The sequence below is a fragment of the Sinohyriopsis cumingii genome, chromosome 18, assembly GCF_028554795.1.
Source record: "Sinohyriopsis cumingii isolate HCF-2022 chromosome 18, ASM2855479v2, whole genome shotgun sequence".
NCBI lineage: Eukaryota > Metazoa > Mollusca > Bivalvia > Unionida > Unionidae > Sinohyriopsis > Sinohyriopsis cumingii.
This window is the reverse complement of record NC_142978.1, coordinates 66,914,873-67,203,230: the sequence shown is the minus strand read 5'-3', so window position 1 is coordinate 67,203,230 and position 288,358 is coordinate 66,914,873. Positions and strand designations below refer to the sequence as shown.

The 288,358-nt window shown below is 35.3% G+C and overlaps 1 protein-coding gene and 1 non-coding gene across 2 annotated transcripts; both read right to left on the bottom strand.

Annotated features, from left to right (window-relative positions):
* Nucleotides 1–85,434: 85,434 nt before the first annotated feature.
* LOC149776844 (ubiquitin carboxyl-terminal hydrolase 32-like) lies at nucleotides 85,435–258,838 on the bottom strand. The gene is made up of 34 exons (XM_089941578.1): nucleotides 258,680–258,838; nucleotides 245,383–245,510; nucleotides 233,449–233,554; nucleotides 210,007–210,125; nucleotides 200,182–200,341; nucleotides 197,523–197,654; nucleotides 192,662–192,769; nucleotides 190,746–190,861; nucleotides 188,929–189,003; nucleotides 188,290–188,373; nucleotides 187,593–187,654; nucleotides 158,722–158,827; nucleotides 155,222–155,635; nucleotides 153,670–153,810; nucleotides 152,072–152,222; nucleotides 149,805–149,971; nucleotides 147,873–147,954; nucleotides 141,048–141,128; nucleotides 139,846–139,984; nucleotides 136,509–136,614; nucleotides 128,840–128,943; nucleotides 128,083–128,152; nucleotides 126,015–126,189; nucleotides 119,603–119,754; nucleotides 118,461–118,623; nucleotides 112,472–112,719; nucleotides 109,989–110,176; nucleotides 105,907–105,993; nucleotides 105,559–105,679; nucleotides 101,835–102,026; nucleotides 99,055–99,313; nucleotides 92,719–92,852; nucleotides 90,428–90,520; nucleotides 85,435–85,848 (listed from the first exon to the last, which is right to left on the bottom strand). The coding sequence occupies exons 1-34, from the start codon at nucleotides 258,735–258,737 to the stop codon at nucleotides 85,678–85,680; spliced, it is 4,692 nt and encodes a 1,563-aa protein (XP_089797704.1). The 5' UTR covers nucleotides 258,738–258,838; the 3' UTR covers nucleotides 85,435–85,677.
* Nucleotides 250,370–250,443, bottom strand: Trnap-ugg (transfer RNA proline (anticodon UGG)). Its single transcript has one exon. It is a non-coding gene; the product is annotated as a tRNA-Pro (tRNA).
* Nucleotides 258,839–288,358: the final 29,520 nt, after the last annotated feature.

Sequence of the window (288,358 nt, the reverse complement as noted above, 5' to 3'; positions counted from 1 at the left end):
CTATATATATATGAGTAACGGAGCAAAACATCAAGGACGAAAACCAAGTCATAGTTGTTACATATTGCAAGTATTGCATCATGTACAACTCGATCCACGTGCTTCAATTTTTGTAGACGCGGATTCAAACGACAATGTTAATGAGGGCAGTGGGAGCCCACTCGACTTTAAGTATACAAGAGAAAAAATAAACATAAATTATTTGATGTTATTGCAATATTACCACATTTAATCGATGGCTATCATATGAAAATAAACATAAGTAATTAATATTTTTATACTGATAATTTTTAAACTCCATCAGTTGTAATTTGGAAAAGGTTCTACGGCAGCAAACAGTATGATAAAATAGACAGCTTTAAGGAAGTGCGTAAGGCTGTGAGGAGATATCTAATTCATAATAATCCTGGACATAATTTGTGGACTGATGAATGAACCACCCTAATTAGTGAGTGCATGAATGTTCATTTGTTTACAATGTTTTATATATCTGGGCCTAGCTGGGTGTGTTTGACAAAGTTTGAAGAACGCATCTCTGACATAATACATTTCTGGTTGTTGCCGGCTTTGCCGATGTATTTAAAACTTATTAGATACTTTTAGTTACATTTCATAACGCTAACCTGAAAATTTACTAAGTTACAGATAGGATAAATTTGCATTGATGTGTATAGTTTCTAGCATAATACCAAATAGCTCTCAACTTCGTGTGTGTGTGTGTGTGTGTGTGTGTCAAAATGTTTTGCAGGGTGTGTTATCAAAGTTCGAGAGACCTTAAGTTGCTTTATGAGTAAATTTATTTTTCTTATATATAGGTTGTTGTTTATTTCGTTGCTCTGATTTGATTATATTACAACTCCGTCAAGCACAGCATAAGACAACAAGGACTTCTTCCATTTTGAAAGAAGTTCATTTGCGCTTGGAAACCATGACTGAGACGACCGGGCTGGTAAGAAAAGTAAGAGAAGCAAAACAGCCTGATTTCTCTGTCGCATATGTGAGAATAATCAATCTCTATGTATATGGAAATTAATGTCTGTCAGGAAGATGCTAAATATAATATCAACATTAAATATTGTAACTTATATTTTCTAATAAGTCTGTCTCGGTGTTTTGATGAAATGACACACACAGTATTACCCGACCCGACACAACGTCTTAACACGACCGGTGCAGCTTGCGAGAAGACATTGCTATTTGGACCTTGTGATCGTCCTGAAACTGTCAGCATTGAAAAGTAAAGACCAGGTTCCAATCAGAAACTTATCCCAGCTATAACAGCGGTAAATATTAACTCTGTAATTTTATCAACTATATGACACAAAAGGTGAACGGGAATTATTATGTAAAGTTTGTGTGCAGAATGATATATTCAGTTCAATTCAATAGCTTATATCTCATAAACATGATTATACGGCACACATTAATATTGCGTGGTTATCAAATGCTATATGTAGAACTTATATAGCAACTTTATTCAGGTAATCAGCGAAACCTGGAAAATATATTAATAATCTTGCCAACAAATTACTGTAATAATAATAATAATAATCTGTCTTTAATCTTGAACAATTATATTAAACTTTAGCAGATGCAGATATTGACTACCTTCTTAATTAGAGGTTAACAATTGAATGCATGCATACGTTGATGTTTTATTCCAGAATTACTTTTCAATAAATTTGCAGGTAGAATAATTTCTACTGGACATAATGACAGAACATGACATTCATCTTCAATATCATAGTTGTCATATAGCATACTATACCTTTTGCTTGCATCGACTCAATTGTTTCCATATCTCCCATATATAATTAAAATATTTTTGAAGACACTCAAAGTTTAGTTGAAGCTGATATATGGTTTTGGTTAGATGAAAATGCGAGACAAATTTCAAGACCGACGTCAGCTTTTTTATTCATATATAGAGAAAGCTCATTTGGAATTTTGTGATTTATTGCTCAAATTGTATAGTAGAAAAAGAGAACTTTAATCGTATTTTTGATAATCGGAATGAACTCGAAACAGTTTAAAGAATATGTAAATCTCTAAACGTTGAAACTTCACCAAAATCGAATATATTTAAAGTTTAAGGAATGTAACCCAAATAATACTATTATTGTAGTCATTTTCGTTAAATGAATATTTCTACTTTACTTCCGTAGAATTGATTATCAAATCAGATTTGTTGTAAAGGTCGCACGCTCTCTGTAACAATACAACGTATTAGTCTTTTCGGAGGAAGTTTAGCTCTGTGAAACAACGAATTGTGCCCGTACGGTTTATGTTTAGATTGCAATATGAAAATAATAAAGCAGTTACTCTCTTTTGTTTGTTTCGATACATTGTTTTATTGAGTAATGAATTAAGTGTTGGCTCCACTACTCATCGGATAGCGTCGTCATTCATCGATCAGTATATCGATGCATTGAACTCAAAGCCCTTGATTGCGTAAATGCAGTGCTCAGTATCATATTTTCAGAATTCTGAATTCCAAATTAATTTGTTATCTGACTTAACTAACCATAGGTATTTAAGCGGAATTCCTCCAAGTTCACCGTTTACTGTGACTTCAGAAGTACATGATTCACATTAAACAAATATTTTTAAATCATGTGTTGTACTTGTTCAATGGAGTCAACAGTTTGCAATACCCATACATCTCGTGCACAATACAATCTGAAATAACACACACACACACACACACACGTGTGTGTGTGTGTGTGTGTGTGTGTGTGTGTGTGTGTTTCAACCACTTAAGTATTTCGTCCAGTTGTATAACATATTTAATCTTAATGTTTCATCTTTCCAACAGATAATAACTTTCGTTGTGTCAAACGTAATATTCGTATTCCATTTAACACAATAATCTCACATATTATTCCTTAGTTTTTGTAAACCCTCAATATTTCCATACAAAACGACATCGTCATCATACAGTAACAAAATTAACAATAACTCTTCAAACTACATACTATTATCACCTGTAAGATGTAATGATATTTCTAGATCTTCAATAAATAACGAAATTATATGGATGACATAAAGGCATCTTATGACAAGCAACTGTTCCTGCCTCTTTTCTGAGAAAACAAATCAGCAGAGTTGTAAAAATATCATGTGACAAGGAAAAACTGACAATGAGCGTCCTTGACAACGACATGTTAAATATGCAGTGAAAATGTTTGAATCGTTTCATTTTGTTTTTAAAGACATAAGCAGTTTGTGAAGAGGCGATTTTCAGTTTTGGTTGTATTCAATACATTTTAGTCAACTGCAGGCAGGAAAAGGAGGAAAATGGTATTAATCGGATGCATCCCGCTTCATTAGAACAGAGAGAATATTCCTCTCATATGGCGTCTACAAATATGATTTGTTTTATTTGATTTATGACATTTTGCAGACTAGAGCAAAGAGTTCCTCTCCAAGACGACCAAGATTAATGTCTGAAAGCTCCACAAAAGCGGTCTTTTGATGAGAACTGACCCACAACAAGACGGCCAGGATCTGCATGCCGAGCTCAGAATTACAGCATTATTGTTAGCCAGACAACATTACCCCAAGTTCAGGGATACGATCGAGTGGGTCTCAGAACAAAGTATCTTGTTTCATAATTAGGCATCAACATAATCTATGGGAGAATTTACGACGTACAACCAAGTGAAAAACTTACGCCAAGACCTTCAGGGACTCTTTGACCTTGACTCCAAGGTCAAAAAGATGAGAGAGTGTGCAGCAGCAGACTGAATTTTATTTCCTTTATATAAAGGCATAGCAAGAATGAACAGAATCAGTTGACAAGTGTATATATTACAGCAGAATCAGTTGACAAGTTAGATATTATACCAGAATAATTTGACGAGTTTAGATATCAGAATAGAATCCACTGCCGAGTTTAGATATAATAGAATCAGTTCACGAGTTTACACATTATTAACAACAATATACCAGTTTCACTAAAACTTTTACTAAACTATCGACGACGAGAAACATAGGAGCAATGTGACTGTTATTAATTGATTTTGCAGAGGTGGGCTGGACAATGAACTACACTGAGTGAGCAAGAAATTTTTTAACGTTTCAGTTCTCGTTAATAAAAAGATAAAAGAAATTAACAAGCTGTAACCCGTAAAAATGTAGGATCTCCTGTCTTATTTGTTGATTAAAATATTTTCTAAGTCGAGGGTTTTCGCATTCAGTAAATACACATCTATACGAAACATATAGTATATACACATGTATAGGAAATATAAAGTATACACACATGAATGAGAAAGAGTATACACACATCCGGTAATATAATAGACAGTCAAGGTCAAACTATTTTCTGGAAAAGTATCGAATTCCTAGCAAACGAAACTACATTATATTGACATATAATGAAATTAAAAAATAATTTTCTTTATAAACCTACAAACAATTAAATCAGATATAAATTAAATCAAATATACATAACAATACACACATTTATATGAAAAATACAGTATACACACACCTATAAGAAAGATACTGCATACACACACATGTACAAAAGGTACAGTATACACAGATCTATAAGAAAGATACGTTATACACACATCTAAAAAGACAAAACATTGATTATAGCTGGGATGTGCAAGTACATTTATTTTATGAAATGTCATGTTATTCATGAATATGATGAATGTCATACTTTGTAGAGCAATAAATAAAACTTATCATTGGCAAGCTCGATACGAGTTATTTTTTACTATCCTATAATTTAATTTAAGACAGCATCATAAAGTTCCTTTAAGGATTAAGATGCTGTCGGAACTGACTCTTCTACGAGAGGCGAATTTTCTCGTCCCTTATATAGAGTCAACGGAATGAAATCAGGATGTTCCAAGTGATTATAGAGGGCACAACGACGACGACGACGATAATAATAATAATAATAATAATAATAATAATAATTGGTCCAGTAGTATTAACCATATAATTTGTTTCGAATAATGATGATGCTTTTTAAGAGTTGCTGTTTAACTGATCGTTGAAACTTTATCCCATACCACCTGATAAAAAAGGTGAGTCCAATTGATAATATCAAGTTAAATGCTTTGCCGGTAGACTGTCAACTTACTTTTCAGACACAGACCCTGAGCCACGGTTTAGATGTATAATTAAAAATGTAGTTGGCTGGTCGTTTTATTTCCCTTCTTTTTGTATGTTTGATGCAAATTCTGCGTCATAAAGGGGTGAAAACGTATTTTTCACAACTATACGTGACCCTTTGGAAATATCCCACTACGTAAAAGAACCCACCTGACTTAACACATCCAGTGGAAAATAACTTAATTCTTCTAAGAAACTACTTGACCCCACCAACCGATGAGAAATTACCCCCAAAGTATCCTGGTGTCAGGATAATGCGACTGAGTGGGACATGATGCTACATGTGTGCAACATGATGCCTGAGTCTAGACATCACTATAAACTGCAACACCTCTGACATTATAGCAATATGACTAAAACTGTTCAAGCTATGTTAAAAATATCACACACACACACACACACACACACACACGCGCGCGCGCGCGCGCGCGTTCCCCGTGGCTCAGTAATGTCATCATTCATACACGCACTCGTCTGGTCGAGAGTCCAGCACATTAATCATTGAGTCACACTCTTCACAAATGTTTGAATTCGTTCTTTTTACTCCTCTGCAATAGGTTCCGTAATATTATAATTGTAATTCAGAGGAAGCACTTTCTGAAACTGCTGTACAATGTACTATTTTCTCTGGATTTATCCAAAATCTATCACAGAAATGCCACTCTCAATCAAATTTTGGTACGTTTAGATTATAAAGCATTTTATAATCCGCATTTTTGTTTGGTCCATTGATTGATTTTGATTTCCGGTTATCAGCTTTTATTAAATGCCGAGGTTTTGTTTTCAAAGAGAACATAAGCAGACAAATAATGCTTTGAGGCAGCTGCATAAAGCTCAGATGAAGATACTTTAGAGATATTTGGTTATTAAAACAATCTTTTGAAAAAATGTCGGCAAAACTTTTCAGTGAGTGTATGAATTGTTTTGTCGAACAATCGAATCTTGTCAAAGGCATGGTTTTCCTACTTTTCCAGTTAAAAAGATATTAGAAAACAAATGTATGAGGCACGCAAGAACAACATGTTTTGTTCTTTGCTAAATATTGCATGTTATTCAGCTTCCTGCAGACATCCATATATACGTACCCGCAGAAGCACACATGTGTTTGGTTGGGCAATATTGTCTGAATAAGCTTGCTCAGCATTGATCGAATTGGAAGTAACAGTTATTGATTTCCTGTAACGAAATATATTATATCCATTTTCAAGATCCTTTCCTCCTCCTAAATGATTGCTAATATAATCGTTTGTATTTTCTCTTGTTCTCGCTTAAACGATAAAGGAAAACGTTGTTTTAGCCTTTTGGAAAAGCAAAGAGCTCCTGACGATATTGCTTATGTTTTTCCTTTCTAAACAGGACTAAGTGGACTACTAGAATTATATCCAAATAATTTATCCTTACTAGGAAATGAAGTGGTCCTGATTATCTTCCTTATGCTTATCTACACAGGACTTAGTGGGTCACTAGGATTATACCTGTATGCTTAATCCTTATGGGGAAATGAAGAGACCCTGATTATATTGTTTGGTTTTTTTAAATTGTGCATGGGACTTAATGAACCCCTAGGGTTACATTTCTGTACTATATATCAATGACACTAATACAAACGTATGCTAATAAATCGTTCAGACGTTGTAAGTATATTAAGTTTATCTTGCTTGTGAAGCGCGTGAAAAGGTTTAATGTTTTGAATTTCTGGATAATTGATAAAATATGTCGCATACATGTAAATAATATCTGGCCAAAATTATTTCTTTCTTTTGTAGTTGATAAATATATGAAAATCATAACACGCTTCGATATTTTCAAACGTTTATTAGTGCGCCTACGAAAGAGTTTAAACGTTTTGGTCATGCCCTGAAGCTAAAACGTTCCCCCTCGGCCTCCCGTACACGTGAGCATAAACCACACTATGTGAACGCTATCATTCTTCACAAGTAGTAGCAATGATGTTGGTCATGTCTAATTAGATAGGGAGGCGATAAATCAATAATTTATTATCATAAGCATTTTTCTGTTTATAGAGTACATATTGCATGGTTATCAAATACTGTGTCCAACTTTAAACAAAAAGCTCGAAAAGGTAATCTTCAAGCTGGGAAGAAGTGGATGGACAAATATACATAACCTTTAAATAAATTATTGTATAAATAATAATCTGTCTCTTATTGTAAACGCTTCATAAACGAATTTAGCACGTTAACATATTGTTTTCGTATTGCTAGAAGTTAACAATTCAATATACCTGTCTATGGATGGTTTGTTCGATAGGTACATTTGAATTAAATTTACACAAACGTTAGTTTACACATGACATGCTAAAAGAAAATGATATTCATGACGAATATCACGGTCTCACATAACATATTTATACTTCATTACTGTCAATTATACTGCTTCCATTTCTCCCGTTTCAGTTCTCAGATTATGGGAAGATACTCGAGTTTTGTTAAAGCTGATCGATATTTATGGTTACACAAGGATTTGAAATAGTCTTCAAGACTGACGTCAGTTTTGCTATGCTTATACAGAGACAGATGTCAGGTTTTTCAAATTTATTTTTCCAGTCTGATAGAAACGTAAACATAGTAATACAACTTGGAGCAATTTACAGAATCAGGAAACGTCCACACTTCACCAAAACTAAATATGTTTAAAACATATTTTATTAATGTAACCCCACTGAGACTATCATTTGACTCATTTTCAATATATAACTGCCTTTATGCAGAGCTCAGTATACCATTTGCAGGATTTTAAATTATATGCCAATAATTCCCGAACATGACTAACCTTAAGTATTTAAGTGGAATATTCCAAGTGCACCGTATACACCGACGACAGAGGTAGATATAGCTCTGATGCGTAATTCAAAACTGGAAGAATATAATAGAACATAATTGTATTGATTGCTTATAATAAGGATACATATAAGATACTCTAAGAGAAAGTTATATATGGCAAATGAGGACAAAATTATAGTCATCTTTTGCCTCATTATTTATATCCTTTCATATCATTCCTTTTCTATATGTCTAAACGTCTCGATATTTCTTGTGATGAAACCCTTAATTTACTTGATTAATGCAACGGGAATTAGTAATTATTTGAAGATAAGAATCGGTTTAGAACAAATCGTTTATATCTATAAAGATACATGAATCAACTGCTGAAGGTCATACAAAACGAAATATGTCTTTAGTCGTTGGTTACAAAGCGATAAAATGAGTATACATGGACTGAATTAAGGTAATACCAGACTTATCCAAACCCTGAGCTCAACAGAATTGTTCTAATACTAAAACCCTGTTTTATAATCCTTTCTTTTGCGTAAATTAATATATATATATATATATATATATATATATATATATATATATATATATATATATATATATATATATATATATATATATAATGTAAGTATTTGTGTTTAGCAATTTCAAATATTACCTAATAATATGTATATATCTATTTCAACAAAGTGAATATAGGCCCAACTCTCTATATACAAACATCTTGTTGGTAGAAACTTGAACATCTATTAACAACCTACAATATTTGTTATGTACCCGTTCTACATTGTCTGCTTTCAAACATACCGAAATTTCACAGCCACAAGACAAAATAGGAGATAAAAAAATAAATAAATAAATCACACATTATATTCACAGGAAGATGTAGACTGTTAGTATTATTTAGAGGCATGGTCATCGCTTTGACACCATATCCAGCATTAGTCTCAGTAACACGTCGAAGCGCGTCTGTGCTGATAAAACTGGTCCTAAATAATTAAAATTATCTACAACGTCCAGAAATAAATCTCCGTATCTAATGGAAACGTAAATCCTTCTAAAAATTTTGCTGAAAGTCATAACCTTTATTTTGTCAATGTTTACAGATATATTCCATATTCTACAGGAAGCATGTAAATTATCTAAGGATGCTTGTATACCATCTACCGGTTCTAAAATAAACACCTTATGATCATGAAACAACACAAGATATAAGACATTTCTCCTAAAATGATACTCATCTATGTGTTTGATTTCAGTTCAATTTCCAGATCATTTATATAAAGCGGAAACAGAAGTGGAGAAAGATTTGTTTTTTATCTAAGCCCAAGGGAACAATCAAAATGATCTGAGTACGTGATTTACACATGACTGTGCTGAACTGTAAATAGATCTTATCATTTTTTACTCCGCATTTTACTACTTTCTGCCATAAACTTTTAATTTCCACATCATAAAATGTCTTTTTTAAAATCAATAACGGCACAGATTAACGTTTTCTTTTCTTAGAGTAGCTTCTGAGACAAAAATGTAACACTAAAATAGTGTCTACTGCACCAGTATTCTTCTTAAAACCAAATTGTGTATCAGTAATAGTATCCGATTTAATTGCCCAAAAGAAAAGTCTTTGATTTTATATGCAAGTGGAAATTTGTCATATGCAGCTCAGCACTGTTATCCCTCTATACGTGTTTGCATCGGATGGATCAACGTTCTTTTAAGAAAATGTTATAATAACATTCATTCTCGAACTTGAAGGATATATACCGCTGCTAAATGTCGTATAAATGTTTCAATATGTAATTTGATATAAAAAAATGGACGTTATTCAATAATATATTCATTGAAAACTGTGTCAAGACATTGTGGTTTTCTGTTGATTAATTTTTTCACAGATGAGCTACGATCTTCAATTGTAATTGGAGCATCCAACTCTGCAGATATCGGTTCGCTTAAGTTCTCAGTTGTACCGTCGTTTTGAATGTTTATACTTTGCTGTAATTGACCAGTTATGTCTTCTGAAAAGACTGTTGCGAGTTTCTTAAAATATTCATAAAATTCACAACATTCATTCGAATGATTATTAAAACGTCTAGAAATTTCAAAACGATTCCAAAGCTTAAGAAGATTTTCTTTTCATAAATCATGTAATTTTTGCCCCCTTGCTCTGTTGCAGAGTAACCTACGCGTTTGGTAGAACTTTCTGTATTCCGTATTCTTCATTATGTAATTCTTTCTATTTGCATCGTATTTGAAGAAATAGCAATTACGCCATGTATTTTCAAATAGCTTCCTTTTATCTCTATATTCACCATTAAACCAATGAACATTAAACATTAAATTTTCCATCCTAAAAATGCAAAATATCGATTTGCGTTTTGGGTAATAAAGAGCGTCAATTCTTCGGTTTCATAATCTATTGATTTTTGGTCTCTGAATCCAATAGTACTACCATTAACGTATTCTTCAAATTCCCAAATGTCACGTTGCATATCAGCAAGGAACCCGGTTTTAGGATCTGGATTCCATTTATGTTGTAGCAATGTAACCTTCCTATTATTCCGATGACTAATTGAAGACTTTAATGAGACCATGATTCGAAAATTTTTTAAAACTATGTTCTTTAAAGATCTTAATGAAAGAGAAATAATTATCACGCCTGTTGTTTTGTTCATTATTAGCTTATCCGTCACCAACATCGCCTTCGTCCCCCCCCCCCCCACGCCTTCGTCTTTTTAAATATCGGAAATAAATGTTTCCGTGCACTATACAGTTCTTTGGGAATTGTCCACTTAATCCACCATTTTTTCTCACCTTTTCTCTATCCGGACAGTATTCAAACTTTGTAAAGATCGGACGGATTTTCTGGGAGTGAATTTTTGAAGTCGATGAGCCCGGTGTAATTGTATTTCTCCTTTTTCAGTTTCGACCTTCAGATTTGTTTTAAATAATTCCAAACCTTTTCCACGCAGTTCTTCTATTTTTCTTCATAGATATTAAGAAACGGCAAATTATTCTGCATTGACCGACACCGAAGATCAGTGATCTGACGTTTTAACTGACTAATGAATGTTTTGATCTGCTTCATGTCCTCAAAAATGGAGTTTTTAAAACTTTTCCGATATATCGGGATCGAAATGACGACTTTACTGAATGGCGCGAACTCTATTGTAAAGTATAGAGACTTTAGCTTTGATTCTATCCACCTTTAGCGTAATGTTATCTAGTTTCTTTAATTTATCTTCCATTTTAGACAATTTTGGTAACATCTGCTCAAGTAGATTACTGCTCACCCATTACGCTGGTCTTAGTGGTTGTACTTGTGTACAATCCCCTTATGCGTTAGATCCATGAACACGGGTGGGTGGGTGTGAGGGAGTGCGTAGATGTTAGTAATACGGTGAGATACCAGAGGCGGAATCAATACTGGCTGGGGAAATTTGTGAATACTGTGAATATTATTATTCACTGCCAGGAGACTGATTGTCAGACGTCTTTGCCTGTTGTTGATTGGGAACACCGTTTTTGGGGAGAGACAATCTAATCCTTCTCTTGTTTCTTATTGGTTTTCTGCATACCACCTTGTTTTGTTTTGTACTCATACAAAATATGAACTTTGCCATGTTGTTTCCATGCATCGTATACAATCACTTTTGGTACTAATTTGAAAATGCTTCGTTTCGATTGTAAAAAGTACTAACATATTTGATAAAATCATCCAAGCGAAACACTTCATACAGAAGTCACATTTTTTGTTTTTCTTCAATCCCAGAACTTACAGGGGTTGAAATTTTCATATTAGGTAACTTGCCGTTGGTACACAAATCGAAGCAATGGGCAAAGTAAACTATGACAAGGGAACACATGTAACAGACCATGCGTTATACAACACATCAGACTAGTACTAATGTCTGGCCGTTATGGCTAGGAGAAAAAATCCATTTTCCATCAAAATATTCATGAAGTACGCTTTTGCTCATTCACGAGATGATCTTGCTCTACAGTTCTTGAATGTGCTTAGCTCACTGATGCTGAAATACACAACAATACTGTCTTTCCAATATAAAACGTCCTTATAATAACAATCTAGTCATACAGATCTGCAATATATAAGAGACTTGATTTAAATTTCTTTTGCCCATGCAAGGAAATATAGTGATTTTCGTTCCTTTGAACGTGCTTTTTCTACGTTTGCTGCCCAAATCGTGTTAGACCTCATAGGAATAGTTACGTATTCGGATTGGTCGGGAAGCAGGAATTGTGTTTAAACCAATTTTCCAATTGAAAGTACAAACTTTTTTTGATCCTTTTCTTTTGTATTCAATGATACAACTCTTATACTTCTTGATACAATCCTTCTTGTGATTGATACAATTCTTATCCTCACTGATTTTCTACTTTCATGTCGCCAATAACAAGTAAACGATATAAAGCATTGCTTATAAATGAGCAGAGGTTCTTTCCCTAAGAGTGATATCATCTGCAAATGCAGGGCTTCCAGCTATAATTGATCGTAAAATTATTCCAGATCTGGAATCTTCTAGGAACATTATAATATTATTGGTAGACTGCTGAGAAAATACACCACCTTGAGGAACTCCTGCCTAGTTAATATAGATTCATATTTAGTCCCATTTTTAGGAACTGTGCTATAGGTATTGGAGTATGATTCCTTTATTGCAACGAATACTTTACCAGTGACTCCCAATATAGAAAGCTTTATCAAATACCCCTCATGTCATACGGTGCCAATCGATTCCCTGTTTCGAAAAATGTGGCACAGACTTTGATTCCAATTTCAGGTAGTGAAGCTAGATGGCTTCACACAAATTCAATAATGGCCATATTGCAACTTGATCCTTTCCGAAGCCCTGCTGCTTAGCATTTTGAATGTTTTTGCATTTTTGTTTAATACCATGCATTAAATCTATTAGATATACACGTTTCTAAGAATTTGCACAAAACAATAACGACACAGGTGTGTAGCTGTCTGGATCATTTTTATTCTTTTCTCCCTGTTGTACAATGGTATAATTAAGTTTTGATTCTGATCACAGGTTATATTTATTATATCATTTACTGACAACATATCGTACACGTTCATCCTGAACGCCATAAACCTACGGTGCTTTTACGCATTCTGCTATTTCAGTAAAGGTACAAGTTTCATTAAACCAGTGTATTAAAGACCGTTTTCCTTATTCACTATACAACTCAAGAATGGGGTGTAGAAATGTCTTTATTCACTATATAACTGCAGAATGTGCTGTAGAAATGTCTTTATTCACTATATAACTCGAGAATGGTGTGTATAAATGTCTGTATTCACTGTATAACTAGAATATGGGGTGTAGAAATGTCTTTCTTCACCGTATAACTCGAGAATGGGGTGAGGAAATTTCTTCATTCACTGTATAAATCGAGAATGTGGTGTAGAAATGTTCAGAGTGATTTATAAAGAAAGTAACAATCTAGTAATTGGCAAAAAATAACTTTCTCTTGTAGATTGCATGCTATTTATCCATCAAATTTCCGTTCCTTTGCACCTTTTATTCATCTCACTTTGTTTATTAATAACTTCCAGAGAATCTTAATATCTAACTCTATTGATTTGTCTACATTAATAAAGGTACTTACTTAGTATGGATTATTCGCTAGCGTTTGCATTTTCTTTTATTCCTTCTTGACATGTTTGTATTGTTTACAGCCGACAGGCATTTAATCAAGTTAATAGACAAGGTAAAACTATACCAATTAAATACAAGCCACACGGAATTCTCATTAAAAAAAAACAGTCCGCTCTTGTAGAACATATGAAGATAATAATCTAATGCAATTATTATTCGAAATTCCGACAACGAAATTCGTCTCTTCATTGCCAGCTGAGAAGTGGAATTGTTATTTACATATCATCTGTTCCTTTCGTTTAATAGAATGGTGAAGCAGCTGAAGGTAATGTTACTTTGCTCTCCTGCGGTAAACATCTGGTGCTGTCCCCTTAATTTCAATATAATTAATACTTATTTGTATGATCGAACTGAAGGTCAAATGTGTAATAATTTCCAAGCTATTTATTCATTTATTTGCGTACACATTTGTTGGATTTGTGAAGAGAAGTTTATAAGGACTTGTGAGTTTTTTATTGAAACATGACAACATAAACGTTTTATACTTTGCTCATTAATTTTAAAATACACCCGTTATCTCCTCAAACTAACAGATAGTTCTCGAACATTAATCATTTTTAATATTTGGTGCACATATGTAACTCATTATGTTTCGTATGTTTCAAAGAAGTCCACACACATCAGAGACAAATGCAGGTGAAAACCATTGAAATGATTTGGATATCAAATAAAGGGGCACATAAATATGGGACCATTAAAGTCAGCGATACAAAACTATTGTGCTATCAGAGCCAGTGCCAGGTCTATAAATGTTATGGGCGCAGCAATTTTGGGCTATCAAAGTCAGAGACACAGGAAGATCAAGGGAACATAAATAATGGGCTATCAAAATCAGAGACATAGGAAGATCAAGGAAACATAAATAATGGGCTATCAAAGTCAGGGACACATGAAGATCAATGGAACATAAATAATGGGCTATCAAAGTCAGAGACATAGGAAGATCAAGGGAACATAAATAATGTGCTATCAAAGTCAGGGACATAGGAAGATCAAGGGAACATAAATAATGGGCTATCAAAGTCAGGGACACAGGAAGATCAAGGGAACATAAATAATGGGCTATCAAAGTCAGGGACACAGGAAGATCAAGGGAACATAAATAATAGGCTATCAAAGTCAGGGACACAGGAAGATCAAGGGTACATAAATAATGGGCTATCAAAGTCAGGGACACCGGAAGATCAAGGGAACATAAATAATGGGCTATCAAAGTCAGAGACATAGGAAGAACAAGGGTACATAAATAATGGGCTATCAAAGTCAGGGACACATGAAGATCAAGGGAACATAAATAATGGGCTATCAAAGTCAGAGACATAGGAAGATCAAGGGAATTTAAACAATGGGCTATCAAAGTCAGAGACATAGGAAGATTAAGGGAACATAAATAATGGGCTATCAAAGTCAGGGACACAGGAAGATCAAGGGAACATAAATAATGTGCTATCAAAGTTAGGGACACCGGAAGATCAAGGGAACATAAATAATGGGCTATCAAAGTCAGGGACACAGGAAGATCAAGGTACATAAATAATGGGCTGTCAAAGTCAGAGACATAGGAAGATCAAGGGAACATAAATAATGGGCTATCAAAGTCAGAAACACAGGAAGATCAAGGGAACATAAATAATGGGCTATCAAAGTCAGGGACACGGGAAGATCAAGGGTACATAAATAATGGGCTATCAAAGTCAGGGACACAGGAAGATCAAGGGAACATAAATAATGGGGTATCAAAGTCAAGGTCACAGAATTATTATGCCACCAAAGTCAGAGGAATTGTCTCGACTAATACAGGGCTATCAAAGTCAGGGTCACACCCATACTGGTATATCAAAGTCAGGCCACAGATAGCATCGACATAATCGAGAAATGTGCAAAACCCGAAACTCGCATATAAGACACAAACACTTAATTCGTATTGAAAGTCATTTTGTGACATTTTGCTATGATATTGAGCAAACAATATAAGACAAAATCATAAATCTGGCACGTTTACCTATATCAATAGTAATTACATCGATAATTAACATTATTACATTTCAGTCTGAGTTTCAATTCGTGTGTTTTACATCTCTTATATCAGATATATCTACTACCATTTTGTAACGTTACGCTGCCATGAGCTACACGGATTGAACTTTTAGTAACCCCGTCCGTTGGAAACAAAACCAACCAGCTTAATGATCATGAATTTGAAATAAAACTCGCAATATTTATTCTCAACAATACAAGGCAAATATGTTTGTTCACCGAATAAATATTTTGTAAACCAAAATGCAACTTATATTTTCATTTATTAAATCTGCAGATAACTGAATGGTTTCTGATATACTGCGTACGAGAATAATGGATGCGATATACAATCCGGGTGCGTAATATAAATCCATTTTCCAGATGATTAAAAATATGAAGCAAAAGGCTAGTAAATTGTTTTTGGTTGTTGGGGAAGTGTATTTAATAGTGATTATCAAGTGTGTTTAATTTGATTGTGAAACGTGTTAACTTTGTCGTGAAATATGTTTATGAAGTGATGTGTTTAATGTGTTTATGAAGTGTGATTACAATATTTATAAAGTGTGTTGCAGTTTTCATGAAGTGTGTTTGTGTGTTTTTGAAGCGCGTTTAATGTGTTTATGAAGTGTCCTTACACTGTTTATGAATTGTGGTTGATGTGTTTATGAAGTGTGCTTACACTGTTTATGAATTGTGGTTAATATGTTTATGAAGAATGTTCTAGGGTTGTTTGATAGAAAACGGCAAGGATGACGAAATTCTTTGATACGAATGAAATTTACGGAAGTGGTTTTCGTGTTCACTTGCAAATATAATATGGTAGTGCAGTGGTGTTATCACATTTCAAAAGTGTTTTCAAATATTGGAATTGTTTTCCTGACTATTATATTTGTAATGGGCTTCAATTTCATCACTGACACAACCAGCTGGCGTCAGATTTCTATAGAATATTTATATTAGTTCAAAGCAGGTGAGTCCGCAGGATTAATTTCAGGGGAAGGTTGGGAAACGTGTTGTGGTAAGCTATGAAGCTTTACGGACGTAGGCCAAAATATGTTTAAAGGTGAAATCGGAGGAAGAGGGAGCAAGTGCCCCCTCATTCTTGCCCCTATGTCCTGGCGTCATTTTCATATATTCTAAAACTATACGCATTCACGTATGAACAAGTATGGCTTCATCCAGATTATTTTCCTGATCAATATTCAGTCAGTCATATAAGTAATATTTCCTCCATGTGCGACATTTCCTATTATACATTCCTATATTTTCTTAACGCTGTAGGCTCAGATTCGACTCAGATACAGATTAAAAATTTAAAATATTGCCTTTACATCTTTTCACCTTAAATTTGCATTCTATTCTCATTAATAGGTGTGTAAATTTACCTTTACATTGAATGCCCATTCATAGGTCCACTGTGTATAACCTTACCTTTACATCGTATGCCCATTCATAGGTCCACTTTGTGTAACCATACCGTTACATCGTATGCCCATTCATAGGTCCACTGTGTATAACCTTACCTTTACATCGTATGCCCATTCATAGGTCCACTATGTGTAACCATACCTTTACATCGTATGCCCATTCATAGGTCAACTGTGTGTAACTTCACCTTTATATTATATGCCCATTCATAGATTCACTGTGTGTAACCTTACATTTACATTGTATTCTCATTCATAGATTTTTGGTAGAAAATCTTACATTTGCAATGTGCACCAAGTTATAGTCCTCGGTAACTAATTTTACCGTAACATTGTATTCACATTATAAGTTCTCAGTATATAACATTACCTTTACATGGTATGCCCAGTTATTGATTCTCTGTAAATAACCTTACCTTAATATTGGATGCTCATTCATAGGAACTCTGCATATAAATTTTAAGTTGTCAGTCTATGACCATGTATTAAAATGTACAGTCTTTACATTATGTACAATAAAATACAGCCACATCGCTACGATGTCTGCAGTGTGACAGTTTATAGTGATGTCTAGCACTGGGGCATCATGCCGCAGACATGTAGCATGATGTCCCACCCAGTCAAATTATTCTGACACCAGGCCGACCAGTCCTAACACTAACCTCTTAATGCTCAGCGCCAAGCCAGGCACCTGTTAGTAACATTTTTATAAGTCTTTGGTATGACTCGGCCGGGGATCGAACCCACGACCTCTCGCATCCAAGGCGGACGTTCTAGCCACTAGGACACCGGAGCGGTATTTAATTTATTTACTATAAAATAAATGTACAGTATTTACATCATATACAGTAAATAAATGAACTACATCAGATACCTATTACTGCAGACAGGAGGCAATAAAATACGGCAATTTGGTACATAATTTAAATATTATTAGGTAAACCTATTTACAATATTTTAGCTTTGTGCTTGGGGTATTAAGTTTATCTTTGGTAGAAGAGACCATGATTCGACTTTAAACTTTCTAGACTGGGGTAAACTTATTCAGGTAATCTGGTGACAGATTATTTCGAACTTGACACATGTCGACTGATTCATTATGATTTACTCTATTTTCGAAAGGAAAGCCATGAATTCTCATTAGAGACTACACACAAATTCACGTGAAGCTAATTTATACCAACACACAGACACACACACACACACACACACACACACACACACATATATATATATATATATATATATATATATATATATATATATATATATATATATATATATATATATATATATATATATATAAGGTCTGAATGATAATCAATGGTATCACTTACATACACAGTTTCGCTCGAAAACGGGGCCCGGAGTGGCTCTCCGTTACGGATCATTGCCATCTCACTTCTATCTGCGTAGGTTCGAGTCTCGGATTTGGCTAATGTGGGTATGTGAGATAGCTTGCCAGTAACTTCTCGTGGGTCGGTGGTTCTTTCTGGGGTTTTCCCGGGTTCTTTCTCTACCATTAATACTGGCCGCCATGTATAGTCTATCGTGTGCTGAAAAATGGCATTAAACCCTACAACAACAACAACAACATCACTCGAAAATGGAACGACGTGAAAGAATGAAGCATATATATCAATAACGTCTTTTCAGATTTGACAGCTGTCACAAAGCACTGCTCGCACAACCTTATCGATTTGATGCAAACAGCATTTCTAGAGCGAAGTAATTTACTTTAGAATATGGGCGAACAGAAAAATTGGACAGATTTAAGAGATCTCACGTTAGTGTTTTCAACTGAATTAATGCAGATTACGTGAATTCCCTGTAACTTGATTAAAGCTCTGTACAATATTTGTAAAACTTGATATACTAATAATTCGTAACTTACCAATCAACCCAATACATATATAGTATAACAATCTGCGTTCCATTTCATGAAATGTACCAGCTTGAAATATTTTGGTTTCGATCAGTTTTACAATAGAAAATGTTTACAGACTAACGTTTCTCGGTTGCTAACAAAAATGACCACTAATGAACGTTCCACTGACACCAACTCAATCAGCAAGAATGTATTTTCATACAACTAGCCACGGACAACAAATTTATCAATATGAGAGTGGTTGGGAGAATATATTAAGTTTGATTCCTGAAAATTCTGGACTTCAGACGACGATCTCGCTACGAGCAGTATTCATCATCAGTGCACTATGAAACAACTACAAAATGACACTGATGACAAAACTATACGATGATTTGTATTTGCCTCTGTTGTATATCTATCTATTCATTGTCCCCTGTTGTATACATATGCCTTGCCCCTGTTGTCTACATATGCTTTGCCCCTGTTGTATATCTATGCCTTTCCCCTGGTGTATACATATGCCTTGCACCTGTCGTATACATTTGCCTTGCCCTTTTTGTATATATATGCATTGCCCCTGTTGTACACCTATGCCTTGCCCCTGTTGTATATCGATGCATAATCCCTGTTGTATACATGTGCCTTGCCCCTGCTGTGTACCTATTCATTGTCTCCTAATGTATACCTATTCATTGTCCCCTGTTGCATTACCTCTGCATTGTCCCCTGTTGTGTTACCTATACATTACCTCTGTTGTATTACCTATACATTGCCTCTGTTGTATTACCTATATATTGACATTGTTGTATTACCTATACATCGCCTCTGTTGTATTACCTATATATTGTACCTGTTGTATTACGTATACATTGCCTCTGTTGTATTACCTATACATTGCACCTGTTGTATTGCCTATATATTGCCTCTGTTGTATTACCTATACATTGACCCTGTTGTATTACCTATACATTCCCTCTGTTGTATTACCTATACATTGCCTTTGTTGTATTATCTATACATTGACCCTGCTGTATTACCTATACATTCCCTCTGTTGTATTACCTATACATTCCCTCTGTTGTATTACCTATACATTGCACCTGTTGTATTACGTATACATTGCCTCTGTTGTATTACTATATATTGCCCCTGTTTTACACCTATACATTGATCATGTTGCTCATATTGCCGTATCAATTCTAGATTAAAAATCAATATTTCAAAACAGGATGGATATGCTATGTTCGAATTGTTATGATAACATTATATCACAGTGTATATTCAGAGTCACAAATTTGAAATCACAAAGCAAATCGGTGATTGATTTAAGTAGATTTTACATTATGGGTTATGCCATGCTTAAATACAGAAAAGATGCATATACTTTTAATGTGCAAAGTCGCCGAGTTATCATAATTACTAACGAAACAAGATATGTATACACCATAGCCAAGAAATTACAGGTGTAGGTGATATATAATTCCTGCATTCGATAATATGTACAATACTAAGTTCGCTTGGATGATTCCACCTCTGAATTTCAAAATCAAAACAGTTTGTTTTTAAAAAATGAAATATTACTTTTTTTTAATCATGTGCGTCATGCCATATGAGTGATGTGTGAATGATTGTTCTTTTAGAGTGAACGGATATATCACGATCAGTATTTTGACAATGAGATTGTTACAGTCACATTAATCTCGGTGAATGTTAGTGGGTAATTTCAACCTTCTATAATGTAAGAAAATCAACTGACTTTCTGTTTTCTTATTTTGTAGAACGCTAGACACTCTGGTGTCTATCAGAACACCGACCGCAGTTATTGATTATAGAGGCGCTATGATCAGTTTCGTCGTGTATTCCTTTCCTCGTGCGTCCACAACGGTCTTGAGAACTTAAAGAGTTTATTTTGCTCATTACTTGTTGACACAGAGAATGCACTGCCTAGATGTATTGTTTCATTTAAATGTGTGTACAACAATGTCAAAAGTGACGATAACAATTACGCAATAAATTCAAGAAAATAGTGTATATACCCTTACAATTACATTGTACGCCGATTCATACGTCCTAATATATAACCGTACCTTTAGATGGCATGGCCAGTTATACGTTCTCAGTATATAAGTTCACCTATACTTATATGCCTATTCATAGGTTCTAGGAACATAACCAGTAAGGGACTGTGATAATTTTGTACTGCCAATTTAGGTGATAACAGTGTGTTTGTGTGTGTGTCTGTCTGTGTTTGTGTGTGTGTGTGTGATTTGGATTTTTAACCTAGCTTTAACATATTTTCAGTCACATCGCTATGATGTATGTAGTGTGGCAGTTTATAGTGTTGTCTAGCACTGGGGCATCATGCCGCAGACATGTATCATGATGTCCCACCCAGTCACATTATCCTGACAACAGGCCGACCAGTCCTAACACTAACCTCTTAAAATGCTGAGCGCAAAGCGAGGCAGCTGTTGGTACCATTTTTGTTAAGTCTTTGGTATGACTCTGTTCGAACCCACTACCACCCGCTTCTGAGGCGGATGCTCTAACCACTAGGCCACCGGAGAGGTATGGTGATAACTGACTTAAACTATAAATATAATGTTTAAAATAATATTTATAAAAACAGCCAAATTACTTTATTTATTCTCAGTGGAATGTTTAGCCGTAGACTCGTATCACAGTGGATCGTGATGCCTTACAATATGCAGGACAATAGACACATGGACTGCATAAGTATCATTAAAGACCTAATACGGGGCCCTGTATTGCCTAGTGGTCATAGACCCCGGGTTGCTGGGTGGTCATAGGCCCCAAGTTGCAAAGTGGTCATAATCCCTGGGTAGCCACAGGACTCGCCTTAACTAATCACTACCATCTCACATCTTTCTATGCGGATTCGAGTCTCGGATGGCGGGTATGTGGGAAAGCTTACCAGTAGCTTCCCGTGGTTTTCCAGGTTCGTCCTCCACCAGTTATACTCTCCGGCACGTATAGCTTAACTTGTCTTTAAAAGCAACAGCCATCGACAGTGATATAGTTAATCAAATGCTCATACAAATCCGCTTTCTACAATGTGAATAGACTTTTAAAAAATGATATTTCGTCATTCAACGAATACTTGTATTTTATGACGGTCTACATTCCATTTTAGTATTATCTACTATTTTAAAATGTTTTAATGTGATCAGCTTTGACTATAGAAAAGATTGACATATCAAACATTTTCTCTTTTTCTCTTCCTAACAAACATGACGATACTGTAATATGTGCCGGGGCATCCAATTCATATCCAATAATATAATTCCACACAACTGCATCCCAAATTCGTCAGACACTAAACCGTTCTAAATGTAATCCTTTGTCATATAATCAGAGGAACATTGGCTAATATCCTTCAAAACAAGCATTAATAGTAACTGGTCGGAAAGGCACTCTGTGACAATAAATTACCACTTTTGCAAGAAAATCAGCACACACTTAGAAGCGTCAGATATCACAAACTAACATAGATAAGAGACAGTGTTCAAAAACGACATGGAAAAAAGACAGTGTTTAAAAGACAAGTAGAATCCAAAGATAACGAGGATAAGAGACAGTTTTTAAAAGACAAGTAGGATGCAAACTGACATAGATAAGAAACGGCATTAAAAAGACAAGCAAGATGCGAACATGACAAAGATAAAAGAGAGTGTTTGAAAGACAAGTAGGATACAAAGATGACATGGATAAAAGACAGTGTTCAAAAGACAAGTAGGATGCACAGAAAACATGGATAAAAGACAGTGTTCAAAAGACAAGTAGGATGCAAGGATAACATGGATAAAAGACAGTGTTTTAAAAGACAAGATGGATGCAAAGATGACATGGATAAAAGACTGTTCAAAAGACAAGTTAGATGCAAATATAACATGGATAAAAGACAATGTTTAAAGACATGTAGGATGCAATGATCACATGGATAAAAGACAGTGTTCAAAAGACAAGTAGAATCCAAAGATGACAAACATAAAAGATTGTGTTTAAAAGACAAATAAGACTGTGTTTAAAAGACAAGTAGGAAGCAAAAATGACAAGGATAAAATACATTTGTAAAAGACATGTAAGATGCAAAGATGACGTGGATAAAAGACAGTGTTTAATAGACAAGGAGGATGCAAAGATGACATGGATAAAAGACTGTTCAAAAGACAAGTAGGATGCAAATATAACATGGATAAAAGACAATGTTTAAAAGACATGTAGGATGCAAAGATCACATGGATAAAAGACAGTGTTCAAAAGACAAGTAGAATCCAAAGATGACAAACATAAAAGATTGTGTTTAAAAGACAAGTAAGACTGTATTTAAAAGACAAGTAGGAAGCAAAAATGACAAGGACAAAATACATTTGTAAAAGACATGTAAGATGCAAAGATGACGTTGATAATAGACAGTGTTTAATAGACAAGGAGGATGCAAAGATGACGTGGATAAAACACAGTGTTTAAAACACAAGGAGGCTGCAAATATGACGTGGATAAAATCCAGCGATCAAAAGACAAGTAGGATGCAAAAACGACATGGATAAAAGACAGTGTTCAAACACGAGTAGAATCCAAAGAAGACAAACATAAAAGACAGAGTTAAAAAGATAAGTAGGATGCAAAAATGGCATGGATAAAGGACAGTGTTCAAAAGACAAGTAGAATCAAAAGATGACAAACATAAAAGACAGTGTTAAAAAGACAAGTAGGATGCAGAACTGACATAGATAAGAAACGGCATTAAAAAGACAATTAAGATGCGAAAATGACAAGGATAAAAGACACTGTTTAAAGGACAAGGATGGTGCAAAGATTACTTAGATAAAAGACAGTGTTTAAAATACGAGGATGCAAAGATGACGTGGATAAAAGATAGTGTTTAAAAGACAAGGAGGATGCAAAGATGACGAGAATAAAAGACAGTGTTTACAAGACAAGGCGGATGCAAAGATGTCGTGGATAAAAGACAGTGCTTAAACGACAAGTAGGATACAAATATGACGTGGATAAAAGACGGTGTTCAAAAGACATGCAGGATGCATAAACGACATGGATAAAAGACAGTGTTCAAAAGACAAGGAGGATGCAAAGATGACATGTATAAAAGTCAGTGTTTTAAAGACAAGTAGGATGCAAAAATGACATAGATAAAAGACAGTGTTTAAAAGACAAGGAGGATGTTAATATGACGTGGATAAAAGACAGTGTTCAAAAGACAAGGAGGATGCAATGATGACGTGGATAAAAGACACTGTTCCAAAGACAAGCAGGATGCAAAAACGACATGGATAAAAGACAGTGTTCAAAAGACAAGTAAGATGCAAGAACGACATGGATAAAAGACAGTGTTCAAAAGACAAGTAGGATGAAAAAACGACATGGATAAAAGACAGTGTTTAAAAGACAGGTAGGATGCAAAAACGACAAGGATAAAAGACAATGTTCAAAAGACAAGTAGGATGCAAAGATGACGTGGATAAAAGACAGTGTTCAAAAGACAAGTAGAATCCAAAGACGACAAACATAAAAGACAGTGTTTAAAAGCCAAGTAGGATGCAAAATGACATAGATAAGTAACGTTATTAAAAAAACAAGTAAGATGCAAAAATGACAAGGATAAAAGACAGTGTTTAAAAGCCAAGTAGGATGCAAAAATGACATACATAAGAGACGGTGTTACAAAAGACAAGTAAGATGCAAATATGACAAGGATAAAAGACAGTGTTTGAAAGACACTGTCTTTTATCCTTGTCATATTTGCATCTTTGGATAAAAGACAGAGTTTAAAAGACAAGTAAGATGCAAAAATGGCAAGGATTAATGTCAGTGTTTAAAAGACAAGTACGATACGAAAATGACATGGATAAATGACAGTGTCTGAAAGACAAGTAGGATGCAAAAATGATATGAATAAAAGACTGTGTTTAAAAAACATGAAGGATGCACAAACAACATAGATACAAGACAGTGTTAGAAGATAAGTAGGATGCAAAGATAACATGGATAAAAGACAGTGTTTGAAAGACAAGTAGGATGCAAAAACGACATGGATAAAAGACAGTGTTCAGAAGACAAGTAGGATGCAAAGATGAGGTATGTTGTTATATGTGCCTCGTTGTTTCATTTATTGGCCCTAAGGAAAAAGTTACTTCGAAAAATAATCTTTTATTTATTTTGTCCATGCAAAATACCACTCTCTTATCTTGCTTCTATCAGACAAGTTACGATAACTAATGTAATCTCTAGAACTCTCTTCAAAATCATCATTATTGTTATAGGGTCTCTTATCTACTTGATGAAGTAGGACTAGAATGGTGTGTACATTATGTAGAAATGGTCCTTTTCAATGTTTATTACTAATACGATTCATCAGGCATCTACGGCATTCAATTGCATTTAGATGAAAACGTTTGATTTCTAACTTTACTCAAACATTAGGCCAGGGAGAAAACTTAAGCTTGCCAAAATATGGTCGCCATCAATGTACATGGGGTATTGCAGTCGCATATACATTTGCACACTAAAGTTTGATTGTAGATAATAGGGAAACCATTATGTCTGTCTCTATGTCTGTCTGTCTGTGTATCTATCAACCGTTTAGGAAATTATTTTTAAAAAATAGCAAGATGTGGAATATTGCAATTTCTAATTGTTTTATTCTTTTTCTCTATTACAAAGACTCTGATGTAATACATAGCTACATAATTTGCCCTAGGAGCAGTGCAACGTGTCAGAAATCATTGATTTTAATACCATTGTTATCATAAAAGATAGCATGCTTGAAATATAGACTAACATTCATTTAGACAATTTAGAAAGCTTTTAAAGCTTTGAAGTATAAATTTAAATTAAGGGCTTATCCTCATCAAACTTTCTAGCAATAGTCTTCTGTACCATTAATCATAAAAATCAATGTTCTTTTTCCTGTCTAAAAGACTTGCTGAGAATATACCAGATTAATACTATCTTTAATAAATAGTGAGATTATTCGCTGGATTTTTGGCGTGGATATTAACGTAGGCTGCTTTTCGATATACAAATCTTCAGTAAGGCATATATGTGTCTTATGGCTGCAAAGAGATGCTTATAACTGACCAGTGGTTGAGAGAATATATCAAGTTTGACCTTTTAGCGTTTGAACTTTAGACGATGATCTCCCTAAGAGCATTATTCACCATGAGTGTTCCACGAAACAACTACAAAATGACACTGATGATAAAACTATATGATGGCTTGTATTTTCCCCTGTTTGTATAACTAACTATTCATTGTCCCCTGATGTATACATATTCATTGTCCCATGTTGCATTACCTCCGCATTGCCACTTTTGTATTACCTATACATTTCCCCTTTTGAATTACCAATACATTGTCCCTGTTGTATTACCCATATATTGAACGTTTCGATGGCCTAACATGTAGAGCATCCGCCTCGAATGGGGGGAGGTCGCGGGTTCAAAGCCCGGCCGAGTCATATAAAACATTTATACAATTGGAACTAACAGGTGCCTAGCTAGGCGCTCAGCATTAAGAGGTTAGTGTTAGGACTGGTGCTGCGTGTCTATGGTACGATGCCCCAGTGCTTGACATCATTATAAACTGCCACACTGCAAACATCATAGCTGATGACTGAAAAAAATTGTTAAAGCTGCGTTAAAAATGAAAATCACCTATACTCATTGCCCGTTATATATCTATACCTTGCCCTTGTTGGATTACCTATACAATACCCCTGTTGTATATCTATACATTGACCCTTTTGTTCACATATACATTGCCCCTGTTTTACACCTATACATTGGTCATCTTGCCCATATTGCCGTATCAATTCAAGATTAAAAATCAATATTTCAAAACAGGATGCATATCATATGTTCGAATTGTTATGGTATCAGAGTGTATATGCAGAGTCACAAATTTAAAATGACCGAAAGAAACTAGGTGATTTAAGTACATTTTTCATTATGGGGTATGACATACCTTAATACAGAAAAGATACACGTAGTTTTAAAATGCAAAGTCACCGAGTTATCATAATTACTAACAAAACAATATATGTGTATCCTACAAACTAGAGGAGTAGTTGTTCTCTTGGATCGTTCCAGCTTTGAATTTCAAAATCAAAACAGTTTGTTTTTTTAAAAGGATTTTTTTTTAAATCAGTTGCGTCATGCCACATGAGTGATGTCAGAATGATTGTTCTATTAGAGTACACGAATATCTCACGATCAGTACTTTGACATGAGATTATTACAGTGGCCGTAATTTCGTTGAAAGTTAGTGGGTAATTTCAACCTTCTATAATGTCAGAAATTCAACGGACTTTCTGTTTTCTTATTTTGCATGTAAAACTCTAGACACGAGTCATTATCAGGAACACCGACCGCAGTTATTGATTATAGAGGAAATATGGTCAGATTCGTCTTGTATTCCTTCTCCTCGTGTGTACACAACGGTCTTGAGAACTTAAATAGTTTATTTTGCTCATTACTTGTCGACACAGAGAACGCACTGCCTAGATGGCACGTTCCGGCCTTTTCCTTACTTCAGATGGATAGGCTGTCCTTGAACTTTCAGTATAATGTACACGTGTCCATTGATATAATTTCAGGACAAAACTCTTATTACACATCTTACTGCTGTTCTACTGAATTTTCATAAAACAATTTTATCGTGGATATCAATTCATAATTGAATACATATAAGGTGGTTTAAAAAAATTCATACTTAAATAGCAGAGTTTTTCTGTTCGTAGGGGACTTAATCAAACAACAATGACAATTATAGACGTGTGACTGCAAGGTTATAATTTCCTTCAATTGTCGGACTATCTAATGTCACTTTGTAACTCGAATTAGTATCGAGCAAGAATGATGTGGTCTTTTTACGCGCTTCTCTCATCATCTGACGGGGGGGGGGGGGAGGCATAAAACTGGCTTCATAAACTGATTTGAAAAAAGGGACATGACATTTGTGAAGCATCCCTACTTTCAACCCTATAACCGTAGGGCATTTGATAAATAAATGAAACTTATATTTAATTTAATTTAGGACATTAGCAAAGGACATGTCATTTCGTCGTCTAATGAACTGAGAAAAGAATTATCACAAAATTGCATTACTGCATAGGGTACTTGAAAATTCACTAACGTACTCATACCATGTTTTGTTTTATTACTTTTAACGGAATTTTTAATATGTTTTGTGTGATTGGTTTTAACAGTTTTTACTTAACATATCACCATACCTTTAGATAACATGACCAGTTAAACGTTCTCAGTATATAAGTTCACCTACACTTATATGCCCAGTCATAGTTTCTAGGAACATAACCAGTAAGGGACTGTGATAATTTTGTAAAGTTGATTTGGGTGATAACAGGCTTAAGCTATAAATACAATGTTTGCAATAATAATTTTAAATACAACCAAATTACCTTATTTATTATTGATGGAATGTTGAGCCGTAGACTCGTATCACAGTGGATCGAGATACCGTAAAATATGCAGTACAATAAACACATGGACTGCATAAGACAAGTAGTATTAAAGACCTGATACGGGGCCCTGTGTTGCCGAGTGATCATAAACCCCGGGTTGCCGAGTGGTCATAGGCCCCAGGATGCAAAGTGGTCATAATCCCCGTGTTGCCACAACCCTCACCTTTATCACTACTATCTCACTTCTTTCTATGCGGATTCGAGTCTCGGACTCCGTCAATGCGGGTATGTGCGAAAGCTTACCAGTAGCTTCCCGTAGTTCGGGGATTTTTAACGGGGTTTCTCATGTTCTTCTTCCACCATTTATACTCTCCACCACGTATTGCCTAACTTGTCTATAAAAGCAACAGTAATCGAATGTGATATAATTAATCAAATGATCATACGACTCCGCTTTGTAGAATGTGAATAGACTTTAAAATACTGATATTTCGTCATTCAAAGAATAATTTTATTTTGTGACGGTCTACATTCCATTTAAGTATTATCTACTATTTTAAAATGGTTTAATGTGATCAGTTTTGACTATAGAAAAGATTGACATACCATACCAAAAATTTTCTCTTTTTCTCTTCCTAACAAACATGACGATACTGTAATATATGCCGGGGCATCCAATTCATATCCAATAATATAATTCCACACAACTGAGTCCCAAAGTCGTCAGACACTAAATCGTTCTAAATGTAATCCTTTGTCATTTAATCAGAGAAATATTAGCTAATATCATTAAAAACAAGCATTATTAGTAGCTGGTCGGAAAGGCAGTCTGTGACAATAAAATACCACTTTTACAAGAAAATCAACACACACTTAGAAACGTCAGATATCACAAGATGTCATAGATAAAAGACAGTGTTCACAAGACAAGTAGGATGCAAAGATGACATATATAAAAGACAGTGTTTAAAAGACAAGGAGGATACAAAGATGACATGTATAAAGGACAGTGTTCACATGACAAGTAGGGATGCAAAGATGACATGGATCAAAGACAGCGTTCACAAGACAAGTAGGATGCAAAGATGACATGGATAAAAGACAGTGTTTAAAAGACAAGGAGGATCCAGAGATGACATGTATAAAAGACAGTGTTCACATGACAAGTAGGAATGCAAAGATGACATGGATAAAAGACATCGTTCACAAGACAAGTAGGATACAAAGATGACATGGATCAAAGACAGCGTTCACAAGACAAGTAGGATGCAAAGATGACATGGATAAAAGACAGTGTTTAAAAGACAAGTACGATGCAAAAACGACATGGATAAAAGACAGTGTTCAAAAGACACGTAGAATCCAAAGATGACAAATATAAAAGATAGTGTTTAAAACACAAGTAGGATGCAAAAATGACATAGATAACAGACAGTATTTAAAAGACAAGTAAGATGCAAAAAAGACAAGGATAAAAGACAGTGTTTAAAAGACAAGTGCAAAAATGACACGGATACTAGACAGTGTTTAAAAGACAAGCTTGCCAAATATGGTCGACATCAATGTACGTGTGGTATTGCAGTCACGTTACATTTGCACACTAAAGTTTGATTGTTCACAAAAGTGAACCCATTATGTCTGTCTGTCTGTGTATCTGTCAACCGTTTATGAAATTATTAAAAATAGAAAGATGTGGAATATTGCAATTTCTAATTGTTTTATTCTTTTGCTCTACTACAAAGACTCTGATGTAATACATAGCTACATAATTTGCCATCGACCGGTACAGCGTGTCAGAAATTATTGATATTAAAACCATGATTATCATAAAAGCAACTGGGCACAATATATATAGAATAACCTTAATTTATACACCTTGAAAGCTTTTAAAGCTGTGAAGTATAAATATAATTTACGATCTTATTCTCATAAAACTTTCTAGCCATATTATCCTGTTCCATTAAGCACAGAAATCAATTTTCTTTTTCTTGTATGCAAGACTTGTCGATAACAGACCAAATTCATAACACCTTTCGTAAAGGATGAGATTATTCGCTGGATTTTCGGCTTGGATATCAACGTATGCTGCTTCTCGATATACAAACATTCAGTAAGGCATAGGTGTGTCTTATGGCTGCAAAGAGATGCTTATAACTGGGCAATGGTTGAGAGAATATATTAAGTTTGATTCCTGAAAATTCTTAACTTTAGACGACGATCTCGCTAAGAGCATTATTCATCATGAGCGCACTATGAAACAACGTCAAAAATGACACTGATGACAAAACTATACGATGACTTGTATTTGTCCCTGGTTGTATACCTATTCATTGTCCCCTGTTGTATATCTATGCATTGCCCCTGTTGAATATCTATTCATTATCCATGTTGCATACCTATACGTTGCCAATGTTGTATACCTTTATACTACACATATTGTATGTCTTTAGACTGCCCGTTATGTACTTATAAATTGCCCCTGCTGTATACCTATACATTGCCCCAGTTGTATATCTATCTATACATTGTCCTGTTGTATATCTATACATTGCCCCTGTTGTATACCTATTCATTGTCCCCTGTTGTATATCTATGCCTTGCCCCTGTCGAATACCTATTCATTACCCTTGTTGTGTACCTATACATTCCCCTGTTGAATAGTTGTTCATTACCCCTGTTTTGTATCTATATATTGCCCATGTTGTTTGCCTATATATTGCCACCATTGTATTACCTATACATTACCCTTTTGTATACCTATACATTGCCCCTGTTATATACTTATACATTGCCATGTTGCATGCATATACATTGCCCTCGTTGTACACCTATACTTTACCCTTGTTGTGTTCCTATACATTACGACAATGTACGTTTATACTCCGGCCTACAAGCTTAAAAAGAGTACGTGATATAAAATTCCTGCATTATTAAATACATCAAATCATATATTCTCTTACATCTTTCCATCTCTGAATTTTATCATCAAACCCATTTTTTTATATAAAAAAGAAATATTTTTTAACACAGGTGAGTCATCCTGAATGAGTGATGTCAGACTGATTGTTATATCCGCCTGCACGGAAATCTCGAAGTCAGTATTTTGACAGATGAGATTATTACAGTGACTGTAATCTCCGTGAAATTTAATGGGCAATTTAGATCTTAGGATTTGATGGGTTTCTTGTTGAATGTATAAAAAAAACCTCTAGACAGTCTAATGATCCTTCCGTAATTATTGATTATAAAGTAACCATCAGATTCTTTATGTATTCAATCCCCTAGCTGACAAAGATGGTACGTTCTGGCCTTTTCATTAGCATTCAATCCCCTAGCTGACAAAGATGGCAAGTTCTGGCCTTTTCATTAGCATTCAATCGCCTAGCTGACAAAGATGGTACGTACTGGCCTTTTCAGTAGTATTCAATCCCCTAGCTGACAAAGATGACACGTTCTGGTCTTTTCAATAGTATTCAATCCCCGAGCTGACAAAAATGGCACGTTCTGGCCTTTTCAGTAGTTCAGATAGATAGGCTGTTCTTAAACTTTTAGTTTCATTTAACACGTGTCCATACGAGACAATTTCAGAACAAAATCATGATATTGCTCAGTTCTAATGATTTCTCATCAAATAAATTTGATCGGGGATATCAATTCACAATTTGATACATATAAGGGGGTTAAAATTACATGCCTAACTGGCAGAAGTATGAAATTTAATTATGCAACTGTTGAAAATTAGAGACATGGGTCTGCCATGTTTAAATTTCCTTTCAAAATCAAATTTCTTTCTACCACTTTTTAACCCCACTTAGTATTGAGCCAGACGGGTGTGTCTTTCCACCAGCTTCTCTCATTACCTGACTGGGGGCTGCATAACTTGGCTTAATAAACTAGTTTTGAAAGTAAAAACTTGCGTATGGAATATCTCTCGCACTAATCCTTCGATCTTAGGATATTTGATAAATGACATTTATATTTAAGTTAATTTAGGAAATTCACAAATGACTCATATGTCATTTCTTTGCCGGATAACCTGAGAGAATAAATAACGCAAACTTGCATTTCTGCGTAAGGTACATGGAAATTCTCCAACATTTTTGTCTAGTTGATTTTAACGGCATTTTTATCACATTATTGAATATAGCATGTCAAGGAAATTATTATTACGTGTGAACAAAATATAATTTATTGTTTTATTTAAAGGTGTGTAAGACAATGTCAAAATTGACGACAACAATAACGTAATAAATTTTACACAATAGTGTAGTGATTATATTAAATAAAACCATGACATTTTTCTTTAGGGCGACTTGGAAAGAAAATTTCCTTCGAATCTGATTTTTTTTTCCTTTAAGGATAAACAGAAGGATACTACCAAAACAAGCTCGTTGCATGTTAGTGTAAATTGTATAGAAAAATTGGTATTTAACAAGTTTACTCGCTGATTGTCCGCACACTGTTATGGTCTAAATATTTAAGTCATAACAGAGAAACCCATGTAAAGATATATTGTTTAAAATAAAAGAACCCACGTATTAATTTGACAAAATGCCAAATCTGAAACATTGTATATCGGAGATAAATTTGTCAACAGTTACTGTCCTAAATGGAACCTACATTATTGATGTAGTAATGCACATGTTCTCTGTATTGTCACAGAATGAAAATATAAGAATCAGTGCAATGGTGTTAGTCTTCAAAAATAGATAATGGAAATATACACTAAGTTTATTTTAGTAGAGATAAGGAAAATTTCACTTGTGAATTGAAAACATTTGTATTGTTATTCGATGATTTTCTGCTTGAGAAGAAACAATGTTTCCACTTCACTCTTATTTCCTTATATCTCCTCAGGTTTGTAGCTGTGAAAAAACAACAGATGACATCGCCAAGATATATCGCCACAGTAACGATATAACCTCATGAATTACTCACATTCATTAGAAAAATATATTTGCGCTCGGTACGAATTAATATATACCGCTACACCTGGAGCCTTCTGTTATAGGATAATATCTGCTAGGTTTCCATTTATATGATTTTATTTAAAAACTTAGGAGCAACATCAAACATTTTCATACAATACTTCCATTAAACATATTCGTCTGAACTTTATTAATTTCAAACCTGTACTTTCTGTTCAGACCGCACCGTTGGCCTAGTGGTTAGAGCGTCTGCCTCTGATGCGCTAGGTCGTGGGTTCGATCCCCGGCCGAGTCATACCAAAGACTTACAAAAATGGTACTAACAGCTGCCTCACTTGACGCTCAGCATTAAGAGGATAGTGTTAGGACTGGTCAGCCTGGTGTCAGGATAATGTGACTGGGTAGGACATCATGCTACATGGCTTCGGCATGATGCCCCAGTGCTAGATTATACTGTAAACTGTCACACTGCAGACATCGTAGCGATATGACTGAAAAATTGTTAAAGCTATGTTAAATATCCAGATCACACACACACACACACACACACACACACACACACTTTTTTGTGTTTTTTGTTTGTCTTTAACGCATATATATATATATATATATATATATATATATATATATATATATATATATATATATATATGCCAGTCAGGGCGGAAAGTACTACCCATGGATCATAAATGGAGGGTGCATGATAACTCGGAGTGCAATTATTATACATTGACAATGAATATTATGATACTGGTTTAAAAAAATAGTTGCTATTCGTTACATACCGAGACCCATACTCAGGGCCACGGCTTACTGCAACAATCGCCTTGCCTTCACGCACTATAACATATACCTCTTCTACAACACTCACATCCGCAGAAATGGATAATTACATAGTCGCTGGAAAAAGCATTCGTGTATAACTGACACACCCACATTTCAACCAGCAATTAACTCATCTAATACACCGCTACTTCAGATTCCAATGACAGAAAGCAAAGCATATAGAAATTAATACAGATAGATACATTTATACACCAGAGAGAGTGGAAATTGCTATCAGCGGATCCTCTAGCAGGATGAGTGACGTTATTATTTCTCAATAAATAATAATTTTGCTCGATATTGACTGTGTATCAGATCAGAGTATAATTGTTGGGTCGCTATGCTGCTGTGTCTGATATATTCCATCGTTACCTGTGGAGATGTGCATGTTCAAGGGGGTCTTAGGGTTGGTACGTGCAGGCAAGACGATTGTTGCCGTAACCTGTTAACCTGGGTACGAGTCTCGGTAGGGAACAAGACGAATGAAACATATGTTCTCTCTCTCTCTCTCTCTCTCTCTCTCTATATATATATATATATATATATATATATATATATATATATATATATATATATATATATATATATATATATATATATATATATATATATATATATATATATCGGAGGCATACATATATAATACTGACAATATTGGCCTTATCACCTACTGTCATGGCATGTATTATTAAATCCGCTATATTTATGACTAATAGCACGGTGTGTTTTCAGTAAAGTGTTATATTTTACTTAATACAGACGTATCAGTCAAATAATACTGTGTTATATATTAATATATACCACGGTATATATCATATTAATTATTGCGCGGTACATAATACTAGATACTGAAAACGGATGACTGGCCGTTATTGACGACGTGTAATATTTTTGATGAATTGCTTCCGCATCATGTTACATTTATTTCAGAATAAGTGTCGAGATTAAATTATACGTATTTCATAACGCGTCATTCAAGAAATACATTTACCTCTGTGACAATATGCGGTCGATTTCAAGACCCAAGATATTATTAAATACATTTAAATCGATTTTATTTTAATGGTAAACGGAACTTTAACGATGAACATTGTTTATTTGGATGCTTTGAGACACACATTTAGACTGATGCAAATAGATGGAAACAACTAATGGTATTGCGTGCTGAATTTGAAACCTTTCTAATCTTAATTTCACGTAGCAATTAGCATTAACCACTTGATGTATGTTACCAAAACAAAACGCTTGATTGTTGTATTCAGTTGTGATTAATCGTGTTTCTTGAAGAAGAAAAACTATTACCTTGAGCACCAAGAATGTTGAACAATTGCGGTTAAGAGTCCATCTCTAAAAACATCAATCTAAGAACCGTACGAGACGTTGTGATGACACTGATCACAACATACTTAAAACAAAACACAATAACAAGCTGAAACGTGTGTTATTTGGTTGTCTTTCATACCATGAGTATGGGATTCGTAATGAATTAGCTTTCTCATGGCTTGTGTCACACAATTATTGACATGTCCATCGCCGTGCACCCAATCACTTATCATCACCCTCCGGAAGAAAAACAACTTGCAGCAGTGTCATGACCATCGTACAATCAGTCTTTTAAAAACATCCAAGCAAAGTCGGGTTATGGACATTGCTGAACAGACTAAAACCACGGGCTGAAAAGATCATTGCTGAGGAGCAGGCAGGGTTCAGAGCAGGGCGCAGAACGATATTGTGTGAGAAGTACCTCCAAACACCAGCAAGGTCTGTAACACGTCTTCGTGGATTTGAAGAAGTCATTTGACAGGGTAGTGCATGCAGTCTTGTGGGCGACCATGAGACTGTACAACATCAATGCCAACCTCATCACAGTAATACAGCATCTCTATGATAAGGCCACCACTGCAGTATGCTTCAACGTCAGCATATGGGACTGATTCAGAATGACAGTTAGACAAGGCTGTCTGCTCTCTCCTAAACTATTCAACATCTTTCTGGAGGTAATCATGGCAGACGCGCTTGGAAAGCATGAAGAGACGGTCAATATCGGATGCAGAACAATCAACAACTTACGATTTGCCGACGACATTGATGGACTAGCAGAAAACGAGCAAGAATTAGCTAGCTTAGTTGAGAGCCACGACAAAATGTCTGCAGCCTACGGCATAGAAATCAGTGTAGAGAAGACCGAAATGATGACCAACAACACCAAAGGCATCAGCACTGACATCAGAGTCCAAGGTACGAACTAGAAACAGTCCACAGCTTCAAGTATCGGGGGAAATTGTCATAGATGAAGGATCGAAGCCTCAAGTACTCTCCAGGACTGCACAGACAACAGCAGTGCTGGCAAAACAGAAGCCCATGTGGAACAACAAGAACATCGCACTCAGTTCAAAGGTCAGACTGATGCACTCACTGGTGATCTCCATATTTCTCTATGCCTGCGAATCTTGGACCATAACAGCTGACTTAGAGAAAAGGATGCAGGCCACAGAAATGAGATTTTCGGCGTCACATATAAAGACCATGTCACCGATGAAGACAAACTGCAAAGGATAAGACAAGCCATCGGGCTCACGGTGACCTCCTGATCACAGTGAACAAATGTAAACTGCAGTGATATGGGCATATCTCACGATCATCATGACTTGCCAATACTATCCTGCAAGGCACTGTACAAGGACGAAGAACGAGAGGCAGGGAAAGAAAGAGGTGGGAAGATAACATTCGAGAGTGGACAGACTTGACGTTGAGCGACTCACTGAGAAAGACGGAAAATCAAGAGAAATGGAGGAAGCTGGTTGTTCAGTCTTATGCGGTGCCCCAACGGTCTACCAGACTACGGAACTGATGGTATCTTGTAGAATAATGCTGATGGAATGATTTGAAAGTACCATCCATGAACACAGTGTCTATACTACACATTCCCGATAGCATCTCATCTTTGGCAAACTGGAAATGTTATCTGAAAACAAGACAATAAAACATAATCTGTATTCGTTAAGTGTAAGTATCTACTCTCAATCAAAAATTCTAGTTCACCTTTACTTTTAGGATGTTTGAAATGTCTCTTTTGATTTCTGTAAAGATATGATTTTAGATCAAAAACTTTATTCTGGTCTCTGTAAAGACATGATTTTAGATCAGAAAATGTACGAAATATGATGCTGTATAGCCTCTGTTTTGACCTGAAGATACATCCTCAAATTAGTTTTAAAAATTACAGAAGATTAAAATTAAGATTTGCACCATTGGCTTGGTGGTATTACATTTATTTTGTCTTTCATAGATAATGGATACGGTGGATAAGTTCACAAACAGTTATCAGTATTTCCAATTGGACACGATATTTACGATGATTTCATCTTGTGGAGTAAACATGAATCTACTGGCATAAACAAAAAAGCATAAGATTAAAAATAAAACTATACTGTTAGGATAGAACCATGAATTGTATGTACCATTTTAAGATGATAGAATGGTATGTACCATTTTCAGATTAAATATTGTATGTACCATCATAAGATGACATAATTATATGTACCGTTTTGAGATGATATAATGGTATGTAATATTCAAGATGATATGACCGCTCCGGTGGTCTAGTGGTTAGAGCGGATGCGGGAGGTCGCGGGTTCGAACCCCGGCTGAGTCATACCAAAGATTTTTAAAAATGGTACTAACAGCATCCTCGCTTGGCGCTCAGCATTAAGAGGTTAGTGTTAGGACTGGTCGGCTTTGTGTCAGGATAATGTGACCGGGTGGGACATCACGCCCCAGTGCTAGACATCGTTATAGATTGTCACGCTGCAGACGTCGTAGCGATATGGCTGAAAAATTGTTAAAAATTGTTAAAGCTACATTAAAAACCCACGTCACACACACACACAAGATGATATAATTGTATGTACCATTTGGAGATGATGTACCATTTTAAGATGATATAATGGTGTGTACCATTTTAAGACAATACATAAGACCACAAAGTTTAATCCAAATATGGCTGTTTATTTGTTGAGTGGATTTTGAATGCTATATTCCCCTTCTGTCATCTCCATGCATCTATAATCAAGTCTTTATCTTTAATTTCCTTTGTTCTGACATTATATAACTATTGAATGAATGTTTCCTTTAGCATACGTCGATATTGATTTAGGTCAAATTATAATCTTTTCTGATCGAAATTCTCGAAATGGCTCTGAATTGCATAATAAAATTCCTTTCTGCTTTTTTCAGTTTAATTGCTCAAACGACAGGGGATAAAAATTATAGTAATGTATTACACAACTTCCTTATCTAAAAACTATTATTTGTAAATTTTATAAATGTGAAGCTTTATATGCATCCAGAAACCGTATACAGATAATGCCTCATTGTCAAAATTTGGGATGGGAGTTGATTGTGGGAGTACATTATCTTTGAGTGGAGATGCTTGCTTTCTTCTGCGCTGAGTTGTGCCCTGTGAGGCTTGTGGTTATGGGCTGTAGATAAAAGCACACTATTTCCATGGGAACTATACTTTGTACTGTCTTATTGTAAGTAACGCTCAAAATATTTTTAAAATACATTTCCGAGCATAAGGAGACGAATTTGGGAATTTCAGGACATTTATAAATTGACTTACTGTACTCGCAAAAACATGACCTAATGAATTTACTTCTTTTCATTTATATCTTTCTTGCACATATGACTCAATGCCATTTAAAAACTTTTACAAATCTTGATTGTTGCTACCGAAGATTGTTTATTCTTAAAATTTCTTTTAAATGAATCTTTAATGATATTTATTAGGATTCTCCTTACGTATTTGTTTATTTGAAACGTATTCATTTTTATTCTTTGGGAACGTCGTAATGTTGCTTTTGAATCTGTCGAGTAAATGATGAAGTCTTCGTCTTTGGTTGATTTAACTAGCAATATTTAGCTGCTTACTTCAGAGATAATTACTTATTTTGCGTAAAACATTTAAAATTATTGTGTGTTGTGATGAATTTATGATTTAGCTCTGTCACAGTATCGTGTCGTTCATTTTGATACTTGCAATCTAGCACTAAAACATTACTTTGAGCCAGGGTATCGAGCTTGAAGTTTTGTTTTCAAGCAAGTATAACGAATGTGGTCTTGTGATTAGAGAGTATTTTTGCTTTTAATTACATCTGATTGACACGGGGAATCGAATGTATATTTCCTTTTAATAAATAGTTTTGAAAAATGTGCTGATTTGCGATGGTCTTATTTTTGCCTTAGTAGACAAGAAGAAAGTTTGTTTTTTAACATCAATAACTGTCTGGTTTTATCCGGTTTACTCTGCTTTAAGCTCGTTCAGTGGCCCAGGCACTTTGTTGTAGTTTTGTTTTCTCGCACTAAAATGAAACTGGCATAGAGATTTGAATATATATTTTGTCTTCATCAAAATACCAGTGACCCAGTGCCGCGATGGTATTTGTGTTAAAAAAAATAAAAAAAATAATCGATTCCCAATTATCGAAGAAACCTCTCGTCTAAACGTTATGCTATCGAATTTTATTTGTAACATTTTCAAGTGGGTTATAACCCTCATGTTACATAGTCTGACAAGCTGACCAATTGCTGAAGACGTAAATATATTGTTTTAGATCAGCTACCCTTACTTCTACCATCCACACTGATATTTGTATTGCAAATTATGCCTGTTTAGAACCTTTAATGGCGTTATACACTTGTGGTGTTCTCTCTCTCTCTCTCTCTCTCTCACACACACACACACACACACACACACACACACACACACACACATCTGCAATACGATATGAAACTAGAAGGCAAGTGAATTTGCACACTGCTCTCGATATCTAGTCAAAACTGTAGTTCGCATAATTTTTATATAGTGTGTTTCCTCAGTCGGAAAGATGTAATGCTTGGGAATGATTTTACGTCGGTTTGAGTGAATATGTTGAATTGAGGCGATGTCGAGCTCATTTTAATGTAACGTGTTTGCATTGAAGAAGTGAAAGAAATGAATTCAAAAACCGGATTGCAGGAAATCGTTGCAATTGAGATATTTTCTTCGGCAAAACTAGTCATGGTTTCAACATCCGAATTAAGGAATTAATACTGACAACATCTTCTCTATGAATTAACTTTTCCTCTTATTTCCCCCGTCAAACCTAAAAGGATTTAAAATCTTTCTTTTATGATAACTATTCATTTTCATTAAGATCTTTCCATAATCTAAGTTATTTATTTGTGACATATAGAACATCTTTATAATGGAACTCATGCTTGAATTTCTTTTCAATTTGCATTATACGATTGATTTGTAAACTAAAGAGCCCAAAAACTCTTAGTACCAGAAATGCGTATGCATGATTTCTATCATTATTAAATATTTATCCCATAAAATCTATTAGGTGGAACATTTTATGAGACGTTTGAGACTGTTCATATGTAAATAAAGGTCTTGAAAGTGTCCTCTGGAGATGTTGGCATCCGGAAAACAGCAATCGATTGGACGAGTCTCTTTCCTTTCATAGAGTTTAGATGCAAATTTTTCCACAGAACACCGTGATACTTCTTTACTGAGATGAAATTATAGCATTTTAAAGCAATATGGTGCTGCTTTGAAGTCAGTCATATGCATCAAATTGTAATTTTAATGGCGAGTACAATACGACATTGGTGTAATTTGGTGAATCAAATTACATTTAACTTCCGGTAAATTCCAGACCGTTTTCGATAATACTGCGCATATTACTTTAAACTTTTGTTTCAAATGGAAATTAGATATTAATAATTCAATTAACTTACACGTATTTTTCAAGCCAATGTTGCTCACAAGAGAAAATTGCCATTGAATTTGTCAGTATATCACAAGCTAATCAAAAGCATGTTTCGTTTCATAAAATAAAATGCAGTACAATCCGATTATAACAACCACCCAAGATCTTGAAATATTCGTTAGCCAGGAATGTGGTTCGTCAAATAAAGGAATAATGCATTTAGTACGTTTTCGGACTTGAATCTGTTCTTCTTTTATACCCAGGTCTGATTTCGTTATTAGCAGGTCCATTGTGTTCCCGAATTCTGGAGGAGTAACATTCCTGAAAAAATACTGCCCTTTTTCCTTTAAAGTGTCATGCAAGATGTTTTTTCTTCTATTTATGAATAAGCCTATATGATGGGTAGTTATAAAGTAGATACAACCGGAATGAATACGAAAATTGTCAGGTTCAGACGAACAGAGAGCAAGCATTTATAGTATATTTCGTAGTGTGATATCGAAATACGTCAATGAGAGAAAAATGATGTCGCGACTGTGGAGATACCACTTTTATCGCCACAATGACGTTATCACTTTTGAAACTACTTTGTCCCCCGTTTAGGAAACATATATCCTCTTATGTATGCTATTCAAACCTGTATTTAAATATTTAGATATATTTTATTGTTTTTCATGTTCTGCACCTACTCTATCCCTCCATTCCTCTCTCACCCTCCACATCAAGATGAACAGATCTTAAAACGTGTCAAATGTAGACCATCTAATGTACATTTATGCAATCAGTGAGGTGCCAACAAGAGAGGTCTTTTTGCTTAATAATGCGGTACAAAGAACGCACTTGTCATATAATGTAAAAATTGGTCTTGGGAGGAATCCAGCTTATTTGTTTCGAGTGTTAAATTAATACAATTTGAAAAGTTTAAAACTTCCATCAATTTATATAATTTGTATCCAATGTACATTCTAACATGCCGAAGCATGTACGCAAAGGACATGGTCTATTTGGTGACATACAAACAACATGCAAATATACATTTAAGAGCGAGACTCTTCCACGAATCAAAGCTCAGGTACGTAAAAGGACAAAAGAGAAATATATATAAACTAAGTATTTGTGCGAGTATTTTAACTTCTTCCCTCTTGATATCTTACGAATAGACATTTAAATACTCGCACTAAGTGCAAATATCATAACGCCGAAGAAACGTTCTATCACAAGTCCAAATGTGTGAAGTTCCAATTGAATTCCAGTGGTGTTCCAAATAAATTCCAGTTTTGAATGTATTGATTTGCCTGTAGTCTCTCGAATGCTCTAATGTGAAATGGCATGGAATTATGTGATGTGTTAACACCATAATATAATCCAAAATGTCCATGACTGTATACAATATAAATCCAAATTACTATTTTGGTACAAATATATTATTGAGCATTAATATTTCCAGTGAATAATAATTTGAATAGATAAATCAACCCAAATTAAAAACTGAGAACAACAATAAGACTGAGTTCCCTTCAGATGTTAACGCAAGAATGAATAATCTTTAAGTAAACAAGTAAATATACCTATCAGTTTAATCTAGGTCGCAATTACCATTCTCTGGAAATACTCTGTCAATTGAAAGTCGGACAATTCCTCGATCAGAATCAAGACTGTATTTTCAACTAGAACTAAAGTTAAAAAAAATTGCAATTAAAAATGATCTGAATATTTAATTTATAATAATAGATACATATTTGCTATGAATTGTTGTTTACAAAATAAATGTCATTGGTCAGGTAGAGCATTAACTTGAATTTGGACTTAGCTCAATAAACAAATACAGATATATATAACATACAATTTTTTGAAAAAGCTAACAAACAATACAGATTAAATATACATAACGATAGTTTGCGTGGAGGTGGCGGCGAGGTACTGACCATATTATTGTTTTTAGCCTCTATTTCTCTGTTGGTAATGTTGATAAATTTGTATATCAGTTTAGTTTAATATCAGAGAGAGAGAGAGAGATGGATTAGTTGAGGTAAAACTTTGTATCCTTGATATCGTGTAACACTGTAAAGAAAATCCGATGAAAAGTGTACATGTACCATTATAACTATTCGCTTCCTCATTTTGACTTGCTGTTCCCATTCAATATCTTTTTTATCAAGTTCGCATTATTTCTTCTCTCTCAGTCCAGATATATGAACGTATGTTTCTCCCTTTTGGCATGCGAGAGAAGGGTTATTTGGCATGAGAGAGAGGGGTTATTTGGCATGAGAGAGAAGGGTTATTTGGCATGAGAGAGAAGGGTTATTTAGCATGAGAGAGGAGAGAAGTTTTATTCAGTGAAAATGTGCAACATGTTTAATTCAGTTAGGAAACGGTTATTAGTAATATTATCCTCGCCGGGTCGAGTCACGCCAATAAAGATTATGCTAGTAGCTGCCTCACTAGGCACTCAGCATTAAGAGGTCAGTGTTAGGAAATGGTCGCTATGGTGTCAAGATATTGTGACTCGATAGGACATGATGCTACATGTCTGAAGCATGATGTACCAGTGCTAGACATCACTATAAACTGCCACACTGCAGACATCGTAGCGATATGACTGAAAAATTGTTAAACGTTAGAAATCCAAATCACACGAACACATGCTCACAACCTCATCTCGATCCAAAATGTTCATTTTCATATTTTAAAAAAGCACCAATGAACTCCTTGTGCTTTATGCTGTACAATTGTCTTCGGCTTATCAGAAAGTTTTTCGACTTTTCAGCCTACCGGGGCTTGAAAACGTGACATACCAAGTTGTCAAGCAAACTGGTAGGGCTATACAGGTATATACCATTGGGGAGTGGGGGGGGGGGTTTATAAAAAAAATAAGTTGACTTCCATGATCGGTTTGAAAACCCAGTCTTTAATATCTGGTCGTTGAATGATGCCTGAATGAAGTGCAGCTAATAAAACAAATAAAGGTACTGATTGCTCGTCAGTGTCCTGTATATAATTTATCTAAAAGTACAAAGATTAAGTCCACTTAAGTTTAAATCAGTATAAAGAAGGGATCACACCACTAAATTAAAATCAGTATCAAGAGGGCCGAACTGTTTGCGTAGAAATTATCATATGAGTTTGACTTTATGAGGTGTACATTATACTGTATTTATACACATCTGTCTACATGGATCATAAGCAATGCCATATAACGTGTACCAAAGAATCAATAACATGAACATAAACTAATTCAGAATTAGACATTGAATAACACTGACATTGAATAACACAGACATTGAATAACACAGCCTATTGATTACTAAATAGCACAAGAAGGAATATAGATCAAGCCATATTGAGCATCAAAAACCACAGGCAAGACTACGGATTAAGCGCTATTGGGCAACGCAAGTTAAACGATCCTGAAAGTTATATTTACGAGAGAAAGATTATGGTCCATTGATCCTGAGAAATACCAAGGGGTAGAATTCGTCAGATACACCAAACCTAGGACTAAGAGAGTACTGGCATTGAAAAGGTTAAAAAAAAAGAAGTATTATTCCTAATATTGATGTCGACGCTATCTACAACAGCAGTGGAGTGTGAAATTTTTGATGGACCTATTCCGCTTCGTGCGCAGAAAGAAATCACACAGGGCAATTGCTCGACAAAATATCATCTGGGTTATGATTCCGGACTTTACAATATATGCCTCAATATTGATAACAATGTATGAGGAGGCTACTGGGCCGATTTATAAGTTGGCATTAAACAGAGATGACGACTTGAAATACATTTTGAACAATATTCTAAATATGTATTTTGCCTAACTCTGAACTGGTACATTATAATTATGGATGACAACAAGTATGGTTGAAAACAAGTATGGTTGACAGCCACCAGTGAGCTTCGTGTTCCCTCCCATATTGCAAAGCAGAGAGAGAGAGAGAGAGAGGTGGCCAATAAAGTTTACCCGAGACATCCCAATGGATACAACCTGTTATACGTTTCCCTCCGAAATTATAAAACACAGCATCACATTTGCACAGCCTGTCATACGCTTCTTTTCAGTATACAGTCCCCATTCCGTTCTTTTATTATGCAGATAATTAAAACCATAATTATATTTTTACCATTAAGGTTTGGAATGTATAGACAAATCCGACTATACGTTTTGTGGAGGTAGAAATATAGGAAGTCACTTACAAAAGAGCATATTTGACCCTGACATTTTACTCCAGCGGAATGTGTACCAGACTGAAGCGAAGGAGAACTGAGTTTGAATCCCACCGGAAGCTATAATTTGCGTTATTCTCTGTTACATTACTTTTCAAATACGTCGAGTTATGCTGAGCGAGAAATAAATATCAGCCAGTTTCATTGGCATGTACCAAACCTTGTTCAGTCAACAAAAAATATTACAAACGTGATCACCCTTCTCATTATACAACTAAAATTTTGAACATATATTTATTAAGCATTTAAAATAAAATAAAGAATCTAACAATATTTTATTCTACCTCCTGGTGTCAAATTAGCCCAAAATTAAAGCTATCGCTTGACTTTCATAACGTGAGAAATTTCACATCCCAATTTTGGATCTTCTTTTAACACGTCAGACTCTGTATGCATCAATACCGCACATATAGCAAGTAAAACATTTGCACAGATTTTGGTCGTTTTGATTTTTATTTTGTGAAGGCCTTGTCTTGCTTATATTAAATCAGAATTCTTCAATTCTTATAACTGAAAGACTATGCACGTAATGACTCCATTAAATGGACTTAAAAATCAATTACATATAGAAAAACTTGAGATAAGATGATACATTGTGTGGTGTAGATAATGTTGTGGGATGCATGCATACATACATGCATACGCACGTACATACATACATACATACATACATACATACATACATACATACATACATATGTCATGCCATGTACCGTTGGGAGAAAATGTTAGGCCTACATGGCAGTGTAAGTCATTTCATAAATCAATGAAGTATTTAGAAACAGGTCAGGATGAAATGGATTGTTCTGTTTTCTTAAAGATTTGATTTCAGATTTATTGAGATTAAACTGATAAGTTACTTTTGAGATCGTCTGTGAATTTTACTAAGATTGATCCAAAATTGTCAGTAAACATGACAGGTCCTTTACCATTTATATAGAATCTAGGATCATCAGTAAACGCATTTACTCTTGACTGACCTTCATCTATAATAGCGTGTATGTAGTCAATAAATAAAACAGATCATAATATTGATCCTTGAGGCCCACCTGTATGTACATGTCTCCCTTGAGGCCCACCTGTATGTATAGGTCTCCCTTGGGGCCCACCTGTATGTATAAGTCTCCCTTGAGGCCCACCAAATGTATAGGTCTCCCTTGAGGCACACCTGTATGTATAGGTCTCCCTTGAGACACATCTGTATGTATATGTCTTCCTTGAGGTACACCTGTATGGATATGTCTCCATTGAGGCACGCCTGTATGTGTAGGTCTCCCATGAGGCAAAACTGCATGTATAGGTCTCTAGTTAGAGTGTTCAACATAAATAACTAATCCTTGTTTTATCTTTGGAACATAACTTCTAAACTAGCCACAAGATATTGGGAAACTCAAACCCTACCTAGTTATCAAGACAGCCAAGGGTGTCACAAGCTTTTAAATGTCTTACCAATGACGCAACATATAATATTTACCTTTTTATACAATGCTTTACACAAACTATATAAAATTTACCAATTGATAGACAGTCGATTAACCCGGTAGTAAAGAATATTTAAAGGTGGGGGTACGTGCCTAGATAAAAATAAATTTAGACTGCGTGTCGACGCGATTCTTTCAAGCATCTTCGAACTAATGCTAAGCAAAGATACTGATAACTGGTTCTTTACGTCACTTTTATCGTTTTTCTTGTAAGCGAGTGTTACATTATCCAATCTCCCATGTAAGGACAATTTTGACTTTATTAGCGAATAGATGAATAAGAGAGTGAGGGCTTCACACATCTAACCATCTAATTCTTCAAGAGTTTTGGATTTAAGAGCTCTGGACATGAGCTCTTTTTGTAATAAGCTTTGCAAATGCTGTTTTCTTTTTGCTATGGAGTTCGCCACTGAGTCAAGATCATTTTCCTTTACAAAAGAATTAACAAATATGTCATCCGCTATCATTGAGCAAGATATGTGATAAAAACCATCGTGGAAAACCTGAACATTGGAGTCTCATCCCGACAATACTACTCCTGGTTATAGGAACCGTGGAAACTTGTCAACAACTGTGAAACCGGATCACTTATATGAACATAGTAAGAATTATTTATACATTTCACGTCGTAAATATTCAAATAGTACATGTAATGGAGAGTGTGTTTCAGTTTAGCTGATAAGAAAAATTGTTTCATAATGTTGTACTTTCAAAGGCTTAGCCATAGGTGGACTAGGCAATAATAAAATACTATTTTTTAGCAAGTTGTTCGAAAACGTATGAATTACCATCACATAAAGCATACATATTCCAATCAATATCCGAAAAGAACTCGGCAAACTGATATTTTGCATGAGGATTCATTACGTTTCTATAAGGTTAGTCGTGGATTTTTTCAAACCATGTTAGCTAAATACTGAATTATGACAGGAAAATTCAACATAAGTGCAATGTTAATGTCTCTGTAAAGGCAGCATTGTTCTTTCATGTAGAAAACGTTAACAATCTTGGATGTGTTTGAAGTTTGGCTGATGGTTATCGTTTCTCTTCTGCATAATATTAGTATTTTGCGAAATATCCCTGGAGGTTTCTCTACATCTCTATCCTTTGTGTAGACGAGTATGAGATATTGACATATAAATTGAATTCATGAAGCTAAATAAGTTTGCAACGATTGCTCGTTTGAAGCAATAATGGAACTGAGACCAAAGCGACCTTATGAATTGTACAGTATCGCAGCATTTGAGCTTAGAATCAAGTATCGTAATGATTCGCCTGATTGATATCGGTTGAGGTTAAGATTCACAAATCAGCTTAATCCGGCTTTTGCTGACTTTAAGAATGGTGACAAAACTGTTTTTCATTTTAAAATAATCAGATTACTGACATAATTTCTAGCCCTTTTATACCACTGACGGATAAGTCAAGCAAATGCTGTGTTCATTCTGTCATGCACGAACGCACGCACGCACACACACACACACACACACATACATACATACATACATATATCTATACATCTATACATACATTCATGAAATCACACGTGCGCGCACACACATACATACATACGTATGTATGTACATACATACATACATGCATATATACATACATAAATTCACACGTACGCACACACACATACATACATACATTCATGAAATCACACGTGCGCGCACACACATATATACATACATACATACATACATACGTGCGCGCACACACGCATAAATACATTCATGAAATCACACGTGCGCACACACACACACATACATACATACATACATACATACATACATACATACATACATACATACATACAATAAGTGGAATATCAGCAATTTTATTACCTCATCTGCAAATATACATCGACCAAATGTTGAATGTTTTCATTTTCATCGATTTATGAAGGAACCACTAAAGGTCTGTATTGGATGTTTCCATCAGAACAGTGCTTCCTTCATTATTGTACAAATCTTCGTTTACGTGGATGATTGAGTCTGCGGGTGAGTGAAACTGATTTTACGCGGTCCACCTTCCTGTCCCTAATTTTTCATTAAACTGATTCTACGCGGTCCATCTTCCTGTCCCTAATTTATCATTAAACTGATTCTACGTGGTCCACCTTCCTGTCCCTAATTTGTCATTAAACTGATTCTACGCAGTCCACCTTCCTGTCCCTAATTTGTCATTAAACTGATTCTACGCAGTCCACCTTCCTGTCCCTAATTTGTCATGAAACTGATTCTACGTGGTCCACCTTCCTGTCCCTAATTTGTCATTAAACTGATTCTACGCAGTCCACCTTCCTGTCCCTAATTTGTCATGAAACTGATTCTACGTGGTCCACCTTCCTGTCCCTAATTTGTCATTAAACTGATTCTACGCGGTCCACCTTCCTATCCCTAATTTGTCATGAAACTGATTCTATGCGGTCCACCTTCCTATCCCTAATTTATCATTAAAATGATTCTACGCAGTCCACCTTCCTGTCCCTAATTTATCATTAAACTGATTCTACGCGGTCCACCTTCTTGTCCCTAATTTGTCATTAAACAGTTTACTTCAGTGCCTCCTAAATCCGAGTTAAGTATTATTTCAATAATGTACACAACACTCGGCAAAATAAAAGTTAACTAATCAATACAGCAGCAAAACAGACGTTTGGCTTCGAATAAAATTGATATATTGTTGGAGAAAGTATCGCCAAAATGTAAATATGCCCATTCGTTGTTTTCCTTGAAATTGTAGCGTAGTCTCCTGGGTTGTCAACACTGTAATTGCCACTCCTTTTCCGTATCTGAAGACTTGATTACTACCATTACTTCTTCCTTACGACGAAACGCTAATGCCTTTGTATAGCACTATCATGATGCATCACGTAAAATCACTCATTTTGCGGGATCAAAACCCCATTACGAAATTACATGTGCATTTCAAAGAGATGCTGTTAATAGCAACTCTTAACTGAAGCTTTCAGTTCATGAAGTAGGCTGCCATTCTGTTATAATTTAATAACCGTGGTAATCGCTGTTACCAGTTCAATCCCAAATATGGAAATTAATGCTAACAATTAATTTGTTAATCGATAAAATCCCACAGCTACGGAAACACTTCAACAATAATGTTTTAATTGATAGAAAACCGATAAAAAATATATTCCATGATGTCCAACATGTATTTCTTGGAAAATTTAGAAAGTTCAAAGTGGGTAAAACAAATGATGTTTAAGTACATTATGTGTGTATTAAAATCGTCCCCACTCTGTACGTCTAAATAACCTATTCTCAGAGCATAGCTAAAATCGTCCACTCTGTACGTCTAAATAAACTATTCTCAGAGCATAGCTAAAATATTCCACTACTTGGAACAGAAAGTGATTTTAATTCAGTTTCTCAATTACCACTTTATGAATTATTGAACTAATTCTGAGTATATCCTGAAAGCGTCACATAAAGTTAAAAAAATGATGAAGTAAGAATGAATCGAATTTGTATACACCAGAAGGTGAATGCACTAGGGTGACAGAATCAGACCTTGAATGTCCGACAAGCGTTCAGTGTGCCGATGACTACGTAATTCCAAAACTTCTTTACGTGTAAGATTATTGTGACAGGTCAGTGGATATTGGTGGAAATTAGAATTTGACTGCTATACGCAATTCTGAGACGTCTTTAAAACTGTAGGAAGCTTTTGTGTGCTTCCCCGTCGTGTCCACGTGCGAATAAAAATCCACCAAGGGGTCATATCGATGCAAAGACTTGACGGTGCTGAGCTGATCCTATCCCAACAGTACAAACAGCAGACGTGAAAGAAGATAGAAAGTAATAAAGAAAGAGAGAAATAAAGAAAGAGAGAAATAAGGAGAATAAAGAATGAGAAAACAGTCAGAAAGGTTCAGTACATATAGTGCTTCATATAAAAGTCATTCCGAAAAGTTATTTATCAAACCTATTAATATTTTGGTTCGATTTTGAGCGACGGTCCCAAACAGAATGCACGAGAAGACTTTATTTCTTTTCTAAAGGGGTTTATTAAGAGATGATTTGTTTTCTTTTACTTTATCCCTTTTTTATTATTTGTGCTTTTTTTGTGCAATAACGAAAGTATACATATTAGTTACACATGTTTTAGATGCTTCTGAAATCGAAGTATTGTGCAAACTGAAGACAGTGAAAGTGGAAATGCATAAAAGGTAAGCAACTTTTTAAAATAAATTCAAGCGATTAGAATTCATCAATTTCTTTCAAATTAAGCAAAGGAAGAAACCGATAAATTTAATAATTTTTCATTCACACTAGGTATGAAATACATTTTTGGTCAACATATTCAGATTGAATAGTCATACAAATTCGAGCCATGAATTTTATTTATTACTTCAAGCCTGGAGGTTTTTCTATTCGATACCACTTATCGAATGAATAGTATTTTCGACTGACGAAATTGTAAGTCAGCATTTCTGGGAAATTAAAAGACGTACTTCTCGTGACTATCAAATGTTGGCTTTGTTCTAGTACTTTATTTATTTCACGTTGGGGAAGGGGCTACCTTTACAGACATTGAAATTCACGAATGACGACATACACGGTTCATGATCCCTAGACATAAATAAAATTACGGCTATATTCCATTTAGCTGATCCATGCCACGATAGTAAGTCATTTAAACATTGTGGATTTATTTTCAAGCGAAGTAAGCTGAAAACTGAATTATGCCTTCAGAGGGAATAAACTTAAGTGAGAAATAAATTTAACATAATGAACATAGTTCATGTGGGTGTACTGAAAATTCTCAATTATTGGACACTATCGGAGGTGTATAGCCGATAATACGATAATTATTTTGTCACTTGCAGCGTATGACTGGCAATTTATCATCCCGTGAGGCTGCTCTGAAGAAAATTAGATATAGACGTACAACTTCAATCTTTGGAACCAACACTTACAGGTACAAATTCTTGGATTAAGCAAATATGGAATTGATACAAGGGTGGTACGATATTTTATGCGGTCTGTATTGCATAAAGTACTAGAAGTATATTAAATGAATTGAATAGCAAATTAATTCGTTTCTTTCTAATTAAATGATAACTCTTGGTGATCATAGTTACATGTTTGCAGTTGAAAACAACAGAAAGAAAGGATGCAAAAGCATTAGAGGAAGTAGAAAAATGATAGAGGAGTGTCTATTGAGGAGAACTATCTAATAATAAATCAGTTTGCCCCTTTTCAAACTTTCGATAATAAAGTAGCATCGTTTCATCCAAAAATGTAGATTACTATGACAAACCGCACTGTTTATGATTCTCCTTATATATTTTCAACATAACACAGCTCCGAAAACTGTATGATCGAATTGAGTAAATTGTCAAATGTAATATAAAATGTTGATCGACAAAGTTGACGGCATTATTTTGGTTAGTTGCTCTGCATCAAATTAGGTAGGTAATGTGCTTGCAGTTGGAGTAAATTGACTTTTCCAAGGACAATTGTAGTCGATCAGGGTTGATTCGATGGAAAATTCGAACCAGAAACATTTTTATTGCGAGACCGGTACGCTAGCCATTGCATCAAAGCGGATCCTGCTTCATTATTTGCTTATAAGACAATGCAGTACAATGCATTGTATCGTATCAAGGTGTATCGACTCTCTTTCTTGGATGTGATCCACATCTAACATTCTAGGACTTGTGTCTACAATCCTTTACCATAAACAGAACTAGTTGTATACGCCAAATGAAAGGTAAATCGACTGAAATTATCGAATACTGACTGTAAAATCGATGCATTAGAACAAATTATAAACAACAGACTCAAGCGATCTACTTGTCCTACACTTATCCTTAAAATAATGTTTCTGAGGGTCGGCTTAATTCAAGATGAATATGCTTTGCAATCTTAAAGACATTTCCATCCCTTACATCCTATTAACACATAAAGAAACGATAACAATCATTACAGAAGAAAAACAAAAAGTTTGTTTTCGAATAATACTGATAGATTGTTTGACAAAGCAGTCGTTTAGATCTTAATATTCCTCTTCATCCTCTTCTGTGAGAATTTTAGCGACTTCTCTTCTGCACTGTAATTATCCGTCCGTTTTCTTATCTTGAAGCCATAAGCAATAGGTGATAAACAGCTGTCACGGAAGAGGAAACATTAAAGCCTCGAGATGCTAATAGGATAAAAGATAACGTAATGTTTTTGTTGCGTGTAATAAATGCCTTTGTGAAAATTACATGTACACTCAAAGCGAGGCTGTTAAATAGTAGTGTACTTTATGACAGGTGTTTTATTGACTAAAAATGAAAAGACCATCTCTCATTTTGAAGTTTTCGCTAATAATACACAACGAACATAACAACATACTTTATCATAAGACTGTATTTGACATTCATTTATTGGAATACGTCTTGCATATTTTGTCATACATAAACATACTTTATCATAAGACTGTATTTGACATTCATTTATTGGAATACGTCTTGCATACTTTGTCATACATAAGCATACTTTATCATTAGACTGTATTTGACATTCATTTATTGGAATACGTCTTGCATATTTTGTCATACCTAAACATACTTTATCATAAGACTGTATTTGACATTCATTTATTGGAATACGTCTTGCATATTTTGTCATACATAAACATACTTTATCATAAGACTGTATTTGACATTCATTTATTGGAATACGTCTTGCATACTTTGTCATACATAAGCATACTTTATCATAAGACTGTATTTGACATTCATTTGCTGGAATATGTCTTGCATATTTTGTCATACATAAGCATACTTTATCATAAGACTGTATTTGACATTCATTTGCTGGAATATGTCTTGCATATTTTGTCATACATAAACGTACTTTATCATAAGACTGTTTTTGACATTCATTTATTGGAATATGTCTTGCATATTTTGTCATACATAAGCGTACTTTATCATAAGACTGTATTTGACATTCATTTGCTGGAATATGTCTTGCATATTTTGTCATACATAAACGTACTTTATCATAAGACTGTATTTGACATTCATTTATTGGAATACGTCTTGCATATTTTGTCATACATAAGCATACTTTATCATAAGACTGTATTTGACATTCATTTGCTGGAATATGTCTTGCATATTTTGTCATACATAAACGTACTTTATCATAAGACTGTATTTGACATTCATTTGCTGGAATATGTCTTGCATATTTTGTCATACATAAACGTACTTTATCATAAGACTGTATTTGACATTCATTTATTGGAATACGTCTTGCATATTTTGTCATACATAAGCATACTTTATCATAAGACTGTATTTGACATTCATTTGCTGGAATATGTCTTGCATATTTTGTCATACATAAGCATACTTTATCATAAGACTGTATTTGACATTCATTTGCTGGAATATGTCTTGCATACTTTGTCATACATAAACGTACTTTATCATAAGACTGTATTTGACATTCATTTATTGGAATACGTCTTGCATACTTTGTCATACATAAACGTACTTTATCATAAGACTGTATTTGACATTCATTTATTGGAATACGTCTTGCATACTTTGTCATACATAAGCATACTTTATCATAAGACTGTATTTGACATTCATTTGCTGGAATATGTCTTGCATATTTTGTCATACATAAACGTACTTTATCATAAGACTGTTTTTGACATTCATTTATTGGAATATGACTTGCATACTTTTTCATACATAAACATACCTTATCATAAGATTGTATTTGACATTGATTTATTGAGATATGTTTTGGATACTTTGAAATAGATAAATAATTTGGGAGTCGAATCACTCGGGTACATATGATCTGTGACAATTCACCTGGATGGCTCTATAGAGATGAAAATTGTACAATAGGTTTCTGGGGATCTTCTATATGGCATTTCGGTAGTGTGTGTCGTGTTTCATAATTGTATTATGTTCAGTGGGTCTGCATGTATTGTTGCAGCCTTTTCTATGCAGTTCAAATGTTTTCTTCTGAAATCTTACTGATATGAGCAGGATCATGTGTTCTCATTCATCTGGAACTATTATTTTAGGGCAAGTTGGGAAGACATTGAACTTGCGATGATTCTTTCGTAATTTATCAATTCCGGTAAGCACACTGACCTTGATGGCGGTTGTCTAAAATTAAGCTGCAATATAAGACTTCTGCTAACCAAACAAGACGAGTTTTATAGGCGTTTTCCTGAATAAGTAGAAAGTGCATAGAACGAACTGTAGGCAGTTTAGCGTCCCAATTTGTTCTTTGCTGCTGGTTTATATCTTCTGCAAACTCATCAAGCTTGTGATAGTGTGCTTTAGTCGCTGCTCGTATGCTGATAATAGCTATTAGGTGTATGGGGTATTTCAGATCAAGGCAACCTAGATTTGACTGCCAACTGTCATCTGGTTATTTTGTCATCAACAGAGTCTGATCGACTAGCTTTGTTTCTATCCCATTATAACACAAAGTCAATTTTCATAATTTAACATTAATTTCCTTATCAAAATTAATTATTCTGCAAATAAGTCTAATGGAAGGAACGTTTTGATTGGTATTCCTCGAGAGGGAAAGGTAAAAATCTCTCGACTCTGGTGACACCAATATATAGTGCTGTGATTTGTCCATCAAGGTTGCGGTGCCACGTAATGGTAGTATCTCCATAAGGGCGTACCTGTTCATTGGTTGCTATGGTATCCTATTAATAAAGTCTTCTTGTGAACTGCTCCTAATTATAAAGAATTTATTCAATTTTTATATATATATTTTTTAGATTCAAAATGGTCACATTTTTGGAAGCATTCATTGGGTATTTTCCGTTGTTCTTGATGTTTTTAGTATCGACGGTTGCAAAGACAATAATGAAAGGCATTTAGGAGGTGTCCGTATAAGTGGAAGTTGTAGACTTTGGTTCGTCATGTCGAGTCCACAGTGTGATTAAGGAATGTTTCCTTACGAGTACTGAAATCTCGCACTTGACTGGTGCTGGAACAGGTAGCATATATATCGACCGTCTGTTCTTAGTTGTGTAATTGGTGAGGCTCGGCCTTACGTTAAGAAGGGATCCGTAGATGGCTCGTGTGCTCTCTGCGGTCATCTAGTTATTCACCTCAACGCAGTTTGTTAAATGTGGACGATATAAAAATGCAATATCAGTAGTGGAAATTTTCCTTTGACTTTTGAAGCATGCCGTCATGGCATTGGAGTCTTGGAGTTTGATGTTTTGTTAAACCACATCCACCCAACTCCAAGAACAACAACAGCAAAAACAAAGAAACAAGAACATTTTGGGGGCTTGTATGAATAGTGCTACCAAACAAAACGCTTCAGAGAACCCATGGAAAGTGACAACCGAAGATTTTTACTTTGGATATTGATCAAAATAAATTTTAAATAAGAATTTAATGTTGTTGTTTTCTTTTTTCTTCATTATGTTATAAGTAATAACTTTCAGCTGCCGAATCAGAACAAAAAAAAAAATGCCGAACAGCATTTTGCACGTAATTTAAGTAGTTATTATTGTTATCATCGTTTTCTCTAGTATTCGAATTACATCGGCTATTTCTGCAAGACAAACAACATTTTCCTTAGGATTGATCTCGAAGTTGCAAATGTATTTAGGATTCCTGCATGGAATGTCGATCGGAACATTGCTCATTTAGTTCGTTCTGGCTGTGAAATGTCCTCAGAACTAGTTGTAGGAATTTTTTTTTATTTGATGTGTTTGGTGATTCATTTTGTGGCGGAGTACACCACAATTGTTGCGACAGGAAAGGACGAGAAATTCTGAAGACTCATTGTTAGATATGAACGAAAATCGTTCAGAATATAATTCTCTATGGCGACGAGCTTCATCTATGGTCTTTTCCTCGACTTGGTGGAAAAGGCCGAGGATGTTCCATTTGCTCGAATATATGCAAATATCTGTCAATCGGAACGTTCTCCTTTCGTTCCATCGAATCCAAAAAGAAGAAGAAAAGAAATAGGGTGTAAATTGCACAACCATTTTCAGCCAAGGGCCAGATTGCATTTTCTAAGACAATTCGAGGGCCGCAAACACTAATTTCTTTAATATAATTACTGTTCACGGGCCAGATTTCTGTGTTGTTTTAATTTGTCCCGAGGGCTGGACTAAACGCGTTCACGGACCGGATCCGGCCCGCGGGCCACGGGTTGTACACCCTTAACATAAATAGTGTCCAATTTGATCTATTTTCTCATCCGCAATTTCATAATCAACCCTATGGTAATCACAGAAATAAACGAGATGGTTCGCGAAGAAATTTCGGGCATGCAAATAATTGACATACATCCGATACATATTTTTCTACAGAAATAGCCGAAGAGGTCCGAATGGTATACAGGGTACGTATCTATTTATAGAACTCAACTTCTTGTTGCCCTTAACAGCTTAATAACTACGTAAATGTCAACCAAGTATTTCAACCAGTGGAGCCAATCTAAGGTTTGGATCTTTTTGAAGCAGGGTCATACAATTTTATTTAAATGGACATGAATTCAGAATGGAAGCTCAATATTCAAGGACATGTTTTTCTTTTAGAAATAAAAAGAGGCAGAGATTTTATCCACCAAAACAGTGTACACTAAACAGGCTGATGCAATTGAAAATAGTTGTCATCTAAGCCGTTTTTTTTAGATATTCTACTTGCCTCAAAACCACGCGTTCACTGCTATGGGAGTCTAGCTCTTTTTCCTAGCCAACTATTGGTGTTTCACTGTCAACATACTGCAAAATAACTATGGAATGTGTACATGCCTGACATCAATTTCAAGAACAACACAAGCCCGAAACACCTAGTTCACAAATATATCCATATCTTTAATTAGTAAACAATAATAGCTGAAACAGTCACACTAAGGAACAAAAAAAATTATATATAAAAAAATTCAACTAATTAACCCGATATTGTGTGCAAGCTATCATTGAAAGACTAGTAAAGTTTGGGCCTAGTGAATACGGAAATTGTCAACCCGATTTGGTCAGTAATCACAATGGTCGACATGAATTTCACATGCTAAAAATTGCTATTCTAGGACTTCGAGAGAGAGAGAGAGAGGGAGGATTTACAGTCGTGGATATCAGTAACACATAATCTGCTTCAACTAGTATTATATTGACTTCTCGGACGTCGATCATAAAATACCGAATTTGTCAGTTAATGTAATAATAAGAGAATTCATACACTGTGGTAAAACAATGAAATCTTGTTCCAGAGAAATATCAAGTGTTTATTTTATGACTGAATATTGTTACCATTTTATTTTGATGACACCTAGAGTAGCCATCGGGTGATTGGTAACCGTTACTTGATTTCAATTTAATTGGACATAATGTTTTTCTTTAAGTTTGAATGTATTACAAATATTTAATTATCAAGAATATATGATACTTCCTTAACAACGGAAGTAATCTTGCAGTTGTCACGCTGTTTAATATTTTACCCTTTTAATCGAGCATGCATGAAACATGCATTTCATGCTTTCATGAGCAGCTGGATATGAATCAGCCGACTGAAAATTTGACACTCTTGACTAAAATTTGACACTCTTGACTGTAACTTTTGTTGCAACAATTGTAAAGTTCTGTACCAAGCTTAAATTTGTAGTCATTGGTCTGGGGTGAATTATATATATATCAATGACATAACTGTATTTTAAGATCTTGGATGACTTTGCTTGCAAATTTATGTTGTGGAAATTTGCTCAATGATGGCGATGGGTTCTAGTGGGGATTGCTAAAAGAGCCAGAGAAATCGAATGAAACGGATTATAGTCGCTTGGATTATGTCAGTCTAGCAAGCGACGATGAAGCTGCTGGGTATGTTTTTCGCCAGTTAGCCGTGCAAAGTCTGAGGACAAACTTCACATGTTCCGTTTTTTTTTAAAACCGATCACTATTATTTAGGCATTATGGGATTGCGAAATACATGCAAGATTTAATTACGAAGTTGAAGGGTTTTACAACGTGCAAAACTACGCACCACTGAAAATGAAGATTTTACGACGGAAGTGCTCCAATAAGCATTGTAAATTTTACGCTTTGCAAAAAGATATGTTAATACACTTTTTTGAAAGATTTATTCTTAGTATAAACTTACTCTAGAGAGATGTATTAGATTAAATTCAGTAAGTCATGAAAATTAGCAAAGTAATGGGGCCACGTATTTGTAACTAATATGTTGGACTTAACATACATTCGTGACTTCATATTTGGTCGGCGTAGGGATAATATCTAAACATTTGATAGCAAATCGCCAGAAAGCAGAGTCGCTTATTTAACGACTATGGTGCAGAGTGCGACCATTGATTATAAAATCAGTCAGCCAGTCTAAGCAAGCGAATGATCATTATATAGGCACGTCAAAAACGTTGAACAGTGTTGTGAATCTGTGGCTATTGAGGACGAGCAAGGCATAAACAGTGCCAAGTGAGTAGAAAACCTTATAGGGTTAGAACTTCTAAAGACCGAGGTGGAATTACGAAGATGAAACTGGAACCAGAAAATGAATAACTCAGGAAGAGACCACTAAAGAGCAAGGAAGAACAGAAAAGTTAAAAGCAGATTGACAAGTCACGAAGTGCTCTAAAGAGGAATCAAAAAGAAAGGAGAAAGGTGCCATAAAACAATCAAAGGAATCGAAATTAATAAATAAGTCCTTCACAGAGAGGACATTTGTCAGCGAGTAGATGATTAAACAAATATCACTTTGGATGAATTAAGAAGAATCAGTGGTGTAAGAAAATTTTTAAGAAAAGGTCTAGATGACACCTTCCAAATCATACCTAGAGTCCGGCCTTGATCCTTTATCGGATGGTTGGACAGGCTTCTTACCTCATATTAATCTGTTTCCATTCAGTCAGACGTAGCAACAAAAAAAGAAAATAAAAGTAAAACAAGACTGGTCTTGCTGCTTATCTTCTAATAAAGTAGAAAATGCGCTCAGATCTTTAAAAAATCCAAGATTTATTGTTCCCGGTTTTATCGGGAAAGATCTTATATGGTGGAATACAACTGTGAGACAATAATGATGATAAAAGAACAGATTGATACTAATTTTTCTCTGATGCTTGTTTCAAAGGATGTTGATGATTTTATCATGGAATTTTCTTGCACACTGAATTTTCAGTATTAGTTCTTAAATCAAAACTGCATATCACTGCGTTTTAATTGTTAGGCCCTTTTGTTTGCTTGAAGCTATGGGGGTGTCTTTTTACGGGTAGGAGAATCGTATTCTTTTTGTTAATGTTTTCGACAATGAAGCATAAATGAGCGTAATTCACTTAGGAGCAGCTAAATGTTCATTTTTGCTATCTTGTCTCATTGAAATATACTTTACAGTACTAGGTTTCAACGCGAAATTAAAGCGAGATAACTAGGGTCTGCAGATAAGCTTATCTGAGCACTTGTCTCTTTGGAACGCGCATATTTCTCACAGACTAGAATTTTCTAGATTAACGTCTAATGGGGTCAATTCGCAATGGGTCCCGCCTTCAGACAGTTTCGGCTTCACTAATGACCATAATTCAAATTTCAGGTTTCATAAAATCTTGAAAGACAATCGAAAACATCTCATAAAATAAGCTTTTTGCTGATGTTACCCATATGAATTTTAAAATCGCATGGAATCTCTATGTTTATTTTTTCAAGTTTTACCTCGTTCATTGGCTTCCGTGGATTTAGTAGACATATTGAACAGGTAGCAGAACCATGTATCTCCTTTTAGATTTGTACTATTCACACGAAACCGGTATGAACTGGATTTATGTTTAAAAGGAATAGGAATATTTATTATGTATATTTAATTTGTATTATTTATTAGTTTTTATCCATGGTTGTATATTGTGTGTGATTGTAATTTGGACTTGACCTTGTCCAAAATCAAGTTCGTTAAGAAACTGACTTGTAACTTTCATTTTGGTACACAAATCATACGTAGCTAATATTTTCTCAAGGTGTGGTTTAAATATTAGGATCATTATCAATAGAAGTAAACATATTTATTTGGGTCTGGGTCATGGTTATTGGAATTCCCCATAAAATTACATAGCATTCCTGATGTTTACCACGTCCATATTATAATTCTAGGAACAAAATCTTCTAGAATGGAATTATAAAGTGCTCAATTATATTCTTAGAGACATTTGACTTGAAACTGTAGTGACTTCAAACAATAACCTCTTGGATTATATCATTATGATTCATCAAAAGATATGTTGGCACGTCTTAACACTTCAGGCCATTACTACATTAGAACATTCGCGAATACAGGCTACTACAGGACGTCAACACCTTCAGAGTTCGATTTTATTTGAAATACCACTAAAATGTATTCAGAACTTTATTCATTAGAACTGGGTATAAAACTTCTTGGAAAATTTTGGATTTAATCCGTAATACTGTAACTTCTTTTTAAATTTTCACTTTGTATTGGAGCGAATAAATTGGTTGTTGAATTTTAAAAAAGCTGATGCTTTTCGACTTTTTAATTACTTTGTTTAAGACTATTAAGTCGATATATGTTAAATCATCACTGTCACTGTCAAAAACAAATAGAACCTATGACAGTGGAATTGTTGGTAGACACTGCACGTATTCGGCAACTTACACAACCAGTTCACGAGACATATTGGTGGTGTATATTTGTATTTACCAAAAAAATTTCTTGCCAGAAATTAAATTGTGTTCCAAACGCAATTAAAAGAATAAATCCGAGTAAGATTTATTGGCAAGTTGTTTTGATGTACGACGACTACGTGCTTATTCGGCTTAAAGGGACAAAACAGTCCAATTTAGAAAAATATATTTTTTAATAACTTTTGTTAAAACACCCAACTCGTTCCTTCGTCCCGATAAAGCCTTGTATTCAATGTGTTCATTGATTCCTTCTGATCCTTATAACCTTGTATCTGTTTTGCCCAACAACACAGTTATGAATTTCCAGCGATTCAGTCAATTTTATGAAAGGTAATTAGTAAAATAGACAAAGAAGGGCAAAAATGTCATCACACAGTTGTAGACAGGAGAATCTAATTTGACTCTTCACGCAAACATGCTATTACATTTAATACAGTGTTTGAGAGAATGATTACAAACAATATATCAACTTTTGTTTGAAGGATACAATTGAAATTTAAGGCAACAATCTGAGTCTGTAGGTAAATGCGTCTGTAACATAACCATACCACAATTCAAGCATTTCCAGGAGTTAAAATGGGGACGATCAGTCACTATTTGCCTTCAGTTAATGCAACTACTCTGAATTATGACTAAGCAATAGCTCTTGTCGGTACCAATCATTTACCTATGCAATCGGCTGGAGAGATAAAGTCAGTGTATGTAAATTTTGTAGCACAGTCAGTATCATTTTCTCCAGTGACCAAAATAATCGTACCATTTTACCTAAGCCAGTGTATGATCAATGATATGGAGCTAAAACTATAGAAATAAATGCTTGCAGTGAGGACCATATCCAGATTTTTACGTGGTTTTAATTGCCTCGAATAAACGAAGAGTGTTCTTGGCACAAATTTAAATCTGGAAGGAGTAGCAATATTAAAGTATTTTTTTCTGTAGAGTTTTACACACTGTATAAAATTATACCAAGTCAATTTAATTACAGGTATCCTATATTTGGTTTAATCATAGTACTCTCCATATCATTTCTCTTTCAAGACACTTGTGATGGACTAATACCGGACGACATATCCTCACTTTAGGCAGAGTAACTTCAATGGAACAATATACATCCATTGGGTTACTTGATTATCCGATTAGGCAATGGTTGAGTTGTTATCATGATGCATTTATCTGCTATTTTATTTTCTAACAATTTTGTTTATCTTTTATTTTTCGATTCAATTAATTTTTATATATATTATTTTCATTGATAAGCAGATCTATTTGCATCGCAATTGGAAGATTTTTCCAACATGTCAATGTGGACTTTATTCCAAGTCATTTTCCTAATATTTTACTTCGTTGTTGACATCATGATGCCATATCCTTTTATTTCACATGACTTTGTGTATTGGATTCGAAAAGCATTACAAATTAATTCTGATCAACTATTATTTTAGTGGTAATTCTTTAGTGGGTCTAAGGCTTGGCGATATATTAGACATTTTGTGTAGTCATTCCATTTCAGATTTACCCATGTTATTTGCCTTTCGCGTTTTACTATCTGTACATATTTTCATCTCATTGAGTCACATCGCTATCGGTGTTCTGACACGTATTTACTCTAACACAACTCTTGTCAAGTAACTTGTACATGCATGAACGATAATATCCCTACATGACAAATAAGGAATTGGTTACCTTGTTAATATCTATATTCACTCTTCAAATTCACGTTGGCTTGAATGGGAAATCATATTTTGCTCTAACTCGACGGAACAAATTTAGCAAAGACGTTTCGTTCCAGGCCAATTTACAAGACTCTTACCTGGCCTTGAAAAGTCGAGACATTTAATATCCTAGTATCTTTGTATCAAAGGAAACTAAAGTATTTTTGGGTGTGCACATCTTTCTTTAGTCTGATAATATTTGATTGTTGGAACAAGATGCGAGTCTCTGAGAGAAGGTAGTTCTGTGAATTTGGCACCTGCTACTTTTTGAAGAGGGGCGCACTGCAGGAATGGTAAGAAATCCCTTGAATCGCCAATGCCCCTTTTCCTGGCTTGGAAAAAGAGTATGTATACTTCTTCGACTAGCCATTCCAGCTTCTTCGTCTGGTAAACTAAAACTGCAGACAAGGTTTTGAAAGTGGGTTGCCTACTGGGCTCGTCTGCCACATGGCTTAATCACAGTATCCTTATATGCAGCTCATGCATTTTTATCCGTTCCAAGCAGATCATTACCTGGTTTATATTTGTCGCAGTCCTCATCACCGATGATATTAGTACAATTCTGCTGAATCCTCCAAAAAGTTTAATTTACTTCGTGCCTGTGCGTTGGTTCACTTACAAGAATGGCAAAATGCATACTCATGTCCCTTTCAACTTGATTCCAACCAATGATCTTACTGTTTCAACCAATTATTGAATTTCGTTAGATTTTTGGTCATTTAGATTTTGGCATTTTAGCATTGGGAGAAAACGCATGCTTTGATATTTGGACAAACTTTAAATACTGAACACAAACCGACTGGTGTTATGCCATCTGACATATTTAGTAATGATTAATCCAAGAAAAACCTTGTTATGTCTTTAATCCTTTCTCTCAGTGTGTGAGTGTGTGATTTAGATTTTTGACGTACGATGTCTGCACTGTAACAGTTTAAAGTGATGTCTAGCACTGATGCATCATGATGCAGACATGTAGCATGATGCCCCACCCAGTCACATTATCCTGACACCAGGCCAACCAGTCCAAATACTAATCTCTTAATGCTGAGCGCCAAGCGAGGCAGCTGTTTTTAGTACTATTTTGAAAAGTCTTTGGTATGAATCGGCCGGAGTTCCAACCCGCGACCTCCCGTATCCGAGGCGGACTGATTAAGTTTCAAGCATTGTAGAATTAGCATTTAAACTGTCATGCTCATAGGGCAAGGAAGTTCACAGTCATGTGAATACAGGAAGTATTTTTACTATACATGATGTACGGTGTGAAGAAAAACGTAAAGTAAAATATATTCCAAATTTTGTTAAAAAATAAGTATGTAAGAGGTTTCAATGAGTGACTAGAGGGACAGGAAACACCCCTCATATAGGGAGGAAAATATTCATGGCTGGGGGTTTACATGTACGAACATTTTTTCAGCAATTTGACTCCAATTTCAACATTTATATTTTGATGCAATCTTAAAAAGGGTAAGTTAGTCATATTAAAAGTTTGTCACTGTGACCCATTTTTCAAGGTTAAGTGATTTATGCATTTTCAGCCAATTATTTGTTAACCCCTCAATAGGTCCAATATTCTCAACACAATTCAGTCACATCAAAAGTATGTCACTAACCTAATTTCGTGCTGGAGTTGCTTTTGTATTTTGTTAATTTTAACATCAATATCTTTGACCCTTTTATACCTACAAAAAGGCTGAATATACAAATATTGTTTAAGTGTGAACAATAGATCACAGTTACCTATTTTATGTATAGTTGAGTTACTAGTATTGTGGTAATAATAGTAACTCAACTATATATAAAAATAGGTAACTGTGACCTATTGTTATCACTTAAACAATATTTGAATTTTCAGCCATTTGTTACATTTCTGTATCTTTTGACCCTATCACATCTAGGCTAGTCAAACGTTTTGGACCAAAATTAAATTTGTGGCTCATCACTATGAGAAGTATATTACAATAATCTTTCGAAATCACAAATGGTGGCAGTCATAAGCTTGGACACATCGTCAGTGGGTAACAGGTTTCAATCCTGTGGAGACCAGCCTGGATCAACTGTACTGGCATGTATGTTTACAAAGATCTTAACTCCACTTGCTTCAACATAAGTGATCCATACAGTAAATACTCACTTGTAAGTACAAGTCCAACTGCAAACTGCACACACCCAGTTTTGCCATTATATAAAGTGGTGCCAGATCTGGGTCTATGTAGTTTGTTAGGAGTAATCAGTAGAACATTTAACATAAACCTGATCTGCCAGCACATTATGCAATGGTAGATCATGGTCTATGCTGAATGTGGTTGGATTTGACTTATAATTATATATGGCATATAATCAGCTACAATTGTTGGTGAGAGTCTGTAAACACTTTGTCATTATTATTATTATTATTATTAATCACTATGAACAGAATATTAATTTCCATAATGTATTATAGCTAGATGGTCTCCACTGTATGGCTTACCCACATGACCATCAAACACAAATTACTTATCTATTTTCATGTTCTCACCAAAGTCAAGACTATAAAATACTAGTAAGCTCAGCATCATGCTATCTGATAATGGTACCTTGTAATTCTGGTCCAACCACAGATTGCATAGATCCAAATACGCCGTCGCTTGATGTACTTGCAGATCACATTCTTTGCAGCTGACCTGACTTATAGGTGAGTATATATGGTGATTATAAAACAAGTAAAAACTGTGACAATCACACAACATTTTGCAAGTCACTGTAACAAGGTTATAGCAGAAAAAACGAGGTTAGTGTCTCATAAATGTGTTTACTTCAGTGATGTAACCATCCCATGTGTAGCTTTTCATTCTGCCAACAAATATGTGTAGAATTAATGTCCCATCACTGTTACTTTAGTGCTGCAGCCATCTGATGTGTGGCTTTTCATTCTGCCAATAATAATACACATAATAATTTTAATTTTCCACAGATGACATATTGCAGATATTCATTATGAAGATAAAGAAATGCTTTGTGTTAAAGTATTTTTTTCCTTTATTTTTAATCTTGGTGATATCACATGTACATTATGTAACATACATAACTATTACTATCAATGATTTACTTGCATTATGATTTGTACATTTATCACACATTTTGCAACTTGCTATCATGTAATATTTTTACCTATTCATATATAATACACTTTACATACATAAACAGCAGTTAATCAACACTAGATACAAACATTTTATGTAATATAAAAAGAAAATCACATGCTATTGTTTAACACTGATTTTTGTCACAATAGTTAATATACACACAATGAAACAAACAATAAATGAACATGTAACAGCCAACATTAAATTTCTGTTATACCACAATTAAAAACTATTAGGATTATTTTAAATCAATATAAAGACCAATTTAACAGTTAGGATATATTTTAATCCTTTGAACTTCTGTTAAATAATAAAAAATAAATGTGTTAAAGGGGACACATGCCCCCACCAACGTATAAATAAGCAAACCTTGGCATAAAATGCAAGGCAAACTTACAAGTCAGGTACCAAGGTTGGAGAAAAACATAACAATTAAACTAGACGTCTAGGTCTTCTAATATTTAAGTCTAATGCCAAATTTATTATCAGCCCTTTAAGTATCTCAAAAGTTACAGTTCAGATACTGAATTTATGTTTTAAGGTCCATCTTTTAAGTCAAACAAGAACTGTATTGGTAACTTAGACCCATACCAACTTTAATTTCAATCAGTTAAGTTCTTCAAAAGTTATAAAGCAGAAATGAAACTGGAAATGTACAGGCTGGATGGCTGCACATACAGACTTGTAGACAAACAATGGCAACATTTTTATGACCTCTCCATAGAATATTATGGAGCACCAAAAAAGCACCCCAACAAAGAAAAAAAATATATATCCATAGTATGTATTTACATCCATATGCTGTTTTTCTCCTCAAGCATCACCTAGTGGAAATATTTTTGCAAAATCAAAGGCTACAGTATTTTTCACCTTAGCTTTAATTTATGTTCTTCATCAATCCAAGTAATAATCTTATATTAAATGAATAAAGACATCAATAACATCTGTTTGTTTAAAATATATACTAAGGTCAATGCAGTTTATCTGTATCTGGCTCACCATGTTTGAATGTAACTATAAATCACATGAATATAGCATGAAGTGTCCATAAGACACTGATGACCCTGTCTTTATAATAAAACTGACAGACTAAAAAAAAATCAAAGTGAAAATTTTCTCAGAATATTGTGAAACCAGACTTGAACTTTAGTCTGACAATACAAACCCATTTGTTTGTACCCCCTACTGATTTAAAAAACTAGAACGTCTAATGCGATAAAAAGTGCACAGAACTATGTCAATTGAATCATTGATTTATAATTTCTAACCTGTGACCAGAATGGCATTAACGCTGGCATCCCCTGCATCATTTCATGCTTAACGGACTTTCCATACTAACACGGCGCCATATTGCCGAACAGTGGTATAATGGGCACTATCAACAATTTTTATACAATGGTGTTTTGAAACGGAAACATAGCTATAAGAATAAATTTCGCCTTGTTTTTATTGAAACACATACTGTTGTACATTGGTGTAATTTTGGTCATAAGTCCATACATGCAAGATGTTATATCTGGAATCATGCTATAATGGGGCAAGCTGTAATGACGCCTTATACAGTGGGGCAAGCTGTAAGGAGGCCTTATACCAAATCTGTTTCCAGTCAATGAAGCTTTTAAAATGTGATTAAGCCTGAATGATAACCTAGCTATATGGGACAGGAAAGTATGGCTGAATGACCATTAACAGTATGTGCCCTAACCTTTATAGAAAATGACCGAGGAATCATTTTTAAATGGTTGCAATGTGCATGTCTGTGTATATTAAATTTCATTCTGAAAATAGTACTGCAAAGAAGAAATCAAAGAACGAAATGTAGTTAATAATTACTAGCTTACTTAACAGTGGACAGAAAAGATTTTATTCATGTACAATATTTTTAAATTACTTGAACAAAACAAGTAAAGACTAGAAAATCTGTTGCAGGGGTAGGGTGTGGGTGGGGCACCAACAATTATTATGCTCAACAAGCCTAGAGAAGAAAAATCAGCTATTTGGCTAGCAAACTTTTATATAACCTGTCCAATTTTAGTTTAGAAATGAAGAACATAAATTTTTAGATGGCTTTTCATGGATCTTCAATTCCAGGCTTGTTGGTCAAAATTGGAACTGCCACCCCTTGTTGAAAGGGATTTGTCATTGATGCTGAAAAGCAGGGATTACTTTTTTTAATGGAATGGGAGACAATAACTAGGTAGTGAATTATTACTATAAAAATGACATATGAAAGTCTAATGTCCTTCACGCTGAAATCAAAGAACAAAAGAAAGAAGAAAGATACAGAAAAAAGGTGATTAACAGGTGTACAAAATAAAGACAGCTGCAGTATATTCTAACATCTGATTAATTTTACAGTAAACATAATACAGAACTATAACAAGTAAACAAAATTAAAACTGCTATTTGATACATTTCAGAGATATGTAAATATAACATTGTGCATTGTTCACACTGCCAATAAATGTAACATCACCTACACATTTTGTCAGAATTAACATAAATAATGAAAATGTACAAAAGTATTTACAGAGTAGCAAATGTTGCTTGTCTAAATATATAAAAAATCTTGAAAGGCAATCTTCCAAGAAACCAAAAATAAAAATGAGGTGTGAACTGGCAGTAGAATGTAAAGAAAGGGAGATGCCAACCCCGAGCATGCTCATCAGGAACCCTCAAGTCAATTTTGCAAATTATGTCTTCCTATATACCCACACATCCCTGTACACAGTCAGTAACAATCAAGGTCTAATGATAATAAATGCCAAATCCATTTCTCTAATTCCAGAACCCTGAATTCCTTAAACAAATTTTGGTCAAAACAATAACCAGAAATATTAGTTCACACCAATTATCTCTTTCTTTTCTCTTCAGCTTTGCTGCAATTTTCCACCTAATTAGTCCACGTGACTGGTTTCTATGCACACTTTGTAGTTCACACTGAGAAAGTATATTTTATGAACAAGAATTCATATACAGCAAAAGATACAGCAAAGCTGTGGCAAGGTTCTCAAAATTTCATCATAATTTCACCAACATACAGAAGTACTACAAATCTTAAGTGCCGAAATAATCAATAATTTAATCATTTGGAAATATGTATTGTATTTTTGAAGAAAAAATATATTTTGATGGCTTCTTATTAAACTGTTATTAGGTCCTGAGAAAGCTGATAATCAAGCCATTAAGTCTTCTTTGGGCTTGCCTTCAATGCATCCAATTTACTACCACTGCTAAATCCAGGATAAACAATGGCCAATAGATATTTGCTTAGTCATCTGACATACACAATAAAAACACCAAACAATGTGGTAATAAAAACAAGTTCATCACCCAAATTTATATTTCAATTAATTTACCACATATTTAAGGGACAGAAATTGACTACAAGTGCCTGCTCTATCAACCATCATACATACAAACATCCATGCTAATAATAATATTATTGAAACAAGCTTAACAAACCAAAACTGTCAGAAGCAGTTTTAGTCATTGCCACATGTAATTTTCCTTCACTCCCAATGTCTACCTCATCCTCCTTCAGTAAACTCCATAAATGTAAACATAATCTCAAGTCTTTCAATTAAGTTTCAAGTCATCATATTGCTATACTAATATGCTTAAAATCCAATTAATTTCTTTTGATTTTCTAGTCAGAAATGCAGATAACAGCTTCAAATCACTCAGATATACACAGGCTACTTGTCACTTGGAGCAGAACCATTTAAGTTGTAGGGGTGTATGGCTTTAATGTTATAATCAGCTGTGGTGAAACAATTATCATTATTAAGTTTCAATGAAACTAGGGTTTATTTTTCTTTCATTCCCGTCTTTTAGAGAATGACTAAACTGGGTTGTTTGGAGATCAGTCATTACCCATGAAGGTGAATGGTTTACTCCCATGCTTGGTTGAGGCAGCTCTACACTCATTGAATTGTTCATCTCCATTAAGTGACACAGTCAACTTGAACCAAATTCATGAATTCCACACCAAAATTCAGTATATCTGGACATCAGCCTACATGAATGTTTTGGAAAACAGTATTTTACATATTAGTGTGAATGTATTAGGAAAACATCAAATATCCGGAGTTGAATGGAATCTAGCCAATTCTAAAAAATAGACTTCTTTACACATTCTGATTGGAATTACCATTATGTATACATTGTGATTGGCTGGTGAGTACATAATCTTTATTAACACTATTCTTTTGCTTTTTCTTATAAATGTATATGCACCAATGCATGCTTCTCTACACCCCACCCCCATTATAAAATGTTATAAACATGCAACTACTGCTGTATGTCCTATGCAATTTGTATAAATTTAAGTTGGTAAATGTATCAATGAAGTCAGCAGTTTTGCACACACACACACACAAAAAAAAAACCTTGTCCTGTATTGATAAGGGGATAAGCATGCAATATTTTCTTCAGTTAATCAACTTCTTTGGGTATTGCATGACATGTTACATATGACAGTAGCACTTTGTGTATCCTAACCATAATGTTATAGTAGTGATGTTAACTATAATGTTATCACTTCTAAAAGTAACCCTAACAATAATAATATAGGAGTGACCCTAACCATAATGTTATCATAGTGATCCTAACTATAATGTTATAGTGGTGACCCTAACAATAATATAACAGTAGTGACCCTAACAATAATATAACAGTAGTGACCCTAATTATAATGTTATAGTGGTGACCCTAACAATAATATAACAGTAGTGACCCTAACAATAATATAACAGTAGTGACCCTAACAATAATATAACAGTAGTGACCCTAACAATAATATAACAGTAGTGACCCTAATTATAATGTTATAGTGGTGACCCTAACAATAATATAACAGTAGTGACCCTAACAATAATATAACAGTAGTGACCCTAACCATAATGTTATACTGGTGACCCTAACAATAATATAACAGTAGTGACCCTAACCATAATGTTATAGTGGTGACCCTAACAATAATATAACAGTAGTGACCCAAACAATAATATAACAGTAGTGACCCTAACAATAATATAACAGTAGTGACCCTAACCATAATGTTATCGTAGTGATCCTAACTATAATGTTATAGTGGTGACCCTAAAAATAATATAACAGTAGTGACCCTAACAATAATATAACAGTAGTGACCCTAACCATAATGTTATCGTAGTGATACTAACTATAATGTTATAGTGGTGACCCTAAAAATAATATAACAGTAGTGACCCTAACAATAATATAACAGTAGTGACCCTAACCATAATGTTATCATAGTGATCCTAACTATAATGTTATAGTGGTGACCCTAACAATAATATAACAGTAGTGACCCTAACAATAATATAACAGTAGTGACCCAAACAATAATATAACAGTAGTGACCCTAACCATAATGTTATATTGGTGACCCTAACAATAATATAACAGTAGTGACCCTAACAATAATATAACAGTAGTGACCCTAACCATAATGTTATATTGGTGACCCTAACAATAATATAACAGTAGTGACCCTAACCATAATGTTATAGTGGTGACCCTAACAATAATATAACAGTAGTGACCCAAACAATAATATAACAGTAGTGACCCTAACAATAATATAACAGTAGTGACCCTAACAATAATATAACAGTAGTGACCCTAACCATAATGTTATAGTAGTGACCCTAACCACAATGTCATAGTAGAGTTTCACAGTAGCTACTAAAGTACTTTTGTCAAAATCTGTGTCAGCATAAAAAACTCCTACTAAAAGTTGTATATTATACAATTTAGATTTTCTGGAATTTTTGTCAATGTAATTCAAAATGCGGAATTTTTGCTAAACATTAGTCAAAATCCTGTAAAATCCATGATGGTTGGCATCTCTGATAAAATGAAGCATTATCAGAATAGGAATGAGCTTATTACAAATATTAATTCAGATGTTGCCAAACTGTTTAAGAAACATGGGTATGCAGTAAAACAATGGGATGATTATTGATGTCTTAACAATAAGATGAGCATAATGATGTCGACTGTGGATTGAACCAGACAAACAAACAACAACCATGAAATGAAACATAGTACAAATGAAAGGATACCAATCCTTTTCTTTGCAGCTTCTAGTATCTTACCTATGACTAATATACAACAATAATACAACTATTTACTTTTGATAATCAACATGCAAGAATAGCAACCCCAGAAAAAAAGATACAGCAATTTTCATATGATAAATCCTCACTTTTTTCCTCCCCATCAAATGAAGGGTTACAGCATTTCCACTAGATGCAGCCAATTTGCGTTCTTGTCGACATCCCCTAATGTCTACCTCCTTGAAATCTGATGGGTCAAAACAACCTACAAATGGTGCTGCTCTTAAACATTTCAGTTCCCTATGAATGATCAAGTTACAAGCACCATTTAAGCATCCCAAAAATGCCGACTGTCAAGTGAGCTCTTGTGGTAAAAACTATTGTCTGCTTTGCAGTCCATCTTAAAAACCTTTACTTTGATTTCCTGTTTCTGGTTTCCCACGATTTACTCTGAAGGAGTACTTCAGCAGGAAATGCATAATTTAGAATAATCAAACCAAAACAAGACAGAGAAGATTAATTTATCTTAACACAAATTCACTAACATATTTATTCTGAAAATCCACTGAAAAAGCCAATATTCTACGGTTTGCAAAAACACTTAATTTGCAAAGACAAAAAATGCATGTTTCTGATGCTACACAAAACATTTCCACAACATTTCACAATATTATTGTTGCTTTTTGAGTATTTCTCCACTGAAGGGAGATATTACATCAGTACACACAATTGTGTACATATGTACACACAAAACGTTTGAAATATGTGTCACTCAGATATACACAGGCTACTTGTCACTTGGAGCAGAACCATTTAAGTTGTAGGGGTGTATGGCTTTAATGTTATAATCAGCTGTGGTGAAACAATTATCATTATTAAGTTTCAATGAAACTAGGGTTTATTTTTCTTTCATTCCCGTCTTTTAGAGAATGACTAAACTGGGTTGTTTGGAGATCAGTCATTACCCATGAAGGTGAATGGTTTACTCCCATGCTTGGTTGAGGCAGCTCTACACTCATTGAATTGTTCATCTCCATTAAGTGACACAGTCAACTTGAACCAAATTCATGAATTCCACACCAAAATTCAGTATATCTGGACATCAGCCTACATGAATGTTTTGGAAAACAGTATTTTACATATTAGTGTGAATGTATTAGGAAAACATCAAATATCCGGAGTTGAATGGAATCTAGCCAATTCTAAAAAATAGACTTCTTTACACATTCTGATTGGAATTACCATTATGTATACATTGTGATTGGCTGGTGAGTACATAATCTTTATTAACACTATTCTTTTGCTTTTTCTTATAAATGTATATGCACCAATGCATGCTTCTCTACACCCCACCCCCATTATAAAATGTTATAAACATGCAACTACTGCTGTATGTCCTATGCAATTTGTATAAATTTAAGTTGGTAAATGTATCAATGAAGTCAGCAGTTTTGCACACACACACACACAAAAAAAAAACCTTGTCCTGTATTGATAAGGGGATAAGCATGCAATATTTTCTTCAGTTAATCAACTTCTTTGGGTATTGCATGACATGTTACATATGACAGTAGCACTTTGTGTATCCTAACCATAATGTTATAGTAGTGATGTTAACTATAATGTTATCACTTCTAAAAGTAACCCTAACAATAATAATATAGGAGTGACCCTAACCATAATGTTATCATAGTGATCCTAACTATAATGTTATAGTGGTGACCCTAACAATAATATAACAGTAGTGACCCTAACAATAATATAACAGTAGTGACCCTAATTATAATGTTATAGTGGTGACCCTAACAATAATATAACAGTAGTGACCCTAACAATAATATAACAGTAGTGACCCTAACAATAATATAACAGTAGTGACCCTAACAATAATATAACAGTAGTGACCCTAATTATAATGTTATAGTGGTGACCCTAACAATAATATAACAGTAGTGACCCTAACAATAATATAACAGTAGTGACCCTAACCATAATGTTATACTGGTGACCCTAACAATAATATAACAGTAGTGACCCTAACCATAATGTTATAGTGGTGACCCTAACAATAATATAACAGTAGTGACCCAAACAATAATATAACAGTAGTGACCCTAACAATAATATAACAGTAGTGACCCTAACCATAATGTTATCGTAGTGATCCTAACTATAATGTTATAGTGGTGACCCTAAAAATAATATAACAGTAGTGACCCTAACAATAATATAACAGTAGTGACCCTAACCATAATGTTATCGTAGTGATACTAACTATAATGTTATAGTGGTGACCCTAAAAATAATATAACAGTAGTGACCCTAACAATAATATAACAGTAGTGACCCTAACCATAATGTTATCATAGTGATCCTAACTATAATGTTATAGTGGTGACCCTAACAATAATATAACAGTAGTGACCCTAACAATAATATAACAGTAGTGACCCAAACAATAATATAACAGTAGTGACCCTAACCATAATGTTATATTGGTGACCCTAACAATAATATAACAGTAGTGACCCTAACAATAATATAACAGTAGTGACCCTAACCATAATGTTATATTGGTGACCCTAACAATAATATAACAGTAGTGACCCTAACCATAATGTTATAGTGGTGACCCTAACAATAATATAACAGTAGTGACCCAAACAATAATATAACAGTAGTGACCCTAACAATAATATAACAGTAGTGACCCTAACAATAATATAACAGTAGTGACCCTAACCATAATGTTATAGTAGTGACCCTAACCACAATGTCATAGTAGAGTTTCACAGTAGCTACTAAAGTACTTTTGTCAAAATCTGTGTCAGCATAAAAAACTCCTACTAAAAGTTGTATATTATACAATTTAGATTTTCTGGAATTTTTGTCAATGTAATTCAAAATGCGGAATTTTTGCTAAACATTAGTCAAAATCCTGTAAAATCCATGATGGTTGGCATCTCTGATAAAATGAAGCATTATCAGAATAGGAATGAGCTTATTACAAATATTAATTCAGATGTTGCCAAACTGTTTAAGAAACATGGGTATGCAGTAAAACAATGGGATGATTATTGATGTCTTAACAATAAGATGAGCATAATGATGTCGACTGTGGATTGAACCAGACAAACAAACAACAACCATGAAATGAAACATAGTACAAATGAAAGGATACCAATCCTTTTCTTTGCAGCTTCTAGTATCTTACCTATGACTAATATACAACAATAATACAACTATTTACTTTTGATAATCAACATGCAAGAATAGCAACCCCAGAAAAAAAGATACAGCAATTTTCATATGATAAATCCTCACTTTTTTCCTCCCCATCAAATGAAGGGTTACAGCATTTCCACTAGATGCAGCCAATTTGCGTTCTTGTCGACATCCCCTAATGTCTACCTCCTTGAAATCTGATGGGTCAAAACAACCTACAAATGGTGCTGCTCTTAAACATTTCAGTTCCCTATGAATGATCAAGTTACAAGCACCATTTAAGCATCCCAAAAATGCCGACTGTCAAGTGAGCTCTTGTGGTAAAAACTATTGTCTGCTTTGCAGTCCATCTTAAAAACCTTTACTTTGATTTCCTGTTTCTGGTTTCCCACGATTTACTCTGAAGGAGTACTTCAGCAGGAAATGCATAATTTAGAATAATCAAACCAAAACAAGACAGAGAAGATTAATTTATCTTAACACAAATTCACTAACATATTTATTCTGAAAATCCACTGAAAAAGCCAATATTCTACGGTTTGCAAAAACACTTAATTTGCAAAGACAAAAAATGCATGTTTCTGATGCTACACAAAACATTTCCACAACATTTCACAATATTATTGTTGCTTTTTGAGTATTTCTCCACTGAAGGGAGATATTACATCAGTACACACAATTGTGTACATATGTACACACAAAACGTTTGAAATATGTGTCAATGGCTTGACCTATTTCATATTATGATTACTACTGTTATGGTAATTGCTATTGCATATATATATATATATATATATATATATATATACACACACACACACACCCAACTACAAACAGCACAGACACATATCTACATTCACATTTTATTATGATGGTATATTAAGATCAATGCTGTTCAATCTACCAAGGGAGGCTGCTTTCATAAATCAATGCACTTACTGTGCATTCCAATCATTACACTATGACCTTGTCACTATGACACCATTTTTTACCTGGGTGTATCACTGTGCTTTAATCTTTGGGAAACACTGGTCATAACATGAAATGGTTGCAACATCAGTCTCTTACTATATAAAATTAAAATTTCTTTTGTCAACAATGATGACAACAGTGCTGTGAAAGTAATTGATAAAGTCAACAAAAAGTATACAAGATCTTTACAAATATTGAGTGATTTATGCCTTGCCATAAATAGACTCTGCCGACTTATGGTTGTAAAAAATCAAGGTGATCTCTAAGTGTGTCACATTGAAACAATTCGCTCACCATCATCCCTTTTCCTTTATGCATTTAAAAAGAGAACTTTATAATCTTCAACTTGTGCAAGTTTGAAGAATTTTAACTATTCTTTTATGGGAAATTAGCAAAAAGGTTAATCATTGCATACTTTTCTATACAATGACGTTTAGTGCAGGAAAATGCTCATTAACCTGTCAGTGTTTTTAGTGAAATGGATTATTTTGATTCTTATCTATGAAAAAATATACATTTAAAAAGAAAATTACTCTGAGCATTTTACAAGTGTTCATTCTCAAGTTTTTAGGAATATGATGTGGACCATGACCTGCCATAAACTATTTATGCTATATCTGGGTCTATACTGTTTCAAAGTCTGATGCACATTATACAAAGCTAAATATAGTACTGTAATAATTACAGTTCTATTAGTACTGTATTATCTTTCAACCTATTAGTACTGTATTAATTACAGTTATATTGGTACTGTATTATCTTTCAACCTATTAGTACTGTATTAATTACAGTTATATTGGTACTGTATTATCTTTCAACCTATTAGTACTGTATTAATTACAGTTCTATTGGTACTGTATTATCTTTCAACCTATTAGTACTGTATTAATTACAGTTATATTGGTACTGTATTATCTTTCAACCTGTTAGTACTGTATTAATTACAGTTATATTGGTACTGTATTATCTTTCAACCTGTTAGTACTGTATTAATTACAGTTCTATTAGTACTGTATTATCTTTCAACCTATTAGTACTGTATTAATTACAGTTATATTGGTACTGTATTATCTTTCAACCTGTTAGTACTGTATTAATTACAGTTATATTGGTACTGTATTATCTTTCAACCTGTTAGTACTGTATTAATTACAGTTCTATTAGTACTGTATTATCTTTCAACCTATTAGTACTGTATTAATTACAGTTCTATTAGTACTGTATTATCTTTCAACCTATTAGTACTGTATTAATTACAGTTCTATTAGTACTGTATTATCTTTCAACCTGTTAGTACTGTATTAATTATAATTCTATCTGAACATTATTATGAGTCTATATGGACTGTATTGATTATGACTATTAGGACTGTATTAATTATCTGTCTCTCTGGACTATATTAATTGGTTCTATTAGGACTGTGTTGTTGCACCTATTTGATGTAAATGTGCTATGGGGAATTAGTCACAAGCAAAAGGGTTTCTTCTTTTCTTCATTTAATGGAACTCTGTTAACTCTAGTTCTTCATGCTGACTCCCTGCACTTTGTTTGTCCTGGCTTTTTAAATGATCCAAGCGGTCTTCAGAAAGAGCATTCCCTGAAGACCTATTCCAGAACTAAACTTCTGGTCAGATTGTGTTAGGTACAGACCCTTTACCTAGCTCTGATCTACATATCAAAATGTACAGAATCTAAATTATGTAATCCAAAATAAAGCCATATATGTATTCTCCATACACACTCTTTTCCCACTGATTCTGTATGCTAGAATTTCCAAAAATATTATTCTGAGCAGGAAATTACTTGTAAACTTTATTCTTATGAGCAAATTAATTCAAAATTAAACTATAACAATCCAACTCTATTTTAAGCACTTTATACCTACTAAAAGATATTCAAATTTCCCTTCAACTGGTCGCTAGTTTTAATGTTTAAGTATTAAGGCAAACTTGCTATAATTGATTTTAATTAGCTTTACAAACACATCATCCAAGTGTCCTACTGACTCCTTTGCTTCAATTTCTCAGCACTGTAACCTGACACCATAGCATTTGAATAGCTGCTGATAACATAGTACTGACCCCAATTCTCTGCCTCTAAATCTAACAGTAGAGTTACTCCTCTATCATAGACATACTGTTATTAAATTTATGGAAAGAATTTAGAAAATTTATACCCAAATATATCCTCTCTTTTAAAATTTATATAAAAACCATAGCACCTGAAATAACTAAATGTAGCCCTATAATAAATGTATACATTACTATTCTATTAGAACTGTATTACTTATCATTCAATCTGGACCATATTAATCATGGTTATAAATTCAATTACATTATGAAACTATTAGGTTTTAAATATATTTCAGTTAGCATTTTAACTATTATCATTCTATTAGGACTGTATCAATTATCTTTCTATTAGGATAGTATTAAATATCATTATACAAGTACTGTATTATCATTCTATTAAGAATGTATTAACTTAAATTCTTTTAGTCCTATATTAAATATCAGTATATTAGTACTGTATTAATTATGATTATATTAGTACTGTACTATGATTATATTAGTACTGTACTATGATTCTATTTGTACTGTATTAATTATGATTCTATTAGTACTGTACTATGATTCTATTAGTACTGTATTACAGCAGGATATATGCACCAATCACCTTTTACAATTGTTCAAGCAACAAAGTAAAAACAAAACTGGCTTAACAAAGGTGTCTTAGTTAATGTCATTAATGACAACAACAACAATAATGCTCATGATGACTGCCTTGGTCAAGTTCATTAATGATAAAAATGCTCATGATGACTGCCTTGGTCAAGTTCATTAATGACAACAATGTTCATGATGACTGCATTAGTTAATACCATTAATGATAACAATGCTCATGATGATTACTTTGGTCAAGTTCATTAATGACAACAATGCTCATGATGACTGCATTAGTTAATACCATTAATGACAACAATGGTCTTGATGACTGCCTTGGTTAACATCATTAATGACAACAATGCTCATGATGACTGCCTTGGTTAACATCATTAATGATAACAATGCTCATGATGACTGCCTTGGTTAACATCATTAATAGTAACAATGCTCATGATGACTGCCTTGGTTAACATCATTAATGACAACAATGCTCATGATGACTGCCTTGATTAACATCATTAATGACAACAATGCTCATGATGACTGCCTTGGTTAACATCATTAATAGCAACAATCCTCATGATGACTGCCTTGGTTAACATCATTAATGACAACAATGCTCATGATGACTGCCTTGGTTAATATCATTAATGACACCAATGCTCATTAGTGACAACCAAAATGCTGCTCATGATAACTGTCTTAGTTAATGACATTAATAACAAAAGCAATACTCATACTGACTGCGATATAGGCAGTCTCCAGCACTTTTATCAAGACAAGTATAAATGGGGTCTTACACAGCCTATACCTCAAATATATGTCATCTCCAAAAATTACAGTATACCATTTTCTTTGAGTTGACAGTCCCGTCTATCAAATACAATGAATATACGATGAATATATCTGCAGATCAGAAGTTAAAAAGACCTTTTTATTTCAACAAAACAAAATTTAAAATGAATTTAAATTAATCAATGACATCACATGAATGTGAGAAGAAAAAAAAACAAAGGTTTTCAAACTAACTGGGTATTTCCCCCTGATAACACTTAGTACCAAATCAAAAGTGTAAACAGGTGGAATGAATAATGAAGGGATAGTTACATGGATCTTTCGGAAGATTTTTTTTACTGGATAATTACACTCATTAATTTTATGCAAATGATTTCACACATACCCCACCTCTAAAGTACATTTACATATATCATTAATCTTCAGTAAATGATTCCTAATGTTTTAATAGAAAATTTTCACAGCATGCAAGCGTGACATTTTTAGAGTAATGAAATAAAGAACAAACTCTTGCTACTGTATTATACCATCTAACTTTGCAATTCACCAGGAATGTTAACTGACACCTGAGTAATGATTACATTTATTTAGAAGATTTAAGAAAGAAAAAAATCTCTGGAAATATTGTGTTAAATTAATGTATACAAGAAGAATAGCAAACAATCTGCTCATATAATTGTACCCTCAACTCACAACAATCAAAAAGACAGTTGCCACAGTTGTTTAAACCCTGATATTGGCTTTGGCTACCGATACTAGTTACCATAATGACGGTACCCCATTGTTCTTTATAATTAATCTGCATCCATTACACAACCCGTTTTTAATATCATGTGGATTAAGAACCACAGGAAATGATGCCCACTCCCTTCTCTGGATGTAAATAATGAACTTAGCCATGGGCATTGTTTCCACTGCTAAAGTACTGGCACATTTTAATGAGTTAGGTATGTTTTGATCAATCATTTCAGTCATAATCATTCATATAAATATCCCTGTACAAATCATACATCTCACAATGCCTCCCATCAAATCATGCAAGTCTTACACAGCATCTTTTAAGCTGGAAGTTGAAGGTGAGAATATGGCGGCTCATAGGAAATGTGGTGTAAATGAAAAATGTGTCTGGGATTGGCATAAAGCTAAGGTTGCATTATGCGCAACAACAAAAATACAAAGAAAGCAAATGAACAGCTGCAAAGCAAGATGGATTAATATTGAGGATAAATTAGAAGAATGTCTTGACAAAACACGCCGCGTGTCGTGGAATGAAATCTGCTGATCTCAGACTCAAGGCAAAGGAAATTGCAACTGAATTAGGAATTGAAAGTTTCAGTGGAAGTCTGTCATGGTGTTTTAGGTTCATGCAAAGAAAGGGACTTAGTATAAGACAACACACTATTACGGTACAGAAACTACCAGTACACTTTCTGGAAAAATTTAACAATTTCTTTGAGTACATCTAAGACAAGATTAAGACTTGACAATTTGGAAATGACTGTCATTTTTCATTTCGATATGGAAGACGAAGACTTCGAGGGATTTTCAGATATTGGAGATGATTAATCATTATTTTCTTAATTAGAATGTGGAATAGTTCTACTACAGGTAATAAAATGAACTACAACATCAATGTGCTTTCAATTATAATTGACATGTTAAATAATATGTATCATAAAACAGTTTATTTGTGTAAATTGTTACAGCATTTCATAGACATGTTAAAGTATAATAAAGGGTATTTTTATTTAGTTTTCATTTGTAACTTTTCTGATTTCTGTCTCTTAATTTTCTTCACATTTCTTATTTCCTTATGGATAGCCTCATTTCCCTACTGTTAGCCTCGCTGAGTTTATCTCATCTGTTGAATCTTGCATTCAAGACTGGCTTCAATTGGATTAATCAGGTTAATGTGTTTTAATTAACATATACATAGCATGCACAGCCACGTGGCTCTTGTTGCAATGGATATCATAATAAAAACAAGCATGGACTGTTTATTCAGCTGTGTCAATTGATAATGAAAAATAGCAGTGCCTTGTACAGGAGTAAAATCACAAGCATGGTAGCATCGGTGATGCATTTTCAGGATTGTCTGTAATATGGAATATCATACAGGGATACCATTAATATTCATGAAACTGGAAGTTACTAGTAAAATATGAAGCCAACTTATTGACCTGGCCTTGTTTTATACTCTGAATTGACTTGTATATGGATGAAGGTTGGAAAATTTACCAAATTAATAAGTTCAACTGATACTCCTCATCGACTTATAGGCTGGAAAATATGGTACTAAGTTTCAAATCAATCTGGGAAAAAACTGCATGAATCATTGTATTCACAAGATTTAGTCATATATATATATATATATAGCATCCATTGTTATGTCAAACGAGCAATAATTCTTTCGAGATATTACAATGATTTGTCAATATGTGCATTTTGAGATGATGACCATATGTACCAAAGATTGCAAGACATGTTAAGTTCACAAGATTCTTTCATAAACTGCATTCAGCTTAAAGGCAAAAGGGGCAATAACACTAACAAAAATTTCAGTACAATGATCTGTGTTGATATGCATATCTTTACATGATGATTATAACATTTCATATGCTGCATTCAGCTGCAAAGTAAAAAGGGGCAATAACCTTTTAAAAAATGAAGGACCATACTGATATGTTGAAGCATAAATCTTCAGGTGATGATCTTAATATTTACCAAGTTTCATGGCTTCCCATCAAAAACTGCAGGTCTAGTTGTGCTAATGAGATTGTGTGCCAAATGGAATAAAGAAAGGAATGACACAAGGATCGACATGAGGAATTATTACAGAGTCTACCCTTGTTAAAGCAGCGTTATATTTCACCAAAAAATTTGCAAATGGTAAAGATGATTCATGGCATATGTCCCATGCGACATTTGATCATCAACTCAATCAAAAATAGCCCTAAGGTGTACTGACCATTGTCAAGTTCATTATAGCTCACATCATCTCTGTTTAATGCAATACAGCTGTTGCTCCCTTGGTCAAATGCAAAAATCGCAAACTAGCCTTGACTTGGTGAACCATTCTTGTTAAGTCTCCATCATCTGCCATGCCTTTATCATTCAAATCATATTCCTGATCAATCTGGAAAAACTGAATCTGCCTCAAATATTTTCTTGACTCTTGTGATAAAACTATGTGGCCTTAATTAAAAAAAATATTCACAACAGAGTCCTGAATTTTCTTTTTTCATCTGAATGATGGGGGATAGGTCACTTTCTAAGCATGCACTTATGTTTTACAATCTTGTTTTGTTTGTAACTGATAAAGTATGCAATTTGTAATGGTGTCAGTTAAAAGTGACAAACTGTCCATGACATTTAAGTGGAAACATTTTCAAGTTAATTTTATTCATCTTTTGCATTCTTTTTAATATTCTGATCTGTAAAAAATGTATCTTTATAATTGTACATGTCAAAATATACCCAAAACCATTGCTACTGAATATGTCTGCATTACCGTCAGCTGACTTCAAAAAGCATAGATCTCCATCTACCATCACATAATCAGTGTTTCCCTTTACCATCATTTGTGCTTCAGGGACCCAAAAATTTTAATCTGACCCCCAACTTTGATACTAAAGTTGTTTTTTTAAAAACTCAGCCTGAACCTCAATTCTGACACCTAAGGGATTTTTGACTCAGTCTTTCACCCCTAGGAAATACACTGATAATGTGCTGGAACATAAGGGTGTACTATGTTTCATTAAAATCACTAGTTTAATAAATCTGTAGAACCTTCTCTACTGGAAAATTAATGGGTTAGTTGATGTCAGTAAACACTGCTTGTAATTGGGTGTACGTTATGTATATAATCATATATACATACAAAATAAACAGCTGCATCACAAAGCAGCCAGCTCAATATTGTAATGAACAACATGTGATAATCACCAATAAAAATTATCATTCTTCTCAGAAACAATAATCCAATTTAAGACTCCTGCAAAAAACTGATGAATCATCAAAGCATAGCCAGCAGTCTACTCATTAGCACAGTAATGTATGTACAAATCAAAGTCCTCCCTATGGCAAAATTTCCATTAAAAGTCTGACTAATTCTTGGTAAAGACTAAAAATAACACGAAAATCTGAAATCAATTTTAAGCTTATGACTGAATTTGTCTGTTGTACTGTCACAATCATCAAGGTGTCTGAGCTTCTGTAGCAAGCCAGAAAACAAGCTTTTAGGGTGTATGTTATTACACAAAACTTAACACACAACCAGTGAGAACAGTAGTCAGCAAGTTATTTTTGTTGCAAGGTGTTAAAATTTAGACAGTTGAGACCAAAACAAGGGACAAATTAACTTTTCTTTCATTTGTTTGGGAAAAACACTTTTATACATGATAAAATTGATGGCACTCTTAGAGATGTGCCTTCGTTTCTCATAATTTTCTTGTTAGCTAGGACAGCATAGCATGTTTCTTCACTATTACACTGTCCAGGGGAGCCATAAAAGTCTGTGATACATGTAAGGTTGTCTAATACTGGGATACCATATATGGAAAAATATAACTCAACTAGTATAGTGGCATCAAGTGACCAAATCAATGTGATATATCATGTACTGTATTATAATCAAGTATTTTAAAGTGGCATCCACAATCACAGCTATTTTATATATTATGCCCAGTGTTATAAACAGGTATTTTATTGTAAGAAAGCACTGTTTTTATGACATTAAGATCTCTAAACATTTTAATTAAATAAAGTTTGTTAAAACCTACCTGAAGCATTTTTTAACATGCTGACACTAAAAACTTTCTTTTTTCCTATGATTCTGAATAACTAAAGTTTCATGTCACTATAATCTTCGCCATTCAGAATATCATGTATATCATGAACTTGACTGTAATGATACTATCCATGCAGGGATTAACTGGAGTGTAATGGTATTGTACATGCATGGATTGACCGTGTCCATGCAGGGATATAGCTAATATTTACTGTCCATGCAGGGATGAACCTGACTGTAATGGTATTGTCCATCCAAGGAATGTATAAGTACTGTGCATACAAGGGATGAACATGACACAAAAAAAGTCTAGTCTAACTTATCCTATTTCACTTATCCAAATACTACTTTCATACAACATTATGAATGGCAGAACTTTCTTGAAAACCATTAAAGACACAGACTTTAAAAAATTTGCTTTACTTGTATGAGTCTAAGACCTGGCCTGGTTCTAAAAACTATTGGGCACATAACAGACCAATCAGATGCTTATTAGTGGCCTGTTCACTATTTCAAATAGAGGGACAAGATGCTGGCCATGGCCAACAAGTTGAGCCTGTTCCAAACGTTTGGTAAATAAGTGTTGTGTATATATAAATGTATCCAAGTACCAAGTAACATGACTCCATAGCCAACTGTATCTTGACATGTAAAATATTATAGAAGGATGGTCTGATGTGTAGGATATGATGGACGGATGGATGGATGAATGGATGGTCATGTAAACTGATGCCAATATGATCGCTGTACTGAACTACTGCCAAGGCAGGCTTGACAAAAATAACACAGCTCAGTTAATCTTCCTTTAATATCAAACACAGTCTTGAAATTCAACCTGTTTTTTTCCTACAATTGGATTTATCAATCATTATGAATGGCAGCCAGTTTATCAGATTAATAAAACTACATTGAATATGACATGTCACAAACTGGAATGAACAACTGACATCTTCAAAGCTTTTTGAGTAAGTTTTTGTACCATCAAAGTTCCTTATTGTTTTACTGTTGACTTTTAAATGGGGTTAAGTGTTGGCTATTGCAGGACACACAACTTCTTAAAGTCTGATTCAAACTCATCATCTATTTCCTGCATATCTGGTTCATGTCCGGTAGTGTCTGGCATGAGATGATGGAAGTTAATGCCCTCCTGCTCATAGAAGAGAATGTATGCTGCATTTGTATCCATCTGGTCTGCATTTACCTCCTGGAATGAAAAAGTCATCTGAATCAACATAACAATCATCATCATCATCATCACCACTACCACCACTAATGCCATCAATATGACCAAGACACCACCATTATCATCATCATTACCACTACCACTACTGCCATCACCATGACCAAGACACCACCATTATCATCATCATCACCATTACTACTAATGCCATCACTATGACCAAGACAGGGAAATTTTGAGTGGAATGCTAACACATGGGAAAGATGTTTATCAGGTAGGGCCAGTAAACATAAAACACACTTAACAAAACCAAAAAGAATTTATCTGAATTATGAGATTACATATAATTCAAACAGAAAACAACTGCTCTCCTAAAAATGTAGCATGGTTCTCAATCTTACAAAGGAATACATGCACTTATCACATGCTAGTAAATAACTAAACAAACAACAATTTTTTTTCTATCCAAAATTTTTCCAAAGTTGCATTTTGCCTAAATATCTTTTAACACATCCCATTTGGCCACAACATGGAAATTTCTGTACATTCTATACAGACCGAAACAATCGAAGTATCAGTACATTGATATAATACTGTGGTATGTATGATAGAAAAAACAACAACTTGATAAACCAGTATAATGTGCACCTTCAGTCACCCCTATTATGATCATGCTGATCACCACTACTGCATGTGCCATTGCTAGATCAAACCACCACATCAACATCACCACTAACACTATCGCTATGACCAAACCACCACATCATCATCACCACTAACACTATTGCTATGACCAAACCACCACCATAATCATCAACAGCAAAAATATAATTTTCATCACAAACAATATTCCATGCTCATGCATCCAGAGATATCATCGAAAGGGAAGTGGAAGAAATGCTAAGTTAGGTGGTCATAGAGAAGTCAGTTTCCCCTGTCATCCTAGTAAAAAGAGACATAAACAGGTTCTGCATCAATTTTCGCCAATTAAATAAGCAGACAGTGTTGGACGCTGAACCCATACCAGATGTAGAGAGCCTCTTCACATGTATGGCAGGGCACAAATACATCACGAAGCTGGATCTGACAATGGGATATTGGCAGACACCACTATTGGTGGAGACAAAGGAAATGATGGTGAGTGGATTATACCAGTTTCAAGTTTTACCATTCAGTCTGGTAAACACCAGGGCTAGCTGTGTGAGGCTGATGCAGAAAAGTGATGCAAGGACTGCTACATGTAGAGACTTATATCAATGATATCTTTATAAACAGCATTACACGGGAATAGCATCTGTGTGACGTTGCTAGGGTTCCAGATAGATTACGTATGGCTAAATTGACTGTAAAACCTGTCACATGCAACACAGTATATGGAAGTTAAGAATGTTTAGGACGCGTAGTGTGGAGGGTAAACAAGTTGAAATCCAACCCCAAGAAATTTGCAGCAATCGGGGATGCATTGCCACCTGAATGAAAAGAAACAAATCTGGTCATTCATTGGGTTATCAGGATATTATCTCAAAATCATCCCTAATCTTGCGACCATTGCAAGTCTTTTAACAGACCTGACTAAAAAGGGTCAACCAAACAAGATTAATTGGGGTGAAAATCAACATAGGGCTTTTAACACTCTGAAGAAACTGCTAACAGAAGCCCCCATACTGAAATTTACAGAATTAAACAAAATGTTTATTCTAAGAACCGATGCTTCAGAGATAGGACATTGGGCTGTGCTATTACAGGAACAGGATGGAGTCGAGCTCTCAGTCACCTATGCCAGCAGGATATTTCGTCTGACGAGGGAAAATAATTTCTCGGTGACAGAAAAAGAGTGCTTGGCATTCATCTGGGGAAGAGATAAATTCCAAACCTACCTCCATGGCCAAGAATTCAATCTGGGAACTGACCATCAACCTCTTCTTTACCTCAATAAGGCCAAAATTAATAATTCACAGTTGATGTGATGGACCTTGGCTTTACAACCTTACAGATTCCAGATTGAAGTTATAAAAGGCATGGAAAATGTGGGCACAGATTATCTCAGCAGAAGTTAAACCATTTTATTAACCATATTATGTGATTTCAGTCATATAAAATAGGTATAGTTTTTTTGAAGGAAGGTGTGTTACAAAATACCTGATATGGCTTGACCAGACCAACATAGATTCCAGTATTATTAAGGCGACGTGTTTGACACACCACAGCAGTTTTGTAAATATACTTTTTCCTTGCATCATGTGATGCCTCCATTGCTTGCGTGACACGTGCATAATACATGTTACTGTGCACGACTATATATATTACTTAGGAACCTTGATTGGGACAGCCATTAGAGGGAAGCTATTTGTATGTTTATCTGTTAGGGTGAGATTGCCATTATGATTTGAAGAGTTTGAGCCAACAAGTTGGGTGAGTTACATTCTTTTTAGTTCAAATTAATGTTGTTTCGCAAAACATGTTCAATGTTATAATATAGGCTTGCATTGTTTTATTAAACTTTTAGTTTAATTTACCAAGAGTGTATGGCTTATGTAAGTTGGTCACGAGCGATGGTATAGTTCAGATTATTGACAGGGATATAGGCATATATGCAGTACTCCTGATTGTAGTATTTTTTTGTTGCTATTATAACTAATATTGAAGATGTTCATATATGCATAGGAGTTTTGGCATATCATATCCTGTTTTAGCCAACCAATAGTATGTCATTCGTAAATTACAGAAGGTCGTACATAAGGAAATATTTCAGGTGGCTAATTTGAAAAGCTCAGATGTATTAATCTGAATGATAATCAGAAAACATTATTTGGAAAGTTGTTTTTTCATATTCAGCTGACTAGGTGTGGATAACTGGGTGCTGGCTGACTAGATGTAGATAGAGGCTGCTGTAGTAAGGAGAGAAGAATGAATGCCAGGAGACGTGCCAACATGTGTGCGCATGGAAGGCCTGGGTGGTTAAAGTGACCGAGCCAGGACAACGGGTCAAGAGCATCATAAGAAATGTCAAGTAAGCACTGGTCATATGTATGGGAAATGTCAGTATAGTGTTTGACTATAAGAAAAATGTCATTACAGTGTTTGACTATGAAGTATAATGTCAGCATAGTGGTTGACTATAGAGACAAGAGGCATGATAGTGTTTAACTATCTGAGACAATGTCATAGTGTTACTGAATATTCCAAATAATTAGTTATTTGTTCTTCTTCATTGTTTTCCATTGGGTCCATACTATGTACTCTTATTACAATCATTAGTACAAGAGGATAATACATCTTTTTTCTCATTGTCACTCACATAAGTTTGTTATTTCTTAAATCCCATTCAGTCTCAAAGGATGATAGCTTGATTATGTTACACCAAGGAAAATCGGAGGCAGAGAATGCAGGCTGGTCTGGGAGAGTATTAAACCTCTGACCCCAGTTTGGTTCTATTTTAACAGAGTTACTGCTGGTCCCTTCCATGAAGGATGAGCAATAGTTGGAAAAAAAATATGCCCCTACATTAAAAATACCATGGGATTCCCTTGACTTTCTGCTGACACTGTCTTAAATCATCCTTGGTGATAGTTCCACATATCATGTTTATAAATGTTGAAAATTGATCATCCCTGCTAACAGATCCAAAATGTCAATCATTTTTTTTACATGTTTCATACATGATTCTTGTTTGAGTACTCGCTGAAGTTACATGTTATGATTAGTTCCATTTAGGAATGATATAATATTCTTTTATCCACTGTTGAACTCTACACATCACTGTTAAACACACTGATGGATTTTATGCACATAAGCATTGTGTCCGATTAATTCATTGTTTAATTATATTATAAATAAACATCTCATTCATAAAAAGATCAAATCCCAACCAGGCTTTATCTTGTTACATGTGGACTTTGTTCTCTGAGAAATAAAATATAGCTGGCAAAAGGTCAGCATTTTTGTGCATGTGACAGTACACATCACAAAAGGACTAATCACTGTGAGACAAGTACTAGTATTCCATTCATTAACCAGACATCCTTTTTTTTCACCACCGTAGTGACTGCTCATATAGTAAAAACATTCTATAGACCTTATGGCTGGTGTGGAACAAAATGTTTAGGCCCCTGTAGGTTCGGCCTCAGCCTTGGGTGGGGGAATTAGGCCTTATCCCAATTTTCATCAACTAGGAGATTTGGGAAGGCATCAAAAAACGCATTTGACCTCATCTGAAGAAAAAAAGCTCTCGTTTTCAAAACAAAACTTACTTTTAACTAACAAATACACCATGAATAAAGAAAAGAAAGAAAGAAGATAATTTTCCACTTTAAGTTTCATCAGCTTGAAGTTTTCTTTCCAACAAACAGCAAACCTATGAAATGTTTTGAGCATGGTTAACCATGGGCAATTGTTCACCCATTTTAGACATCAACCAACATGACCTGAAAGTCTGACCCCTATTTAGAATATTTAATACCAGCATACCAACTTTGGGAAAGGATTATGCCATAAAAATTGTATTGTAAATAAATTTGCAGATCACTGCAGATGATCTGTATCTATGGATATTAAATACTCTTCAGTTGATCTTCTTTAAAACAAAAACAAACTCTGCACTTACCTTACAGCTGCTATCATTGTAACAGTACCATTTTCCATTGGGATTTTTAGCATAGGCCACATAATGACCCCCTCCTAGAATCCCCGTATGACACTGAAAGTACAAAAAAACGTTTAGCAAAGCTGACTTTCTGTAATGACTCTGAAGTCTTGCACTGTTAATAATTGTTCACTAGAGGATTTCCAAATAGCATTTTTAAAATTAAGTTTGGCTTGCTGATCTGGTTAATGTATGATGGAATACTTTACTAACTGTGGCCATGAATACAACTAAATTAGATCCCTTATTGATCATAGTGTGACTTCATTTGAATATAGTTTTATTATGGTAGCCATTTCATTTTTATTGTTATTCTCATTTTGATAGTCATTCAAGCAACAAGAAAATGTCATGCCACTGACAAATGGATAAAGACTTAAACTGAGGAATTTCTGTTACCTGAGTTGGACTGTACTACTAAAATGGGATAGTACATTACTATGACTGAGTCAAAACCCCGCCTACTGGACTTGCAACTTAAGAAAATGAATGAGAACTAGAGTTCAAAATGAAATCAACTTTTGTGTTCACTTTTATTACAATCAACTTTACCACACTGATCTCATGGTCTGATCTTTTTTGAATCTTTATCAGAAATTAGCCCACTTGTGAAGATAGTATGCATGAATTACACACAGCAGAGACTGAATTGGATATTTCATTCATACTATGTCAGTACAATGTATGTGTGATAGGCAATAATTTTATAAAACCTGATGGAGATTCCCCTTCAACCCCTCTAATTATAATTATCTAATTATAATTATATTTACTGGACTGTTTACTAACCAGTGACACAACCTATGACCTGGACAGCCAGTAATTGTTCAAACACCCAGAATAAACAATAAAATCTGATTAGGTAATCTAATAAACCATTTTGTAGGAAATTAATTATTATTAGGACGGTCTTTAGAGGACAATATTAACTCTGCCATTCCATTTTAAGAACCCTGTTTAAATGTTTTGGAACTGCCATTTGGAGCCAATTCAGGTAATTGTGTTTCTGTTGCCTTCATTCGAGTCGTTTCATTTAATGTCAAATATTAATATTTTAAAGAATTTTTGCTGTTGTAAAATTTAACAGTTTTGGTAGAAAACTTCCAAATTACACAGTTTCAGTCACCGAGAGTTATCAGACACAAGACTTGTATTTTAAATCTAGCTTCATAGGAATAGTTGGTCATAATCATTTGAACCTGAATGAAGTAAACTAATCATGTCTCTGATAACATATAAAGTACAAAGGTGTAAGCAGACGTGATATTTTACATATAAAGTATACATGTATAAGATGATGTGATATTGTACATATAAAGTATACATGTATAAGATGATGTGATATTTTACATATAAAGTATATATGTGTAAGCAGATGTGATATTTTACATATAAAGTATACATGTATAAGATGATGTGATATTTTACATATAAAGTATACATGTATAAGATGATGTGATATTTTACATATAAAGTATACATGTATAAGATGATGTGATATTTTACATATAAAGTATACATGTATAAGCAGATGTGATATTTTACATATAAAGTATACATGTATAAGCTGATGTGATATTTTACATACTTAATTTGACAAACTTTGTATTATAGGTCATAATCATTAACAGTTGTAAACAGCGTACGTGTCAGTCTGCCCAAATTACACAAATCATGTAAGGCTATTCTTTCACTGACTTACATTATAAATGTTTGATATACCGGTAGCTTGTTGATTACACTCTGTGATGGCAATATGTTTGTAATGTATTTCAGGGTAAAAACAAAATATAATTCCATGACTTCCCAATTCCCTTTGGGGCCAATTAATAAGATAATATTTAATATTTCAGGGTAAAAACAAAACATAATTCCATGACTTCCCAATTCCATTTGGGGCTGATTAATAAGAAAGATATGAAACAAACCCACAGCATTTGTGGCCATTTAAACCTAAACTTATACATTTGTATGGCAATATATCTCTAATTTTCCAGTGAACTAGACTTTACCATACCATCATACCATGCCAGTAAAATGTATATCCAGCAATATATACCCAATTTTCAAGAGAACTAGGGGCTTCTATACCATGCCAGAACAATGCATATACAAATATATATAAAATTTTAAAGTGAACTAGGCCCTACCATACCATGCCAAGGTAGTATATACCTAATATTCAAGTGAACTAGGTCTGAACAACCAGGTAAATGTGACTGATCTATACCTGGAGTAAGAAATGTACTTACAGACATTGCATATAAGTTATATTTGTAATTGGTGTGGCATTCATTGGAATCCTCAGCAGATGAATGTTCTAATTTGGAATTTCTTTTTGAATTTGTATCAGAGTCCTCTTTCCTTCTTGTGGGTGAGACACATTCTGCAAGAAGACAAAAATCAGTTATCTGAAAACCACATTGACAAGTACAGCAGTAAACCGTACGTACATTGCAATGGTCCCATACCTATAATGCTATTCAATGAACTGTAAATAGAATGAAATGGTCCCATACCTATAATGCTTTTCAATAAACTGTACACATTATAATTGCCCCATATCTATAATGCTGTTCAAAGAACTGTAAACAGAATGCAATGGTCCCATACCTATAATGCTTTTCAATAAACTGTACACATTATAATTGCCCCATACCTATAATATTGTTCAATGAACTGTAAATATAATGAAATGGTCCATACCTATAATGCTTTTCAATAAACTGTACACATTATAATTGTCCCATACCTATAATGCTTTTCAATAAACTGTACTTACATTATAATTGTCCCATACCTATAAATTAATGCTGTTCAGTGAAGCAATAAATGTTTCATCTTACAAGTAGGTTTTATGCAAAAACACAACGATAACAATGTATCTTTTAAATGAACCACATAATGACTGGTTATGAGTTAGGAACTAAAGTAAAATAAATTATATAGCAGTTACAGCTGAAACATAAAGACGCCCAGTCTGATGGTATCCATGACAATGACCACATTATGTCTGGATCTACCTTCTGCTGATGTGATGTGATTTGGATTTTTAACATAGCTTTAACAATTTTTCAGTCATATTGCTACGATGTCTGCAGTGTGGCAGTTTATAGTGATGTCTAGCACTATGGCATCATGCCACAGATATGTAGCATAATGTCCCACCCATTCACATTATCCTGACACCAGGCTAACCAGTCCTAACACTAACCTCTAAATGCTGAGCGCCTAGCGAGGCAGCTGCTAGTACCATCTGTATAAGTATTTGGTATGACTCGGCTGGGGATTGAACCTACGACCTCTGGCATCCAAGGCAGATGCTCTAATCACTAGGCCACCGGAGCAGTCAAATCTTGTGCTGAGGTGATTTATAGTAAGGAACCAATGTAACAGTATTAACTTGCAAATTATATCAATTATGCATTGTTACATATACTAGTGACTAAGTTTTGATGATTTTCAAAGTCTGTTATAGAGTGCCAAAAGAAAATCCTGTCAATGACACTAAAGCTGATAAGACACTCAGATTTGTCTCAGATAAATGCATTTAGTTATTCCATATTAAAACCAGACATAACTGAGATGGCATAGTTCCCTTGATCCAGGACCTGTGATGTTACTACAATTCAGGCAAGAATATTCGTGCTACAATGGTACCAATGAAATTTACCATGGTGCGTCAATAAGAGCAAAATAATAAGTCAATTACAGTGCGCAATAAAAGGGCAAGTGGACAAAAAAGGCAAGCAACAAAAGAGAAATGATAAATTATAAATTTCATTACCAAGGAAGTATACTATTATACTGTATTAAAGTATAGTTATAGCTAAAGTCTAATTATAGATAAATAAATCTGAGAATGCAATTCTGTGTCCACAAATAAACTCAATATAAAAGTATCAAAACTAAAGTTCATAACTGAAGGGTCTGGCTATATGCTAATCCGCGTACATAATTCAAACTGGTTGATTGCCATGATCTTGACGGTGTTGATCCTGGCTGCCATATACATATAGATTCATTTTCCATTTCTGAGGTTGTCGACTAGTGCTGTATTACTCCAGTTTAGTTTCTTAGAAATCTTGTTCTTTTTTAAGGTCTCAGTGAATTCCCATTGAGATGCGTGATTGGCTGAGTGCAGCTGGATGAATTCATGATGCCAACCCTTGAATGAAATATTGGTTTTAGGCAGATCGTGAATGGTTGCATCACAAAAGTTCCGCAAATTTAGCACAAAAATAGGTTGTCGTTGAGCATCCCACAAACGCTGTCCCGTCTTCTGATCAAGTTGCTCTCAAAATAATCCAGAAGATCTTTAAGTATGTTAGCATTTTCCTGAATTATGAAGATCTTAAAAGTCTGCTAAAGACTTGACATTCTCAACTGAACAAATGCCAAGGTAGTTAGTTGGCAACCTGTTACCGTAACGGTAAATTTTCAGGACTGTTAATGTATCACTGCCTCAATTCACATCTGCTGCAAGGATCTCCAGATGCACTGGCTTTAGTGGAAGAAACATCCCCACTGTTGCACCTGTCAGTATATATTCAAATCAATTAGAAGAGCCTATGTTCAAAATCTGTCATACATTTGCTGGATCGAGAGTCGATCTGAGTTTGTTCAGTTCGGCATAGAGTTGACTGTATGTGTTTGTGTTGCCCTCGTTCAATAGAACAAACAAAAACTATTGGGATAAATGCATTGTACTGTATGGTATGGATGCTGTAAATGTGCTCAAAGAGTAGTGGAGCAGATTTTAATGTTCCATCTGCATACCAGTGATGTGATACTTTGCCACATTACACTGTTTAAAAGAAATCAACATTCATTGAATACCTGGACCACTGTTATACAAAATGAAAGTATCTCCTCTTGATAGTCTTCTTGTATTCTTCTGGAATCACAAATTCTTGCAGATTGGTAAGGTCAAGCAACGGAACATGAAGTCCTTGTCTTGTTTTTTTGTATATTTCTTTTCACATAACGAATTACTATTATTTGACTGACAACTGAAGAATCGATTGTTGCTTTTGTTGTCACAATGATCTGATAAGTTTACTCATGCAATGTTGCAGTTCTTTTTTTGATATCGTCAATAGCCTTTTTAACTTTAATCTTGGCGATGTCAGGCATGTGGTTATGCAGTGACTTATTGATCACTATTCCATCTTCCATATGACAATGAGCTGTACATCTTGCCTTTCTGTATTAAGTATATTTCCATATTGTCTTATCCTTGATTTGTTTTTCCATCCAAAAAGTGCATCCATCAAAAACCGATAAATCCTTTTCTTTCTGACTCTATAAATTCCAGTGACATGACTTCAAATTTAGATGAATTTGTATACCATCATGTCAGGCAATTCTGCGCATCAGGTAATTCTGCGTGATGATACATCCTTTCTGTAAACTTTGGATCACAGGTTATTTTTTTTTCAAAAATCCATTTTGTATCAAGAAAGAATGATCATACTTTAAGAAAAATGATATTCAAAAAGTGTACAAAAATATCCCCCATTTCGACTCAAAATGGATGTAAAAATGTGATTTGTAAATGTCAACATGAAGACCCACTCCATGACCTTCTTGAACCTGTAACCCAGAAAATCCTATTTACTATGTATCTGTTAGAATCATACAAATAAATACATTATATAAAAGATGGAAATGTATACCTTAAAAAACATTCTGCATCTTAATCCAAGTTTCCAGTTTTGCAAGAAGTTGTCCCACACATACAAAATCATCTGCTACCCAACAGCTTATAGTCTGTTTCTAAATTCTTTAGTAATTTTTTTCCCCATAAACAAGACATTTTAAACACATTACACCCTATTCATTGTTGTTTCTCTTCCACATAATAGCTTATATTTTTTTTAAATGTTGAATTTTACTAATTTTTTACAAGCTCGGTTTAGTTGGCTTAATATCGCTTGCTATTTACTGGCAATGTTACGTTGAATTTTGTAAAACTAGCTATAAACCTAACCTAACTACTCGACTGAACTGCTCACAGAAAGAGTCCAAAGTAATCTGTTTCATTTCTATAGCCCGATGGATAAACAGTACATCTTCCCGAAGCTGTGCACAGAATTGGCCGAATATCGCGAGTCAAGAAAACACAAGGGTGGTATCGCATGTCCAAAATTAATATTATTTTCAACAGAATATTCTGGTGACAATTGCCTCTTTTCAAATGGTAGGTATTGCAGTATTTTATTTTCATCATTCGTTCGAATTCGGTATGTGTTTTGCTTCAATATTGGAGAAGGAAACCTTAGGTGCGCAGAAATGCCCGACAGCATTAAATGTGGTATGGTACACTAAAATAGTAGTGTGCTGGAATGATTTTCAACGGAAGTAAATTTAGTTTATACCAGTAACATTTCTTCCAAGCTCAAGCTATTTATCTATAAACTTCCTTTTCTACTAATGATCGACTAAGTACACCTTCTAATTAATATATTTTATAGTTTCTTTTAAAAAATATTTTTGTCCTGATGTGCCCTATTGTTGCAGTATTGATTGAAGGAAGGGGCAAATATTAAGCTTTGCTCTGCCGCCATCTCTCCAGAATCTTTTTTATAACGTTGTGTTTCCTCAGAAGAATTTGTCTGGAATGAATGAACACAGAGGTAGGATTTTCAATGAAAATGGTGTATTTTTCATTGCAGCATGTCTCTTTCTTTTCCCACAGAGGACAAAAAGCTTGGGTCACTATGCGATTAGTTTTTTCCATCTGTATAAAAACTTTTTTGAGATTTCAGAGTCAGGGGAACATTATTTTCACTAGATCTGATAAATATTCTGCTACAGTAAATGGAAGATTATGTTCGGCTATAAAATCGGCAAATGATGTCCTGGTACATATATCTTTATCCATATCTGACGCAGATTCCATGAACATGGATTTCAGAGAAGGCATATTTGTTGTCACATGTAATTTGCTTCAATAACATGCAATGCCATTTGCATCATCATAGCAGTTTTAAAATCAGCTTCATGACAGGGCAGAATGCATTTTCATGTCTTTTGAACTTGATTCCAACCACTGAAATTCCTGTTTTTATCCATCTCTGAATTTTCAAGTGACATTTCAGTTCCTTAGATTTTAGTGTTTTAGCACTGGGATATAATGTACACTTAGACATAACTATAAACTTTAAATGCCGAAGACAAGCAAACCTTGTTTAATGCTGATTTAACTCTATCAACAATCCAACCAAATCAACATATCTCTTTAATCCTTTCAAATTACTTCTAATTCATACACATTATAATCCATGTCTACAAACTTCAAACACTGACACCAACTGACATTGCCGACAGAATCAAAGGGAATTTAATTGTTTTATGCTCTTATTGAAATTAGCAACTAAATCATCTTGTCCTGCTTAAAGCCCGTTTGCAGTCATGTGATCACAAAATGCATCAATGTAAATATACTACAATAAAACAAGTTGTGAAAAACGTTTTTAAAAAAAGGTCAAATTTGTCACTAATAATTATGCTTAAATTAGAGATTTCAGTGAGTAGTGGGAAGGTCATGGGAAACAAACATCTCAGGAGGACACCCCACCCCAACCCAGTCCGTGAGATTCACATGTAAGTTATCTGGATAAGAAGGACTGTACCAGCTTCCTCTTTGTTATCACAGTGATCTAAAAAGAAATCTTGAGTGTCTTATCTGGACACTGTTACGATTCTATAGTTTTAAACTTAGTACCAGAAAAGAGCAAACACGAAAAAGTGTCTTCAAATTCAATAAAGAATTTATTTTCCTACAATACAGAAGTGAAAATTTACAAAAAAACTTACAGTATTGCGTAATAAATCCCTAACAGTCCCAAAAGTTCTATCACAAGTCTAAAAGTATAGAGTATAGCACAAGAATTTGAGTGGTGATCTGAATGAATTCCAGTACTAAATGTGCTAATGTGCCAATAGCCTGGAATAGTATTGATGTACTAACAGTCTTGAAGTATCACAATGATATAATTCAAGATGTCCTTGAATGAATTCACAATAATCCCAAAATAATGATTTTGTCCTAAATCTGTGAGCACTTTGTAATTCCAATGAATGATTTAAATAAAAAACCTAAATCCTCTCAACTGAGTACAATTAAAATAGATTCCAATGAGACTGATGTTAAGATATGAAATAAGTAATTCTGAAGGAAACAACTTTATATACCACTCCATCTTACCTATGTCACAATAGTCATTTTCTGAAAACACTCTGTCATCTTAATGGAATTATCCCTCCAATTTGTAAAGTCAAAACAAGGTCAGGTCTGTTTACTTAAATTTTAGCAAGCTACCTGGGAAAGAGCAGGTAGACCATTATTTTCCCAGAGGAATACCAATGTACTGAATTCAGATCCAATTAAACATTTTTAGCTCCTAATAATAATCTTAATATATAGTCTAAAATCATAGTCAAGAATTAGTTATATAGTATGTTGTTTACAAATAAAAAAGACACTAGGGAAGTAGGCCCAACTTCTACCCTTGATTATGGATAATGGTCAATTACAAAATATAAATCAAATAAACAATACCAATAGTAACTGATGACTGTACCTGCTTCCTCTTTGTTATCACAGTGATCAGCAGTGAAATTTCCATTCATATTCGGCACTTTTGGTCTGTCCCCATGACTGAAACTGTCCGTGGATATGGGAATGGAATTAGATTTGCATAAAGACAAGGACATACTATGGTTCACATTTTTCTTGACTAGATAGCAGGATGGATCAAAGTGCTCAAGTGGGAACTTGACAATTTTATGTGATTTGACCCATCGTCCGTTTACAAACTGGAATCTCTTCAAGTTAATTATCTGGAATCAAGAATAGGAAAACTCAATAAATGGGTACGAAATCTGAGAAGTTTTATTAACATAAATACTTGACATGACTATTCTCACAATGTATGGTTTGGTTTGTATAATCAGCCTACTGGTATGCTTTTTTATGGTTTCCATGAGTATAAATAGAATTGACTCAAATAGTATGTTTTAAAAATGGAAATTTTTGAAAAACTTACATTGTAACAACTTCTTGAAAAGTTTGAACCGATGAAGATAAATATAGTGATAAATGAATCATTTCGATTGCATATTTATTTTATTAAAATCTGGGTAAGAATGAATAACAGGTGTCTGCATATTGGAATGCAGAATAATCCTTTAGAGGGAAAAGAACTGTTCAATCATTATACATCAGTAAAAAAATAACTAAAAGATTCAAGTCTGAGATCATTTCAGTACAAACTATTACACAGGATTCTTGCAGTAAACTATTTCTCAGAACCCCCAAAAAACCTGCAATATTAAATAATAGTAAATGTTGCTTATGTAAAGATTTGACTGAAATATTGAATCATCTCTTTTGGACTGTACTACATAAAGGTTGTTCTGGAGTAATTTAATATTTATATATGAATAAAGTTTAAGGGCATACCAGCACAATACTGGCTATAGATAGACTCCTAAAAAGCCAAAGACCTTAAATAAATGGATTAGAGATGATGATATTTTTATTCCCAATTTTTGCTTCAAAGAATTACGGTAGACCTGCCTACAGCTGATAATGTGATCAATCTTACATTATTGACAGCTGAAATATACCCCCATAAACAATGCATCAGGAAAGAAAACTTTAATTTTGCCTTTCCTTAAAAAATCATTTCTCAAAAAAATACCAGATTTGTGAGAAATTACCCTGCCTGCAAAACAATACTCAAGGTTTTGAAACTGACTGGCATACTTATAAATTTATAATAGAATAATTAGATTGGTGTCAATATATCAGATGTATTGATGTACATGTACTCATGATACTAAGTTATTTTTACTATTATGAATTATGCACACGGTAGTCCACAACCTGAAAGCCACGTTATAAGGACATAATCCTCTGGCACTGACAAGTTTACGTTCGAAAGCACCCCTGAAGGATGGCCACCACTTTAATGCACCTAGCATATTAGTGCAAAACCTGTCAAATTTACTGCCTGCAAGTGGCCACATAATTGTTATTTATAGATGGAATTTTAACTTGTATTTGTTGATTTTTAAACTCAACATATTGACATTTATTCCAACATGCTGATAAACTAACTTTAATCCATTCAAAGAGGTAGCTGTTGCTGTACAGTTGTTGTACGGTTTAACGCCATTTTTCAGCACAAAATAGGCTATACATGGTGGCTAGTATAAATGGTGGAGGAAGAACCTGGGAAAACCCAGGAAAGAACCACCAACCCACAAGAAGCAACTGGCAAGCCTTCTCACATACCCACACTGGCTGAACCTGAGACTCAAACTCATGCAGAGGTGAGATGGCAGTGATAGGTAATGGTGAGTGCCTTAGACCACTTGGCCACTCTGGGGCCCTTCAAAGAGGTAAGTAATCTGATTATCCATACTGCTGTGTGTTCCTTAAGATGTCAGGTTTTGTCACCGTGATAATTTCTGTTATTACTACTGGTAACTATCAAGATGACAAAAACTAACCACAGAGAAGTACACTATTATTCAGCTAAAGTCAGCATGACATCTGGTCACCATCAAGTAAAATGGTATCTTAGCCTTTGTGGCTTCTTTCTTTCTGATTATAAAATGTACTTAAAAGGGTACCAGACTAAAAACAAAAAAGCTGACCATGTGACAACTACAAACTGCCAATGAAGGAAGAAGTTGTTTCAAAGTGTGCAAAATATACCTATTCACAGTTTAGAATGAAAAACCAAAGCATTTTTACTAAATGAAAAGAAAGAGTCCTTAGATCACTACTGAGAAATTTATGTCAGAGAGATTCAAATAAATATCATCGATATATATATTCAAATGCAGTGAGTGGGAAAATAGAATGAATGCTCTGACAATTACAGACAGTTATACCCATATTTTGCTAATGAGGAGGTTAAGCACAATGATTATTCATTATTCATCAATATCTTAAATAGCAATGAGATAAGTTTACTCACATTAAGTCCATAATGTGATAACATTCCTGTGGTTTTAAAATAAAAAGATTAAATATTTAAAAATTAGTTATGCCTTTTATACTTTGTATGTAGTTTTTGCTCAAATCTGTGTGATTATCCACTAGAAAAATCTCTTATAAAGCCACTTTCCTGCTGCGGAAGGGATGACCCTTATAAGAGGGGGGCTGATGTATAGATTACTACTTTCTTAATTAAAGCGCAATTTTCACTTTTTTTAAATAAAAGTTTACTAATATACTGGAGAGAGAGAGTGAGCGGGAGAGAGAAAGAAAGATAAAGAAATATAGAGATCAGAAATGGAATTAAACTGTAACTGAGTTTTTGAGCAGGTGAGCTTCAAGAGCACTTACAAGAACTGGAGGTAGCCTCCATATGTCTAGCTTTTTGGATGCTAGACAGTGTTTCTTGCACTTTGAGCAGAAGTAAAGTTCATCTTCCCCAAGCTCCTCTTCTTTGGTGAATGCCTGTAGACAAGTGTCAAGGTCTATTGGTTCTGTCTGCTTCCTAACACTTTCAGCAACGCTCTTGTGCTCTTCATAAAACTAAATAGAAATGAAAATGTGGTAGAATTCATCTAATTATGTTAAAAAAGAAACCATGATAACTTGACAAAACATGCATTTAAACACTGCTATGAATGACCACATCACAAAAACAGACAGATGCCACTGGCCTTAATTTAATCCTATGTCCACTTAGACTGTTCTAAAACAAAAAGACTGGCAACGAATTTCTGAAATTGTATTTGGCCATGCAGGTAGTGTCAAGTAATGTAGATTGCAAACTAGGCCACAGGACATGCAGATTGTTCCAGCACTATGAACGAACATTGCAAGAACAGAGACGAATACCACTGATCTTTATTTAATCCTTTCTAACCATGACCACTTGAAAAGTAAAGACTATTCTGATCAAAAACACAAAAAAGAAGAAAAAAAGAAAAGAAAAAGGAGTTTGGCTACTGTTTTGTAAATCTGGCAGGTCAAGCATTTAGTGTCATGTGTTAAAGACTGTAAAATAGGCTAAAATTTAGGTCCCTAGCTGCTATTGTAGTGCCAAAGTTTAGGTAGTGACAATGCACATTGTTTGTCTTTGGAGTTAATCCATATTGCCTTGGGAGTGAATGAGATCTTTGTCTATTAAACCAGCAAGCGATAATCATTTCCTGGATTTGATGATATTGTTAAAGGATTGTGTTGTTAGTTGCTTTTTTTGATGTTACAATGATTACATCCCACACACCAAACTTTCATCTGTCCAAGTTGGTATGACTGGTTACACCCTTTTATAGAGTTAATCCCTTCATGTCATCTGTGAATTAAGCCACTGACTGTTATCTCTAAATAACTGATTCAGTTTCTGGATGAGATAACTGTGTCTTTTTATTTAATTCATTGAAGTGAGAGGAACTTAAAGTTTTATGAAGTTAATCTAAAATAATGCTGAAAAAGTTAGATTAAAGTCCAAAACTATATAAAGTTCTGTATAAATTTCAGAACCAGAAATATACTAGTCCATCAAGGATCATGATGTCATCAAAATGGCATTGTCAAGAACTCATCCGAATAATTCACAAAAGTTATAAAATAGTATTAGTAGAAGTCCAATGAGCACTTCCTATTTCCAATCAACAAACCAAACAACTGTTTTTCCTCTCACATAATATCTAAGTTCAACATAAGATACATCTGCAGACTGCTCAGTCCTCTCAATATATACGCCTTCTAAAGTCTATAACAACTATATGTCGCAATATACATCTTATGATAGATCTTACTCAAGGTTCATACTGAACTATGAATCATAAATTCAAAGACTTTTCCCAAACTTTCAAACACTACAAACAATGATTTCCAAAACCTATTTTCGCTAACATTTTGTATACCATTTGTATGAGAAAACAATGAATGCAGAATTGTATCTCTTTGCACACATAAACATAAATTAAACCGCTTGTTAAATCCATGTGAAAGGCAAAGTTTTTGTTTTCATTCTTTTCTTTTGCCTGATTCGACACTGTAAATATCAGAAGCATATGACATATGTACATCTCTAGTAGAGCACACAGAACTTTGCTGAAAATGGACATGTCCAGGAACTGGAAATGGATCTTGAGCATGTCCGTCTATTATACTGAAAACTTCCATTAAGCACAAAACACACAGATTACAACAGTGTTAAGACAACTCTACTCACAGTCAGGTTTGAAATTATAAATCAATGAACTTTTTATCACACTAAATGTTTCCATTATTGAAATCGGTATGGGGGGGTACAAACAAACAGTTTGGTATAGTCAGACTATACATCCAAATCTAACAACCTTGGACAATTTTATTTGTGATTATGGAAAGAAATTAAAATTTTGGGGTTTATTTCAATTTTCAAAGACTTTTAAGGACCTCAGGGTAATCTGCTCAATTTTCCCAAATTTTCAAGACCTTGAAAATGCTACCTCATTTTCCCCAAACTCTCAAAGACCTTCAAAGACCGAACAAACCCTGTTACTACTTAATCTTTCAAAATACTTATTCATGTATAGGAATTAACTTAATTCTTCTAAGATACCACCTGACTAGCCTGTCCAATGGGAAAAAGGCTGAATCTTGTGAACATATTTACTAATAATTCTATTAGAAATTGTCAAGATATATGTAATCATCTATTTATAGATCTTATGCAATTTTACATTCTTGATATCTTAAAATAGACCCTAAGCATCTACACCAAATCCAACCACAGATAATCGCTACAATTTACAATCATCAAAAAAATTACAAAGTTAGACAAAATCATGTACCTGGAGTATAAATCATGAATAGCTGAAAAAGGAGTACCATTTGTATGTAGCATATTCGACATGCTAAACTGAACATTCTGATTTGTTCTCTGTATTCTCAATTCATCATCTTGATCTCATTAAAATACTAACTATTAACAGACCCATGTGTTTCAGGATGATTTTAGCCATGAAACAGATTTACTAAAATATAAATAAGTGCACACTCATGTTGGCACAGTTGATTTGTGTTGACAACTCATTAGCACACAAACTAGACAAAAGCATTTATTACAGCTGTATTACCTGTGAAAAGCCCAGTAAACTAAAAATATTATGTTCTCTCCTTTCCCCCAATGAAATGGTCAGTTCCAAATGTGACATGTATTTGTGATCATGTGTGATTATGTGAGTGCACGTGTATCTGTATGGTGCTGATATTTGATAACGCTAAGTCTACCAAACATTTCTTTCTTTGTACATTTATTAAATGTTTTGAATTTCCAAACATTTTTTACAGGATTATAAGAGAAGAAGCTTACTGTCAAGCTGATAACACTGCATTTTTATATCAGGCACACTGACCCTTTTTGGTATCTCAAAACACACTTTTGAATCTCAAACCCCCCCACACACAACACTGTCTGGGAATATGGTGGAAAGGATTCAGGGGACAAAACTAGACTGAAAGCTGAAAATTAAGGTAACATAGCATAAAGTTGCAAACCAAATGAGTTATTGCAAAGAAAGGAAAGTTGGTCAGTCTGACAATCAAATGCCTCCACTCTGCTAAAAGATGCTTCCACATGCTGAACATATACCTATGCAACAATGACTGTCAAATTCTGTCAAGGTCTCTTTAACAGTAAGATGCCAACTAAATCTGTTTATTATCCTACAAGGGAGTAACTGTGCCATAACCAACATACATGTATGTTATAATTCCCATACATCTACAAATGTTTTCATTTCACTGCAAATGCTGTTTTCCATGGATTCATACTCACTAAGCAATCAAAGCCTGCAGAAGGTTATAAAATGATATCAAAAGTTTACTTTTAGAAACAGTATGGTCACAAAATGCGAAACAAACTTTCCTATCATTGGTAAGAAGTACGCATGTCATAACATTATAAACGGGTTATTCTCCAAAGCTAATGTGTTCATGTTGCACTGACCTAGCATCAAGTTATTGGAGAAAACAACTAAGGAATTACTGAGAATGATAAATTACTAGCCCTATATTTAATAAAATGTTACTTATCAAATTAAAGTGGCATGCAGAATGGACTTACCCTCTCATTTGTGGTTTGGTATCGCAAATGGAGGGCAGTGGGCTCCCAGTCTATGGCTACGAAGGAACTGTCGAACCCAAACAAATCTGAGTTACAGTCTATTTTACAGCCTCGACAAAACCTAAAATAAATATAAAACAACCTGTAAACAAAATTAATATTTAAAATATGTGCTTTTTGAAAATAACACATATACTCTGGAGTTTTCTGCTTTTTCAATTCCATTTTTGATGATTTGAAATACTCTGTATTCATGTATAGTAAATATTTAAAGAATAAAATGAAATGAAAATTATTCTATATTTAAATCTGAGAGATGTTAGATTAATACAATACAAAATGTCTTACCTGAACCATGGACAACGTGCACAAGTAAAGCCATCCTTCTCAACTGTCTTTAATGTAAAGGGATACTCATAACCAAGGCTGTCATCACTGAAAATGACAAACAATTTGTATTAGTTCATCAGTCCCATCACTTATTCACACTATACGACAGAGAATTCAAGTGCAAATTGTTACCATTAATGCTGAATAAATGGGTCAAATTTTAAAGAAATGTTTTGGAAAAAAGTGGTACAAGTTTTGTGTCAGTATCTGTGTGCATGTACATTTGCATGTACAAATATATACATCACTCATATTCCTTGCAGATATAATATTTTTACTGTTTGTGATATAGTTAGTCATCAAACTTGTCCCGGTGACATTCCTATGGGTTGTAGATTTGCTGTATAGTTTTGAAATTTATCGGCAACCCCAGGGGCCACCTAGGGACCAGGTCAGGTCAAAGGTCAAGAACATACTAACAACTTATTCTTCTCTGTTGAATCATACGAATTTTTAAACATTTTCAGTACTTTTCTTACATTACTAAAACTATTTAATACATTCTATGCATGTTCATATAATGGCCCCAGTGGCTCTCAGGTGGCAGAAGCTACAGGAGATCAAAGGGGTGAATTTTTTAAAAACAAAAACATAATATGTCATCATGGATGCTATATCAAAGCTTTTTGGGAGTACTTTTGCACAGAATGGCCTCTAGTCCTCTCATTGACCCCAGGAGCCCCTGGTAGGTGTCAAAAAGTAAAAACAATAGAATGTCACCCAAGCTTGTTATAATGTGTGAAACATTTTAGTATGAAACATTTTTGATTTTTGTAAACACATAAACTCATCCTTTAGTGTGTATGATACAACTTTTCAACCCTTTAAATAATTTCCATATTGGATATAAATTATCAGCAAGTTTTTCAAATTTCAGTGCAAACTCATTCCTTCCCACATTTGTTTTGGAGCCTTCAGGCAAAGTTACGAGGATTGACTTTACTGATTAAGCTTTTCATTTCCCTCTTGGCAGATAAATCATATCCTGTATACTTAGGCCAAAGGGGGGCATGGGATAGGAAGTCAAAGGGATAAGTAAAAAATAGCAGGACATAAAGAAACCATGCGATCATGATTGCCAGTTATGGAATCAATTGTAATCTTTGACATATTATAAAAGGTGAAAGGTAATATATGTGGTAGACAAAAGGAATACTTGATTATGGTATAAATAGATCTACAGTCTTATGAGTGATATTATTTTGACCAAATTTAACTTTGTAAATGGACCAATAACATGATGACACATCATGCATAATGAATTTGTGGTTCTAGCCCCTGTGTAAGTGTAACTTCATTGGGTTTGTGAGGAGACTGTTGGTGATGGAAAAAGCTGATGTGGGAATCTGCAATGGCATGACACTGAACCTGTATAGTTTATACTGCCTTCAATCTGAAAAAATGAAAAACATCAGTTCCACAGGCAGTATTTTCAGATGATGTGCCATAAATTTTCCTGAAGTAAAATTCTTCTCAATTGGTGGGAGGCCACAACTGTTGAGAGAGAAAGGAAAGTGACACTCCAATGAAATACTGGAATGAACCATATGCTCTAATGACCAAAAAGAATTTCCAGGACTTTTCAGCAATAACATGAATTTCAACGTAGCCATTATGGCAGCCAAATTTGCAACCATTCTCATTTATGACCAACTAGACATCATTTGAAATCTTTTGGTGAATATGACCGTCCATTTATGTGGAGCAGTGATAAGATTTTCAAGATGTCCACCACAGTTGCCATACAGGATGACCAATCATCATCGTTTCATTTAGACCCAACTAGACATAATAACAAGTCTTTGTAGTTAAAGTCCCATATGAGTTGCAATAACAAGGTTTTCAAGATGGCTGCAGTGGTGGCCATATTGGATTTCGAATCAGCATCATTTTCATTTAAGATCAATCAGACACAGTAAGAAATTTTGTAGCGAAAACAACATGCTGATAAGACTTTTCATTCAGGAGGCATAGCAGTGACAAGGTTTTCAAGATGGCAGCCATACTGACTGTCTAACTTCATAATAAGCCTTCTGCTGAAAATGCCATGTCAGTATCATCATCCACTCAGGTGGGGTAGCAAAACAAAATATTCAAAATGGCTGTTGTGATGGCCATATTTGAAGTCCAAGCTGAATCATTTTACTTTGGAACAACCATAAGTCTTCTGGTGAAAACATCATGCCAATATGACTTTCCATTCAGGAGGAGTAACGAAAACAAACTTTCAAGATGGTTTTGCCATGTCAGCCTTTTTGAAAAGTCACTTCCGCACTGTTTTCATTTAGGATCAAGCAGACGTTATAAAAAGTCTTTTAGTAAAACTCAATATTGATATGACCATCCATTCAGAACTGTAGTAGTGATAACAAGATTTTCAAGATGGCCACTCTTGTGGCCATAATGGATGCATGTGCAGTGCTATTTTCATTTTGGACCATGTTGACCATGGGATGAATGTTAGTGTAAAGTTACATGGCTTATTCTGAAAGTAGTTTAGTAATGAAAACATTTGTGCTAATAGGTGGATGGATGATGGACATCAGAAGATAACAGACAAATCATCTCATAACCTTCTCTGGTGTATGACCAGAAGAGCTAACAACAATACAATGAAAACATATCCCCAAATTCCCTTGTTTTTGATTACATGTTCCAACCCAACCCCATCAAAAATGTTCCTCATCACAGACTCAACATTCCCATTGATCCCTTCAATAATATCTTTTGACTTTGATCTTGAAGAGTCCCCCTCTGGCAACCCTACATGTGCATTACCTTCTAGCTATGACGTAAATGTATACCAAATTTTTTTTAGTCTGATCTCAAACAGCTTTGAAGATATTGAGCTGAATGGAAAGTGTGATGGAAAACTTGACCTGACCATGAGGACTGACCACTTGAGGTGGCATGCGACACACCTGACAATGATGATGTACAAGTATACAACATTTCAACCCTTAATCTCAAATTGCTATAAAGTTAGCTGATGGAAAACTTAAATACTGAACCATGACCTTGCCATTAAAGATAAGACACCCCATGTGGTATGAAGCACAACTGCTAATAACGATATATACCAGCTTTCATCCTGTAATTTCAAATGGATCAAAATTGGGTTTTTTATTAGTTTCAATGGTATTTTCAACACACTGTCATCTATACTATGCCAAGCAAATGGGAGCTGTGTGCTGTTCCAAAGACACAAAGCTGGCCTTGGTTGGTATCAAACTGATGACCCCCAGATTGTGATTCCAGCTCTCTACCATCTGAATTACCATAGTTCCTGTTTCTAAAGTTAAAGGGAGAAAAGAAAAGAGTGAAAGAGTGATGGAAAATGAAAATACTGAGCCACAAATTGACTTTAAAGACAGGACCTAAAGTATGGTATATTACACACCATAGTTCATTCTTTACTTTCAAAAGGCTGAAAAGTTAAAGCATGGAAAAGAAGTGTTCAATAATTTAATAAGATCATTTTCTTTCTTTTAGTGTTAGTGACCTTGCCCTTTGAACTCTTGAATCCAAAAGCAATAAGGTTGCTTCTTACTACAAGCCATTCACAAAGTTCAGTAATCGTAGAAAGTGGACAACTAAAGCTATTTTGCTGCGACTAAATTGGTAACAGCTGGAAGGACCAACAGAAGGATGCACAGACATCATAACATATTATGTTCCACCTTATGGCTGTCATATAAAAACCTAACTGGCCATGAGTTTGAAGCAAAATCTCAACCAAGACTGTACAAATAATGTGTATGTATGTACAATGCTAGCCTCCATAGCCCTTGTCCCATGAGGCAGTTGCTATGAAAGAAATCCAAAGAGTGGCAATGAATGTGTGTGTATGTGTGTGTGCATGCATGTGTGCGTACATTTATCTATGCAGTTCTCAATGCTGACTTCTACATTGAAAAGTATGCTAGTTAAATGCTGGATCAACATAAATCCTTCTATTCATGTAGTATCAAATGAAAGCAAAAGCAAGACAATGAGATGACAATGGTGTAGAGAGCAATAAATAAGTACACACATCATACCAGTCTAGAGCATGATTGGCCTTGGCTTCTGAAGGAGGCAGAGGGCTGACGAGGCGGGCCACCTGACACCAGATAAACTGGTACAGTTCCTGATTGGTAGTATTCTCATCACAAGGCAGTATGATTGGTGTGCCAAACAGACTGGGTCTTGTCTTTTGTGATGAAAGGAAGTATAAATCCATCAGTGTCTGGAATAAATACCATTGAGACCAAGTCATTTAACAGAATAAAGAAACAACCATACTATTGTACAGGAGCAAAAAGCTGTGACTTTTTAGTAGATGTTTTATACAAAATATTGACAAAATAATGTATTAATTATAAATCATATTACCAAATGACACATATCCAATAATGGAAACTGAACAAAAATAATAAGATGGGTAGGTATGATGGTTTGTCTGGCTAGCAATTGTTGAGTCCTTTTGGTGTAACAATTTTTGGTACTATGTATTTGGGTCATTTAAAATTTTTATTCTTAAAAGGAAAATAAAAAGATATTTTCTTCTACAATGTAAGAAGATGAAACTTTAGTAAACATATAAAAAAAAATGTAAAATAACAGCTGCAATTATGAGACTACAAATCATACAGCAATAGTAAATTGTTGTCTTTTTATCTGGCAAATGCTGTGCATGATAAAGGGTACACTCCACTGAATGAAGACAAATGACATGAAGAAAAAAGGTCCATATTAACTACATATTATGAAATAGATTCATTTATATACACTAATTAATATACTATCAACTGAAGAAGCTAATCCAACATCCATAGTGTAGTCTTTGAAAGTTCAGGACCTTATGAGTCAAAGTTTCAATTTATTAATCAGATCTTCTCAGAATTGTTGTTTTTGTTGTTTTTAATATGCACCAAACCAACTATTTTATTCCAAATATTTGAAGTTTTAACTTGCAAGTGCAACACAATTTTCAATACAGGTATATCACACAAATGTACTGACACAAAAAAAAACATGTAATTTACCATTTGTGAGCAACAGAATTAAAAAGATTATGGTGGCCATATTGGATATCACCATTTCATTTAGGACCAACTAGACATAATAAGAAGTACTTTAGTGAAACCAAATGCTGATATAACCAATCATTCACCTGCAAGTGTGATAAAAAAAATTCAAGATGGCCACTGTGATGGATATACAGAATGTCCACACAGCACTATTGGGATTTAGGAACACTCCCACCTGCATTCTGGTGAAAAAGCCATGCAGATGACATTATGATCTGGAAATGAGCCTTCAACAAGATAGTGAATGTCAGATTTGCATCATTTTAATTTAGAACAAAGAGGACAACACTGGAAGTCTTTTAGTGAGAACTCCATGTTGATATGATCATCCATGCTGGAATAGTAAGAATAACAAGGGGGCTTCAGATGGACAAATGGTCTAAAATGCTTGCCTTTACTGATCACTGCCATCTCACCTCTTTAAGTGTGGGTTCAAGTCTTAGGCTAGGCCAATGATGGTATTTGAGAAAGCTTGCCAGTAGCTTCCCATGGGTCAGTGGTTCTTACCAGGGTTTCTCAGTTTCTTCCTCCACCAGTTATACTGACTGCCAAGTATAGATCATCTGGCACTGAGATATGGCATTAAAAGCAAATCAACAACATACAATTTTCAAGATGGCTCCTGTGGCAGCCATATTAGTCTTCAGATGGGCACCATTTTCATTTATAATGAACTAGACATCATAAGTCTTAAAGTGAACACCTCATGTTTATATGACCATCCATTCATATTTTCAAGATGACCACTGTGGCTGGCTGCCATACTGGATGTCCAGATGGAACCATTTTCATTTAGGACCAACTAGGCATCATAAGTTTTTAAGTTTTCTAGTGAAAACTTCATGCTGATGTTAATTTCTGTTCATGATTAGTAGCAATCACAAGATTTCAAGATGGCTGCTGTGGCAGCTGTACTGGTTGTCAGTTTGGTACCATTTTCATTTAGGACCAACAATACAAAAAAGGCCTATCAGTGAAAAAGTCGCATCGATATAACTATCCATTCAGAAGAAGTGAGAACCTTTGATAAATGTGTGTGCAATATTTCATGGAAATCTTCCAAGCAGTATAACAATAGCAATAACAAACTTGTGCAAATGGACAGAATGCTGTCAGACAATTCATGAGATGTGGTAACAGATGGAGACCTGGGCAAATCACCAGACTGACAAGACAGATGATGGACTGATGAGGACTAGCACAATATCTCCTACAAAACATATGGGTATAAAACGTTGAAGTTGCCACCTATAGTACAGCAACAACTGAGAAAACCCTGTCAGGAAAGTGACACCAATGTCTTGACTTTGCTTTACAGATAATGTTGACACCTATTGTACACCAACAACTGAGACAACCTTGTCTGAAAAGTGACACAAATGTCCCCACTCTGCTTTTTTTAGGGAAGAGAATAATGATGATCATCAGGTGATTGCAATGGGAAAAGTTACCATTTTCCTATGGACTCCAATGATGAAGCCATTGAACAAATCTATGGATTTCTGTGAGGGAGTTGAAGAACCATTCATTTCTGGGCTGCCAATTCCATTTACACCAACAATACTGGGCTGTCTGGAATGTGTGGGCGTGGATGCATTGGAACTGCAGTTGGCATCATTACCATCAGAAGACAGAAGTTGTGGAGGACCACCATTTGCCAGCATGCTATTATTGCTAGGACTGGATGTTGTGGACTTTTCTGTAATGAATAAATATTGTTTGTTTTAACTTGGAAAGGTGGGTGCATTGACAGGTTGGTTGGCTTGCAGGTAGATTGCTGGATGAAAACTTGATAGAAATCATTCTACCTACCATAAGGTTGTATGGCATTAGAACTCAGGCTGGATGTTTAATATGCACTTCTCTTGAACAATTAGACCTTATGAATTTAAAACTGCTACGGTCAAGGTATGAAGGTGAAATGAGAGGTAGGTAGCTTGAAACCCAAAACCTCCTGCATCCAAGGCAGATGTTCTAACCACTTGGCCACCAGAGGTAGATCTATGTTTGTAAAACATGTAAACCCCCCATGCAGACACCCTTCCATTACACACACACACACACACACACACATGCACATAAACACACACTGATGTTGAACAAAATTTTAAAAAATTGATATAATGAAATGAAACTACATGAATATAAATATGCATGCCAAATTTCATTGTCTACTTCAAGTAAGTTTAGCTAGGTTATTGCAGGATTTTGTCTCCAAAAAATGTCCAAAAGGTTCAAATGTCACCAAGAAAATGGTACAAATTTGCTACAGTGACCAGAAATATAATCAGATAATCTAGATATTATTACAAAATAAGGCAACACAAATTTAATTTGTCTACCTAGTGTGATTTTTTTAGAAAAATGCTATAAGATTTTTGCTAAAAATTTAAAGTCAATTTACCTACTATTACAAATTTCATTCTTCTACCTCGAATGAATTTAGTTTTGTGATTGCAAGATTTTTCTCGAAGAAGTCGAGGTTGTTGTTGTTGTTGTTGTAGTGTTTAACGGCATTTTTCAGCACAAGATAGGCTATACATGGCGGCCAGTATAACTGGTGGAGGAACAACCCTGGAAAACTCCGGGAAGAACCACTGACCCACGAGAAGCTACTGGCAGGCTTTCTCACATACCCACGTTAGCCAAGTCTGAGATTCAAACCCATGCAGACAGAGGTGAGATGGCAATGATCCGGAATGGTGAGTACTTTAGACCACTCGGCCACTCAGGGCCCCAAGCTGAGGTTGTATAAGTTCACAAAACCATAATTACATTTTAAAAACTTATTACAATAGCCCAAAATCTACACTAGAAATAAACGTACCAAATGACATTTGCCTACATTCGTTGACTTTTGCTTAATTGTACTTGCAGTGTTTTTGTTAAACTAGAAACATGTCCAAATGACACAAGATCCTGCTCACTCCTTTGCTTGAAACAGTGGTGCAAGTAGAAAAAAACAATTCAGTTCAGCATTTTATAGAAGAGGTCTGTTTTCTCTTTATTTTAGTAATAGTGGCCATATCTGATAGCCAATTGGAATCAATTACATCAATCTGTATACCCCTCATGCCAGGATACTTTCTGTCAAATCTTGTCAAATCATTTTCAGTGGTTTTTGACAAGTCATTTAAATGTTTTTTTATTTTCAGTAACAGCAGAATATCTGATAGAAGATCGGCAGTTTGTACAAAATTTGAAAACCCTTCAAGGTATGATGCTTTCTGTCCATTTTGGTCTGATTCTATTAAGACTCATTAAAATGTCATTACAGCTTTGTTACTGTTTAGCAACTATAGTCATATCCGACAGAAAATCAACATCATATCAACTTAGAAGCCCTTCATGCCAAGACACTTTCTGTAAAATTTTGTCAAATTCTGCTGTTTTGCCAGTTTTGAGACAAAGTTATTTAAAGATTTCTAGTTTTATTAGTGGTGACAATATTTTATAACAGATTGACATTATCTTTTTAAGGTTTAAATCCCTTTCTACCAGTATGCTTTTGTCAAATTCTCTAATATTCTACTGAGAACTTTTTTAGTTGTCTAAACGTTTCTCTATTTTTAATAATGTGGATCGTGTTTAATGGGGGTATCAGCATTAGATCAAACGACTTCAAAGGAATTTATGTCTGGATGATCCCTGCAAAGTTTTGGTGAAATTAGTTTTCTGATCGTTTAAAAGTATTTGAAAATAGCAACTGCTGAAGGATGACACTTAACACACAACAGAGGAGAATGGATGCTACACCATAAGCCCATTGCAGTCAGGCAAGCTAAAAACTATGCAACTAGTTGTACACAAAAAAGAATTATCATACACAGTACTGTAAAATTTGTTACTAAGAGCATATATTGAAAAAAGCAAATAAGGAAAATAAGCACACACGGGCCTCCCAGTATGTCTTAAAGATTCTCTTGAAGAGACTGATGCTTGACTGTTTGAAAGAATTTGCAGAATTAAAGATAAGACAATTTCTTTGGTTTAACTACAGAGTATTGATATTCTTGTATTCTTCACACAAAAGTTAGAACATATATGTGTGTAAGAGAAAACATGATTAAAGAAAGTCAAATGTGAGTAAAGAAAGACAAAAATATCAACTTTACTCCTTCAAAGTCCACACTGATTATAACCATGTGAGTGTGTGACTGTTGGTGTATTTACTTTGCTATGATTCAGATTCTTTTCTTCTTGCAATCTTTACATTCCTTAATCAAATATCTTTAGGCAATATTCTACTATTTTTTTTACTGCTAATCAGAAAAATTAATTCTTTAAAAGTAATGGTAGTAAGGTACAATTTACGATCAATAAGTGTATATCATTTTAACATCATAAAAGGATCAGGACTCTTGAAATAATGCAAAATGTGCAATGACAGAAAGATATGCACATAAAAGGATCATGACTGGAAAAAAATGCATCAATGTGCAATGACAGAAAGATAAGCACATAAAAAGGTTCATGACTAGGAAAAAATGCATCAATGTGCAATGACAGAAAGATAAGCACATAAAAAGGTTCATGACTCTAGGAAAAAATGCATCAATGTGCAATGACAGAAAGATAAGCACATAAAAAGGTTCATGACTCTAAGAAAAAATGCATCAATGTGCAATGACAGAAAGATAAGCACATAAAAAGGTTCATGACTCTAGGAAAAAATGCATCAATGTGCAATGACAGAAAGATAAGCACATAAAAAGGTTCATGACTCTAGGAAAAAATGCATCAATGTGCAATGACAAAGCATATGTCGACCTCATGTCCATTATATTTGCAAAAGTTTCAGGAGAATTCATCAAAAGCTCTGATACTAGTTGCACAGGCAAGAATAATCCTAGCACAGTGCCTGAAACTGACCTAAATGTAAACTTTAACTGAGATGTGATGGACTGATGGATAGGGCATTAAAATGCATCAGATCATGATAACAAAACAATATGCAAATGTTGGCTTCATCGTCATGAGGTCTATCAAGTTTCAGGGAATTCATTTAAACACACAACAATATGGTATGTATACATTTCACACAAAAAAGAAGCACAGCTCTGGAAGCTGAATTTTAGGAGTAAAATATTATCTTTGATAATATACACCAAGTGGGACTACACCCACTAACTCATAAATCCTAACTTCAGAAACTTGTTTTAGCAACAAGAGTGCCTGAAGTTATCTACTTACTGAGGTGACAGTCCAACAAGAGTGGTCTCTCTTTTGAAAGAGGGACTGGGATGGTATGACATATAAAGAAAACATTATACAACATATTTCAGTATTAAAAAAATGGTTTCTTCATAAAAGATATTAGCTGATCATAGTCTATTAGGAGAAAGCAGGATGAGGGGGTTACACCTCTTTACCCCAGTGGTGGCAATGTCTCTGATCCCCTTATGAGCATAAAACAGTTCTAGTATTGCATGAGATATAGTTTAGGTTCAGCACATGGTTATGTATGACATGGCTTAGAAACAAATTTCTTTCCAGAAAAAAAAAATGGAAGTAGATTAAATGGATCATTGTAAAACTGCTGAGTGACCTTGGATGGGTGCTTGTTGTGCTGCTGATATACTTTTAGGCCATAAGGTCTCTGAGGAAGAAGTGAGATAATGTTGTATGTGACCTTCATCCCATGACTTGGATAATGTCAAATCAGAAACAGTTGGATTTGTATGAAATCTAGTGGTGTCTAGCCTGAGCAGAAATATCCTTTTCTTTGAATGGCAAGAACAAACAAGATCTCTCTCTCTTTTGCTGTCAAAGTGGTGAGCTTTGGCCAATTATGATGCCACTCTGGTTTAATTGCCTTTTACAAGACTTTGGGAATCAGAATTATTACAGGAAAAGCATATGATGCGCGACTGTTCCACTGAGAGTCTGAAGAAAAGGTTGGAAACTTCTGTTTCACTTTGTTGCAATAGGTCTGTGAATTCCAACCCAATAGGCACAGCTCAACTGAAGGGTGAAAGGATCATTTGTTAAATCAGCCGCAGCATCTGATAAGACATTTAGTCCACTTGGACATACAGCCTGCCTATGATAAGGTGAACTTGAATGTGTCTATTTCACTGAAGACACTACCCAAGAAAATTTGAAACCAGAAGTCTCAGGTCTGTGGATTTGTTCACCCTTGCCTTCTGATGTTAAAAAACAAAGCTGATTGTACTGACAGAATCCTGTGACGACCGAAAGGCATGTACCGTGACTTTTATGTCCAGGAGATTACTGTTTAATGAGCACTTCTGATTAGGCCAGACACCACTAATTTCCAGGAAAGAGGGTACCCCAGTCTTTCATGCTTGTATCTGAGCAGATACGATTTATGGCAGTTACTCCTACAGTAGGACAACTACCATAAGTCATGCAAGATCCTCCCAATTATTGAGATGAGGCCTCATACAGCCTGCAACTTGATCATCTGTCCTAGAGGGCAGAGATTGGCTGCCACTGGGATATAAGGATCTCATAAACAAGTGCCCCAAGCTGTGGGGATCAACTGTCATTCTGAAGAGACATGAGGGGTGTAGAAATTCTTGAACTGAAATTCTAAAGTACTGTGTGTGTGTGTTTGTGGGATTTGGATTTTTAACGTAGCTTTAACAATTTTTTAGTCATATCGCTAAGATGTCTGCAGTGTGGCAGTTTTTAGTGATGTCTAGCACTGGGGCATCACACTGCAGACATGTAGCATGATGTCCCACCCAGTCACATTATCCTGATACCAGGCCGACCAGTCCTAACAACAACCTCTTAATGCTGAGCTCCAAACAAGGCAGCTGTTAGTAAGTCTTTGGTATGACTCGGCCAGGGATCGAACCCACGACCTTACGCATCCGAGGCGGACACTCTAACCGCTAGGCCACTGGAGCAGTCTCTAAAGTATTACTCTGAGCAAAGGACAGACACCACAAAATAATTTCAAGACATGTTTCTGATAGATGCAGATTTGCGTGAAAGTTTTTTGTCCAAATGAATGAAATGCTCGGATGAGATGAAGTCAGAATTTTCCTTGTTGATATGGAATCCAAGGCAGAGCAAGTGAAACAAGCCTTGGGGCAAAATTTATTCATCTGGGTTTTTTTATAAAATATTAACCAGTTAGTTTGATTGCACAGATATGGAGGTGGTTTAGAAGTGTGACATGGCTCTGTCCACAATGAACATGAAACCCCTGGGACTGATATTCAGACTGAAAGGTAGTGCCCTGAACTGGTTGACTCTCAAGCTTTAACAATGTGGCTATGTAAGAAATCTGCCAACAGCCTATCATGTGTTGATAAAAATGGCATTTAACGCATAACAGCAACAACAAATGGATGGGATATGGCATCAAGCCCTCTAAGACACATGGACAAACTCTATCCCACATACATAGGAATGTCAGAAAATCAAGCAAAACACTCCTCAAAGATTATACTTATACAGGCTTACTTATGGACAATCCTCTCTGGATTTCATTGAGGCCTATTGTCTTCTGTATGAGTTTCTCTTCCTCCACAGTGATGGGCTCAATCTCTGAAGGAGGGGGTAACTCATATGCATACAGGACCCCTCCCATGAGTGTCCTGATCTTCTGGTTGTCCTGGGGCAATGTCTGAAATAAGAAGCAGTTGCTGTAATTCATGGTATTTAAGTGTCATTGAATATTTTAAGTTCAGAGAATTAATGATATTTGTGAAATTCAATTTTTCTGATTAGCTCTCGGTAAAGCACAGTTTCATTGCAATTTATAATTTTGCTATTCAAGGACATGAAGAGAATTTGAATGATTTTTGCTGTCTTACTAAGTATCATATATGCCTGCTAATAAGTCAGGTTAAACTGCAAGCAAAATGGACCCTGATCTGCCTTTGCAAAAAACACCAATTGATCAGGGTCTATATTCTTTCTTCTACTGATTACTCAACACATATTGCAAAGACACAGATCTGTCAAGGCATTATGTGACTGCAGATCTGGATCAATGCAGTTTGCAATTGGATTGGACTTGTAAGTATGTATGTATGGTAGTCAAAAAATGTATATGATTGTCATAATTCGTGATTTACATTATTGTCTCATACACTGCTGACTCACTGTAAGAAAAAAATGCACAGAAGAAACCAATAATGCCTTGATTTTCTAAAATATTCTGAAAGCAACAATGGTACCGAAATTACCTTATTACTACTGCATGTTTTTTTTTACTGACCATATATTCTGATATAGTGGTGTTCATTTCTGGCAACTGAGCTATTTTCACTTAAAAACTGCTAGAAATTTCATATCTACTGCACATTTCAATATGCACAATAAATAAACTGTTTCATCACTACAAAATGTCTACCACCAGTATCATTAGCTTAATATTTCATCTTATCAACTGGCTCCATGTACTAAAAAAAGAGCAACATACAATTCATTTTAATTTGGCACTAAATAAAAATCTGCCATTTTCAAACCTCCTTAAGTCTGTATTTTAAGCTGGCAGTTTAAAGAAAAACCTCTTCAACACTATTACTGCATATGCCTAAAACTGAAGAATAAAATGTCCACTTTCCAAGTTTACCTAAACAAAATAAAACTTTACTCACTTTGACTATTGGTCCCAAGACTTCCACAAGCAGAATCTGATTGGTTGGAATGTCTGTGAGTTCAAAGAGTTCCTTTTTCAAGGCTTTGTATTTTGCATCCATGTTCAGCCGCAACCCATATTTCACCGGGACTGACCCATTAAGTTTTATCACTGTTAAGATACAAACAAATTCCATTGTGAAAATTGCCTGAAACCTCTATCTACATAAGTGACAATGAATTATATGGGACACATTCAAGAATGCATAACAATAATTACTACATAAATGTACTTTAAATAATGAACATTTGTTGAACAGATCAGCAGATACATACCGTGTCCAAAATGTCCATTCACATTACAAATTATAGCCACTGTACTGTGTTAAAAAACAGCCATGAACCATTCCAATGAATATCTTTATCCTGCACCAGTCTAATTATTTGCTTTTACTTACTGATGAAATCCTAATGACTGGCTTCATTTAGGAGTTCTTAAGACCATCAAATCAAAAGACCACTAGGTATGACTGAGGAAAATACAATGTATATGAACATACATGTAAAACGTTGGCAATTTATGCAAAATGGACCAGCTAATTCTTAAAACTGAATCCCATAAAAAAATCCTTCATCTCCCTCAACAATTAATGCATGAAGTCAACAACAGTGTGAATGGCACATTATATGTCTGCCCCCTATTCAATAGTCCTTTATGTATGCACTAGTAGGTATGCTTGAATCTGGAAATTACTGACCAATTGGTCACAATGACTAGGACCTTTGGTCAAGGTTTGTGGTCTTGAACTAAGCTTACTGTGTAGAAACCATTATTTTCTTACCTGATCAAGACTGCTGACCCTTGGAACCCAGAATCTATACTTTTTTAACATTAAGTGCAAGCCATACACAACATTTGGTCAAGGAATTTATTCAAGAATAAAAGTCATTCTGTGGAAATATTTTTCACTGAACCACAAAGACCCTGACCTTTGACCTTGTCACCCAAAACATCAATAGGTGTCTTCTGCACAACAGTTGGTGGCTGTCCACATATTTTAGTCAATGTGCATGGTCTGGAACTAACTTAAGTTATTAATCAAAATGTATTCTTCTTTCAGTCACAGCGACCTTTACTTTTGACTTCCAAATCAAAACACCTCTTTCTTACCCAATGTCATTATCAAACTTCACACAAGGTACATGGTTGAAAACTGAAATTTTTGTGCAGAAACTATATTCTTCTTTCAATCATTTACCTTGACCTTTGACCTTTTTTGTCCCAGATTCAAAATGCTCTTTCCATTCCTCATGTGCAAGCCAACCCACAAAGTTCTGTTCAGGCTGCAATGAACAATGTTAAGCTCACAGTGACACTGACTTCTGACCTTTTGACCACAAAATGGTAAGGTTTCTTTATTAACCTAAGTGTAAGCATACCTGCCAACCTCCATAATTTGGTAGGGGAATATTTAAACTAAAAAAGTTGGCTATGTGGTCACGAAGTGAGTCAGTGCAAGTGCCTGAAGAAATATTGCACAACTGAGAGAAAGTTATCTAGTCATACAATTCTGTACAACAGGAAATTTCAATTTGAATAAAAGAAAATCATTTAATGTACTTCCAAACAAAACTAGCTGATAATCTCAGCATTTTCCATAAATCACCACATAAACACACAGACACACACACACACACACACGCAAATTGTTGCTGATCATTAATTAGACAATAATCTTTAACAAAGATGACTTCAAATACCTCTTGAAAGGCAACTAAGTGTAACAGCTATTGCTCTTCAAACATACATCCCTGATTCACTCAACTTCCAATGAAACGGACTGTTCCACATTGTGTACTATACCTATGCAAATTAGCCTTTTAACATGACCGTGCATGTGTGTTGGGAATAAAACAATTGTTTTCTTGTGACACTCTTTGACAGGGCAGGTGTGTGCAAACCATCCACAAAGTTTTGTAACTGTAGACAATGGACAACTCAAGTTATTGAGGAGACATAAAATTGGTAACAGACAGACAGACATGGAAAAGATTTGCTGCAAAAGTTATATATTGCTTTTGTATTATTATGTATCAGCACAACAGTTACTGTTTCATGGTGCTAGAGTTCTATCCATTAACAATGGTTTACTGATTGCAACTTCATGTTGTTTTTTGTACATTACATATTAACTGCTATAAAGACCCTAAAACATTTATGTATCCCAAAGATGTTTTGAAATGCATTTTTATTTTAGTCCTTATGTTTCAGTTAAAATCATTTACTAATTCATCCATTTCTTTAACATCTGCATTTAATGTTGAATCTAGATTGTTTTGTCACAACACTATTTACTATTTATGCATTTCTTTAACTTAGAATCACATCATCTATTATCTCATCATTTACCATTCATCAATTTAAGTGTTTGTATTTTAAATACAATCTCATTATGTATTGTTATCATCTAGTCATCGAAGCCAAAATGTGATACCCATCTCTCATTATGCTAATGCAGGTGAAACAAAAACATCTACTCAACACATTAATCAACGCAGTATAAATAACACAGTATAAGTGTATGTAAGAAAGAAAAATACTTGTTAGTTTGGTGTCATTTAAAACTACAATGAATATCCCACATTCCCTACTACAACGAATATACCACATTTCCTACTATAATGTATATTCCACATTTGCTACTGCCACGAATATCCCACATTTCCTACTGCCATGATATCCCACATTTTCTACTGCCATGAGTACCCCTCATTTCCTACTGCCATGATATCCCACATTTCCTACTGCCATGAATATCCCTCATTTCCTACTACAATGAATATCCTACATTTCATACTATAATATTCCACATTTCCTACTGTCATATGGGAACTCAAATCTGTGATTTCTCATAATCACTAAGAAGCAAACATGCTGTTTCGAAAAGGTACAAACAAAACTCATTTTATTCTTCATCTGTAGTAATCACATTCAGTAACAGAATGAATTAAGTGTTCAATGTTAGAAGCATAGAGAGATCATTAGTTGAAAAATCAGAAAGACTATGAATTATAATGCACACTCACTTTATTCAAACCTAAAATTCCTATAAATATATATATATATATATATATATATATATATATATATATATATATATATATATATATATATATATATATATATAGTATAAGCAGGTGGGCATGAACACAAGCTAGAAAAATAAATTAACAAATAAAAGTTTAAAAAGTTGCTTATATTTTGATTCTAATAGATTTGTACACTTTTAAGAAAATATTCACAAGTTAAAATAAATTTGTTTCACATTTGTGTGTGTGTGTATGTGTGTGTGATTTGGATTTTTAATGTAGATTTTTAAAAAATTCAATCATATCACTACGCTGTCTGCAGTGTGGCAGTTGATAGTGATGTCTAGCACTGGGGTATCATGCTGCAGATATGCAGCATCATGTCCCACACAGTTACATTATCCTGACACCAGATTGACCAGTCCCAACACTAACCTCTTACTTCTAAGCATCTAGTGAGGCAGCTGTTAGTACCATTTCTATACGTCTTTGGTATGCCTTGGTCAGGGTTTGATCCAACAACCTCCTGCATCCGAGGTGGTTGCCCTAACCACTAGGCCACCGGAGTAGTTTGTATGGATGAATGGATGGATGGATGGATGTTATGTATTCATGTTAGATAGCAATTCCCATAAACTCTTGTTCCCAATGTCAATTATTTCATATTCAAAACAATAAATATACATTTATGAAATTCACGGTACATCTTGTTTCAAGAATGCACAAATAACAGTATATTGTCATTTTTTTTTGTCCAACAGTTACACAGATACCTGAAAATTCAGAGAGAGAGGAAACAGACACTACCTGGAAGAACTTAACCTGTGTTATTTTGTTTCTTTCTTTGTTTTAAATCATTAAAGTTTAATCCATCCCAGATTGATAAACAATGAAGGTATGAACTGCTTTAATGCTATTTCCAACATTAAAAGTTAAATTTTATATAAATAAGCAACATGTCATCATCACAAAAAGCATATAGCAGTTATACAGTGTGACCCTGCCATAGCAGGCTCCGTTATAACACAAATTTGGATATAACAAGGTTGTGGTGTGGCTCCCAAAATTTAATATACATGTATTTTTCTCATACACAAAAAAAAAAAATCTTAAAGCTACAACAAAAATGTAAAAAGTTTATTGCCATTTTGGGGAAGAGACTGCTTATGAATAATACAAAATGATCTGAATCCTGAAATTTTATATGTATTTTTCTCTTACACTAAAAAGTTTTTACTTCTTAAAAGTACCAAAAAAAACGTAAAAAGTTTATTCTGCAATCGTGCAGGGCTTTTTACCAGTGTCACAAATTGCATTTTAGTTTCCTTATTGGTGGCAAAATATACCATGTGGCGATTTTTTCTTTCATTGGCAACACTGTTGGCAGTTTAAACTTGTATACACAACCAAGCAGCAGTGGTGTGGGAAGCCACAAACGTGATCTAAAATGCACTGAAATTTATCTTTTGTTATATAAGCAAATTCTTTGTCCATATTGACAAACCGTCTAAACAGTGCACTGTTATATCATAATCCACTTGTGTTGACATCTAGCAATAAGTACTGTATATTGTGAGATATCTGCTTTTTTTTTTTTACATTTCTAGTAGCAGAGATTAACCGGATGAGGCATTTTATAATCTATCTTTCGTCTGTAATTTCAGTCGCTCACTAGTAATTAATATATTTACATAGACTGACATTTGTATTTGGGTGGTAAGTAAAATTCCTCTTCCTTTCACTCAGAATTAAATCCTTCAGAACACTCACATTTTCTGTTGTAATCCCTGTTATCAGACCAGAACAAATGCATCTCTATCGACCTTTGACCCTATTAAAATTTCTGACGCATGAATGGTAGGCAGCATCATTCCGCTACCACAAATGGAGCCCCCCCACCAAAAAAAACAAGATCTTACTTGTTGCACTATTCAATAGGCAGAAAGGTACAGTATCAACAATCGATCAAACGACGGCCAAAAATGTACTCAGTAAAGTAGTTTGCTGAAATTTCAAGAAAACAGATTACCTCTGAAGCACCAATTGTTATGAAAACATACTAAGCAAAGGGAGAAAAAAATCAGTCTCAATCATGCAATACATTTGATGATGCTGCCACAATAAGAAACAGGCATTTTTTGGTTCTCCAAAGCTGTCCTTGAGCTGTGACTTCAATAAAGCATGCACCATACATCAAAGAAAGCCGACTACAATCTTCAATAAAAACAAAGAAACTTTCTTCAAAGGCAGTCAGTACCAAACATAAATAAAAGAAATGGAATCTGATGGATTGTTTCATTTTCCAACATGACTGAAACATGTTAGCTGTGCCGTGAATGTTTCCTTTTTGCAGGAAAAAGCTTATGCTTACAAAGGCTACCAATGGTGGCTAAAAATCAAACTAACTTTTACCGACTTGGGAAGTACTGAAAAGTAATAGTGCTTCATCATTCGTTACATGATTGTGCTATATTTTTTCCATTGAATTCAGACCTATTTGACCTGTGACAAAAGTACTGAATATTTTAAATGTGTATGTGTGCACATTTTCAATGGAATTACTTGTAGATTCAATATATGTGATGAGATTTGCAGGTGAGTACACAGTGTTGATACTCTAATCATGCTATACATTAGACGTGTACATATAAACAGTATAAACGTACATGTACCAATGCGTGGGTCTCTGAATAAAGTAAAATATTATATATGCCTTCTCTGTTTTCACTAAAGGTGTATTTTTCATTTAATATGCATTGATTTAAGATGGTAACTGTGCCAATCAAGCATATATTTTTGTGCCCGCATTACCTACCCACCCACCCACCCCAGGCAAATTTTTTGGCGTACATGCATCATTTTCTTTAACTAACTGACCTGGTTGCTTTTAACATGGTTTGGTCTGTAACATGATCTGGTTCTATGGCTCCCAACTACCTGTGTTACAGCGGGGTCACACTGCATATGCAAATGACTTATTTATTTGGGTCTTAACGTTTTGCTCTGCATCATTTTACACAGAGCTTATTGTAGGTTCTGCACTGTTCTATGTTGTTCATCATTTATTTAGTGTTATTTGACATTTTGTTTTCAGTTCATTTTCCAGTCATTCATTATTCTGTTGGTATTTCCAATCAGTAACAAATATTTCAGGATCTATAAACTGGTCTGATCCCATGATAAAAATTTATTCAATTTTATAAATTTTTCATTATCAAAAAGATGATAGTTTCAATTTCAGTTCAGAATTATTATATTACATCTGCATTTTCACATTAATATTTTTTCTTGTATGATAGATTTGAACAGTTAAAACATTCCAGCAATGCAAAGTCACTTTACCAATTATTTCCAGATGAATACAGCTATCCATTGGCAGAGGTAATGACAAGTAATTGAATGGGTCAAACCGGACACTGACATGACCACACTCTTTACAGCGGACCTGAGATTTCAGCTGACCATGGAAAAGATCAACAACAATAGACTTGTTCCGAAGGAGATGATTCTCCCAGGCCTGGTAAAAAGAAAAAAGTTTTTGCAACAAAAGCAAGAAATGAGCAAACGAGTGGCCTGTTGCTGTCAAAGTCAACATTTAACCTAAAATATCACTACACAAGAAAAGAAGATTGACTGCTATCATTGCTTTCAAGGTAAAATAAATAAATATACAAAATTCAAATTAATACTCTAAAATACCTGGATATATGTACACTCAATCTAGAAATATAGCTTAGTGAATAAATAAGTCACTGTGACCTACTTTTGTTAATGGTAAGTAGTATATGCCATGTTAAATGTAACCCTCAAGTTTAATGAATATACATGAAATAGTTTCTGTCAGAACAACAGCTAAATGCAAGCAAAATTAACTTCATGCTGATCCCTGTTGCCATAACAATCGTAAGAACAAAACTGTCTGACAAGTAGTACTTAAGTCTCACTAATGTTGTGCAATTTAAAAAAAGTCTATCAGAAAAAGCCATTGCCAAAATCTTAAATAATAAGAAACACATCCCAGATTGCCAAGTCAGCATTTCAAGAGTTCTGTAACAATACCGAACATGTTAAGTAAATCAAACAAGAAATGTGGTTATCAAAAGACAGTAAGCTTGTCTGTTTACTAATACTTAGAAATATCCTTAACAACTTAGACCGAATTATACATTGTGCTGGCAATTCTGGAGCTATGGCAGAATTTCTTGTACAACAAACACCCAATTATAAAATGCACAGACATATCTAGATCACTGTCAGATCAAGGTCTATGACAGAACTCCCTTGTACAACTAACGCCCAAATGTACAATGTACCAACAGATATGAGTCTATGGCAAATAAGGATTTAAGACAAGGTTCCCTTATACAACAATGAGCTGCATAATGTACCTGCAGATCAGGCTCTATGGCAGATTTTCCTTTACAAGAAAGACCCAACTGCATAATGTACCAGCAGGTCTGGGCTTATGTCACATCAGGATCACTGGTGGATCTCCACATTTGAAATTATAACATATCGCATAGCCTGATCTGCCATCCCATGATGCAAAAGCATATCTGGGTCTGTGCTGTTTGCAGCTGGGTGTGTCTCAGACATCAATGATGGTAAGCATTGTCTCTACAAACAGAATGGGGAACGTGCAAAGCAATTACTCTAACCTCGTATTCCTCCACAGATATCAAGTTTCAGAACAGTACAGCTAGGAGGTGGCACTAAAGCATGCCAAGAGGTAACATCGACCTAGTTTTACTACAACAGTCCAGTATATTGCAACACAAATACTAAGTTTATGGCAATAAGGTAAGAGAAAAAGACCTAAACACAGGAACTATTAAATGTAATCAATAAATTACAAAGCATGATCCTGACTGCTGTTCTTCAGGTTGGAATAAATGTTGCAAGCACCTGTCAAACTTGAGTAGTTTTAAGGCAAACAGCCTGAAAATTTTAGTGGCTATTTTAAAATATGGGTTGCCAATCCCTAATAGTTTGGTTGCCTTAAAATTGCGAACAAAAATCAAGTGAATTGGGAAATAATGGGATAAGTTCCCTAAAACTAAAGTTTTAGTTAAGGCAAATTTAAAGTAATTTTCAAATAAGCATGAGGTTAGTTGTAATAGTACATATTAAGATCATCTTGACGGCAAATAATGTTTCCATCTTGTTTGCATCTTTCTGGTCCATCCTTGGTGGATGGACTAGTGGAGGCTGACTGCATAGGTTATATTATTTCATGATACATAGACTCTCCAATGGCAAAATTTCAAAGACAAGGTTTGCCCGTTCAAAGATTATATGTTAGGTACCTCCTAAATTAGCTGTCAAATAGTGAAATAATTCTTAAAATACTTTCAGATGTGCCAGAGACTGATTTTGTGCAATACACAAAAAACAACCAAACGGACCCTACCTCCTGAGCAACAATTTCATCTGGTCTTCCATCACTGTCCTTCAACTCTATATAAGGCTTGTCATGAACTCTGAAGAAAACAACATCAATTAAATGCCATATATACTCGCCTGCAAGAAAAATCGAAATGCAAACTGTACAGACTCACATCTGACATTAAATCTATGAAGTGTGCTAGGAGCAATAAGTTGAACAAACAGCACTGACCTTGATCTGCTGGTTCCTCATGCAACTGCAAATGTGAGTTTACGTTGTTTGCATTTAACTCTACTTATAAGCTAGTTGGTATAGATTGTATCTGTCTTGGTGATATATGGATATCATGAATTATGATTAAGTGAACACAGATAAGGAGCTATGAAGATACATTCAATGAAAACAATGAATTAAGTGCATCAAAAAAATAACTATCTGTATGATATCAAAGCCATGTTGGTTCTTTACATCAAGACTCATAAACTGTATACACAGCACTGCTTCAATGTTTGATTCTAAGCTGATATATGTTCCAGTTTCTAGACAAAAGTACTTTTTATTATTCAAGTTAGAAGCAATTAAAAAAATTCTACTAATTTTAAAATTTTTAAGTAGGGTTTAAAGTTTTGCAGAAATATTTAAAAATCAACTACAATCACAAAATCTCTCTTTCTGCCAGCCTTAAGCAATGTATAGCATGGTATCCATATTACCAATTACCTTCTACCTGCCTTTATCATTTCTTAAAGTTACCCAAATATCTCATGACTGTAAAACTTACCTGTTGAGGTCTTCATGAAGACCATCCAGAAGGAAGCTCAACAGTTCCTGAGAGTCATGCTGCTGGAAACCATTAAACCTAGGAGCATACTTCCCTATTGTCCACTGAAATAGACCAAGCTTGAAAATAATACATTTCATACTGTAGCAATCTAATAATCTTAAAATTGAGACCTGAAGAAGTCTGAGATTAGAGTAATGACATGCAACCACAGTTGCAACATGAATAATAATTATTAGGACTCTGTACAGCATTTAATCTTTACACAGTTTAAGTGCTTTACAATTTTATTTATGACCAGATTACAAAAACTATGAAATTACAAACAAAAGAATGCTTAAATAGTTAGGGTAAGGAAACATTGTTAAGCCTTAAGTCTGTTCTTGTAGTTGAAATAAGTGAGATTTTAAAGCACCCTTGAATGAGATCAGAGAATCACTGTATCTAAGTTCAAGAGGCAATTCATTCTAGGTACCTGCATCCTGGCACACAAAACATTGTCCATAGGACTTGGTTTTGATAGTTGGAATAATGAAAATACTAGTGTCAAATGAGGAGCTTAAGTATCTAGTACCTCAGATAGGTGAAGTCAGATAGGTACACCACTCCCTTGATAACTCACACCCTGACTGCTTATAACACGGTGTCAGTCACGGATCACATTTTTTTTATACTATAAAGTACCAAAAGAATGTACCATATTTGTTGAAAATGAAGAAAATTGCTATAAAAATTGGTAACTGAAACCTTGATATATCGCTTGTTCTATCGTCAAAAACGGTTGATATGACCTGGAAATACGAATCAACGTTATAAAATTATCAACTTTTAATAAGAAGTACTGTATTTTGTTAAAATTTCTTTCCAAACAGCGTTCTTGGTACACCATAAATAACAGTATACAATGAAATTTCAATCAATGAAAATGTCACTAACGCCTACCTGAGGCAGCAATTTTATAAATAAATACCAAATAAATAAGTTTTTTTTTTAAATCAAGTGCAATTCAAGTGTTAGTTATATCTTATAGTTCATTTTAAGTGCAATGATTGTAAATACAATGTGCCCAGTTGTATTCAAATGTGAAATATATCAATCTACCATAACAGCTAAGTCCGCAAGTGTTTCTGTGAGATCCTAATCAAGTGCGACCTTTCAAGTATTTTTTGTATTACTTCAATGAGTTAAAAGCTGACCTTTTTGTATTACCACATTATTTACATCTTTGTATCAAATAAAGGGGATGGAATAAATGAAAAGTTAAAAATCATGCTAATCCAACCTGAGTGCGTAAGAGGTAGCAGCCCTGGTAGTGTCAGGTCAACTCATTTCAAGTGATCAATTAAACACTTATAAATCTTTTGTGTATGCAATATAATTAAACTACCTTAAATAAGCATACTCATTCACAAATGTGATCAAAGATAGAAAGACGACCAAGCGAAATGAATACTTTATTAAATAAAATTCTGGTTCATATATACATTTTATTAATGAAAAGCTAGTTTCAGAGTTTGTAGTTAACTTCCAATTCCTGAACTGGCATTTGGAGATTACTTCACGGTTGAGAAGTTTCAATATTAAAAGTAATGAACTCATGGAATCAATAATGTACTAACAGAACAATAAAAGTTTCAATGTTGAAGGCTGTTTCACAAACTAAATGTTTTGTGGGGTTTTTTTAAATAAAAGGAATCTTGTTTGAATCAAAATCAGTAAAAAGTCTGGTTTCCTGATTGTTACGATCCTTGCAACCAGACTAATCAACAACAACATAAATCGTAATGTAATACACAGTGTTTTCGCGTATACATGACGGATTGTTTAAACAGTCTATCAGCAGTTAGGCATCTTGAAAATAAATGCAATTTGTTTTACATAAAATGAATAACTTTGAAGATAAAGCGCTTTATTGACAATTATTTCCAATGTGATTCTAAAATGAGTATTCAGCCATTAAAGAGACCATTTCACCCTGCCCCCCCCTCGGCGGTTTTCTCGATGTCCAGCAAGGATGGCATCATGTCATGTTGTTATAGAATGGAGCTGATGTGTCTAAACTGGTGTAATGAGATATGAGTTGGGTCAGAACAACATTTTCTAAGATTTATTTACATGAATTGGAGGTCAGAAACTGTGTGGTAGTTTCTTAAATCATTTGGGTCAAGCATTGGTATCATCAACAGCAGCAATACGATGGCAGTCTTGACAAATTATGTAAAATTACCCCAGTGATAAAGAAGTATTAATAATACCTGTTAGTGAAGGCAATATTTAAATTTAAGCACTCAGGCAGCAGTGGTGTGGGAATAGTGAAGGCAATATTTGAATTTAAGCAATCAAGCAGCAGTGGTGTGGGAATAGTGAAGGCAATCTGTGAATTTAAGCAATCAAGCAGCAGTGGTGTGGGAATAGTGAAGGCAATATGTGAATTTAAGCAATCAAGCAGCAGTGGTGTGGGAATAGTGAAGGCAATCTGTGAATTTAAGCAATCAAGCAGCAGTGGTGTGGGAATAGTGAAGGCAATATGTGAATTTAAGCACTCAAGCAGCAGTGTCCTCCCAATTTTCAAAGATATACCATTCCCTTATAAGTAAACACAGATATAAACACTGTCTAAAAAGCAACAAGAGATATGGATAAATAACTGTTAATCATAATAATGATTAGTTAATTTTTGTTTTCAGTAAACTCAGCATCTTCATGCCCTTCTTGTTCTCAGTACACATACTGCATAGCACGTTTGGACTAGACATAAATGTTTGACAAAATTTATGTATTTTCCTAAATCTGCCAAAATCATATGCTCATAAAAATTTTCATTTACAGCGTTAGAATCTTAATTCTGCATCAATCTGTCTCATCTCAGCAATGCTTCACATGAAAATACCTTCTATACTCGACATTAGGTCACTATTAATTTACCAGAGGGATGCTGACACAAAAATGCCAATGACATTGGTAAAAACTGTAACCCATTGATTCTAGCTAGACAAGTTCTTGATTTTGGAACAATGACACCTAGAAAGTTGTAATAAAAATATCTGAAAAATATTTCATTATGACACAAATAAACTAAACTGAAAAGAATGGAGGAGTGGAAGAGAAAAAAATCTATGAAAAAGGCAACTACATTTCTTTGTGGGATAGGTTAAAAAAGAAACAAAGGTTCTTGCATGAAATGAGAAAGATCATATGGTAAAAACAAATAAAAAGTATATGTGATTAACAAGGAAAAAACTGTTAAATCAAGTTTCATATTAGGGGAAAAAAGGACTGGATAAAGGAAGCTGCTCAACAGGCCTAATTGTAGAAGTTTAGATTTCTAACTGCCAAAAATTACATCTTGGGTAAAATATTTTATCTGACACTGAACAGAAACAGAATTTTCCATTATGATATAATTGATATGGGAAATACTAAAATGCTGCTCTCAAAAAGGAAACTTGTGAATACAAGGAGCATTTGGATAACAATAATGTAGAAACAGGCCACATAATATTGTGATGTAGAATCAGAGATCAAATTGCTGTAGACAGAGCATACTGTCTATACACAGTTATAAGTCAAATCCCTCTGCAAACTACACATTCCCAGATCTGCTGTCATATAAAATCCACTGCTGTGTAATGCACCAGCAGATCTTCTGAATCATCTTTGTAGTCTGTAAGGTGTAAGTAGCAGAACAAATAACACAGATCCTGGTCAGCCAGTGCCTGATGTGATGGCAGACCATAGTCTATGTTATTTGCAGCTAGAGCCAACTTAAAAGCAAGTCTGTGTGGCAATACTGTGTCCCACTCAAAGAATGGAGACTCCACAATGGATGGTAAAAATTCTGTCATTAGGGTCAAATTCTCCATGTGCTTTTGCTGTGGAATTCAGTACTTTTCCATTTCTGTGCATAATATTATAAAATTAAAGAGAATGGCCCAGAGGTCAGAACCTAAATCTGTTTAATATACAAGTCTTCCTACAATGACTGCATACACAAAGTTTGCTCAAAATATTTTTGAAATGTTACTGCAATGGACGATTTTGAAAATCTGACCTTTCCTTCTGTCACATGGCTCCCAGAGTTACAATATGGACATGATAACAAACAAGTTTCATGAATTTTGATCAAGTAGTTTAAAGAAGACCAGAAATCAAACTTTTCCCTTTACGTAATTCTCTACAGATTTTAATTCGACTACTGTTTTCTGAGTTTTGATGAGTCGACACATCACGTGGTTCTGTGACGCAATACTAGCCAATCCTCGAATACAAACATAAACAAGACAAACAGGAGACCCGATTTGGGTTGCACATTCAAAAGTTGCATCTGCTGTCTGGTATAATAGTTTATATACTGTTCTGGTCAGTGCCCAAAGAATTTTTTTTTAAGGACAGGCCCCGGGCTGGTGACTTAAATAAACTCAAGCCCTGACTGAAATTCCACAAGCCCGGACAGTTCATACCTGTCAACTCTCAAGCTGGGATAAAAACATCCCATTTTTGGGGTATTTCCTCATCTACATCTTGATCTCGTAAAGTCTCGTAAATTTTTCCCAGAGAAGTCCCAATTATTACATTATGTCTGTCAATTTCTCAGAAGAAGAAAAAAAAAAAAAAAAAAAACATAAATAGATATAACGTATACAATCCATAGATGCCATATTCTATTTTATCACTTGTGAATATTGTAGTGATGAAATCAGTGCTGGATTTAGGCATGAGCTAAACAAGCTACAGCATAGGGCCTCACAGTCTGAACTCACAGTCTGAAGGGGCCTCTCAATTTTATTTTATGCCAAATAGGGCCTCTACAGCTTCCCATAGCTTAGGGCCTCACTATGTCTAAACTGCCACACTGCAGACATCATAGCAATATGAGTGAATTTTTTTTAAAGATACACTGAAATTCCAAATCACACACACACACTTCTAAATCCAGCACTGGACAAAATAATTAATATCACACGACAGTTTTTCTCTTCAGTAAATAGAACGTTAAGATTAAACATTATTCACGTAAATTTCAGATGCTTTTAAACAACTACAACAGTACTATAGTAATAAAAAAAAAAGAATAAAATTGTCACCAATTAGCTAAAATGAATGATCACTGTGAATGCTTGAAATTTTCTCTGCAAACAAAATCACATCTCCATTTCTACAAAAGAAACTCGGCCAGTTAACACCTGACATTCCTCTACCGCATATGTAATGTTTAATTACCATGATTAAATTAAAAGAAGGAATAAAACAAAATATACCATGCAGTATATGTGCCCCTGAAGAACTAATTCAGAATAAATATTTTATTCAGTAAACAGTGTTACATGCATTAACCCTTAAACCTAAGGAAATAAGGTGGGGCATAAAACGTGGGAAAAACAGTTGCCACATGTATGGTAACTTGTGACTGCAGATTTGAACTGTTAAAATGAAGTCCTAAGCATCGTAAGTTACAACAAAATAGGCATTGTTTATGTGGTAATCAATTGCTGGTGCTTACATACACACACTGTCAAACATAGTTTCTTTGAATTATGTCCGATTGGCAGTCCTTTTCTAAAGATAAATGAAAGGATAAGGATTAACTGTTAATTAGTCAAAATGGCTTTATTGTTTGCATACTTAAATTAAAACTTTAGCTATTTTACAGTTTAGCCAGAGCTGACCAGAATATGAAAAAGGGGCTGGAGGGGGGAATAGTAAGGCATATCACAGGGAGATATGGCACGTCCCATGGGCTCTTGCACATTGGGGCAAGGGGTGGGGTCAATAGCCACCTCCCCCCCAATTTCTATTGTCAGCCAGTAATTGTGAAACTTTGACCTCTTTTCTTTTAATTGCTGCCATTTAAACTGCCCAAGGGATAGTTTTACATCAGTTCCAATCATTATAGATTACCGTTTGTACATACGACATGTATCAGGCATCTACGGAAAGTTTATTTTTAAATTTTTTATTTTTTTTCCTCAGATTACTGAATATTGTGTTTTCTCGAAACATGACAGGCTTAGAATCTTATTTTTTAGCAAAGCTTCCATTTGATTCAAATCAGATCTCAATTTCACCTAGGACAGTGGTGATTTGATTTAGATTGTGCCATGTTAAGGCATGTATGTCAACATCTTGAAAATAAATTTACTCATTTCACCAGCACGATCAAAGTTTCTTCAGGCAAACAATTCCTAGAAGATATGCCAATATTTAAATATTGGCATTACGGTCGCAGATGATACTGCAGAATAAGGTTTTCTTCTATAGTGCTTGTAATATTATTCTATATTTCCATTGGTTTCTGGTCTTCTTTAAGAAAAGATGAAGCAATGGATAGATAGATGGAAAAAAATATCTAGGGGGAGACAAAACACCCAATGCTAAATCATGAAGATAAAGGTCCTTATGCCTGCCTTCAGCTTGTTGAAGCGTGAGAAAAGTTAGTTATACCCTATTTTTAAACATATTCTTGTTGTTCTGATGCAAATTGTTCTATTTCAAAAACATTTTGTATTACATCACTGATTTTTGTTGTTCTTGATTCAAAACAAACCAAGATTCCTTTTTTTAAAATATATTGGGACACTTATTTCAGGAAACATCTGACATGTTGAAACTCAATTTTCATTGTTCAAGTTGTAAAATACTGATGACATGATTTCCCTGCATGTAATAGTGAAACTTCTAGTCCTGGAGAAATAATCTGAATGCCAATTCTGGAACTTTAAGTTCACTGCAAACTTTGGAACTTGCTTATCAATAATAAACTAATCTGTGAAAGAAAGCTTTATCTTTACAAATTATTCATTTCGCTTGGTAGCCTTGCTATCTTTGATTACATTTGTAAAAGAGTATGCATAGTTTTATTTTTTTCTATTCTTTATTTTGGGTATTTGTAGACATTTAACCATGAATTAAATACCTACTAATACACAAACTATGACAGGCAAAATGACGACTATAGTACCCATGAAAAAGTAATTTTAAAAACAAAAAAAATATGAAATTAAAGCCCAAAAAAATAAATGATGCTACATTAGTCAAATTTATGCCAGACTACCTAGATAGTATATATTTTTCACAATATATAATGTAAACAGTGAATGTGGTTTTCACAATGGATTAAGTATACAGTGATTTCATTTGGCTCAATATAAAACATAAATCAAGGTATTGATTATTACAAACCACTTTAAATGTAAATAACTCATATTACGGCAAGTGTAGATTGTGAAATTCCAAAATCATAACAGCATGTGATCGATTTTTCACTACAGCATTATCTTAAACTCGTCATGCTAGAATAATGGTTCAATGCAACATGATATCTTTTAAGAGCTTCACACCAACATGTAAGTTCTTCAAGTTTCAAAAATAATGTGACACAAAGTATTCACATGAAATCTTTGTATTGTTGAATATATCACCTTAGAAAAAGCAGTGATTCCCTTTATATATACTTGTGCATCAGAGATGCATGTCTGGAAAGTCTGATGCACACTTTCTGTTACTGTGTAATTTTTAAAATTTAATTTTGACCCCCAGTTCAGACACTGCGGGGTTTTTTTTTTCTCTTAATTTTACACCCTTGGGAAACAGTGAAAAGTGATATACTTATCTTGGTATAATCAAAGTGATCAAATTGAAAACCTGAGGTACATCTATCCATATCACTTACCCGTAACTTAAGAGGAGCTATGGTTTTTGATGAACCACTCCACATGTCTTTAACAAGTTCACCATACCTCTGAGCTATATGTCCTTTCATTCCTAGAGGATTCACCCTGGAAGAAAAATCAAATTTTTAAAATACTTATCTAACTATACATAATCTTTTCATTACATTGCAAATCCAGTCCTCCAAGGAGAAACAGCAGGATAATCAATGATTACACAGCTTATCTCCAGTTTAACTTGTCTCCATGAACCACTGCAAAATGTATCCAGCCAAAATTAAAACTGGAGTAAAGTACTCTTTATCCCTTTTCTAAGTTGCCAGTAGCTTCTCATGGATCGGTGGTTCTTTCCGGGGTTTTCCCGGGTTCTTCCTCCACCATTAATACTGGCCGCCATGTATAGCCTATCTTGTGCTGAAAAATGGCGTTAAACCCTACAACAACAACAAAAAAAATCCCTTTTCTAAGTAAAAATCTTTTTCCATATTTTATATTTTATGGACCAACCTATATGTCTACCTACAACTCTAATGTGACTGAGCAATAAAGACATCAAGACATTAAACAATCATAAAAAACTTCTTCCTATATCAAAGTAGAGGTACTACAATGAGTCCATAACGTCAAAGATTAATAATGTTGGTTTTGAGATATTTTATTAAAAAAATCATTGTTCTTAAAATCAACTTGACAAACTATTATCATGTCCACACCAAGAAGCCATACTGTACTGGAAGAAAATCACAGGCTATGAGTAACCTTGGAGTGACATGCCCTAGTATGAACATAGTTTATGCATAATAATTACCTTAACCACTACAAGCAAGGTTTCACAAGACATGCATAAAACATGAAGGCCATTGACACAGTTCATTCTAGACTGTGCATTTGTGCCTATGACCCTAATTGTTCTCCTCCTGTTCAATTTCCCTACACGATGTCCATAAAGAGCATTAAAAAAAACAAGAAAAAGAAAATCAAAGATCATTACAGTTGAGTTTTGACCAAATGAATGCATCACAAGATAAATGAATATTTTGTGCTCACTGACAAAAATGAAGCATAAGGTAATCAATTTCACTGACTGACAGAAATGTCTTAATGATTCTGATTAGCATGGTCACCAGTTCAGAGAAAATGATCAATGATTATTGATGAAATCTTCACTGAAAACACTGCTGCAGTTTTTTTTATTTTTACCAAAGCAGTGAATAGGCAGGGAAAAAAAGCCTAAAAAGTTCCAAACAAATTCTTTATTGAAATAAAATGGCTCCTCGAGCATAATGAATTAAAATCCCAGAACAGAAGGCTCATGACAGGACAGGCTGATAATTATCACTGTGACAGTTGTTCCTGTCATGGATTTATTAATTTCTGCAGCAAATATTCATTTTTCCAGCACTGTATACTCTGAATATCTAAAATTTCCTTATCAACTAAATTAACCATGACCTGTACAGTGGACATGGCTGTTATAGCAGAATTTTTTTAAAATAAGTCATGCTGTACTCGTGACTCTCGAACTACTGATTCAAAGCATACTGACATAAGGAAAACTGACGATTTAGTGCAGAAGTTAAACAATCTGCAGAGCAAGTGCCTATCAAAGAGATTTATGTTTCAAACATTTGAATATACAAGAAATAGGAAAGGTATTTGCGACACCCATTTATTCTAAATCATACCACTTTTTAACCTGGTATGGGTCATTGGCCCCATATTTTCTTTTTCTGGAATAAATGCTGCACTCACATAATTCACATGTATACAACACACAATGTACAGTCATTAATACTGAATGTTTACCACTGAGTAAACATATTTAATCCTACTTCCAACTGCACTGGCCAAAAGGGCTTTCTCTATGGCTTGGCTAGGAAGCATATAAGTCTAGCATCGATATATCAATGTGATCATGAACAAAAATATTTATCCCATGTTAGTAAAGCAAATAATGTAAGTCACAGTGACCTTCTTTGGTTTTAAGGATGTAGTGACAGAGATACATCCAATTATTAAGTTTGAAGACTGGAACACAAACAACATACAAGAAATTAACTTTGAACAAAATTTCTAAAAATTTACTGAGGCATGAAATATAGGTCTCAGATGCCTCATTTTGCAAAAGGGTTGTATTACTTATCAGGTTGCATCAACTCATTTTGCAAAAGGGTTGTATTACTTATCAGGTTGCATCAACTCATACAATTTTATGATTCTAGATAATAGTAAGTAAATAACATGCCAAAAACTCACATGGTATTGAGCTAAGGGCACAAATGTAACCAACGCCAGTAACAGATGCAATATAGGTCACTATTAACTTCTTTTGCAATAAGGTTGGTATTAAGAGAGATGAATGATCAGGTAATGTACTTGAGGAAGAAAAATGTTTTTTTAGAAAAGCTGTACTTAAACTGGTAAAACCAACAGTTCATACCGATAAAGTCTTCAAATTTTAAGGTTAAAGATATCAAACATTGTCAAACTAACTGATAAATCTCTAATAATGACAATACTCATAAGCACAGTTTTTCTGTCAAGTTTTTCCTTTGAAAATCAAACAAATTACGTACAGAGTAATTGTCAGCGATAGTTTAAATTTCCCAATAATCTGATGAGAGGTAGTGAAGTTATAATAATTTAAATTTTGTACATGAAATATTATTAAAGTTATAACAACTAGAATTTTGTACATGCAAGATTTGCAAAGTTATAATTTAAATTTTGTACATGCAATATTAGTGAAGCTATCTAGACGACTATCAGTGAACCACACTGCTTTAGAGTTAGACATGATTAACATCTCAGGTGTGATCTCAAAATGATTTACACATATCCTGGCTTGAGAGTGGTCAGTGGTTTATTGGAATTCGTGAAGAAGCAATGATTGTCTATGAGTTAATATTATGTGACTCTTCAGAATTCTGAATTCATTGTAAAACATTGGAAACTGTCTCTTGCCATCAGTCACTACCTATGAAAGTTAGAACATTTGTATCATACAACAATGTTAATCCTGTACAATCTATGTATGAAAGATTTATTCAATCATTTTATAAATGATTATCAACATTACAAATAAGAGGAGAATGTTGAATTGTCAAAATCTATCGAGTTAACTTAAAGTAATCAAGCCACTTAAAGCTGGATCATCTAGTAATTATATATTTTGGGAACTCTGATTCTTGCAAAAGTTTCCATACATGAAACAGTAAATGAAAATGACAACTTAGCCAATAAATGTACAGCAGCCAGTAACTAAATCATAATAACTATTTAACATTACTGGTTTCATTCATACAGATTAAGGCCACCTGTAAAATACTGTAACTCTACCTGTTTAATTCATACAGATGAAGTCCCCCTGTAAAATACTGGGTTAAAGGCCAGGTGTTTGACACACACTGTAAAGCAGCATTCATAAAGCAGGTGTTCCCCAGGTTATTCAGACCTGTTGCCCCAGGATTGGTTGGCCCTGTAACAAGAAATAAATTTTAAACTGAATCAACATATTCAAAATAAGTAACTCAATTACAATTACTAAGTTATCTACTCATTGTTCCCTCCCCCACACAACGATTTGTTAATTAAAAGCTTGCCTGTGCAGTATAAACAGGTTCGTTTAACTCAACATTGATTTCCTTAGTTCCGGATACTGTGGAGAGGTCAGTCGCCATACCCATCATTCAGTGATATATTAGGAAGATGCAGAATCACTGCATAATGACCATCATCACATGTATTTACCATATATACTCACTCTGAAGCTGAGACCAAATGCAAATAACACAGATTCAGATGTGCAGTCACCTAATGCCCCAGATCATAGTCTATGTTGTTTGTTCTGCTGATTACACCTAAACAAATTGCAAAGACCCAGATCAGTGGGAATATGATGCAATGGCAGATCTGGGTTTGTGTAGTTTGCAGTTGGACTCCACTTATAAGCAAGGACATACTTTAAGACACTTTACTGTTAAATAGTGATGATTTTCTGCAATTAAAAAGAAATGTTTTAGCTAATTACTTTCTCAATCATCATGAAATATTTTGCAAACTGACAAGCTAAAGCTACATACCAATGCTGTCATATCAATTATTGTTAATTAGAAAACTGCTATACCTCTAACCAGTCAATCAATTGCTGTTTATTAGAAAATTACAATGTACCACTAACCAGTCAAATTTAAAGCTATGTGTAAATCATAACAGCTCACCCAGAGTTCTTATCTAATTCTGAGGATAAATGAGGGTCTGATACTAAGAAGTTTTCACTACATAGCACATATAATTCAAATTGCTATACCTTTCATCTAGATATCCTCTCTAATAAGCTTGTGACATTTTTAAAACAAACTATAATTTTACAGGAAATGATATGCAAATGTGCTAATGCACAGGCATCATTATCCCACTTATGATAATTTATTAACCAACAATTAACTTGGACACTTGAAATGCCAATCAGAACCCTCACACAAATAAAAGACTGTACACAATTAATAATGAGGAAAATTAATTACATATATAAAATTTACCTTGATCCTTTTTATTATTTAAAGTCTTATTCTTTGCTAGCTGTGACATTTCCTCCGGCCATGTAAGATCTTTGTTACGTACTGAAATAAACAAAATGTATGTCACTACATCTAATACAACAATCAAATTTTCATGTTGTTATCCAAATGTTCAGTGATGCAGCTAGTTTTCATTTTTGATTCAGTACGAAATAAATGTTAATCATGTGTCTGCTACAAGTCGATTTTCCACAAAGATTAATTTCTTACCTTAGAAAATTATTAGGGAAACATATCTGTGTAATATACCTGATGGGGCATTGGAATGGAAGAAGGGTGGGGGCATTGGCATAGAAGAAGGGTGGGGCATTAGCAATGGAAGGATGGGGCACTGACATGGAACAAGGATTGAGCAATGACATGGAAGAAGGGTGGGGCATTAGCACTGGAAGGATGGGGCACTGACATGGAACAAGGGTGGGGCAATGGCATGGAAGAAAGATGGGGGCATTGGCATGGAAGGGTGAGGCATTGGCATGGAAGAAGAGTGGGGCATTGGCATGGAAGAATAGTGGGGCACTGGCATGGAAGAAGGATGGGGTATTAACACTGAAGAAAGATGGGGTATTGGCATGGATGAAGGATGGGGCATTTGCATGAAAGAAGAATACTATTTGTAAAAATAAAACAAGAGTTCTATGGCCTAAAACTTTCACTCACTTCTTTGGGGATTTTTTTTTCTTCTGCAGAGTACAACTTTTCATGGCAGCTGATTAATTTTTATTCAGATATAGTTTATAGCAATTTTTTCCCAATTAAATAAGTCCAACATTATAACAATTTCTGGACATTTTGAATCAATATTGATAGTGAGAGAGGTTATCTGTCTGTGAAATTGGAATCTAAAATGAGACACTAATCAAACTAAAATTTGTCGCAATGAGGTTTGGATAAGCAGTGACTGTAAACAAATATCCCACACTTTGGATATTTAGCATGCAAAACTAAACGACTGAACTGCAAAATGAAGAATTTACTGAATTTGCATATTAATAAGACATGCCATATGCCACACTATTTTACCCAGCATACCACATCAGACAACAATAAATAGCTATGTGTAAACTTAGGGTTGCACTGCACAGTTTTCAAAAAATTTAAAATTTCTCTCATGTGTGTAATCTACATGAGTATCATATTTTCAGGTTAAAAAAATGCAATAGTAGAACAATTTTCGTTCCATATGATTCATCAAAATAAAATTCTCTACCTGGCTAGCTTATGGGTTTATAGCATTTTTAAGTCAGAATTTCTCCAAACCTATTTAAATCCAGCTTGTGAACAGACACAAATGATTAAAAAAATAGATGAAATCTGGTATTACTGATCAGTTCCTGTTCAGACAAATTGTCCAACAACTACACTAACATGAAGATTTAACTCATTCAACCCCATCACTGTTATCAGTATCTCTGCTGCTATGCCCCAGAAGCACTAAGCTGTGTCTAACTGCTTATGCCCCAAAGTTTTTACCTGTTTGAAAAATTTGAAAACATCTTGCACATGAATTCACTCTTACCTTAATTTCTCTTCTTATATCCAATTAAAATCCACAACATTTTCACCATTTTTTCCAAATGAATTTGTCTACACAGTGATGTATTTTTTTTTCCCATTTGTCCAAGTCTTTCACAACTTATTTATGCACTATTTACAAAATTATGTGCAACGTTTAACCGCAAGAACTCTTATCATCATTGCTGTCAGCATCCTCATCATCTGACGATTCAATCTCAGAAACTTCTATGTCCGAATCTAAATCTCATAAAATATCCAACTGCCGAACATATTTTTCCTCAGCTTGCTCAATATTTTTGAGATCAAACCCGAGAAACTCCTAATTTTTGCTCTCATCAAAAATCATTCTTACGTCCACCATCATTTACGATTTTTCATGAACAGAACACATGTAGTGAAACTGCTCTCAAACAGTAACCCTTGACTTCTGAACAATTCAAATTTCCACAAATGAAAGTAAAATCATTTCTGATTGGTTTAATAGATGTTTAGTTCTTGGAAGAAAAAAAACATTTCTAACCAATTAGATACGTTGTATCTAGCACACATTCATCACACCTGGAGACGGTATGGGCCACTGAATGCAGTAAACAATCCACAACTACAGGCAGGATCGGCCAATGAATGCAGAAACCGGATCATGCCAACAGACGGGATCGGGGCCAAATGAGTTAAGATCTGAATTTTCCTTTCTCTGTACCAAGTTGGCTGAAAATTTGACCAGTTAAACTTTTTAAAATTTCTTCTCAAACAAGATACAGTTTTGCTTTTTGAAACCAGGATTTCACTCTGAGTGCAGAGTTTCAAATTTGAACCCTGTAACAATCATATTAAGCTAGATACCAAATGCATCTGGCATGCACTGAACTCTGTGACAATCATATTGAGCTAAATACTTAATGTATCTGGGACATACTCAACACTGTGACAATCATATTGAGGAAGATATCCACAGTATCTGGCACACACATTGAAGAGTGTGACACTCATATTGAGCTTGATACCCAATGTATCTGGGACATACTCAGCCTTGTGACAAACATATTGAGGTAGATATCCACAGTATCTTGCACACACTGAACTCTCTGACAATCATGCTGAGCTAGATACCCACAGTATCTGGCACACACTGAACTCTCTGACAATCATACTGAGCTAGATACCCACAGCATCTGGCATGTACTGAACTCTGTCACAGTCATACTGAACTTGATACCCAATGCATCTGGCACACACTGAACTGTGACAATCATACTGAGCTAGATACCCACGGCATCTGGAACATACTGAACTCTGTGACAATCATACTGAGCTTGATACCCAATGCATCTGGCACACACTGAACTCTGTGACAATCATGCTGAGCTAGATACCTAACGTATCTAGGACATACTGAACCCTGTGACAATCATATTGAGCCAGATACCCACAGCATCTAGCACATAATGAACCCTGTGACAACCATATTGAACCTGATACCCATGGCATCTGGCACATACTGAACCCTGTGACAACCATATTGAACCTGATACCCACAGCATCTAGTACATACTGAACCCTGCATCAAACATACTGAACTAGATACCTATAGTATTTGGCACATACCGAACCCTGTGACAATCATATTGGGCCTGATACCCACAGCATTTAGCACACAGTGAACCATGTGATAACCATATTGATCCAAATACCTACATCATCTGGGATATACTGAACCCTGTTACAATCATATTGAGATTCATACACACATCATCTAGCACACAGAGAACCTAGTGTCAATCATATTGAGCTAAATACCCACAGCATTTGGCATACACTGAACCCTGTGACAATCATATTGAGCTAGATACCCATAGCATCTGGCATACACTGATCCATGTGTCAATCATATTGAGCTAGATACCCATATCATCTGGCATACAATGATCCATATGTCAATCATATTGAGCTAGATACCCATAGCATCTGGCATACACTGAACCCTGTGTCAATCATATTGAGCTAGATACCCATATCATCTGGCATACACTGAACCCTGTGACAATCATACTGAGCTAGACACCCACAGCATCTGGCATACACTGAACCCTGTGACAATCATATTGAGCTAGATACCCATATCATCTGGCATACACTGATCCCAGTGACAATCATACTGAGCTAGATACCCATATCATCTGGCATACACTGAACCCTGTGACAATCATATTGAGCTAGATACCCATATCATCTGGCATACAATGATCCCAGTGACAATCATATTGAGCTAGATACCCATATCATCTGGCATACACTGAACCCTGTGACAATCATACTGAGCTAGATACCCATATCATCTGGCATACACTGAACCCTGTGACAATCATACTGAGCTAGATACCCACATCATCTGGCACACACTACCCTGTGACAATCATATTCAGCTAGATACCCACAGCATCTGGCACACACTGAACCCTGTGACAATCATATTGAGCTAGACACCCACAGCATCTGGTACATAATGAATGCCTCAACAAAAACTGGTCTTTAACAACATCAGCATTCTTGGATTCTGCTTTAATAACACAAGATCCCATTGTGCAAATGTCAGGATTCACCTTCTGCTTACAAATTTGCCCCTGTGCAAATTTCAAAACTATGGCGTGGAACCTTCATGGCCTTTCAGGCTCCCTTAAGTCTAGACAATTGGGCTTTGTAACAGTTTTTGTTAACTCTTGTTCCTTTTATTTTTTAAAAATGGTACCAAATTTCAAATGATTTTAAGAGAATTCCTCAGTCTACAAAACATGATATTCACTTGGCTGTTTTGATGATTTTGCCAATTTGAAGCAGTTTTGCTCTGAAAACCTACGACAAAGTCCAAAGCCTCCCTTGAATTATGTAAATGCTAGGAATGGATACAATATAACATTCTGTTCAATGGAAAATGTCATGTCCACATAATGAAGTATTCAAACATGTAAAAATTTAATATAAAAAGGTTTACCCTGAGCATTTATAACACATTATCACAATTTTCATATATTGTGATGGTCCAAAATAGGTTCTGCTATTTTGGCAAATTCTCCCCAATGCACTTAAAATTTTACCTCTTTAAAGTAAGCTAACAAGTTAAAAATGTATATAATTTACAAAAAATGTAAAATAAGTTTCTTAAAATATGTTGCTGTAGTGACAAGTGTGTCAATTCCTTATCTGCAGTGACCATTATGACACATAATGATAATGGGATGTGTGCGCATGATGAGCACACAACAAGAGAATTTCTCCCCCACTGTCATTTTCACTATTAATTCTGACTTAATAATTAATTTTTACTTTTATTTACCCCAAAATATTAAGTGCATATGAAACAAGGCAAAACAAACTAGTAAAAAAATACTTTTTTGTCTGGCGGTCCTTTGTCCATTAATGTTTATGTTCCACAGTTTCCACATCCTCACATATGTGTCATCTCTATGAGCTTTAAACATACAGGTCCAAACTGCCCAACCATGGGACCTTTAACACCCATAAATAAGAATTAAAATTCTCCTTCCAGCTGATGGGTTTAGATTTCCAAGTCAGAATTTTTCTGCTCCCATTTAAATCCAGCTTTTGAATTAGTAAAAATGCTTCAAAAATAGCAGTAATTAGTTAGTTTTGTCCTGTTCCTGTCCTGAGAAATGACTTTTCAAACGAATCCACTCATAAATTTAAATACTTGGATTTGCCTTTCTTTATTCAAAATGTAAACAAAATCTGCCCAGGATTTTTTTTTAATTTCATCTCAATCAACTGATATAGAGTTCTGCTTTTAAAGCTGGGACTCCACTCTAAGTACATAGTATCACATTAGAACCCTGTGGTAAACATATTAAACTAGATACCTGAAGTATCTGGTACAGAGTGAATGCTTAAACAAAACTGATTCATGACAACATAAGTATTACTGGATTCTATGTTAAATAACATATTATCCCATTGATAAAATGTTGGGATTAACCTTTTATTTAGACATTTACCCTGAGAAAAGCACAGAACTTTGGAGTGGAACAAAGACAAAGGAATCAAAGTCTGAGACAAGGAAAAGAATGATCTAAATAAATGTCAAACTTAATGAGTCTTTGGATATAATGGACTCCCAGCCTGGACTAACCTATACAAAATAATTAAGTAAACTATGGCAATAATGCCACATTATATCATCAGTATAAACCTTCTGGATATAATGAAATCCCAGTCTTGACTCCTAACCTACACATAACATTAAATTACTTCACAGTAATAATCTAATGCCTCCTTACATCAGCAGTATGGACCTTCTAGATATAATGGACCCTCAGCCTGGAGTCCTAATCTACAAATAACATTAAATTACTTCATAGTAATAATGTCTCATTTTATCATCAGTATGGACCTTTTGGATATAATGGACTCCCAGCATGGACTCTAACCAACACATAACATTAAATTACTTCAAAGTGATAATGCGATGCCTCCTTGGATCATCTGTATGGACCTTCTATATATACTGGAACCTCAGCCTGGCCTCCTAACCTACATATAACTGGAACATTAAATAACTTCATAGTAATAATGCCTCATTACATCATTAGTATGGACCTTTTGGATATAATGGACTTCCAGCCTGGAGTCCTAACCTACACATAACATTAAATTACTTCAAAGTAATAATGTAATGCCTCCTTACATCATCAGTATGGACCTTCTAGATATAATGGAACCTCAGCCTGGAGTCCTAATCTACAACTAACATTAAATTACTTCATAGTAATAATGTCTCATTTTATCATCAGTATGGACCTTTTTGGATATAATGGACTCCCAGCCTGGACTCTAACCCACACATAACATTAAATTACTTCAAAGTAATAATGTAATGTCTTCTTACATCATCAGTATGGACCTTCTAGATATAATGGAACCTCAGCCTGGCCTCCTAACCTACATACAACATGAAATTACTTCACAGTAATAATGCCTCCTCATTACATCAATATGGACTTTAAGAATATAATGGACTCCCAGTCTGGATTCCTAACCTATATATAATATTAAGAGACTTCATAGTAATAATTGTGCTTCATGTCATCAAATTATCAGTATGAACCTTACATCATTTGTTTTAGCATGGAACAACATCATTTGTTCAGTTTGGGCATCTAATATTTAAACCAAATCACTATGATTCCGTTCATTCTGACCCCTTAATAAAAACCCTTACATTTGCAATAAGTTAACATTCTTTCAAGGTATACAGACCTTCTATCAACATTTGTTGGTTGTCTTCAATCCCACTTTGCTCCACTGTAAAACTTTCATCATCCAGAAGTGTTGTGTTTTGCTGAAGTACAAGAAAAAAGTATTTTTGTTTTGTATAATTATATTAATTCACTAGAATGTGAGCACACCCATTTTTCAACTCTATAAACAAATTCCATATCCAGCTACACCTGATAATTCCAACAATAAATTCCTGAATTTAGGTAAAGTATAAGAACATTCTTTCCAAACCATATCTACAATAAGATTATTTTTTTACATTAAGTACATCTGGTCATTTCCATTCATTTTGAAAAACAGCAAATTTATCATATGAAAATAAGACCACATCCTAATTATGACCATTTTTTACAACGAGCACTTGTGAAATGTTAGAGCAATGAACTTTTGAAAAACGTTTTTGTTTTTATTTAGGGTCCAAGAAATCAAAAATAAAATTTTGGGCGAGCAAAAAAAGCCAGCTTTTCTTTGATGCTCCTATAAGTTGGAGTGTATTTTGCAAGTAAGATCCATCTGATGGGGTGACTTATAATCAGTACTTCACAGCTGCACTTTGGAAAAATAAACAAGCCAAGCAGAATGGATGAATGGATTGATAGATAGGAAAAATAATGACAAAACCACTATAAAATACAATTGAGTGGAATATATCACAGATAAATTGACAACTTGCAGTTTGTTTAAATAAAATCCATTAAAATGCACAATACCTGACATTTAAAATCCGTTTATATGATAATTCTATTATAGGTCATGAAACAGATAGACACAGTGCATAGCATGTACACATTTCTGAACAGAAATAGTGGCATGAAAATGTAAACATGTTTGAATTGACAGTAATTTTGTGTACTGCAAATATAGCAAATTTTCCAACATTACCCCTAGATTTCTAAATTTTTTGTATGTCACACTTATAAAAGAACCCTGATTCTGCATGAATCAAATTTTCAGTTAAAAAAGCTCAACTTATAAGCAATTATATATGGTACATAAAATGTGATGGTGTATCAATGGCATTATAACATACTGATCACGTCAAATCAAGTTGTACAGTTAGTGTTAATCTTACAAGAGCAGATTTCCTCAAATACAAACAGTAGTTTTAATTGAAAAATTTCCTTGCTTGTGTATTTCATCAAAGTTTAGGCACTTATAGTTATTTTAAAACTACTGTTCTACTCTAGATCTTCCAAACAGTTTCAGATGAAAGCCAAATAGCAAGTAACAAATAATCACAAGAAATTATCTCCACATAATCTGTTGACAAGTATACTAATAAACACCTTGATCTTCACTTAAACTCAATATTTTATAGTATGTAAAACGTTTATTCGACCAAAATTGCTCAGAATGCAGTCTTACCTTCTCCAAAAAACTGCATTATCTAAAAGTCTAAAATAGACACTTAAGCCAGTAAAGATGCTCATTGAGACCTACATTTCTCAACACTGTGCAGATTAGTCCTGAAGTGAATGCATATATGTAGTCTAATGACTGTGAATGTGACAGTGTCTGGAAAATAAAGTCATCTGCAAAATCTTCATGTAAAAAATAGGTGAATGTCAGCTACTTTTGCTAGCAATCAGAAGTACAGTACTCACTGAGATGGATCAACCCATAAAGTTTAAATACAATAAATACAGTTTAAATGAAATGAAACAGTATAAAAATAAAATAATAACTGTAAAACTAAATAAAGAATAATAACACAATCAGAAAAGTGATACCAATGCATTGCCTATATATATGTATGTATGTATGTATGTGTGTATATATATATATATATATATATATATATATATATATATATATATATATATATATATATATATATACATGCAAGACAATAAATTTAATAAAAATAGAAAAGTACTGAAATGTTCTGCATGCAAGTCCATTTTGAGTTACCTCATCTTTGCTGTTGATCTTCCAAAGCCTAATGTCTTCACGTGAAAATCTCAGTTTAGTACAGAGGAAATCATAAACCTGCTGTAGTGTGTGACACTTGCTGAAGGAAGCAACATATGCCAGGTAGCGCCGTGGCTGTGAGTTATTGGAAAAGCTTGTTACTGTACCTGTAACAAAAAAACAAGTGAACCACTGAGACATTATTCACAAAAAATAATACTACCTAATATTGTTCATCCGACACAAAAAAAAACAGCATAAACTTCAAATAAACCCAACAGCTGTATAAAAAATTTCTTTCATCCTTACTTACACTTTTGGAAACTGTGTGGCCAAGTAATCTTTTTAAACATCCTCTATTCCAGAACCAACCCAAAAAATGTGTGGCTCAGAAACAAAACTCCGCAAGTATTAGAGATAGGAACATTGTAGCAGGCACACTCACTACAACTGGTTCAATGCATCTTTAAACAAAGGAACTAGTTTCGGGTAACCAACATTAACAGAAAATGGACATTATGGGGCCATAACTCCTATAAGTGAATATGTGGAATGCTTGAAATCCAGTCCTTCCACATCTCATCAAGTAATATCCCACAGAAAAATATGAAACTGACCAACATAGGTCTTAACTCTATCCAAAATAGAATAGACAAGATTTATAAAAGGCCTATCTAGACTGATGAAGCAAACAATGTTCACATCAAATTGCATCAAACATATGGTACGTGGAATGAGCTATGTTGATTACAAGTAACATCTCACATAAAAATATTAAATCGACTTTGAAGGGCCAAAACACTGTACAAAGTGGTGTAAGCAGGACTAAAACCGATAAGATCTAAACTACATTGTTGTTATTAAATTCCATCGTAATATGCTGAATAGCTCTTATGCTATACTGAGTGCAAGCAATATTCCAAGTAATATTCTAAGTTTCTACGTGAAGACAAGAGTTTGCCTGATGACCGGTCCGGTGGCCTATGTGGTTAGAGCGTCCACATAAGGTGTGAGAGGCTGTAGGTTCGAACCTGAGCCAAGTTACAATAAAGACATAAAAATGGTACTAACAGCTGCCTCACTAGGCACTCAGCATTAAGAGGCAAGTATTAGGACTGGTCGGACTGGTGTCAGGATAATGTGACCGAGTGAGACATGATGCTACATGCCTGTGGCATGATGCCCCCGTGATAGACATCACTATAAACTGCCACGCTGCAGACGTCATAGCAGTATGACTGAATTTTTTTTAAAGCTACAATGAAAATCCAAATCACACACACACAGCTTGCTTGATAAATGGCATAACTCTATTCAAATGAAGTTGATGAGACTAAATCAATAAAAGGCAATGCGAGTCTCTCAGAAACCAACCTCTTCTAGTAAAATATTTTTTCAATAATATTTATCTTATCTTAAGAGAACTACTATTACCTCACTAATCCAGCCCTCCCAGATTAAAAACTTAAGCTAAAAGGTTGTAGTTAGAGTGATCTCCCCTTGATACCAGGATTGGCACCAAATCCCTTGAAATTGTCAGTTAATATTAGACACACACTTTGTATGAATGTAACTGTTGGGTAGCTGGAAGTGTGTATGTGTATTATGATACAGTAAGTATTGTTGATAGTTGTAACATGATTTCACCAGATTTGGTGCCAATCCCAGTGTCATGGGAAGATCACTCCAGTTAAATGCCACCTAGGTGGGCAGACAATGTTTAGCTTTTCAGTCTGGGAGGGCTGGATTTGAGAGGTAGTATTAGTTTTATGGTACTATGATTGGGTACTGTATCTGAAGAAAAGATTCATACAAAATGTTATCAGAATATGTTGAATTTTTCTTGAGCTAAGTGAGTAACAAACAACATCTCAAGTAAAGAGATGAAGTTAACTGTCAAGGGCAATAAATGTATGCAACCTTCAAATGTACTATCTGCATTTAAAAGGCAATTCATATATCAAACTGCATCCAATTATACAAAAGGGTTGCAGAGCTTTGATGTTTATAAGAAGTGTGAATGGACAGGCAGATGAATAGATGGAAAAGATTATTACTATAGGGTTCCTTCCTGCATATCCTTATGATAGGTAAAGCTAGAAATATGTTACTGGAACACGGATGCCGTATCATAGTGCTAAAAATCTGACCTACAAACAAAATTTAACCTAGGTGTGAAAGACTGATGCACAAACAAAACACTACATGCCTTACTATTGTCCTGGTGGGTTAATAAATGTCCTTAATAGTAATTTTATACAACTTACTAAGCGCCATGCCACTAATCCCTGAAACCACATTGGTAAAGGCAGTGGTCTGGGCAGGTCTTGCTGGTGCAACTTGATGCCGTAGTAACCGTACCATTATTGGATATAACTCTAATTCTGGATTTGGGTCTCCTTGTGTACCTGGTATCACCTGAGAAGAAAGAAAGAACATATCAGTAAATGAAAATTTACAAAGTGTCTTATTGCAGAAACAAGGTTTAGTGAGGTTCCAGTATTCAAAGGCCTAGATGCCCACAAATTCCAGAACTTACCAAATTTAAACAGAAAAAATACACAAATCTTCCTGTTTATTACAAACAGATGCTTGAGCTTTTGCCAAGCATATAAATGAGCTACATGTAGGAATCAAAACATGATTCTGAGAAGACAAAAGTTCTCGTAAACTTTCTCTTATGTTAATTGTACAACACTTATAGGATACGATCTTAAAGCTGAGATGCTGACACAACATAACTCCTGAGGTGGAAAAAAAAATCAGATAAGCTGAAGAAAACCATTGACTTTTGATGGATGGACCTGTTCCCTTGAAAGTCAGAATTGTGGATTGACCTAAGACCAGAGAGATGTAAAGTGAGTGCATTACTACTGTGTTATCCAAGATTGAAACTCAAATATTGGCAGAAGCAACATAATAAGGAAGGTTCATGTCAAGAGAAGATTTGTTTCTATGAATGACAAGAAATGTCAAATATATATTTTCATATACTCTGAATGAAAGAAAATTTTATTATAATGTTTAACTCATTAACCCCTGGAGATTTTTGTCATTTTTGCTGGAAATGCAAGTAGGAATGACATTTTGGGGACAGCTTCTGAATACATCCATATGAATCTTCTTCCAACTGATTTCCATTTAAATAAATGCATTGTTGTGTTAGAAATGTCATTTTTCATTGACTATTTCAATCGCGCATGTGCAGAAGGGTAAAAGTTGGAGTTCTGGGGTTTTATTGGTTTTTGTTTTTTGCTTATTGGACCCATCATTTTCATTTCCTGGTCATTGTTTACTTGAAATCCCCAACTAATTCTACTTTTTGCAAAGGTTTGCCTGTCTGTGTGCAGTTCAGACAAGTCTGTCTTAGATCTGAGGCCAAAAAGTCTAAAATCCAGACACAAAATCCAATTCCGACAATGGGAGAAGTTTTGGTGTTAAAAAAAATTCGGTCATAAAAAATATGTTTTTCCCTCTGTATTTTGTAATGTGAGTAGAAAGTCCAGATTATTTGGTATTCTTGTGGAACTACATCTGTCTACTCTTCTGCATTACCACCCATTTTGGTGTATCTTAAATGACCATGACACTACAGAACTCAGAAGTAGCATACTACTTCTAATGCTCAAACGTGGTGCCAGGGGTTAATGAGTTAACGATGTTAAAGGTTTTCTCAAAATAATACTATTTATAATTTATACAGTATGTATAATTGCTCTATATAAGCAAGTAAATATATGATTCAGAAGTTGAGTCTGTAATTGAAACAGCCATTATACTTTAAAATCCCCATCCTTCTGATGTAATTAACAACTAGAAACTACCATTTTAGACCCTCTAACATTGTGCAATTTTTGTTACTCACAGTTCTTGGAATGGCAGGCCCTCCACCATACCACGATGAAAGCGCCCTCCATACTGGTTCTGGAACAAGCTCAAAATCCTTCTGCCGCACCAGCATCATATCTCGCCTTAGACGACCACCTTCATTTGTCAAGGTCACAACCTGTGCAACATTTTAATGGGGAGAAAGGCTATTCCAAAACAAAACCTGGAGATTACAAAACTTTGCCAAGCATAACTCAAACTTAGCCAAAATTAGAAATTAATAATTAATTTTATTATCTATTATTGTGAATGAAATCTGATACAATTATGAAGAGTAAACTTTGAAATATTGTTTTAATTTAAATTTTCACTGGTGTATAATGTTATTTAAATGTTAGAAATAATAATTTGAATGTAACACCCACATCATTAGGATTAATGGGTACCTGGTTGACTTTCCTAAAATTTGGACATCTTTAATTGTTATAAATTTTCAATGATGCACACATAATGTTATCTAAATGTTAGAGATAATGATCTGAAAATAACAACTTTTGTTTAAATGCTTAAAAATACAGCACAAGTAAGATCCAGGTTAATTTCATCTATTTATAATGCTTGCTCAGGTTTACACAGTTGTCCTATCAAACATGCATAAAAAGTTTGAATATCAACTTAAGACCAACCTCGATATATGGCCTCCGGTCCAAAATTCACATAGATTACACCCATGTGAATTTAAATTCAAAATCTTAATAAAATCCACTGATACATAAAAAAATATTGTGATTTTTAAGAATATCAGCAAACAGAAAGTGAAACAAATTTTAAAAGTACCTATAGCTTAAATTATTGGAGAAAAGACTTTCAACAATGTCTTCATTATTTCTAACCTTTGCATCATTCATATGACATGAGATAAGACCCAGGATCATTCATATGACATGAGATAAGATCCAGGATAATTCATATGACAGGTGACAAGATCCAGGATCATTCATGACATGAGATAAGATCCAGGACCATTCATATGACATGAGATAAGATCCAGGATCATTCATATCACACAAGATAAGATCCAGGATCATTCAGGACATGAGATAAGATCCAGGATCATTCATATGACATGAGATAAGATCCAGGATAATTCATATGTCATGAGATAAGATCCAGGATCATTCATATGACATGAGATAAGATCCAGGATCATTCATATGACATGAGATAAGATCCAGGATCATTTATATCACATGAGATAAGATCCAGGCTCATTCATATCACATGAGATAAGATCCAGGATCTAGTTCAATCAAATGTCATGGTGCAACTATTACAAAAAGAGTTATAATCATATAAGTAAATCTACTATAATGTCATCTTTTACTTCTTTTCTTTCTTCTGTTTTGGTCCTTTACATCCAGTAGGAGTTGAGCCCTAACCTTCAGTAAGGCAGCCACTGTAGCGACACTAGTTCATATTCACAATTCCTTCTTTTAGTTCAACTACCAGTTGCTAACAAATGTAAACAGACTGTATCAGCATCATTAATAATAATGAAGCACACAAAAAAGTCAGCATTTCTAACATACCTTTTGTGGATTTGACATGATAAGCTGATTGTTATCTATTGCACCAGGCTTCTGTGGAGCGCTGATTGTAATCTGTTTCTTCCGCAACTTTGGGGAGGGACTAGGGCTCCGTTCACTCGCAACACTGTCCAAGGGAGCCAGATTATATTTCCGTGGACTACTTGTTGCAGAATTGGAAGTTCTTGGCACAGTATTAAATTTCAGAGAATTTGAACCATTCATTGATAGATCTACTGTAGGAATTGAATTTTTGCGCATTGTATTCACAATAACAACTGTTTCATTGTCCCATGGGAGATTGTCTGCATAAGCTTTATTTCTACCGGTAACTATCCTATGTCGACTGTTGGAATCATTGCTATTACTTCTACTACTTCTGCCTGATGGTGGAAGAGAGCCATTGGTTTCAGGCATCTGTAGATAAAAGGAAAAAAGGAGTAAGATGTGATAAAAATATGTTTATGTCCAGCACTGTATTATAAATATTCATATGGAATCCATGATGATGGATGTGAATAAACAACTATATCAAAAGTTTCAGAAAGCAATACATTGTTAAAAAAATAACTGTAATATTGATTTAAGATATCCATGTGGATGAATATGTCAGAATTTAATATCATCATTTAAAAGTAACGTTAATTATTAAAAGGTTCTTCTTGTCTTAAGAAAAGACTTGCTTCATGTGAACATACATTAGTAGTTCTTGATTCGTCAGTGTGAAATGTAAATGGAGTATTGTTTGCACTCACACTGCAAACCATTCAGAAACCTTGTCATACCTGGCATTCAGAATCATTTTCTTTCCATTCACTCCATTTTCCCAATGCTGTAGAATATTCTTCTTATCTGTTACAATGTTGTTTATTTGAGACTTTACAACATCAAATTTTTCTACAAGAACTCTTGAACTCTCCCCACTGTCGTTGAGTTGAACAACTTTTACTTTTTCTTCTATAGTAATAATTCTCCATTTACGTGATGACATGTCAAAGTTTTGTGATGATTTATTCCAATATTGTTAATTGCACTGCAATTTAATCATGCAGATAAACTTTTGTTGACTAGATGAAATGCCTTGTTTATAAAGAAAGTGATACATGTACAGTCACAAGATTTTTCGGTCTTCATCTGGTTTTTGTTCAAGGTTGATTTCTCTTTGTGTATGATCCACAAAAGCTTTATTTAGACAATGTTAACTGTGTTGTGATCTTGACATTTACCTCTGGCTGTAATAATCCAAGAGAAGAATGCAACAGCTCTGAGAAGTCCAAAATTTAATCACAACATTGTTGACCCCATTTCCTGCAAATGTCAGCTTTTGTAGATAATGATATAATACTGAATGTAGTGGTACATGTTATAATGAATGCACTTCTCTCAGTGTTGAAAACTATCCACCGGGAAACATATCAGTAGAGATAATCAGATTACTTACCTTATCATATAAATTTAATAATGGTTTTGGACATGTATTGGAACAAAAGTGGCCATTTATGAGGGGTAAATTAGACATTTTTGGCCTAAAATGCTGTCCACATGCCGCATCGGAAAGGTGGCCACCCGTAAGGGTTACTATTGTACACAAACTCCTCGATACCAAGAAAATTGGCCATGTAGATTAGGCAGCCACATGTGAATGGGGCCATATAAGAAGGGACCACTGTACTGCTATATTTAAAGCAATATTGCAAGTTCAAAAAGTTAGATCTAAACAGGTGCAGAATACTTCTGATTCTGAAAACAAATCTTAAATCAAAAGCTAGACATTAAAAAATTATTGTGTGTAAAGACTTAAAAGGTATTCCTTCCAGGATGGTATCTTTTGCAAAGTTTGGTCCAATTCTACTAACTGTTTTGGCAAAGAAATCATTTCAAGTTTTTTTATTTTAAGCAATGGTGACTATATTTGGTAAAAATCAGCATCAAATGTAAAAATCTGAAAGGTGTTCTTGTCATTAGTTGCGTTCTACTGCAAGCAATACAGACCCTGATCTTCCATCACATTATGCACCATAAGATCAGGGTCTATGTTGTATGTTCTACTGATTACTCCTAACAAATTCCATCATAGCATTGTATAAATAACTATATGTTCATAATGTGCACCCTACTGTGAACAGCACTGGCCCTGATCTATTGTCATCATAATGCACTAGTCTGGCAGATAAGGATCTGGGCTGTTTATCTGACAGTGTTAAGTAGGACAGCAAAGACCTGAGTCTGTTGTTGAAAAATGAACTGACAGACATGGATTAGGACTGTGTATCTAACAGTGTAAGTAGGACAGCAAAGGCCTGAGTCTGTTGTTGAAAAATGAACTGATAGACAAGGATTAGGACTGTTTATCTAACAGTGTAAGTAGGACAGCAAAGGCCTGAGTCTGTTGTTGAAAAATGAACTGATAGACAAGGATTAGGACTGTTTATCTAACAGTGTAAGTAGGACAGCAAAGGCCTGAGTCTGTTGTTGAAAAATGAACTGATAGACAAGGATTAGGACTGTGTATCTAACAGTGTAAGTAGGACAGCAAAGGCCTGAGTCTGTTGTTGAAAAATGAACTGATAGACAAGGATTAGGACTGTTTATCTAACAGTGCAAGTAGGACAGCAAAGGCCTGAGTCTGTTGTTGAAAAATGAACTGATAGACAAGGATTAGGACTGTTTATCTAACAGTGCAAGTAGGACAGCAAAGGCCTGAGTCTGTTGTTGAAAAATGAACTGATAGACAAGGATTAGGACTGTGTATCTAACAGTGTAAGTAGGACAGCAAAGGCCTGAGTCTGTTGTTGAAAAATGAACTGATAGACAAGGATTAGGACTGTGTATCTAACAGTGTTAAGTAGGACAGCAAAGGCCTTAGTCTGTTGTTGAAAAATGAACTGATAGACAAGGATTAGGACTGTTTATCTAACAGTGTAAGTAGGACAGCAAAGGCCCTAATCTGTTGTCAAATAATGCAATGGCAGATATGGGTCAAGGCTGTTGGTGTGACATTGAAAGTAAGACAGCATAGGTTTTGATCTGTCATTACTAGGATGTTTGTCTGATGACAGCAAAGGCCTTGCTCTTTTGTTACACGATGCACTTGCAAATAAGAATAATGGCTTTTTGTCTGAAGGCAAAAGAAGAATGAAATAAGCTCTGATTTTTCATCACTTACTGTTCATCTTATATTACTAGAAGACCAGCATGTACCATGATCTGCTTTGATGTAATGCACTGGCAGAAAAGGGTGAAGATAGTTCATCTGTGTAAGGAGGATGCCACAGGCTCTCATCTGTCACCACACAATGTTTTGACAGATCTACACCTATACTGTTTATTTTACACTGAAAACATGACATCACATGTTGCAGACAAGTTTGCCTGCAATAATTGCAATGTTATATGAATAAGTCAGATCAGATCTCAAACCATAACATACCAATACAGGTTTGGGGGCTGATTTATTGGTCCCCATGACTAGTTTTGCAGCTGAAAAACATGAAAAGGCTTACCTTAAAATTAATATATTCTATCCATGCATTCCACCACTGCATGGAAACGAGATACCAAATCTGCCCAATCTGTAGTGGCTTTCTTCCCTCCCTATCAAGCCAGTTACTGAAACATACAGACAAGCAAATTTAACAAGCAAATTCCAAGAAATGCTGTGGTGATATACTAAATGAGTTATATACATTTGTGCAAGAGGACACTATTGGTATCAAAGTAAACATAGAGAAATAATTGATGCATGAAAAAAGTGGTTGTCTTGATATTTATTTAACTTTATTCATTTATAGAATAAAGTCTAATTTGTAAATATGTGGCATGCATCAGGAGGAATGAGAGTTGTTTATTGTCCAGACGTGGTGACCTGTGTAGGGCAGCATAAATGTTGCAGACATAATAAAATAATGATGTCAACAGTCATCCAATCAAAATTGGGTGTAGCACTTGAGAAGAAATGCAAGCTGGGCATTTTTCATGAATACTGTGAAGTTTCAATTACATGATTCCTGATTGTTGAGCAGAGCTGCTGTTTCGAATAGCTACATAACAAATCTGGATAAAAATCCAATAAAAATTAAGGAAGTTATTGTGCTGAAAGAAAAATGTATCTAATAACCAAGGGAAATAACTCTATGAAAAGCTGATGCAGCATGCTAAAAATCTAGCTCAGGCACACTAACAATCAGCTAAGGTCAAATCAATATCAACCTGCCTGTTAACTTGTATAAAATCCAATATTAAGGGAGTTATTTTGCAGAAATGAAAGTGGATGGGTATTAAAATCAGGGGCCATAATACTACTCAATGATGTAAAACGCTAACAATCAAACTCAGGGCTGTTCCATTAAAACATACATGGGACCTGGGGGATGGCACTTTTAAAAACATGTATGCCAGGGTGGTTTGGATTTAAAATTGCTTGTGTCCCAGGTTGTTAATTCAATAAAATCACTTCTATAGATGGTTGAAATAACTGGTTCAGTTAGGTCTGTCTAAAAGTACAAGCTAACGTAATTATAAACTTCCACTTTAGATATCCAGTCATCAAATTTGTATTTTATGTTATGTACACCGTATTAATTCCCCTCATGAATAGGCCTATTTCATTCAAACAGACAACAGACTATAAAACATTGTCATTGGTCAGCTATAAATAAGTCACAGAAAGCCTACCACGTGACCCTGCATTTTGTAGTTTTACTAATCACAAACAAAATGAAAATCTGTCTTTATTTTCTCAATCATAAGGAAAACTAGCAGATTTTTTAATAATCTCCTTATAAAATTAAAGTATAAATTCTGCAGTCACATTAACTTTAGTTTTGTGAGACCTGGTTTGCATCATTTGGATCCGATGTGCACTGCAAAAAGAACTTAATGTTGCCGGATTGTGAGAGTAATGGCGGTGAAACACATTTTCGACCAGAGAAGAAGCCGGTATTTGGTTGAGAAAGCAAAGCCTAGAGAAATAATTGACAGCCTTAGAGGTAAGTTCTGATATTTTTTCAGCAAGCTAATCAGAAAGTGTTAAAAGACTAGTGAAATTCCGTTTATTCAATCATTACAAATGTTGCTGTCATCAACTCATTTCTGTTTGTCCAAAGCCACTGCTACACATACTTGTCTTCATCAGGCAGAAACGAATGCTTGTGTGTAATGGAGTCTCTGTTGGAGATTTTAACTCCAACATGTCAAGTCCAGTTCCAATAGACAATTCCGATGTTTTGGAATACAGCTTCACAAAATTTGACTATTTAACAGTTATCAGAGGAAAAATCTGATTGATGGCACTTTAAAGTTGGAATGGAATGGATGAGGTGCAGAGCACAATAACATTGGCATTACTGTTGTATGTTTGTATGAAGTATCTTATGTGACACTTTAGATGAACTAGTTTCATGGATTCAGTTCAATTTTTTTTAATTACTATGACAGTTTAAAAGAAATCTCGGAACTATTGTAATAAATGGCAAGATATGGAAAGGAAGTTAAAGTTATAGAACAAAAATGAGAAAATTATCTTGAAACCAATGAGTTAGTGAGTAAATAGATCATTATTCACCTGATCTTGCAGTTATTTCTGCACAGAAATTATTCTGTCCATACCTAATTAACATGTAACTTTTGGTAATCTAAGTCAAAATGTGTTGGGGGTGTTTTCATTGATACTTCAGACTCTTAATAGGTAACAGTTCTTATTTTCATTGGTGGTGGTCAGAACTATGCAAGTATTTATTAACAATGTGGTCAGTTGTGGCTTGTATACAAGTAGATGATTATTACAACTTTGTTTTGTATTCAGCCATCTCATTTTCTCCCAAAAATGTAAGCACAATGATACCATAGTTGCAAGTTGAATTAAACACTGTTGACTTTATGTTTAGATTTTGCTATGTGCATGTGAAGTTGCTTAAGTCTTCCATTTTAGTTTTTTATAGTACATATATAACTGATAAGTTAATTCTAGGCACCTAAATTAGCCACCCTTTCTGATTTCCAGGATGGATGATGCATAGGGAAGGGAGGATAATTAAAATGACTGTTTTCAAAGTTTTTAAGTTTCAAAATATAGCTGCTCATTTTATCAGAGACTAGATGCCATTTTGTTGCTTTTTTTCTGACAGAAATACTAGAAAGTGTCAGTATCGTTATGTCAAGCAGCATTGTGGTGGACCAATTAGTGACTTTACTACAAACCAACTTCTATTCATGTTGACAAATAAGATACAAAAGCAGAACTTATGTTTAATGAGGAAGAAACTGCCATCAATGGTGCAAGTGTTGCTCTTTAAAAAAAAAGGCCACCAAATAGAGTTCAGTACTTGATGCAGAATGGAGTAATCCAGAAAGTAGCTAACAGGTACAAAGTCAAACAGAAGTTGTTTTATTTAGGTGATATTACTAAATTGTACAAAATATCAAAAAATTTCTTTTGAAGGATTTACTGTTATAAATTTTACAAAAAAAATTGGTATAAGTGTGCATTTCAACAAAAGTCTGTATGGTATTACTCTGATTGCACTACCAATCCAACTGATGAGGGTATTCATGATTATAACACTAAGGTGCTGACGGTTTCCTTCAACAGCAGGTAGTTTTAAAAGTCATTCAGTTTGTACATTGACATGTTATGTCACATGTAAATAAATTGCAATGAAGAGTATGTTATTTGACATGTATTTCAATATCTTGTTCACTTCTGCTGAAATGTAGAATCACATTTTGGTATCACAACATGAGCAGCAGAGGGGCTGTACAGACCGAAACTTTTTGCACAATAAACCCCTCCAGGAAACTATTCCTCGATAGAGGGCTTATTTCGACGAAATAAACCCTTCTATTCAGAATACAGGACAAAAAAAAATGTCCCCCGAAAACTCGAAGAGTTTCCAGGGACAAACTCGTTGAGTTTGCACTGACAACTTGGGTTACTTCAATAAATCTGAAACAGTTTCCGTGGCGGGGTCGTTATTGAAAAATCCATGGGTCGGGTCCATCCCCTCTGCTGCTCTGGGAAATGAGTTTCCAAGGAAAAACATTTTTATGTTGCAAATAGTGTATCAAGTCCAATACGGTATCTTGTTCTGGGATCGTGTAAATTTATTGTCACAAATCCGTGAGGTTTTCTTTGAGCATGACTGAAGAAATTTTTAAATTTATTTAAATCCATATCGCCACCACACCAGGTTTGATGAATATTTCTCAGTGTATGTGTATCAACTCCATTGAATATCGCAAGAAGATTACAATTATCCCTGATTACTTTAGGAATTTGTGTATAACGCTGAGTAACATAAATCACATCAGTGTTTTTGTGACGTCCCCGGGAAAATATTCTTGCGGGATTTTTTTGCTTGTCCAACATAACATCATCATACACTACTAGGTTGTTAATTGATTCATCAAGATCCTCGACGCTGGGGGCTTCTTCGATATCAGTGATAAATTCAACAACATCCTCACCGTCTTTACTCAGCGCGCTTGCACTCTCATTAAAATCTTTTATAACGTTATAGCATCGTTGATCATCTACAGATGGAGCTATCAAATACAGTTTATCCCATTTCATCCACTTCATTATCAAGTTCAGCAACAGCTGTGTTTTACCTGAACCGGATGGCCCAATTATAATCGCGCGGATAGAGTTTGGTAGCACTGAATTATGCTTAACTGGCTCTTTCTTTTTTGTCGCAGAAAAATCTGTAATTTCCATTTGTATATAAAGAATAATAATTATGGATCTATATTGTGTGAAGTGTAAGGCACGAACCCCTACGAATGATCTAACAACCATTACAACAAAAAATAACAGACAAGCACTTTCTGGTAAGTGTACGCGATGTGGCACAAAAAAATTTAGATTTCAAAAAAAAAGCGAGAATTTAGCGGAGGTGACATTGCAGCCAAACTTGGAAAGCTCCCCGGAACTCCCTGGGCAAAGTATCCCGGAGAAAAACATCTCCCAGGATACAATTACTGCGGTCCAGGGACCCGACTAGATATCAGACTTGATGAACAATCTAAACCAAAACCGGGAGAGTATCCGATAAACGCTATCGACGCAGCGTGTCACATACATGATTTGCTTATCGAAGTAAAGATCTACAAGACAGGCATATCGCGGATGTGAAATTAATTCATGCACTAAGCGCCATAAAAAATAAATCATTTAAGGAGTCACTCGCTAATTGGTTAGTAAGATCAGCGATGAAATCTAAATTAGTATTAGGCGCTGGATAATTAAATAAAAATGCAAGCGATTTATTATTCCCCAATCGGATACTGGAGAGGTAACTCAGCAATTAATAAACTCGCCAACGCGGCATCAGTAACACGCGAGGTTGCCAAAAATTGGCTATCAAAACAAGCAATATGGCAAATCTACTTACCACCACCTCGACAAATCAACTTTGCACATTTTGATGTTAGTGTGCCCAATGAAGTTCATCAGGCTGACATACTATTCCTGCCTCATGATACTGTCCGTAGAAAAATATACAAATATGCGCTAACAGTAGTTGATGTTGCCAGTAGATACAAAGAAGCAGAACCGTTAGCGACTAAAACAGCGTCCGAAGTCACCTCTGCGTTTAAACGAATTTATCAACGAGGACCTCTAAACTGGCCACGATTATTACAAGTTGATCCTGGCAAGGAATTTCAGGGCGCGGTGTCATCACTGACAAAGCAGCATAACGTTACCATACGACGAGGACATACTGAAATTCATCGGGATCAGGCAATTGTTGAGCGATTTAATAGAACACTCGCTGAGAGATTATTCGGATACCAGTACGCGAGGGAATTCATTTACGATACGAGATCTCGTGAATGGGTTGCAAGACTGCCAAACGTGATAGCCGCACTGAATAATGAAATTACCAGAACAACAAACATGAGACCTGTAAATGCAATCACAAAAAAATATATACCCCGCGTCAGTGAACGCGGACAACAGCAACAAAATGTTTCAACGCAGCCAGGGACGCTAGCGTCCCCACTGCTGGGTAATGTCACCGTTAGGTATTTATACGAACCAGGCGAACTAGAAGGAGGAAAAAAAAGAGCAACCGATCCCACATGGAGTGTTACTACACATAAGATATCCAGCATAACCAGATCAACTGGGAGAAACGCAATCTACAGATTAGATTCGACTGCTCCTCAACGCGGATTTAAACGCGAGCAACTTCAGGTGATTCCCGAGGATACACAATTACCACCCCGATCACTAAAGTGATCCGCACTGAAGTGATTCAATCATTTAAATAACTGCAGCAACACCTCTGCGTCGGTTACACTCAAGACAGGTCAACATCACATTTTCACGTGTATGACCGCGACTGCTATCTATTCTATCTACGGTGAATTGCCTTGGGTCGTTTTTCGAATACTGCCACAGCAATAAACAATTACAACTCGCACAGTGATTATTCTGCTGTTGTTGTAATTGTATTACAAATTCAACATCCAAACTTTGTTTGGGATCAAACTCTCTACCATTTTTTTTGTCGCTCTGTTTGTAACCGGCTAATTTCTTTCTTATTGTGTCATCAGCGATTGAGCTGTCGTTGACAACATCATCTAATACAATTCTTCGTAACTGACCTATCCTTCTTACTCTTGACACGGCTAAATAAACTAAATTTGACCACTCGATGCGATCATCAACAATCCAAACTGTTGTATCTGAAATAGTTAGTCCCTGCGAACTGTGGATGGTCATAGCGTATCCTAGCGTCCACGGGGATTTGCTCATTTTCAGTGCCTGTTCAACAGCATCAACATCAACTGTGACAATATCATTTAATACTAAATTCTGTTTCTCCGGACCCGACGCAGTCAGGCGCCCTGGAATATCAACATCAATATTCTGCAATCGCGTATCAGCTGGTCTATAACACAACGGCACTGGCAACATGGGAAATTTCTTCTGATGTAACTGAAATAACCGCTGCTGAAGTGTGTCCCTGACTATCTTTCTACTTGCCACAATTAAATCACCTGGTTTCCACGTTTCCCAAAAGTCGCTCAGCGAAGTCTCTGGAATTATTTCACGCATTATCTCACACTGGACTTTATTGGTTTGTAGCCTGATCAGTGCCTTAAACTCTTTCAGCGTTTCATCGAGTGCTCTAACATCGTTAGTTATTTCCTCATAATAATCTACAAAAGTTTTCAGCCACTCGTGTGGAGATTCACCTGTAAATGGGGGTGGTTGACCATGATCGCCGCACATCACCACTGCGGTATTTTTCTTTAGCAGCCAATCCAGAAACTGTTTTAATGTATCCAACGGCACAGTGTCTATCTCATCCCAGATGATTTTCTCGGGAATATATTTCGTTCCCATTCGTTCAGGTGTCCACGTGCCGCCGCTGTATTTGAAAAAACTGTGATACGTGCACGCGTTAACATCCCGTTGTCTCATCTCCCTGGCAAGTCTGTGTGTGGGTGTTAGCACAATCATGTCAGAGTTTCTAAATAATTCAATCGCTCGAGTTGTTTTACCAGAACCACCAGGACCGTTCAGATAAACTGTTTTGTGTCTTGTAACAGGATCGTGCACCGGCGGCAACAACGAAGTTGCCCCTGACGAAACCATCGAAGATATTTCTGCGCTGCGATACTCATCCTCGATTTCAACATCAGCCGATTTACAATATCCGTGTAACATTTCATTCTTTATTCTCCACGAGCCCCACGATGGATCATCCGATATAACATTATCCAACAGCGCTGAGTGTTTTTTATCAATATAAAATGAATCCGTTGCAACTCTCACTGCGGCAACAGGGAATCTATTGATCATCGACAACAAATTTATGGATATATAAGCCAGCATCGAAGATCTCAAATGTATGTACTGAGATGATTCTCCGTCAATATAACTAAAAACAGTCCCTAGTTTTTCCCCGTTTGACAGAAACACATCTTTGCGGTTACAGAACATGTTGTTCGTGGCTGCATCAGCGACAATAAGATCCAATTCAGTCTTGTCCATGATTAATCGACTGTGATGTTGTTTATGATCATACGCTCCACCTTGAGTGAATTTCCCTATTATTCTTCGTCCTAGATCTTTTGCTGTGCTTTCATCATTTCTGAGTTTGCTTTTAAGTACTTCAGGAGCTTTCTTGATGATAGCGTCGATAGAAGTTTCTGGATATTCTCGTGACCAATCTTCGATGACTTCTTCTAACGTAACCGGCGTTGGAGTTGGCAACCAAACTTCGGTTTGACGACAATAACATATAATCGCTTCGCTGACCGTCAGCGACAACAGTATTCGACTGTCAAGCATGTATCGCAATAACACTATCGGTGCCCATCACTTCTCAACGAAATGTCTGCCAAACCAAACATAACACACAGGATGTAAATCCTTAGCGAATTTAAACGACGACACACAAGCAAATCCGGTCAAGTCAAAATCGGGTAAAACACCGTTGACAGCTACTCTTGTCATGGTATTGCCAGCGTGGCCAAACCGTTTAAAATATTCGCTGCATTCTCCACGCCCAAGGAAACTTCCTGGATAACACGCCGTCATGTCCACGGATATCATACCGCGGTGATCATACTGAGTATTCCACAAACCGCCGTGTCCGTATTCGACACAGCTCTGCTGGATATCAGCAAGAAAACTTTTCGGAGTTGGTCTCCATGAATTTCGTTCCCGGGCTACATGCGCGACAACACCCGGGACAGTAAAACAGTGTGTCAGTAACGTATCAGTGTTGCCAGCATGATATTTTTCTGCGAGTTTTTTCATTTCCTGCTGTAACGCCATTGTTCTGTATATTTCCCCATTGGGTCTCACAAACTGATCATATTCTCCATCTTCGCTACTTCTGAATAACCACACAGACACTGGATCGGTTTTACTTATCTGATAAATAAAATCAAACATGCTCCCAGAATTGCTTTGCAATTCCGGATAATACTTCACAACACGGTCTTGCGGAAATATCCTAACCGAGTCAGTCCAGGCGTGACTGTTATGATCGATAATAGTTATTGGTGTTCCACGGGAATTGTATTTACACTCATACAATACCTCACCGGTTAACGATGAAACCGTTATAGGAAATTTTAGTAATCGCTCTAGCTCAGCAACATCATTTATTGACGCTCCTTTATCCGCTACTCGTGTCGCCCACGCTGTTATTTTAGTTTGTCTTAGCGGTGTTAGGCCGTTTCCTCGCATTGCATTTTTAAAATGTTCCATTACTCGCTCAGCTACACAATTCAACACCGACACCTTCATCGGTTTGAGTTTATCAACGCGTGGTTTCTTCATCGGATAAATTCCATAAACAACTGCGGTCACAGGATACGCTCTGGCATAATATGGTATATCAATCCCAACAAGTACTCCCGGTTTTGAGTCTTTACTTAACAGAACGGTTTTTCCACGAACGCCTCTGGCATCAAGAACAGGGTCTAGTTTGTCTCTGATAATCCACGTTCCCTCGCCGACTCCAACAATAAATTTTATCTGTACGAAATATCTTCTATCGTCGAGATACCCAATTATGTTACGCGCGATTGTATCGTTCATGGTAGCATCAATGATACGGTCACGAGAAATGCTTTGCATTTCCCGAGAAACGCTCGCGTTTCCGAGGATAATTTTATACGAAGACCACGTGTGTGCGGCACCATCACGACGAAACTCTTCTTTGGCATTCTTGATAACACCAATTACCTCTGCTAACTCTCTTCGTCGTGGATCAGCGGTTAACCGGTCAAGATCGAATCTAGAACCTGATATGGGTTTTATTCTGGATAGTCTTTCAAAACCCATTATTATAATTAAGACAAATATTTAAATAGACAAATATATTATATGATGAACCAATGCAAGTGGATCAAACTAAATTCATCAGCGCCGTGTAGCAAACCCTGCAGAGGCGAATACTGTGGACAACATGCTCAACAGGTCCGCGGTGGGAGTCTAGGACCGATACCGTGTATCAGATGCGGCATTGGAGTACGAGGAAAAACGCAATTATGTTCAGCGTGTGGTGGAAAACGCTATCGAGAACTAAAACGGTATTATGATAAAAAAAATCCAGACTGTGATAACGCTCTCAAATGCGAGCGTGATTACATAAATAAGTTTTCAGACAAATTATGAATTAGACAATGATTTGCTTATAGTATAATGAATCAAGAATTCGTCCGACATCCAACTATTCCAAATTATGAGGCAAACCGAGATGGCATAGTGAGAAACTACAGGCTGAGGAAACAAGTTGGTACAGTTGATAATGCTGGTTATTTAAGATTTACTGTTAGGAAAGGGAGGTATTTATGTCATCGTTTCGTCTATGAGGTTTTTAACGGAGAGATCCCTAAAGGCCTTGTCATTGATCATATTAACGGGAACAGACTTGATAACAGTATTGAAAACCTTCAAGCGATCACTCAGAGCAAGAATACCATACGAGGAAGAGTTAAATGTAAAACAGCTATAAGAAGAGCAGTGAAATCTGTGAATGTTGAGACTCGTGAAGAAATAATATTTCAATCAATGAGCGCAGCCGGTAGGTATTTCGGTATTTGTCCACCTTCTGTACAGCATGTCGCAGATGGGATCTACAAAACAGCATTTTCAAAGAAGCTCAAACAGAAGATTTCATTCTGTTATATAACTCTTATCGTTGACACAAACGACGATAACTCCTCCGAGAGTGTGTAACGCTTTGCAGAGTTGTCGTTGCTGGTCAGAGGATTTGCTCCCCCTAAGAAAGCCACCTTGATAAAATATTTTATCGAGTTCATAACATGTAATCATTTATTTACCGTAGAATATACATTTTTTTACAAACAATATCCTCGTTTTACTGAATATATCCGACTGTTTTGCTCTTCTGTGCTTGTTATATGACCGCGCTTAAGAAAACATACAATTAAAATATTTTAAACAAGTCCCGCCCACTGCTAGAGCGAATTTCCAACTCGCAAGTAACAGTTGGGTTATATATGAAATCGCTCCCTAAGACCTTTGGGTCGATCGAAAGTCAGCACGCGCAAGCAAAACCATAAATTTAATCCGCCAATGGCGGGTGTCTTTTGTGCACCATCCAATGGTCGATTCAATGGATGGTTTTGCTCTGCTGCTGACCGTAGAAAATGACCCACCTGTGTATGTTTGTGTCGTCATAGGATAAGGTCTTAGGATAAGTTAGGATAAGATTACATGTTCATTGTGCCTTTACTTGCTGTCATACTCGAATCAGAGGTTAAAGGTTGTCTGTTCTGTACCGTCTCTTAGGATAAGATTACATGTTCATTGTACCTTTGCTTGCTGTGATACTCGAATCAGAGGTAAAGGTTGTCTGTTCTGTACCGTCTCTTAGGATAAGATTACATGTTCATTGTACCTTTGCTTGCTGTGATACTCGAATCAGAGGTAAAGGTTGTTTGTGTTGTCAAATAAATGTTTGCCGGGCCTGCTAGAGAACTCGATCCTAGAAGCCAGGGCTGTCTCGTCTTGTAAATAAATGTGCCTCTGAGTCACTTGGCAGTCAGAGGGGTCCGTCCTTAGGATAAGTTACGTGTTATATGTTTGTCCTTGTCAATTCACTAAACACGTCCTCTTGAGCCTATAGAACGTTATTTGACGATCTAGAGGCTCTTGCAGGGGATAAAGTGTTTCGTGTTACATGTTGTATTGTCATGTCGGAAGCAGTCCTCGTGGGGTTCTAGAACGTTATTTGACGATCTAGGCCCTTGCAGGGGATAAATGTTTCCGACTGTCTCGTTTTGTTTTGGAAAGCTAGCGTTTCTCATGCAAAGTGTTTCTATTAAAAATATAAAAATATATAATAATATGAATCACGAAAATATAAATACCATACTTGTTGAAATTAAAGAATTACAACAGCGAGGTTTTAATATTTTACTAGACACTGAAACAATTATGTCAGATTTTGAATCCTTGAATGAGCTATCACGCTTGGGGAAGAACAATCTCCCTGCTCGTTATAGGTTCATTAAGGGTTTGCAAGATCGTGTTTACAGATCACTTGCCGGGATAACTGAAAATCAGGTATCTGAATTTATTCCACTGTGCCGTGCAGTTGAGAAGATTCGTCTTGGATTGTCACAAGAGTATGAGACTCGAAAATTAATTAGCACCAGGGTGAGACGGTTAAAAGGTTATATAAAGAATCTAGACACGGAAATGCCTTGCATTTCTGACAAAAATACTAGTGTTTCTGACTACGAGGCCGACAAGGAAGTATAAACCGCATAGCGTGTGACTCACAGCACAAAGTGAAAGTAGAACCTGAGAACGCTAGCGCCCCCCCCCCCCCGCTTGGAGTGTAAAGCACATTTCCACGGGTAAAAAAAAAAGTGTATTATTTTTTTTGCCCTTGGAAACTCAAAGAGTTTCTCAAGTGAAGGGCGCTTTCAGATTTTCAGGATTTGCTTAAGCGTTTCAACATCAATACAGGAATGAGAATAGTTCATAATCTGTTCTCGTTGACACCAAACTATGATCATATGATTTTGCTGTAGCTCTGTTAATTGTGACGGAGTTAACAAGAAGTCTTCGTCACCATACACGTCAATAACTATTTTAACGGGGAAATACTGTTCTGGGAATGTCTGTATTTGAAATGCGGTTTTTATTGCCTCGTAAAGAATTTGCTTATCATGAATATGAACTCGTGCATGAATGTACTCGGGTTGATACATTATACACAACCGTTTTTTTTTAAATGCGTGCTAGCACTTTCAACGATAACTTATGCTGGTTTTGATAGGGTATTTGCACGATAAAATGACGAAAATGGATCAGTGCAGAAAAAAAAACTATTATAAATATTATGGATCCCTTGACTTAGGACTTCACCAGTAAGTTTATACTAACAGTCTCGTCACGCAGGTCCAACAAATTCCCCCTCTGGTCGGTGAGTTTGAAATTTATCGTTGACAACCACGGGTTATGACACCGTAGATAGACCGGATTGATTGGTTCTTGCACAATCAGAAAACCAGGGGGGTCTCTTGGTGTGAACGTATACAGGATAAACCCCTGTTGTGCCGTCGTAGTATCTGATGCGCTGTAACTGCCATCGATGATGTCACATACAAGATTGACCGCAATAACATCTGTGATATTTACGATCCCGGGTGAGATGTGTCTGCCATCGGATGCTGTACTGTTGTCGTGCTTGAGAATAACAGGTTGTGGTTTTATTCGTTCGTACGCGGCAAGAATATCTTCGAAAGATTGATCGATGAGATCAGAGACTGATTTTCTCAGCTCGGGCACGTTATATCCAGGAAATTTAAAATCTGAAATATCATTCACTTGAATACCATATTTAATTGCAAAATCTGCTCTGGCTATCTGTCTATAATTATCATCGATATAGTCTTTAAGATCCAGTAAAGCCTGAATTATTCTTAGATTTATAGTTTCCATGGCCGATGCGAGTTTGTTTAGTTTTTCTATGGTTGTGATAATATTATCACGCGGACTTGTTAAATCAGAAATATAATCTTGGAAATATACTCGCAGGAGTTGTAGCTGTTGTTTATGTACTAGATTGATCGGAATAAATAATTCAGATTCTATATCATCTAGACGGTAAACACGGAGCTCCTGCCCCCCCTTAACACGTGGAGCTTCTATACTCCAAGTATCGGGCATTAAAGTACTTTTTCTTGCTAGTAATTGATCTGCAAGGAGTAAATAATAATTGTACTCGAGGTCGTGTAGTGCTTCTTTATAGGTCATAAAATCCGATTTTTCAGGTTTTGGTGGACGAGGTTTAACCTCGGGGGCCTTTGGCCATCCTAATAATGTTCGGATTGAGCTGTTATAAATATCCACGGCGTATCCTGGCGTTGAGATTTCAATGACCGCAGACAGCGTTGGTTCATGAGCTGTTATAGATATTTTGGCTTCCTTGCCGGTGATTCGTTTTATTTGGCGTTGTATCTCATTATTGATTTCTTCGATCTGATAACTCCCAGTGGGAAGTGTAATTGTATTCCAGTCAAGTTCACCCTGTTCGCCGGAGTCGGCTTTGCTTTTCCCGAACACGAATGAATTATTTGGCTGCAGACCACCAAATGATGCCGACCTAACATTGGGCCAGCTGTGATACACACTGAGCTTTGCTAACGCGATTTCACTCACTGGAATTGGAGTTCGAAAATTAATACCGAATTCTGGTGTCGTCGAGGACACTGAGATCATTGTGGTCCTTACCGGTGTTGTGTTTGTGACTATTTGTTGAAGCAGTTCTATTGACATTATTTATTTGTTTAGTTTTCAAATAGTCATTGTACGCATCTGACATTAGTTTGAATTCAGAATCTGATATCGTAGCGTCGCTACTTTGCACGTCTAACGATGATGATATCAGCGATGATAATTTCTGATATGCGGTCGTGGCTGTATTTAATTTTGTCGTGTAATCGTGTAATTTTGTGTTAGCACATGATGATATTTTTTTTGCTATGATGCCGAAAACTCCAGCTGTTGTTGTGGCCGCGGAAACACAGATCGTGGCGGCGACTGCTGCAGTTACCGGAGTGACCGCTGATAGTATTGCTCCGGCAGATGCAACAACGGCAGATACTGAATAAACCATAATATCCAGCACTGTTATGCGGCGCTTGTATTTTTTTACTTTTTGACTAGTTACTTCGATGACAGTTTTTAACTCAGATTGCCACTCACGGACTTGATTGTATCGATATTGTTGAGCATCTGGCGTCGTTGACATTATTCAATTACGCGGTAACCAATTGAGGCGTTGCAGCGACGAATTCCAAACAAAACCAGTAAGATGTTGCTGTTAAACTATCGTCCTCGGCTTCAAGCATAAATGTTTCCTCGGTTCCGCTGTTTAGTATTACAGTGCAAACCCCGGAATACTTATCGGTGGAATGTCTCCAAGGATATGTTGTGAAGATTTCAAATTTAGCGGCTGAAAACACAGACAACCTGTAAACACCGGTGGCTGTTGCTGTATATTTGATAGTGTTATTTTGTCGTGACCATGTTGCGAATCCCGATGATACCGTGAATACGGTGTTGGTGATATGCCCCGGAGTAACTCCAGTGGGAACTTTAATCAAACTGGTTTTGTTAACGATATCAGGAATACCTGATACGATATCCTGCTGTGTTTGTTTGATCGTGTTAATGTCGGTCTTTACATCAGCGAGTTTTACATCGACGACTGGAGGAGTCCCAAAGAACTTATCCACGACCTCATCAGTTTTTACGAAGTTTCTTCGAAATCTTGTAAACGCGCCCACGTGAACATCATGCTCTGCACGCAGCGTATTTAGTTTACCGTTGACGATGTCCACGTATTGTTTGTTTGACGCATCCTGGTCGGATTCGGGATTCGCTAACGCGGTTATTTTGTTGCCGCTCATGCTGAGTTCGCCTGTCATCGTGTCACCGGCTTTTTTCACACATTTATCAACACCTTTATCAATACTGTCTTTGATGCTTGCGATTGATATATTCGAGTCCTTGATCCGGCCGCCATCACTAAATGCAACGAAGTTATCCTTGGTAGCTCCAAGAACTCTGCGAATTATATCATTCCACTTAATGTTGCTCGTTCTTAGTTTTCCTTGCCTGTCTTGGAAAATAGCAACTTCATCTGGGTCAACTCCAGCTATATTCAAAAGATTATCGACTTCATCTTTGGTCGCATATTTTGAGAGATCAGCATCTGTGCTTGGTTTACCTCCTCGTGTGAAAGGTCTTCCGTAAATATCCACCATTATTCTTATTGCTGTTTTTCAAATGCTAGCATTTCTCGATGCGGTATATTCATACACTACTTTATGAGGAGGAGTTGCTGGATTTCTTGAGATTGCATCAAGAACATTTAAAACCTCCCTCCCACAAATGGGCGGATCATTTAATGTTTGTGTTGGTAACGTCGACTGCCACACTGGAACATTAGAAAATCTGCTGACATACTTGAGAAACTCAACTGGCGGTGCTAAACCGTACGAATCAAAATAGATAATTCCACGTGGATCGATCGCGTAAGCAACCCAGTGAGTTCCCGGACCATCTTTGTTGTCGAGATTGATAATGCCAGTTTCTGGATTATTCGGTCGTTGCGGTAATTGATCTCGCATAAATACGCCTCTGAAATGTTTTACACGCAATTTTTTAACAGCATCGAGTAAATCAAAATTGCTCAACGGTGTTAGAATTTTTTTGGATACCATGATGGTGGAGTTCCTGGTAGTCTTAGACCGCGTCCCTTTTTTTTCTTGTATCCTTTTCCCGTTGCCTTTTTTAGTGCCATTCCAGCTGCAGTTCCAACTGCACCGAGTGCTGCGGCTTTTGCTACGGCTGGTGCTGCCGCGGCAATCAACGCCGGTATTGCTGCGAGAAGAGGAAATATTCCACCGGTTTTAGTCATGTCCTTGATAGCTGCAGCAGAGAAATCAAGTCGGACACCGGTTTTTGCTGTTAGTGCCTTATTAAAATGTTTAAGCTGAGTATTAGTCAACGACAATTTGTTTGGACCACCAGTAATCTGATCTCGTTTTAGTGTTATTGATGTCCCACACGTGCTTGCATTCTTTGATTGCAATTTCTTCGTTTGACCGGAAGTCAAGGTGACATTAACATGACTGTATGACATTATATCCTAAGTTTGATTTTAATTGCGTTACATATTCTCGATTGGAGCGTCGATGACCCTCATTCGTCCGCCAACACCTTCAAGCAGCATTGCTTTATCGGAGAGTATGACAGCAATCGCTCTGTAACCACCAGCAGGAACACCTACACGAGCTCGGAAATGTAGGTCGACAACAGATTGTTTAACCAGATCAAGATGTTCCAGCGAAAAGTAATAAATCGGATATAAACTCATAAAGTCTCGCTGTGATATTTGCAGGCCAGTGTCTACATTAAGGTCGCGCCCCATAAATGACATCAGACGATGATACGCGCGTGCGACACGATGATGTTCGAAATCTATTAATATATCCTCAGATGGCTCCTGATGCCCATTTATTCTCAACGAAACTTCAGAAACTCCAAGTGTATCAAATACCATTGGATTTCTTTCCTGGCTATCTGTTCTAGCACGGTATTGAAATGCAATGAAAATATGTCGTGGTGCTGATACTCCTTGTTGCGATGATATATGCCATGTAAACAACCCACCATTATCACCCTGAATAACGTCTGTGGTTGTTGTTTTCCAGGATAGCAGTGATTTACCGCCCGTGTCCATGAAAGACAACAGTCGTTGTTCTTCGGTGATTGACGGAGACAACACTGGCATCCACAACCACAGTTTAGTTAGTATTACCTGACCAGGGGCAACAGCAGCATCTCGCCAGATAGCGTCATTATCATCAGGTTTTCGCACAAGTACAACTGTGTGTTTGGCACCGAATATGACCTTGTGGACATCTCTGCAGAATCCAAAGATGTGAGACAATGGAATCACACCTGAGAACTCTTCATCTCCACTTAACATCGATCTACGTGTTGCAAAACCCAAATTAAAATTTTCGTTCATCGATGCAACTGCGTCACCGGCATTATTCATTGTTACATTCCTGTTCTCGGGGCTGTCGGTTATATCCTTTGCAAACATCATTGATGGTCCGGCTGATCTGGTGTAATCATCCGAGTATCTCGCCAACCCGAGAATTGTTGTGGCAACGTCGACGTTATCATGAATTGTTTCAATTTCTTTTCCATCTATCATGTAAATAGCGGATTTAAATAACGCCATGATGCCGTTGTTAACAAATCCAACTCGGTCGCCGATTCCGTAGTTAGTGTTATCATTCTTTAAAAGCCTACCTTCAACTTCGATGAAGGCCTCAGCGGGCAAGAAGTATCTACTTGTATCCTGGACCTGTAGTTCAATTCTTCCGCGTTGGTTAGGATCACGTGCTTCATAAGAATAATATTGAAAATCACGTACAGAATCATCTTTAAGTACTGGTTTGGACATATCAAACGCGTCATTGGATTTTCGTGCAAACATTATTATTATTTGTGATGATCTAATTAAAATGTTATCGTCACCGGAAACCACTACCAGCTATCAAATTAGCAGTTACACTATCTTGCAACGCTTTGGAGGTAATTCCTGCTGTTGCGATCTCAGCTAATTTCTGATTTACGGCCTTATTTACTACGCTACTAACATTTGCCGGCATAGCTTCAGTGGATGGTAGTTTTACTGGCACCAACCTCTCGACTGGGTTTTTTTTTCGTATCAGCTGTGCTAGTCGATCCTTGATTGATTGAAATGCTTTCCCGGCAAGACTACCAACAGTGCCAATGGCTTTATCCTTGACAACATCAGCGGCTTTCATCGCGAATTGTTTTGCTAACGGTCCAGCTTTCGGAGCGATTCTTGTGACTAAATCCCTAACAACATCACCGACTCCATCTCCGTTAACAACCTCGTATACTGGTAATCGTGAGTTTACTACTCTGACACTTCTTGGTCTGCGAAAAGAATCGTGTAGTATCATTTTATTTAATTATTGTTTATCTAACTGAATTTGCTAGCAAATTTAATTATTAGTCGCTGTGGTAACCGTCTGCGAGTTCATCAATGAGCCCCCGGTAGATGCTGATATCCATGATGCCACGCTGAAATAGTCTCTGACAGATATCTGCGGCTTCATTTATAATTTCCGGAGAATTGTTTCCGGCACGTCTTCCTCCGATGAGAACTTCCAACCGTGATACATCATCGATGATATTATTAGGGCAGGCAATAAAACCGGATCCTAAACCCTCCCCTGTTGATGGTACAATTCTTGGGGATAAAATGTCTTGAGGCAAACTTTCAGAAGATGTTGTTAAGCTAATTATCGGCGACCTAGTTTGTTTGAATTTTTGGCCCCGCGGACTTCCTTCAGATGCAGCCTCGTATTCACTTAACGGAGTTAGGTCAGGATCTATTGCTCTTCGCCGTGAAGGATATTGTTGTCGTTCTGTGTGTTGCAACGGTGATTTTTCTTCTTGAGGTTGCGATGGTGGAATTTCAAGTTTACGTATAGCATCTACAAGTCTATCGTATTTTGTATCGTCCCTGCTGATTTGTTTTTTATTTTCACGTATACGATACGAATATTTGATAAAATTATCATCTGTCATAGAACCGTGTTCTGGGTTTAAAGACACATCTCTTCTAATCAATCCTAACTGTATTGTCTCAGGTAATTTCTCTTCTGGTACATTTTTAAGAAGTTCAATATAATCCGGCGTAAATCTTTTGGCGGGGTCAGTAATTCTCCCTGTTACTCGCTTACCAGCAGGTACTGACACAACAACTTCATCGGGTGGAGGCGGGGGTTTAAGTCCAGCTGAAATATCCTGTAAAATTTTCCTTTGCTCTATTAAAGCCTCTTTGGTAACAGCTGCGGATTTTTCAGTAGCTTTGGTCACGGGTTTAAATAATTCCTCCGTAGTCTCTGCAAAGCCTTCCCGTGCTTGCTGTCTTAGTTGTAATTTTTGTCTGACACTATCACGGACAGGAAGAAATTTCTGAATTGCTTCGAGACGTTCTCGAGCTAATCTAGTCGTATGTGCTTCTCCAATATTTGCCATTATTTATTTGTCAATGATTTAATTCCGCTAACATAAAAATGTTTTTCCTTGGAAACTCATTTCCCAGAGCAGCAGAGGGGATGGACCCGACCCATGGATTTTTCAATAACGACCCCGCCACGGAAACTGTTTCAGATTTATTGAAGTAACCCAAGTTGTCAGTGCAAACTCAACGAGTTTGTCCCTGGAAACTCTTCGAGTTTTCGGGGGACATTTTTTTTTGTCCTGTATTCTGAATAGAAGGGTTTATTTCGTCGAAATAAGCCCTCTATCGAGGAATAGTTTCCTGGAGGGGTTTATTGTGCAAAAAGTTTCGGTCTGTACAGCCCCTCTGCTGCTACATGAAACATAGTAAAAACACTAGTAACCATTACAAAGCACTGACTGATTATGTTCAGGATTTAAGTATGGGTGTCTTAGGGGTTATCTCATATAGTTCAAATTTTTAATAGTGCTTATCAGTTCTTTTCTTATTTTACAGGTATTTACCTCACCGAGCCCAAGGCATTAAGATGTATGAAAGGGATTTCCTGAAAAATTTGTCAGTTATAAAAAGCTCTTACTTTCAATTCAGAAACGACGAATCCCTTAAAACTGTCAAGATAAAAAATGTTTAAAGAAAAAAGGTCTAATGGTTCTATTGTTCTGTTATCTTTGTTTCAGCAGTTTAAATTACCAAGTACACGTCCAGAGATAAAATTATGCCACTATAGATGCCGTTTATTGATGTTTATGGAATTTCAGATTGAGCATTTATCATTGTAGTACATATTAATGTCAAACATGTAAATGAAGTTCCAACATGTCAACTATCCAGAGCATTCAGTTTTCGAAATCACATTTGCTGCCATGAGCCTGCTGTTATGATCTAGGTACATGAACCTGTATTTGTGATCTGTAAGATGGCAAATGTGGATTTACATACAAGGGTTAGGGTCAACACTGCTTGTGTTAGCTTTTGTTTCAGATGGAGTTGTCATGAACATCTTTTGTTCAAAGCTTGTTGGTTAACTTTACTGGGTCTCAAATTACAAGTGGTCATTCAAATTCTTCACAAACTTGACTTTCTTAAGTGTAGTTTGGACAATTTATTGTCTTTATCCTGTTAAAGACTGGAACACAACATTTTAACAATGTTGTAAGAAATCACTTTCGTAATATATTTTGAAGTAAAGATGTTAAATGCTGTTTTGAAGTATTGTTTAGACCACTACCCAGCTATAAATAATAAGGCATACAGAACCATGAGTAATTGAGTAGTATATGGTGACCCTGTCCATCACACTTTTTCATCCCCTACAAACCAATATATGCAATTTTGAATTTTCTTGTTATTTTAATATAAACTCAGTGAAAATGACGTATCCTGCATATATTTTTTTTATAAAAACTTGCTTCCCTGGGCACCATGCATGTTTAAATGGAACAACCCTGAACTGACTAGCCTTAAACAATAATTATTTTTCCTAGTTTATGAAAGTACACTATAAAATGGCAGTTGAAATATTTTTTAAAAGTTGTTTAAAACAAACCCTGTAACATGTAGATGAGAGCAAATACATGCCTTCATATCATTTTGTTTGTCTAAATTTCTTTGTTGCAGATAAAACATTACCATTACTAAATACTCAGTAACACAATGAAGCATTAAAGTTGGTACATGTATATGAAGGAACTAACACTTTCTTTCTAACTGCCAACATGAGTGCACCCATTTTCAGAAAGGGATTTTCTTAATGTAACCACTCAAAACAGTTAATTGATAAGATTGCATATTTATGGTTTTATTATTTGTCTATGCACCTGTAGTAATATCGGGCATTGATTAAATAACTTTGACCTGACAGTGCTTCTCGAATTCTACAACAAAGCATTGTCCCATATGTTGGGACCTACATACAGGTTTGACACTAACACAGGTCTGCTGGTCTAAGGACACCTAATTTTCAGGACCACAGCTTTCCAAAAGCTGGGTGGCCTGTGGTGCCTGCAATTTTAAATTGTGATATTAAAAATATATCTATCCCATGTTATAGGATTTTATAATTCTTTCTTTTAATTATAAACAAGTCAAACATGGCGAAAATCAAAAGTGAAATGAAGTTAAAACAAAACAAAGATCATGCCTATGCCATTTAATCCAAATTATCATTGTAATTTGGGACCGCTCCGGTGGCCTAGTGGTTAGGGCATCCACCTCGGAAGCGGGAGGTCAAGGGTTCAAACATCAGCCAAGTGATACCAAAGACTTACAAAAATGGTACTTACAGCTGCCTCGCTAAGCATTCAGCATTAAGAGGTTAGTATTAGGACTGGTCGGCCTGGTGTCAGGATAATGTGACTGGGTGGGACATCATGCTACATGTCTGCGGCATGATGCCCCAGTGCTAGACATCACTATAAAATGCCATACTGCAGAAATCGTAGCGATATGACTGAAAAATTATTAAAGTTACGTTAAAAATCCTAATCTCACACACACACACACAGTCATTTGGGCACCTACCATAAATTGTCATTTGGGTGTGGAAAATAAACCAACTGAAAGATCCAGGACCAGACATGATTCCAGCAAGGATCCTGAAAGATCTAGCAGAAGAGTGTGCACCATACTTGAGTTATATTTACCAGAAGTGCCTCTCAACAAGCTATGTCCCTGATGTGTGGAAAACAGCCAATGTTACAGCTATCTTTAAAAATGGAGAAAGATTCAAGGCCAGCAATTATAGACCTGTCTCCCTTACATGTATCTGCTGCAAAATGCTTGAACACATCATAGTCAGCAACATGATGCAACATCTAGATCACTTCAACATTCTAACAGACTGCCAGCCTGGTTTCCATGCCAGACAAAGCTGTGAAACACAGCTCATAAACCTGTTGGATGAGCTTAACAAATCCTTAGACAGAGGGAAGCAGTATGACTTTGCCAGCTTTGACTTCAGTAAGGCCTTTGATCGTGTACCCCATGAAAGACTATTCTGTAAATTGGACCACTATGGCATCAGGGGTAATACCCAGAAATGGATCAGAGATTTCCTGACAGACAGATCACAGAGAGTTATAGTAGATGAAGCAACATCATACCCAGCACTGGTTATTAGTAGGGTACCTCAAGGGAGTATATGGGGTCCCATCCTCTTCCTGGTGTTCATCAATGATCTACCTACGAGTGTCAAATCCAACACAAGACTGTTTGCAAATGACTGTATAACAGGGGTCTCAAACACGTGGCTCATGGGCCACATGCTGCCCAAGCCTTATTATGTGGCCTGCAAAATGGCTGGTGTTACAAGGTGTCATGAGAGATAACAAAGATGGTGTGGCCCTTGGGCCACTGAAAATGCCCTCATGCAGCCCTTAGAGTGGTTTGAGTTTGAGACCCCTGCTGTTTAGTCTATCAGGAAATAAATGCCTCCAAGGATTGTGAGATCCTTCAAGAAGACCTGAACCAACTGGCCCTCTGGAAAAGAACTTGGGGTATTTTGTTCAACCCAGAAAAATGCAGCATCCTAAGAGTTTACAGGAAGAAATCACCAATCTTGTCCAAATATACTCTTAAGGGGCACAATTTAGCCAATGATAGGAAAACAAAATATCTCGGGGTTGAATTGTCCAGAGACCTCTCTTGGAAAAGGCACATAGACAAGATAGTGAAAACAGGGAACAGTAACCTTGGTTTCCTGTGCTGCAACCTCCAAATCAACAATGAAGAAGTAAAAAGTGCAGCATACATGTATTTCACTCTGGTTCAACCAGGTCTTAAGTACTGCTCAGCTGTGTGGAACCCACAAAATAAAGATTTAATAAATAAGATAGAGATGGTTCAGAGGCGAGCTGCTAGATTCACCACAAAAAAATATCATAACTCTAGCAGTGTCGGTGCAATGTTGAACCATCTCCAGTGGGAATCACTCGAATCCAGGCAAATCAAGGCCCAGCTGACCATGTTGTATAAGGTTGCGAACAACCTAGTGGACATACCAACGAACAAATACCTGACCATGGCATATAGCCAAACTAGGGCAAACCACAAGAAAAAGTCAGCATTGACAAATTGTTTCAAGTTCAGCTTCTTCCCATGTACAATAGGGACTTGAAACAAATTACCATCAATAATTGCAGAAGTTCCCAAATTGGTATCTCACAAGCTGGAGGTTTCCAAAATCACATTCTAATGAACTAGTCAGCTACAAGTAAGACCTAGTGATTCTCAGGGCTATTCTGGTTGAGGTTCCTTATCTCATTGCCGCTACAGTAGCCAGATTGGTATGTGTATGAAGAGATAAAAACATCCTCTTTTACCTATCATTACTCTTCTGACTGTCCTGTCACTTCTGTCTTTACTTTATCTTTGACCACACACCATCCATTGCTTAAAAGTCAAGGACTGCACCAACATATTTATAGACAGACATATATTTACTATAGCCAATGAGATATAATCATTCCCAACAGTCTTCCTATTTACTATAGCCAATGAGATATAATCATTCCCAACAGCCTTCCTATTTACTATAATGAATGAGATATAATCATTCCCAACAAACCTCCTATTTACTGTAACCAGCAAGATATAATCATTCTCAACAGCCCTCCTATGTACTGTAGCCAACAAGATATAATCATTCCCAACAGCCCTCCTATTTACTGTAGCCAACAAGTTATATTCATTCCCAACAGCCCTCCTATTTACTATACCCAATGAGATGTAGTTATTCCCAATAACCCCTTCCTATTTGTTATAGATAGTGAGAGATAATTATTTTCAAAAGCCTTCCTATTTGCTATAACTAATGAGAATATAACCATTCCTAACAGCCATCCTTTTCATTATAACTAACAAGATATAACCATTCAAAACAGCCCACATTTTTTTTTACAGCTAACAAGATATAACCATTCAAAACAGCCGAGCTTTCTTATAACTAACAAGATATAACCATTCAAAACAGCCCATATTTTTATTATAGCTAACAAAATATAATCATTCCCACAGCCCTCCCATTTATTATAGATGATAAGATATACTCATTCTCAAAAGCCTTACTAAATATTACAGCTAATGAGAGAAGGTTATCCTTGAGAATGTTAACTGCCATGCTGAAACCATGGATCATATTCACCCATATGGTTTGCATACATTTTTTTCAACTGAATTATTGCATATTTCTTGGAGGTGTAGATATTGACAAGGAGCAGAAGTGCAATTCATTTTCTGAGCAGTGTCAGTCAAACCATCATGCAATTTAAAGGGTTCTCATGAAGAGCAAATTAGTCCCGCAACCAAATAATGTAATAAATCAATGTCAACATCTTTATTAGCATCTTCAACAGAAAAGCTTGTGACCCAACATGTACAGCACATAACATCTCATATTTTTATTTGCTTGTTGTCAGTGTGTTTTCATATTTTTGGTAGCCAGATTTATTTCATGTAATAAATATATGGAAAATGAGAAAGCATTCCGAAATTCACATAATAATACACTATTGGGAATCTAGCATCCTGAAGTAGTAGCAAAAGGACACGGACTGAAAAAGCTTACTGGCTTAACTTTTCACATTTATTTCACTTGTGGTCAACTTGCAATATATGAAATTTAAAAATATGAGCCACAGCCAAATTAAAGCTAAAAACAACTTGCAACTAATGCATGATCACCTGGAGTCAGTCATTTAGTACCCATTGTTTGAGGGGCCCCGAGTGGCCGAGTGGTCTAAAGCGCTCTCCATTACGGATCATTGCCATCTCACCTCTATCTGCGTGGGTTCGAGTCTCCAATTCGGCCAATGTGGGTATGTGAGTAAGCTTGCCAGTAGCTTCTCGTGGCTTGATGGTTCTTTCTGGGGTTTTCCTGGGTTCTTCCTCCACCATTAATACTGGCCGCCATGAATAGCCTATCGTGTGCTGAAAAATGGCGTTAAACCATACAACAACAACAACCCATTGTTTGATAACATGAGCCACTGTCACTATATTCATACCAATACTAATTACTAATCACAATTCATATATGAATACATGTGACAGAAGCAGGATTTCAAACCAGTAGATTAATATGTTTGGATCAGATGACTGGTTTCTAAACAAGATTTTTTATTGACATAAATTTTAGCATTTTAAGGAGACTGAAAAGAAAACAAATGTACGGTCACTACCTGGAGTTTGCCATTTGGTACCCACTGTTTGATCAAATGAGCTGTGGTCTCTATTATTAATACTGATACTACTTACCAATTATAACTAGTATATTCATACATGTGACAGAACCAGTAGATTTACAAAATTTGATCAGTAGATTGGCTGCTTCTAACTCAGTAAATATTTTATTGACATAAATTTTACATTTTCAGGGATTGTAAAGAAATCAAAAAGAATGGAGAATGGACTTTCTGTATCAGCAACAGAAGTGGCAAGATAAAAATAAACATGCTCAGCTGGCAAAGAAGACTGTTTTCCTCTGCTTGGGTTTTTAAGGCTGCCAACTGCTTTCCAATAACCCTCCAAGCTAAGTTCACACTGAGGAGGAAGTTCCTCAGTTGGACTTCGGATGCATTCACGAGTACCATACTTCTTAGCCAGTGGATTTTTAGCACTGAGAGAAAATGCATGTTTTGGCATATTAACATGAATTGAACACAAAATATATAAACAACCCTTAAATATTCCTGTAATATCCTAAACAATGCCATAACAATTAAACAATATAAAAATTCAAAATATTAACTCTAATGCTTCTGCCAAAATCATTTTTGGTTGGTCTCTCAATTTTATTTCACCTCCTTAAAAAAGTCAGTTGATTTTTATTCAAGGACTTGAAAGCTATCATGGACCATCTTGGATCCATTTATTATTCATAACACCTCAAAAAACATTCCACATTTGGTCTTAAACTCTCCATGTTAAAATAATAAGGTGATCAATTAATCACTTTTTGTATATACATGTTAACCTTTTTAAACCAATTACTCAAACACACATCACAGCACCAGTTTAATATTTCTGGACTCCCAACAGACTGATTCCCACTGGTTTCTGTAATGTGTGGAGAGTTGTTTTAAAAAGTCTTTCATTCTTTTAAAGCAGTAGATTTCTACAATAAAATGGTATGTGTGGTAGATGGCCTTTAAAACTTTATCTTTGTCCTACCACCGGTAGAATCACATGTATGTATATGATCCCTACCTGGAGTTACTCACTTAGTACCCCCAGTTTGATAATAAGAGCATATTCACTAGATTTATATTGTTTCAAATTACTATGCACAATTCATATATGTTCACAACCTAAAATTAGTCACTTGGTATTCAATGTTTGAGATTCATCATTTTCTGTATAATTTTATAATTTTCTTTACACAATGGATCATACATTTGCCAACATCTCATACTGGAATAGATTCACCTCAAAAGATGATGAGCAAATACTGACCCATGCATTCTTTGAGAGTTTTATTATACAAATCTAAGTGTAAAAGCCAACATTCACATTCATCAAGAGTCTCCTTGGAAGCCTTTAATGACATGTATATATTTGCATATTGACAAGGTTCATAGCTTGAAGCTTTACAGAAGAACAATATAAAAAGTTTTTCCAGATCAATCTGATCAAAGTTGCCTACACATTACATTCACTTCTTGTGGAAAATTAAATCTATCATATTGCAATTATATTGTTTCCTAGCTTCATTAAAGCATTAAATAATGCTTACAAACTTCAATAGTCTTGCTCTCTGGTTACTCTATGTAAATAAATTCATTTAATTTAACAACACTGTGTAGCTTTTTGGTCTGTATCTTAACTAGAAATACATGTACCTACAACTGGTAACTTGTTGTTCTACACTGTCACATTTCCATTAGAGATGTGCCAAATACCGCAATGAAGCCAAATGAAACTGATTACCATATACACACCTGTAAATTTTCAATATCTAACAACTGCTGACCTAATACTTTGTTTCTTCATTTATTCATTTATTTTCCTTTTGTGGTTGAATTGAAATATAATACTTAGAATTCAAGCAGTGTTAATGTTCTCATCAGAGGCACATTCAGGGGACATGCCACGGTTTGTCTGTTATGTTAACATTGACATGCATCGTTAAACAAAATAATAAGTTAATGCATGAAATATACTTTTTTTGTGGAAAATAAACTTGGTCCTAAGTTTTATTTCTCATCAATGTTTCCCAAAGGAGAGTCTAAAGTCCCTTAGTGTCACAACAGGGAGTATGACTGAGTGAAAAAACAAACCTTGGTGTCATAACTGGAGGTCAATTAAAAATGTTGGGGGTCTTGGATACTCAGAGAAGAGTAACTGCTCATCTTCAATCAAAGTATTTTATATTTCTTCATGCCTGTACAGTGATCACTGCTTCAATGACTCACTGCGGTCTTATCTAAATAATAAGTAATGGCTAAAGCTATGATGTGCTAAACATAATTACATTACTTTCTCCAAGTACGTTTGCAATTTATTTACATTTCTTGAGAAAAAATAAACTTGGATCTTTGTTTAATTTGTCATCTTAAGCCACAGTATTTGATACTCCTTTGTTACAAGACAGTGATCAATGTTTAATTGTCCCAAGAAGGTCTATCTGAAGGCGATTTGGCACCGGCTAAAGCTTAGATATGCCAAGCATAATTTCAATGCGTTGTCTTGCTCAGTGCTACCTTGAACACACAGATATATTTCAGAGGTGCTGTGATAGTCCAAATAAGTATGACCACTGGGTCTAAACTTTCACACAGCATCTTATGTTCAATATTGAATGTGAACAAATACAGCCAGACAAAGTATCAACATGGGCCATGTAATAAACTTGTACAAAGTGAAAAACTAGTTAACCATCAATGTCTGTGCAGAAGCACATGGTATCAGATCTTCTGGGAAGGTGTTCAATGTAGGAGAATCTTCTGTTAGGGAATGGAGATGAATGACAGATGAGGACATATAATGACTTTACAAGAGTGATGACAATGAACAGGGATTTGATACAAAAGACTGAACTCCATCAGCATGGTAAACCTTAAAATGGCACCTTTAAGGGCCAGTAAAAGAAATCGGAAAGATATACATTAAATATTGACATAATTCATTGTTTCTTAGGATATCTTTAACACAATAATTGGTCATGGGTTCTGCATAATGACAGAAAAGACCAGAAAAACAATCAAGCACTGGTTTATTATATAAACAATTCAAATGTCATGCAATAAGTAATGATTAGTGCACTATCCAAAATGGATGACTACTGTCACACTATGAAAATGGAGCCAAGTTATCAATATTTTAAAAAGTATTGCATCAAGTGTGTTATATGGCAGAATCAAGTTTTTTTCCCTCATTCTGGGTTGAATGTAGGGTACACATTATGCAAAAATGCATATTATACACACCAACATAATGTACATGTCTGTAGTTTGATGTGAAACACTGTAAGACTATTAAACAAAAAATATCCAAATGGTTGAGGAAAAGTGACATGTAATGGCAAACAAGAAAATGTATATCTTTTGAAAATGGCAAAAGAAATATTCCCCTTCCCCATTTCATAAATTTTCAGAATATGAATTTTCACATATACAGAGAACTGAAAACTGTCTGTCATTATATTACCATCTGAAGCTTATCATGAAGACAAGTAATCAAATTTAATAAAATTGATCAAGACTTCAATGAAACTAACTGCTGATCGAGATACCATGACTAATACATATTGTTTAGAAAAAGAAAAAGAAAGGGACAAAGATACTTACTTGATGATCCTTCCTTCTTCTTCCCTTGTCTGAGGTTTCAAACCCAAAACAATGTGGCAGACCTAATAATTAAGAAGGGCCAAACTTACTTCTTTTTAAAAAAGCTTATGAGCAATCAAATTAACATACTGCATTACAAAGAATTCATTTCACCGTTTTTCTCCAAGTTAACTTCTCTTTCTGTTGCAACAAACAGTCCATCTATTATTGCTAGTAACTAAGTTAGTGATGATGAGACAATATCCTTGCTGGATGGATCTAAAGAGTGAATATACCCAGTCCTACATTCTTGTAAGCTTTTAAGCAAGAAACTCAAGATGACAATTTTGATGTCCGAAAACATTAACATCTATTTCACTGAAGTACATGTACTGAAATTATCACCTCTTAAATTTGATTTTTTAGCTCAACTTTGAGTTTACCAGTAACAACAATAATGAAATACAGTGCTAAGAATGAGCTGAAAAACCAATGAAAAGTTTTTTCCAAATAAATGGTACAATGGGTAGATATAAAGTTCTTTCGTACAAAACAAGAGTTCTTGTCCCATAAATGTTTTAATTATGATTGTTTGATACTGTATGAACTTCATTCATTTACTATTTTGTATCATTTTCCTTTCAAACTTTGAAGTGGGAATCCAGAACAACAATTCTAAATTTTCCATGTCATAAAGTTCCTATAAATGGACACTTACTTGACTAAGGAGATCCAAAAAATCTTCAGAAAGAGCATTGTTAACTGTCCACACCAAGTATTCTTCCTGTGTTATCTTTCCATCCTGTGGTAACAAAAATCATTAAATATGAAAATCAAGAATCCAAAACATCTGCATTGCAATTCTAAAATTATTTCAAAGGCTATTACTTGCACCAGAGGTTGCTGCAAACAACTGTTTATGTAACTGCTACAATTTTATTTAGTGATGATTAAACAATTTATTTAATTTATTTTTCGATATAGATGATTCAAACTGGTGGAACTCTTGGAGATGAATGGCTTGGAACAGATAAATTAAGAACTAAGGTAACAAAGAAATAATTTAGAATGGTTTTTGTGAGAAAACCTCAAAAGTTGGTACAAAAGATCATCATTTGGTTTTTCAATTACTTAGGCACATTAAAAAGAAAACACTTGCATTTATGGAAAAATTGTTTGCATAATTTTCTTTGCTGCTGCAATAATAGTCCATTAGCAAAGCCAAGTTAAGCTGATTAAATCTGGTCATCTCTATGTAAGACACATCATGTTGGTTATATGTGTACTATTTGTGTCATATGTCAATAAATTCTGAATTAAATATTTTTATCAAAGTAATGAAAAGTATAAAACATACTTTGTCACTATCATGGGTCATGATAATCTCTCTTGCAACTGTTGCAGGATCCATCTTGATGTATGAATCTCCTTCCTAAAATTAAGTACAAATTTTTATTGAGAATAAAATAACAGTATCCAGCCAAGAACATACTATAGCTATTTGCATTACAAGAAAGAAGATATTAAAATTCATGGTCTGTCACCTGTCATTTCTTGTCAGACAAAATGGTCTTTTCATGGCCTGTTGCCTGTCCTTTCATATGTTTTACAAAAATTTCTTGATGGTTAAAAACAATGCAAGCTAGCACACATGCAGTGATAAACTGTAGATTCATTTTTCCATAACGGCACAAGTTATTGTTTGATTCTTCATTAGTTTCATCAGGTAGAATTATGTAATATCAAATTAATTTTTTGTTTATATCATTACTACTGAATTTACACTCACTTCCAAATATTTCCAATGAGCTACACCTTTATCAGGAATTGATGACTGAGATCAACACATCACGTTCATGAAGAGTATAAAGACTTTATTAGATCTGGGAGTTCTGACCAAGGTCAGCACATTAAATTCATAAAGAAAGATGAGAAGCATCATGACTTTACCATATCAAGGAATGTTGATTGTGATATACATATCACATTCATAAACAATGATGACGAGCATTATGACTTTACAGATCAGAGACAACTGATGGAGATCAATACACCAGAATACTTCAAGAGATTGGGGACTGCTGACTGAGATCAAGACATAGCACTCATAAACAGAGGAGAAAATCATGATTATTTTACCAGATTATGAACTGCGGACTGATATCAACATAGCACACTGATTAAGAGAGATGAGACGCATCATAACTTTACCATATTAGGAATTGCTACCTGAGATAAACACATCACATTCAAAAATGGAACCGAAGTGCATGACTTTACCAGATCAGAAACTGGCAACTGAGATCAACACACATTACATTTATAAACCAAACTAAATAGCATCATGACTTTATCAGATCAGAGACTGCTGACCAAGATCAACACATCATAAAAAGAGAAAAGAACATCATGGCTTTACCAGATCAGAGATTGCTGATTGAGATCTGAACAGATACATTCAAAAATGGAGTTGACAAGCATAATGAATTTACCAGACCATAGATTGCAGACTGAGATCAACATACCATATTCAAAATCTGAGATGAGAAGCCTCATAATTTTACCAGCTCAGAGAGTGCTGACCAAGATCAACACATCACATTAAAAAAAAAAAATTGAAATGAGAACTACCATAAAAACAGGGGCACCGAGTGCCCGAGTGGTCTAAAGCGCTCTCCGTTACGAATCACTGCCATCTCACCTCTGTCTGCATAGGTTCGAGTCTCAGATTCGGCCAATGTGGGTATGTGAGAAAGCTTGTCAGTAGCTTCTCAAGGGTCAGTGGTTCTTTCCAGGGATTTCCCGGGTTCTTCCTATACCATTAATACTGGCCGCCATGTATAGCCTATCGTGCACTGAAAAATGGCGTTAAACCCTACAACAACAACCATAAAAACATTTTCAGGTCAGAAACTGCTGACTTGAGATTAACTTTAATAAACTGAGATGAGAAGCACCATAACTCTGATAGATCTTGGAAAGGTGACTTAGATTAACACATCACATTTATAAAAAGGGACAAGAAGCATCATCACTTTATCAGATCTAACAGTTCACGGTACAAATGATGTAATATAATATTTTTTTCAAAATGGAAGACTGGATTTCAGAACTTCTGGACTGTTGTTCAACATTTATGTAAAACTTGCTACAAAAAAGATACAAATTAACTACCAGTTCATCTAGATCCTTGTTCTCTAAGCGTATAGCCACCAATGCATCAATCATCTCCTGAAGCTCACTGTGACTCAGCAGACCATCATGATCAGCGTCAAATATCTTGAAGCAAACTGTGCAAAGAGAAGTACAAGCATATTATATTTTAAACAGACAAAAGCTATTTTTAAGGTGTGTTCAAATTATAATGACCGCTTACAATACTGTCTGTCCGGAAACTTAGATATTTCTCCCTTGTAGATATCGCTAGTGGGATATTCACAGATTGAAAAGGGAGTGGGGGTGAACAACACTTTCAAAGACACAAAGACATCATATTTTAGCTGCACCAGTCAGCATACAACACTAAATGTAGTCTTGATTTTAGCTCAACCAGTCAATATCAAACACTTAAAACAGTCTGAGTTAAGCTGGACTAGTCAACATAAAAATACTTTGAACAAGTCTGGATTACACCTATCACCCATATCCTATTAAATTAAGATCCTTCCAATTCCTGACCAGACCTGCCAACCCTAACAAGCCTTTCAATTGGTAATGTAGTTGATATTAATCTATATGTTAGACTAATTTTCAGTAAGGTATTACCCAATATTGTGTAATGCTATTGTTGAGTTGGAAAACATGCATTTAAACAGTTCAGAAGTGTGACCTGAGGCTGATGTAGCAAAGACAAACATTATTTAAAACTAAAAAGTTTGTAAATTACACTTAGATCTAAATTACCTCCAGTACAGTTTTTGAAACTGTAGTTCCAAATAGCATGGAGCTCAAAGGCTTCCTGCTTGTTTTCCCAACTTGACATAGTCTTTGGGTTCATTCAGAATTTCACAAGACATATTCAAATCAATACATAATGTCCAAAAAACGCAACTGTTCCAATTCCTGCTTTCCCCGGCCCCCAAAGAAGTTGAATATTCCTTTTTTATACTTATGTGCTGATTGTTTAAACTTTTTAAGAGGCATAATTTCTTTTCATCTGTAACAAATTTTCATTCATTGGAGGCCAAATTTAGAAAATGCTAAATAAGTCTGAGTTTGACAAATGCATGAAAATTATGGGCAACTTAAAGTGTCAGATAAACTCCCATAAAGTTTGACTTGTTTCCTCCATTCCACTGAATCCAAAAAACACAGATCCAGATCAAACATGGATAAGCCAGTATCTGGATTTGATCACAAAGATCATAGTTTCTTTATTTTTGCTATTATTCCACAAGTCCATAATGAAAGGGTCCATACATGAAGGGTAATTTCAGGAAGATATTTAGTCAAATCACATATCAGTGTCTACGTTTGTAATGCTGACTACTCATAACAAATTATATAGACCAAGATCCATGCATAACAACTGAGGTTGTAAATGACAGGTGTCACTAATAGTAGACAGGTTTTACTGTATTAATCACTATGAATCAATTAAAAGATCAGAATATTGAGGAATCGAAGTTCATACAATTTTTATTCTAAATACAGGTACAATATATACCAGCTATGGAAGGTTAATATAGTTACTATTATGAAAAAGAATGTTATGTACAACACAGATTAAAAACATTTCTATTAAAAGACTGGTAAAAGCAAGAGTTTACATTGGTAACATGATGGAAGAAAAACAATGCTATAATAAAAATGCTATTATAAAGACATGAAAACAATTGTAAAGGTTAACATGTAATCTGTATTAATTCCTTCAAACTTTGTACGCAGAGGTTATTGATGTAGTTTTTCTAACAATTTGTCAAAGAACTGAAATTCTACATCTGACTTAGTTTACATTCCATAATGATGTGACCTTTTGACAAGCGGATGGTAGTTGTACAGAACGTACTTTGCTGAAGAAGTCACATATTCTGACAGCTTAAATAACTAATTAAGTATCAAGTAACTGACTAATATTCTCGTAAGCTTACATTTCTGCCTCTCTAACGTGGGCCCTCTACAAGAAGCTGAAATCCCACAGGCCATCTCCTTGAAGTCTATATGATTGTCTCTGTTCTCATCAAAAGCCATGAACAGTGCTGAAAATTTATAAAAACCTGATCTGAATTTGTAAAACATGAATGCCCACCAAAAAGATAAAAGTAAAAAAATTAAAAGCTATAATTGATAAATTTTAAATGTTTCTAATGGAATGAAAATATAATCATGTTAACACATTAACCCCTTGAGGTTTTTGTCGTTTTCGCCTTAAATTCGAGTAGGAAACACATTTTGAAAGCTATTTCTGAATGCATCCGAAAACACCTAATTCCTGGTGATTTTTCAATAACACTCCCTAGTTGTGTTAGAAACATCATTTTCATTGGCTATTTGGCTCGCGCATGAGCAGAAGGGTAAAAGTTGGATTTTTTTTTTTAAAATTTGCTAAACAGACCCATTATTTTTTTTATTGAGACCACTCTTTATTCCAAATGCCCATCTCATCCTATCTTTTGCAAAGGTTCATCTGTCTGTTTGCAGTTCATACATGTATGCCTTAGTCTAAAATCTGGACACAAAATCAGATTCCGACCACAGGCCAAGTTTGGCTAGAAAAAATAGATTCCAAAAAATTGCAGCCAGAAATTCCAGAGTACCTGGTATCATTGTATAGAGCTACATCTCTCTACCTTTCTATAATACCACCCACTTTAGTGTATCATGCATGACCATGATGCTACAGAGCTCGGCAGTAGGCTACTACCTCCTGCCACGTTAACTCGTCACTAGGGGTTAATGTGTTAACAATGTGCGTTACAAACATGTATCCCAAATTTCATTTATCTACCTTTAAGTGGTTTTTGCTAATTAGTGCTAAAAAGTGTTCATCAAAAAAGTCCAAGTCCCAAAAGTTACAAAATGCATAAAGAAGAAGATCAGAAACTGCATGTCCAGTCCATGATTGAAGCACTGCTGTACAATGAGCCATCTTTACTCCAAAGTCAAAAGTTGAGTGAGCATGTCACAGAATGATTTGTCTTAGCTTTGTAACAATTCATCTGACGTATAAAGAAAACCATCAAGTGATTCAGTAAATATTAACAAATAATTAACAAAAGCCTGAACTCTATATAACCTTGAGCCCAAGGTCAAAGGGGCAAGTAAAAATGTTACAGAATGAATTATCTTAGTTTCATGATGATTTATCTCAAGAATGAACAAAATTTATACAAGAGGGTAAGAAATATCAGCAAGCAAAAAAATTTCAATCAAAACCTTAATGCAGTACCCTTGAATCTAAGGTCAAAGGGGCAAGTGAACTTGTTTCTGAATGATTTACCTTAGTTTTATAATGGATTATCCCAGGTATGAGCAAAAGCAAAGTCAATCAAGGTATTTAGGAAATATCAGCAAAACATGATTTCCTCAATGAGTCTGATGCTCTACAGTCCCAAAAGAATTTCCAGGCATTCAAGATAAGACAATTTCTTCTTTTTAACTGCTGAGTGTTGAAACCATCTCTCACATTCTTGAGTTACAAGATATTATTAGCTGCAATGCAAGTCATACTGGATGTAATATTGACACCCTTTCCATTTAGGACAAGCTAGATATCATTACATGACTTTTGGTGAAAACCTCAGACCAATAAGCCAATCCATTCAGAAGAATTATTAACAAGACTTTCAATATATTCAGTGTGGCAGCCATACTGAATACCTGCAAGGTACCATTTTTATTTGGGACTGACCATTCATTAAAAGAAATCTTTCAGTGAAAATCCCATTGATAGAACCATCCATTCAAAAGGAGTAGTGATAAGATTTTCAACATGGCTGCTGTGACATCCATAATGGATATCTGAGTAGCACAATTTTTATTTAAGACTGACTGGATCTTGGGATGAATGTGTGCATAAAGTTTAATGGAAATCCTCCAAGTATTTTGGGGGGAGTAGAGATAACAAACCTGTACTAACAGACTGATGGACATTGGACAACAGACATCAGATTATGGACAACTGACAATGGGCAACAAGCTATCCCACATACTCTCCTGTCTATGACCAGTACATTTAAAACAGGTCACCATGGTCTATTTCTGGTGGCATGGACTAAAATTCCTAAAGATGAAATGTACCTATGAAGATATGTGGTATTATGTACACGACATGAAACCGAAGTTTTCAAAATATTTTACATTACCATGAAATGTGAACAGAACATGACTATGACATACTTTGATAGCTGTAATGCAAAATACAAGTTCCAATGTTGAACATGTAATATTATTTTAGAAATGAAAAAGCTTTGCACTGACGTCTACAAGATGTTAATCAAAAGTATGTGTGCCTGGTACCTGTAGCTTTGTCAGAACCCATGCATTTGGACTTAATACACATGCTATCTGGAGCACTGTAACGATACATGTGCATAGCGAAATGTACAGGTTTAGAAACATTAATAAAATTGGAAGTGGTGGGAAACATAGTTTTAACACAGTAAAATAATATGGAAATATGACAAATTTAAGTCTACAATAAGAGGAAATTGAAAGTCAACTTTTCTGTTCATAAGCAGAGATGGGTCTTTCCATGAGGTGCAGTACTGGACAAATCAAGTGTCAGACAGTCTGGGACACACTGAATATTTTGATGGGTAATTTTAATTTTGCTGCCCGTAATTATTTTATGTAATTTCCTGAAAAATCTTGGTTCTGGGTAAGAAAAACATGCATGAAATTTTCAACCCTGAAATGAGAACTCTGTGTTATTGCTTAACTGAAATGTACCTAGCACCAAGTTTTGGACTTGCTAAATCATACTTAATTCCACAACTACCAGCAAGCTGCTTAAGCCATGATCCATTCATTAGTACTTGGGATAAAATAATATTTACAGGTGCTTAGACTGAGAAGACATAGTGTAATCACTCTGCACCTCTGCAATCCTGGGTTCCATCAACAATGTGGCACATGAAACAATCTGTATTTGACAAAATGGCAATTTCTTATTGATTTACTGGTTTTCTACACAACCACATTAAACCAACATTTAAACTATCCAGAGCACTGCAGACATGTTGCCTGAACATGTGGTACACTGAAGCTGACCAGCGTATTGTAGACAAGTTGCTAGAACATGTAAAACAATAAAACTGTCCAGAGTACTGTAGACAAATCACTAGAACATGTGCAACATTCAAGCTGTCTCGAGTAGCATGGACGAGTCTTGTGGACATGTTTCTTGAACATATAGAATGTTTATGTCACACAGACAAGTTGTTTGAACATTTGTAACATTCAAGCTGTCCAGAATGCTGTAGACAAGATGCTTCAACATGTGGAACACTTAAGCTGTCCAGAATATTGTGGACAAGTTGCAAGAACATGTAAAACAATAAAACTGTCCAGAGTACTGCAGAACACTGAAGTCATTTACAGCAATCAGGAAAGCTGTTAAAACATGTGAAACACTTGAGCTGTCCCAAGGACTGTGGACAAGTCTCAAGAACATGTGGAACACTGAAGTCAGCCAGAAAACAGTGGACAAGTTGCTAGAACAACTGGATCATTTATGTCATCCAGAAGTTGCTGGAACATATAAAACAATAAAACTGTCCAGAGTACTGCAAATGATTACCTAGAATGTGTGGAACATTCATTCTATCGAGAGTACTATATACAAGTAGCTGGAACATGTAGAACATTTAAGTCATTCAGAGTACTATAGACAAGTTGCTAGAACATGTGGAACATTTAAGTCATTCAGAGTACTATAGACAAGTTACCAGAACATGTGGAAGATTTAAGTCATTCAGAGTACTATAGGCAAGTTGCTGGAACATGCAGAGCATATAAGTCATTCAGAGTACTATAGGCAAGTTGCTGGAACATGTAGAACATATGTCATTCAGAGTACTATAGACAAGTTGCTAGGACATGTGGAACATTTAAGTCATTCAGAGTACTATAGGCAAGTTGCTGGAACATGCAGAATATATAAGTCATTCAGAGTACTATAGGCAAGTCACTGGAACAAGTAGAACATATAAGTCATTCAGAGTACTATAGACAAGTTGCCAGAAAATGTGGAACATTCAAGTCATTCAGAGTACTATAGACAAGTTGCTAGAACATGCGGAACATTTAAGTCATTCAGAGTACTATAGGCAAGTTGCTGGAACAGGTAGAACATATAAGTCATTCACAGTACTATAGCCAAGTTGCCAGAACATGTGGAACATTTAAGTCATTCAGAGTACTATAGACAAGTTGCTAGAGCACGCAGAACATTTAAGTCATTCAGAGTACTATAGGCAAGTTGCTGGAACAGGTAGAACATATAAGTCATTCAGAGGTACTATAGACAAGTTGCTAGGACATGTGGAACATTTTGTCATCCAGAGAAGTTGTTAGATCATGTGTAACATACAAACAGTCCAGAATAGTGTAGTTATGCTGCTAGCAAACGTGGAGCCATCAATGTAAAATAATGCAAAAATCTGGATAATATGTGTTTTTTAAAATACATCAAGACTTTGACGGATTCTCCTTCTACTATGCGCTTATCAACAGTAAGAGCTCCCATGTGCGGAAATGAATACAATGTCAAAAATCTTTAATGGACTATTATAGAAAAAGTTGAGATTTGAAAAGATCGATTTTACATTTAAAATTCAAAGAGAGTTGGGAAGAAAAAATTTAAGTTGTTCCTAATATTATGGTGAATTGCTGTATGTGTACTTACTAGTTACAAAAAATGGGAAGGTTTGTTTTCAATATATGCTATTTTCTCACATCATCAAGAATTTACAACACATGAAGTTAAAACTAACTTAAGACAATTAATACCTTCACAAAGTGTATGGGGTATAGGTGGAGAAACAAAGGACTTAAAGGTCTCTTGGTCAAATCTTCCAGACTTGGATTGTGCCTTCAGCACCCAGTACCGCTTTTCCAACTCACTGATGTCTGTCTCCTCCACTGAAAAATAAAATATTTGTTCCCCTGTTCTTAAAATAGGTATGTACTTATATTATCATTTGGTTTTTCTTGGCCAATCAACGAAAAGTACTTTTTTCGTCCTGTATATAAGAAACATTTCTGAACGACCATAAAATGAATTGAAGAGTAACACAGAGGAGTAAAACTGAGCAGCAGGGACATTACTGCCATTAACAAAATGTTTTTTCAAGAAATGGAAATACTAAAAAAAGAAAACCTATATTGCTATTTTTGTCAGTTAAAAAATCAACTAAATAATAACATGGATTGCAATTCAAAAACTCCCAATGCTTTCAGCACAAAATGTTTTTTATTTCTTCAAAGTTTTGGCTGTTAAAACTTTAAGGCAAGAGGAGGAACTGAAAAAACTCATTCAAACAATGATGAGTATTCAAATGATTTAATTTGTACTTAACATTTAATTAAAGGGAAGTAATCCTCTGAATTGGGGCAAACTTGTCATGAACAGTTTCATTATATACAGAGGATGATAGGGACATCACTATTGCACATGACTGTCGTTAAGTTATAATGCCAAGAGTGGCCGAGTGGTCTAAGCTGCTCACCATTATAGATCACACGCATCTCACCTCTATCCATTAGAGTTTGAGTCTCAGCTCAACCAATGTGAGAAAACTTGTCAGTAGCTTCTCATGAGTTGGTGGCTTTTTCTGGGGTCTTCCCAGGTTCTTCCACCACCAAATATACTGGCTGCCATGTATTGCCTATCAAAAATGCTAAAGAATGGTAGTAAATCACACATAACCAAACAATAAAAAATTTTCTTTTTTCACTGTACTGCTTGAGTTACAGGCAGATATGTGTTACAGTACGTATATCATTCTCTGTAATTCATATTTTTGTGAGTGATGACCAGAAATACATGTTTGATAGTAAGGTTCATTATTCCCAGGCTTTTAAAAAAAAAAGTAATGGGAATATCAAGATTCCATAATTATTCTAATTTAGCTACTGCTCTAAAGTTGGTGCCTATCGAATCAAAATCGTTATGTTGTACCTTATATACGCACTTCCTAACTGCAGATTTCTAAGTATAAATTCTGAAAATATTGAGGATAAAATTAAATATTTTTAGTAAAATTTGACAATGAATAAAAGTTTAACACTCTGTTCCATATGTAAAAATGTAGTTATCTTATTCTTTATAATCATTACAATACAAAAAGAGGTATTATCTCAAATGTAGTATTGTTAAGATGACAAAAAAACAACTTAAGTCAACAAATCAGAAAGCAAATGCCCAAGGCATAAACAATGATTGATGTCATGTACAAATGACTAGCAGTAAATGTGGTAAGCTTGTTGTCAACTGTTCTCTTTGGTCTGAATCAACTCGAAAAGACTGATTATATAAATAAATCAGCAATAAATAAAGCAAAGACATGTATAAAATGTCAGATTCATATTTTACCTGTGTTTTCCGATCAGTAAACTGTGACAAAGATACTTTCATATGGAAAATGCAAAATAAACCAGTGAAATATCTGTAAGTCCACAATGCTTTTACTTTTTGTTAATCAGTGGTTTTGTTTCAGGACTTTTACTAAATCTATACTGAAGCAACTGTATACATGAGTGTTATGTGGAAAGTGATCAATTAGACGTTTCAGTTAAAATGATTACAACACAATAAACTGTTAATGAATCTTTTTTTCTCAAAATGGAATAGATCATAGAACTGGTATATTTTACCTGCATGTCAAAAATCAAAATTGTATTTATAGAAAAAATATAAACCCTCTGAAGGTCACGCCTTCAGATTTGAAACCCACTAAAATGCATCTCTGACAAGTGCCCATAAAACTGAAAAGGTCTGAAAAGAATCCCTCAATCAGAATACCTCTGTTAATGAATTTTTCTGTCCAGATGACAATCCATTACTGAATCTCTTCCTAAACCAATGAGTGGAAATTAAAGAAACTTTGTATTTGTGTTGCCCCTTTCGTGACCATCTGTGAAAGGGGTGTCAACCTGGGAAGGAGCTACATGTCGAACATACACAATTCAAGACTGGAAAATGTGTCATATATACAAGATGGGTTTTTTCACTGGGACCCTTAGGTCACTGTCTGGGGGTGGGGTTGAGTAATATGCCAAAAATCAGCTTAGAACATAAGCATTTTCTTGGAATTTACCATCATGCATGCATGGTCTTTAATTTGCATTGAAACTTCATTGGTTGAATCTGACCTAAAAACAGGTCTTAAAATACGTTCAATTAAGCACAAACACACTAGGAGAGAGAATGAACCTCCTAAGAGGAGAGCCTGCAACATAAAGAGAGATAACTATTTTATCACCAATACATGTACATTTTTAACGTGTTCATGTTAATGATTTCATTATCCATAACTTTCAAAATGAGCTTTAAGCCTCACAAAATTTACCAAATAAGTTCTTAAGCATACAGTGAAGGTACAACATAAATGTTGCAATAAACTTGCAGGTTTTCTTTATTTTAAAGATCAAAAAAGATATTACTTACAGTGTGTGACTCCTGCAAGAGTCTGGTAAAATGTAGGTGTTTCAATATCACTGGAAAGGGAGAATGCGATTGGATGCATCAAAAGCCACCTGGTTACTATGGTAGCATCAGGATGCTGTATAACCCAGGTATAAAACTGTTCAAAGCTCACCTGGTCACTCTGAAAAAGGATATAAGTTTTATGTAGATATTCATTTAACAAAATTTCATCAAACCTGATTTGCTATGACTTAGAGAACTTTGAAATTAAACATACATCATTTCTGCTTATGGACCAAATTTTATTAATATCAAACTATCCTGAAATAAAAATAAAATATAATTATCAATTATATCATTAAGTCAATATATTGTAAAGATTTTTCAATAATGTTATAAGGTCAATAAGGGAAAACACTGTTAACTCACTATTTTTTGTTGGGTACAATTTTTTTTAATTTTATGGTTGCCACAAAGACCCAAAAACAGTAATTCTATGAAGGACTTAAATGTCATTTTTGGTAAAAGTATGAAAATTAATATCAATGAAAATAAATGTATTATCAGTCATATGATGACTGTTATTACAAAGAATGAACTTTCAAGACTACTTTAAATATGATTGGGCACATCATCTAGCAAGACATGTTTAAACATTGCATCTACCATCTCATTACATATGATTGGGCACATCATCTAGCAAGACATGTTTAAATATTGCATCTACCATCTCATTACATATGATTGGGCACATCATCTAGCAAGACATGTTTAAATATTGCATCTACCATCTCATTACATATGATTGGGCACATCATCTAGCAAGACATGTTTAAACATTTCATCTACCATCTCATTACATATGATTGGGCACATCATCTAGCAAGACATGTTTAAACATTGCATCTACCATCTCATTACATATGATTGGGCACATCATCTAGCAATACATGTTTAAACATTGCATCTACCATCTCATTACATATGATTGGGCACATCATCTAGCAAGACATGTTTAAACATTGCATCTACCATCTCATTACATATGATTGGGCACATCATCCAGCAATACATGTTTAAACATTGCATCTACCATCTCATTACATATGATTGGGCACATCATCCAGCAATACATGTTTAAACATTGCATCTACCATCTCATTACATACGATAAGGCACATCATCTAGCAAGACATGTTTAAACATTGCATCTACCATCTCATTACATAAGACTGGGCACATCATCTAGCAAGACATGTTTAAACATTGCAGCTAGCATCTCATTACATATGATTTGGCACATCATCTAGCAAGACATGTTTAAACATTGCATCTACCATCTCATTACATATGATTTGGCACATCATCTAGCAAGACATGTTTAAACATTGCATCTACCATCTCATTACATATGATTGGGCACATCATCTAGCAAGACATGTTTAAACATTGCATCTACAATCTCAATACATATGATTGGGCCCATTATCTAGCAAGACGTGTTTAAACACTGCATCTACCATCTCACTGCATATGATTGGGCACATCATCTAGCAAGGCATGTTTAAACATTGCATCTACTATCTCATTATAACTCAGTCATCAATTTTACTATCCACTATACTCATCTGCAAAACATGGACACAACCCACACAAGCATTTTTTTTCTCAGTAAGAAAACTAAGTATGAAAAATGACCATCATGATATGCTGAATACAGAGAGTAGATCACACATGTTACCATTATGCCACAATCATTATATGTTGAATACAGAGAAGAACACACTTGTTACCATAATGCCACAATCATTGTATGTTAAATACATAGAGTAGAACACACTTGTTACCAATATGCAACAATAATTATGTGTTGAATAAATGGAGTAGAACACACCTGTTACCATTATGCCACAATCATTATACCTAATAACTGTTTGCTGGCACTCATTTGTTAAATCTTTAAGTTTTGTCACTTATGATTATTAACAACAATAACTTTTCAAACAAAAATTATACTCAGATTAACATTCTTCAATATACTGTACATCTTATTTACCTTTTAAAAACAAATAATTTTTAAATATACAGCACTCCTCATTATAATTCTGTCCATGGGAGCCAGAAAGCATACCAACTTCATTGAAACTGCCTTATAAAGCACATTATACATATAACTTTATTAGCACCATGAAAAGTGTTTCAAACCATACCCACCTTATAAAAGAAACCATGTTTATAATGAAGGGTCAGATAGTCAGTGCCACACAGCAAATTATTTTTTTGATAATCAAGATTCTTGATAAACAAGTGTTCCAAGGAAAATAGGTTCTGACCTGTCTCAATAAAATAATGTATCCTACCCCCACCCTCATCTCACCTGTAACAAATGATCACTTGTAAAATGTTGCTCAGTTCAAAAGTCTATAAAACCGATATTTTTAAAAACCAGGAATCCAAAATCATAAAAAAATGTATAGGTTCATGTGCATTTTCTTATGCTACTGAAAATTAATATATAATCCTAAGAAAGCATTCTTACATAGCCAAGTATGGGAAAAGGTACCTTGTTAATAATCGTCCATAAAATAATTGCTGAATCAGAATTAAACACAAGTCTCTCAAAAGGACTGACTCTCTACTGACTGAAAAGAATTTCCAGGTACTCAAGATAAAAAGAAAAAAATTATGTTCACAAGAAATGAAATGGGCATTTTGCAACTGAAACAAGAGTCATTCAAAGAGATTCATTCATGCTCTAATGACCAAAACAAATTTCTGGGAATTCATGATGCATTTTTTTCTAAATATTTTAACTCGAAAGTGTTGAAACCATCCCTGATATTCCTGACCAACACAATTTTCAAATTAGCTATTGTGGCAGCCATACTGGATGTATGATTGGCACCATTTTCATTTCAGACAAGCAGGATACCATTAGAAGACTTGTGGTGAAAATACCATGTTCATATGACCATCCGTTCAGGAGGATTAGTCACAAAATTTTCAATAGGTTTATTGTGGCAGCCATATTTAAGGTCAGATCATTACCATTTTTATTCATAACCAACTAGATATCATGAATAGTCTAATGGTGGAAACCCCATGCCAATATGACTTTTCCATTTAGGAAGCATAAATATCAAGACTTGCAAGATGTCTGCAACAGTGGCCATACTGGATGTCTGATTGGCACCATTTTCATTTAATACCAATAAAACATTGTAAGAAGTCATCTGGTCAAAACCCAGTGATGACATTACTTCCCGTCTAGGAGTAGTGATAAGATTTTCAAGATGGCCTCTGTTGTGACCATACTGGATACCAGATCTGCACAATTTATATTTAAAGCCAACTAGGTACCATATATAGTTTTCCTGTGAAAACTTCGTGCTGATAGGACTTTCTGTTTAGGCGGAGTAGCAATAATAAAAATTGTCAAGATGTCTGCTGTGGTTGCCATAGTGAATGTCAGGTTGGCACCATTTTCATTGAAGACCAACTAGGCATCATAAAAAGTCTTTTAGTGAAAACCCCATGTTGATATGGCCATCAACTCAGAAGAAGTAGCAATAAAAGATTTTCAACATGGTCACTGTATGCACTGGGTACAAAATAAAGTGTAGTGACTCACTACAATTCACTTGGCATGGACTTAAACAGAGGTTCTTGTGTTGGAAAACAAAAATTAAACGATGGTCAATTAGCAAACATAACTCCTCCAAATGATGATGAATTTTGTAAGTCAAACACATTTAAGTTCTCAATGACATAAAGGTGCATGATAAATCTGGTTGAATCCCAACATAATTTTACTTGTTATGCAACAAAAGATGATGGGCAATCAGAGCTCTTCTAACTTATCCTGCTGGAAAATTAATGTCATTCAAGGTCTCATCAGCCTAAAGTTGAATACACAATCCTGCTGAAATCCAACAATCCTTGGTTAAAGTACTGCTGCAGTCAGATGGACAATCCTTGCTTAAAGTAATGCTGCAGTCAGATGGACAATCCTTGCTTAAAGTAATGCTGCAGTCAGATGGACAATCCTTGCTTAAAGTAATGCTGCAGTCAGATGGACAATCCTTGCTTAAAGTAATGCTGCAGTCAGATGGACAATCCTTGCTTAAAGTAATGCTGCAGTCAGATGGACAATCCTTGCCTAAAGTAATGCTGCAGTCAGATGGACAATCCTTGCTTAAAGTAATGCTGCAGTCAGATGGACAATCCTTGCTTAAAGTAAAGCTACAGTCCGATGGACAATCCTTGCTTAAAGTAATGCTGTAGAAACCAAAGTCAGATGGAGAGTCAATCATGGGTGCACAACTCTTGTAAATGAGGCAATGGAACACAAGAAAGTAAACTCATTCAAGGTTTCATAAATATAAAGCTACACAGAAAATTTAGTTGAAAACCAACAAACATCAATAAGGTTATTCTGCAAAAACCAAAGTTAGGAGGACGTGGAATGGGGGCATAACTTCTGTATATGAAGTGAAATTCTGGACATTCAATCCATTCAACATCTCAGCAATATAAAATTCCATCCAAAATTTTGTTGAAAACCAACAAACCTAGGTACAGTTAACCAGCAAAACCAAAGAAAATGGTTGTCAATCAGGGGGCATAACTTTATGTAAATGCTGCTGTGGCATGCTAGAAAACAAAATCAACCAGGGTCTTGAGTTTAAAGCTCTAAATTTAAATAAACAATAGAAAGACACCAAAGTCAAGAGGGGGATATAAATCCTCTAAATGATGTTTAACACAAGAAATCAAACTCAAAGTCTCGTCAATATAAAGTTGCATATCATATATGATTGAAAGCCAACAAACCCTGGTAAAGTTACGCAAGTTGAAGCATCCCATTTGAATGCATCATTATTTCTATCTATCTGAATAAGATGTATTATGGCAAGCGATTAATTCTTGTTCTTTCTCTTTATCTCTTCTATGCAACTGGAGAACCGAACCATGTTTCATGTCACTACATACACAATGCAGAATGTGAAATCTTCTGTTTCAGGTTCATCCCTGAAAATGCTTAATTAAAACAATACACCAGGACATCAATGCCACATGAAATGCAATAATGATATGTGAATATAGCCACACTGATACACCTCATCCAATAATGCTGTACATGCATTTCTATCTGAGAAATTTGGATAAAATCCAACAACTACCAGTAAAGTTCTTTTGTGGGAAGCAAACTGTTGATTGGTACATCAATGAACAACTGGACAATGTTCAGATCATTGAGGTGGATGAACTGACAGAAGGATGGACAACTAGACGTACACTGAGACTGATGGACTGACTGATGTATGGACAGCTGAATGATGCACAGATCATAGAGATGGATGTCCTGACAGATGGATGGATAGCTAGACAATGTACAGATCATAGAAATAGATGGACTGACAGATGGATAATTGTTGTTGTTGTTGTAGGGTTTAACATGATTTTTCAGCACAAGATAGGCTATACATGGAGGCCAGTATAAACGGTGGAGGAAAAACCCTAGAAAACCCTGGAAAGAGCCACCGACCCACGAGAAGCCACTGGCAAGATTTCTCATGTACCTACAATGGCTGAGCGTGAGACTCAAATCCACGCAGACATAGGTAAGATGGCAGTGATCTGTAAGGGTGAACACTTTAGACCACTCAGCCACTCGGGATCCCCAGATGGATCATGTACAGATCAGAGATGGATGGACAGCTGGACAATATACAGATCACAGTGATTCATGGACTGACTGATGGATGGACAGCTGATGATGTACACATTAGAGATTGATGGAATGATAGATGGATGGACAGCTGGAAAATGTACAGATCACTGAGATGAGTGGACTTACAGATGGATGAACAGCTGGACGATTCACAGATCATGGAGGAGGATAGACTGAGAGATGAATAGACAGCTCGATAATGTACAGATTATAGAGATGTATGGACTGAGAGATAGATGGACAGCTAGATGATGTACACATTAGAGACTGACTGACTGATGGATGTACAGTTTGACAATGCACATAGAGACGAATGTACTGGTGGATGGAAAGCTGGATGATGTACAGATAAATGAGATGGATGGACTGACAGATGGACAATGTAAAGATCATTGAGATGAGTGGACTGACATATGGATGGACAGCTGGACATTGTGCAAGATCATAGATAAAGATAGACTGAGAGATGGATGGACAGCTGGACAATGTATAGATCATAGAGATGGCTGGACCAACCGATGGATGGACAGCTGAATGATGCATAGATCATAGAGATGAATGTACTGATGGATGGACAGCTGGACAATGTACAGATTGGAGAGACTGATGAACTGACAGATGGATGGACAGCTAAATGATGCTCACATCTGAGACTGATGGACTGACTGATGAATGGACATCTGGATGATGTACACATTAGAGATTAATGAACTGATGGATGGACAGCTGGACAATGTACAGATGGACTATAAGAGAAAGATGGACTGACAGATAAATGGACAGCTGGACAATGCACAGATCATTGAGATGGATGGACTGAGAGATGGATAGTCAGCACGACAATGTCCACATAAGAGATTGATGGAATGACTTATGGATGGATAGCTGGATGATGCACAGATCATAGAGATGAATGTACTGACATATGGATGGGCAACTGGACAATGTACAGATCATAGAAATGGACAGACTGACAGATAGATGGAGAGCTGAACAATGTGTTGATCATTGAGATGGGTGGACTGACAGATGGAGAACTGGATGAAGTACAGATTATAGAGATGTGTAGACTAACAGATGGATGGATTGCTGGACAATGTACAGATCACAGAGATGGATAGACTGGCAGATGGACAGCGAGACAATGTACCCATTAGAGACTGATGGACTGACTGATGGATGGACAGCTAGATGATGCACAAATCATAGAGATGAATGTACTGACAGATGGATGGACAGTTGGATGATGTACAGATCAATGAGATGGGTGGACTGACAGATGGAAAGCTGGATGATGTACAGATCATAGAGATGGATAGACAGCTAGAAAATGTACAGATCAAAGAGATGGATGGACTGACAGAGGGATGGAAGTGGGCTTCAGCAACTTTGTCATGAGGATACTGCAGGAAGTGCCTGGATGAAAATTCCACATTAACACAGGTATCTGTTCAGGAGGAAAAGCAATTAAAGCTTACCACATAAGCAATACACTAAAAACTTTGGACTCAATGCTTAAAATTGTTTTGTGCAATTTGAATGCACTAAAGAATTTCTCAATGCTTATTTACTGTCTGCATAAAATATGCAAATATGCTGCTTATCGAAAACTCTGTAAAATATTTTAAAGCTAGCCATTGTATTCAGCCATTTTTCTGTAAAGGTCAACTCAGCACCATTTTCATTTTGGAAAAAATTATATAATATTTGAAATACTTCTGTGTGTGTGTCTGTGTCTGTGATTTGGATCTTTAATGTAGCTTTAACAAATTTTCAGTCATCGCTATGATGTCTGCAAAGTGGCAGTTTATAGTGATGTACAGCACTGGGGCATCATGCTGCAGACATGTAATATGATGTCCCACCCAGTCACATTATCCTGACACCTGGAAAACCAGTCCTAACACTAACCTCTTAATGCTGAGCACCAAGTGAGGCAGCTGTTAGTACCATTTTTATAAGTCTTTGGTATGACTTGGCTGGGGATCGAACCCAGACCTCCCACATCCAAGGCGGATGCTCTAACAACTAGGCCACTGGAGCAGTCAAAAATATTCATGGACAAATCACATTTCCATTCAGCAATCCATTCAGAAGGAACAGCCATAATAAGATTTTGATGAATGGTGCAAAATGTGTAATAGCAAATTTGGTTTAATCTTAAAAATCTTTAAAATGTTACTGTGAAAAAAAGCAAACTGAACAAAGTCCAACAGATGCAAAAGCTTCGTTAAATTGTGATGGTGAAAACTGAACTTGACCTACATCTTCATAATGTTAAACATTCAACCAAATTTTATTTCAATCATGAAACCCTTCAAACGTTAATAAGCAAAAACAGAATTTGCAACACATGTGACATGACATAATAAACACATGGGTAACATTATACGACACACCCCTAACAATCGATACAGCAGAGATTAATAAAAAGATTTTCAAGAAATCAGCCCCATTTCATTTAGTTTGGTTTGTTTCTCACAGCATATCTACACATTACTGGCTCTATCATGCTGAGTAATTGGAGCCAAATGCCCTTCTCAAGAACACAATAACATAACTGACCTAGGCTGACCTGAGTGGGATACAAACCCTCAACCCTTGAGTTGCATATACAATGCTAATCCAAAGCTGCCATCACGGCTCCTTTTCATTCAGAACCAACTGCAAATCATAAGAAGTCTTCAGTGAAAAGCTAATGTTGATAAAATCATCTGCTCAAAAGTAGAGGCAGTAACAAGATTTCCAAAATCATTGACATGGCAGCCAAGCATCAAGGTCATACTGGCATAATTTTAAGCAGGATTAACTAGACAGTAGAAGTCAGTAAAAACTGCATCAATATAACCATCCACTAATAAGATTTACAAGATAACAGCCATGTTGAAGGTTACATCAGCAACATTTATGTTTGGAGCCATATTACATTTCATATGATGTCTTTTAGTCAGTACCCCAAATTTGATAAAACCATCTGTATAGAAAAAGTGATAGCAAGATTTTCAATTATGAGAAGACACCATGTCTGAGGAGCATCATTCTGATCAAGAACCAAGTAGACTTCATGATGAAACTGTGTGCAAGGTGTCATGGTTTTCCTCCAAGTAGTTTAAGAGTGTCATTAACAAATAACTGCCAAAAGATGATGTGATGTGTGATGTGATTTGGATTTTTAATGTAACTTTAATGATTCGTCAGTCATATCGCTATGATGTCTGCAATGTGGCAGTTGATAGTGATGTCTAGCACTGGGGCATCATGCTGCAGACATGTAGCATGATGTCCCACCCAGTCACATTTATCTGACACCAGGCTGACCAGTCCTAACACTAACCTCATGATGCTGAGCGCCAAGCAAGGCAGCTGTTAGTACCATTTTTGTAAATCTTTGGTATGACTTGGCCAGGGATCAAACCCACAACCTCCCGCATCCAAGGTGGACACTCTAACCACTAGGCCACCAAAAGAAGATAGATGATGGTCAGACAATGGATGCATGACCACTGCATATGTTCTTCTGGTCTTTGACCAGTAGATCTTATAAACTTATGATGGAAATGGAAAGGAACCCAAGCACCATTGATTAATTTCAGTACCATACATGCTCACTTGTTAGATGGGTCCAACTACCAACAACGCAGACCCTGATCTGCCATCACATAATGAGCAGACAGATAAGGGTTTGTTTTGTTTGTTCTACTGATCACTCCTAACAAACTGTACGTTTTAAAGCTCTGACCCAATGCGTGTCTCGACAAATAATTTTTCAACCAGAAAAATGGTTTTGTTCATGAAAATAGTAGTTTAAGTGCACAAACTTAGATGGCAACTTCCTATCATCTTGCTTCAATTCAAATGCTGCAATATGGCAACCTGTGTCCATCATTTCATGTTTGTCAAACTGAGGGCTACCATCTGCTGCAATTACATTACAAATGACCAAGGTCACAAAATAGGCCGACCAGTGGTTTAAGTCAAGCTTGGTTTTAAAGCAAAGCTAAATCCCAATCCTGAATAATCAAAAGTGAATAATTTTCAAAGAAATATGTGTCTGTCTCATGTTCAGCAATTTTTGTCATATAAAACATGAAAATACTGTTTGTCATTTATACCTCTCTGAATAACTCTGCTATAGCACTGGACACTTGCTCCTCTGTTGCAATGATCCGCCTGTCCATTTCATCCTTCTGTATATAGCTGAAGCTGTCATCTGAATACATTCCAAATATCACTGAAAATAAACAAAACATTCATCAATATCAAACCAGACAATCTGTAAAGTACAACAATTAATTTAATTGTAATTGCAAAAAATGCATATTCCTTTAATACTTATAAAAATAGAACAAACCTGTCTTGGGGCCCCAAGTGGCCTAAAGCGCTCTTCGTTACGGATCACTGCCATCTCACCTCTGTCTGCAGCAGTTCGAGTCTAGGATTCAGCCAATGTGGGTATGTGAGAAAGCTTGCCAGTAGCTTCTCGTGGGTCAGTGGTTCTTTCCGGGGTTTTCCCGGGTTCTTCCTCCACCATTAATACTGGCCGCCATGTATAGCCTATCGTGTGCTGAAAAATGGCGTTAAACCCCACAACAACAAAAACAACAACAACAACAAACCTGTCTTAAAGGACATTTATGTGTAAAGGGTACATGTAAATGTAAAGGCAATGTAAAGAAATCTGTCAAGTCTAAAAACAATACATGGCATACTACCTTGTCTGAAAGTCAATCCTCTGATCAAAATTGTCATGTCTTTGGGCACCTCAAAAGAAATCTGCAAGTAATCAACCTAAATATTCAACACATCCTCCCTAAACTGAACGAGATAAAGTTAATATTACAGCAAACTAGATCAGTCAATATTCTAGGTCTATGTGAAACCTTTCTTTCCGATGATACTGATGATTTGGCTCTCCAAATACAGGGCTTCAACTTTGAAAGAAAAGACAGAGAATCCATGGGGGGTGGGGGTATTCTTCTCTATGTAGACAGTTCCATTAGTTATAATAGACGTGTTGATCTAGAGACTACTGGGGTAGAGAGTATCTGGATCGAAGTAACCCTTGCCCAATCAAAGCCAATACTCTTATGTTCGGTTTACAGGCCACCTAGTTCCACAGCTGATTGGATTGATAGATTTGAGGTTCAAATTCAAAAAGCATTACTAAAGAAGATTTAGAAATTATCATATTAGGTGATTTTAACATTGACTACATGAAAACTCCACCATTAACATGGATAAGTAGCTTTGAAACTTAAAACTTTACTCAGTTAATTAACACCTAACTAGAGTAACAGATAAAAGTGCTACTATCATTGATCATGTCTATACTAATAAACCTGAAAACATAAGTGAAATTAAGGTGCCAGTGTATGCACTGAGTGACCATTACCCAGTCTGTATAACTAGACATGTTCCGAAATCATCTAAAAATGGCCAACACATTGAAATACAATACAGGGACTTCAAACAGTTTGATGAGGAAATGTTCTTAAATGATTTAGTTTGCAAACCCTTCCAATCAGTCTGCAATATAGTTGATGTCAACACTGCCTTGGACAAATGGTATCAGATGTTCAATGCAGCCTTAGACAAGCATGCCCCAATTAAAACAAAAAGGGTTAAACACCAAATTACACCCAAGTGGATTACCCCTGACATCAATGAGGCTAGGCACCTAAGAGATAATTTCCACAAGAAAAAAGACAAAAGCTATAGAAAGTGGAGAAATAAAACTAAGCACCTGATAGATAAGGCAGAAGAGAACTTCTATAAACAGGCTATTAATGAAAGCAAGAGTACCAAAACATTGTGGAAGCATCTAAAAGAGCTGAACCCACCCAAGAACAGTTGTCTTCCCCCTAGACTTAAGCAAAATGATGATATAGCAACATCTGTACAAGACATTGTGGAAATGTTCAACAATTTCTTCATAAGCATCTCCAGTAAGAGTATTCAGAACCAGACTAAACATCCCAATTGAACTTGATGCTCTTCTATTATTTATAAGAGCTAAAATTCCTGATGATAATTATTTTTCAATAGCTAATGTTAGTGAAACTGATGTTTTTGATATGCTAATTAAGGTGAATATTAATAAATCCTCTGGATTGGATGGTAATGGTCCACAAAGTCTTAAAATTGCTGCACCAGTAATAACAAAGTCACTAACGCATATCATAAATTTAAGTATAATGAGTGGTAATTTTCCAGAAACACTGAAATGTGCAAAGGTTACACCTATCTTTAAGAAAGGAGAAAAGGAGGATCCAGGGAATTACAGACCAATATCAATTCTACCTGTATTGTCAAAACTATTTGAAAAGCATGTAGCCATTCAGGTCTATAAATTTTTTGAAACATACTATTTCAAAATCACAATCAGGATTTAGAAAGCACCACTTGTGCCAAACAGAACTTACTAAATTAACTGATCTTTAGCTGAAGGAAATGGATAATGGACATATGACTGGGATTGTTTTCCTTGACATCAAGAAAGCCTTTGATCTTGTTGATCATGAAATTCTGCTGCAAAAGTTGAACTGTTACAGGTTTGACAATCCTTCTTTAAACTGGTTTAGATCATACCTAAACCAAAGGTCTCAACAAGTAAGCACTGGCAATATTAGCTCTCAAACTTGCACTATTCATTCAGGAGTCCCTCAAGGCTCAGTTTTGGGCCCTCTCCTCTTCCTTATCTATATCAATGATCTACCATTAAATAATGAATCCACAAGTACAGATTTGTTTGCAGATGATGCAACCTTGAATATATCTAGTTCTGATACTGAAGTTATCCAAATGAGATTAAACTCAGACCTTATTAGAGTCCAAAACTGGGCACAACAAAATAGGATGGTAATTAATGAAGGTAAAACAAAATGTATGATTTTGGGGACATCACAAAAGCTACACAAGTCAGGGAACCCAAAACTAGCTCTTGCAATAAATAATCATCCATTAGAAAATGTCAAACATGAAAGGCTTGTAGGTGTGTCTGTAGATAATAATTTATTATGGAATGACCATATTGATAAGCTTTGTAAAACACTGTCATCCAAAATTGCCCTTCTCAGCAGAATCAAGAAATATTTACCTATGGAAACTCGCAATCTATACTACAAGTCATATATTCTTCCAACAATGGATTATTGTCCTAATGTATGGGGAAACTGTGCTAAATCTGAGCTTGAGAGGATTTATAACTTCAGAAACGAGCCACACGTGTAATTTTAGATGCATCTCTTGATCATCCCTCAAAAGCATTATTTACAGCACTCAAATGGTTCACAATATATGACACTATAGATTTTCACAAGGCAGTTTTTTTATATAAATGTCTACATGGAACTGCACCAGAGTATCTTCAGGACTTATTCAGGCCTTTTTCAACACCAGCTGAGATCAATATCACATGGAAACCTTCTAGTACCAAAACCAAGAATAGAGCAATTTAAAAAGAGTTTTCAATACTCTGGTACAGTTCTGTGGAATAAGCTTCCACTACATGTAAAATCTGCTGAAAATGTTAGAGTATTTAAGAAATGATATCATGAGCATGTATGTGTTTCTAATAGATAATGGAATTTAGTATTTTAATACTAAACATGTTAAAGTAAACACTAATTATTACTATCTTCATATAATGTGCATTGTTATACTCTCCTTAAGATGGCCTCAAAGGAGAATAGTCCTTGACTAATGAGTCACCCTCTATAAATAAAGCATTATTATTATTATTATTATTATTATTATTATTAAATCAAGGACATTCTCAGGTACTTGTAATGTATAATCTTTTTTCATGCAAAGTACAACTGTCCAAGGTGGAGAAAGAACACTTAACTTTTGATCAAAAAGTTCTCACTACATACATGACACTCTATTAATGAACTCTTTCTCTTCAGTCTGTGACAAATTCAGTCTCACAATCAGTACCAACAAGATAGAGGTGATGCACCAACCTACACCAGGAAAGCCTTATATACAGCCTACCATCACAGTAAATGGACAAACCCTTAAGGCAGTGGACAAGTTCACTTATCTTGGCAGCAAACTGTCATGTGCAGTACACAATGATGATGAAACCAGCCCCAGAATTGATAAAGCAAGCCTGTCCTTTGGCAGACTACATGCAAATGTGTGGGAGAGAGAGGCATCAGTCAAATACCAAAACGTAAGGTCTACATAGTCCTTATGTTGCCAACCCTGCTGTATGCTTGCGAAGCCTCGATGGTGTACAATGACATGCCAAGAAAACCATTTTAATATGGGCTGCCTGAAGAAACAGATGAGGATAAGATGGCAGGACAGGTTCTTACGTGTGCAGGCATTTCAAGTATCCACACTCTACTGATGAAAGCACAGTTGAGACGAGAAGGCCATGACACTAGGATGTAAGAAGAGCATCTACTAACGATGATCTTCTTTAGCAAAGTGAAGGAGAGACAGCGATCGGTAAGTCGTGTTATGTATATTTAATTTGCATTATTTCTTGGTTTTTCTTAAGGATTATGTATTATATACATTTATACTTGTCCAAATTCAAATGCATAGCATACCTTACCAGTGACATTTATTTTGTAAACAACAGAATACACAGCTAAAATTTTCTCAATGAATGTGGATTAAATATTCAGATCATAATTAATGAAAACATGTTTACCTAAACCAACCTCTTATACTTCATTTTCATTTCTGCAGTAATGCAGCATTTATGTGAATAGCTGTTTACGTGCTGTGTATTTGCTTGTGTATGTATGTGTGTATCTTGTACCTTATATGTACATAATACAGGGTCTCAAAGTAGATTAGTTTCACATTTCTAACTAAAGGAGTCACCCTCTGAAAATAGCCTTATGATTATGACAATGATGAAGATGATGAGTAGTAGTAGTAGTGCTAGTAGTAGTGTTGTTCTGAAACTAGAAACTTCTAGAATGGAAGTTTAGTATCTTCAGAAAATGGTATCGTGACCCAGGTCAAGTAGAGGGGTATATAATCTTGTTTATCTAATAATTACCTGTTCTCGCCTCAACATCTTGAAGTAGAATCAGCCTTATTGTTGTGTTCAGTTTTTTTCATTTCTGTGGATTTATTTATTTAAATTATTATTCACTGGAAATACAAAGTGCTCATCAATAATATTCTTGGAATGGAACAATAATTTGGAATTAGAGTGACTTATAACGAGAACATTTTGACTACTCCAGTGGCCTAAATGGTTAGAGCATCCACCTCAGATGTAGAAGGTCATGGGTTCAAAGCTCGTCCAGGTCATACCAAAGACATATAAAAATGGTACAAGCAGTTACCTCGCTTGGCGCTCAACATTAAGAGGGTTAGTGCCTGGACTGGTCAAGTTGGTGTAAGGAAAATGTGGCTGGTTTGGATATGATGCTACATGTCTCCAGCATGATGCCCCAGTACTAGTCATCACTATAAACTACCACACTACTGATATCATAGCAATATGACTACAATTGTTCAAGCTACGTTAAAAATGCCCAAAACACACACACACACGAAAGAACATTCTGGATTATATTATTGTGATACTGTACATCAAAAGACTCTTAGCACACTGACACAGTCCAGGCCACTGGCACATTACCACATTCAAGACTACAGGCAATCAACACATTCGATATTGGAACTTATATGGAATATTACTGGAACTCAATTGGAACTGTATACATTTGAACTTGTAATAGAACTTTTAGGAGTATTTGGGATTTAATTCACAATTTTAAAGTTCTTTTTAAATTCTCACTTTTGTATTCTACGTAAATAAATTATTCACTGAATCTTACAAAACTTGTTGGTTTTCAATCTCTTATGTTATGTGCAGTACAAGATCTTTTGTTCTAATCTTAAAAAGGATGTTCAAGATAGCTGCCTTTATATAGCTATACTGGATGTCTGTGGGGCTTCATTTTCATTTAGGACCAAATACTGACATCATAAGTCTAAGAGAAATTCCCTGAAGACAATCTATTTAGAAGTACTGATATGAAGATTTTCAAGACAGCCACAGACATCATTTTCATTGAGGCTCAGCAAGACATGATAATATGTATTTCATGCAAACCCATGTCGATATGACAATCTGGTCAAAGAGGAGTAGCAATAACAATATTTGTAGGTCATGTTGGAAGTTATATCAGTGCTATTTAACTTCTAGGCCAAACTAGCAACATAAGAAAATCTTTAAGTGAAAAATGCCAGGTTGATATGATCATCTTCTGTTCATGAAGAGCACAACGATAAGATTTTCAAGCTGGACAATGTGGTGATAATTACTGGATGATAAAATTGGAACTAATTTCATTTAAAACCAACTGGACTTCGTAAGTCTTGTAGTGAAAAACCCTATGTCAATATTAATATCTGTTCTGATGGAGTTGTGCAAAAAAAGACTTTCAAAATGTCCACTGTAGAAACAATACTGGGTCTCATTTTGCTTAATATTATTTTCTCCTACGAGAGGAAGAAACAAATGGACTTGTATTGCTAAATGGAAAAGTGGTCAGAGTAATAAATCATGTTTTTCTAGCAGCTATGTATCTATCTTTTAATCTATTTCTGTTTCTAAGTCTATCTACTTATTCACCCATCCATCAGATCATCAATCTTTTATTTCAACTCGTACTACATTAAAGTGAACTTGTTTATGTATAATGTGTACAAGAGGAACATTTTTTTGATGGTGCCGAAATCCTGCATTTCAGATACTGCATATCATACATGCTCTCTTAAAAGTTCAGTCCCACTGCAAACTACACAGACTGTTACAATTCGAGGTCTAAAACAATGTAACATTAAAGGAAGTGAAACCAACAATTTGAGTACAATTCAACAAACAAATTATTTTTCAAGAATACAAAGTGAAAATTCAAGAGACAGTAATGTGAATTAAATTCCAGATATTCCTAAATGTTATATCACAAACCCAAAAGAACTGAATATTCCAAATGAATTTCTATAGTACTGAATGTACTGAAAAACCACAATTATACAATCCATACCATCTTTGAATGAGTTCTCAATAATCACAAAGTAGTGTGTTAGTCTAAAAAGTCAACGAGCTCTTTATAACTTAAATGAATAATTAAAATAACTCCTCTCAAATGATATCTGACCACAAATGCAAACTCTGATCATAGAGTCCCGAACAGTGATATGAATCAGGAATGAATACTGGTTTACTAAATCCCCTATTTATCGAGACTGACACTTGACCAATGATGCAACAGAATGTTCTGGAAAACTGAAATTTTCAGTGGAAAATTCCACTCTCTCTTGAACTGAAATTCTAACAAAATAAATCAGTTAAACTCACTCCACAATATGGCTAAACCAATATGCTTAAAATCTGACAATATGCTTTTTTATTGTCCTAAAATGTAGTCAGAAATGCAAGAGTTTCAGATCACCCTGATATACATGGGCTAATAGTCACTGTAGTACATGGAAAAGTTACAGACAATAATGTATTTCATCGCAACAGCATATAAAGCTAAATACAATGAAAAATTCTGTTCCATTATTTCTAAACTAATGCAATATGTTACTACTGTACCATGGTATGCCACAATTATATAAGGGGCCAACAATATTAAGTCCTGAGGCAGTGGCCTGACAATATTTTAAAGAAACATTCCATCTGTCAATAGCTGCAAGAAATATCTTACTCTTTTTCATATCATATCCATTATATTATTTGAAAAAACAAATTATTTTGAGACAAGAGAAAATATAATATCACACCTCAAAGGAAAATCACTGCACCCATTAACCAAAGTTTAAATGGACAGTACCTTTCAGTAGATGAATTTGCTATGTACATGTTAATTGTTGTACAAGGTGTAATCTAAAAACTGTAATTAGTGTGGGCTGATTAAGCTTACACTACTGCTAACACCCTGTAACAGACACAGCACTGACATTAGAGAGCTTGCTGATAAAAATAGAAGTTTTGACAATGAATCTTACAATTTACTAGCTATGCTATTGATATAATCAGCAGGGAAACTAGGAGTGGGATGAAAACACCCAAGCAAGATTTTTATCAGAAAGGGCCAGTACAAATTAAATGCAGCAACTCAACAAATGAGAAAAACTTCGTGGACTTGAGAAATTATGTAAAATTCAAACAAAAAACACATGCTCCTGTGAAAAGATGATTTGCAGCCTTATCCATGGACTACAGGTCCTTGACACATTAACATACACTAGAAAATAACTAAAAATGACATTTTTTTTTTATAATCTGAAAATTTTCCAAAAATGTCTTTCACAACATCCCATCTGTCCAACACACTGGCACACATAACACATGTCAAATATGTGATTTAAAGGATCATGAACATAATTACATGTATATTTGTAGCATTCAAAATTAGTGACAAAAATAACATTGCAAAAAAAAGAAATTTTAACTATTTTGTCATGTAAAATGAAAACATGCGGGTAATAGCCTCAAATTTGTAACAGGATTACTCGCAAATGTCCATACATTCCTTAGTAATGAAAACTAGCAAAGTACTGGTACAGTCAAAAAAGTACCATGGTACATGGGGCCCCAAGTGGCCAAGCGGCCTAAAGCGTTCACCATTACGGATCACTGCCATCTCACCTCTGTATGTTTGAGTTTCTTGTTCAGCCAATGTGGATATATTAGAAAGCTTGCCAGCAGCTTCTCATGGGTCAGTGGTACTTTCTGGCGTATTACCGGGTTCTTCCTCCTCCATTTATACTGGCTGCCATGTATAACCTATCTTGTGCTGAAAAATGGTTATCCCTACATCAACAACAACCATGGTACATACCATCCAGAAAAAAATACCACAGTAAACCAGTATACATGTAATATACTGACAACAATCAATTACTGAAAATGGATGATCGATGTGGAACAGAACCATTCAAATTGATGGGGCGGATAGGTTTGCTACTATAATAACACTGTTTATGGTGAATAGTTATGCAAATCCACTGCTTATAACTTTTAATTAATATGGGGTTCATTCATTTATTCTTTCCTGTCACTCTTTTACAGAATACCATCTGTGTGTTAGGTAATTTCTTTTGACCTGTAAAATCTCATGGTTACTATAATAGTGGGTGTAGTGCACTCTGTAACAATGCCACTAAAGCAAGCACCTCTGCTATCTGCTGATTTATTACCTAATATTGGATATTATCCCTATGTGGGGGGCCCCGAGTGGCCGAAAGGTCTAAAGTGCTCACCATTCGGGATCACTGCCATCTCACCTCTGTCTATGTGGGTTACGAGTCTCAGGTTTGGCTAACGTGGGTACATGAAAAAGCTTGCCAGCAGCTTCTCGTGGGTCAGTGGTTCTTCCCTGGTTTTCCAGGGTTCTTCCTCCACCATTTATACTGTCTGCAATGTATAGCCTATCCTATGCTGAAAATGGTGTTAAACCCTACGACAACAACAAATCCCTATGTGGACCAGTTCTTTGCACAATTGTATGTTAAGAGTAACAAAATATTGAAAACAGTTTTGAAGTAGCATAGCTTTGCATGTCGTTAAATTCTTAAATTTTCTGAGGTAAATAAATCTTGCAAGTAGTTTTCAATCGCATAATGCCTAGACAGAAGTTATAGGTTTTGAAAAACATCTGAACTTGTGAAATTTGGCATACAATGGTCAGACTGTACTGAATTGCCAGGGCAGTTTCACTCTTAAATGTAAATTGTAAGCACAACATGAGGTCAATACCCATGTATAAGTTTCAACTGTAAGAATTAAATTATTTTCAAACATGAATAGGTATTTCTAACTAGAAACTCCTAATGTCCAATTTTCAGCCATTTATTGGTGTTAAAATAAACTCCAGTCCAATCAGACATATATAGAATACATTAATATTTTCAAACCCTGGTATAGTTTTTCAAAGTTTATGTGAATTTATTAACAAGTATTCAGATTCAAATGAAATGCAGTAAAGAAAGCTTTTGTAGTTTGAAATTTATTCCACCCTAAATAGTGAGCTGAACATTTACATATGCATAAATAACAAAGTTCTTCCTCAGACCCGGCTTGATGTGCAAGGATGGTAACAAAATCTTCTTTGAATCAACAAGTGGTGGATGCTGAACACTTTTCCTCCCAGGCTTCTTCAATGACTGTTGGAGTGGCCATTCTCTCAAAATGTAGTGGGGATCTCTTGCACGACTATCCCATTCGCAGAGAAAATGGCAGTACTTTGTGCATCCAGTCTGCAGACCAAGCAAGAGATCATGAACCTTAAAATTGCTACAAAGCTGCCACTGATGCGGTCATAGTTTATGCACCACAAAAGTAGTTTCATGTTTTCATAGGTTTCCTTCATATGGACTGCATATCCAATGTCTCCACTCATCCAGATCATGAACAATATTGAGGGGCTGCAATCACACTATTGATGTTGTTGCAGGCTACAAGATCACCTTCCATGAAGAAGAATATCCTTTTGATGGTCACAGAACGTGGAAACTATAACATCACCTGCCAGGAGATTCCACTCCTGTCATCTGGTTCCCAACAGCTTTGCCTTACTCTTGGATAGTTCCAGATCCCTGACAAGGTCATTCACTTCACCTTGTGTCATGAGGTGTGATTCAGAGGAGTAGGATGGGAGGAAATATGTTATGTGACATTGATGGTTCAGGGCTAGAAGTTTCATCCTCTTTCTCTTCCTCATCTGACTCAAGTGAGAATGATTTTGGTGCATCAGGAATTGGCAGTCCTTCTCCATGGGGTCTTGGCCATATAGCTGATTGAATGTTTGGATAATGCACAGTCCACTTTTTCTTATTTGACACACATTTCCCAACTGGAGGCACAATGCAGAAGCATCAATTGCTGACATGATCTGTTGTTGTTGTTATTGTTGTTGTAGGGTTTAATGCCATTTTTCAGCACAAGATAGGCTATACATGGTGGCCAGTATAAATGGTGGAGGAAGAACCTAAAAAAATCCTGGAAAGAACCACAGACCTACAAGAAGCAACTGGCAAGCTTTCTCACATACCCACATTGGCGGAACCCGAGACTCAAACCCACAGAGACAGAGGTGAGATGAAATGATCCCTAACGGTAAGTGCTTTAGACCACTCTGCCATTTGGGGCCCCAACATGATCTGCTGGCTCTCTTCAAATCATTGGTACTGCAAAAGGCATAGATTTACTTTTCCTGTTCAACCACTGGTGAAGATTTGTTGCACAAGTGTTGCACCATATATGTGAGGCCCACCTCTTGTCCTGATCTCCAACTCTGCAGCCAAAATAAAGGTGATAGGCTTTCTTAACCATAGTGGTTATACTGCGCTTTGTGATGCAAAAGTCATTTCACTACAAACATAGCAGAATTTACCTGCATTATTCACACAAGTAAGAGGCATCTCTGCTCACTTTGGCTTAACATAAATGTGTCCCTTTGCAAACTCAAAGACTGACAAATAAGAGAGCACGACATTGTATGATTTTTAGAGCTGATATAGCGCAATTTGTTCAGCAGAGTGATGTAAGCTTAGTTATGATTGCATCATCCATGACTTCTTGGAATAACATGATGGAATTCATATCATGTATGATGCAATGCCAGCTTCAGATTGCATCATTCACTGTTTTGCCTACAAAACAAGTACTGTCCAAATCCAGTCATAGATTTATTCAATGATCCAGTCAAAGATGTATTTTAGTCATTTCTGTTTTAAACTGATATCCCTTCCCATTATAACTCACTTATCTTACACCATTCCCAAGTCAAGGGTCGCATATACTGACCCAGTATCGTATCTTTAAAACTAGAGCAAATCAAAAAATTTAAGCATCATTTTCATTCCCAATGACCTAGAATTAATCAAATTTGACTACATTTATTTCAGAAGCATTCTGGTGATAGACCAGTGAAATTTTATTTCTGAATCATTAAAATCTATGACCAAGAAGTTTAAGAACATGCAAACATTGGAAAGTATGCTATAATGGCATGAAAGTCAAATCAGAAATTTCTTGATAAGAAGTTTCCAGAGATGCATAAAAATATTTTCTGGAAACATAAAAAACAGATATATCCATGATACTCTGTAAATAAAATGGCTTTAACAGTAGTTGAAAAACTGACTGGAACACAATTTTAAAAGCCCAGATTTTCAGCTGGTTTTCAAATACCTTCCTTAAATAATTCTTGGCAAAGAAATTAAATTACAAACTTCAAATATAATAATCAATGTTTTACTGACAAAGCTTATTTGCCATAAAGATTGGTCAGAGAGTGGGTTAAAATACAGGATGCATTTTCATCATCGCAACTTAGCAACAATTTATGAATCTGAGATTTTGCAAATAAAAGAGACAACTCTGTGAAAATTTTAGTCTAATTAATTCAGAAAAGTTATGTTTATTGCCTGAGAGAAAATCCTACAAATATTCTATAAATATATTAAATGTACTCAATTTACATATTAAGATTTACAATGGTTAGACTGGGCTCAAATATCAAAATGTTTACTGGGAAAGATTTAGTCTGCATCTGGGAATATAATGGCTAATCACCTGTTCCTTCGTGTATTAGAACCATTCCGGTGGCCTAAGTGTTTAGAGTGTCTGCTTCGGATGCAGGAAGTTGTGGGTTCAATGCCTGGCCTAGTAATACCAGACTTACAAAAATGGTACGAGCATTTGTCTTGCTTGGCACTCAGCATTAAAAGTTAGTGTTAGGACTGGTTGGTCTGGTGTCAGGATAATGTGACTTGGTTGGACATCATACTACATGTCTACAGCATAATGCCCCAGTGCCAGACATCACTATAAAATGTTGTGATATGATTGTTAAAAATCCAAATGACACACACACACTACACCCTATTCACCTATTATACAAAGTGTTAGAACCATGAGTACCATGAATAGTTCTTTATATGCTCACTTCATGTCTAACAGTCCTCTATGTTGGCACTGGTCATGCATGGTTGACTCTGGAGATAATTAACCAACATATCACAATGACCTTCACCTTTGATGAAGATATGCATTCTTAGACTAAACCTACAGTCCAAAACCCATTATTTTTCTTATCAGATTTACCATGACATTTACCACTGACCAGAAAACTACAATATATAAAGGTTTCTTTCTTATGGCTGAGTTCAAGATATCCAGAAACTCTGATGGTCCAGTACAGAAAACTTTATTAAACAGATTGCAAACATAATTACATTCCAATACTCTGATGGTCCAGTACAGAAGTTGTTGTTGTTGTTGTTGTTCTAGGGTTTAACACCATTTTTCAGCACAAGATAGGCTATATATGGCGGCCAGTATAACTGGTGGAGGAAGAACCCTGGAAAACCCAGGAAAGAACCACTGATTCATGAGAAGCTACTGGCAGGCTTTCCCATGTACCCATGCTAGCCGAGCCTTGGACTCGACCATACGCAGACAGAGGTGAGATGGCAGTAATCCAGAACGGTGAACGCTCTAGACAACTCGGGGCCCCCCCAGTACAGAAAGCTTTAAGAAATAGATCGCAAACATAATTACATTCCAATACTCTGATGATCCAGTAAAGAAAGCTTTATTAAACTGATTGCAAACATAATTACATTCCAATACTATGACGGTCCAATACAGAAAGCCTTATTAAACAGATTGTAAACATAATTACATTCCAATACTCTGATGGTCCAATACAGAAAGCTTTATTAAACAGATTGTAAACATAATTACATTTCAATACTATGATGGTCCAGTACAGAAAGTGTTATTAAACAGATTGCAAACATTATTGCATTCCAATACTCGCAATTTCTACATAATATAAACAAAACATGAACTGATAGCATTTTGCCATGCTCTGTTATTTAAAATAAATGTTCTCGAGTGAAATTAATTCCTAGATTAGCAACTATCTGTTTTGTGAGTACTAACTGCTATGGAGGATCAGACATGACTTTCCTGACAAAGACTTACAAACCTGAAAGGATTTTTCTTTAAATAAAATGTGACGTGATGTCTAAATGTTTTTTTTATACATTTAAGATGACGATATTTCATCTAAAAGCAAAATAATTTAATTTAAAGACATAGTTCAAACTTCAAGATCACTGCCTCACTGACTATGATGTAGTCAATAATGCAGTACAGTATACTGAAACTTTTTATGATATGACTCTAAAATGACACTAAGGTTTGTTATTCATTCTGTCTGACCCCCAAGGTGATTTGATTTGTTACTCTCAATCTTGCATCCCTAGGGTATACACTGATTTGCAATCTCAATGTTATTAGAGTCAAATTGCATCTTTTTACTTTTATTTTAAATTTGTGACTTGAATAAAATTTCAATGGAAAAATAAATGAAGACAAAAAATGGAAAACATTTTTTCCCACAGCAAAGGATGGACTCGAAAGAATTCAGAGAATTATTTGTTGTACTGAATACTCCTAACAAACTGCATTTTCTCTCTCTCTCTCTCTCTCTCTCTCTCTCTCTCACACACACACACAGAGAATATAAGCATTAAAAAACACTATCTGACTATGAATAGACTGAATTACCAAGAAACAATCTCCCCAACTGCAGTAAACAGTATTTACATGTGTTCAGGAAAGAGTGATCAAATATAAATTAAACTAAATCCAAAACCACATCCTGCTAGATAAAAGTTTACATAATAGATCTTTGAAAAGAGGAAATATGATTCACAATGCAGATTAAAGTTTACAGAATTTTTCATTCTGTTTCTTGTGCAAACATTAATATCAAACAAAGCATAAATGAATGAACAAATATAGTCCAACATGTGATCTAATTGTTAAATTAATAGCACAGCTCTTCTGGCAATTATGGAAGTTTGCCATAAAATCAATGCCAACCTGCTCCATCTCATTTCAAAGTATTGATAAAATACTTTATTAAACACAAGCAACAGCAACATGGATCCTAAACACTCCGCGAACCTTTATGCTGGTAAGAGACAGGGTAGCAAGCAACTGTATCCAGGAGCTAAGCACCTTCAGGATAGGCGGCATAAAAAAAATTATATACAATTTATTTATATTTTTACATGTACACAGTTAAATCAATGTGAGCATTCAATTTCGGTTTTTGTAATTTGTGAGTTACATGTACTTAGGAAATAGTAAACACTGCTTTATTTTGATTATTAGAGAAGCCTTGCAAGTACATGTAGATACAGGTGTATAGAGGTTTGGGAGAATGGTGCATAAAAAGTAATTATGTTGTATTTTTCTTTCCTTTTCTTACATTACAGTGGTCATCAATATGGAACATTAAACATGCATTTGCAACCAAATGACCCCAAGACAGACAATCAGCTTTTGATGGAAATGGTTTAAAATAATTATATGCACTATGATACAAAATCAAGAAAATAGGTTTTTTATGAAATGACATCTTGGCACTAATTTTCACAAAAATATGCAAGAAACCCAATACTAAATTTTGAATAAATGAGTAATTATATTGGAGTTATCTTAAAGTTTTTAGTTGTTCATGCAGTAGTTTCTGCTGAGCAACCAGATTTAGTGGTCCAGCAGCCAACCACATTATTTGTATTGTTAGTGAAATAAGCATTTTGGTTTACCCTTATTAAACCATAAATATATACAAATACAAAATGTGTTCATCCTCTTTTATGGTTTAAAGTACAGATAACAATCCAGTGATTTATTTTTGATCATATTTAAATGAAATATTTACAGAGATTATATGTTTGCATTTAATTTTTCTCTAGCTTGTTGTTTCCTATGAAAATACATTTATGGCATATACTTTCACATTAGTGATCAACGGTGTTCAAAAACTTTTAAGAGAAGCATCAAATACATGTATTTTGCTGCTCAAAAATAAATCAGGAAATAAGGAAGCTATGGGCAAGCGTTCTCACATACCAACATTGGCCAAGCCCAACAATAGAACCCATGCAGACAGAAGCGAGATGGCAATGATTGGTAAATGCAAGAGTTTTAGAAACTCTGAAACCCAGGACCCCACTGCAATGAATAAATAAATTAGTCAATTGCTGCATATCTGAAGAATACTGAAAGTTGCAAACTTTTGCATTTTTTATGTTGGGCAGAATCAGATTTAGACAAGATTTTTAATTCTTGCAAATGCATATATTATGCCAAAAAATTTACTACAGGGTTGTGTAGTAGTTTTCAATTTATTTAAACTTCATATGGATACAAACAACATCTGATTACAATTGTTACTCAATATTCTTTACTCTTGGAGTAACGCTACAGTGTGAACATGGTTTTTACAATCTGATTGGTCCATTGTAATTCTTTAAGGTTTTGGCACCATAACTGAAGCAATACTTTGGTCTGTTTTGAAAAGAGTAAATGACTTCGGTACATGTACATGCATATCCTGACCATTTTCTATGGAAAAGCGTTGAATCTGTTTAAAGAGATCCAAGCCTGGACAGTCAATATGAACATTTAATACATTTCTGATTCTTAAGACATTTAATTCTAAAATTCACCATTTTCAGCAGTTTAGATAAATATCTTTTATCAAATAGAAATTAAAATATAAATAAGCTGATTAAACTCTTTCTGATGCCAAACTGTCTAAGCAATAAAATCTATGCAATTTTGGTTTTTCTGGAATTGTGTTATGGATCTAAAAACTTGTTATATTTTACCGTATGCACACAAGTAACATGCTTTCTCTATATCCACTTATTTTAAGATTGGAATTACCAATTTAAACTTGTGAGGGCATCTTAATTAAAAAACATGATCCTGGGTGGAGTTTTTGGTCAAAAGTTCTGACATAATTATTATTTCAGTTCATGTAAGTTAAATATATAAAAATCAACCAAAAGTGCAAATAAAATAGGTCTTTACAAATGAAATAAATGGTTTATTAGTTGACATGTATTCTAACTAAAGAAACAATATCAATGAAGCTTCATGTTTTGATGAGTATGGCAAATGAATCTCTGTGTTTGGACATTACATTTGTCACCTATATTATAAGATGACAATGTTAGACCACAATGCCTGTAGGATAAACTGCACTCTGGAACAAAAAAAAATGGAACAAATGCAACCAAACATGCTTTAATTTGGCTAAACGTACATCAAAAAGAATGTCATTAAACAGATCCCACTTCTGTCATCTCTGAAGGTACCTTGGGTAGCATAGTGGTCTAAGGCACTTGCCGTTACTCATCACTGTTATCTCAGCTCTTTCCGTGTGGTTTCAAATCTCAGGCACGGCTGATGTGGGTATGTGAGAAAGCTTGTCAGTAGCTTCCCATGGGTTGATGGTTCTTACCAAGATTTTCCTGGGTTCTTCCTCCACCAGTTATACTGGCCACCATGTTATCATGTGCTGGGAAATGGTGTGAAACCAACAACAACTGTCATCTCTTCAAGGTGGTACAACACTAACTGTCAATCATCTGTTATTGCATCCCACTTAATGTAATTCCTGACAAAATAATTGCTACTTTTTCTCTTACTTTTCCTGGTGGTTGGCTAACCAGCAAGGACTGTTACTGTCCTGTATTCCATAGAAAGCAGCATTAAAGCCCAAACAGAAAAGAAAATGTTTACTGAATTAAGCTCTTGGATTTGTGTTGGATGAAGGAGCAAACAGGCATGTTCTGGCAAGGTCACCTGCACTAAAATTTCCAGTCAAATCATTCAGATGTGACAATATCCAGAAAATGCATCATAACCTATGCTACATACGTTGTGTCAATTTAGAATTTTAGTGCCCAAATAATAACAGAACAGTCTTGGTACATATGAATGTACTTCAAATGCAATGCATTTCATCAATGTATAGACAAATTCTGAAAAAATAAAAAAAGGAACTTAATCAGAATAGTGCTTCCTACAGCTCAAATAATAAAGTATAATATAACCTACCCTGCACAATTATGTTGTCCCAATTTAGGCCCAAACAAAATAGCCCTGGTGCATATGAATGTGTATCAAAAACAGAGACAAATTCAGGAAATATAAAAGGAACTCAATCAGGATAGTGTTGCTTCAAGGCAACATATTACAGTGATTGTACATGTATGGGTAATTAAGCCCAAAAGATGTTTTCATCTGATTACAATGAAATCTGAATGGATGCAACAGAGTGCCTCCAAAACTCAACTATAGTAGAATAGGTCTAATGAAGTATTCCTAACCCAACCATGATTTATGAAATTCAATTTGGCTAAGTACTGGGCATACTCAATTGTACTTTGCTGTAATGGAAATAAAACAGCTGCTATGAAAACCAGCAAAAATACAACTCTGACAAAATATGTCATGCAATTTATCAAGTTTATGAAAACTTAGCCTTGTACATCTTCATGTACCAACAGTTTTAGATTAATCTAAATACAATAGGATCAGTAACCTTGAAATAGCATCCAACTGGTCTCACTGGACATTAATTTTCTTATGCACACCCCCACAAGCTTGCTATAAAAAAAAGTGAAGTATATAAAAATCACATGTTATCTGCAGTCAGCAGCCAGGTATTTCTTAAGCAAATAATTGTTTTAAACTACTTTAAGAAATCACTTGACCATGGATACAGTGACCACTCAGTGTCTGCAAACTAAGCTTTTTCACCATCATGATGTCATTGTTTAAAGGATTATCATGTGAATCAATGTGTAAACATTTCTCACCGTAATCCAGTTGCACTGTCAATACAATTCAAAAGTGTAAACAAGTCAAATTCAAAAGCAAGACCATTTTGGGGCCCTGAAGGTCGATCTGTCTAATGTGCTCTGCTCTACTGATTAATGACATTTCACCTCTTTCTCCATGGCTCAGCCAACATGGGTATGTGAGAAAGTTTGCCAGTAGCTTACCATGGGTAAGTGGTTTTCCCAGAGTTCTTCATCCACCAAATATACTGGCCACCATATAAAGCCTATCATGTGCTGAAATGTGGCATTCAAGCCACAAACACACAACACAAAAGGCTGTGTTTAGCACTGCAGGAATGGTCAAAGCAACTTGTTTGCTGGATGGTGGGCATAGCAGCTGTTTTTGTCACAGCAGAAATGGGAATCACCTACTATGCCAGTGTAACAGGTATAGTTCAATATCTTCGTCTGTTTACCTGTGAATTAAAGCTACCCATTATCGCTGATGAAAAAATTACATCTTGGAAGAGAGATATGTCAATTTTCATTCCAGTCATGGGTTATTCAATATTTCAACTTCACAAACATGTTGATAAAGGCAGACAAAGTTTCAGGTCAGGTTTTATTAACAATAGCCACATAAGGCTTCTTTTCATTTCCTATTCATAACAAACCTCTCACATAAGCTGTCTTTTGGTCTCACTAACATGAGCAACTGGCTAATCCAGATACATGTTATTATCGGAAGTACACACACCTGTTTCTAAGCCCAATTACTACAAGTGGCCTCCACCCCCAAAGTTAGTCCTCTGTTTTAGTCATAGGTAAACTGTCAATTTGCAGTCAAATTTTTAGTTTTGTCCTTGTGAAAAAAACAAAGATCATTGATTTTTTTAAAGAATCCGTGGCAATGTAACTGAAAGACAAAAGCATTTTATTTTCTGGGATATACTTTTGAACCGGAATGCATTTTTATTTTACCTCATGATAACATTTGTTCCAACTAATGTAATGGCCATATTAAGTTCCTTTTTTCAACAAATTTGAGCAAGCCAGATTTTTTTTAAAAATATCAAAACCCCCCCCCCATAGCAGCCCCACCCTCATCCTGAAAATGGATTAAAGTGAGCAATCCTTGTTTGTAATGTAAGCTATGATAGAAAACAACATATGTTTTTACATGTACAATGAATACAGAGTATAATACATATACTTGTGATTGTTCAAAAACCAAGTCTAAAAGGTGAATGTGCAAAGGTCACTAGAGTACAAAGGTCAGTTTGGCCTTCTCTCATTTAGGGCCATAATTTCCAGGTTTCAATGTAATTATGTCAAATAGCACAAGAATGCACAGGTGATTTGACCAATCTCTGCAGCTCAAATTACCCAAGGTCAGAAACAAACCAATGGCAGGGTCTTTTGAAAACTTGAGTGTTTTGGAAATGGCTACCCCAGTAACTACATGTACAGCCCTAAGTTGAAGAACCCAAGCATTCACTCTTTCCAAAATGAAATACAAAAAGTCTGCAACTCTGCTCATCAAAGGAAACTAGGATTAACACAATTCTTACTGCATTAACAAAAAATGATTCTACACTTGATGTCACAGACCTTAAATGAGGAGTGTTTCCTGGCCTGATCGATGCACTTGGCAACATAGCTCAAAAACCTGTCTGTTGGATAGATTGCTTGAGATGGCCAAGCATGAAGGTGGTGGATCTGTAGGCTGTTTTGTAGCCGAGAGCCTCTGTATTGCAAAAGAAAGTCACTCCTCTGTGACAATATCCCAGGCTGGGCTACCATCGGGTTGAAAATATCACTGAACCATAATCACTGGAGTTACAGTCAGGCTATTATAATGAGCTGAGCAATGGAGAACCTGAACTTGTGGAGAACTTGCAGAATCATCCTGAATGGTGGGTAGGTATAAATAAACAATCCCACTTCAGGATGAAGGTTTCCAGCTCTCTGATGTGAGACTGGAGAACTGTAAATAAGAGCTTGTTGATCAGCTTTGTGAACTAGTCTACCATAGGTCCCCCAGTGGACTTTTTTGGACACAGAAATTTATAGAGTTCTTCCTTACTCTATGTGGCTACTGTTGTTATGGGGTATAGATGGCTGGTATGGTCAATGATCTCATCATATTACTTAATAGTAATAATATTATATTATACCTCAATATAAGGCAGTCCCTTTTAAATGGCTGGTATGGTCAATGATCTCATCATATTATTTAATAGTAATAATATTATATTATACCTCAATTTAAGGCAGTCCCTTTTAAATGACTGGTATGGTGAATGACCTCATCATATTATTTAATAGTAATAATATTATATTATACCTCAATATAAGGCAGTCCCTTTTAAATGGCTGGTATGGTCAATGATCTCATCATATTATTTAATAGTAATAATATTATATTATACCTCAATTTAAGGCAGTCCCTTTTAAATGACTGGTATGGTGAATGACCTCATCATATTATTTAATAGTAATAATATTATATTATACCTCAATTTAAGGCAGTCCCTTTTAAATGGCTGGTATGGTCAATGATCTCATCATATTATTTAATAGTAATAATATTATATTATACCTCAATTTAAGGCAGTCCCTTTTAAATGACTGGTATGGTGAATGATCTCATCATATTATTTAATAGTAATAATATTATATTATACCTCAATATAAGGCAGTCCCTTTTAAATGACTGGTATGGTCAATGATCTCATCATACTTTTAATAGTAATAACATGTATAAACTACTTCAATATAAGGCAGTCCCTTTTAAATGGCGGGTATGGACAATGATCTCAATATAAGGCAATTACTATTAAATGGCAGGTACCTCAACAGTGATGTCAAACCTGCTTAAGAACATATCTCTATATTAAGCAATTATTTGGTTTAAAACAGGCATCTACTGGATATTCCTTGAACACACGTGCAGAGAAAATGTAGAGATCCCTTAATCTCTGAGAGAAGAAATGACCTTTAATTAAGCATCCACCTGTCTTTAAGGGTCTATAGCTTCTATTCTGTCCAAGAGGTGACCTTTTAGGACAGATTGGACTGTGGGAGTCCTGCCTCATCCTTTAAAATTTAGAGAGAGGTATGAAATTACCATACTGTACTCAATTTCAGGCATTGCTTCAAGGTTGAAGCCCTTTCATCTGAACTTGTTTATAATTTCAAATTAATACAGGCTCTTCCAAATTCGAAAATACTGTAGCCAAACAGAACTTTATATACAAAAAAATTACCAAGTGATTTATTTTTAAATCTCTGCTTCATTTCACCATTTTGTAGGCTTTTTTCATTTGAATTCTTTCCTTGACGAACTGATGATTTTAATTATAAAAATGCAGCATTGTTTGGAAAAGGCTGTAGTTGAAAAGAATTGGGTGTACTTATTACCAGTAGCATTCAAAGTATCACATCGCTGACATACCAATAATGCTGACAAAAAAAGATTCTCTGAACTATACAGTGTAATGAATACCTTTGAAAAAGGAAGCTCAGTAGCTAAAACAGATCATCCAGTGTGTAACATTATATTTAAAAAACATATTATTTTCAATCTGTGGACCACCACACAGCTTCTCATCATTATAGATCCTATAAGGTGTACACAGTTACACACCAGTCACAGCCAACCTTACCTGGGCAAATGAAAATGATATTTTTAAATTTACAAAACATGTTATACACATGTTCATTATATTTTATCTTCCATGTGGAAACGATTTGTTTTATACCTTTTTCAGTACAGGAGTTAAGCATGAAATCTGCCTCTTTGTCCTAATCATCATTTGCACTGACTGGAAATCTAGCAGCAGGTTTTCTGTCTAGCTGCTTTGTACCTAGAAACTTAATCACCCTGGAATAACTGATAATAATCACACGTCAGTAAAGAATAAATGGATCAAATTGTCCTTTATATAATGCTGGGATAATCCTCTGCATGAGTTATTTAACGACTAGTATTGCCTTGATAGTGTGCTGACAGAAAATTTGCATGGCATTGATTTGAGTACAATGAACATAGAGGTAGTGTATATGCTGATGGATAAACAAAACCCATAAAAAATCACCATCAGTATTCATTCTTGATGCTACTGAGAATGACGGTACATGAATGTACATATTCTTATATAATTCACTCTTTAGTATCTCAAAATTGGTACATGTGGATCTTGGAATGCTGAAAACTCTAAAAATGGCACCCCGCAAAAGTTGTAAACTTTACTTAATTCAGGTACTCCCAAATCTGAAATAAGCTGAAAAAGGGCACCTAAATTAAAGTAAATATGGTATTTCGTTCTGTGAAAAGGCAGAAAAAGGTCACCTAAAATGAAATAAATATGCTATTTCCTTCTCTGAATCGGCTGAAAAAGGATGCCTAATTTAAAGTATATATGGTATTTCGTTACATGAAAAGGCTGAAATGGGGCACCTAAATCAAAAGATATTGTATTTCCTTCTGTGAAAGGCTGAAAAAGGACCCTAAATTAAAAGATTTGTATTTCCTTCTGTGAATAGGCAAAATTATAAACTAAGTTGAGCTTTAGTTAATGTACCTTGCTTCCATCAATAAACTACTACACACTTTGACCATCATAGATCATAGCCACAAAGAATGACTTGTTAAGATCTGACCAATGCTGATGTTTACCAATTGCCATAATTTCAATTTACTCTGATATTATGTAAATCTGATTAAAAACAGTGAAATTTTATTTAAAATAGCACCTGCAAGCAACAACATTTCTCAAAAAGGGGTTTTCTAATGCTGTCACCTGCATAAAATGGACACAACTTTTTGTCTTAAGCATCCAGTTTAGAAAAGTGCACTTTCATTTGTTCTGTTATTCTATACAAATTTAAATACTTACATTTAATTTTCTCTTCCCTTGTCCCCTTTGTCAAAACCACCAGCCCACACATGAGATCCTTGAAAGACAATCCTTTCTGTGTGCCCCCAAATGCCATACACAACAGCTGAAAAAAGTACTTTTGCCAGTTAGTGTACATGAAGGCAAACTTCTAAAGGCTTTTATTCTTGCAAAAATAAAAACAACTAACATACACAATTAATTACCTTTTAATAATAGTGATTTGTTAAACATAAGCATTACTTTTATAAAAAGAAATACATTAAATGTTCATCACATACTTATTTACATAATAATCTGATTAAAATCAGATTTCAGCTGTCCTGGGTGAAGATCTGATGGCGACTGCTTAGGAGTCATGTACTGGTGACCTTTTAGTTAGCCAATGGAAATGCAGCTTTCAGAAATTTGAAAGTGAATCAATTAGATAGGCACACACTGATGCTCTTCAGCTTTACTGCTCAGTCTCCCAAACATGGAGATATAAGGCTTCCTCTGATTCTGAAAAAATTAGCGATCATGGTAAAAACATAGGTCACAAGAACATGACCCTTAAGCGGTCACTATCAGATCTTTATGTAGAACGGTGGAGATCTTTTTTTAATCAGATTTATTTCAATAAGCACATTTATGGATCAGTTTCAGTGTCATGTCAATGCCATACACATACTGCTGGAATATATATCTATCGACACTGTATTTTAGGGTCTATTCAAGAAGTACAAATTTTGGAGGGAAAAAAATGTGGAGTGGTGGAGAGGGCTTTTAACACACAGGCCAGTATTGCTAACAACACACATCAAGGCCTTTCATCTTACACGTGAGTTCAGAGTGCTAACAATCAAACCATTCATTAAAATGCAACTAAATAAAAAATCTAGTCAACATATACACAAATGTCGCAGTGTTCAGAAGTTCCATGAACTGTAAAAATATAAGCACTGACTTTCTTGATCCCAAGACCAATTAGGACTGGTTTTTAAAACTCCTTTACAAATGTTTAGATATGGCAGTGATCAGATTTGCACTATTTTCATTCAGAACCACTTAAATATCACAAGAAGTGTTTCGATGAAAGCTCATTCTTGAGATGACCACTAAGGCTCTACACTGGAAGATTAGATTAGCATCATTTTAATACAGGTATAATTAACTATACATTGCAAGAAAGAAGTAGGATTAGGACTAACTACAAGGTGTGACAAGTGTTTCAAACTCTATATTGATATGACTATCCTTTCAAATGAAGTAGTGATAACAAAATATTAATTATGGCCACCAGTACCAACAAGATATATCAGAAGTTCATCACTGAAAACTCCATGTCTATACCACCATCAGTTCAAAAGAAGTATAACAAAACTTTCAAAATGGCTACTGTGCTAAGCATACTGAAAGTTTGATCAGCATTGTCTTTGTGCAGAGTCAACTATGTATCATACAAAGTCTTTTAGTAAAAGCCCATGCTGCTATGACAAACAATTCTGGAGAAGTAACAAGAACAAAATTTAAAAGATGACCACCATGGCCATGAAATCAGAAGTCCAACTGGCACTACAGTCCTGTAGAACTAGACATCATAAGAAGTCTTTTCATGAAAAGCCCAAATTGTCAACCTGACCATCCATTGTGAAGAAGCAATAGCAACATTATCAAGGTGGCCACTATTACAAAAGGGGTTTTTATGGTGAGAAATAGTTAAAGATGTAGTGAAAGATTAGATAAGGCAAAATGAATTGAAACAAAAGAAAAAACAGTTACCATTACCAGGTTTCACATCACCAACAAGTGTGGAGGAAGAAATTGGAAATACATATCAGACATCATGGACAGTTAAAAAGATTAAGATGGTGGGAGTCAGAAAATCAATGACAATCTTGAGAAATGGGCCATATTCTGCTAAAACGCTGGGTCAGAATTTAGTTAATGGATTGGATTATATGGCTTACCACTCAAATAGTAATAGTTAGCCAGTAATATTCTGTATGTAAATGAAATGGGTGAATGGAAAGTCATATGGTTTACTATGTAATAGTATGTATGCATGAAGATTGAGAGAGGATATGGACAGGGAGAAGAATAAAGAGGTTAAGTGAGACAGACTGAAAAGATTAAGTAGGAGACAATGAAAGGAGTAGTGAGACAGTTCTCTAAAAATAATGTAGTCATATTGTAACGTTAAAACATTGCGGAGGTGGACAGGACATTTCTGTGACAATAATATAACATCTAACTGAACTTCCTCTGGTGAATAGAGCCAATTTCTGCTTCATCCAACACATATAATGCCAGATGTGTGGCTTCTTTATCTCTCATTAGCTTTCTGACCTTGCAGAATTTTCACTTTTTTTAATCCAAACTTCTATGTCTTGGTCCCCTGAAAATGATGATGTTATGAAATCTCTACTCAAAATCTTTTCTTTATCAACACAGTACCAACTGAGCTGAAAAGCCAGCTATTCAGATTTTTGTCCACATCTGACCAGCAATTTCTGCTTGTCCATATGACCAAATCGGTTCATGAGTGAGGAAACAGTTGTAAAAGACAGGTCATGCACTAAGCCATTGCAGATAATTATTGTTTACATGCACACTTCACTGAAAATTTCCTGTCCACCACCACACTGAAGCTACTGGCTATGTGTACAGTCTACTGACAGATACTTGTATTTGTTGAAAAGAAGCTGTGAAAAGAACTTTAATTGCTCATAAATATTACTTAGTATATATGTTCAAATGCTAGGGTGATAATAAAGAGAGTTTTGACATAAAATATTAATTTGTTGAAACATTACATTACAGACAGATCAAAATGGAATTAAAAAAATTAAAATAGCTTTTTTTATCATTGTGGAGTAATTTTATACTGTTTGAATAAAGAAAACTTAAATGCTTTTACATATTCAATATTTGACAAATTTACAAATTTATAGACAAAGTTCCTGTGGTCATCTGCTTTTATCATTACATAAGTACAATTTTAAGTTCTATTTTTACTGAAAATCCAAACAGCTGCACATGACATTAAGTTTGCACATCACACAATTTGTATCCTATTGCCAAAGACGATCATGTAACTAATCAGAGGTTGTCTACAGTTGATCAGGATGCTTGCTAAAGAAGTCTGTATGGATGTTATGTGACTGTTGCCTAAACTGGTGATGTGTGATAAAATCCAACCATTCTTTAAATAAGTAGCAAATAGACATAACATTAATTGTTTCTCTTTAATTAAAACTATGTGATGACCATTAAGACGAAAGAATTCAGTGTAAAAACACCAGTATTTTCTTGGCACTCTCAAGATGAATATTTTTGACATTAAAACCAACCTCACATATGATTTACGGACTGACAGTGTTCGTCCATGTTGCATTGATGTGCATAAGCAGCTGCAATGTTAATAAACATAACTGCAATTCGATACCAATTTATCCTATTGACATGCCTGAAAGATGCCTTAATATTGACATTTGGTCTTTTTGCAGTGCAGTACAATCAAAATTGTTATTTCTGACCAACCTGTGTGCAAATCACATGATAATGGTGGAACAAAATGGCAGAAATAAAAATTGATTACAATTAAGTGATTTTTGCGCATTGTTATTTAAGAGGACAAGCACTCACATGCATCAAATTACACTGAAATAAATACTGCATTTCCAATTAAGGATTGTGTATGATTTGATTACTTCTAATTAACATATTTGCACATCAAGAAACATTCATGGATCAAAACTGGCAGTCATTTCTTGTGTCTAGGAAAGTTACACAATATAACATTGCTTTGCTAAAAATCAGATTTTGAAAGAATTTACATTGAGCACGGTCAATAAACTTTATAGCAACAGCAATTACAAAAAAGTTTCCTTTGACATCAAGTGCTTAGTTCAGAAGTCATCCTAAGCAAGTTGGCGTACTATGGAGCATACATAAAAGCCAAGAGATGCATAACAAATTAATATTTATATTGCAAATGAAAATAATGCAATAAAATATAAATCTAGGACTATATCAATATTTGAAAGTACATATATGTATTAATTCATTACAGATCCAACATACTAAATAATTAATACACTGCAATAAATATTTGTTTGTAGATTACATCAGAATTGCAGCCAAATTTTTCAAGAAAGCTGGCAAATTAAGGGACAGTGATGAAGCTGAACACAAAATATTATCAACAGCTGTGGTGCAGCTACTTCCAGTACCAAGCCTGTCAATCGTTGTCTGCCAGATAGTTTACAAATTTGAAACAGAGAAATAAAATTTGTTTGTCCATCCTTGTTACATTAGTTGCATTTTCTAACCTAACAAAGTTGTAATACCAATTTAATGGAACATAAAACAATGATATATCTTTTGCTGTTTTGTGTTGATTGCAAATAGTAACTAATATCTTAAAAATATACCATAAGAAATGTTTTACATGAGAATATTTGTAAACATCTTATGTAATGTTTTAAGTTGTTTATTGATGGATTATGAGTACATGATAAATGGACACATTTCATGACCATAAAGATGCAGCTGCTGATCATTCATTATGAAGTTGCAACATATTTATGCTATTTATTATCTAGATAATAAAATAAATCTTCAGTTAAATATCTAATTTGTCCATCCTCTTACACAAGTTAATGACAGCAATGCTCTGACAAGCAATATTTGGAAAGGAAAACTGACAGTTATCTTCCCACTGTTACTTTATAGAAGAGGGGATACTAGACAACTGATCCATAACAAATTGATGTGCAAATGAAGCATCTAAAATTTGGGGCATTTGTCCCACAGGATTGGCTGAAGAGCATACTGTTAGTCTACTACACTAGAATCTATCTACAGGATGGTCATGCCACCATGGTAATTATATTGGATACTGTAGTTATCATTTGACTACATGTGTCGCAATTTCTGTGGTTTATTTTTTTAAAGGAAATTTTCACTGGTACTTAAATTCATGGTTTAGCCTCTACAAATACACAAAATAATCAATACAACAAGACATTATGCCAACACAAATGGCATGCACTTGAATGGCAATAACAATACTACTACAAGTAGCACAATTTTAAAGACCTGAAAAGATCTATTTTTATACTATGTTTTCGTTTGAGACTTCAAAGGAAGTAAATGCAGCCAACAACTCTGAAACAATATTGCCACCTGTATAAGCACAATTCAAACACCTGTCAAGATCAGTCACTTACACTCTATGTGCTCAACCTCAGTGGAAGCTGACACAGCCAATAACACTAAGCCAAATATTATTGAAGTACATTGATATGATTTCTTACTTAAAACCACTGCCCATGAACTTGCATCATCAGTACTTTCTGTCAATCATGGCGCTTAGGAATTGTTAAGCAGAAAGGTACAAAAGCTGTTCTGTGACTTTGTTGACATTAAGAACAAATTGTGTAGAAAGTTAAAAATGTAGTGAAACAGCACAATATTCAGAACTGTCTAGTTACATAGTGGGATCAGACACATGGCCACCCTGTGCCATGTGGTGAGTGGATGATGAAGTCTATGGATCTAGAAAAGTGTCAATTTCAGTACTTTAGATGACAAGAGGCAGATTTTAATGTAACTTGCTATAACAAAATATGGTATTCTCCTACCCCCACTGCTCATTTACACATGGAAGACTGGCTGATGCCTCCTTGAAAATAGTTTTCCCTGGACACTGGGATTTGACTCAAGCAGATTCACAATGAAATGATGAAAAAATCTATGATTTGTTATATGGATAATGTCATCATTCTATATGGGAATCAAACATGTGACTAGCTGCCATTTGTTAAATGCAATCAGCAGGCAGTGGCATTATCTGTTGCTTTTAGAGCTCACCAAAGTGTGAAGATAGTAACTAAACTGAAAGACACTGGAATCACTCTATTCTTTGTGCCTGCATTATGTACTGAGCAAGTTCAACCACTTGCCAAAAAATATTACAAATAAAATTAATCACACATCCACAACTGGTATGCTAAACAAACATTTAAGGCCATCACTGAAAAGGAAGATATTACACAGAAAAGGGGGATGTTGCTCGTGACCATTAATGTACTGTATAAAAGAACCTTGCAACCTCATTGATCAAGCCAATTCATGCTGAATGGACAACTGCAACTCATACAATAATGAATGAGCTTGCCTTATTATCCCAAGTTCTGAGAAAGCTTAATTCTGCAATTATGGAACTATTTACATAACAGACATTTGTGTGTACCATGAGACTTGACTGACATGATGGTGATAAAAAGACTTTATTGGAAAAACGGTGAATTGTGCACTGTAATACTCTGCTGTCATTTAAGTGTGTGTCTGTGTGCATGTGTGTCTGTGATTATACAGACACATATATTGTGTTTTCATTAATTGTGCCGAGTGGTCTAATGCACTCTCTGTTACGGATCACTGCCATCTCACCTCTGTCTGCGTAGGTTTGAGTCTCGGATTCGGCTAATGTGGGTATGTGAGGAAGCTTGCCAGTAGCTTCTCGTGGGTCGGTGGTTCTTTCCAGAGTTATCCCAGGTTCTTCCTCCACCATTAATACTGGCCGCCATGTATAGCCTATTGTGTGCTGAAAAATGGCGTTAAACCCTAAAAACAACAACAACAACAACTTTAATTGTGATTAAATAAAGTTCTAGTATTTTAGATGCTCATTATTTAATTGGACTAAAAATGCATGGATAGATCAGCACCATTGTCAAGTATAACGAACTAGACACCATAAAGAGTCTTTCAGTGAAAACCTCAAGTTAATATAACCATCTATTTAGGAGAAGTAGCAATAACCAGAATATCAAGATGGCCACCATGGCAGCTGTATTGGATGTCCGATTATCATTTTATTCAGAACAAACTAGACATCATAAGACGTCATTTAGCAAACATCCCATGTTAAAATAAACATCCATTTAAGATATTTTCATTCAGGGTTGACCATGGAATGAAAGTGTTCTTAATATTTCATGGCAATTATATAAACAGCTTAGCAGAACTAGTGCAAATAAACTTGTGCAAACAGATGGGTGATAGATATCAAGTCATAGCAGAGATTTCTTCTGGTTTTTGGAGAAGATATATAAAGTTCTTTCTAATTTAGTGATGGTGGCCATACATGTATTTGATTGTATAATGACATCATTTGTATAAAACTGAAAAGTCTTTATGCCAGTATGCTTTCTCTAACATTTGGTCAGACTGCATTAAGCAGATTTGGAGATGAATTGTTTTAAGGGGTTTCTTTCTATTTTTTGGAACAAAGACCATATTAGAAGTGGATTTGAATCATTGTACAAGCTTTAAAGGTCTCAATCCAGGATTTTTCTGTCAAAATTTATTAAATTCTGTTCAGCGGATTTTGAGAAGTTTCAAGGATTTTTACTATTTTTAGTTTAGTGGATACATTTGATGGCAGACTGACGTTATTTGAGCATATCTGAAAGCACTTCAGGTCTAAATGTTCTGTGCCAAATTCGATCAAGCTTGGTCCAGTGGATTTGAGAAGTTATGGCAACTGTTGATAGATGCATAACTGGCAAATTCTGTCAGGTGAGCTTAAAATTTCTTTCAAATCCAAATTTGTTATAAATGAATTCCACTTACAAACAGGGTCCATGCTGAACACTGGGCAGAACAACCTGTCAGAATGTGATACACACAGACACACACACAAAAAGAGTGCATAAAATGTTATAAAAAAAACATTCTTTGCTTCAAAGTAATGGTAGCATAATGAGTTGATGTAAACTAGAGAAATCTTTTTCTTCTTCAAAAATCATTGTTTCTAAAATCTGCTTCAAAAGCTATAATCGTTGCCCTCTCCTAGAATCCAGATTTTACTGTGTGAAAGTCAGACACTTTAATCAACTTCTGAGTGAAAGTCAATGATAGAAGCATGGTAGCTGATGTATCATAGAAGTTATCTTAGTTAGCTTCAACAGATGGAGGTCTTACACAGATGAAGACAGTTTTCTCTTTTAATAAATGATGACTGTTATTTAATGTTTTTATGTTTGAGATTTTTTTCTCTACAGCTGAGTAATATTATTCATTATATCACTGTCTGAGATTTAAATGGACAGTGTAATGCAGTTCTCATATATTTTTTTTACAATTTGCTACAACCATGTAACTTGTCAAAGCTATTTCTACTGATAAGCAAGCCATTCCTCCTTTTTCTGAATTAGGTATTAGTCCATATCTCTTATCTTTTCGTTGGAGAATTTAGTTGTGTCAGAAAACATCAGCATAAATTCTTTTAAACCAATGCCTGAAAAATGCAAGACATGAAAAATTAAATTTTGGAAAAAAGTTTTGGTGTCCATAAACACTGTCCAAAGACATAAAGAAAATAAGGTAATAACTACACAACTCAACTGGCTGACTGTATAGTACAAGAAATGTATGAGCTGTATAGGCATTACATGCCTTAACACTTTTCATGCTAGACCTTGACTGTAGTGGCTAACCAGAATTGTTAAACTTGGTGACAAGAAGCATGACTCCCTCATTGCAGAAATAGGTGATTATGACCCATATTTTACACTTCAATGACTTGGTTAATTTTGCATCAGATGTTCATTTTACATGCTGTTCACAAAAGAATCATATAATTTATGATGATATGCCTCCCTGTTACATGCAGTTGTAGCAGCGGGGCTGCAAATAGACCAAACATTTGAGACCTCATTTCATGAAAATAAGGCTTATAAAAAAATGGTTATGAAGGGGAGGGGACCGAATGCAAGGAGGTTGTACAGACCACTATGAGGAAGGTCCCATTTGTGAAATCAACAATTCTACCAAAAATGGACAGGAAGAAATTCACATATTTCTTTCAGTAATATGAAATTATCGATTTAAACAAAGGATATGGGAGATTGTACATATAAGGTCAAAAAGATAAAAAGAGGCCTCTAACATGTTGGTTAGCAACCCCCCTTGACCTTGTGTGTCAAAATTTCCATGGACGTTGTCATTCCCCTGAGATATCTGTGTTGGTCTTCACCCTGGGGGGTTAAAAAATGCTGTCAGAAGACCAATGCAAAATTGTGTCAGAGGATCACGTAAATTTATTGTAGTAAATCCATATTGGGGTTTTCTGAGCATTAGCAAAGAAGTTTTTAAGCCTAATCATATCCATGTCACGAAAACGCCAATTCTGATGACTACTTTGCAGTGTATGTGTATCAATGCCATTAAAGACAATCAAATGATTGCAGTTATCTCTGATCACTTTAGGGATCTGAATGTATCGTTGTGCAATGTATATGACATCCATGTTTTTATGTCTGCTCTGTGAAAGTATTCTGGTGGGATTTTGTTTGTTTGTCAAGTATAACATCATCATATACCACTAGATTATTATTACTACCATCAAGATCATCGACTGATGGTGCACCATCGTTGTCAGTGATAAATTCAATGATGTCATCATCACCATCATCTTTGTTTTCCAAATCTTTTGCATTTTCATTGAATTCCTTAAGAACATTATAGCAGCATTGGTCATCTGAGGATGGTGCTACTAAATAAAGTTTGTCGCACTTGAGCCATCTCATTATCAGGTTAAGTAACAACTGAGTTTTACCAGACCCAGATGGACCAATGAGAATGGCATGAATAGAGTTTGGTAATACTGGATGATGCTTGACTGGCTCCTGCTCTCGCACTGGAGAGAAATGAATCACATTCATGTTGTACAAATATGATAAGTATATGAGTTTATAATGTGTTCGATGCAAAAAATCACTGATACTAGTGGATTAAAAACAATAACAACAAAGAATCATTCAGCATGCACGTACAGGTATGTGTGTGAAATGTGGTACCAAAAAACAAATTTGTGGCATCTTGCGAAATGTCAAGTGGTGGTGATATCACAAATGCACTTGGAAAATTACCAGGAACTCCATGGGCTAAGTATCCTGGTGAAAAACATGCAGGATATAATTATTGTGGTCCTGGAACTTGTTTTGATCTTAGACTTGATGAAAAAAATCAACCAAAAACCAGGAGAATATCCAGTGAATGCAACTGATCAAATGTACCATGTTCATGATGTAGCATATAAAAATCAAGATGTACAATAACAACATACTGCAGATGTGAAGTTGATTCACATGTTGAAGTCTGTACAAAATAAATCTGTAAGAGAATCGCTCGAAAATTGATTGATAAGATTGACAATGAGTGGTAAGTTTGCTGTAGGGGACAGCAATTAATTATCTGATAATTATAATAATGGCGTCAATTTATTATAGTCCAAGAGGATACTGGAGGGGTACAGCAGCAATCAGCAAACTCACTGATGCAACAGGTGTCTCTTGTGGTGTTGCCTCAGTTGGTTAGCCCAACAGGCAATATGGCAAATTTATCTACTGAACCTAATAAAATTAAAGATGGATGGTTTAATGCTAGCAACCTCAAGGAAGCTCATCAGTCAGATATTTTGTTTTGACCCCATGATACTATCACTGGCAAAAGTAAATGTCTAAAATGCACATACAAATATGCACTGAGGGTCGTCAACTTTGCTAGAAGGTACAAAATAGCAGAGCCACTAACAAATACAGCAAATGAATTGCAGCCACATTTGAACAAATTTATCAATGTGGATCTGGGCCTTCTGGTGGAATGCGAAGGCCACAGTTGCTACAGGTTGATCCTAGCAAAGAATTTTATGGTACAGCAGCATCGCTGATGCAGCAAAATAAGGTTAAAATCAGAGTGGACAAACCACAATTCATCATGATCAAGCAATCATTGAGCAATTTAACTGAACACTTGCTGAACAATTGTTTGGATATCAGTATGCTTAGGAAATTTCCATAGACACTAGATCTCATAAATGGGTTGCAAGACTACCAAGTATGGTTGCTGCTTTAAACATTGAAGATACACATGGAATTTCTATGAAACCCATCAATGCAATCTCAAAAAAGAAACACATCAGTTCAGCAACCTGACTCTACCTCACAATAACCATTACTCGGTAATGTGATGGTCAGATATTTATATGAATCTGGTGAACTTGAAGATGTTTAAAAAAAACAGAAAGATCCTATCTGGAGTGTAACCACACATAACATTTCTAGTGTGGTAAGATCTACAGGCAGGTCTGCAATCTACAGACTAAATTCAAATGTTTGGTCTGTTCACACACCCTGCTGCTGTTGTTGCTGTGGTGGTCTGAAGCTGTATTTCAGCATGATAGATAGCCAGTATATATGGTGGAGAAAGAACCTGAGAAAACCCCTGGAAGAACCAATGACACACAGGAAGCTACTGGCAAGCCTTCTCACATATCCACACTGACTGAGCCAGAGACTAGGGTACATAGCATGCATGTGGTTATAAGCTTAATACAAAATGTTCCCAAGTCAGTAAAATGTGAAATGTAGCTTATATACAGTGACCTGTTTTGGTATGCGTGTGGTACTAACAAATGTATACAATCATCAAGCTCATTGATTCTAGCATGAAGTTAAAACACAAATTTAACCAATGGCAGTGATGTGTGAAATATGGGTCACAATGGCCTACTATTGTGATGATGATAAAGTACTCATCAAGATACATCTCCTCACCAAGTATCATGACTCCATATATAACATTATGGATGCAAGGTGCAAAATGGCAGAGCTAAACTTGACCAAGATGCAACTAATGTATGTGTGTATGCAAAAATAGTCCCCTTGGCCTTTCCCCCAGGGCTAAGATGCTATGAATCCCATCTAAAAATGCTGACTATAACCTAATGCAAAAGAATGGCAGAGATGCAGTGAGGCTGTAAAGAGTACTATGTACATACACTTACATGTGTTGATGCAGTGCTGATGGTAATACAATATTATAGCCTCTCCACTAATTTTGTGGAGGAAAAGTAAAAATGTTTACCATATGCTCACATACCTGCGCAACCTTTGGTGGTACTCCATCCCATAACACCTCCCGTATAAAGAGGGATTCTGTCATGTAGCCATTCAAATTGGATGCTCTCCTAAATGCATCCTTCAGCCTTTTCAGCTCTGCATCTGTTACTGCAATTAAGAAAAGAAAAAAAAAAACAGAATGAAGCATGACTCTTCCAAATCATCCATCAAGTAGCCAATGATGGATTCTGTTCATGACTTAAAAATTCCTGACCAGTGGAGATAGGTAATGCAAGTTCAAGCTATGGTCATATTGGAAGAAGTGACTTCTCACAGTTAAATAAGTGAGGGAAAAAGAGAGCCAGCTTGTGGGAGAAGCAAAGTCTTAAGATGATTTTCTTAAATAAAATATGAACAAATATTTTTAAAGAAAAATAAAATATTTTTGCATTATATAAAATAGATGCTGTACACCTTTTGAAAAATGCAAAATGCTCAAAACGGATATTGCATATTTAATATTTATTTTTTAGCATATATATATATATATATACTCACCAAACAATCTGACTGTATCCAATCCATATATATAGTAATTCCATCATAAATTTGCACAAAAAGCATAATTTCAAAAACTTTCTGTGCTAGATTCAATTTGAATAAAAATATACTTACCAATACACTCATACTAACATATGAAACATGGGATTTTCAGAAACACTCAAATATGCTGGACATGTCCAAAAAGGACTGCTTTTTATATACAATAAATACGTTCATCAGATATTAGGAATTTCCATAAATACTTCAACTGAATTTGAAAACACACACAACCAAATCTGGGAGTGAACTATTCAGTTTCATGGGTAAAAAGTGATCTTAAGCAAAATCTGATGAGTCATTCTCTAAATGACAGAAGAAAAAATAAATAAAAAATGCCCTTTTTTCATTACAATTTAAACTGATGACTATGATTTGGCACTACTATTGCAGAGCAAAAACAGGGAGTACTGATAGCATGTTTGATCATAAAAGCAAATAACTCCACCACTGCAACTTAAATGGTTGTGTTCCAGTGTTCAACAACAGTACAAGTGATCTGAACATTACAATGACAAGTGTACAAGATTTCTGAGCATTACAATGACAAGTGTACAAGTGAGCTGCGCATTACAATGACAACAGTACAAGTGATCTGAGCAACAGTACAAGTGATCTGAGCATTACAATGACAACATTTCAAGTGATCTAAGCATTACAATGACAGCAGTACAACTGATCTGAGCATTACAATGACAAGTAACTTGTATATGAATATCTTAGTGATATGAAGCTGATGTCGGCATGTAGAGATGATTTTGCTTCATAAATAAACACCGCCTGATGGTACTATTTTCCACTGGCAGCCCCAGAATTTTTATTTTAAAAGATGCCAATCAAAAGTTAGAAAATTTTAACTTTTTCTTTACTGGAATTCATCTTGATCACACTTTAGCCACTGGTTTTAAATGAATAATACATTTCAGATTCTCTAATGTATGTACATCATCAAAGTTCTGACAAGTGAGCAGACAGCTACTCTATTATAATAGTGATGTATTATTAACTTAATTATATCATTTTTAACAAGCTGTGTGGATAGTTGACAATACATATTGATAATGACTGACCCTCATATTGTGTGCATTTCAAAATGCCAAAAATGAACATAGGGCCCAAGATTCATTTGCCAAGATAAGTTTTTAGTTGAGTGGTCTAACTTGAAACAAAAATGACTTTTTTTAGTTTTCATGAACCCAGACACATTTTTGACATTCTATTTCATGTTTCTTTTATTGAAAAGGGAAAATACTTTTTAATAGTGTTCAGTTTTCAGTCTTGGTCTACTTGGTTAATATGCTGTACAAGATTCTTGTCAATTATAAGAGAACAAAAGTTTAGCTTTCATGTGAAACTAACTGAAACGTGACATGATTATGCAGCACTTTTATTCCAGTAACACCTGTAATACAGAATTATCAGAATGAGATCTAACTAAATATGCATTATGGTTGATGAATAAATAGATACATCTTAATAATTTAAGTTAGAAATGCCTGAACTCCCATTTAAAGAGAAGCTGATCCCAACTGGTTGTAGAGATGTAACTGGTGTATCCAGTAAAGATTACTATCTTTCCAATTGATGTTACTAGACAACTCTGGATCAGATAGTATTATTTCATTTATCTAATACTGAACACTATTTACCTGTATAGTGTGGTCAAAACAGTCACTGCAATCATGTTCATGTTACAGTTACAAACTTCAGGTCATATCAATATTCAAGGCATCAGAGGAAGAACTGGTCAAGTTCAACTCTTCTTCAGATATAGGTAATAACGTACATTAGTTGGGCATACCAGAAATAAAGTTGCCTTCAAGTAAGTCTGGTAATTTTCTCCACAAAGATTACTATGACAAGCCTGTTTGCAAAGAAGAAAGCACAAGGTCCAGACCCTAGTGTACATGTCAAAATTGGTTCAGTTACCAAAGGAATGATGGATCTTGAATAAAAAATTTGATTTTGTGTATTTTAATGTCACTTTGAACACAATATTGGCTATATCATACCAAGAAAATGGGGGCTAAGTGCCTTTCTAAAGGACATCAAGGCAGCTGACCTGGGCTGACCTGAGCAGGTATATACCTTCAACCTTTGGATTACGAGTCCAATGGTCTAGTGAGCCATCATATCTCGCTGAATCAGAAATTCAATCAATATGGATTCAGATCACCCGAGAATGTCAAACCTTATTTGGGGCCATAAGTGGCCGAGTGGTCTACAGTGCTCTCCGTTATGGATCACTGCTATCTCACCTCTGTCTGTGTGGGTTCGAGTCTCGGATTCAGCCAATGTGGGTATGTGAGAAAGCTTGCCAGTAGCGTCTCCTGGGTCAGTGGTTCTTTCCGGGGTTTTCCAGGGTTCTTCCTCCACCATTAATACTGGCCGCCATGTATAACCTATCGTGTGCTGAAAAATGTCATTAAACCCTACAACAACAACATCAAACCTTATTTAGTGAGTTGCATGTACAAATATCAATCTTCAAAAGTTGACTGGAATGAACATTTTCAATTTCAAACAGAGAAATGTATAAATTTAGTAAACGAGTATTACAAATCAGGTGACATAAATAGGGACCTCCTAAATGAACAAATATAAAAACATTGGTTGGATTTTGTGCAACCTTTTGAGATTCTGCACAACCACAAGAATAATATAAAATTCAACAATGCATTTATCATATACCATATATACTCGCGTATAAGCCAAAAAATTTAGGAAAAGAATAAGGCCTGGAAGAAGGGGGGTCAGCTTATCTGCGGGCCAAGGTCCAAGTCTGAAATTTTTAACGCTTTTCTCCCCTCAATTTCCAGTATTTATTGTTTCTGTTGATCATCGAAGATGAGATCACATGCCTAATGATGCCACATGGCTTATAAGATTTGTGCTGTTGTGAAGTGAAACAAATATTTTTTTCTAACTTAAGTGGTAGGAAAATGAATGAAAAACATGTTTTAACTCGTACTTGATGTCTATTTGACAGATGTCCATCCACCAGAAAATGCAGCCAAACGTGTTATTTGAGCCACGGTGGTACGTGTATTTTCCAAAAGAACCGCCATATTAGTAATCTCCAGTCAAGTATTTAACCCTCAGCTAATCAGTAATCATTAAACTCTACAGTATCGTACAAAAGCACGCTAGTTTATTTCAGTGTAAGTATGAAAAGAATCTGCGTAAAAAAATAAAAGAATTATGATAATGAAGGTTTATACGACAAACATTTTGATCGAGAGTAGAAATACATGTACGATAGTCTTAAAGGAACAATAGCGAGAGGCTCCGTAGGGGTTTGTTGCGCGCATACTTAGGAAGGGTAAATAACAGGTCAATATACGAGTCAGCGTGAATAATTGTAAAACAATATAATTTGTGGGATTTCTTTGACAGGTGTTTTAGAAGTAATTGGCAGCCACAGTTTATATACTACTGTTGTTTGCAAAGCAAAGTGGTTTGTTAGCGGTAGAGTGTTGTACAATAGCTACCATATGCTTAATCTGTGGTAAATGCCTCGGGGATAACAGGTTTGTTTTGTTGCACAATGCCAATGACTTTACTAATACATGCCGACTCTCAGATGTATTGTTTAATGAGATTAGGTAGTGGACATGGTTTCTGCTCAAAGTAATAAACTGTCACAATACTTGAATAATGTCCACGCTGAAACCAACCATATTTTGATCAATTGAAGTAAGACCGATGAAGTAAAAAAGGCCGCAAAGAAAATTAAAACAACAGTGGCTGTGATACCAGGAGGTTTAACATCAGTGTTACAACCTCTTGATGTCTGCCTTAACAAACCTTTTAAGGACAAGTTACGAAAGATGTGGGCAGAATGAGTTTGTTCAAGAGCTGTGAAAATGACAAAAGGCGGGAATTTAATGAGGCCGGACATCGATTTGGTCGCCAAGTGGGTAAAAGAAGTGTGGGACTCAATTCCGTCGGAAATGATTGCAAAATCATTCAGGAAGTGCTGTATCAGCAATGCCATGGATGGAACAGAGGATGATGCTATATTTCAATCCGACAATGACGAGGAGAGCGAGAAGGAGAACGACACACTATCGGATGATCATGATGACAATGACGATGTATATGATGAAAGCAACCCCGTAACAGAAGCCGAGTTTTGTGAACTGTATGGCGAGTCTAATACAGAGCCAGATTTTGAAGGATTTGTGTGTGTGTGTGATTTGGATTTTTAACTTAGCTTTATAAAAAAATTGGACATCGCTACGATGTCTGGAGTGTGGCAGTTTAAAGTGATGTCTGACACTGGGGCATCATGCCGCAGACATGTAGCATCATGTCCCACCCAGTCACATTATCCTGACACCAGGCCAACCCGTCCTAATACTAACCTCTTAATGCTGAGTGCCTAGCGATGCAGCTGTTAGTACCATTTTTGTAAGTCTTTGGTCTTACTTGGCTGGGGTTCGAACCCACGACCTCCCGCTTCCAAGGCGGACGCTCTAACCATTAAGCCACCAGAGCAGTTGTAGCCAATTTTGATGTAGTTGTAATTGTATCTTACAGTAAAAGTACCCTAGAGTACTTTCTTGTTTAATATGATCTTTATAAACAGGTAATTTAAGCAAAGTTGATACCACATTTGCAATCTACACAACAGGACTCTGCATAATTAAAAGTATTATAACTTTACCATTTACGCATTCAAATACAAAACCTGTATACATCCATAATGGTCCAAGTTGTTTTACAGTGCCTGGTAAATGCAGTATCTGATGTAAATTTGCTCATGTGCTTTTCACCATACAGTACAGAGCATTAGCAAAAGAATTTTATAAGTTAATATTTTCTAAACACCATTTTAAAACTTAATACTTAAAAGAAGACTGTTTCAAGACGTGTACTTTTGTACATACATCTACTTCAGAAACAATTAAAATTTCTTCCATATATTGCAGATTTATTTTATATATAATCTCCTTTCTAATTTAACTTCAACAATTTTATCATCACAAACAGCTTTTTTGTCTAAGTATGCTTAAGCAAACTTGTTGCTCATTCATGCAACCTTGCACAAGCTTGTTGTTTGTCCTCACAAGCTTGCACTAGCTTGTTGTTAATCCTTGCAAGCTTGTGCCAGCTTGTATATATTTAGGATTGTGCAAGCTTGCAAGAATCTTATGCAAGCATGCAATGTTTCTTTTATCTCATTTGTGAAAGCTTGACATTTTTTTCAATGCAGACTTGCACAAGCTTGCCGCAAGGTTCGAAATACTAGTTTGCATGTTAATAACTTGTGACAAGCTTGCATGAAAAGCTTGTGATTTCAGTTTATGATATAACGATCAGTGTTAGACATCACTATAAACTGCCACACTGCAGACAATGTAGCGATATGACTGGAAATTTTTTAAAGCTTGGGTAAATCTGAAGCACGAAATAAATCAACGATCATAATGTCTGCTAAATTCTTAATGAACAATATTAAGACAACTTAATTTTTAAACATTTTGCCAACTTAAGCAAACAAATCCCCAATGAAACATAATTAAAGCTTGCTGACTTACTTCTGACAACTTGCTTCAGAAGCCACCATCTTTTCCAGTTTCGTCAAATTATAATTTCATGGCACTCAAACAAATATTTTATCAAAAAGTAATCCAATGAAGTCATAACTGATCCGTTATCCCTCTAACTATTATAAACATTTAAAAAAATAATCTCAAAACACTCTAACCTCAGTTCAATTATTCACACCTAAGCATAACAGTGACCAGTTAGTTCCAACCAGTTCATATTGATTGTACATAGTTATGATGTTATTGGCCGATATGGTGTAAGCAGCAGTCAATAATTGGCACATGCAGTAAATTCGTTATGGACATTACACATTTATGAGGAAATTATGCCATAACCAATTATTAAGACAGATGCTCGGAACCAAATCAACACGCTTCACAAAAATGCACAGGTTCCATGCATCTGAAATGGTTCAAAATGAAATGCTATGAAATCCAAAGGGTACATGTCTAATGAGAACCCTGATCTAGATTAAACCATTTTATATCGTCCTTTTATTACCCTTTTGCTGTCACAGTGATGTGAGCTTTGGATCTTTCTGCACTGTAAGCAGTATTCACAAGTTATTTAAGTGCAAATTAACAAGGTACATGCAGAGGTTTACAGCACATTAGAAATCTTCTTGTTCCATCTGGCTATTAAATATTTTGGCAACCTTTCACCCCAACCAAACTAGTGTTGGTGGAGATTCAATCAATCTATTACCATAATTCAAACTTTAACATATCAGCATATAGTACATGTACATACATACACAAACTATCAAACAATCCTATTACTCCCAAAGGTGCGAGACATAAGAAAGCTTGTCAGACATTCTGGAGTGATGTGTGTCACCTTGGTCACTTGAACCAAAACTGACAAAAAAAGTGACTAGAACTGAGTGTTTTCTTCTTACACACTCATCTGCTGATGTCCGCAATTGATTCACACCCTCTTATGTCTGAGCAGTTGTTCACTGATTTGAGACTCTAAAAGCACTTTGGCTAGGTTTACACATATATTAAACAGGGCCAATATGATACAAGTCTGCTGCATATCGACATGATTCACAGCACACAGACAATAATATAAAACATTATTGATACACATATCAACTTCATGGTCTTTTAACAATTAGAAGCTCTCTCAGTGGTTGGTGCCATTTTATATGTATTAACAGACTAGGTGCATTTCTAGCATGCAGAATATAAACAGACACAGTGTTATGTATATTCGATTTGCTTGTATCTGATTTAATTTTATTTCAATTTAAATTTTGGTCAGTTTTAGATTTTCTATTTTTCATTACATGATATTGTAAAGTAAATTTATTCACTAGAGATGATACTTTTTTTCAGAAAATAGTTTGACCTTGACGGACAGTTTATAAATACCAGGTGTTGATCTAAATCCTGACCTTGTTTCAGAATTTGTAGCAACCATTGTAAACAAGTTCTATTTTATTTTAAAATGATTGGTTGTTTTCGAGGTCATAATGGGACTTTGTCTTTTTTATTTCTTTGAGTAAAATGATTGGTTTTCGTCAGGGTCACACTGGGTAAAACGTGATCTATAACAAGTACTTGCCTTCTATACCCCTCGAGAAGATGATCACGGGACCCTTGTTTACATTAAGAATACTATATAACCCATGTTTTGGGGAATTAATTTCAGTAGAAGCTGGGCTGTTAACACATTAAGCCCTGGAGGTTTTTGTCGTTTTCACCTGAAATTCAAATGGGAAACACATTTTGAAAGCTATTTCTGAATACATCATAAAACACCAACTTCCAGGTGATCTTCCAATAACATACTCCCAAGCTGTGTTAGAAACATCATTTTTCATTGGCTATTTGGCTTGTGCATGAGCAGAAGGGCAAAAATTGGAGTTCTTTTCTTCTTTTTTTGGCTTAATGGACCCATTATTTTCATATTGAGACCACTCTTTATTCCAAATACCCATCTTATCCTACTTTTTGCAAAGGTTCATCTGTCTGTTTGCAGTTCATACTGGTCTGCCTTAGATTTGAGACCAAAAAGTCTAAAATCTGGACACAAAATCTGGATTCCGACAACGGGTGAATTTTGGGTGGAAAAAAATTGGGTCCAAAAAATTAGGTTTTCCCCTCTGTATTTTGTAGTGCAACTAGATATTCCAGATTATTTGGTATCAGTGTAGAGCTACATCTGTCTACCTTTCTATAATACCACCCACTTCAGTGTATCATACATGATCTTGATGCTACTGAGCTCGGCAGTAGGCTACTACCTCCTGCCACATAAACTCGTCACCAGGGGTTAATGTGTTAAACTGTTAGTTGCGTGTTGTGCTGTTTGGAGTTATTTCAAATTACTTGAATTCAAAGGGATTAATTCTGTTATTTTTCTGGAAAATACGTGTGCTCATGTAATATTCTGAAACAAGGACAGTTTTTTTTTTTTAATTTGTTCAGCTATCAGAAACCGGAATGATACTTCTTGTTTCTACAAGGAACTGTAGATTTAACACCACAGATTGCAGCATACATCATCGTCTCCCATCTTGGATTCTTCATCGGGATTCGAACATGAAATCAGGAGAACATTTTGTTATTAGGACTACTAAAATTTTATTCTTGGATTACTGTTGGATTTGATTCTATAAAACCTAAGTTTATATTTTTTCATTTTTACAGAATTTTCCAGGGAAATAAATTTTTTTATTTTTCTTCTCCAAAGCTTATTGTTTTCACTCTTTCTTGTGTTATTTTATTCAAGCCTAAACAAGTGACATAAGAATAGACTTATCACCTGCTCATATGCCATTCTCATCCTTGACAAGATAAAAAAAAAACAAATACTTCGAAACAGACATCCTGTTAAGTGTGAGTGACTGTTATACAACCTTTTAGGTCATTTCAAGACTCACTGTAATAATTCAAATCCCATAGTAAACCTATGCAAACACCATGATATTAAAAATTGAACAACTTTATATTTGTGAGTGCTCATGATCGAACCTATACATGTATGGGTCAGTATATATGGATCCTGCATGACAACTTCTGTGTTGAGAAAACCATTTGAGTTGTGGCATTTTCTGGATCTACATGTGTCTGAAACATGTGCTTTCAATTCTGCACCTAAGAATAATGTTCTAATTTCAGTCATGAGTGCTCCAAACTCAAGTCTGTTAAAGGACTAAAATTCCACCAATAAAAACAATGTCTCTAATTTTTTTCAGTTACAACTAGGACAAGCTCTCTAAAGATTCGTCATATTAAAATATAACTTTCATTATCAACCAATCTTGGCCAGCCAAACCCATATATACTCTCTTTATGTTCACCCATTTACAGACAGGTTCCCTTTATCATACCATTAGTACCATGAGTCCTTCAAAAGCTCCATTTGACTAGGTACAGGACTCCTCTTGGTAATCATGCCCTTTGTTTTGCACTGCTTTTGAAACATTTTTTTAAAACCAATTTCATGTCTTTACTTAAATTGTGAAGTCATTGGTGTTATCTTTGATGAGAAGAAACATTGCAATTTCCTTGTGCAAGGAAAATCTTAGCTAGAACAAGTCCAAGCATGATGGCATAGAGTAACAATCAAATCCTTCACAATGTACTTCCTATAGATGGAAAAGAACTGCTGCAGGAAAAGACACTTCTTTCTGTCAGTGAAAAAGGAAATTACTGATTATACCACTTTCCCTTCTACAAATTACCATAACTTGTGTGGTTTGGTATATGTTGCCTTGCTGATTCTGTGCAAACACTTTTTTTGTGTCCTATTAGCACATTCAATCATTGATTACATATATCAGTGACACTCCACACTTGTTCCCCATGTAGGAATTGTGTACTTTAAAGATCATGTAATAACCACTTTTGTTCAACATTTCTCATTGTAGGTATTAAGATTGAGTTTGTATGTCAATACTTTTGGTATGTCACGCAGTGAATAAGCTACTATTAGTTCTAATTGGTGGGCATTGTTTTACTCAGGACTTAACACCAATTAGAACTGAATATAACGTTTCACTGCGTGTAGCCCTCATAATCGATACAAGTAGACAAGATCTAAAGCAACAGCAACACTTAGCATAAAATGAGTTATTCACTGATCAGTAAAGTACTTATATCATACATGAAAAACAAGTCTGGAATGTCTTCTTTATGATAAGATATATATTATTTGTGGCTGAGCATGATTAAAAGATAAAATAATCAGCATGAAATTGGTGAAGGGTGGGAGATGCAATAAAATCTGAGTACATGTATGTCTGGAAACATTCCAAACTGTCATTAATGAGAATCCCTGACAAGATCTAAAGATACGAGTTAACTATTCCTGGACTTTCAGGTTCATAGTTTTCTGTAAAATATACTACCTGCTGCTTGTAAATAATTTCAGGAAATGTCTACCAGGTACCCATCAATCCTAATGATCAGTTACCCGGGGTACCCAATCAAAGAGAAATTATACTAAATGTGAACCTGAACTGCTCTGATATAGGTTCATACATGCCAACCCCCGGAGAGGTATAAGCATAATTATTACTAATATGAGTGGCAAAAAGAGTGCAATCTGGGCATAAAAAGATTAATCTATATATTACATGGCATAATTACTGATGACCATATGAAAAAGCATAAACATAATTATTAATATTATCAGTGGCAAAAAAGCACACTCTATATTAAAGGTGTACAGATGTCACTTTTTGCCAATTATGCAGATACCACATTATTAAAATTGCTGATACTGATTATGAGACTGATTATTTCACTATTACTTGTTTTATAATAATGTCTGGTTCAGAAACAAACCTATCAGTGTAATGCAAGCAGGTATTTTGCCATGTGAGTTGTTTATGTGGCAAGTGAATTTGAACTTCTATCCAAAAACAAACAGAAACCAGATAAGAAGTACATTGCTTTTTATAGAAAACAACGATCACATAAACATAAAACTTGAAAAACTTTAAAACTAACACTGATAAAACTTATGGTTTGCCAAATCAAGATATAAATGGATGAAAATGTACTAAGCTAGTCTTTCAACTTACGTTCAATGATGCAGGTAGCCATTACTAGATTTTAATAAATGTCTAAAAAAAATGTTAATAACGATAGCCCAATAATAATTAAAGTTAATAATATGCACGCATTAAGACTAAAGTTAGTTGTCACTGTATGGTGGCTGCAGCTAATACTGAAAGCCTAGTTGAGGTAGGTTGTATTTAAGCAACAGTAACATTTCTCCCTTCTCACCAAGTAACGATCCATGACGATCCCAAAAAATCTGGCCTGCACCACTAAACATCTGCTCAAACAGAACAGTTGAAGCTGGTGCAGACAAACAGCATCTAGCTAATTTGGTCAAGTAGGGCAACTGAAACCTGTGAGCGCTCCACCAGCCGACTATGTCTTCTTCTCATGGCAACAGAGGGCTGGCCAGATACAATTCAAGCACTGCATCTACATCATCTACATTGGTTATTTCGTTGATAGTACCGACAGGTTCATCACAAGCCACAGAAAACAAATCCCAGATACACAACATTAACGGTCCAGTGGCATTTGTTTCAGTTTCAGTTTTTCTTTTTTTGGTTGGGATTCCTCCTGCTTGTCAGCTGATGCAACTACAAGTATGGTGCATTCTGCTCAAAGCCATTACTTTGATACTGATGTCTGGCTATCACTTACTTCCTTGGTAATGTCCGCGAATGGGCCTAACATGTCCACAATATTGTCAATCAAGACCAACTGTTGTACTGTTAGGCTAGGCAGGTCATAGAGATTAGTGTATGCCCCCAAGACTTGTTTTTGTTCATATAACAAAATCAACATATTGTATGTAGAATTCCAGCGTGTTTGACATCCTGGACGAGTTTCTTATGGGCAACGCCAAATTTTTCATGCTGCTATTGTACCAGGATGGAGCGCCAGAACTTGCTGACTATGGATCGCGAAATCACCAAAACATCTTTGACAGCTCATTGAGACAGAATGCCATCACTGACAATGAGCTGCAATGTATGTGCAAAACAGCTGATGCTGTTGATTTCAGCCGGGTACATTGTTATAACCATGTTTGCACCTCTGTCATGCAGAAGAACATGGATATGAGTTTTGGGAATGTTGTATTACTCGCATAATTTGTCCAGTTTGCTTGCCAAATATTTTCCTGTGTGTGATTCATTGAGAGGCATTGCTACTAAAAATCACCGGTTTCCGCTGAAAGTCTTCCATCAGCCAGTGTGCCGTTAGTATTAGAGTTCCCAAACAAAAAGGGAACAGATTTTGTCAACTTGTTTTATGAGTCAACTTATTTTCTGCACTCTTGAAATGTTTATAGAGATACTGCAGTGATCTACAGAAATCACATGTACTTGAAATATTGTCAAAATCAAACTCTACAAATGCTTTGATTGCATTCATGATTTATATTCACATCATCACCAAATTAATTTAAACATGGTGACAACAAAATAGGACATAGTTTATTTGCCAATCAATCACAGGTGCTTATATACACTCAATAAAACATGGTATCTATGAAGTACGGGTGAGTAACATGTGGAGGGGCAGTCCTTTCTATAATACAATTAAAAGAATATAAACTGTTAATTAGCCACAGGTCTTATCTTTAGCTATTCTGCAGAATGACCATGACTGACCAGAATATAAAAAGGGAGAATGTCATGTGGTTAAATGGGGTACATCAACAGGGACACGTTACATAGAGCAACGATGCCTCCTTTGAGAACTCTCCGCGTATTTGACCCGGAAGCTCGGGTCCCTGAGAACCCTGATTATCATTAATCACTTTTCTTACGTGAGACATATTGCAATATTCTAAGCCTGTGATATGTAACAGCACGTAAGATATGTTAAACTTTAAAAAAAAGGGCATGACGCGTATCATAACAGCTGGCTCATTAAAGAAATACAGAGGAACTTCATTTATTTTTTTTAAATCATTGTTTACCTGGTACTAAACTACACAAGAATTTCATATACAACTGTTTAATTTTCTGTCATTATCTGCAATGACTAAGTTCTAAACATATGTAGTACTAAATTACGTAAATAATGATAAATTGGTATAACTGTCAAAATGGGATACGTAGAGACAGACATTTTCATATTCACCCAATTTCCGATAATATGTAAACAAGACGTGTATTGATTTAACAGAAACCTTACCTCTCTTCAAAGCATCCTCGTATGAGATATACGATAATTTAGAATCTTTTCCTCCCATTTCCTCAAGTATACTTGAGTAGAATTTAGTCAGTTGCGTAAGAATGATCAGCAACCAGAGCAAAATTATTCCTGCTGTCAACCATTTTTGATCACGCGACTTCGAATACCTCTAGCGAGATCGATGTCAACGAGAAGCTTTCATCGGACCCTGGGAAAGTTGCATCTCAGAATACATGACCAGTTGTTGTTTGTTTTTTCTGTTTTTTTTTTTACAAATGTCACACACGTTACACACATAATTTTAGTTCGAACGAGAAACATTTAATTCATTCGTTTTTTTGTGTCATTTAATACTTTGAGTTCTAAAAATAACAGAAAATTTTCGCTATGTTGTGTTCCCGTGGCAGTCATACATAATGCTTTTCTCCTATGATAGGTCAGAAGGGCTAAAAATGTTGGTATTGACGTGGAGTGATAAATCAAAAATGTCAACTTTCCTGCAGGATTATTATATATAAAGTATGTTACGTTTAGGCTCTTTATAAACTCAACAAGAAAAGAGTGAAGACAACAAGCTCTGTAAAATTTAAGAAATAAATTATTTCCCTAAAAAAGGTAAAAATGGTGAAACAAATTTACGGTTTTAGAATTGAATCCAAAAATAATGCAAGAATTAAAAATTATTAGTCCTAGTAATAAAACGTTCTAACGAATCCCAACGAAAAATCCAAAATGGAAGACGATGATGTATGCTATAGCCAGTGTAGTACTGATGTGTCTACAGTTATTTGTTGTACCACAGAAAATAATATTCCAGTGATTGAATTCTGAATAAAATTTCAATAAATGTCTTTGTCCATTAATTCTGTATGAGCACTAACCAGTAATATTCCTAGGGAAAAGAATTAATCTCTTAGAATCCAAATAATTTGAAGAAAATTTAAATGTAACTCCAGCTGGTTAGAACAGAGAAAAAAAACACCTTTCTCTGTCAAAGGTAAAAAGCCAATGAACTGACTGGTTCAATTCAAGAAAACGATTATACAGTCTAAGTAAGACGCAAAATAGATACCTCTATGGGAGTCACATTATCACTTTCTAGAAGCAGATTGAAGCTTCAAATGTTTAACATCATGTACTCCTAGTCAGCCACGATTTCACTCTTATCAATCTCGCATTAGAAATGAATATTAAAAAAAGTTGTTTACTTGATTCTCAATCAAGGTCAGGAACTAGGTCTTTTAGAGACAAAGTTCTGTTTTTAGGTGTTTACAACAAAACAGACAGGTCAAACTAATTTCTGGAAAATGTCAAATTGCAGCAAATAAAATTACATTAACATGTATTGGAATTAAAAAAATTATAACTATCAAACAAACAATTAAATTAAATCAAATATAAATTAAATCAAATATACATAGCAAGTATAAGTGCTATTAGGCAGTGCTATTTTTAATAAATGAGAAATCCAGTGTACATGTATTTAGAAATAAAACTGGATAATGTTAAAAATCATTTAGATAAATTATACTCTACGAAACATCATTTTAATGATTAGATTTTTAGATTTTATGTCTGGTGCAAAATCAGCATGAAATAAACTATAGATGCCTATTTAACAAATTATAAAGAAAAGAAAATAATTAAAAAATTGATTTAAAAAGCTACAAATGATTCTTACTGTTAAGTAACTTTAAAATAAACCAGATAATGTGTAATGAAACCCATAATGTCTGTAACATTGATGAAACCCATCTATCAAATGAACAGTTGCCTCCAACAAGTGTCTGCTCAGAAGATTTCAAACACCAGATGTGTACTTCTTCATGGCCATCAAACATGACCTACACTGGAGGTGGAAATGTGACTGGCAATTTCATACCAACATATTGCGTGTTCTAAGGCAAAAGATGGAATGGTACATTCCTTGGTGCAACCCATTTGGATCTAAAGGAAAGTAACAAGTCTGGATGATCAAACTGAGTCCTTTTTCAGAACTATCTGATGATATATATTCCTAAGTCTGTAACCATCAATTTCGCTCCAAAGTTGATCCATTTATAATTTTCTTAATGGTCACAAGTCACATATATATGTTACATTACTTGAAAAAGCCCAAAAACAAATAATAATATTCATTATTCTCTCTCTCTACCCCCAATTCCCCACTTCAGCCTTAGGACTGTTGTTATTATGGCCCCCTAAATGGAACCATCTCTTTAAAACTTAAATTAATGCTAAGATATTAGTTGATTTTTACTAATGTTAACAATGCTATGTCACGTTTTGCTGAATACCAGTTGCACATGATAGATGGAATAAAGCAGTGTGTCATTAAAATCAACAAATCAAGTTTATTCACAAATTTTGGCAACATCCTTACTGTAACCGCCATTAGAAAATTATTGGAATTATATGTTGACCTTTTACATTGCACTGATGTCAGTGATCTGTAAAAGAAAGTACCTTAACCACTCAGCTACTCATTTTGATTTCCAAACACTGAACTATGTACCAGATGTTTAAAAATCATCAGTCTCAATACTGTTTTGAGCTCTATGTATGATTTCAGGCACGATTAATTTGCTTTTGAAAAAAAGACAACTTTGTGTTTTATTTTCACTTTCAAATTCAATTGCTTGTACAGCTTCATGTTTTTGTAATGTATTTACATATCTCTTGTCAATGCACATATTAGCTTTTGTACAGATGTAATGTCCCTTGCTATCATTATCAGTTTCTTTTACAAGTTGGATAAATCGTTTTCATCTGTAACTGATTTCTCTTGCATGGGGGGCAGTGTCCTTTTTATGTAGCTGTGTCATATCATATCATGCTAATGCTACCTCTAATTCCACCTCTCAGCCATCAGCATCATGTTGTAATCTGTCAACATTCCAAGTTCTACGAGTGATATCTTTAAACCGGCATTATCAACTAAACCGGATGGACAATAATAACATGCTTGATCAAGTCTGGATCTAAAGGAAAGTAACAAGTCTGGATGATCAAACTGAGTCCTTTTTCAGAACTGTCTGATGATATATATTCCTAAGTCTGTAACCATCAATTTCGCTCCAAAGTTGATCCATTTATAATTTTCTTAATGGTCACAAGTCACATATATATGTTACATTACTTGAAAAAGCCCAAATGTAAATGCAAAATGCCTTGAAAATGTTTTACATTAAGGTATCTTTCTTGACATAGAAGTTGTAAAGGTCACAGTGTTTGTCCAGTTTGAAGTATGACATCACATTCAGTACTGGGAATCATTACCTGATATGTTTGTATCACTCTGACTTAAATAAAACCTTTCTTTGGGTGGCATATGCGTTCAACAAATCATTCACAATTTTCATGAGTTAATGTTGACATATATTTTTCCTGAAGAAAGTACATTTCATGTTCTCAAAATAATGTTTCTGTGTTTCTATAAATTTGTCACCTCTTGAAATGTTAGCAGCTGTTAAAGCTATCTACATCAAATTGTTCTATTAATTGTTATTTTCTAGCCATTATTAATGAACATATTTATAATTAACTCATTTTTTACTCAAATTCATTTTATTTTTCATCTTTTTTAAGTATGATTGTTACCTCATTACTTGGGTCAATTTATATCATTTTTCATCTTTATTCAGTATGATTTTTACCTCATTACTTGGGTCAGTTTGTATCATTCTTCATCTTTATTCAGTATGATTTTTACCTCATTACTTGGGTCAGTTTGTATCATTCTTCATCTTTATTCAGTATGATTTTTACCTCATTACTTGGGGCAGTTTATAAAAGTGTCTTCATGAACATGTAATTATCATAACAATTTATAAATAAGAATGTGGCGTAGTTTGGATATTTGCAAATCGAATTACTGTTTTTATGAACAGTTGTTGTTGTTGTTGTTAACACCATTTTCAGCATAAGATAGGCTTAATACATGGCAGCCCGTATAAATGGTAGAGGAAGAACCAAGGAAAGCCTCAGAAAGAACCACCGATAAGAACCTCAATACTTGTCTGTTTAGTGATAATGATCAGTCTTTTTATATTTTGCTGTCATATTTCATGTATTCATGAAGATAAAACGTTTCTCATTTTCAGCTGTGAGTAACTGCAGGCTTAGTATTTTTCAGTTTTCTGTAGAACCATCCTACTATCCTACACAAATGGGTTGTAAAACACTTGTATGCAATCACTACTTCTGAACTATTGGACTGTGACATTTGTAAATTGGATTGACATACATAAATAACATTGATAGAATATGCCTTGCTATTTGCACTGTCACGGATGTAAAGGCTTGATTTGTAGTATCATTACAATTTTGTGGTGGGTAACTCATATACAAAGCTTATGGGATGATAATACTTTTAAATTTGCAATAAAAAACAAAAAGGACTTTTAAATAACAATGACGATTTATGAATCTGGTACATCTATAGAGTTGTCCACACTGTAACATTGCCTTTTGTGATCTTATAACTATTCTGGTGCATTAAAAACATTTCAAGTATTTATTATATATTTCTTCTAGTCATGTCTGTTTATCTTAAGGATCATACCAGTGGAGACAAATTTTGTATGCCAACATAATGCTATTTTTCATTCCATCAAATAGAATAAAAATATTGACATGTTTATAGCTTTTTTTTTCTTTCTGTCACTCTAGTCTAATGTATTCTTCTTCAACTATTTCATACACAAGTATGGAGAAGTCATATTTAATTTCGTTTTCATTCAGATGCTCTGTAAATGTTATCTGGCATGTACAAACCAATGGCTGTATCAAAGGAAATTCTATCAGTATGGTCTGTAAATGTTATCTGGCATATACAAACCAATGGCTGTATCAAAGGAAATCTGTAAATGTTATCTGGCGTATACAAACCAATGGCTGTATCAAAGGAAATTCTATCAGTATGGTCTATATACATGGTCACTTGTCATAAGAAAGTTTGTTTATTTTCCACCCTTTAAGATACATCAGTATATGAATTTCCTTGAACGTCATTGATAAATTCATGTTTACTTGAAGTGAGAAATAGCCAAAACTGTTAAACTGTTAAATTTTGTGGTGGGTAGCTTGTACACAAAGCTTATAGTATAATAATACTTTCACTTGTGCTTTCACTTATTCCCTGACCAAATCTGGCATGTAAAATGTCAAATATTCAATGACAGTCCATTTTATCTGTCCATTTTGTTTATAGGTACATGTATTGTTCAGTGGTAAAACTCCCTTTTCAACTTTCTCTGTGTACTGTGTGGCCATTTGATAATCAAGTTCAACTTTGTATACTGTATGGGCCATTTGATAGTCTGTTCAACTTTAACTGTTTACTGTATGGCCATTTGATAGTCAAGTTCAACTTTGTACACTGTGTGGACCAGTTGATAGTCAAGTTCAACTCTGTATACTGTGTGGACCATTTGATAGTCAAGTTCAACTTTGTACACTGTGTGGACCATTTGATAGTCAAGGTCAACTCTGTATACTGTGTGGGCCATCTGATAGTCAAGTTCAGCTTTATCTGCATACTGTACATGTGGCCATATGATAGTCATGTTCAGATTTCTCTGCCTACTTTGTGGGCCATTTGATATTCAAGTTCAGCTTTCTCTGCATGTACTGTGTGGGTCATTTGATAGTCAAGTTCAGCTTTCTCTGCATACTGTGTGGGTCATTTGATAGTCAAGTTAAACTTTCTCTGTATGCTGTATGGATCATTTGATAGTCAAGTTCAACTTTGTATACTGTGTGGGTCATTTGATAGTCAAGTTCAACTTTGTATACTGTGTGGATCATTTGATAGTCAAGTTCAACTTTCTCTGCATATTGTGTGGGTCATTTGATAGTCAAGTTCAACTTTGTATACTGTGTGGGTCATTTGATAGTCAAGTTCGACTTTCTCTGCATATTGTGTGGGTCATTTGATAGTCAAGTTCATCTTTCTCTGCATACTGTATGGGCCATTTGATAGTCAAGTTCAACTTTCTCTGCATTGTCTGTGGGTCATTTGATAGTCAAGTTCAACTTTCTCTCATTCTGTGTGGGTTGTTTGATAGTCAAGTTCAACTTTCTCTGCATTCTGTGTGGATCGTTTGATAGTCAGGTTCAACTTTCTCTGCATTCTGTGTGGCCATTTGATAGTCAAGTTCAACTTTCTCTGCATTCTGTGGGGGTCATTTGATAGTCAAGTTCAACTTTCTCTGCATTCTGTGTGGGTCGTTTGATAGTCAGGTTCAACTTTCTCAGCATTCTGTGTGGTCATTTGATAGTCAAGTTCAACTTTCTCTGCATTCTGTGGGGGCCATTTGATATTCAAGTTCAACTTTCTCTGTAGTAACTGTATATGTGGCCATTTGATAGTCAAGTTCAACTTCGTATACTGTATGGGCCATATGATAATTAAGTTCAGCTTTCTCTGTATACTGTGTGATCATTAGCCATGTTCAGTGTTCTATGCTATACTGTGTGGGTCATTTAATAGATAACTTCAGCTTTCTCTGTATATTTTGTGGGCCATTTGATAGTCAAGTTTAACTTTTATAGAACAACATTGACTGAGTTTCCTAACTGATTTTTTTCCCTCTAGGTATGGTTCAGTGTCATTTAAAAATTCACTTATGTCTTTATTGTTGCAAACAGGAAGTTTGTACTCACATTTCTCATAAATGAATCTCTAAAAATGTTCAGAATGATTCTTTTTACATTTTTTTTTATTCTTTTCAATTCCTTATTACTTTGGTAATCACAATGAAAGAGGCTTCTATGCATTTGTAACATGTTTTGGAATTGTTTCCAATTAAGAAAAAAGGTATCATCATTGATTTATTTAAATAAAAACATTAAGATGGGTTTTACTGTGGATGAAACTGTAAATATGTATGAAGAATTCAGTGGTGGAACTATCTCACTACAGGCCCCACAGCAAACTTTTTGTACAAGGCCCACTCTTACTGTCACTTTATTTTTTTCCCATTTTCCTGGTTGGGCTGGGCTCCCTAGATGGTTGAGCTGCACAGCATGGCTGTACCTGGTGCCATGGTAGTTACACCACTGGAAGAATGATTTATATGCCATTCATATCAGCGAAATGCCCACCTCAGTATCTACAGTGTCTGCCTATTGCTAATACACTGGAAAAACTATATATATATATAAAACATTTACTACCCACAGATGGATTCATGACTGGCGTTTGGGTGTGGGAAGTGGGGCAACCTCCCCAGGCCCTGCTCCTGATGGGGCCCCGTGCTTCAGGCCTAAGGTTGTCCTTAAACAGGATTTTTTTATGAATAATGAAAAAACTAAATTCATGTGCCAAATTGCGAAACTTGATCTAGTCTAGGCATAATCAGTGTTTGCAGTAGCATACAAATCGAGATACCGATACTCTGGTCCCACACGGTCATGGTCGGCTCTAGGCCCTGCATACTCCTAATGCCGCCTCTGGATGGATTCCACATTTCCCTCTGCAGATATTTTCCCTGAATGTTAGTAATGTGTCCTCAAGTTTCCTCATTCAAGTTGCCTTTATGGTGGCTTAATTTGTCTTTTGTTAACTTTGTATCATGAGGCTCCCACTGCATGCCCATGACCAGCAACTCCTCCCTAGTGTCATTCTGACAACCAGGTTGCTTCATATTGTACTTAAATTGCAATTTTAATTTTTAGTTTTCTTTTGGCACCTAATGTTTTTTGATCTAATTTTGAAGTATTACAGTGGTACTCTATTATATATGTGCAAATATTTTGGTGGAAGCAAGACAAAATCCACCAACCTTTTGCCTAGAGAAATCCAACAAATCATGCAGATGAGTTAATTTGGTCAGTAACTATTACTGTGATTACAAAGCTATATGAAGATTGATTTTTCCTGTGTCTGCATTTCAGTATCTCCCTGCAGAAGAAATAATTTGTCACATAATTTATCCTTTGTGCATTTCCACACAGCAGAATTAATTTTAAGAGATACCAGTTTTGTACGTCTGTCTATGATTAAGCATCAAATATTATCAGCTATCAATGTTTGTGAAATTACAAATACAGCATATTTGTATGTGAAAAGCCAGCCCTTCTTGTTATGGATAACGTCCCAGTCTTATTGATTTTCCTCAGAATATTCTAGAAAAGTATTTGGCTAGTGCTATCAAACTCATAGAGAGGGGAAGAGAGAGAAAGAGAGACATGGTGATGAAGGTGTATATAGTAATTAAGTGAGACAGCAGAAATTTGAATAACAGGTAATCAGCCATTCACCTAAGTTAATTAAATTGTAGGCTGTGACACAATTACTTTCAGTATACAGTACACCCTAAATTTGTTGTTGGTTGGTTTACTTAAGTTTTGTTTGATTTTGGCTTCCACTCTTATTTCTATTATACAATACGGATGGTCTTGTCAGCCAGCAGTCTGCTTCAAGGACTTGCACATCTTCAGCTGTAGAGGTATGTAAGTTTATTCATTTCCAGTCTGTAAGTTATAACTACTGTATTACCACGTTTATTTTTGAATGTTTGCTACGTAGCTTTGGTTTATGCAGTATAATGCAAATATTTCTATTCTTGTTTGCGACTTAGCAAGGGATATATATTAGTAATGTAAAGCTACATTTTGTTTAAGAACTGTTTAATATAGTAGGATTCTTATCGAGCAGGGTTAGGTTTATTTTTGAACCTGTCATTTTGTAATTATTGTGCTGATAATGTAATCTATATAACTTACCGTGTTTTAAGTCATTACGTTTTACCTTATATGCCCGTGTTATGTATAGTACACGGTATTGGATATATTTTCAGCTGTCTAGTGTCCGGAGTATCTGGAGTGTCTAATGTCCGGGGTGTCCGGAGGGTCTAATGTCTGGAGTGTCCAGATTATCTAGGGTGTCTAGAGTGACCAGAGTGACCCGAGCGTTCAAACTTATCAGTGGTCGGGGTCGACTTGGTGCAAGCTGTAAAGCCAACCACAGGAATTAACCATAGCAGCTGTGAAGCCCAGCTATAGCAGCCGTGGAGCTGAAATAAAGTGTGCTGATGACGGAGTGTATCTCCTTACATATAATTCTTTAGCCGTGGGCTAATTTTGGGGTTCATAAAACCCATTGTATCTTTCGGGACTGTAAAGATAAGTTGTATATCTGTCCCTTTTTTATCACCATAATTTCACTACCTGAGTGAATTCATTTTACTACATGAGTAAAATTCTACATTGTTTACTACCCGAGTAAACTATATCCATTGTTTCATTGTCAAATCGTTGTGAACCATTCACCCCTTGCCTTTGTATTTGCTAAATTAACTTATTTGTATTTTTCATCATTAAGTCTGTGCCTTCTTGTGTTAATTAAATCCAATATATACACACACATATTCATAATTATGAATTGCTCATTCAAGTCATCCATTATTAAACATTATATCAGCATCAAAGGTGTTCTGTTGTGAATCCTGAAATCCAACCCGATTATCTTATTCAACCGAGAAAACTTTAAGGAATGCAGACGTATCTATAACTGAGACTGCCTACTGAGATCCACTTTGACAGACCTGACTGTCCGGGATATTCCAAGTTTTGCTAAAATGGGCATAGCGGATGGGCGACTTATGCAACCTTTGTTACCATATTAGAAACAAAAGCGTTGTTGTAACTCAGCGCATTTATAAGTCCGGTAGAAAAAGAATCCTTATCCCGAGAAAGAAGTCTCACTTTTTTATCTTACACACCAGATATGCTACATGACTGACATACGGAAAAACGGAAGAAAGTCCATTTGACTTTCGCTACGCTAGAAAATGCTGCTGTCAGAAACAGACAACCAGAGAGAGAGAGACAGAGACAGAGAGAGACAGAGTCAACTGATTTATTCTTTATGCTAACAGCTGTTATGCGTCCTAACTCACACCGAGAAAAGGGTAAGATGGGTCATTATCTAATATATTCTTTGCACTGTAGTCAACATTATTATTATCTGGTGACTTCTAAAACGCCTACTATACGGCGATAACGTGTCCGCTTTCTGATGTTCTAGTAGGTCGGTCACTGTTGTTTCATTGTTAACTGATTGAATCGTGATAAAACACACCTTTCTGTGCATGCTTTCTGCTTACGAGTTGGAAAATTAATTAGGTTCATGACCTTTGCAATGTCTACATTTATAGTCTTTCCTGCACTATTGCATCTTTAAATAGGGTATTAGTATTCTCCGCAGTACTGCTGCTGCCTTGGATTTAAGTCGTTGTTGCCTTCTAGCATGTATGACTTGCTAGTTTGCACCCATTTGCATGTTATGTAATGTATGTCATTATCCGCTCTTTCCATGTTACCAGAGAACACCCCAGATAGCAAAGGCACCCTGAATGTCTTTGATAGTCTTCTTCTGGCCAGAGCTGTCACCTTTCACACAAGCAGCATAATTACATTGGTTTCAAAATCTCCGGTTTACTATTTGTGCACACCGATGCCTAACCTACCGTTCAGCATGTGAGTCATATCTATATCGAATTTTCGTCAGTTGTGAATTTTCAATCTTTGTACTAGTTTGTTGGTTGTTTTTTTTTCTTTTTTTCGTGTAATATGCGTACTTACATTTACGAAACGTTTGCCAAATCAGCCGGGCTTCCAGTAGCCGTTGATTTTTGTGATTTCAATTATTTTGTGTGAACGTCTTGAGTTTGTAAACCGGACCAGTCGATATCTATCCTTTCCGTGCCAACTAGTTTTCATCTAAAGAGGGATATCTTGTGTCAGAATACAAACCCTATTTGATATTTGAATCCTGTTTGGGGTTTTGTTTTTGTTTTTTGCTGGAGGCGTGGGATATGTGTTTGTGCAATGCAAGCTATAGATGGCAATGTAACCCTCACCTGATTGATCATTGGATTAGTTTGTTGACTGATTTCGCTTTTATTGTGCTTATGTTCCTTATCTGAGTGACCTTGTTGTCCTTGAGCATTTGTAACCTTAATTTTAGCCCTACTAGTTTCCTTATGCTGATTTTGTTATTGTTATGGTACAATTAGTATAATTATAACTTTTTATGTTTATTTTTCCTGCGCCACTTGTTGGTTTTGTCATAGTTATACAGCTGTGTTTTTTGACAACCCGGACTACCAGTATTTGTTTTGTCGTAGGTAGGGATATGGGTTTAGATTACTTTTCAGTTAGTTAAGAATTAGTGTATTATCCTGATGCTTGTTTTTATACCGGCCTCGACTTTTGGTTTTAATCTTTGTGATAAAGATGCATCTTTCAATGACACCGACTAATTGTTTTGTCGAGAACAGGGAGGTGGGTTGGGTTTATGTGTTGAGGTTGGTTTTGAGTTGTTACATTCATTTATATTTGACATCTTTTCCTGATGTTATTTATAAAGTCTATGATGCTATTATATATTATCCTTACATATTTATTTTTCGACTCTAGTACCTCCTTTACGTGCTATGTTCACCTATGTTTTTGTACTTGGTTTGTAACTGTGTCGTTTTCTTGTCATAATAGGCGCAGATGTTTAGCACATGTTTGAATGTTTAAGGAGTCGGACATTGCTGGTAGTTTGAACTCGCGATCGCTTTTATATATTGTCCTGCACATTCTACCAATAGGGGTTACCCAAGCTCTTATCCTATTTATTATAGTTGCATCGTGTGGATTTCTAAGGTCCAGTACTTTATATCCCCATTTATTTCATCTCCTCTTTTGTGCATTTGTCGACTTGTACCACTTTTCTTGCCCTATTACATTTATTATGTTGAGGATGGTGCTATTTATTTATGACGTTGTTGACAAGATTTTTAGCCAAGGTTTCACTGAGTTTTTTTCTTGCCGCTGCATCTGCTTTTTTCCGAGGAATTTGTATGTGGGACGGGATCCGTACGAATTGCTTGTGTTATCCTTATATGTTTGAGTAGATAACTTGTGAGATTTAATATATTTGGTCTCCTCTTTACATGGTCGGATGCCAAGGATAGGAGGATACTGCACGAGTCGCCCAGTATTTCTGATATTGGCTTGACTTTGACGAAATTTAGCGCTGCTAGTATAGCCATGAAATCTACAGTGTATATGATCACACACTTGTCCAATAGTTTTTGTTCAATGACTACACAAGCTATTGTTCGGGATGACTACACCAGCTACTGTTTTATTTGGGATTTTTATATTGTCAACCCGTTGGTTTAGAGTTGGTTTAGGCATCGTACTAGTCCTCTATGTAGTTCAAGAATATTGCCATTAGACCCACTGGGTGGTTACTGTTGCGATTAGACCCACTGGGTGGTTAGTGTTGCCATTAGACCCATTGGGTGGTTAGTGTTGTCATTGGACCCCTTTGGTGGTCGAATTTTTTGTAAAGTCAATTTGTTGCCTGGAGCAGGTCCTCGGTGTGTCTGAGTGATATCTTATTTTTTCCCAGATTAATATCTGGGATCTGTAAGTATTTTTTCAGGTCTGATATAGTTTTCCTGCGGTGTATTTAACTTTTAATTCTTTTGCCGAATGTTTTATCGCAATTTACGAAGGATTTCATTGTACGATGGTTAGTATTGTGTATTGAGACTCAAACAGGGTACTGAAACATCATTTCTTTATTATTTGGATTTCTAGTGTTAGCATGTTTTTAGTTGGTGATGTTAGTACATTTTAGTACTCTGGTGCAAGACCGTGTCACTTTTAAATGGACTATGTCCAATTTCTGGAGGAATGTGGCACTCTCTGATCCATAGATTGGACAGCCAAAGTCAAGTTTAGTCCGTATTATTGTCGTGCTTCTGACGCGCATTCTCGAGATGCATAGTTGCTGTTGAGATGAACATAACTTGCAAATTAATGCAATTTCGCACACCAAACCGATTTCCACAGTTAAGAAAAGATTACAAACACTTTTCGCAGAGAAATGTGAATTGGAGTGCCAAAAAGATAACAAATATCTACATATTATTTGCAAAATATAGAAAGAAAGCAGAACGTTGCGATTAGTTTTCAAAACCCTTGCAATTAGTGCAAGAACATCTATTCAATGGGAGCCATTATCTGTAACAAATAGCAGTAAGAAAATGAGCAGGAGAAATATTTGTAACGCAGATAGTAGAGACGAAACAAGTACCATTCCTGGAATGCTCCAATCCATACGAAACTCAAGAAATTGATATAGCAGATATTCTATAGGAATGGAGACCATCAATGATGGCAATTATGGTCGCCCTGGAATTGAGAAAGCTCAATTTCCTAAATCTACCATAAGCGCTGAGCAGAAACAGGAACAGAAGATATATTTAACACCCAAGGGAACATCACCAATATTACCGTATGGAAGCATGCATATAGTAGGAGAAACAGTCAGCATCAATGAAAAAACGCCAAAATATGAGGAACATTAAGAGAAAGTTTTTCCTTACACGGTTTCTTAGTAAATATGTGATTCAAAGAATGCATTAATTTCAGAAAATGGAAGCACTGTGGAAACACAGGGCATGCACCTAAATACTTTCACTATATTTCTAATAGTGTTTGGAATGTATTCTTCATTTGTTTGTTCAAATTTCGTGTGTAATTTTGCTACTAGCAGGCTGGTGGGGAAGAAGAAAAGATTTAACTCTGTCTGCAACGTAAAAATATGTCTTTGATCCACCCAATCAAGCTGTCCACAAAAATGTCCAAAAAGAGTGGAAAAATCAGAATAACTTCATCCAACAATACACAAGTGATGTATAGGCACAGTATAATGACACAGTGTAATTGTAAAATTTGCTGATGGAAGCATGGAAAACTTGCAAAATTGCAATGGATTCAGGAGGCACACTGTAACTGTATTAATGCCAGTCTTGAATGAAAGCTTAAGCTGGTAAACACACATATACAGGTGACCATCCAACAAGGGTAAAGGGAGGTCATTTGCAAGAGTTACTTTCTTTGACTATAAGATATATAGAGTGAAAGACAATTTTTGTCATTTTTTTCAGGAGGGCTGTATTTGGAACACAGCATAGTTTATTTGTTAATGTGATCAGGTAATATATCTGAAAAGGTCTTCAATACTTGGCTATTTAAGAAAGGAAACGTTTGAGGTTTCAAAGTTTCACCAAGAGGTAATCAAGTTGTGAGACTAACTGCATTCAGGAAATCAAATATCTATTGGACAGTTGCATTTCATACAAGTAATCTTTTCTTTCTTCTAAATAAATTAAGTTCTAATGCTTTCTTTTTCTTATTATTTGCAAATAACTGATCATCATTGCTAATGATACAGGTTCACTATTTCAAGCACAGTAAACTCTAATTGCTTGTGTCCACAACTTTTATTTGAGTTCACCACTGTCTGAATTTCCAAGGTTGCAGACAAGGGAAGGCTTTAAGGTGAGAATGGGCAAGTTATTTGGTTGATGTTGAACATATGAATGATTAACTTTTAAGTTACCAAGGTTAACACAAGCAAAACAATTTCCCTTAGTCATTTATCATTTGAACACAAGAACATTACATTATTATCATGAAATATGCTTATAAAAATGTAAGCCAATGGCAAAAAGATTACATCAATATATCACTCTATTTCAGAACTTGACAATATGCAGGGCTATATTAGCATGAATTCAAGTTTTCATGGCAAATTTTATAATTGCATGTATACCTAATATGCAATAAATATATATGAAAAGAAGAAAGAAAGAAAAAACGAAATTATGTTACTGTTTTCTTTCATAAAATGACGTTAAACTATTTTAAAAAATCCTATAAAATTTACTTTAACAATGCATTTGAGTACATTTCTGACTTATAACCAGGACTACATCTGGAAACATCAGTAAGAAGCAAATAAAAAAGTATTGATACCACTGACAACAGAATCTCTATACACTCAAGTCCTCAGTTGTGAAGTTGCTTTCAATGCAAGTCCTCTGAGTTTTGACATTTTTATTGAGTATCAATATAATATAATGTGAAAATGATTTACATATAACTTCAAATCCTTATTTTAATGCAAAGAAATGTATGCGAGTTGTGATGAGAAGAAAATTTCATTAAAATGTTATACATATCACCAATGTAGACTAAGTAAGAGTCTCCTGAAAGGATTCACACTCTACGGTCCAAATAAATTCAAGATAAGACCCTTTCTTCTTTTTAACTGCTTTGCGTTGAAACCTTACGTGATATCCTTGCTTGAGTGATAGGATGTTCAAAATTATCCATTGTGGCAGCCACACAAGACTGACACCATTGTCATTTAGAACAAACTGGACACTATTTAAGTACTCTGGGTGAAAACATCATGCCAACATGACTATCCATTAAGGAGATGTAAAGACAAGTTTTTAAATATGTCCATTGTGGCAGCCATGTTGGATGTCAACAGGGTACCATTTTTATTCAGGACTAACTAGATACTATAAGAAGTTTGATGGTTAAAACCCTATATAGATATAACCATTGATTCTCTAACTGGAGTAGCAATAGTAAGGTTTTCAATATGACTGCCATTGGAAGTAAGATCAACATCATTTTCATTCAGGACCAACTTTTATAGACACCATAAGAAGTCTTCTGCTGGAAACCGCATGCTGATATGACTTTACATTTGGAAATAATGATACGACTTTAAAGATAGACACCGTGGCGGCCATATTAGACATTAGATCAGCACAACATTTATTTAAACCCAACTAGACCCCATAATAAGTCTTCTGGTGAAAACTGTGCTGACGTGACTTAATGTGCAGGAGGAGTAGTAATAACAAGAGTTTTAGAAGCTAGGCGCAGTGGTGGCCATTTTGGATATCTGTGCTGAACCATTTTGATTTTCTAAGGACTAACCAGACATTATGAAAAGTCTTCTTATGTAAACCCCATACTGATATGACTTTCCATTTAGCAGGAGTAGAGATAATGTTTGTAAGATAGCTGCCATGCTGGTCATATCGAATGTCCAATCAGCATCATTTTTATTTAGGACCAACTAGATGTAATTATACAGCCCTTTCGTTGAATCCCCATGCTGATATTAACATCCATTTAGAAGTTGCATCAAAAACAAGATTTTCAAGATGGCCAATAATATGGCACTTAATGCTGGATGTCCGAGTGGAACCATTTCACTAAAGAACAATTTGACATCACAAGTAACCTTTTAGTGCAAACCCCAATGCTGACATGACTTCCTGTTCATCAGGAGTAGTAATAACAAGATTTTCAAGATGGAAACTGGTGGCCAAATTCATATCTGAGCTGAAACATTTTCATTTAGGATCAAAATCCCTTACTAAAAATTGCTTTCTATATAGGATGAGAAGCAATAACAAGATTTTCAAGATGCCTGCCACGGCAGCGATAACTGGATGTCAGATTGGCACTATTTTGACTTAGGACCAACTAGATATCATAAGAATTCTTTGGTGAAAACCCTCTGATAAAATAATGACCATACATTTAGGAGACATAGCAATACATGGCTGTTTTAGTGGTCTGAGTAGCACCATTTTCAGGAGGACCCACTAGCCCCTTAGATTCATATGTATAGCCTCCTTGCAATCTTCCAAGTAGTTTAGGAGTGGTGATAACAAACTTGTGCTAATGGATGGACAGATGCTGAATGAGCTATTGAATAAGAAATATACTCCTTTGGGAGGTAATGAGCTCTGTTGATCAGATAGAAATCTCATCAATATGTGCAGATTTCACTTATTATAGAACCTGTCTTAGACCAGGATGATGTAACCTAATTTACTAAGTATATGCAATGTCTGATCAAAATTTGGTGTCCAGAGTACAACCATTCAGATGCAAGATTATCTCATAAATAAGCATCAATCTTGGTCATAATCAAATTCATCCACCATCTTGGTGATATAAGAAGACTATTTAACAAATCTGATCAAAGCCTGATCCAAAGCAGAGTTGCAAGAGTGTTGTTGTTGTTGTTGTAGCTTAACGCCATTTTTCAGCACAAGATAGGCTATACATGGCGGCTAGTATTAATGGTGGAGGAAGGACCAGGGAAAACCCTGGAAAGAACCACCGACCCACAAGAAGCTACCGGCAAGCTTTCTCACACCCACATTAGCTGAGCCTGAGACTCAAACCAATGCAGACAGAGGTGAGAACTGGCAGTGATCCGTAACGGTGAGCGCTTTAGACCTCTCGACCACTCAGGGCCCCTGCAAGAGTGTCTCTATAAGGCTACTATGGTAAGTTTGTTTGATCTTCCAGTACAAGCCTACTGAACAGGTTTGATAAAATATCATCCCTGGAGTAGTAAAAAAATCAGCAATTAGATGTAAGATCTATGGTATTTAGCAGCTGCTTCACTAGGTGCTCAGCAGTATGAAGTTAGTGTTAAGAATGGTCGACTTGGTGTCAGGATAATGTGACTGGGTTGGACATCATGCTATATGCCTGCAGCATGATGCCCATTGCAAGACATCACTATAAACTGCCACAATGCAGACACTGTAGCAATGTGACTGCTGAATAGGCATGATTAGATGATACACTGTACTGGGATGACAGGGAACATGAAATATTGGTTTCATTGCCTCAGTTGGGTGCTATCATACAATTCCAATACCCCTTTGTGAAACTAACAGAGAATAGATAAAAATTACATGAAAATGTGAGAATTGACAAAATCATTCAGGGATATCATACCTGCCATAAAACAACTTATCATACAATATACTTTATTTTACTCATAATCCCCCTGAAATGGTTGTGTTCTGAAAAACTCAATTTTCAGTAATCTTAGAAGAAAAAAATAACAAAAGAGAGAGTGAGAGAGGTAAATTTTATGACCGCCACATTACACTATATATATTCAAAGCATTAAGTCTGTATAAACAGTAAATAGTCCTGCCTGGAGTCCATGTAGATAGTCCTGTCTGGAGTCCATGTAAAAACTATCCAATTTGCTAATGTGCATAGCTAAAGTGGAACAACCCAACTGATTTGAAGTTATAGGTAAATGAAATAGATGCTTCTTGAAGAATAAAAGTTGTTACAAGTTAGTGCTTTAAACAAGAATGTTTGTGTCCTCTTTACTAAAGATGGCAAATTCATGAAAAGCAGCAAGAATTTCGTTGGAACACACTGGATATATATATATATATATATATATATATATATATATATAGTCAGAATAGTGTACAAGTGGGATTCATTTTCAATGGTAAAATATCAAAATGCAGCTGTGATTCAATAAGGACTGAGCAAAAGAGCAAAGCCCAGCAAAACTATATTTTTTGGCAAACACTGCAAACACCATACTGACATCAGTCATTTTTAAGTGTACGACACCCACTGAGATAACAACACCACCCACCATATTTGACAGTCACAGCAATGCAGATGCAGAAATATTGTTTTCCATGCTGAGAAAATTTAACAGGAGAAGTCAGAACTACAGATTCATCTTGTCGCTAATGAGTGCAAAGACGAACACAAATGACAGTTGCATCATATTCAACCACCCCACCACCACCGCCAACCACTGGACTACAGACAGCAGCAAAGGCAGCATCTATTTAGGAAAATATTTACTGTCCAATGGATTTTAAAGACAGAAACTTGGTACATTTTTTATTTATTTAATGTCTGTCTGGCTGTAATTATGCGACTAGTGTCATATGTATGAGCGTGTGTGGTAATGATACTGGACAATGCTAAATCTACCAATTATTTTCTGCTGGCAAGTGTATTAAATGCTTCAAAGAAAACAGATGCTATTTTTTAATTGAATTTTTAGTCATTTTCTATATGTTTATATGAAAAAATAACTTATTCTCAATTGGACATCACTTTTTGGGGTCATGTGCATGGAACCCTTCCTCCCCAATTCAACATACACTTTTTTCAAGTATTCAAACCATCTCAACCCCACTATCTGGAAATATGGTAGCTATGGGATAGCAATATGGGAACAAATCATCCAGGGATACCAACAAGGCAAAATCTCATCCAGGAATAACAACAAGGAGAAAATTTACCTAGGAAGAGCAACATGAAGGAAACAAAGTTCCATAAGATGACTGCTGACCCATTTATAAGTTTATTTTGGACCTAATTTTTACTGAGTGTACTTTAAATTTCTAAAATGATAGATAGATGAGATATAACTTAAATCTGATACAGCATAAACAGGTATTATAAATCATCACAGCAGCCCTACCAATTGCGGCCAATTTCATTCACAATATTAAAAACATATCAGGAATGTTTGGTGCAAACCACACAACCATACAACATAGTTTTCATATGAAGTGAATACCACCAATACACTATGAAGTTCATATGAAGTGAATAATGGTACACATTGATGTTCATAGGAAGTGAAAATAAAAGATCCTAACTACGGCCACTACTGAAATCATTGTTCATTACACTGGCACAGTAAATATGACCAACTCCGTGTGAGTCTCATAAGTTTCATTACTTCCTTTAAAACAGCAAGGTAACAGTAGCTGCCCACTGTGTGGCCAAAAGATTGACACCATTTTCATCTTGAACCAGCTACATGCTGTAAAAAATGTTTCTATGAAAACCTTATACCAAATGTCACTGACTCATCAGAGGGAGTTTTTAAGATGGCCAACATGCTAGCCATGTTTGAAGGAAAATTGAAATGTGTTTTTTCGGAAACTAACAGATGTTAGGATCACAGAACCAATGTGCATGACACGTTTTATAAAGATTTTACAAATAGATTTTGGGGGGGAACAAAATAAAACAAGTTTTTTTTTAAGGATGCCAAGCTCAGCCATGTCATACAATTTCAGTGTTACAGTTTCATTTAAATGAATAATAATAATAATAATAATAATAATAATGATAATGCAGTTTTTTTTTCATGAGGGTGATACATTTAGTACAAAAACTAATCTCCCTTGTAGCCCTCAATTATCTACATATGTACAGACAAATATATAAAATACAGCTGGGAATCAAACATGCGAAAAAGGTGTAACGGATTGGTGTATACAAGAGCAACTATGGATGTAATCAACACATAGAGCATTGTGTACACCAATGTGCTTGACTGCACACACACACACACACACACACAAACAAACACACACACTCACACACACTATTCTCTAAGTAGTGATAGGAAGACAATTGGCAATGGCTGGATGGATCGGAACAAAAGAACCCCCAATTAGACTTGCCCTAGGGCCAGTAAAGCTAAACCTAAAACAGAATTCTATACATTTTAAAAATCTAACAAAAAAATGATTCCATCCTCAGCTAATCCAACATAATGGTGCAAAAGTTAATATTGCATGTACCAAAATGTGGTTTTAATCTGGCAAGGAATCAGTTATAATGTGGGAAACACTCGACTATATTAAAAGTCAGAGGTCATGTAGGCATTCTGAACTATTTTGGTAATGAGTGTCATTTGTTAGAATTTTATTTCACATACCTTTAAATGGCAATTATTCACTTTATTTGGAACTTCTTTGGAAAGTCATTATTTACATGCTCTGAGAAATATGGCAAAATCAATGCTGAATCATGTGGACATTTTTGGATGAGGTTACCCTTAAGTTGTGATCCAGTATAAACCTGATTGAATGTTGCACACTGTGATGTCACACTGAAAGCATCATTTTGTTATGATAGACCTGGCATTCTTTTTCTTGACCAAGTTTAGTATCTGGCTACCACTGCAAAAGTCTGAAGTGATCAATAATTGTCTGGAAGTTTTTTATGGCATTTAAGGTGCACACCATTCAACATTCATGATTGAATAGGTTTTGGTTATACTATTTTAATATTAAATTTTAGAATAACAATTAAAATTTATTTAGAGTAAATGCACGTACATTACCTGCACGATTTTCACTATAATTAATGCATCCAGCTATCTCACAAAATCCAGTCTTGCCAGCAAAAAACAAAAGTACTAAAAGGTCATCTGCTTCCAAAGGAGGAATTCAGATGTGAGTGGTCTCCCTTGGATAGAGAGAAACTAGCGTGAATTCAAGTCCATGTCATTTACTACTGGAGCGGAGGTGCATAATCTTACAAGGATTATGTGCAGGGAGCTCTGTAAAGGATATAATGATATTATGGTTAGGTTAGTACTATTGAAAAAACATGTATTACCCAATCATAATATCATACCTCAAGAAAACCTGTAGACAGACGAGGGAGTTATATCCCCTTACTCCTGAACTAGTCCCATTTCTGGTGTCCTAAAGTACATGAAGCAGCTTCAAATCTTGTGTGAGATATGGGCTAAGGTTAGCTACATGGTTTTTGAATGGATGTGGTTGGGAGAAGAAAATAAATTGCTCCAATGAATCCAGTAGTAGTAGAGTGACTCACAACAAAACTGCTTAAGGACCCAGAAAGGTAGCCTGTTGTGCCATTGATATAGGTCCCAACAGGTCTGACCTCTATCTGAAAACTTGGGTGATGTCAGTTAGGAAGCAGTTGTGCTTACATGCTATGACAGTAGTAAATAGTGAATAATCCAATGTATCTGGATGGCAGAGCCTGAGCAGAAATATGTCCTTGGCAATGAAAGCTGGGGCCATCATGAGTGAACTCAAACTATAATAGTACAACTTCCAATAATTCAGATTAACTTACAATGAATTGTATCTCACTGACCCAGCTTGTTGTAGCTAGAATGTCTAGGAAGCAAAGTATTCCTGGAAATGTTGGCTGCTAAGTTCACTAGTTAACTGATTCAAGATTCTTTCCACTTTGCGAAAGCAATCAGGATTATACTGTACTCAGATTTCTTCACCTTTTGCAACACATGTGAATCAAAGGTGATGGGAAAAAGGGTTTTCTGTGAGACTGTTCCAATTCAGGGAAAGGGTGTTCACTATCCAGGCTTTCAGACCTGAGACTGCATTTACAAAGGTTGGGTGCCTTGTATTCCAATTTTCTGCACAAGGTTTACAAGATCAAACACCTTAGGGCATAGTATTACTGAACACTGGGGAGAAAGAATCATTTAGTATGAAACAACAAAACCCAGCCAGCCACTGAGTCACTTTTTTCCACTTGCCATTTTCATCTAACTAAAGACAGTTGATATTTTGAACCAAATGAGAATGCACTTTCTTGACAGAATCTCCTGTAATACTGGGGAGATGCAAGAGGTGAAGAAATTCCAATGCTAAACTTTGAAAAATGGTAAACACCACTAAAATGATTTCAAGATTTTCTGACTGGCAGACTGAGGATTTTGGAATGAGGTCATATTAGTCCCTGCTGACAAATAATCCAAGGCAGAATAGTAAAATAAGGAATTGCATGTCTTGGTACAAAAATGACTGACTTCGTGTTTTTGCAGAGTGTCATTGGAACAGTTTCATATCATGGACATGGAGGTGAAGTTCTACAAGACTTTGTTCATGATTTTTGTTAAGTCACATGGACTGATATTCAGACTGAAATGGAAGGCATATCGTTGTGTGTAAACCTTATAGGCTCCAGAAAGACCTGTGCATGCATATCTGAAGGTATGCATCTCAGATGTCAAGGCTAACTGTGAAATTGTTCTCCTGAATTGGGTTAAGAAACCATCTCAGTGTCTGCGTTTATAATGTATTGCCTGAATGAAATGGGTTAGTGAGTTGAAATCAATGACTAGATTGAGCCTAATGCTTGTGGTAAAGGAAAATGTTTAAGTTTGCATTGTGCACCATCTTGTCTGCTGTTTTCATAAGATGCGTGTTGACTCTTGCTGCTGAATGTGCTCATGCATGGGTTTCTTGTGATGTCTGTAATGAAGGCAGCAACTGATAATGGGGGAGGGCAATGAATATGGTTTGAAGGCACTCCCAAACAACTTGTATCACCCACAGTTCAGCAGGGCAGAGACCCCTGTTTCCATGAAATAGTTTTAAATTCCTTCAACAGGATGCCACAATGGAAGCATAAACATGGCATTATTTACTGATTGGGAGAAAAGCTGGGTCAAGATTTGTGCTCATCTCTGCCATGTTTAATAATCAATGTCATGTGGGGTCCTGCTCGTTTCCTTGACCTTTCTTAGAAATAAGAGCAAGATTACTGCTCAGTGGGTTCATGAAGTTTGTCTGCTTGGATGTCTGTTGCAATCTACAAGTGGCTTTTTAATGGCTTCCTAGGCACTGGACTTCAAAAGATATGCATCTCCTTCTGATAAGTGAAGATGAATTGATGCAGATATGTCACTATATAAGTGAGTGTTGATGAAAGGGTTTAGGCTATGTTCAGATTGTTGAGAAAATATCCATGGGAACCAAATGAAACATGGATACTATCACTATCACTGCCACAGTCTGTACCAGGCTGTGATAGAACCAGGACTGGTAATGGAACTGTGTGACGAAGGTTGACTTTACTTCCATGGATCAAGTACTGGGTAGCATGCGATGGATCATCGATTCCAGTGCTTAATATGCTTGATGTATGAGTCAGAGCAGGCAACAGCCATGGCCATGTTCCAGTTACAATCTGTGTCTTAAATCCAGGACCATTGATGAGCATATCCAATTTACTTGATATAGTTGGTATCTGCATGAGAGTTGGTGCTGGAATCATCATGGCTGGGTGCCAGGAACTATGTCTTGAAGTCTGGAAAGAGTATTCCATGAAAATCAATCACTGTACTCAATACTAGGAGTTGAAAACACATTCATAATGAATAGGTGATGTGTCTTCTGTAGCCATGTGGTGTCAAGTCCAGGACTGGTTATCTCAGGAAAGATCACCATAGACAGTAGCATAATATGTCAGTTTTAATCACACACTACTGGTCTAGATGGGCCAAGATACCATATTGGTCCTGGTCCACTAAATTGTCAGGAAAATCTCAACTGCTTGCAGCAGTGTGGAGCAAAGTGTCAAAGGGGTCGTGTTAGTGGTAAGGCTGATGGAGTCCACATCCTTGATTGTGCATTTTCTTACTCTCTCATTGCTCATATCCAGTGGTAATGATGGTTCCCATACCTTCTCAGGACAGTATGAGCACAGATGACTAGTACGATTCAAACTGTATCCCATACAATTGAAAACTGGATGGTTAAGATCAGTCTAGCTACAGATATTTACATCCCATATTTTTAATCTTTCCTAAATTATTGACACCTGTAAATATCCATTGCAAAGAACTATATGCCTTTTGCGTAGGTGAAATTAGTCCAGCATCATGTTAACCTTACTGTGAAGAACATGATTATGTCAATAGAAATTTAATGACCTCATAACTCAGAATTCATAGACAAGGTCCAGTACTGTAGCTGAATTGATTAATGTTAAATGGACTCCAGGGTAGGCAATTAAAATGGAGCTGATATGTTTATCACATGATTAAGTGAACTTGCTTCTGATCACCTCTGCATTATATGCCATCTTGATGTATCAGTCCCTAACCCTCCACCTTTATTTGCTACTAAGAAAAACCTCCATATGATAAATAGAACCAAATTAATGCATGACATCCAAGCAAACCTAACAACTTGCTTATCTCCTACAGCAGAACAATCAATAACTGCCTGCGTTCACTGCTTGACAAACATGCTGCAGCAACTAAGCGCAGAGTATCAATTCAGAAGTGTTCTCCATGGTATAGCAGTGTTAGGGACCAGCTTTGCACTGCTAAAAGAGACCGCCATAAAGCTGAGAGGCTTTGGCTTTCCACCAGACTCACTATTCATAAGCAAATCTATGAAGCTGCTAAGAAGAATGTCACAAATATAGTCCATGCAGCGAAATCAGTCCACTACAGTACTAAGATTATGGAAAGTTCCAGCTGCAAAGAGCTCTTCGAGATTACTAACAAGCTAATGTCAAAGAACAAATGTACACCACTTCCAACTACATTCTCTCCAGTCAACCTTCCGGACCTGTTTGCAGATTTCTTCCGTGATAAAGTACAATCCATTAGAGATAAGCTTGACAACACAATTTAAATTGACTCGTCATCACCATACAGTTGCGATACAAAAATTTCAGTGGCAACCATTAGCAGCATTTGAACCTGTCTCTATGGATTTAGTATGTACAATCGTGATGAAGAATGCACCAAAGTCATGTGAAATTGATCCAATTCCAACATCACTACTGTTCAAGTGCTTAGATCCAATATTGCCTTCATTAACTGATGTTATTAATACCTTTCTCTCATTCTCTCATCCAGAGAATTCCCATTGATTTTCAAAACTGCCATTGCAAAGCCTCTGCTGAAGAAACCAACACTCAACCATAACGATTTAAAGAACTACCACCCAGTTTCTAATCTCCCATTCATATAAAAAAATCTTTAGAAAGAAATGTACTATCCCAACTTGCATCTCATCTGAATTCAAACAGTCTTTTTAGCAATGTACAGTCTGCATATCGCCCTTGCCACAGTAATGAATCTACTCTTCTGAAAGTAGTTAATGACCTTCTCTCTGCTTTGGATAGTGGAAAGATTACAGTCCTCACCCTCCTTGATTTGTCCGCAGCATTTGACACAGTAGACCATGATATATTACTTCACCATCTCCAGCAAGTATTTGGCATTCATGATACAGCCTTACTGTGATTCAAGCCCTACTTGGTCAAAACAACACAAATTGTGTCTGCAAATGGAATACACTCCAGTCCAGTTGATCTATGTTGTGGTGTTCCACAGGGGTGTGTTCTTGGATCTGTTCTCTTCATTCTATACACTCAGCCACTCTCAAGTATCATTGATCATCATCCAGTGTCTCACCAATTGTACACTGATGACATCCAAATATGCAAATCTAGCTACCCAACTGAAGTTGATGCTACCATCCAAGGTGTAGAGAGGTACATTTCTGATGTGAAATCATGGATGACACGTAACAAGCTGCAGATGAATGATGATAAAACTGAAGCCATTCTGATCACAACACAAAGACTTTCTCATTCACATCCCTTACCACAAATAAATATCATCAATGCCAACATTAAATTCACACAGTCAGTTCAAAACCTAGGTGTCACTCTCAACAGTACTCTCACATTGCACCAACATGTCATAAACATATGCAAGGCTGCATATCTTGAGCTGAGATGCATCAGCTCCATTTGCAAATATCTTTCAGCTGATGCCACTAAAACACTTGTGTTCATTAGTACTTTCAAGACTAGACTATTGTAACTCAATTCTTTCTGGTTCATCCTAATATCTACTCCAGAAACTTCAAAACACAGCTGCTCGGTTCATCCTTAGAGTACCATGATCAGAACCCACCTCCCCTTTCCTACATTGGCTATCCATTTGATCCAGAATCAAACACAAAATCCGTTCTGTGTGCTATGTTTCACTGATGGACTCCAGTCCAACATACCTATCCGACCTCACCCATGTGTACACACCAGGAAAATACTTACGCTCCTCATCTGACAATCATATACTCATTATTCCCACTATGAAAACAAAGACATATGGACAACGTTCTTTTGCATACCAGGACCCAGCAACATGGAATAAATTGCCCACTGAACCTGACACAAAGACACAGTGATTTCATTCAAAAGTGCTCTTAAAACACACCTATTTCAACTGCAAGAACAATATTAAAGACCTAATAATGTTTCATACCTTAAATATTTTCGGCATGTTTGTTACGTTTTCTAATTTCACGGTGTTTGTTTTTGGTAATCATATCATATAGATGTTTTTTATGTTATAGGTGTTGTCAAATGTTGTAAAGCACTTAGAGCTTCTGAAGATTAGACACTATACTAAGTCCTCATTATTATTATTATTATTATTATTATTATTATTAAGTCAGACAAATGAAGTGTGAAATATCTGCCAACAATGAAAACAGAAATACAGCTGGAGTATACTTCTATGTATGAGAAAAATCACCAGCATAACTCAAAAGATGAAAGGGTGCAAGTGGATATTGATTTTGGAGGATTTTTGAAAAAGCATTCTTCCTAGCTGACACATAGATTGAATTTGGTGTCAATCCCTCTATCCAAGGGGAGACCATTCTCATGACTTCTACCACAGAAACAGACGAGTCTTTTGTACTTTTGTTGCTAATGAAAGCCTGGGAAGACTTTGTTAAGTATGGATGTACTCTTAAGGAATCATGATTGGGCAATGTATTTGAAGAAACACAATTTGCAAATCTTTAATATGAAAATGCAGAATCTACAGTACAGAGAAACCTCGCTATAACATGCTTTGTTCAAGCACAAATTCAGACCGTCACATCACCATTCCTGAATTTTCACTTGGCTGTCCTGACAGCATCACTATTCAACATTTTTAACAATGAGAAAAACATGTTGAGCAATAATTCAATAAAATATTGAAAAATCTACAGTTTACAAATCTCAGTAATTACACAACAATGGCAAATGTTAAGGACTGTTCCATTTAAACATACATAGTACCCAGGGAAGGCAGTGTTTTGAAAATATATGTCAGGATAATTTGATCTCACTGGATCTGCATTGAATGATTGAAAAAAAATTCTAAATTGCATCAGTGGGTGAGTACCCACATTAAAAGTGCCTTCCCGCAGTCCCAAGTATGTTTTACAGCCCTGAGCTTTGGACTATCTTAATCCCATTGTTAAAAACATGACTGCCTCAAAGGGTCTGATGCTCTACTGAATGAAAAAAAAAAATCCAGGAATTTCAAGATAAGACCATTTCTTCCTTTTAACTGTTAAGTGCTTAAACCCTCTATGATATCCTTCAGCAGTAACAATATTTTCGTATTAGCTGTGGCAGCCATACTGGACATCTGATTGACACCATTTTCATTTAGGACCAACTAGACATCATAGGAAGTCTATTAGTGTGGACAGGAGCAACTAGACATTATAGGAAGTCTATTAGTGTGGACAGGAGCAACTAGACATTATAGGAAGTCTATTAGTGTGGACAGGAGCAACTAGACATTATAGGAAGTCTATTAGTGTGGACAGGAGCAACTAGACATTATAGGAAGTCTATTAGTGTGGACAGAAGCAACTAGACATTATAGGAAGTCTATTAGTGTGGACAGGACCAACTAGACATTAAAGGAAGTCTATTAGTGTGGACAGGACCAACTAGACATGATAGGAAGTCTATTAGTGTGGACAGGACCAACTAGACATTAAAGGAAGTCTATTAGTGTGGACAGGACCAACCAGACATTAAAGGAAGTCTATTAGTGTGGACAGGAGCAACTAGACATTATAGGAAGTCTATTAGTGTGGACAGGAGCAACTAGACATTATAGGAAGTCTATTAGTGTGGACAGGACCAACTAGACATTAAAGGAAGTCTATTAGTGTGGACAGGACCAACTAGACATTAAAGGAAGTCTATTAGTGTGGACAGGACCAACTAGACATGATAGGAAGTCTATTAGTGTGGACAGGACCAACTAGACATTAAAGGAAGTCTATTAGTGTGGACAGGACCAACTAGACATTAAAGGAAGTCTATTAGTGTGGACAGGACCAACTAGACATTATAGGAAGTCTATTAGTGTGGACAGGACCAACTAGACATTATAGGAAGTCTATTAGTGTGGACAGGACCAACCAGACATTAAAGGAAGTCTATTAGTGTGGACAGGACCAACTAGACATTAAAGGAAGTCTATTAGTGTGGACAGGACCAACTAGACATTATAGGAAGTCTATTAGTGTGGACAGGACCAACTAGACATTATAGGAAGTCTATTAGTGTGGACAGAACCAACTAGACATTATAGGAAGTCTATTAGTGTGGACAGGAGCATCCATTTGGTTGGAGTAATGGTAGATTTTTAAGATTGCTGATATGGAACCATATTGGATTTCCAAGCAGCATTATTTTCATTATGTCGAATTAATCGATGGGGAAAATGTGTGTGCAACGTTTCAAGGCAGTCCTTTTACAAAGTCATTTGTTTAAAATAAAAAAAGCAAAAATTTGGTTGAACACACACACAAACACACACATAGAAATTTGTTTTGGGCAGAAATCTGACATTTTGAGAATGTGTGGTTTCTGAAAAAAAAGACAATTATTCCTGAATATAACATAGTTTATTTCAAAAAAATATCAAAATATTAATAAAGACAGTAGTCTCAATGCATAATACAACAATGTTAGGACACTTACAATAAGGTTACAATGTTAGAAATTCCTTTGTGTGATGTACGTTTTCTATGATAATACCATATTGTTGAAAGGCACAAGCTATGGCTCATGTATGCCCTGACCACACCTGAACAATAATGACATTTCACCTTTGTTAGTATTATAAAATGTATGATTTTTATGGTGTCATTTCAAAGACTCTGGTCATCGTGTTACAATGAGGTTCACCTGCATATATGATTTTAATGGTGTCAATTCAAAGACTCAGGTCTTCTTGTTATAATGAGGTTCACCTGCATATGTGATTATTATGGTGTCATTTCAAAGACTCTGGCCATCGTGTTATAAGGAGGTTCACCTGCATATGTGATTATAATGGTGACATTTCAAAGACTCTAGTCTTCGTGTTATAATGAGGTTCACCTGCATATGTGATTATAATGGTGACATTTCAAAGACTCTGGTCTTCGTGTTATAATGAGGTTCACCTGCATATGTGATTATAATGGTGACATTTCAAAGACTCTGGTCTTTGTGTTATAATGAGGTTCACCTGCATATGTGATTATAATGGTGTCATTTCAAAGATTCTGGTCATCGTGTTATAATGAGGTTCACCTGCAAATG

Coding starts and splice junctions, on each gene's coding strand:
- LOC149776844 (XM_089941578.1), bottom strand. CDS start 258,737: ATGGGAGGAAAAGATTCTAAATTATCGTATATCTCATACGAGGATGCT. Junction 189,004..190,745: donor ACAAGGATCTAGATGAACTG/GTAGTTAATTTG, acceptor ACTTAATTTTAG/GAAGGAGATTCATACATCAA. Junction 155,636..158,721: donor TAGAATATATTAATTTTAAG/GTAAGCCTTTTC, acceptor TTTTATCTACAG/ATGCCTGAAACCAATGGCTC.